Source organism: Rhineura floridana, chromosome 4 (genome assembly GCF_030035675.1).
Source record: "Rhineura floridana isolate rRhiFlo1 chromosome 4, rRhiFlo1.hap2, whole genome shotgun sequence".
Classification (NCBI taxonomy): Eukaryota; Metazoa; Chordata; class Lepidosauria; order Squamata; family Rhineuridae; genus Rhineura; species Rhineura floridana.
Genome location: NC_084483.1, coordinates 107,545,853 through 107,834,210, shown reverse-complemented (window position 1 = coordinate 107,834,210; position 288,358 = coordinate 107,545,853). Strand labels below are relative to the sequence as shown.

Genomic DNA, 288,358 nt, shown 5'->3' with positions numbered 1-288,358 from the left:
TTAGTTCAGAGGAAGCTTCTTTTGGTAATGTTAAAATTTGGGAAGTGCCTCTTCAATGGATCCCTTGACAAATAAAAGTTTGAGCATTGTAAAGCATATTGTTTTGGAAAATATGCAAATAGATTTATAAAGTGCTTTCAATATATGTATTTTTTTCTCTTCATTATAAAGGTATGTTAAGAGCCTCAGTGTTCCCCAAGAATGCCACTCAGTAATTTTTGGACACATTAGGTGCTAGCTAGAGAAATCTACATCTATCTAAGCCCCATTGAAATGACCAGGCAAGGTTAAGATGTGCCTAGTCATGGAAACCTTTGGGTAAGACTTAAATTGTGCCTGGTATGGAGATAGTCTTTTATTAGCAACAGTTTCACACACGAGTCTAATTTCAGCATCTCTCTTCTCCATGTTTGAACTATGCAGAATGTATACTTTGGAAATGCGTCTTGATCTAGCTTTGCCAATGCACACTCAAGTATAGGTAACAACAAGACTTGATTACCGTGGGACTGACTTTGAAAAGTACTTGGAAGCTTCAGTTGGTTCAGTATATTGCAGTCAGGCTGTTAACAGAGACTTGCCATGGTGAGCATATTTCTCAGTACTTAAATATCTTTGTCGACTTACAAATTTCCCCCCAACATAATTTAACATAGTGTACAGAGTATAAATCCCTAAATGGTCTGGGATGTCCCTGATGAGGCTGCCTGTACAAGAGAGATCTGTAACTAAAGCTCTTCACTGGGAGCCTCCTTCAGAGGTTGGTTACTGGAGAGGCTGTGCTTTCTGTGGTGGCACCCAGGTTATGGAATGTGCTCTCCAGGCAAGTTCACCTTGCACAACTTACCCTTTATTTCTTAGACACCAGAACATACCTGTCCTATTTGCCTGAGACTTCAACACTAATATTTGTTTGTTGTAACTGTTTTTATTGGTATGGGACATCACCATTTGCACTACTGAACTTGTTTTTAAACCACTATTGTTTATGCTGTTTTACTGTTTTCGGCCAGAGTTGTAAACTACCTTGAAGACTTGTGGTAGAAAGATTGGATAAAAATCTTTCAAATAATCAAATTTGACTTTAAAAATGGCTCCCTGGCTTTGTCTGAAGAATCTGCTTCCCTTCAGGCTTCCCTTTCCATAATTTAATAAATGTCAATCTACCACTAAGAAATCTTCACTATACCCCCTTCTTGATCTTACCTATTGGAAAGATAGTAATTCTTGTCCAGTGTCACTGGCCACTGTTTTTATCCTTTCAGCCTCATACATTGTGTGTACTGAATTAACACCATACAGAAGTGATAGATCTCAGATTTCAAAAGCGCTCTTGGCTGAAGTTCTGTTCACACTTTCTTCAAAGTCCCATTAAATACGAATAAACTTACTTCTGAGTATGTTTGCTGTTGTTGGTTAACACTTTCCAGTATGTTGTATTTTTTCAATGCGTATTACTTGATAAAATATGTGTGTATCAATGCTTTGACTCTTATACTACAGACTCAGCTTTAACCCACTCTTCTTAATTTTACCACCCCTACACACGCACACTTAAACATCACCTACCTTTCTCAAACTGTTAATAAAGTAGCTTTATTTTTACATATATAGGTTCTTCAGAATTCCAAGGCAAGAAGAAAGCTCCTGTTGCATGATCTGCTTGTTTTGAAAGGAAAAAGCTCCCATGGAAATAACATACAAATAATAATACTTGGTGTTTGTATAATTTTGAGTAATCAGGGGACATGCAAACCAAGCCAAACAAACCATACTTCCTTTGTATTATCAGAGACCCCTGCTATCCAAATTTAGAGGTACAGTGTGACATGGTTTTCCCACTGTAAGCTCCAGCCTTATTCAAGAAACTGTTAGTTCCTGTGTGCAGTGTTTGGCATTTCCTGCTGGCTCTGTACAATGAAATGTTCAGTCTGCGTGTGTCCTTTCTACCCCTCCCCCTTTCAGTTTTGTTATTCGTCCCACTCTATGAAAGGAAGGCTACAGTGTGTGAAGGATAGTAAACTCAGGAGAGTAGAGGAGCTTGTGTGTTAGCATTTCTGATGGGTATCAGGTTTTGGCTTTATTTTGGCACATTAGCTTTTGGAGGGTATTGGGCCATTTTGCTTACACTAAATCTTACGTTTTTATGTATTTATTTTATTTCTTTTTAAATTTTATTCTCTTTTTATTTCCACTTGTAGTCAATTACAGAATGATTAAAATATTACTAGAATAAAGAAAATTAAAGTATTACAATATAATATATTATATCTGAAATAAATTTCTCACAGACAGTTTGAGAAGCCAAGAATAACCCTTGGTTTTAGATCATGGTTGTTTGGAGTAAAAGAACCCAGAAGCACTGGTTCAGAAGTAACACTATGCCAGCTGCTCCTTGCTTTGTTCCCTCTAGAGGAAGTGGGATGTGAAGTGGATTATGGAGGGGAATTAGGTCAAATAGTAGAGCACTCACTTAATATGGGAGAGGTAGCAGGATAGATGCCCTCATTCTCCAGTTGAATTTTGTTTTTGAGAGCCAGTGTGGTGTTGTGGTTAGAGTGTCAGATTGGGGCCTGGGAAACCAGGATTCAAATCCCCGCTTGGCCATGAAGCTCACTGGGTGACCTTGGGACAGTCACCTACCTCATAGGGTTGTTGTGAGGATAAAATCTGGAAAAAAATTAAGTGGTAGAGCTCAACCTATGTACACACCTCATGCAGCAACTAATTTGCGTACTCATGGGTTATGGCTTAGCATAAATAAATAAATAAATAAACAAACAAATAATTAAATAAATAAATTCAGATGCAGCCAATGTGTGTTAATATGGCTGTGCATTAATATACTCTCTAAATTCAAGCCATTAATGTATGTTTTCCTAACAGTTGTCTGTCTTAATGTATTTTAAATGAGATTGAGGAGAGAGCTTGAAAAATCTTGTACCTGTACACTGAACTGCACTGTCATAATTTGGATGGTGAAAAAGGTATAGTTTATTCTGTTTTAAATATACCTTCCATTTTATACTGATTATATAGTATAAAATAGTATAGATTATATAGTGGTTTAAACTAGCATACAGCTGCAGTAGAGGCAAGTTTTGTAATTCTGCTTGTACATCTGCCTTTTGCCATTCAACCAATGTTATGCACCTATTTAACTTTTGAAGTTTTTAATAATTCTCTGTTGGATTTAATGTTTGGTGTCAGTCCTTCTAAGTTTATACATCCTTGAGAGTTAGGAACCTCATTGCTTGTATAAGATGCTGAGAGGGGGAAAATGTATTTAAGGTTGTTGAAATCCAGTTGACATTTTATGAGATACTGCAGTTGGGATTAAAAGTATTTTAGTTTCAGTTATGGACATTTTGGGGGGCAGGGACTACCGTTTGTGTTTTTGAATGGACATGTTTTTCTGTGCAAGTTGTTACTTGGAAGGCCTGTTGTCTATTACTAAGAAAGGATTTGTGTGTTTCCCTGAGACTAATAAAGCTGGATTGAATTCACTTTTAGAATCTTGAAAGGAATTATGTAATGGAGTCTACTAAACTTCATGGTATTTTTCTGGCTGAGACTTAGAAATCTGTTGGCTCCACCTATTTCACTCCTTTTGCTTAAATAACACCAAAAAATATATTGAACAATATGTGGTTTAAAATTAAATATCCCCTGTAGCATATGAAGCCTAGAAACTAGTAATTCTACAGGATGCTAGGAAGGATGCCTGTTTTACTTGTGAACAAAATATATTATAACCATGGCTATGGTTAATAAGTAACTTGACATCTTTTTCTGTATAGAAAACCAAGTAAGTTTAATGGTTCTGTCTGTCCTTCTTATTAGATTTTTTCAAATATAAATGTTGGACTAATATAAAAAAGCTTATTTTTTTCAAATGAACATTTCCTTTTCTATTTATGCCAGTGATTCATGCTGTTGGATGACTGCATCTCATATCTCTTCCATAGCCACCCAGTGCTAGGAAGGAAATGCTATGCAATGCAACCTGTGACTATTTTTGTTTTATTTGGAATCAGCTGTTTCTGCGGGGAAGATCCCATTTGGCTCACTACATCTCTTGCTGCAACAAAGAAAAAAACGGAGAGGTCTTTCCCGTGTGTTAAATGCAAAACAAAAAGAATCACAGGAAAGGAAGACAAATCTTTTCTTCTATGCCCAACCTCCACAGTGCTTTCCTTCTTGTAGAAATGTACTTGTAAAAACTCTTGCCCAGTGCTGAAGAGGATTATATGGAATCTGCCACACAATATAATTCAATAGAAACATAACATTATTTATCTTCTGTATCCATGCTCTTCTGTTGATCTGTCTTGGCCATTTTCATTCGGAAAGTTTACTTCTTCTTGCATAGTGATTGAGCATGAGTGAAACATGGTTAAAGCCAAATTAATTAGACATTAGGGATGCCACATAGGATGGAGATAACATCCTAATTTTAATTGTGGGAATAATATTCAGCAGTCCTGATCTTAAATTCTTACTGTAATGCTAAGATCCCTGTGGAGTTGTTAGAATTGGTGCTCTGAATGTAATCTGTATCTCTCTTTAATTTAACCACAAAGTTACCTGGAAAATATTGTGCATGGTCCAAATTATATAGAATGATTTATTGTAAAACCTGTGTAGAAATGAAGTTCATCAGATTTAACAAGCCTCTGTATACTCTCATTCTGTAATTATATAGAAGACTGCTTAGGAGCAAGACTATTTATTTGTTGAAATCCAGGCTTTGCCATTCAAAAAAGTTTACTAAAAGCAAGTACAGGATGAAAAATTCAAACAAAAACCCTTTCCCATAGGGAAACTGGTGCAAAGCTTTGCTGCACTGAGGCAAGCCTCCATTTGAAATTTAATAAATGAAGAATTTGACTTTTTAGCTAAAATGTGAAAATGTATTGTGTATCCTGAACAAAGTTTAATAAAGTGTAAAATGCATCCTCTAACTACAAGAGCTCCTGGTAATCTTTTACAAAATAGTATTTTCACTCAGAGGTGATTATGAATGGCTAGATGAACAACTTCTTGTTGCTGTTGTTTTTAAAAGCACCTGCCCAACCCTTCTAATCACATACCCTTTATTTTTAGGCCACCTGTGTGTGACATATTAAATCCAACTTTTATTAAAAAATAATGTAGATAGCAGCTGCAGATACTGATAATTATTGTAATTGCAGCAGGCAAGGAGGGAGAAATTTAATATTTTCCTTCCCTGCTGTGGAAAATTGTTTTCTGAAACTGGTATTTGCTTTGGGAAAAATTCCCCTTAATTGGTTAAACTCTTCTCCCCGCCTCCTGTGATCCTGGGGTAAAATCAGTGGTATCCATGAGCAAGAGGAATGGACATCTGCTCAGACAGCATAATGGGATGACACCTTGCTCTGTTTCTCTAGAACTTGCCTTGGAACGTCAAGAAACCATCTGGAGCAGATTTAGGAGAGTTGTGGAGAGGAGGAGAGCAAGGGAAAACATTTGCACAAATGGAAGTCTGCTCATGTGACATTGGATTCCAGTCCCCTCCCCCAGAATTATCACCTTCCTCAGCTGATACTGTTTGCATTTTTTAAAAACGACCCTGCCCATTAAATGCAAATACATGTTTAATGTCATTTGTAGTTTGACCACAGCAATAGATACCTTGCATTTTATTTAATTAGTGTCCCTTCCCACCATTAGATATTACTGGATGAACGAGGACAGATAACTTGGGCACAGTTTTAATTTTCTGTGTTTAAATGCAGAACTTCACTGAGCTGAATGGATTGCTTCCATTTTCAAAGTCTTGAAAAATATGTGTTGGAAGCTTCTATTTTCTATTAAAAGTAATTCTTTTTCAGGTTTTTTGTTCACTGAGGATTTATTGGGAAGATGTGATCAAAGCTGTGTTTTTGGTTCCTATTGACAGATTATGTGTGCCTGCTAATTACAGCAATAATTAATGGGTGTAGGTAGGGAATAGATATTGCCTTTTGGTTGTTAGGCACTTGTTATATGAAATAATGGAGAATATTATCTGTGTACCTGCAAGTCAGGTATAACAGGTATGGCTTTACTTTTGGAGTTTCTTCTGTTTCTTACATGGAATTATTTATGTTTGAAAGTGCTGTGCTTTCCAAGTGGGAAAGTATGAGATGATGTGAAGTACTTGGAGTTAGTCTGGCTGAATAAAGGAGTTCGCTACATAGATGCATAATATTGCTCCACCACCTGTTAGTTCAGTCAGTTTTCATCTTTGGCCATGGAAGATGCCTCTGTAGCAGGTGTAAGGAACCTTAGCCCTCCAGATGTTGCTGAACTAGTTGATGGAGATAGACTATCGTCATCACACAACTCTTGTGCTTAAAAGTTTGTACTGGCTGCCGATATGCTACCGGGTCAGACCCTTAACAAATTCCATCAGCCCCAGCCATCATGCCCGTCGTCAGGGGTGATAGGAGTTGTAGTCCAACAATATCTGGAGAACACCATCCTGGCTACCCCTGGGCTTCCCTATCATGTTTTACATATAAGCAGTACTTTTTTGCAGTGATACTCACCGGTACGGAGTACTGGCACCATTTTCTTAGCTCCCTATGGCAACCATTTTGTGCTGACACCCACACCTTTTGTCAATGTATGAGTACTGGCACTTCATTTTTTTACCCCAAATGCACTACATGTAAGGGTTGATGAAAGGCTTGTCCACAATGTAGAATCTTCTCTCCCCCTCCCCATTACTGTTCTTGTATACAAGATGCTCAATTTTTTCTATTTGGGTGAAGTCACATTTTTTTTGACCCAAATATATATTTAATTGATGGTGTTATATTTTTTGTTGAAAACTATTTCTGAGTTTTAAAAACCATTAAGTTGTTGTTATGTGCCTCCAATTCGATTACGACTTATGGCGACCCTATGAATCAGTGACCTCCAAGAGCATCTGTCAAAAAATCATTATATACATACAAAACTTTTACACAGTTGATTAATTTGACCCTGCATAGAAAATATAGTTCTGTAACTAAGGCCACAAACATCGTTGGTTTGATCCAGTTAAGTGTAGGCACAGTACCCATGGATAAAGGAATCCAGCAGAGCCTTGCTTTTATTTTCTCATCTGCCAACGTAATGACACAGGTATATGTGTATAGGGGTGAAGTAAGGCATGGGAGATCAGTACAAATGTCCCATTCAGTTCTCTGTTCCTGCCATGCAAGTTTCTTGTGTTTCAGAGCATGAATAACGTGCATGGTGCACAGAGGAAGAAGGGAATACGAGAGATACGTGTAGGCCTCTCCCGTTCCTTACACAATAAAACAACACCTGTTGGGAAACAGATAGGAAAACAGGGCTCTGTTTGCCTTGTGGGGTTTGTTTGCACAGGGACATCATGTCTATCATCAATAGAAAAAATCCTTTATTGTTATAACACAGTGGAGCTAAATTGTTTTGAGCTGTGCAGCTCAAACCTAAGTATAGCCCATGACTTGAAGATATTTCAAATCCACAAGGGAAAATACAAAAAAAATGGACTGAAGTGATTACATAGGGTAGTTGGTACTATCTAAATTTTAACAGTATACTATTATATAATGCATTTTAGGCTTCATTTGTGTTGTTGCATTTAGCATAAACAGTAAAGGATAGGGTGGGGACATATATTAATGAGGATCAGAAGGCTTCTATACAAATCTGTACATGAGAAACAGATGAAAGGTATGACAGGAAAAACTGGCTAGAGCAGGAGCTCTTCAAATAACAGGACCATCACCCCACCCATTTTCCCTAGGTATTAGCATTGTACTAATTAGGACTCGCACAGCAAAACCTGTCAGAGTAATGCTCATAGGAGATAGTTAGGTTAAGCCCTCTGCCCCTTAAAATGTCAGGTGTCTTCTGCGCCTTTGCTAATAATTGCCCGTTGAGAAAAATGCACCAAACATTTAGCTTTCCTGCTTCTTAAAAAAGTGTGAACAGGACTTTAAATGTGTAATGTTAAGTCTTACATGCTAAATTGATTTAACATTTGATCATCTCTTTTAATCATGCAAAAAGCCTCCACTGTCTTTTAGTTTTATAACACATTAACCTGGAAATCTTCTCAGGCATGCTAATTTGAAATGCAGTAAGTCAAAGGGTAGCGAGTTTATTGTGAGGATTTATTTATTTCTTATTTAAAGCATTTATAGAACACCTTTCATTAATGATTTTAAGGTGGCTTACAAAATTAAAGCAAGTAAAATAATAACTTAATATAACACAAACATCTTATAAGTTTCCCTTCATATAACTGGGCAAAATTATAATTTTCTGCAATGGATTTAATATTTGTACAAAATGGTAAAAAAAAACTAAAATAAAACCGTAGTACCTCTAGCAAAGCTGGGCTGGAAAAAAATTCATGGAGGAAAACTGATAAACTTTGAATTCAAAACTGGTACCTGAGCCAGGTTGGTAGCTGGAAATGTATAGCGGTGGTACTATATAAATAAAAATAATATTTGAGACTGTCCCATTAGAATTTGAAATATTTTACTAGCCTTTCTGGTAATTTATATTTATCAGATATTAATATGGTAAATCTCTGATCCTGATTGGCTGAGCTGAGCAGGTTCATGAATATTCCAGAAACTCAAGAAACTAAACTCCTTGCAATCCAGTTTTGTAACAAAACAAATTTGTTAGTCAGATTGGGATTAAAATGTCACCGGCCTAGGAGAGGAGTTCATATGTATATGTCTGTGTGTATCCATTGTAGAGACAAACAAAGAACACTGTTGGAGACAGAGCCTATGTTGCATATATCTGGAAGTGTCTTCTGTGAGAACTATATTTTTGTTCTCTTACAATTTTCAAATATTGTCATTGAAGAACATCCATCCAGAGACTGTCATGTGTGTCTGATGGTTTGTATTTGTTGAGTTTATTCATTAGCATAAGCAATGAAACAGTACCTCTGTAAAGCAAAATTGTCTGGTTCTACTTTCTCATGCAACTCTCAGTTGCTTTGTTAATTTATCTGGTAAACTTGTAGTCCATACATAATTACGGTTTAGGATGGGAGTAGTTTAGTGGGTAGCATGAGATTGGGAAGAGATTTTGGGGATGATAAAAAGCCTAGAGGCAAGGTGGCTGAAAGAAGGATGTACAGTAAGCAATGTACTGAGAAATGTGAACAAAAAACAGTGGAGGAGGAGGAGGCTTAAGAAAATGGGTAAAGGAGACGGGAGACTCAAGAACTAGATGAGTGATTATGGAAGAAGGTACTTTTTTGAACTACGACTCCCATCAGCCTAATCCAGTGGCCATGCTGGCTGGGGCTGATGGGAGTTGTAGTTCAAAAAAGTAACTTTTCCAAGCTCTGGGAAGCATATATGTGACCGTGCATGCCTAAGGCTTGCAACAATGGCCAAAATGTTTAGGGCAGGGTTTTGAATTCACTAGCCAAGTCTCTTTGTCTGCAGACTTCTGGTTATTCTAATTTCTGATTATTACATCTAAACCATTTTGTTAAATTATAGTCTGTGCTCTAGAAGATTTTAGTGCATGTCTTATATATTTTTTTCTAAAACTGTACAGCAGCAGTGGGAGACTCCGGCCCACCATGTTCCTCAATCCAGCCTGCCAGACCTGTCCCAGTGAGCCCCACCTACCTGCCAATCATCCCACATCATTTATGAAGATTGACATCATCCCATGTTATCTATGGAGATGGAGATTAAATATTGAAGAACAGGCAGAAGATGTCTTATCTTTCATCTTTGTGCTAAGGACTACAGTGCTAAGATTGGAGACAAACTCCCTGCTCACTCTTTTAAAAGATACCAACCAGAAACTCTGTTTTTGTTTTGGAAGTTGGGGGGGAAAAACAGAAGTCAAAGAAAATGCTTTTATATGAAGTCACAGAATGAATTCGCTACCAGCTGATCTGAACTAGAGTTACATATGTTTGGTTAAATTAGCAAGCATATTTTGACATCACACCTTTTAAAGTCTAGCCTAGACAGGAATACGTCATTGTTCATCACATCTCTCAACATCAACTAAAAGGGCAGCAGAGCTGGCTTGACCTGTTTTGGCCTGCCTGGCAAATACAGGGGTACTGTTCAGTGCTAGTCCAATTTAGAGTAGACACAATGAAGTTAATGGACTAATTTATTAATTATTTTATTTATTATTAGATTTATATCCCGCCCCTCCTCCCAGTGGAAGCCCATGGTGACAAAAAAAGCACTAAAAACACTCTAAAACATCATAAAAACAGACTTTAAAATACATTAAAACAAAACATCTTTAAAAACATTTTTTTAAAAAGCTTTGAAAACATCTAAAAAAAGTTAAAAACATATTGTACTTTAAAAAAGGTTTAACACACATATTAAAAAGCAATTCCAACACAGACACAGACTGGGATAAGGTCTTAACTTAAAAGGCTTGTTGAAAGAGGAAGGTTTTCAATAGGTGCCGAAAAGATAACAAAGATGCCTGTCCAATATTTAAGGGGAGGGGATTCCACAGGGTAGGTGCCGCCACACTAAAGGTCCGTTTCCTATGTTGTGCAGAACATACCTCCTGATAAGATGGTATCTGCAGAGCGCAGTGATCAACTGGGTATATAAGGAATAAGACGGTTTTTCAGGTATCCTGGTCCCAAGCTGTATAGGGCTTTGTACATCAAAACTAGAACCTTGAACTTGGCCCGGTAGCAAATGGGCAGCCCATGCAGTTCTTTCAGCAGCAGGGTGACGTGGTGATACCCTGCACCAGTGAGCAGTCTTGCCACCGCATTTTGTACCAGCTGCAGCTTCCGGACCAATCTCAAGGGCAGCCCCACATAGAGCACATTACAGTAATCCAGCCTGAAGGTTACCAGTGCATGGACAACAGTGGTCAGGCTATCCTGGTCCAGAAATGGCCACAGCTGTCTTACCAGCCAAAGCTGGTAAAAGGCACTCCTAGCCACTGAGTTCACCTGGGCCTTTAGCGACAAAGATGGATCTAGGAGCACCCCCAGACTACGGACCTGCTATTTCAGAGGGAGTACAACCCCATCCAGAGCAGGCAACATACCAATTATCTGAACTCGGGAACCACCAACCCACAGCGCCTCCATCTTGCTAGGATTCAGACTCAGTTTATTGGCCCTCATCCAACACAACACCGAGTCTAGGCAGCGGTCCAGGGCTTGCACAGCTTCTCCAGATTCAGATGCTACAGAGGAATAGAGCTGGGTATCATCAGCTTACTGCTGACACCTTGCCTCAAATCTCCTGATGACTGCTCCCAAGGACTTCATATAGATGTTAAACAGCATGCACCCCACAGCACAACTGCTAGGGGGCCGAAAGACAGTCACCCAATGCTATTCTGTGAAAACGACCTTGGAGATAGGATCGGAACTGCCTCCAATACCCTTCTCACCAAGTCGGCCTAGAAGTATACCATGTCAGTGGTATCAGAAGCCACTGAGAGATCAAGTAAGAGTAGCAGGGTCACATTCCTCCTGTCCTCCTCCCGACAAACATCATCCATCAGAGCGACCAAGGCCGACTCAGTCCCATAACCAGGCCTGAACCCAGACTGGAATGGGTCGAGATAATCTGTTTCATCCAAGAGTACTTGCAATTGATGCGCCACAACCCTCTCAACCACCTTCCCTAAGAAGGGGGTATTTGCGACTGGTCGGTAATTGTCGCAGACCAATGGGTCCAGGGTGGGCTTTTTCAGGAGTGGTCGGATCACCGCCTCTTTCAGGGCAGCTGGAACTACTCCCTCCCGCAATGCTGCACTGACCACACCCTGGATCCACTTGGTCAAACTCCCTCAGCAAGCTTTAATAAGCCAAGAAGGGCAAGGATCGAGAGGAGACGTTGCTGGCCGCATCATCGTAAGCACCTTGTCCACGTCATCAGGCTGCATCAACTGAAACCGTTCCCAACAAGTTGCAGCAGAGTTTGCACTAGACACCTCATTGGGGACTACAGTAGATATGGATGGGGCATCAAGATTGCTATGGAGGTGAGCAACTTTACCTTCAAAGTGCCTTGCAAACGATTCACAGTGGGCATCTGAAGGGTCTAGAATTCCATTTCCTGGAGTTGATGTCAACAGATCCCTGACAATACAGAAAAGCTCCACTGGATGGCTACTTGAGGATGCAATGGAGGCAGAGAAGTGAATTAATCAATTAGGTTGATTAATTTCAGTGGGTGTACTCTGAATAGGATTTTGTTGAATATCACTCAGATTTTAATTTTTTTTTAGAAGATTATAAAACAGCAACACAGGATGCCCCATGATATTCTGATTAGCAAACTAGCTAAATGTGGGCTGGATGGAACAACTATCAGGTGGATCCACAGTTGGCTCCAGAATCGTACTCAAAGAGTGCTTATCAACGGTTCCCTCTCTAACTGGGGGAAGTAACGAGTGGGGTACCCCAGGGCTTGGTCCTGGGCCCAGTGCTCTTCAACATTTTTATTAATGACTTGGATGAGGAGGTACAGAGCATGCTTATCAAATTTGCAGATGATACAAAATTGGGGGGCATAGCTAATACCGTGGAAGACAGAAAGAAAATTCAAAGGGACCTTGATAGGCTGGAGCATTGGGCTGAAAACAACAGAATGAAATTCAACAGGGATAAATGCAAAGTTCTACACTTAGGAAAAAGAAACCAAATGCACAGTTATAAGATGGGGGATACTTGGCTCAGCAATATGACATGTGAGAAGGATCTTGGAATTGTCATTGATCACAAGCTGAATATGAGCCAACAGTGTGACATGGCTGCTATATTAGGCTGCATTAACAGAAGTATCGTTTCCAAATCTCGTGAAGTACTAGTTCCCCTGTATTCAGCACTGGTTAGGCCTCATCTTGAATATTGCATCCAGTTCTGGTCTCCGCACTTCAAGAAGGATGCAGAGAAACTGGAACGGGTTCAGAGGAGGGCAACAAAGATGATCAGGGGACTGGAAACAAAGCCCTATGTGGAGAGACTGAAAGAACTGGGCATGTTTAGCCTGGAGAAGAGAAGACTGAGGGGAGATATGATAGCACTCTTCAAATACATGAAAGGTTGTCACATAGAGGAGGGCTGGGATCTCTTCTCAATCGTCCCAGAGTGCAGGACACGGAATAATGGGCTCAAGTTGCAGGAAGCCAGATTTCGACTGGACATCAGGAAAAACTTCCTAACTGTTAGAGCCATATGACAGTAGAACCAATTACCTAGAGAGGTAGTGGGCTCTCCGACACTGGAGGCCTTCAAGAGGCAGCTGGACAGCCATCTGTCAGGAATGCTTTGATTTGGATTCCTGCATTGCGTAGGGGGTTGGACTTGATGGCTTTATAGGCCCCTTCCAACTCTACTATTCTATGATTCTATGACCTATTAGGAGTGATAAGCAGGTGATACTGAGTGCATGTGCTTAAAAATAGTCAGCTACAAGCTCAAATCTGAGACCTAGATTAGGCCAGCATCACTCTTTCAGGTAAAGCGTGACCCTTCACTGTTGGAAATGGAAGTACCTCTATGCTGCTGTTCTTAATGTTCAATGATAGGCTAAAGACCTCATATTGCAAAGTGCTTTATATGGGACTGCCCTTGCAGACAATTCAGAAACTTCAACTGGTCTGAAATGCAGCAGCCAGATTATTGACTAGGGTTCCATTTAGATCTCGTGTAACCCTTGTTTTAAAACCGCTGCCTTGGTTGCTAGTTCATTTCCAGGCCCAATTCAAGGTCCTCATGTTGGTGTTTATAGCCCTAAATGGCTTAGGCCCCAAATATCTGAAACACTGCCTCCTTCCCTACAGACCCTCTCAAGGGTTAAGATCAGCAGATGGGGCCCTCTTGGTAGTTTCACCTCCCTCAGAGGTTCAGGGGGTGGAAGAGGGAATTCTCTGTGGCAGACTCTTAAGTTGTAGAAATCCCTCTCCATAGGGGAGTGCCTGGCACCTTCATTACACAGCTTTTGTAATATGCTGAAGATGAACCTCTTTACTCTGGCCTATCCTCTCCAATTGTGAATGTAATTTGTTTTAAACTGTTTTTAATATTGTATTTTATATTGTTGTGACCTATAACAATATAAAATAATAATAATAGATAATAATCCCACTACCCTGAGTGTCAGTCTAATATATTTAAGCCTAGTATTGAAAAGTCATTCAAAGTCATTTGTCACTTGAGTCTACATGTCATTAGGATTCTTAGCATGCATGATTGTAATGAAATCTTATGAAATGATACAAGAGGAAAGCCTTGTGTGGAGATACATAAAATGTTATACAGTAGGGCCCCGCTTTTTGGCGTTCCACTAATATGGTGGCACCAGCAGGGCGATTAGCTGGAGCACGGCAGCTGGAGCTCCCCGTGCTACAGCTAATCAGCTGGAGTGCGCGATCAGCTGGAGTGTGGCGGCTGGAATATAGTAGGGCCCCACTTTCTGGTGGTTTTCGGTGGGGCCTGGAATGTAACCTGCCGTATGAGTGGGGCTCTACTGTACTGGTGCCTCTTGGAAAGGAGGAATTGAATTTAATACAGTCTCATCTGGCAACTAGCAAACAAATGGTCTTTGTCTAAGAACATCAGATTCAGATGAACAATATTGTGGCTTTCAGCCTTTCAATATGAGCTTAATATGTTTAGCACAACTGAAATTAAAATGCTGACATGGTGAAATGGTGGCTGAAAAAATGGAAATGAACTGCCTTCAAGTCGATCCCGACTTATGGTGACCCTATGAATAGGGAGTTCATGGTAAACTGTATTCAGAGGGGGTTTACCATTGCCTTCCTCTGAGGCTAGACCTCCCCAGGTGGCTATGGCCTGCTCAGCTTGCCACAGCGGCACAAGCCAGCCCCCCTGCCTTGTCTGCAACTGCCAGCTGGGGGGCAAGTGGGCTCCTTGGGACTATGCAGCTTGCCCATGGCTGCACAGGTGGCAGGGCACGTAACCCCAGAGCCACTCACTGTAGGGGTGATCTTTAGCTGGCCCTTGACACCCAGGAGACGAGCGGGGATTTGAACTCACAGACTGTAGATTCCCAGACAGGCTCTCCTGCGCACTGTGCTATACCAGCTGTATACTTAATCGGAATCAATGAACTTAAGGCATTTGACTGTTGTCATCCTGGAACCACATTAATATAAAGAAAACAAATATTGTAAACAAATGTTGTGCCATCATGATGTTAAAATAGTTGGCAACTAGCAGCAAAACTGGTTTGTCTGGGTACAATTTGAAACAAATTTTTATTTCTTGATTGAAATACACCCAGCCCCACTGCTGATGTCAGTGGACCGCCCACAGCAAAACATTTCCATTGGATACACCTCAGAGTTGCAATGAGTTGATTGCTGAAACAGTTTTGAAGTTGGTGTGAAGCTGGCTTGAAATGAAAACACATCCAATCTTTTGCGTAAAAAGGGGTGGGGTTTGACTGACATTGTGTGTCCCCAGTTTCACAACCAGAGGTGATGACACACTGAAACCAATGTAACTGCGAGTGTGTCCATAATCATACATTCTGAGCTTATCAGATTATTCAGAAGTTAAGGCCATAATTAGCTTACATATTTTTATGTAGTTTCAAACTATAATTCATTCCTTATATCTTTATTTGCAGGACAACAAACCTTGCATAGGTATTTGACATGTGTTTGGTAAATGTATTTCTTTGATTTGTAGTGGAATTTGTATGCAGTAAATAAAGAATATTGGCTCGTCTATGGAAATGTATATGGAGCTGGTGTTGCTGAAATGCAGAATTAATAGAAGAGACATTGTTTGTTTTATTTCTGATATTTTAGGCTTTGGTGTCAGTGCTTATGCAGCAGAAACAGCACTACCCATGAACAAAAGGGAGGTATGTTGGGGGAACTCAGACATTTACAGAAGATCAGAACATTATTTTATTTATTTATTAAATTTATATACCACCCTTCCTCCCAGTAGGAGCCCAGGGCTGAAGTAGGGTAGCAAAACAAAACAAAAATTAAAAACTGCACATGCCAAGAGAGGAATAAGAGGGGCGGTGCGGGCTTAAATAAGCCTCTGACGCTCCGCCCCTCCCACGCCGCACGTCGTACACGCATATTACGTGCGATGTGCGACGCTTCCCACCTTAAAGATAGCGACTGCAGTGTTGCCCCCAGTTGCAATTATGCTCCGCCCGTCCAGACTGCGTGTGGACGAGCGGAGCGGCATGTGTGTTGATGAAGATGAAAGAGCAGGGAGGGAACACAAGCACAACCATCCCTCCTCGGGTGGGAAGACTTTTATGCTCTGGGCAGCCATCTGAAAAGAGAGTAGGTACTTTGAGGGCATAGATCAGGCTGCCTTCCTGATCTGCCGATTCAAGGACTTTGTGGTATCGCTCCTCAGGTGGCTTCTTTTCTTACACTGCTGCTGCTTACCAGCCACTTACTTTTTTTAAAGGAAGGAACAGCAGGGGTATTTCCACATATTCAGGCTACTGGTGTTGCCTGCCAGCAAGCACTGAGTGCCTCCTTCTGTCCTTTGCTGGGGCTAGCTAGAGGGAAAAATTGGGTGGGGAGGAGCAGCAGGGATGTCCCCATGTGCTCAGGCCTCTGCCACCTGTCAGCCAGTGGCAGGTGTCCCTTCCACCCTGTGCTGGGGCTTGCTTTAAAAAAAATGTTGGGGAACAAAGAAAAGAGTGGCTGCATGTTTAGGCTGCTGTTGCCACTATCTAGGTGGAGCTGGTGGCAGGTGTTCCCTTTGCCCCATGGAGGAGTTTTTTCTGAAGGGAGGCTGATCAAGGTGTGTGTATGTCTACATGAGAGACAGAGAGAGAGATGTGTATGTGATTTGGGAGAGAGATATTTGTGTGTGTGTAATGGTAAATTACTTTATGTTCTATCCATGCACATACAGCGCTTTATGAAGTAGTATAAGAAAAAATATAGGTTCTTGCCTTGAGTATGAAATGAAGGTAAATCAGAAATTGACTGAATGTATATAGAACCATAGAATAATAGAGCTGGAGGGGCCCTGCCTATAAGGCCATTGAGTCCAACCCCCTGCTCCACACAGTGAACCTGGGACCTTCTGCATGCAAAGCATGTGTTTTACCACTGAGCTATGGCTTGTTTAATTGTAATCAAATGAGATAAATGATTTTTTTTAAAAAAACCCTTTCACGTTTATGTTACACCCTCTCTGGCTCTTTGCAACCATTCTGTAGAGGTAGTTCTCTGTCTATTATTCTGAATCAAGTACCATTCTTGTTGGTTCAATTAATATGCTTCTTGTAACTCTTTACACGTCATTATCCACAAACCACCAAGACAACTGGAGAATATATTTGCAGCCATTTCCAGGATGAGATGAATAGTCCAAGCCATAAATCTTGGAGACTGAATTGGTGAGATACTTTTAAAAATTGTCAACCAGAATTACATTTGTAAAGAAGCTAATTATTTTAAATGTAGTCTTAAGAGGTAATAAATTTTTTTGGGAGAGATTTTGCCACATTTTAGAGAATATAACTTCTTCAGATCTTTGTCCTAAAATTGACTGTAGGAATATTGTGGCAGTTTTTAGATTAGTCCACATGAGATTCTATACAAAATTGTATCCAAAAGCTAAAGAATATGCCTATTTAGGAATATTTTTATTCTCTTTTGAAACTCTGTAGAGTGACTATGTAAATTAGGCTGCTGTACCTGTTCCTGTAGCAGCAAAACACAAGAAGAAAGATGAGGATCTGTTGCTTCAGTGTTAAACAATCTGGGTTTCCTTTCATAACCAATTGTGTTTCCATTCCAGCATGATAATTCTCATAAATTCCAGTAATTCAGATTGTCAGACATTATGCCTTTCTATATATATAAAAAAGGTAAGCCATCATGATGTCACAGCATGATGATGGGGTGAGCTGGCAAGCTACGAGGTGACCTGGGCTTGGCTGGGGGGCTAGTGGTGACAGTGGCTGCAGCCTGGGCAGACACCTGGGCAAGGTGCAGGGTCGAGCCTGGCGGCAGCAGCAGCAGCTTAGATGCCAAGCGGCAGGTTTGGCACTCTGTGGAGGGGGAGGGGGAGCTTTGATGACCCATGGGTGAGCTTCAGTGACCCATGGGGAAGCAGGTGGGGGACTTCGGAGACTCATGGGGGAGAAGATGGGGGAAAGGCAGCGGGGCTTTAGCAACCTGTAGGGGGGAAGGCAGGGTAGCTTTGGTGTTGGTAGGTGGGGTTGGTGAGTGAAGCAAGCAGGGGTGGAGCCCCTAGTAGTTTCAAAATGATGTAAAGATTTGTGTTGAACTGCAATTAGCACACACATCTCAATAGCAATTTTAAAAAATCTATTCACTTAAATAGTTAAGGTGGATAAGAGTGCAATCCAGCTCTAACTTACGCTGGGCTGAGGGAAGTTGGATATGGGAGGGTCCTGGGTCTGCTAAGCTTCACTGGTCTCCCCTGACAGAAGCTCCTTCTCCTGGCTCTTCCGCAGTGGGGCCAGGACCCTGCTGGCTCAACTGGGGGTCTGTTGGGGAAGCCCAGCCTGGTGGAAGGGGTGCTGGAGGAAGCTGGTGAAAGGCCAAAAAAGGGGTTTTTGGGGGGCATATCAGAGGAGGGGATGGGGAGGACTTAAGCAACATCCATCTTCCATTCGGAGTGATCCTGCGGCTCCTGATCCGGGCCAAAGTTACGTTGAGAAAAGGTCAGTCTAAGAAAATATAATAGAAGTCAGTTGGGAGTGCTTACTTTCCGAGAGCGGTATTCGGTTTTTTCTTTTCCATTCATGCGTGCAGCTTCCAGCTGAGCTAACATTTTGTTCTGGAACAGCAGGTGGATGCTGTGGACCTTCCTGCCAGCACCCCTTCCACCGGCCTCCCCTCAGTTGGATCGCTCTGCCTGAGTCCTACTCTGGTATCTTGAGGGAATTCATAAATATAGGAGAATAAATGTGAATTCTAACATTACTTTTTCCGTAATTATTTTTCTCCTATTGTTTTTGTGAAGTGTTTGAAATTAAAGAAGCATGACTGTGTGACGGGCTACCTCTCTCCAGTAAAAATTGTTTTGTTTAAGCCTTCCCAACTTTGGTATTTTTGAAAGCACTAATAGATTTTTCTTCTATGGAATTCTTCTATCTGTCATTCAATTGCCATTTCAGATTACTGCCTGAAAATCACTGCAGGTTGACTGATTCCGAATGTTTTCAGACAAGAACATTAGCCTTTAAATCAGTATTTAAGCTGCCTTTTAAAAATAAGTGAATGAGCTTGTGAAATAGCATATTGGAAGTTCAAAATAGGCTCTGTCTTTTAGAGGCACATCTAATTCAGAAGTAGCATCAACATAATTGTCACGATTTTCATTTTCAAAAGAGAGCAAGAAATCTTGGCAAAAGAATAAAAACTCTCTGTTGGTTGCTTGGCTTGTGGCCTAATGTTAAGTATTTTCTTCATGTATTCCCCACCAAAGACAGGAAACTGAATAAAAAGTAAAATGCATTCAGGTTGTCTGTTATGTGCAAGAGACACACCTTCAGTTACACATGACTTAGATAAGGAATAGAATAAAATATAAAATTTGGATAGCAAATTCCAGGAGAGCAGGACATAAAATGGGGTGACATCCAGATGTAACATATATTTGTGGCCAAGTGGCTCTTTTATTTTATTTGAGAACCAGTATTCTCTTTCGTACTTTCTTAACTTGTGACTACTATGTCAGAAGTTGCTCGATGTTAAGACTCACTGGTTCATCTTATCTTTAGTTGTTATTCAATAAAATTATATGGAATTGTGTTGTGTGTTTTGGGATAGAATCTTTGAAATTTGCACTGCTGAACAAACAATATTCTCTACAGTTTTAAAGTTTTAAAATGTTAAACTGCCTTTAAAAAAAATCACCAACGACACACATCATCCCTTCTTGTTTATGGGAACTGTGTAAGAAACTAGCAAAGTTCATTTTATGCATAGAGTACACATTTCAGTCGTGAGCTGTTCCTTTTGAGTTCTTGGAAACATCTAATCAAATGTGTATTTGGAAACAGGTACTTTGCTGCAATGGGAGGTATTCAACTAAATCCTTGCACTAGTGGAATGGCTTCAACTAGTGCAAGCCTGTGCATGCAGTCCCTAAATCTGCTCTGGAGGCTTGGGGAATCGTCCTAACAGATTTAGGGGGTGCATGGGGGGAGGCGAGGGGGTGAACATACCATTGTGCAAAGAAAAATACTTGTGCCGATAAGTGCTGCATTGAATACATCCTATTCTGTTTAAAAGCTGGCATTTGGGAATTGCTGTTCTAGAGCTCATGGCATTGCATTTTTGAATTCAATACTGTTTAAAAACATTTTTTTTCTTATTTCAAGGATTAAATATTTTAAGATACTTGGAAGATCATGGCAGCTTTCCCCATGGATAGCTATTACTCTTGGCTTCAGAATATACATAAACATTAAAGGTCTAAAACCCAAACACAATTTTACACATCAGCATATCAATTAAAGGTTTGCAGCTCAGTAAATATATTCTGGAGAGAGAGAAAATAGAGAGTGTTTGTGCAGTTTCTCATTGATTTTTCATAAAATAATGGCATGTGTTGTCTTTAGGCACTCTCTAGATGAAATTGTAATAAAGTAAGAAAGAACATAAGGGAAGCTTGTTTTCCATGGCAAGGAAATACTTTAGGACTTAATATGTAGAAGTATTCAATCCAAAGCAGAGGAAAAAATGTATTGGGGCAGGAAAGTTTTCTTTTTTAAAAAAGAAGAGTTGGACATCAGTCTGCTATTTTTGAACCCTGTTAGGAGGCTTTGTTAAATTAGGATTTCGATGAAGAAGAAAAAAATGTAGTATATAGGTTATATATCAGTGATTCTTAAATTGTGATGTGAGAACCATCAGTGGTCTGTCATGCATTTATTTTGATGAATATAATAGGAAGCGCTGACAATCTGAGGGTACATAATAGTATGCACAACATACTGAATAGACAATTTCAGTGGTGTTAACATTTAAATGTAAAAGATGATTAATAGAACTAACATCCTATTCAGGCTTGAATATGGAATGTAAACCTGAGTAGAAGATATTATGGGTATACACGTTAGCCCTGTTTCCAATGTATTGTTGCCATGTTCACTGACCTCTGTGTGCTTTTCTCCTGATTCAGAAGGGGGCTTCTCGGTGTGTTGAACTGAATGTGCTTTGTGCCATTAGGAAGCCTGTTTTATTGTATTCAGTCAAACCTACTTAGAAGTACTCTTCTACACAATGCAAAAACGTTAGGGTGGAACATTTGGAGGCACATTGGAGCTGAGGCTGGCATGCATGTGAACCCTCAATGTGTCCTACTTGTGGTTACATATTCAGGCATAATGTCTGAATAAAGAACTTAACAGATTCCAAACTAGGAAGAATTTGGGCAAGGAATCAGGAGATCTGCAAGAGTTCTTACTTCCCTGCAGTATGTTGAAAAGGGGGAAAGCTATATGTATGATGGAAGGAACAAAGTAGACAGAATTGTTAGAAAGTTAATGGGCAAAGGATGTTATAAGCATCTTTTTGACACAACATCTGTAAAGTACGTAAATGTGGTGGTCAACAAAGAACAACAAAACTAGAATAGTGATCCTCACTATAGTTTAAGAATTATGGACCTGTAAGATTTATATTGGATTACTTAAAGGGTGGGGAGAGTACCTATGTATGTAGTTGATAGTGTGTTAGGCTTTCACTGGAGGGGACTTAGGTTTCTATCTTGACTCTTAACAGTATTGTCGTGAATTCCTTGGAGGATACAAATGTCTAAAAAAATCCCCTAACAGAGCAATCCTACTCGAGGTACCTGGCAGAGGGGCTGGTGGGAAGCTCTGCAGCATACACTTGCCGTTTGGGAGCTGCTGGCCTGTCTGAATGCAGGCTCCATCGGGAGCTGCACATGGGAGCCAGAAGAGAAGAGCCAGCTGCCATGAACAGGCCTGCTGGGGAGTCAGCGCTCTCCATAGACCAACATTAGAACAATTTTACTGTACTGGCCTTATTGCTGGTGGAACTTCAGGCTGGATTGGGGCCTGTGGAAGCACTCTGAGGGGGACTTGGATGCTGTGTAAGTCCCCCCCCCATGGTTCCTCCTCCGCCATGCCCTCAGAATGCCCTGTTTTGGGGGCTACCACCAGCTTTCACTGGCTCTCCATCACCGAGCTGGCTGTCTCTGGTGGACCCCTGGTGCTGCTGTGGCTGAGCTGGTATGGGAAGCTTCTGCTGGCGGAGCCTAGTAGTGCCGGGAGCCTGACAGCTCAGCTCAGAGTTCACCACAACCAACTTGCCCCAGCCCAGCATAAACTCAAATTGGATTGCTCCCTAAATTGCATTAACTAATCCATTTAACTAGTTTTCTCCTTGATAATTTTGTTTGCAATTTGTCCTAAGATTAACACTGTGTTTTATGCTAAGATTAAAAGTAAAGCTTTTTCAACAGTTCCCCCCCACACACAAATTGCACATTTGAGGAGGTACACAATACTTTTACTACCCCTGTGTTAGTTTAAAGCTAGACTAGACATTATGATAATGACATGGGAAATTCTGTGAAACTATATTGCAGAAAATTATGCTTTGATATTAGGTCATTGACAAGTTGTTGCAGAGGGACAAGAGGAAACTAGGTAAGTGATTGCAATTTTTTGGCAGCAGGTGTGTGATTATCATAACTTTAACTTTGGCCTTGAAGATGGGTATAATTCAATATTTTCTTGATCAATAGCTGATAGTTAGAAAAGGATTCTGAATTGGCATAGGTAATGGAGCTGAGTAATATATCTCAATACACTAGCTCTCTATATTGGGCAGCATGTTTTGCGCTAATGCAACAAGATTTTCTTGCTCCTTACCCCATGCATGCCCCATGCCCTCCCCAAATCCCCAGAAAAGACTTAGGTGGTGAATGTGGGGGAGGGGGAAATTGTTCCATCATACAAGGAGAAATCCTAGTGCTGATGGAACGTGGCCTTATTGCTACATCGAATACAACCCATTGTTTTCAGAGGTTTAAACAGGCAAAACACACTTCTGATGACACCTGATTGTTTTGTGTACACTGTTATTAAGTGGCTTTGATTTTGAGATGCCTGTCTCTAAAGGGCTCTTGTAGTGAACAAGCTGCCTAACCTTACTGTAGCTTATTTAATAGATACGTTTCTGGAGAACAATGCTTTTAATGTACAGTATTTAACACAGGAAGGCTTGGGAGGATGTAGGTTCCTGCATAGGATCTTTATTGTGTGCATGTGACAGAGAATGAGGAAGGGAAGGAAGGAAATTTCAGGCCAAGAGACTTTGGTACCCTTTGCACCAAAACGTTGACTTCAAAGAGAGCCTGCAGAACCAAAATCAGAATAGATTAGAAGCAGGAATTATTCAGAAATGGCTTTCTTCCCCAGGTCACAAGCAGTGCTGTCAGGCCCAGAACACACACTTTGTAGCTTAGTAAATGTACTTATTTGGGCCTTTGTGACAAATAAACAAGAAACAGCTGTTGTGGTGATTTTTTTTATTTATTCAAGATTATACTGCTTAATATGATCATCTTTAAGCAGTTTATGTAAAGCACAGCGAAAAAGAAACGTTAATATCAGTTCATTTAAAAGTACAAACAATAAAATTCAAATTTCCCAACACTAAGTAAAAGCAGAACAAAATTATGGGTTGAATGTAATGAAATAATTGCATGAGTGGAACAACTTCCACTTGCATAGTGGAACTTCCCCTCCCTCTGTTCCACCTGCATTCCCCTAAATCTGCTCCAGGAGTTCTTCCAACTCTCCAGAGCATATTGGGGGAGGGGGGAGGGGAGAGGGATGCAAAGTTCCATTGCGGAAGCGGACATCATTCTGCTCATGCAGTTAATTTGTTGGATACAGCCCTATATATCACAGATGAAACTGAGAACTGTACAAAGGACAATTAAAAATTAAGAGTCCCAAGTCCAGGAAAGTGTAGCATTGTAGAAAAACAGGATTCAGGCAGTGTTAATAGGAGCAGTCTATTGCCTAGTAAGGATGGGGGAGAAATTAGACTCAGTTGCATTTAAAGGTGAATATATTGAATTTTCATTTTCCCAAACAATATGTGAACTGAAACACAGCCATCCTTCAAAATTCGCACTTACCCAAATTTTGCAACGCAGTTCTCCAACCAAGCAATGTTTATAAAAATGCATATATGAGGCAAAAGTGTGCCCAGAATAAATATATTGGTGAAAATAACATACACAAATGCATTATATTTAGATAAATTGCTTGCAAAAATGTGTACATTAGTCAAAACTGCATACAAAATGTACTAGGGAAAATGCACACTAAAATGCTGAATTTTCATGAGAATTTTTTCCAAAAAAATTCACAGATGCAGAAATGTGGAGAACCAAATTTAAGATTAGAAAAATGAGAAACTGAGAGTACCAAAATTGACATATCATTCCATCCCTATTGCCTAGTTACATAATGGAGCTTTCTTGAGGTTGTTTGCTGACTAACTAAGCAGGCTACTACAGAAACACAAGAAGGACAGACTAAGGGTGGCAATTATCGAACCCCCTTAGTGGTTATTTTCATACATTCCATCATGGCACATATACAACAGAAAGCTTGTGTAAACATGTATGTTTTAAAGAGGTGCTTAAAGGTCATGACTGTCTCTACCTTATGTACTGACTGAGGGAGGGCAATCCAAAGGGCGGATGCTGTCACTGATAAGGCTTGGTTCCACACTGGCACCAAGTAACAGTCCACTGATCATAGAACAACCAAAGCTTGACCATGGCTTAGTAGTTAGGGCTCTATGGGGTAGCCTTTTGTATTAGATTACTTCAGAGACAGATTTGACTGGAATGTATGTTAATATTCTCTTCACATGTCTTTAGGTTCTCCATTCTTGATCCACTGAAAACTGTTCTAAAGTCCCAGCAAGTAATTATTCAGAATTTAAATATTTTTTGCTTCTTGACTCATGAGTCTTTGTAAATCATTCTCTGTATGTATCATATTAGACAGTTAATTAACCATATCTAACAGATAAGTCTGCCATCTAGTGGAATTAAACTAAGAAGTGTTTGCAGACACGCAGGAATAAAGTACCTCGGAAAAGCTGGTGTAAAGTTACTTGCATATGTTGAGTTTAAGTTTCTTTGTTTTGTAAAAACACAAATGCAATTATATAATGCAAATTATTATGTTGCATTGTGCCTTGTTTTCAAGGCTTAGCGTGTTGAGTATGTATGTTTCCACACTAAAAAAATGGCTAGCTCAGAGTTCTGAGGTCATATACATAGAGCACCCTTCATCAATCTCTGATGTCCTCCAAATGTGGAGGGCACCTGATTGGCGAAGGCTGGCATAGAGAAATGGGAGAAAAAGCTGGGTAGTTCTTTTTTGATGATGCTAAGTGTGATCTAGGGACTTCAGAATTAAGAAAAGCTGTAATAGGCAAGAGTGCAGTTTTGCTGCAACAGAAAATTAGGAGACTGCTATAGTTTGCTTAGAGAGCTGAGATCTACTTTGCTCTCTGGGAGAAGCTGATTTGCTTACTTGGGGAGCTGTGACTGCTATCCTAAAGGAGCTACATTCCATTGCATAGACCAGGATGTGATTTTCTCTGTGGTGCAAGAGTCCAAAGGCTGGTGGTCCTGGAGTCAAAGCTGAAAGTTCAGTCACTGTTTCCATAAAGCTAGCTGGATCTGGTTTGTGTTGTCTGTCCATGACTAAATTGGTCACAATTGAGGAACTCTGTCAAGCTATTTAGGTGCCTGAACTTAGCTATCCCATGAAGGACTCATTGAGGTGGGGTCTTCAAAAAAGTCTACTGAGTTGGGTTAATATTGCCTATCCATAAGACATGTGGAATTGCCTCCCCTTAAATATTAGGCAGGCGCCATCTCTGTTATCTTTTCGGTGCCTATTGAAGACTTTCCTCTTTTAACAAGCCTTTTAAGTTGAGACCTATCCCAGTCTGTGTCTGTGTTGGAATTTTTTTAAAACCTTTTACCCCCTAAACAATATGTTTTTTAACCATTTTTTAAAGATGTCTTTAAAGCTTTTAAAAATGTTTTTAAAGTTGTTTTGATTTAATGTATTTTAAGGTCTGTTTTTATGATGTTTTAAAGTGGTTTTTAGTGCTTTTGTTTGCCGCCCTGGGCTCCTGCTGGGAGGAAGGGTGGGATATAAATCAAATAATAAATAAAAAACAAATGTTTTGGTAATTGACTTACTCTTGCCCATGTTGTATAAGTAGGGAAACGTGGAGGCCTACCTTATTTGTGAGGCCTGGGTTATGCATACCTTTATATTTTTCTGTGTAACACAAAACACTTCACAGTGATTTAACCCCTCTGAGCGTGAAATAACTGTTTTGCTGATTAGGTTTGGGGGAGTCAAATAGACTCCACTTAAATTACAGTTCAAAGAAACATTAATGTATTTGACAGTGACTCCAGTTTATGTAAAAAATAGCAATCAAGTGTGTTTGCTTTCAGAGGTATATGTATAAAGGGGAGTTATCTGGAGCCTGTAATAGTCACAGTGTTAATAAGCCCCCTGCACATGAAAAATCTGAATCAAAGGGACCCCATAGTCTAGAAACAGAGGTACATAGAAGGTATACAACAGGAATATATTTCAACAAAAATATACAGTTGTAAAATATAATGGTATACGATTGTAATAGGGCATTAGAATTGTGTATAGTATTTATTTAAACAACTTATTGATCACTTATCTATAGTCATCACTTATCAGCGTATACTTATCAGAGAATACAATACAAGATAAAGAAGAAAAGATTGATACTCCAGGAACAAAATCCTGAAAGTAAATTATGTCATTTTAATTTTCATTACATTTTCAGGAGTGTCTTTCAATGCCACTTTCCTGAAATACTGCCTTTTTGACCCATACCTTCCCCATTACCTTGGTCACATTTTCCAAGAGATAACTTTCCTGATTTTCCTTTTCATACTGTTTCCCTAATAGTGTTGCCTTCCTGTTAGTGACCATCCTGAACTTTCTTTTGGTAATGTACTCTTGCAGGTGTAACCTTCCTAGGATAAAAAAAAAATCAGTACCGATCAGTTAACACTATAGCCAGGGCTGTGGAGTCGGTATGCCAGACCTTCGACTCCAACTTGGACGGCTTTAAAAGAAGATTAGACAAATTCATGGACGACAGGGCTATCAATGGCTACTAGCCGTGATGGCTGTGCTCTGCCACCCTAGTCAGAGGCAGCATGCTTCTGAAAACCAGTTGCCGGAAGCCTCAGGAGGGGAGAGTGTTCTTACACTCGGGTCCTGCTTGCGGGCTTCCCCCAGGCCCCTGGTTGGCCACTGTGAGAACAGGATGCTGGACTAGATGGGCCACTGGCCTGATCCAGCAGGCTCTTCTTATGTTCTTATGTTCTTATCACCACCACATGAATCCAGAGCTTTGAAAAGTTATTTTTTTGAACTAAACTCCCATCAGCCCCAGGGATTCCACCCAAAATTGCTCCTGACTCTGACTCCACAACTCCAACTCCGACTCCACAGCCCTGACTATAGCTGGTAACAATATTTTCTTAGAACCCCAGTGCTGTAGCCAGGCATTTTAAAAACTCTGTCTCCTGCAAGTGGAAACAAAGGGTGATATCCAGTTGTGGTGCCCCCTAGAGGAGCAAAGGATTTCTGCTTGTGCAGTTGGAACTTATTCCCTGCCTTCATGTGCCGTCAGAAATTGCTCTGGAGGATTGGGGATCCATTTGAGCAGTTGGGGGGGGGACTTGAGCGGTTTACAGGAGGAGGAGAGAAAGGGGAAGGCCTGTTGTGTCCTGGCATGATGTTGGATCTTGTCCAATAGGGGACAAATACTATAAAATAAATGTTAAATATGAAATGGCACAGGGTGTATGTGTGTAAGCAAATCTTGCATATTTTTGTACTTCAGCAAGAACATAAAATTAAAAAATATATGAACTGAGATTATGACTTGAACCTCAGATTATGACTTGAAACCTCAGAGATGAAAAAAGATGAGGAAATAATTTCTTCCATATCCCCCTTCCTGTCTGTCTGTCTATCAATGAAGCCATTGCCACAACTAGTAGGTTTGATCTCGCTTACTTTGTAAACATGGCCCTGCTTCTTGTCACTCTAAACTGACCAGAATCTGTATTTCAGAGGGGGAGGGGACACCGGAAACACATCTCCCTTTTCTTTGAACTATAGCATTGTGTACCATGCTTCACTTTTCCATATAGACATACATGACAACCATTCACACGTACACAAAGAAAGTAAAGAGAGATATTACTGTGCTTCGGCTAAACTATATCTAGCCCCTGGTGATCCAACCCATTAGCAATCAAGACTACTTTCTGTGATGCTCCATCTTGGATTTTGTTTTCAGCATGCCTGAAGGCAATAGAATGTCATAACTGGGGACAGATGAACAGATGTACAGATACCCACACACATATACTTGTGGCAAAAATCAAGAAAGAAATAGTTGCAAAGACATTCTTAAAGCTTTTACATTGTGAGTTCTCACACATTCCAAAGAAGGGACAAGAATGTGATTTAATCTTTGAAACTGAACCAGCATTAATATATCTAATTTTTATAACTGGATTATAAAATTCTTTCCACACTGACCTGGTGTGTATCACCGAGACCTGGGCGAGGGAGCTGGGTGGCCCAGATCTGACTCAGATCTGCCCACCTGGGTACTTGGTATGACATTAGCCCAGACTGGAGGGGCAGGGGGAGGTGTTGCTGGAGTTCACTCCGTATCACCAGGAAACCACTCTCTTGGTGCGGGACTGGAGGTCCTGCATCTGGTGTTGGGCCAAAGATACAAATTAGGGATGCTGTTGGTGTACTGCCACCCTGCTGTTCAACAGCCTCCCTGACTGAGCTGGCTGAGGTTGTCTTGGGTGTGGTGTTCGAGGAACCCAGAACAGTGGTTTTGGGTGACCAGAATCCATGCTGAGGCTGCTTCAGGTCCAGCTCTGGGAGTTCATGGCTTCCATGGCAACTATGGGCCTGTCTCAAAGGGTCTGTCATGCCCCCCTCAGAAAACTCATTCAAGGAGGAATGGGAGATCGCAGACTCAGGAGAGGGGACTGTGACGCCCTTCCCTGGCTCTCCCTGTCAGGTTCCTACCTGCTCATGGCTACTGCCTTTCACTAGGCACCACCAGGGACTCCTCCAGTCCGGACTGTCCTTTTTATGGTTTCTCTCTCCGCTCTAGCACAGATCTCAATAGATCCCCCTGCTAGGCAGCACCACCAGTCACGTTCTACAACCAATGTTCCCAGAGACCTTGCCTGAGTCTCCCTATCCGGTTATATTTGTGACTGCGTGCCCATGCTGTTCCCAACCCCCTTGTATCACTACAGATAACTCATAACTCAGGGTTGCTCTAGATACTTATGAATGTTATAATCTCCTCTTCACCGCTGCCCCCATTTGTTACTGTTTCCCTTCAGCCTTGGTCATTACCTTACCCTCCCTTCTGGTCTGTGAAACCCCAGCCAAGGATCAGGCCTTCGGTAAACCAAAATAGTATTTATTAAATAACATTAATAACAAGATAACTTTGATAATGATCTACAAGCTTATGGTTTCATCTATTACTGTGATATTTGACTTATTACTAATCCGAACTCCACCTCCCTCTTTCTCCACACTCTCCTGACATACACCAACTCACACCCACCTCCCCACTCCACCAAAACAACCCACTCACATCCACCAAACACCTCTCAAACACCTCTAAAACCTACCAACGTCCACCCAGATTCAACTGTCATCCTTCCATTTATACTCTCAGCCATCCAAACACTCAGCCAATCATCCAGCATTCTACTGCCCATTCACTCCCCCCTCCTCTTTCATTCCACTTACCAAGTATCTTCTATACAAACAGCACTTACCATATATACATTAATACAGCAACATCACAGGGACAAGCAGGGAGACAGCCCAAGACCCTTCACCAGACCAGAGACAAGCCCCTGAGGGAGCCTGCCTGCCAGAATCAGGAAGCAACCAGGAGGCTGCCCCTTCCCCAGCAGAGAGAAGACACCAACAGGTGTTGCAGCAATGAAGGCAATCAGCGCGATTAAGGAGCAGGAGAGCTCGCAAGAACACAGGCTGATAGGAAGCACCTGGGCCAGCATGCAGAGTACAAAAGGCTGGAAGGAAAGGGAGACTCCTTGCTAGAGTCAACGTCAAGCCTTGCTGCAGACATTACTCCAGCTCTCCTGTTAAACCCGTGCCTTGAACCCTGCCCTGCTTGATTGGACCTCTTGGTTTCTGGACATTTGGACTCCTTTAAGGACTTCTCTGCCTCCTCCTTCTGTGCTTCCCAAATGGTAAAATGCTGGCTGACCCTCTGGTTCCTCCTGCCTGGCAGATTTATGGTCTGGCCATATCTGTTCATTAGCTGCATGTCTCTGTGAACCCCTGCATTTGACAGGGTCATCGATCCAACACACAGAGCAGGGCATACCCTCGATCTAGTCTTTGCTCCATGTGTGGGAGGGTGGTGGTCAGGAAATGGGTGGGATGGATATCACTCCATTGTCATGGTCAGACCACTTCCTGGTGAGGTTTGATTTTACAGTGACAATTCTCCTCTGCAGGGGTGGAGGACTAGTTAGGATGGTCCACCCCCAGAGACTGATGGAATCTAATAAATTCCTGACCGCTCTAAGGGATTTGCGAGTGGATAGAGCAGGTCATCCTATTGAGACCCTAGTTTCACTATGGAATGGTGAGATTCAGCGCCATTGACACAATCGCTCTCGAGGGCCTCTCTGATGTCATGGAGCCTGCTTTGCTCCTTGGTGTACTGAAGAGCTGAGGTTGGTGAAACAGACCAGGTGAGGCCTGGAGTGTACCAGGTGAGGCCTGGAGTGTAAGTGGCGTAGATCTCCCTCTGGATCCAACCAAGCACATATTCAGGCTCATAATTGGTCCTACCACATGGGGGTGAGGGCAGCAAAGAGATCCTACTTTGCTGCCTCCATTGCATCCTTGAGGAGCCAGTCAGCTGAGTGTTTCATGTGGTCCAGAGGTTGGTCACTCCCGACCAGGGTAGCATACCTCTGGAACACATGGTATCCAGCTGTAATTGGCTGGATAAACAGTTTGAAATGGAATGCTGAACGCAAGTGTTGTGGGATCAATTCCAGTTAATGCGGCCTGATGATGTGGACAAGATGCTGGCAGTGATGCGCCTGACCACCTGCTCACTAGATCCTTGTCCATCCTGACTTATTAAATAAAGTTTGCCGAAGTGGGATAAGTAAATGGGTCACAGATGTGGCAATGTTTGTGTGATGGTATGATGTCTACTGCCCTGAAAGAGGCAGTGGTATGTCCACTTCTTAAAAAGCCCATATTGGACCTAATAGAGTGTAACAACTATAGACCAGTCACCAACATCCCTTTCTTGGCAAAAGTGGTAGAGAATGTGGTTGTAAAGCAATTGCAGGTATTCCTGGGTGAGACTGATCATCCAGATCCATCACCTTCTGGATTCAGACCTGGCATCAGAACAGAATCAGCCTTGGTTGCCTTATGGATGACCTTTATTGTGAGAGAGATGGGGAGTGTGTCCCTGTTACTTCTGCTTGATCTCTCAGTGGTGTTTGATACCATTGACCATGGTATCCTCCTGGACTGACTCAGTGGGATGGGTATTGGAGGCACTGTATTATGGTGGTTTCGCTCTTACCTTCAGGGTTGCATCCAGAGAATAATACTGGGTGAATATTCCTCTGGCCCCTGGCACTTGTGCTATGGGATTCCTCAGGATATTATTCTCTCCCTGGTGCTATTTAACATTTATATGAAGCTGTTGGGAGCGGTCATTAGGAATTTTAAAGCAAGGAGTCAGCAATATGCTGATGACATGCACCTCTATTTCTCCATAACATCTGAATCAGAAGAGGCTGTGAATGCTCTAGATCAGTGTCTGAATACTGTAGTGGACTGGATGAGGGCCAATAAACTGTGCTTGAACCCTGGGAAGATAGAGGCTCATTGGGTTGGGCGGTTCCCATGTATGGGAGATAGACACGTTACTTGTTCTGGATAGGGTCGTGCACCTTCTGAAGGACCAGGTCCTTAGCCTAGGGGTGCTCGTGGATTTATCTTTGTCACTAGAGAACAAAGTATCATCTGTGGCTAGGAGTGCCTTTTGCCAGCTTTGTCTGGTTCGTGTTCTGCAGCTGTTCCTGGACAGGGATAGCCTGACCTCTGTAGTCCATGTGTTGGTAACCTCGAGGTTGGGTTATTGCAGTGCACTCTATACGGGGCTGCCCTTGGCTCTCATTTGGAAGCTCCAGGAAAAAATGGTGTAAAATGCGGTGGCCCAGCCTATTGATGGGAGTACATGGCCAATAACATGTGACATCACTCTTAAAACATCTGCACTGGTTACCCATCTACTACTGAGCCAGGTTCAAGGTTCTTGTATTAATTCCAATCCCTAAACAACTTGGGTCCACGGTATCTTAGGACCGCCTAAACCCTTATATCCCAGCTCGATCACTGAGATCATTTGCAGGAGTGGCTTTGGTCGTCCCCTGAGTTGGCGAGGCTCATTTAATATAAACATGAAACTGAGTCTTAAGTGTCATTGGCCTAGTTCTCTGGAATGCTCTGGCAAAAGAGACTCGGCAGGCACCTTCTATTTTAAAATTTAAATGCCTGCTGAAACCTTTTTGTTCAGGCTTATGCAGGCAATTAAGAAGATGCTTTTTTGCAACAGTTGACTTCTGTTTTTATTGTATTTTTAATGTCTGTTTTAACTTTTTGTAAACTGCTTTGATGTTTTTAATGAAATAGCAGTATACAAATATTTATAACTTAATAAATGTGTTCACCTATCTGATTTTGGACTGATTGCTGCAGAATCCCACTGGTTGTCCATTCATGAAACCAGCAATTCTTGGCCATGTAAGAATTTCCGAATAAATTAGACAAAATACCAGGCCTTTTTACTCTTGGCCCAATTTCAGTTTTGCTTTGCTCCATCAGTTAGGTGGCAAGTTTTAGGGTGAGAATATTTGATGTATTTCCAAATGTGTGTGATGTGTGGAAAAATCTTTTCTGTTAATTTTGGAAAGATGACAAATTGTAATAGCCTCTAGATGATTTAGATGTTAGACACTCACTGTTGCCCCCATTTATCCTTTTCATATCTTTGTGCTGCCTTACAAATATACTGACCTTTTGAGTTGTAAATTTTGAAGACTTCATATTTTGAAAAGAAAAACAATGGAGGTTCAAATATAATTGTAGCATATTATTACTATTAATTATGATTGATAAATATAAGATCTGAGTTGTTTTGGTAATGTAAAGTAGTTCTTGATGCAGTACTGCCCATTGAAGAGGATGGTGGAAAAAACTCCTAAGGATTTTTAATGTAACTGAATTTTACACTTACACTGGAAATGCATATTATGGTGCAAACATAGACTCCCAGTGTTAATGCATGTGAAGGAAGCGACATTTGCAGGAGAGATTCAGCATTAGCCATTCCCATTCAGTGATTTCCTCTATCTTCTGACCTTGTTTTTTTTGTGGATCAACAGCTAGTCAGACATACTAATATTAGACCAGCCTCCTGCTTTATAGGATCAGCCAATATATTGCCAAGGAAAGAATGTAGAATCAGCCAGGTTTTGACATTAAGCTGTCAGACAGAAATGGAACAGATCATCCGCCTCATCCGCCTCATCCGCCTCATCCGCCTCATCCGCCTCATCCGCCTCATCCGCCTCATCCGCCTCATCCGCCTCATCATTATCTCCTCCTCCTCCTCCTCATCATCATCTCCTCCTCCTCCTCCTCCTCATCATCATCTCCTCCTCCTCCTCCTCCTCCTCATCATCATCTCCTCCTCCTCCTCCTCCTCCTCATCATCATCTCCTCCTCCTCCTCCTCCTCCTCATCATCATCATCTCCTCCTCCTCCTCCTCCTCCTCCTCATCATCATCTCCTCCTCCTCCTCCTCCTCCTCCTCATCATCATCTCCTCCTCCTCCTCCTCCTCCTCCTCCTCATCATCTCCTCCTCCTCCTCCTCCTCATCATCATCTCCTCCTCCTCCTCCTCCTCCTCCTCATCATCATCATCTCCTCCTCCTCCTCCTCCTCCTCCTCATCATCATCTCCTCCTCCTCCTCCTCCTCCTCATCTCCTCCTCCTCCTCCTCCTCCTCCTCCTCATCATCTCCTCCTCCTCCTCCTCCTCCTCCTCATCATCATCTCCTCCTCCTCCTCCTCCTCATCATCATCTCCTCCTCCTCCTCCTCCTCCTCCTCATCATCATCATCTCCTCCTCCTCCTCCTCCTCCTCATCATCATCATCATCTCCTCCTCCTCCTCCTCCTCCTCATCATCATCTCCTCCTCCTCCTCCTCCTCCTCCTCATCATCATCTCCTCCTCCTCCTCCTCCTCCTCATCATCATCATCTCCTCCTCCTCCTCCTCCTCCTCCTCCTCATCATCTCCTCCTCCTCCTCCTCCTCATCATCATCTCCTCCTCCTCCTCCTCCTCCTCCTCCTCATCATCTCCTCCTCCTCCTCCTCCTCCTCCTCCTCATCATCTCCTCCTCCTCCTCCTCCTCATCATCTCCTCCTCCTCCTCCTCCTCCTCCTCCTCCTCATCATCTCCTCCTCCTCCTCATCATCATCTCCTCCTCCTCCTCCTCATCATCTCCTCCTCCTCCTCCTCATCATCTCCTCCTCCTCCTCATCATCATCTCCTCCTCCTCCTCATCATCATCTCCTCCTCCTCCTCCTCATCATCTCCTCCTCCTCCTCCTCATCATCTCCTCCTCCTCCTCCTCATCATCTCCTCCTCCTCATCATCTCCTCCTCCTCCATCTCCTCCTCCTCCATCTCCTCCTCCTCCATCTCCTCCTCCTCCATCTCCTCCTCCTCCATCTCCTCCTCCTCCATCTCCTCCTCCTCCATCTCCTCCTCCTCCATCTCCTCCTCCTCCTCATCCCCTCCTCCTCCTCATCCCCTCCTCCTCCTCATCCCCTCCTCCTCCTCATCCCCTCCTCCTCCCCTCCTCCTCCTCTCCTCATCCCCTCCTCCTCCCCTCCTCCTCCTCCCCTCCTCCCCTCCTCCTCCTCCCCTCCTCCTCCTCCTCCCCTCCTCCTCCTCCCCTCCTCCTCCTCCCCTCCTCCTCCTCCTCCTCCCCTCCTCCTCCCCTCCTCCTCCCCTCCTCCTCCCCTCCTCCTCCCCTCCTCCTCCCCTCCTCCTCCCCTCCTCCTCCCCTCCTCCTCCCCTCCTCCTCCCCTCCTCCTCCCCTCCTCCTCCCCTCCTCCTCCCCTCCTCATCTCCTCCTCCTCCTCCTCATCTCCTCCTCCTCCTCATCATCTCCTCCTCCTCCTCATCATCTCCTCCTCCTCCTCATCATCTCCTCCTCCTCCTCATCTCCTCCTCCTCCATCTCCTCCTCCTCCTCATCTCCTCCTCCTCCTCATCTCCTCCTCCTCCTCATCTCCTCCTCCTCCTCATCCCCTCCTCCTCATCCCCTCCTCCTCATCCCCTCCTCCTCATCCCCTCCTCCTCATCCCCTCCTCCTCATCCCCTCCTCCTCCCCTCCTCCTCCCCTCCTCCTCCCCTCCTCCTCCCCTCCTCCTCCCCTCCTCCTCCCCTCCTCCCCTCCTCCCCTCCTCCTCCCCTCCTCCCCTCCTCCCCTCCTCCCCTCCTCCTCCCCTCCTCCTCCCCTCCTCCCCCTCCCCTCCTCCTCCCCTCCTCCTCCCCTCCTCCCCCTCCCCTCCTCCCCCTCCCCTCCTCATCATCTCCACCTCCTCATCATCTCCACCTCCTCATCATCTCCACCTCCTCATCATCTCCACCTCCTCCTCATCTCCACCTCCTCCTCATCTCCACCTCCTCATCATCTCCACCTCCTCATCATCTCCACCTCCTCCTCATCTCCACCTCCTCCTCATCTCCACCTCCTCCTCATCTCCACCTCCTCCTCCTCCTCCTCCATCTCCTCCTCCTCCTCCTCCATCTCCTCCTCCTCCATCTCCTCCTCCTCCTCCTCCATCTCCTCCTCCTCCTCCTCCATCTCCTCCTCCTCCTCCTCCATCTCCTCCTCTTCCTCCTCATGTCATCATCATCAGCATCATCAAACTGAGGTCTAATGAAGCATTAAGTGTACATAATCAGCTGGGATAGTTTCTTTTTTAATAAGCACTTTGTTCTTGTCTTCATTTTCTATGTTAGTTTTACTTCATGTAGAAGTTCTCAAATGTTCTACCTTCATGGAACATTTTCCACACTGACTTGTCAGATGCAGAATATATGTGTTCTGGGTGCATGTTCAGTTCACACAGTGTGTTGGCCAGTCTTTTGTAGCTCATCATTCTCTTGCATGAATTCAAGAATGTATACACACACAATGCGCTTACCTATTCCATGCTTTACTGTAGAAGATAGTAGTAGACCCCTGGCTGGATCGTCACCTTGTAGTGGTGAGTGGGCTTGTGTGTTCCAATGAACCCTATGAGCAATGCCGTCGGGAGCCATGTACTCCCAGCAGGGTCACCCATGGCGGTAAGGACAAGGGAGAGGAACCAGACAAAGAACAAACCAAGAAAGTCCTCAATGGCAGAACAGTCGGAGGATAACAATGTATGTGTTACAATAGCTGTGAAGGTGGATGAAGGCTGCAGCAGATAAAAGACTTCCAATTGTGTTATCCATGCCATTGGATCAAAGCCTTTTTCTGTCAATATTGTGTGTTGATCGTCGTGCGCTGATCTCACATAAAGCAAACTCACGCATAGGCGTCTTCCAAGCAAACCAAACCAAACCAAAAGTCCCATGGCGATTGGTGAATGCTGACGGGGGCAGGACTGTGAAATCTGGAAGCCCCTAGTCATGGACCAGCACATGGGCAGTGGATACAGACTCAGTTGTCCTGGCTCAAGGACCAAGGCAGTTGAGTAGTTCGGCAGCTATATCCACAACTGAGAAGTCCTATTCAGGATCCACTCTGCTCACCCATATGGGGAGGGGGCTAGAAAAGGTGCCCTAAACATAGTCTGCCTCATCTCTCTCCTTGACTGGATTACCGTGTCCAGTGGGGTCACCACTTAGCGGTCGCAAAAGAAAAATGAATTTTGGAACATGGAATATATGGACATTGCTGGACAATACAGATAGTGAACGTCCTGAATGCAGGACTGCCATCATCACGAGGGAGTTGAGACATTTTAATATTGGCATAGCAGCACTCCAAGAAACTTGAAGAGCAAGAGAAGGACAACTGAAGGAAGAAAAAGGTTATACCTTCTTCTGGAAAGGACTGCCTGAACGAGAATGACGAATAGATGGAGTAAGCTTTGCTATTAAACATGATCTTGTGAAGCTCTTGTCAGAAGTTCCTGTTGGCATTAATGAACAACTCTCAACTCTCCCGTTAAAACTTGCCAAAAACCAGCAGGCAACTATTGTAAGTGCTTATGCACCAACATTACATGCTGATGAAGACATCAAGGAATTTTTTTATAACCAGCTGGACACCACCTTATCAGAGATACGGTGATTTCAATGCAAGAGTTGGGCATGATTTTGATTTATGGCCAGAAACCATTGGGAAAAAAGGAGTTGGCAATAGCGACCTGAATGGAATTCTACTTCTGACTAAATGTGCAGAGCACAATCTTGTTATTACAAACATGCTCTTTCGCCAGAAAAATAAATTTAAAACATCATGGAAGCACCCTCGGTCGAAGCACTGGCATCTCCTGGATTATGTAATTGTCCGTGCCGGAGATCATCGTGATGTACTTCTCACTAGGGCCATGACGAGTGCTGATGACTGCTGAACAGATCAGCGATTAATTCGATCCACTATGGCCATTAATATTGTTCCTCAATGTAGGCTCCAAGGAAGAAAACCAAGGCGTAAAATGAACATCCATGCCCTTCAAGATCCTATTAAGCGAGCCTGCTTTCAAACAACCTTCAAGAAACATCAACTGACAGAACTCCCTGAAAATGTTGAGGAAGACTGGATTAAACTGAAGACATCCATTATTGCAGCATGTGAACAAACTATTGGATACCAAACTAAGAAACATCAGGATTGGTTTGATGAGAATGATAGTGAGATTGAACATATCATTGACAAGAAAAGGAAAGCCTTCCAGATGGCAGAAAGACATTCACTGTGCTGCTAAGAAAAAAAATCTATGGCAGTGCAAAGGCTGAGGTCCAAAGGAGAACTAGAGTACTTAAGAACACCTGGTGGATAAAGAAAGCTCAAGAAATCCAGCACTTTGCAGATACTTATGATGCATGGGGCTTTTTTAACAAATTACGGTACAAATCGCTTATGTTCAATGGATGGTATCAAACTTCTTAAGGATAAAGAGTCTATTGCACCGCGCTGGAAAGAGCATTACCACGACCTCCTTAATCATAACTCTCTTGTGGCTGGTGAGGTCTTCTCGCAAATTCCACAACAAACTAGAGACGAGCTTGCAGTATCCCCTAATTTAGATGACGTCAGTAAAGCCATCAATCAAATGAAGAACAAATGAAGTGGACCTGATGGGATTCCTGCTGAAGTCTTTAAAGAGGGTGGGCCTGAACTTACACAACTTCATAAACTCATCAAAAAAATCTGGATGAGGGAGGAGATCCCGGAAGACTTTAGGGATGCCATAATTATCACTCGTTCTAAGAATTGTGATAGAACAGATTGTGGGAACTATCGAGGAATTTCTGTTCTTGCTACCGCAGGTAAAATCCTTGCAAGGATCCTCGCAAATCGCCTCCTGCCGATCTCAGAGGATATCCTTCCCGAATCTCAAAATAGTTTCCTCCCTTCCAGGGGGACAGTGGACATGATCTTCACTGCACGACAGCTTCAAGAAAAATGCCGGGAGCAGAATCAACCTTTATATATGGCGTTTATTGATCTGACTAAGGCCTTTGATACTGTGAATCGAACCGCTCTCTGGACCATCCTTCTGAAAACTGGATGCCCTGATAAATTTGTGAATATTTTGCGACTCCTTCATGACAACACGAGAGTGACAATTTTGGACAACAATGGCTTTCAGAGTGATCCATTCCGAGTTGGATCAGACGTAAAACAGGGATGTGTCATTGCTCCTACCTTATTTGCTATCTTCATTGCTATGATTCTACACCTTATTGAAGGGAAACTTCCTTCTGGTGTGGAAACCATATACCGAACAGATGGAAAGCTTTTTAATCTCAGTAGGCTGAAAGCAAAAAGCAAGGTAATGTCAACCTCTGTCATAGAACTTTCAATATGCCGATGATAATGTAGTCTCTGCACATTCAGAGAAAGATCTTCAAACTATCCTAAATGTCTTTGCAGAAGCATATGGAAAGTTTTGGCTCTCACTTAATATTAAAAAAACCAAAGTTTCATCAACAGGTGCGAACTAGTCCCTCTGGAGGACCATCAATCCAGCTTAATGGTGTGATGCTGGAGAACATTGATCACTTCCCTTATCTTGGCAGCCATCTCTCTGTAAAAGCTAACATCAGTGCTGAAATTCAACATCCTCTGAGCTCTGCGAGTGCTGCATTCTCCTGAATGAAGCATGGAGTGTTTGAGGATTGGGATATTCGCAGGGAGACCAAAATGGTTATTTACAAAGCCACTGAATGAACTACCGACCTTACTGTACACCTGTGAAACATGGACCATTTATAAACGCCACTCCCAATTTCTTGAACGATTCTACCAACACTGCCTCTGGAAAATTCTACAAATTACTTCGGAAGACAGACGGACTACTGTTAGCATTTTGGAAGAAGCAAAGATTTGCAGGGTTTTTTTTAAAAAAAATTTTAAAAAAATTTTCTCCTCAAATGGCTTAAACACAACTGTGCATACATAAAGAATACTCACCCAGGTTTGTTGCCATATATTTTCATTGGAATCAGGAAAAGTGGAAATGGCTGGGCAATGGGTAGAACGAGAGAAGACAGAAGTGCAAAATAGAAAACACAGCAGTGAATGAGAGAAACAGAAAAGGAATGATAGGTGGAAGAAGAGAACCTAGAGATGGAAGTGAAGAGTTGTGTGGGGCACTACACAACTTCATCCTGATTTCTGTGGTCCCTTTGGACCCCCACGTGATCTTTTCATTGTGTAATTTACACATAAGTAGACCTACATGGGTTTTCTTCTAAGACATTGTCACAAATTTTAACCTTTACAATGTCTCCAAATTTCAGCCAATTACCACTTACTGTTTTCCTTCTGGAAGCAAAAAAACAAGTTGGGTCCAAAAATAGCCCAGCAAAAAGCCCTTTTTTGCTTTTATTGTTTAATTTAGAGGTATGAGGTTGTCTTTCCAGGTCATTGTCACAAACTGTCACCCATACAATGTCCCCAAATTTCAGCCAGTTACCACTTAATATTTTCCTTCTGGGGAAAAAAAGACCAGGCTTCAGAAAACACTCCAGCAAAAAACCCTGCGGGCAACCTGCAGCCCAATGATCACAAGAAGCCATTGGCCTAATTTCATGTGTGTGGCAAGGATGGGGGGCTCTTCTAGTGAATCATATCTTATTATGTGTCCAAAGTATGATAACCTCAGTTTCATCATTTTAACTTCTAGTGATAGTTCTGGTTCAGTTTGTTCTAACACCCAATTATTTTAAAATTTTAAAAGGTGTAGGCCTAGAAGTAGGCATTGTGAGAGCAGGGGCACGGGATATAAATTCAGAAGAGCAAAATTACCACAGGCCTAACCACAAGTGCCAAAGACACTTGAAGAGAGACACTGCTTACAAGTGCCTGTACGCTATATGCTAGGAGCCTGCGAACCAAGATGGGAGATCTGGAGTGCTTGGTCTTAGAGGAGAGCATTGATATAGTGAGCATAACGGAGACCTGGTGGAATGGAGAAAACCAGTGGGATACGGTTATCCCTGGATCTAAACTATATCGGAAGGACAGGGAAGGACGTATTGGTGGCGGAGTCGCTCTATACGTGAAAGAAGGCATTGAATCCAGCAAGCTCGAAACCCCAAAAGAGGCAGACTCCTCCACAGAATCGTTGTGGGTGGTGATACCGTGCCCCAGGAGGGACTTAATACTGGGAACGATCTATCGTCCCCCTGATCAAAATGCTCAGGGAGACCTTGAGATGAGATATGAAATTGAGGAAGCATCCAAACTAGGAAATGTGGTAGTAATGGGTGACTTCAACTACCCGGACATAGACTGGCTGCATATGTGTTCCAGTCATGACAAAGAAGCAAAGTTTCTAGATATTCTAAATGACTATTCCCTAGACCAGTTGGTCATGGAACCGACCAGAGGGACGGCAACCCTGGACTTAATCCTCAGTGGGGACCGGGACCTGGTGCGAGATGTAAGTGTTGTTGAACCGATTGGGAGCAGTGACCACAGTGCTATTAAATTAAACATACATGTAACTGGCCAATTGCCAAGAAAATCCAACACGGTCACATTTGACTTCAAAAGAGGAAACTTCACAAAAATGAGGGGATTGGTAAAAAGAAAGCTGAAAAACAAAGTCCAGAGGGTCACATCACTCGAAAATGCTTGGAAGTTGTTTAAAAACACTATATTAGAAGCTCAACTGGAGTGCATACCGCAGATCAGAAAAGGTACCGCCAGGGCCAAGAAGATGCCAGCATGGTTAACGAGCAAAGTCAAGGAAGCTCTTAGAGGCAAAAAGTCTTCCTTCAAAAAATGAAAGTCTTGTCCAAATGAAGAAAATAAAAAAGAACACAAACTCTGGCAAAAGAAATGCAAGAAGACAATAAGGGATGCTAAAAAAGAATTTGAGGAGCACATTGCTAAGAACATAAAAACCAACAACAAAAAATTCTATAAATACATTCAAAGCAGGAGACCATCTAGGGAGACGATTGGACCCTTGGATGATAAGGGAGTCAAAGGTGTACTAAAGAACGATAAGGAGATTGCAGAGAAGCTAAATGAATTCTTTGCATCTGTCTTCACAGTGGAAGATATAGGGCAGATCCCTGAACCTGAACTAACATTTGCAGGAAGGGATTCTGAGGAACTGAGACAAATAGTGGTAACGAGAGAGGAAGTTCTAAGCTTAATGGACAATATAAAAACTGACAAATCACCAGGCCCAGATGGCATCCACCCGAGAGTTCTCAAAGAACTCAAAGGTGAAATTGCTGATCTGCTAACTAAAATATGTAACTTGTCCCTCGGGTCCTCCTCCGTGCCTGAGGACTGGAAAGTGGCAAATGTAACGCCAATCTTCAAAAAGGGATCCAGAGGGGATCCCGGAAATTACAGGCCAGTTAGCGTAACTTCTGTCCCTGGAAAACTGGTAGAAAGTATTATTAAAGCTAGATTAACTAAGCACATAGAAGAACAAGCCTTGCTGAAGCAGAGCCAGCATGGCTTCTGCAAGGGAAAGTCCTGTCTCAGTAACCTATTAGAATTCTTTGAGAGTGTCAACAAGCATATAGATAGAGGTGATCCAGTGGACATAGTGTACTGACTTTCAAAAAGCGTTTGACAAGGTACCTCACCAAAGGGTTCTGAGGAAGCTTAGCAGTCATGGAATAAGAGGAGAGGTCCTCTTGTGGATAAGAAATTGGTTAAGAAGCAGAAAGCAGAGAGTAGGAATAAATGGACAGTTCTCCCAATGGAGGGCTGTAGAAAGTGGAGTCCCTCAAGGATCGGTATTGGGACCTGTACTTTTCAAATTGTTCATTAATGACCTAGAATTAGGAGTGAGCAGTGAAGTGGCCAAGTTTGCTGACGACACTAAATTGTTCAGGATTGTTAAAACAAAAAGGGATTGCGAAGAGCTCCAAAAAGACCTCTCCAAACTGAGTGAATGGGCAGAAAAATGGCAAATGCAATTCAATATAAACAAGTGTAAAATTATGCATATTGGAGCAAAAAATCTGAATTTCACATATACTCTCATGGGGTCTGAACTGGCGGTGACCGACCAGGAGAGAGACCTCGGGGTTGTAGCGGACAGCACGATGAAAATGTCGACCCAGTGTGCGGCAGCTGTGAAAAAGGCAAATTCCATGCTAGCGATAATTAGAAAAGGTATTGAAAATAAAACAGCCGATATCATAATGCCATTGTATAAATCTATGGTGCGGCCGCATTTGGAATACTGTGTAAAGTTCTGGTCGCCTCATCTCAAAAAGGATATTCTAGAGTTGGAAAAGGTTCAGAAGAGGGCAACCAGAATGATCAAGAGGATGGAGCGACTCCCTTATCAGGAAAGGTTGCAGCATTTGGGGCTTTTTAGTTTAGAGAAAAGGCGGGTCAGAGGAGACATGATAGAAGTGTATAAAATTATGCATGGCATTGAGAAAGTGGATAGAGAAAAGTTCTTCTCCCTCTCTCATAATACTAGAACTCGTGGACATTCAAAGAAGCTGAATGTTGGAAGATTCAGGACAGACAAAAGGAAGTACTTCTTTACTCAGCGCATAGTTAAACTATGGAATTTGCTCCCACAAGATGCAGTAATGGCCACCAGCTTGGACAGCTTTAAAAGAAGATTAGACAAATTCATGGAGGACAGGGCTATCAATGGCTATTAGCCATGATGGCTGTGCTCTGCCACCCTAGTCAGAGGCAGCATGCTTCTGAAAACCAGTTGCCGGAAGCCTCAGGAGGGGAGAGTGTTCTTGCACTCGGGTCCTGCTTGTGGGCTTCCCCCAGGCACCTGGTTGGCCACTGTGAGAACAGGATGCTGGACTAGATGGGCCACTGGCCTGATCCAGCAGGCTCTTCTTATGTTCTTATGTTCCTATTTGTCTTTTTCACAGTCCATGGTATGTGCAAAGCTCTCCTCCAACACCATATTTCAAATGAGTTGATTTTTCTGTTATCCGCTTTTTTCACTGTCCAACTTTCACATCCATACATAGAGACAAGGAAAGGTAGCTCTGAGATGGCTCTATCTCAGTGGGGCAGTGGAATTCAGCACTTTGGACAGTTCCTTGAAAATTGATACAAAAACCTGGACAAGATTCCACTGCCCCACTGACATGGAGCCACCAGCTGCTACGGTTGTTATAGCAGCATTAACAACTGTATTGGTCTTTTCTCATTGTTTGTGACATTAATCTCTTAAAGCTAAATCAAGAATAAAAAAGATAAGGAGGTGTACAAAAATACTAAAATAACCTGCGCATATTGATCTTCCTTCTCTGCCTTCAGGTAAGACATCTCAAAATCACTGGTAAAACTGCAGTTTTTAAAGCTGCTAACCATAGACATAAGTGTGTGTAGCTGTCGCCTGCATTTGATAAAACTTTGTTGATAAACATAACACTGTGTCCCCCAAGGAAACATTGATGAGCTCAGATCAAGGGAACATGGAAACTTAGGTTTGCAACAATATGGAGATACATTTTTATGGCTGTATTGAGAGCTGTCAGGGCTACAAGAAGTAATATTTGAATCTGTGCTCTGCTACCCCTTGTCATGAGCTACTCAGTCAACAGAGTGAATCTCGTCCAGTACTGTTATGTCATCCTCAGACTGATAGCTAGATAGCTAGATAGATAGCTACCTGGGAAACAGTCGGTATTGTCCTTGTCTGCCTGTTCTTCCTGGCTCTTTTCTTCCTGCTCGATTTCTGTCAGGCTTCTTCCTGGTGGATACCTAGGGATTGGTCCTTCCTGCTGCCCACCATAGTAGGTCTGTGTTTTGCGCCTAGTCTTGCATCACAATACTGACTTTTACAAGATGAGGAAATCCAATGTTAAAAGGTACTTAATATAAAACTTTGAACTGTGGTGTATTACTAAAATGTATTGTCCATAATCCAGTACAGTACCTGTTTTCATGCACTTGCCAATTGGTCTTGCCAATTTGTTTTCCTTGCAGGAACTGTTGTAAGGCGGTGCGCCCCCCCATTATTATTTACAAATAACTCTCTTACATGTGTATCATTGTGTATTTGATTTTTTTCCCTTTCTCAGCAAAGTTTATCTAAATGGCCATTGACTGAAGGTTTTTGTTATGTTCAGGAAGTCTTAACAAAAGTAATAAATCATCATTCATAAAAATAATATACAAAACAATGCTCAGCTAACTTAATTGACAGAAAATGTGTATACTGACAAAGCATCAATGCAACTTGAATAATGGGAAGAAAAAACTGTGTTGAGACAGCACTATTTCTGTACAGTCAGCTTGGTATGAAAGCAGTATTCAGTAGCTTTCCTCATTCCTTGTTTTATAGAAAGCAGCTCTGCTTTCCAGTTTTTTTCCAGACTTTGAAAGCATTAACTAACTCTGATAGTGGTGACTTGCTGTAGTTTGTTGTCAGTGAAGAATGTGTGTATTTGCTATGTGATAATTAATGGTGCATGAAATTAAATATGCTAGCAATTTTTATTTCTCCTTTGGTACTGAAATATAGCATTTAATTTTCTTACATGTTTCTAACCATAGAGAACAATCTTGTAAATAGTCATTCAACTGCAGAGTGAATAAGACTGCCTCCAAACAAATGAGCTTGGAAGAGCTGCTACCTTTTTTCTCCCTCCAGTTAATTGATGTGCTCCATGTGATTGATGCAGGTATGTGAGCTGGAAGGCTAGTAATATTTTTGTGGACTCATTGCTTTTGTGGATTTATTTGAAGGCTGATAGAAGTAGGAGATTAGATCTAATATCTTGACATTGTAAGATTCATTTGCTATTTGCTCTATTCAAGTTGTAATCTTCAGCGTTCCAGTCCAACAAAAATAGGCCATTTATTACAGAAGGCAGTCAGCCTGCTTTCTTCCTGTTCTGCATATGCATCATCCAGACTGCAATTGTATTCCCACTTATATGGGAGTAAGCTGCACTTGAAATTATGAATAGACATGGATAGGACTGCACTGTGAAACAGTGCATCATTTGTTCAAATCATCCTTACTTTTAACTAAATATAAATATTCAAATATAAAAATATACCAATTCACACCGATAAATATTTATACATTTATTGGAATATCTAGGAAATTTTAGGCCAGTCCCAGTCATGTTTAGTTACAAGAAAATTGTATTGATTTCAGTGGAACTTCAGGAAAATTTCTAGTAAATATGTGTTAAGGTTGTAGTCTCAGTAACAAAACAGAGGAGTGGGTGAAATTTTTTGTCTTTGCTTTCATTTTAATAAGAGAGCTGGCTGGAAGATTATAGAAAAGTAAGATCTCCTAAGAAGCCATCTTTTCTTGAGTAACCAAGAGCCCTGGAACTGCTGAGCTTTGAATAGAAAACACCTAAACATACAACATTTTAAAAAGGAAAAGTTATATTATTCAGAATAAAACAACTGTCATAGGTTGCAGAAGATATTTGTTCTCAGATGAATCTTTTTTCTTCTTAAATAATTTGGTTTAGCTGCTTTTGATTTAGTGTATGGCAAGTGAAAATGTAGAAGATAAATATTAGAAATTTATTCTTATTTATTATTTTATTTATATCCCGCCCTTCCTCCCAGCAGGAGCCCAGGGCGGCAAACAGAAACGCTAAAAACACTTTAAAACATCATAAAAAGACCTTAAAATACATTAAAAGAAAACAACGTTAAAAACATTTTTAAAAAGCTTTAAAAACATCTTTAAAAACAAAAAAGGGTTAAAAACATATTATTAAAGAAAACATATTAAAAACAATTCTAACACAGGCGTAGACTGGGATAGGTCTCAACTTAAAAGGCTTGTTGAAAGAGGAAAGTTTTCAAAAGGTGCAGAAAAGATAGTAGAGATGGCGCCTGCCTAATATTTAAGGGGAGGGAATTCCACAGGGTAGGTGCCGCCACACTAAAGGTCCATTTCCTATATTGTGCAGAATGAACCTCCTGATAAGATGGTCAGAGCGCAGTGATCGACTGGGTATATAAGGGGTAGGGCGGTCTTTCAGGTATCCTGGTCCCAAGCTGTATAGGGCTTTACACCAAAACTAGAACCTTGAACTTAACTCGGTAGCAGATGGGCAGCCAGTGCAGTTCTTTCAGCAGCGGGGTGACATGTTGGCGATACCCTGCCCCAGTGAGCAGTCTCACCGCTGCATTTTGCACTAGCTGCAGCTTCCGGACCAATCTCAAGGGCAGCCCCACATAGAGCACATTACAGTAATCCAGCCTGAAGTTTACCAGTGTGTGGTCTCTGGAATTCTCTTTTGTAGGGAAAGTGTAAGGACCTTCTCTGCCCTCTAAAGATAGTGTGTGTGTGTGCGCACACACACAGGGCACAGTAGTCAGAAATAATTACTTTCATTTGCTTTCCGGAACAGTATCTGCATTTCTCTGTTGTCTGTACAGTTATTTGAGAGTAACTCCACCAAAACAGTCTGTGTAAAACTGCACTAGATTGGGAAATCTGATCTGTGGTAGTTGTGAGGAAGACTGAGGCAGAACATTATTTATTTCGGATTAGGGGATCTATAACACTTCTTTTTCTGGCTCAGCCCCATCATCATCTCTGGTTCTGTACACCTCTGGGATGCAGCCCCATGATTACCCTCAAAAGAATGTAGGTTGCATATCTGTGCTGTACATATGTATTCTATGAGGATAACTTCTGAGTAGGCATGTATAGAATTCCACTGTTATTTAAGGCCTTTATTTTTCAAGTAAAGAGAGAATGCTAATTTGACAGTGAATGTCTTCAACTTTGGTTTGCTGAGAAATATTGACCCATCCTAAGTTCCATTTCTTGGTCACATAAAGTGTGACAGAATCTTGGGACTGGCTTTGGAGGGCGGAAATTGCCCACCTTGTGTTGTAGCTGAGATGCTAGTGTGAGTTACGAGGGAGCTTGACAGACCAGGAGAGCTGGATCTGTCACATCTGCATCATACATTTAAAGCAAATGGATTCCCAAATAATCCTGGGGTTTGTTTTTCTCTTAGTGATGGCTGTTTTACTAGAAAGTAATGGTTGCAATTTTTTTAGCTTTCTCATTGTTTGAATATACAGTAAACTAGATAAATAGAAACAGTTGATTTGCTATTTACAAGTGATTAATGTAATGAGGACCAACTAGAATAAAATACACTTATCATTTGGTAGCAATATTAAGAGGCTTTAATGGCCTCCATAAGCCCCACATACCTTAGTAAGATTTGTGTCAATAGAGGGTTTAAGAATTGGGCTGAGAGTCTCAGGATAATGAGCTCAGATTTACAGCAGAGCCAAATTAGTTTCAGGATTCCTGTATTAATTCATTCCATATGGAGAGAATTATAACAAGTATGAGTAGAAGCTGTAAAGAAATGGAGACCATGGCATGTTTTCTTAGGAGAATGTGTTGCATTTGATTTCTTGGTTGTTTCAGAGCTAAATGGAATAGTATTTTAAGAGCTGTAAAACTTTATTTTACCCATTTTAATTAGAGTTGGAGCTCGAAATAGGAAAGTATCTTACAAATGACTTTGAATGGACATGACTTATTTCAGTGTAGATTTCAAATAGCAAATTCTTCTACATACTTGTAAACATTCTTGCATTATATTAGCATACTCAAGTATGGAAGGGAAAACATTATAGAAGATGGAAGAAGATTTATCTTCATGTTCACATAGTGGAGCTGTTTATTTAAATAACATAATTTCAGTGAACCTGTGTGTGATATTTTCAGTTTTCTTGCCTGTGTTGATAACAAGTAATGCAGGAAAATACACCTTTTTCTCATTTAACAAGAGCATACTTATGTACCAACCATGATGGTAAGCCAATCCAATTCATTAAAGTTTTATCATCCTGCTGCTGCTCCTGGATCCATCTTTGTCGCTAGACACCCAGGTGACCTCAGTGGCTAGGAGTGCCTTTTACCAGCTTCGGCTGGTAAGATAGCTGCGGCTGTTTCTGGATCCGGGATAGCTTGACCACTGTCATCCGTGCACTGGTAATGTCCAGGCTGGATTACTGTAATGCGCCATATGTTGGGCTGCCCTTGAGGTTGGTCCAGAAGCTACAGCTGGCTCAAAATACAGCAGCAAGACTCCTCATTGGGGCAGGGTATCATCACCATGTCACCCCGTTGCTGAAAGAATTGCACTGTCTACCTGTTAGCTACTGGGCTAAGTTCAAGGTTCTTGTTTTGGTGTACAGAGCCCTCTACAGTTTGGGACCAGGATACGTTTTTAAGGATGCTTTGTTTTAATATATTTTAAAGTCTGTTTTTATGATGTTTTAGAACGTTTTCAGCGCTTTTGTTTGCCTCCCTGGGCTCCTATTGGGAGGAAGGGCAGGATATAAATCAAATAAATAATAATGGGAATTTTGTGTCATGACACAGCTATTATCCTGTATGCTATAACTAGATGTTGCATAATTAGCTTTATGTTCGATAGTAGGTATTTTATATTAATATTTCCCACATGTAAGGAACTGAGGAATTCTGTGTTGGGATATGTATGGCAGATGCATATTATCTGGTTTGTGTTAGTTTTTTTTCATAGCTTGCTGTTCCATCACTACATGATAATTGAAGCTGCCTGTCAAAAGTTGTCTAATGCTACAGAAATATTCGGATATTTTTTAATGGATTTTCTGAGCAAACTTTTCATATTTGGGGGCATAAATTTCTGGCATGTAAAGGTAGAATTCATACATCTTGTGTGATCCCCATGATTAGGAACAGGACAGCTTTGCTAAATTAACACAGTGCACACATTCCAGAGTTTCTGTTTTTATTGTATCAATTACAAATAATTTCCTGACCATAGCACACCCTAGCAAATTTAATACTGTTCTAAGCTTTTAAAAATGAATTTTCAGCATGACTGTGCAATCCTAACAAGCAGGTCTGTTTTCATTAAAGCCCTAGCTCTCCCAAGATACACTATACTTTATATGCCTATAATGTTCCTAAGTTTCCTGAGATCTTTCTGCTCAAATGTTCATATGTTAGGCTACAAATCTTGGCCAATGTGTTGATAAACCCTAAATGTCATAAATCAAATAGGGAACGGGGGATTAAACACTCATAGGTATAAGATAATGGGGAAATGGTCTGTGTAAGTTTTAATGTGTGCCTGTGAAGATATCTTTCTGATGACTTCTAGTTTGAGATAGTAGGGAGGAGTTGGTTAGTGTTGTCTGTGGTAAGTACATGATGAAACTATTGGCAGAGCCACATTTTGAAAAAGTAAGAGTTTTCTTCTATTGGTAGTGAGGTATCCAGGTTTGTAGATGTCGAAAAGTTATTCATGATAAGGCCTGGCTCCAGCAGTGGCCCAGGAGCACAGAGGGCCCCCTCACTGGTCCCAGTGGGATGGGATCCACTGCTTGTTGCTGACTTGATCCTATTCTAATAGCCTGGAAGGCCATTTCATCCTGTGGTATTTTTGCACTTGCTCCTCTTTTTATTTGATTTGTGAGGGTGGAGGGAAAATTGAGGGGTTAATACCATAGAGATGAAAAGTTGAGCCCTGAGAGTCTCCTCAACTTAGCCACTGTCTAACTCAGTGTTGAGGACATTATCTAGGCTAGTTGCCTCTTAATCTCTATGGTATTAACCCCTTAAATGCACACACACACACACACACACACACACACAGATTTATATATATATACTTATGCTGATGTGGCCTGAATTGACAGTGAATAACTATAGCAAAAGAGCTCTTGAGGTTGTGGTGGATAGTTCATTGAGATGTATGGAAGATGTGGAAAGACAAATACTAGGTATTATAACATTATCGCTGCTGATTGCTTACTGTTTTATTGTTAGGATTGCATTTTAGTCCAACAGTCAGCAAGCATAACATTTTATACTTACTGACCATACTCAGTCCTCATTGGACTGGGGGGGATGCATCTCCTTTCCCCCTCTAGTCCTGTGCATTTTACTCTGAAGTAGCTTGCTCTCATTTGATTGTACATAAGATTGTAGAATTTCAGTGCTCCCTTGTTTCCCTTGGCTTACTGTTAGTTGCCTTGCCCTCTGCCCCATCCCATGATCTTTAGCCGCCACTGTCCATGTCTTTTCTAGAGATGTTTGACTAGCTACTAGATGGGCTGCTCTTAAGTTATTAGCTTAATATCATGAATACATAATTAAGAAATCAGCTATTGAAAACCAAATAAAGGGAAAAAACACTGAACAGATTTATATGAAAGCTCCAGGGACTCTAAATCCACGGGAAGTTGAAGTGTAATATTGTAGCATCTGTAAATTCATATTGTGAAACACAGTGGCTCTGAGATAACTCAAAATTTCCACAATAGCCAACAATCAACATTGCCAATAAGAATTGGAATTAAAAGATTTGTAAAGGAAATGGTTTGTGGAAGGTGGAAAGGAAATCGATTTCTACTAAATTTCAAGAGACTCTCCCAGCAAATTGCAGTATCTAACTGGCTGCCAATATACAAGCAATACTTGTGCAGTATTTGTCTTGGCTTTATCACAGTCTAAACTGGGAAGCAGCCTAGCTGTGTTTCCTTTTTTGTATTCATTTCTTCCCTACATTTGAATACAAAATCCAATCTGTATAGGGAGAGAAAGGATTTCTGCACCATTATAACAGTTAAACTTTTTCAGAATTTGTCAAAAAGTAAGATTGCTATGATGATGAAGCTGGAACAAATGTAGGTCTGGATTTGATTAGACAGTTTATCATTCTATTTGCTGTTGATTAAGATTTTGGAAACATTAATGCAGTTTCCTGTATATATATTTTCCTGTCCTTAATGTGCTCTAAATGGCACATTAAACAGTATGAAATCTATAGGGAAAAAATGTATATGTGAAGAACAAAAGTCTGTAGTTCATTACTGTAAAATGGGAAACTACTCCTGAAACATTCTTAACAAGGTAGCTTTTGCATTTATTCAGTCGTCAACTATCACTGTCTCAAATAATTGTGGAACAGAATAAATCTATGTACTATAAGTAGATTGTAGGCTAGTGTTGTTCAGACACTTTCTCTACATGTGACACTGTTTTGTCATATAAATATACAATTTTAAAATTATCCAGTGGTTTGCTTTTGAAATACTGTGGGAATGATTTCATGACATTCTTATATGCAAACAAGATATCATAAAAGTAATGTTTCCCTAGCTGGGTTCTCTTTTCTTCTCGCTCTCTCAACTATCTGTCTCTCATGAAGAGAATGGCCACTTTTTCAAAAGGCTAATGTTGTTGTTGTTACATGCCTTCACGTTGATTATGACTTATGGCGACCCTATGAATCAGCCACCTCCAAGAGCATCTGTCATGAACCACCCTGCTCAGATCTTGCAAGTTCAGGTCTGTGGCTTCCTTTATGGAATCAATCCATCTCTTGTTTGGTCTTCCTCTTTTTCTACTCCCTGCTGTTTTTCCCAGCATTATGGTCTTTTCTAGTGAATCATGTCTTCTCATGATGTGTCCAAAGTATGATAACTTCAGTTTCATCATTTTAGCTTCTAGTGACAGTTCTGGTTTAATTTGTTCTAACACCCAATTATTTGTCTTTTTTGCAGTCCATGGTATGCACAAAGGTCTCCTCCAGCACCACATTTCAAATGAGTTGATTTTTCTCTTATCCGCCTTTTTCACTGTCCAACTTTCACATCCATACATAGAGATTGGGAATACCATGGTCTGGATGATCCTGACTTTGGTGTTCAGTGATACATCTTTGCGTTTGAGGACCTTTTCTAGTTCTCTCACAGCTGCCCTCCCCAGTCCTAGCCTTCTTCTGATTTCTTGACTATTGTCTCCATTTTGGTTAATGACTGTGCCGAGGTATTGATAATCCTTGACAAGTTCAGTGTCCTCATTGTTAACTGTAAAGTTACATAAAGAGGCCCTAAATTGCAGGTTAACGAAAAACTCAAAAGCTACTGGGAGTTAAATTGCTTTTAAAAAAATAATAAAGAATGAACTCTTTAAGTTGTTGCAGAGGCTGATCATCCTCTCAGGCACAGGCCGAAGGCAGTTAGTTGCCTTTCAAGGACAGCTATGTACGTTGACATGCATGTTCATTCCACAACTACAGCATCAACTGGTGATGTGCATTTGTCACTGTGTAATCACACATGACTTCAAGACAGCACTTCTTTCAGTGGAGTCTGTTCAGCCATCAACTGTGAGTTACAGTGCTGAACAATCAAATGAAAAATCAAATGATGAACGAACACATATGAACCATCCATTCTCTTCTTGATCAGACTTCCAGAAAGCACAGCCATTAATTAATGGTTTGTGAAAACCCATCTGTGCCTTTTTATTTGCATGGCACTGTACGTTTCTTAATTAAATCATGGTTTTTCTTCTACTGTTTTGTTTAGTGGTGTAAGGAGGTTTTCTTAAACGCGTTGACAGTACTTGTCGTTTTGTATTTGCGCCTGGATGCCAATTGTCTGGTCTGCAATCTATGTGTTGGTGTTGGTCTCATACTAATTGGGATCAGGCACTTGTAGCAATCTTTACTTAACCATGAAAAAATCTGGGTTAGAATTCCTATGGTTTTAATGTAACATTGGAGGAGCCTTTACCCAGGGGCCATTTGTTTTCATTGCTGTTCTCCAAAGAAAGGCTTCACTGGTAGGAGTCCTGTATTTTGTTTGCATTGAACAAGATACTTGGATTGATTTACTCCCTATTATACGTAGCCAGAAATAGTGGAATGCGTTTTTGTATGTGAAGATTAGCACTGGTTTTTTAATTCGAGGAAGCAGTACATAAATAATATGTGTCTTGTTTGAAAGATGCACTTTCAGCAAGAATACTGACATAAAAACCAGTAGGGGCATTTCCTTGCCTATTGGTCTTCCTCCTACACTTGTCAGATAAAAATATGCCAGTATCTGCTACTCTCTCTCTCTCTCTCTCTCTCTCTCTCTCTCTCTCTCTCTCCCCCCCCCCCCCCGTCTGGGGGTAAATTTTTATCTTGTTGACTTCCCTGCTTTGGTCATACTGCATATGGAAAGGAAATGCTTACAATGCAGAAAGATCCCAAAACAACTCTTATGAAACGGTATATATCAATTTGATTACCATTTTGTGGGAAAACAAGTGTCATTCAGTAAAATTTGACCCTGCATCCAATTTATTTTAACACCTAATGTGTTATGCAGGTTACCTGCATTCTAATTTAAATGAGGAAAATAAATTTTGACTTAACCATCTGTATTTTGACTTTAAAGGAGAACAAAGAGGTATTTGTGAATCAAAAGATTTAAGCAACTCCAATCAATATGTTATTACTATTATACAAAGTACATAGGAGAGAGAAGAGAGATTGTCATCTAAAGCCAGTGGAGATGCCAAGCATTGTGACATGGAAAACATGTACAAACACATATGTGAGTGTATACACATTGCTTTGTTAAATATATTTGTATATTTTAGTATGTGTATCTGGAGTTGAAAAAGCCCAAGTTATTGACCAGTATTTTGTATATAATAATTGTAATTACCTTGTAGGTTAATCTTTTTCTGATTCATTTAGATCAAGGGACTATAGAATATTTCTGATGTTTACACATACTTTAAAAACAATTAAAATAACTATCATTGTAGTACAACTATGGATGTTCTCTGCTTGTATTCTGAAATTCCCCAGCTGCTTTTTAGGAGTGACTGGACATCTGAGAAGGTATGTTCATGTGAAACTCTATGGCATCCTTCCCCAACCTGGTGCCCTCCATCCAGATGTTTTTGGGTTTCAGCTACCATCATTGGCAAATCTTGCTGGGGATGATGAGATTTGGAGTCCAACAACATCTGGAGGACACCATTTTGAAGAAGATCCCTCTACAGCAGGGGTGGGGAAGCTCCATCCTGTGAGCCAATCTTAGGTAGCCAGGAGGTTCAATTCAGTCCATGAAGGTACTGCTCCAAAACCACATCCACCTGTCAATCAGCTGACATCATGGAGTGGAGGGAGATAAAGATCTGGCCCACTGGGCCAAAAAGGTTCCCTTGCTTTTTACAAAATCTGAAAAGTGGCAGGGACTTGCCACTTGTCCTTCCGTTCTGTACTTCTCCTAAATCTAGAAGCTTTTCAGGAGGTCTTGCTTTTGTCTTATTGCTGTATGCAGCACAATCCTGTGGAAGTCCTTACACTGGTGCAGGCCCATTATTGTTGTATGCTGATAAGTGATAGCACTCACAAAGTATTGATCCCTCTACTACTACTCGGTTCTGTTTCCCCTCTTGAACAGAGATCTCAAGAACAGAAAAATATTATTTCAAATCACTAAGCAGATCTTGAAGTTGTACTTTTATGAAACCAAAATAGATTGGTGCGAAAGAGGAGGCATGGTTTCAAAAACTTGGATCCTAACTTTTTTTTCTGTTAGTGGAACAGAGGTCTTGTTCACAGAATGGGACTTTCTTGCTTCCCTTTACATCTGTGGCCTTATGAACCCCCTGAAATTTCCCCCCTATGGGTTGAACTGTTGGGAATGGTGTGAGATATGGTCCTGGACAATGCAGATGGAGGACATCTGGCAGATATTGATGACTCTCATGTGAACGGGGGAGCAACTTAATATCCAAACAAAAGTTCTCGAAATAAATTAACCTGGTACTAGAGAGTTACTCCATACAAAAACTGCATGGAATGGGCTAGAGAGTCAGGGAGAAGTTTGGTCATCTTAGCAGTGCTTTGTGCTTCTCTGCTGAAGCCTAGCTCATATTTTGAGAGTAGTTGAAATAGAAAAAAAAATTTTTTCTAGGGTATTTGTTATTGAAAGTGGGGAACTGAAGAGAAAAAGAGTGAACTTTTGCGGCATGATAATTGTTAGCAAAATTAAAAATATAAGGCTGACTCCAATGCAATTTTATTATTTATTTATTGTATTACATTTCTATCCCACCTTTCATCCAAAGAGCTCAAGATGGATTTTTATGATTATTTTATTGTACTATTGCTTGTGTTATGTATTGTTTGTTTTTATATACATCGCTTAGAAATGCAAATGATTAAGTGATATATAAATGTTTTAAATAAAACAAATACAAACATGGTTCTCCTGATTTTTATCCTCATAACAGCCCTGTGAGGTAGGTTAGACTGAGAGACAGTGACTGGACCAAGGCCACCAAGTTAGCTTCATAGGTGAATGGGGATTTGAACCTAGTCTCCCTGTGTTTTCATCTGTGGAAGAATGCTCATGATGAAATGTAAAACGTACAATTGTCATGGTTTTAAGTAGCTAAAAATTGTTTCACGTTATGTATTTTAATGCAGCATTTCCAAAATATAACCATTGTTTTGTTGGGTTTAAATGAGATAGAAACAGTATAGGAGTTCTATCACTTAGCAGAGTATATTTTGCAAAGGAGAATGAGAATTAACCAGCCCACCTTCCCCTCATACAGACTACTTCAATAAAAGCAACAGACAGTCATTTTTGGTAAAAAGTATTAAAATGTTTACTTACTACCTTTCATGTATTCAGGAAACATAGGCTTTAGCTTGGAGAGAAAAGATAGAAGTAGGTAGCAGATTTTAATCCATGCTTGGGATCATCTGGCCAGAGAAGCCTGTGGAGGTTACTCTCTTAATGGAGGATATGTATAAGAGAACTATAATTCTTAACAAAGAAAAGGAAGAGAAAGGTAACACCTGTCAACAGGAAGTTCCATCACAGTAAACAAGCATAGAGGTGTCCCCAAATTCTGGCTAGATGGGACATCTCCCTACTAAAGCAGGCAAGTTTGCTTATCTCAACATGTTTAACCAAAATATAAACATATGGGCAGGTTTTTCAGATTACCTGAATGGATATTCTCTTTGCTATCTTGGTTCTAAGCACTTTCTGTTTAATAGTTCTGTATTGGTTTGCTTGTGTGTGTGTGTGTGTGTGTGCGCTTACCATTTGCTTATTATATTTTACACTGCATTTTATATGCAGCTTTTAAATATTTTTACATGTTGCTGGTTTGTCTTTTATTTTGTTGCTGCCTTAGCTACATTTGTTTTTTTTTTAAAAGTGGCTAAGGATGTACTGTCTTTATTTTGCCCTGTGGAATGGAAACACCAACAGAGGCAGTAGGAATTAGCTGCTTGGATCTGTTGGATGAGCAATGCTGCCCTGGGCTCTTACTGGGAGAAAGGGTGGGATATAAATCAAATAAATAAGATAAAGTAAATAAAAGCTGATTTGTGTGTGTGTGTGGAGTTACTAAGAAAAGAGAGGTGGGGGCAATACAGGGTATCTAAAGAGGAGAAGTTGGAAGTTGTGGGTGGAAAGTTTGGACGCATCAGACTTAGTAACAAATTGGAACAGGAGCTTTGTTAGGATTGCAGGAGGGAGGTACTTGAATTGGATTTGTATGCAAAAGCAAGCCAATAAATAAGAGACATAAGCTTTAGAGGACCTTAAAGCTTCTTAATATAATCAGAATTCTTAAAATAAGAATTAACAAGAGGTGAAAACTTCTTGAATGGCCCAGTAACACTTGTACAGCTGAAATTTGTATTTAAGTTGTTAATCTGCTTCTTTCAAGACATTTATTTATTTATTCAGTTTGTATCCCGCCCTTCCAAAGGATTCCAAGGTGGTAAACATAAATAAAACGATTTAACAAGAAAAAGAAAAGCATACTAAAACTGTTTAAAATATTCTAAAACACAATTACATTTTAAAAATATTCTAAAACACAGTTAAAAACATTCTTTCATCAGTGATTTTCAGGTTGTCAGGAACAGTCCCCTTCAGCCATCATATGCCTTGGTAAACAGGAATGTTTTCAAATTCCTCCGGAAAGTCAATAGTGATGGAGACAGATGGACCTCACTGGGGAGGGCATTCCACAAATGAAGAGCCACCCTGCCATAGGTCAGCACCAACTGGGCAGCACTCTGTGGCAGTGGCACCACCAGCAAGGCCTCTGCTGATCGTAGGGTCTGAGATAGATACTGGGGAAGGCACTCTTTTAGATATTTGGGTTCCAAGCCATTTTGGACTTTATATGCTAGTACTAACACCTTGAATTGGGCTGCTGGCTCACTGGCAGCCAGTACATTGCTTTCAGGACCAGGGACACAGGCTCCCATCAGACTTCCTGACTTACCAGCCTAGCAGGCACATTCTGTACTAGGTGCATCCTCCAGGCCGTCTTCAAGTGCAGCCCCACATACAGCACATTACAATAGTCCAGACAGGAAGTCACCAGAACATTCCTGGTCCAGAATGGCCGTACCTGGTGAATCGACCTCAGCTGGCCATAAGCACTCCTAGTCACAGAAGCCACTTGGAACTCTAGTGACAAGTTGAAATCCAGGAGTTCTCAGTTTTTAACTGTGTTTCAGAATGTTTTAAAAATGTAATTGTGTTTGGGAATATTTTAAATAGTTTTAGTATGCTTTTTTTTCTTTCAGGAGGAGTACAACCCCTCCCAGAACTGGTTGTACACCTAATTCCCAGACACAGGAACCACTCTCCCACAGCACGTCTGTTATCAGAATTCAGCCTCAGTTTGTTGACCCCCATCCAGCCCATCACAGCCTCCAGACACCTGTCCAACACCTTGACAGCCTCTCCTGATTCAGATGGAATGGAGAGATGGAGCTGCATGTCTTCAGCATACTGATGACACAGTGCTGCAAATCCCCTGATAACAGCTTCCAACAGCTTCATATAGATGTTAAATAGGAGACAGACTGGATCCTTGTGGGATCCCACTGTCAGGGCTGCCCCTAGAATAAATAACTCCCTGGCGAGGAGTGCCTTCTGTGCCTCCTCCCCATGGTCAGCATGGCAGGGGCACCCAGAGGATTTATGGGTCCTGTTGCAGGTTTGATGTTGGGAGCCCTGCTGCTGTCGCCTATAAGGACCCGTGCATGTGTGTACAAAGCTGCAGGCCACATGTGAGAATTCTTGCCTGCAGCTCATCCTTGCCCTGGGATCATTCAGAATGATAGAGATGTGCTTCATTTTTTCTTACATGAAGATAAGGGAATAGTGATCAGGTTATGCTCTCCTGGGTACCTCCTCCAGATTCCAAACACCTTCTTCCAGAGCTGCTTTCTGGGGCTTAGTCTCGTAGATCTTCTGGTGGCCTGCCGCTAGCCTTCTCCACTATTCACTCAGGAAGAATTCCTCCCTTAAGGCCTGGCCTCACACCAATCCATGAGAACCTACCAAAAGAAATGTTTACCACCTACTATATGGATCTACACAGAGCACTCCCCATTCGCAACCACTCCAATATTGATTGTGGAAACTGTTGTGTTGAGCTGGACCATCTGTTTCACATTCTACCTGCTGGAAAAGTCTTACCATGAGATGTCCTGCCGTTCATCTATGATACCAAAATGACTGATGTCTTTCCAAACGTCTTGGTAGCACTATGCATTCTTCTGAGATTTCCAGTTGCAATTGCCTGTGGCAAGCATAGCTTCTCAAACCTGAAGCTCATCAAAATGTACCATGGTGGATGAGAGACTCACATCACTTGCTACTTTGCTCAAAACCATGATTTCTCAGTCACTGTGCTACAGTTTGCACAAGTCAGAGCTCAAAAAGCCACATTCTGAACAGTGCCATTACACTATGCAACATAGCAGAACTATCACAGGTTTTACTTTTAATATTTATTTTGTAGCAGTTCCTATCTTTTGGTAAGCATCCTTTATTTTTAGAATATCCATTAGTTTTATCTTTAAAAATAATAACAGTTATAAATAAAAAGGTATCCAGCTGGCCTTTACAGCTTATAGCTTTATTTTTTATTTTTTATATAGTGCTTATAGTATTTATACTTTATAATTTGAAGTGCTAAGTGCTCATTAACATTGCCTCAAAGTAAAGGTGTGTTTCACTGATTTTTACCTAATGCAAATTACATCAAAGTGAAAATTGGGGGAGAACTTTATAGCCAATTGAAGGAAGATCATTTTTGTAATTAATACCCAAACAATATGTACAATCTTGAAAAAAGGGTTAGACTCTTGGTTTTTTTGTCACTGTAGCTCACTGCACAGCCACTGAACGGTTACTGCCCCTCAGCTCAGTGCCCCAGGCAACTGCCCAGCTTGCCCACCCCTAAGGCCATCCCTACTCACAGCCCAAAAAACCATGGAGCCAAGCAACAATTTCCGATCACTATGTTCTGATAGTAGCCCTGCAGGTAGGAGTGGAACCACTGCAGTTCAGTACCTCCAACTCCCATCTCCTTCAGTTGTTCCAGAAAGACACCATGGTTAATTGTGTCAAAAGCTGCTGAGAGATCAAGGACAACTAGTAGATTTGCCTTGCCAATGACTCTCTCCTGATAAAGGTCATCAGTCAGGGCTAGCAGGGCTGTTTCTGTGCTGAAACAGGGCTGGAAATCAGACTGGAATGGATCTAGATAATCTGCTTTCTCCAGGCGTGCCTACAGTTGGGCAGCCACCACCCTTCAATCACTTTGCCCAGGAAGTGAATGTGACGCCCTTCCCTGGCTCTCCCTGTCAGGTTCCTACCTGCTCGTGGCTACTGCCTTTCACTAGGCACCACCAGGGACTCCTCCAGTCCGGACTGTCTTTTTTTATGGTTTCTCTCCCTGCTCTAGCACAGATCTCAATAGATCCCCCTGCTAGGCAGCACCACCAGTCACGTTCTACAACCAATGTTCCTAGAGACCTTGCCTGAGTCTCCCTATCCGGTTATATTTGTGACTGCGTGCCTATGCTGTTCCCAACCCCCTTGTATCACTGCAGATAACTCATAACTCAGGGTTGCTCTAGATACTTATGAATGTTATCTTCTCTTCACCGCTGCCACTGTTTGTTACTGGTTCCCTTCAGCCTTGGTTATTACCTTACCCTCCCTTCTGGTCTCTGAAACCCCAGCCAAGGATCAGGCCTTCGGTAAACCAAAATAGTATTTATTAAATAACATTAATAACAAGATAACTTTGATAATGATCTACAAGCTTATGGTTTCATCTATTACTGTGATATTTGACTTATTACTAATCCGAACTCCACCTCCCTCTTTCTCCACGCTCTCCTGACATACACTAACTCACACCCACCTCCCAACTCCACCAAAACAACCCACTAACGTCCACCCAGATTCAACTGTCCTCCTTCCATTTATACTCTCAGCCATCCTAACACTCAGCCAATCATCCAGCATTCTACTGCTCATTTACTCCCCCTCCTCTTTCATTCCACTTACCATGTATCTTCTGTACAAACAGCACTTACCATATATACATTAATACAGGAACATCACATTCCCCCCCCCTTAAAAATAACGGCAGAGTATTATTCCTGCTCTAGGATTCATACGCCGCGTTAACAATAAAACCAAGTCTTTATGGGGAAAATGTCTTTTTTGTTCCTACGTCTGCGTCACGTCACTGCAGTCCCAGCCACCTGCCTTGACAGTCCATCGGCCAATACATTGTCCTTGCCTTTTATGAACTGGAAGTCCGCTTGATAGTCTTGTAGGGCCCAGGACCACCTCTGCAGCATAGTGTTATGGTTTTTCATAGTCTGTAACCATAACAAGGCCCGATGATCTGTCGTCACCGTAAATCTTCGTCCCCACACGTATGGGCGCAACTTGCTCAGTCCCCACATGACCGCTAGACACTCCTTTTGGACCGACGAATAGTTTTTCTCCCTCGACGTCAGCTTGCGACTCAGATACGCCACTGGATGTCTGGTGCCTTCTCTCTCCTGCAGCAAGACGACTCCCAGCGCGAGGTCTGACGCATCTGTAGCCACGATGAATGGTTTCTCATAGTCTGGTGCTATTAATATAGGTCCTTGGCACAAGGCTTGCTTCAGCAGATCAAAAGCCTTCTGACATTCATCCGTCCATACCACATGCTCAGAACACTTTTTCTTTGTCAACTCATACAAGGGGGTTGCTATTTCCCCAAAATCTTTCACAAACTTTCTATAAAAACCAGCCACACCTAGAAATGCCCTAACTTGTTTTTTAGTTAAGGGGATAGGCCATGCTTGTATTGCCTCCACCTTGCTCCATAAGGGGGTGATTTTCCCACTCCCCACCTTATGTCCTAAATAGATTACTTCCTTCAGCCCAAACTGGCATTTCTTAGCTTTTATTGTGAGGCCTGCTTTTCTTAATGCCTCTAATACTGTTGTCAAGTGTTGGACATGCTCAGGCACCGACTTGCTAAAAATGGCCACGTCATCGATATAGGCCACTGCAAAATCTGACATGCCTCGCAACACAGTATGAATTAGCCTCTGAAACGAACTTGGTGAGTTCCTTAGTCCCATGGGTAAGGTCACAAACTCATATAACCCATCTGGTGTACTGAAGGCAGTTTTGGCTCTGGATTGCTCGTCTAGTTCCATTTGCCAAAATCCTTTACAGAGATCTAGTGTAGAGATAATGGTTGCTGCCCCCAATAACTCTAACAATGCGTCTACCCTAGGCATAGGATACACATCTGGGACAGTAATTTTATTGATTAGCCGATAATCAATGCAAAACCTTGTCGTTCCATCTTTTTTCGGAACCAGGACAATACTTGAGGCCCAGAGACTGATGGATTCCCTGATCACTCCTAGTTCCAGCATATCTTCGACCTCCTTTTTAATTTCACTCAAAACTTTCCCATTCACACGGTACGGAACAGATCTGATTGGGGCATGATCTCCAGTATCAATGGAATGTCTGCCTATACTGGTTCGGCCGGGTTTATTACTAAAGAGATCTCCATAGTTTTTCAAAACTCTCAGAATCTCTTCCTTTACTTCCTCCTTCACCTCCTCTGACCATTCCACTTGATCTACCCCTCCTTTGTCTTTGCTGTCCTGTACCAAATCTGGAAGTTCAGGCCCACTTCCCTCGGGGAATAAGGTAACTTGCAACACCTTTGCATCCCTGGTATGGTAAGGCTTTAACATATTTACATGAACCACTTTATTTTTGTTTAATTGGTCTGTGGTAATTACATACGTCACTGTGTCAAGCTTTTCTCTTATGGTATATGGTTCCTCCCAGTTAGCCTGTAATTTGTCATGTTTCCTGGGTATGAATGCCATAACCATATCTCCCACCTCATACACACGTTCCCTGGCTGTTCTGTCATACCAGTAACTTTGCTTCTCCTGAGCTTGACTCAAATTCTTTTGTACAGCTTCCATCATCGATGTTAATTTGCTGCGGAAGTCTAATACAAAATCAACTACAGATGTTTTGTACTCTCCCAGGGTTCCTTCCCATGAATTTTTTAACAGTTCCAAAGGTCCCCTCACTTTTCTAGTGAACATGAGTTCAAAGGGTGAGAAGCCTGTTGACTCCTGAGGGACTTCCCTGTACGCGAATAAGAAGCACCCCAAACGTTCATCCCAGTCTTGTGGGTGATCTTGAACATAACTTCTTATCATGCCCTTCAGAACCCCATTAAATCTCTCAGTCAATCCGTTCGTGGCTGGATGGTAAGTGGTGGTCTTTAGATGTTTTAGACCATAACACTTCCACATACATTGCATCACTTCTCCCATGAATACACTGCCTTGATCCGTCAGCACTTCATGAGGGAAACCCAGCCTCATAAAGATTTTTAACAAAGCCTCTGCCACTACAGGGGCTTCTACAGATCTTAATGCTTCTGCGTCTGGGTACCTGGTGGCAAAATCCACCACCACCACTAGATATTTCTTGCCATGCCTTGTGGGTTTGGAAAAAGGGCCCACCAAATCTACTCCCACTCTATAAAAGGGTTGTCCAATTATAGGAAGGGGCTTTAAGGGTGCCTTAGTCTTTACTCCACTTTTTCCCACCTTTTGGCATATACCACAAGATTGACAATGTTGTTTTACATCTTTGGAGATCTTTGGCCAATAATAGTGTGCAGCCAATCTCCTCTTGGTCTTTTTTATTCCCAGATGTCCTGCGCATGGGACATCGTGGGCTACCTCTAGCAATCTGGTTCTGTATTTGCTAGGTACTATCAATTGCTTCACTGGTTCACATTCATCCTTTCTCTCAGCAGGCATCCACAGTCTATATAAAATCCCATTCTCACACACAATTTGATTCCTCAGTTTGTCAGTAAAGGGAATCTTTTGTGTCAGGGCTTGGTCCTTTATTTGCTTCAAACTTGTATCCCTATTCAGTTCTTTCCTGAACTGCTCTGCTTCTTCACTAGAGACCATTTGATACAAGTTGTTTCTTTCAGCAGGCCTTCCAGGGGTTGTTATGGTGACCGTAGGCTCGAAAACAGGTTCCACCCTGTTTCCTTCAGCCCCTTTTAACATGGCTTCTGTTTCTCTGCCAAGTTGTTGTCTGGTTACCACATATATTTTTCCTTGTGCCCCCATTACATCTCTTCCCAGTATCACTGGTTCTTGTTGTTGGGCATTAATATCTACTTTATATTTTCCCTCTCGGCCTCTCCACTGCATTTTCACTAGGGCCATGGGTAAGCTTTCTGGTTGACCCCTCACTCCTTGGATAGTCACCGTTTCCTGAGGTAATATTTCCTCAGATTTTATTAAATCTGGCCTCAGTAACGTCTGAGCGGCACCAGTATCAAGCAATGCCGAATAATTTGCCCCTTGAACACACACTTCTTCTCTTAGACTCGAATCCAAGTCTTTTACTTCTGTCCAGTTTATCTGGCAGAACTGAACCTTTTTCGTTGTTAGATCTTTTGGTTCTGTTTTTACTGCCCTTGCCTGAGCAGGATTACTAATGGGGTTGGCAACCTCACATTGAAAACGTAGGTGCCCCGGTCTACCACATTTATAGCATAATTTCTCCTCCATTTTAGGGTACACAGATCCACTCTGGGGTGTCCTGTGCCCTTCAGATTTTACTGGAGGACTCCCTCGCTGTGGTACCACATCCTTTTTGCCGCCATTATATGGTCTGGGTTTAAACTCTCTTGATGTTTTCCCCACCCAGCCAGTTCTATTGGAGGCAAAGTGATCCGCCATCTCTGCGGCCTCCTGCACCGATGTAGGGGAACGGTCTTTGACCAGGAGCCTTATTTCTGGTGGTAACTGATGGAATAATTGATCCAGTATCATGAGGCTTTTCACCTCTTCCACTGACTGAGCTTTGGCACTACTCATCCACTTTCCTAATATATCCATCAACTTTGCTCCTAGTTCAACAAAAGACCTCCCTGCTTGGATCTGACAGTTTCGGAATAACTTTCTAAAATAGTCAGGTCCCAGTCTGAATCTTTTGTAGACTGCCTCTTTAAACTCGGCATATGTGACGGGCTTGTCTGAGGGGAAATATTGGTATACCTCTGCCAACTCCCCTTTGATCAGGTTTGATAAATATTGCATATATTTATCCTCCGGTAGCCCCCACAATTGAGCTGCCTTTTCAAAAGTGCTGAGGTAAATCTGTGGATCTTGTCCAGGCTCAAACACTGCAAAATATTTCGGTGTAACCTTTATCTTTGTTTCATTTCTGTCCTTTCTTGTTTCATCAGAATGAAACTTACCTCTTTCAAATTTTAACTTTTCCACCTGTATCTCCGCATCCAATGCTCGTTGCTTCTCCCTCTCCTCAAACCCCATTCTCATTCTCTCAATTTCCAACTCCCTCTGCTTTTCTTTCTCATCCGCTTCAAAGACCCTCTGCTTGTCTTTCTCCTCAGCCTCCCTCTTCAATCTCTCAGTTTCCAACTCCCGCTGTTTTTCCTTCTCTGCACCTTCCATCCTCAACTTCTCTCTCAAATACTCTATATAAGCGGGATTGCTTAAGTATCCTTCTGGGGTCTCTTCCCTGACAGGTTGTTTTTGCTGGGCAGTTGTAAATCCTATAAGTGCCACCCTCAATTTGTCTACTCCTTTACCCTCATGAGGTAAATTGAATGTTATGCACTTCTCCACCAGCTCCTCTCTTTTCATCTTTATATATTCAGCCATGGTGTTTGAGTTCACTCACTCTTTGACAGTAACTCTTTGCCAGTCACTCTCACAAGTAATCTTTATTTGTTATTTCTGTTTGCCACACCACTGTTAGGGATTCTCTAGTATTCGAATCTGGATTCTCTGTTGTTCGTATCCCACCGCTACAGCCACCACCTGTGACGCCCTTCCCTGGCTCTCCCTGTCAGGTTCCTACCTGCTCATGGCTACTGCCTTTCACTAGGCACCACCAGGGACTCCTCCAGTCCGGACTGTCCTTTTTATGGTTTCTCTCCCCGCTCTAGCACAAATCTCAATAGATCCCCCTGCTAGGCAGCACCACCAGTCACGTTCTACAACCAATGTTCCCAGAGACCTTGCCTGAGTCTCCCTATCCGGTTGTATTTGTGACTGCATGCCTATGCTGTTCCCAACCCCCTTGTATCACTGCAGATAACTCATAACTCAGGGTTGCTCTAGATACTTATGAATGTTATAATCTCCTCTTCACCGCTGCCACCATTTGTTACTGTTTCCCTTCAGCCTTGGTCATTACCTTACCCTCCCTTCTGGTCTGTGAAACCCCAGCCAAGGATCAGGCCTTCGGTAAACCAAAATAGTATTTATTAAATAACATTAATAACAAGATAACTTTGATAATGATCTACAAGCTTATGGTTTCATCTATTACTGTGATATTTGACTTATTACTAATCCGAACTCCACCTCCCTCTTTCTCCACGCTCTCCTGACATACACTAACTCACACCCACCTCCCAACTCCACCAAAACAACCCACTAACGTCCACCCAGATTCAACTGTCCTCCTTCCATTTATACTCTCAGCCATCCTAACACTCAGCCAATCATCTAGCATTCTACTGCTCATTTACTCCCCCCTCCTCTTTCATTCCACTTACCATGTATCTTCTATACAAACAGCACTTACCATATATACATTAATACAGGAACATCATAGTGAACAATAGAGACTGGATGGTAGTTTTTAAAAACCTCTGGATCTAGGGAGGACCTCTTCAAGAAGGGTCACACCGCCATCTCTTTCAGGGCAGTGGGCATAACTCCCTCCTGTATTGAGGCATTGACCACTCCCTGGACTCAGCCAATCAATCCCCTCCTAGATTTTACCAACCATGATGGTCAGGGACAGAGCTTGGAAAAGTTACTTTTTTTGAACTACAACTCCCATCAGCCCCAGCCAGCATGGCCACTGGATTGGGCTGATGGGAGTTGTAGTTCAAAAAAGTAACTTTTCCAAGCTCTGGTCAGGGATCAAGAGGGTACATAGCTGACCTCACTGCCACAAGTGTCCTGTCCTTGGGCTGTAACATCTGAAAGCCTATAAAGCAGACAAAGGGTAAATATGCCATTCTTTCCTTCAGATATAAATAGAAGAAAAGATAGTGGTTTAAAGAAGAGTCAAGAATTCCTAAAATTACAGATTTTCTAAATAAACCATTCTCCATTTAAAACTGTGTAGTCTCTCACATTGTTTTCTGTAGGAAAAATTGGGCTGCTTTTAAGGACAGTCGTAGCATGTTTGCATTGTTACCAGCTGGGGGCATTTGTCAATGACATTTTTCTTGTTATAAAGTTTCCATCATATTGGTCAACAACATTTCAGTTGCATGTTCCTTGAAGTTCATAGGAAGTGAAAAGGTTAATATTGTACCTCCACAATATGTACTGAGTTTTATTTTAAATATGCTGAGTTTTCAGTATTAAAAATGCTGCGTTTGTCCTGGTTACTCTGAAGTATAAGGCAGTTACCAAATAAAATAAAGCAATGTTAAGAAAAAATATAATTAAAAATTGTGCTGGATGTATCTACTTGACCTTTTATACAGAGGATTAAAATTACCCAATCATCCAATGTCTGTTCTTTGATAATGGACATGACATTTATTTTTCTTTCTAAAGAAAACCCAAAACTCTTTCCCTTTGGCTAAGTCCTCCTTATAAAGAAATGGAGAAGTTAGTTGTGGTTAAAAGTTACTAGGATAGTTTGCCACAGAAGATTTCTACATTATGAAACCGCAACCACATCCACACCCAGTCTAGAAGAACATATGTGGAATATGATATACTAACTCAGCAGAGTCTTAGATGTGATACTTTCACTTGGGATTGTTGTCTGGAGACAAGCCATGTTTTACTACAAAACCCCTTAACAGAAATCAGATTAAATTTAATCACTAGCCTGGCCGAAGGAGTTTGGGTTCAACAGTCACTGAAGGCAGAGTCATCTTAAAAATTAGGCTGGAACTCCACCTTGGAGATAACAGGAATGGGAGAAGGACATTCCTTTGCCAGTTGTTTCTTTCCCACAAATGCTGCCTCTGCATGGCTGTTATCCACCACTTTCAACCAGGGTTATTTCTAGTTTAAGCGCGTGTCAAAAGTGGTGAGTGATGTAAAATGGGAGTGTGGGGGAGATCAGTAGGAAGGACTGGATTTAGGGGGAGGTAATTCTGGCTGTAAGGTTTTTTACAGCAGTTTTTTTAGTGACACTATTGAAGTGGAATAGATTAGGAATAGGTACAACTTCTATTCATATATATATTACCACTTAATATAATAAAAATCTTGGGCAGAGTAGTACAACTTAGGGGAGGCTGGTGGAAGCAGAGCCAGCAGAAGTGGCTGCCATATCCAAGTGCTGTCTGGGAGCCGCTGGGAAGGGAGTAGGGTTGCCAGGTCAGAAGCATGCCAAACCCTGAGATTTTGGGGGCGGGCCTGAGTGACATCATGCGACGGGGTCCAAGTGTTGTCATTAAGCACATTACATTAAGCATCAACCACAGTTGCTTGGTGCATACAATTTATACAAAAACATTTATCTGATTGGAAATAAAGATAGAAATCTTAGCTAAAAGATGGAGCCTGGGTAGGCAACATTTAATTTAGCCAATTTGCTTCTGGCAAAAAGGGTTCAAGTGCCCTAAGACCAGGCCAGGCCATTCACCAGAAGGCCATTGTAGGAAGAAAGGAGCCTAGTGTTGTGGAGATAATAGATGGGAGCACTCAGGAGTAAGGATGGATGCCCCCGAAGAGCTGCAATTCTAAACACACTTACTAAGGGACTAAGCCCCATAGAACTCAATAGGATTTACTTCTCAGTAGATATGGTTTGGATTGTGTTGTTGGTATAGCTTGACTAGGGATCCTCTGCAAAGATACCCATATCCAAGTAGGGTTGGCAACCCCCTGCCTGGAATGCCCTGCCACTACCTTTTAACATCCAAATTTCTTTACAGATTTGACCCTTCACTTCAGAAAGAGGTCTGAGAAATGAGTAAAAAGATTCTCTACCCTTTTCTGTGTCCCCTGTGGACTGCTATAAACTCACTTCATCAGCCAACCCAATTCCAGTGAATATAATTGACAGAGAGAAAGCACACATGATTTGGTCTACCTTCATAGGCAGCAGCTTGGGAACAACAACAATTGCAGCCGCGCTGCCCACTATGTGAATATTCTTTTACCACTATTGGACAAGAAACAAACAACAAAGTGCATCATCAGTGGGTTTAAGAAGGTTGAGAGGAGCGCATGGAACTACTGCTGTTGCTTCTATGGATGAGAGGGAGTGAGGATAAAGGTAAATGAAATGCATATAGAACAAGAAGAAGAAAAGACTGATGATTTCTTAAATGCAATACCATACCAACCACAACAAGATTCCTATGAGTAAGGCAGAAAACTAAGCATCTCACAACCAGTCAGGATTCCTAACCAAAAATATAAAAAATGAAGAAATACTTGTATAAGCATGACTATCAAATATATTTATTATTTACACAACCTGGAAAGATATTTACAGTGCAATCCTATGTTTATTTATTCAGAAGCAAGTCCCAATGTATTCAGTGGGGGTTACTCAAACAGGGACAGAACTGCAACCTCAAGTGATAAGCAACTTCATTCACGTAACCCAAAATTCAGAATCATGCCACTTTAAGCTATTTTGCAACTGTTTATACTTGTTTTTATGGTTATTGGATTTTAAAGGGATTTATTTCTTATTGTGAGCTGCCTTGTTTCCAGACTGCAACCCTACCTCACAGGGTTGTTAGAAAGATTCCCATATACACACACGCACTGGAGATGTAAAAATACCCCATATAATAGTTTATTGTCAAAACCAGTTGGTCATTGCAGAACATTAAAAAAACCCAGTATTAGTTTCCTACATAATAAAAACAGTGATACCTAAGTAAGCCCTGCCTAATTGCTTTAAAAATAGGATTGGAGGGGGAGAGAAAGATTATTTATTTATTTATTTTATTTATATCCTGCCCTTCCTCCCAGCAGGAGCCCACAACACAAACACAACACAATATACAACACAAACACAATTCTTTCCTATGTTCACTCCAATGTCTCATCAATTTACAGCACAATCCTAATAATGTCTACTCAAAAGAAAGTCCTATTGAATTCAGTGGGGTTTACTCTGGGTACGTTTACTTTGGAAAAGCAAATATTGGATTAAAGCTTCAATTTGGGAAGTTTGCAAAACACTGCCCTTTTCAGAATTTAAACCTGTCTGACTCCTACACACAAGAGAGAAAAAGACTGAAAGCTTATTCAATGTGCGAGATGTTCAGAAAAGCAGGAAAAAGCACGTTTCTGAGCCTTGGGCCAGTCACTGCCTCTCAGCCTCAGAGGGAGGCAATGGTAAACCCCCTCTGAATACCACTTACCATGCAAATGCTGTTCATAGGGTTGCCATAAGTTGGAATCGACGTGAAGGCAGACAATTCCATTTGACTGACGTTTTTTGGCTCTATAATTCCTTGTCAATCACAATAATAATTTTCTTATTGGCTAAAATCCTGAAAGGGCAGGGATTAGAGCAGAATTTAGAGTAACTAAGAAGTTGTAGGGGGGTGGCTGACGTTTTGGTGTATATCTCTAGGACCAGACTACCTAGAAACTTAATGTTTTTTTAAAACAAAAGCTGAAAGTCCGGACACTAAGGTGAGTCACCCAGAGACCCAGAGTTGACCCCAAAACTGGAGTCTCCAGCTGAAAAATGGAGATCTGGTAACCCTTGAAGGGAGGATGCTAGCTGCGCCGGCAGGGCACAGCCAGAAGAAACAAAATGCATGTTTCCTTTCACCACCCCTTTTCATGATGTATCTGCAGCCATGATGGAGGGCTGCAGGACCGAGCCAAACAGGTTCGGGATGTAGTGTAAGTTCCCCTTCCCTCCCTTCTGCCCGTGACATGCTCACGGAACACCCCTTTTTCAGGCCTTCTGCTGGCTTCACTTGTGCTGGTGTCGGCTGAGCTGCCTGGGCCCAGATGGTGACAGAATTCCCCGGGGATTCAGTGACACTGCCGGGTGTGTGTGTGTGCTGTTCTGCCAGCATTCCTCCTCTGCAGCGGGTCCGCCACATCCAGCTTTCCCTCAGCCCAGTGTAAGCAGCAGTTGGATTGAACCCTAAGTGGTTAATATAAAAAAATAATAATGAAGCAATGGCATTCAATAAATTGGCCTAAAAAACTAGATAAAAACAACAAAACCATATATCACAGATAAAACTGAACAGTGTAGAAAACAGAATTAAAAATGAAGAGTCATAATCCAGGAAAGCTTGGGTAAACATATGTTTTTAAGGGGAGTTTAAACGTCATAACAGTCTGCCTCACTATTACTTGAGAGGTCTGTCTTCCTTTTTTGTACGTGAAATATCTGCAGATTGAAGCCAGTTAGTCTTAAGGTAGGCCATAGTCCTAAACATACTGTACTTTCTATGGAGTAAGCCCTACTGAACACAGTGGGACTTATTTCTGAGTAAACATGTTTGATTGGACTGTTATTTCCTTTATTTCAGGATATAGCATATTCCTTCTGTTTGTCAATCCAAACCTTAGATGACATATTTCCTTGTTGACTTTCCCCATCTGTAATGTACATTCTCTCTTAACAATCTCCGCCAGTTTAGTCTGAAAGAGACCAGAGTAAGAGATTTGATTATGCCAGGCTTTGTTTCCATATGGCACCATTTGTGACTGGTGGGCGTCAGTAATTTCCAGCCATTTCTAGTGGGTCCTGGGGGTAAAAGGTTTGAGAAGCCCATGAGAATTGTGATGTCCACATGTGCTGTGCTTTTGGCTTTGTTGACTGTATGATTTAAAAAAAAGAAAAAAAATGCAGTTTGAATAGCTCCTGTTTGCGTTTCTCCCTCTCATTTACGTTATGTTATCAGAAGCAGCATGAGTCAGTGTGTTACAATTTTTAATTTTGCTCTATTTTTGGTGTCTTCTGTACCACTGTTCTTCAGCCTTGGGTTGTAGTCCAGATGTTGTGGGACTACAAGTCCCATCATTCCTGGTCATTGGTCAGGCTGGCTGGAGGATGATGGGAGTTGTAGTCTAACAACATCTGGGGACCCAAGGTTGAAGAACACCAAATGCACGGCACAGTGTCAGACCCTTGCAATTGTATAGTCAGTTGTTTCACACTGCCATCTTGTGGCGTTACCTATCATTTGTAATACCAGATATGCTCTGTATCAGGGCTTCCCAAACTGTGGTCCACAAGTTTAAATAAGGTGGTCCACGGCATGTTTATGAATTTGTGATTGAAGATGGGAGACAGCACTTACTGAATATTCATATTGATTTTAATTATGTTTTCATTGCTTTTTAATTTTTTTATTGTATTACAATTTGGATTCTGTGGAATTACAATTGCTACAGATCAAATTACAATTGCTACATATAAACTATCTGTTTTCTGTCATTTCCACATTTATTTCCCTTGTAGGCTGACACAGTAGAATTCCCAGGAAAGTGTACATAGGATTGCTGCCTTACTGAGTTCCAAATGACAGCTTGCTCTAATGATTCAGAAGTAGAATTGCTTGTTGTTGTTGTGCCTTCAAGTCAATTATGACTTATGGCAACCCTATGAATCAGCCACCTCCAAGAGCATCTGTCATGAACCACCCTGTTCAAATCTTGTAAGTTCAGGTCTGTGGCTTCCTTTATGGAATCAATCCATCTCTTGTTTGGTCTTCCTCTTTTTCTGCTCCCTTCTGTTTTCCCCAGCATTATTGTCTTTTCTAGTGAATCATGTCTTCTCATGATGGGTCCAAAGTATGATAACCTCAGTTTCATCATTTTAGCTTCTAGTGACAGTTCTGGTTTAATTTGTTCTAACACCCAAATATTTGTCTTTTTCACTATCCATTGTATGCGCAAAGGTCTCCTCCAGCACCACATTTCAAATGAGTTGATCTTTCTCTTACCTGCTTTTTTTACTGTCCAACTTTCACATCCATACATAGAAATTGGGAATACCATGGTCTGAATGATCCTGACTTTAGTGTTCAGTGATACATCTTTGCATTTGAGGACCTTTTCTAGTTCTCTCACAACTGCCCTACCCAGTCCTAGCCTTCTTCTGATTTCATGACTATTGTCTCCATTTTGGTTAATGACTATGCCGAGTATTGATAATCCTTGATAAGTTCAGTGTCCTCATTGTCAACTGTAAAGTTACATAAATCTTCTGTTGTCATTACTTTAGTCATTTTGACGTTCAGCTGTAGTCTTGCATTTGTGCTTTCCTCTTTAACTTTCATCAGTATTCGTTTCAAATCATTACTGGTTTCTGCTAGTAGTATGATATCGTCTGCATATCTTAAATTACTGATATTTCTCCCTCCAATTTTCACACCTCCATCTTGGTCCAATCCCGCTTTCCATATGATATGTTGTGCATATAGATTAAACAAATAGGGTGATAAAACACACCAGTCTCACACCCTTTCCGACGGGGAACCAATCAGTTTCTCCATATTCTGTCCTTACAGTAGCTTCTTGTCCAGAGTATAGGTTGTGCATCAGGACAATCAGATGCTGTGGCACCCCCATTTCTTTTAAAGCATTCCATGTCAGTCTTTCTATTTACAATGCAATCCTTCCTATGTTCATAAAGGTGTACAAAGTGGCACCATTCATGCACAAGAAGGAGATATCCACAGACTGAAGACCCTTAGGTTTTCAGATGCTCAAAAGAGCTTTGGGGGGGGAACCTAAAGAATGGAGAACCCCCAAAACCCATAAGGATTCAGTGTTACAGAATATGGACTGATTAACAGAAAAAAACCTGATGAGGTGGGAGGGGGGAATGGAAGGGGTGGAAAGGGAGGAGAGAGGAAGAGAGATGCAGATATACAAACAGTTGAATGAACCAACTCATTCTCTAAATTGAGGATCGCCAACCCAGAACCCACTGGTGCCACGGCATCCGCAAAGACCTTCACTGATGCCATGAGGCACCATGATCCCCGCAAGCGCTAGACTGATGACTCTTGATATGTGTTTAGAATTTGGGGAGGATATTTTTGGAGAGGGAATGACAACAGTTTCTGGAGCTGAGGAAAGGTTTGTATTTAGACAGTAACAGAATCAATGAATGTGTGTATGTGTAAATCAATATTGTGTGATCTCCATAATCAGGACTAGCAGGACATAGCTGATTTCCCACAGTAAGCATGAGGTGCCTGAGGAAACAGCAGTGACAGTACTCTCTCTGTCTTTCTGTTATCTCACCCCCCATGACAGCCACGTTATGTTGTGCCACTCCCCACATGGCAGCCATTTTGTGACTGATGCCCACAGCACTTTCTCAAACCTCAAAATGTGCCCACTGCCCAAAAAGAATGGCACCCCCTGCTAAGAACATAAGAACATAAGAAGAGCCTGCTGGATCAGGCCAGTGGCCCATCTAGTCCAGCATCCTGTTCTCACAGTGGCCAACCAGGTGCCTGGGGGAAGCCCGCAAGCAGGACCCAAGTGCAAGAACACTCTCCCCTCCTGAGGCTTCCGGCAACTGGTTTTCAGAAGCATGCTGCCTCTGACTACGGTGGCAGAGCACAGCCATCACGGCTAGTAGCCATTGATAGCCCTGTCCTCCATGAATTTGTCTAATCTTCTTTTAAAGCCATCCAAGCTGGTGGCCATTACTGCATCTTGTGGGAGCAAATTCCATAGTTTAACTATGCGCTGAGTAAAGAAGTACTTCCTTTTGTCTGTCCTGAATCTTCCAACATTCAGCTTCTTTGAATGTCCACGAGTTCTAGTATTATGAGAGAGGGAGAAGAACTTTTCTCTATCCACTTTCTCAATGCCATGCATAATTTTATACACTTCTATCCTGTCTCCTCTGACCCGCCTTTTCTCTAAACTAAAAAGCCCCAAATGCTGCAACCTTTCCTCGTAAGGGAGTCGCTCCATCCCCTTGATCATTCTGGTTGCCCTCTTCTGAACCTTTTCCAACTCTAGAATATCCTTTTTGAGATGAGGCGACAAGAACTGTACACAGTATTCCAAATGCGGCCGCACCATAGATTTATACAACGGCATTATGATATCGGTTGTTTTATTTTCAATACCTTTCCTAATTATCCCTAGCATGGAATTTGCCTTTTTCACAGCTGCCGCACACTGGGTCGACATTTTCATCGTGCTGTCCACTACAACCCCGAGGTCTCTCTCCTGGTCGGTCACCACCAGTTCAGACCCCATGAGCGTATATGTGAAATTAAGATTTTTTGCTCCAATATGCATAATTTTACAGTTGTTTATATTGAATTGCATTTGCTATTTTTCCGCCCATTCACTCAGTTTGGAGAGGTCTTTTTGGAGCTCTTCGCAATCCCTTTTTGTTTTAACAATCCTGAACAATTTAGTGTCGTCAGCAAACTTGGCCACTTCACTGCTCACTCCTAATTCTAGGTCATTAATGAACAAGTTGAAAAGTACAGGTCCCAATACCAATCCTTGAGGGACTCCACTTTCTACAGCCCTCCATTGGGAGAACTGTCCGTTTATCCCTACTCTCTGCTTTCTGCTTCTTAACCAATTCCTTATCCACAAGAGGACCTCTCCTCTTATTCCATGACTGCTAAGCTTCCTCAGAACCCTTTGGTGAGGTACCTTGTCAAACGCTTTTTGAAAGTCAGTACACTATGTCCACTGGATCACCTCTATCTATATGCTTGTTGACACTCTCAAAGAATTCTAATAGGTTACTGAGACAGGACTTTCCCTTGCAGAAGCCATGCTGGCTCTGCTTCAGCAAGGCTTGTTCTTCTATGTGCTTAGTTAATCTAGCTTTAATAATACTTTCTACCAGTTTTCCAGGGACAGAAGTTAAGCTAACTGGCCTGCAATTTCCAGGATCCCCTCTGGATCCCTTTTTGAAGATTGGCATTACATTTTTCCAGTCCTCAAGGCACGGAGGAGGACCCAAGGGACAAGTTACATATTTTAGTTAGCAGATCAGCAATTTCACCTTTGAGTTCTTTGAGAACTCTCGGGTGGATGCCATCTGGGCCTGGTGATTTGTCAGTTTTTATATTGTCCATTAAGCTTAGAACTTCCTCTCTCGTTACCACTATTTGTCTCAGTTCCTCAGAATCCCTTCCTGCAAATGTTAGTTCAGGTTCAGGGATCTGCCCTATATCTTCCACTGTGAAGACAGATGCAAAGAATTCATTTAGCTTCTCTGCCATCTCCTTATCGTTCTTTAGTACACCTTTGACTCCCTTATCATCCAAGGGTCCAATCGTCTCCCTAGATGGTCTCCTGCTTTGAATGTATTTATAGAATTTTTTGTTGTTGGTTTTTATGTTCTTAGCAATGTGCTCCTCAAATGCTTTTTTAGCATCCCTTATTGTCTTCTTGCATTTCTTTTGCCAGAGTTTATGTTCTTTTTTATTTTCTTCATTCGGACAAGACTTCCATTTTCTGAAGGAAGACTTTTTGCCTCTAAGAGCTTCCTTGACTTTGCTCGTTAACCATGCTGGCATCTTCTTGGCCCTGGCGGTACCTTTTCTGATCTGCGGTATGCACTCCAGTTGAGCTTCTAATATAGTGTTTTTAAACAACTTCCAAGCATTTTCGAGTGATGTGACCCTCTGGACTTTGTTTTTCAGCTTTCTTTTTACCAATCCCCTCATTTTTGTGAAGTTTCCTCTTTTGAAGTCAAATGTGACCGTGTTGGATTTTCTTGGCAATTGGCTAGTTACATGTATGTTTAATTTAATAGCACTGTGGTCACTGCTCCCAATCGGTTCAACAACACTTACATCTCGCACCAGGTCCCGGTCCCCACTGAGGATTAAGTCCAGGGTTGCCGTCCCTCTGGTCGGTTCCATGACCAACTGATCTAGGGAATAGTCATTTAGAATATCTAGAAACTTTGCTTCTTTGTCATGACTGGAACACATATGCAGCCAGTCTATGTCCGGGTAGTTGAAGTCACCCATTACTACCACCTTTCCTAGTTTGGATGCTTCCTCAATTTCATATCTCATCTCAAGGTCTCCCTGAGCATTTTGATCAGGGGGACGATAGATCGTTCCCAGTATTAAGTCCCTCCTGGGGCACGGTATCACCACCCACAACGATTCTGTGGAGGAGTCTGCCTCTTTTGGGGTTTCGAGCTTGCTGGATTCAATGCCTTCTTTCACGTATAGAGCGACTCCGTCACCAATACGTCCTTCCCTGTCCTTCCGATATAGTTTATATCCAGGGATAACCGTATCCCACTGGTTTTCTCCATTCCACCAGGTCTCCGTTATGCTCACTATATCAATGCTCTGGATTTATTTATTTAATTTAATTTATTTATTTAATTTAATTTATATACCGCCCTAAGCCAAAAAGGCTTGTTTCTTCCCTAGTTCATATTGAGAAGCTATTTTCTTTTTTAAAGTTTTTATTATATATATGTATAAAAACAAACATAAAGGAAAAAAGATATATGCCAAGAAGCTATTGTCAAATGTCCCTAGTGACAGAAGTGAAAGTGTCCTTGAAGAAGTCAAATATTGTATATTTATTTATTTATATCCCACCCTTCCTCCCAGTAGGTGCCCAGAGTGGCAAAGATCTTAATGTAGCTACAATTGGGCACAAATGTGTCCACTGCAAAATGTAGAAAGAAACCCAACATGGAGATCCCTTCCTCCAAAAAAACCTCAAGTCAGCGGTGACTGAACATGCTCACTGTGGGTGGAATGTTGAGATGGAATGGCCGAACAGAATCAACCCACATTACAGTATGTTGTTGTAAGGCCCCATTTGTGGTTTTGCAATAATACTGCAAATCTGATTGTTGTATTTCACATCATGATACATTTATACAATTGGTTGAAAAAATACAGTATTGAAAGAGAAAAGTATGTGTCTGGTTTACTCAACCAGTTTCCTAATTGCTCTCAGATGAGGGGTTTTTTTGTGGGGGGGCACGCTGTTTCATCAGTTGCATTGTTTGGATAGTTGCACTTCTAAGTAGTTTGAAGTCTGAATGTTTTTCTCATGAAGCATGTCTGATCAATCATGAGTGATACTAGTTTTGGGCAACCATTCTCTCTTTACCAATGCTGTGTAAAAGGTTATGTCTGGAAACAGGACAATTTCTTTCAGTATTATTTCACCTGGCTGGAATAAGTCCCTTGGCTGACTAATAATGGATTCTGATATCTGAAGAGAAATGGTTGGGGAGGTGGATTGTTTTTGAGAAAATGTTATCACTATTTTTTAGACAAACTGCCTGGGGGAGCAACTGTTTTGAGTGTTTGAATGGTTCAGCAGTTGTGCTGAGTCATCAAAGACAAAATTATAAGGATTGCAGGGATTAAATTAGCATGGGATCAGTTCCAAAAACACAGATCAGTCAGACACAGTCAGTTTTCTCACTAAACAGAAACTTTAAAAAGCATTATGCTAAAAATATGTGGAAAATATTCATTGCCTATAAGGAAATTTTAAAGGCACCAGTATTATATTGAGCTACATTATTTGTGTTTGTAAAAATACATCAGAAGGGACAGTGTGTATGACAGGTGTGGTGAATAACATCTGGCTCTCCAGATGTTGCTGGTCCGATATTATGTGTGTGTCCCCATTCTTCAGTAGCAAAAACTGAGAATACTCAGTGGCCCCTGTCCTCTTGTGGCATGGATTTGATGTCTTGAATGTGCAGTTGATGCTGTGTTCCTAGAGGCCTATAGGGATTGCTGAAGAGGGACAGTATAGAGCACCTCTCCCTTGAGGATTCCATGAAACTCCAGGGAATCATTGGCTAGTGCCTCCTCTTGTGGGAAGGAGAGTGTGACCTCGGCAAGCTAGCTATTCCTGGAGGAGATGCAGTGGGAGCAGCTACTTTTTAATATGTTTTAATCGTTTCTACATATTTTTATATACATTTCTCTTTTATTTTTAATTGTATTGTTTTACCAATTTGCTGTTTGCCGCGTTGGGTACCTTTTGGAAGGAAGGGTGGAATAGAAAATAAATAAATAAATACTTTCCTGGCTGTAGGAGGGACTCTTGGGTCTCTGGCTCTGCTTGAAATGTGGCCTAATGGATGATCTAGTGTGACCTTTTATTCAACCTTGCAAAGGCTGGGTGGATGCCCTTCCCTACTTCCATGGGTGGGGTCAGGGACTGACTGGAGAGGCCTTAGGGATCTGTGTTGAGATGGGAATAATTGGACCTCTCCCTCTACCCTGGAAGTCATACCTGCAATTGTTGCACAGCTATCTCGGAAGCCACTGGAGCCAGTCATGGGGAGAATCCTGAAGGAGCTGGTTGGAGTGTCTGTCATCTTAATTCTTTTGGTTCTCGCTGATTCAACAGTTTTAACATGTGCTTAGCTCTCTCACTAAAATAAAAGTGCATTCGACTTTTGCAGCTTTAACTGGCTGGATTGCACTCTAAAGACTGTAGTCATTCCCTCCTCTTGGGACTATTAGTGAATACAAATAATCCAATGTAAGATAAATCCAGTAGTTTAGTTGTGTCAATTAAGTTAGAGAGAAAATAGATAGAATTGTGATAGTGACAGAATTGACATCTTTCCAGCAAATTAAAAATTTGAATCTGGAACAGTACTTTTCTTTCTCTTACCCCCACCTTACATTTTTATTGCAGAGAAAAGTGTTGTTATGAAGTAAAATATGGAATGTCAGGTTTACATACTCTAAACTATAGCTGTTGCTTCATCTGTATAAACAGGGACCTTGTAACCATGTTGACCTTGTCACAATAAATTGGGTTCTTCCTCCTCCAATAAGTATTATGACAAAATGACACTGTGCTTTAAAATAAGCATCACATCATTGCTTTTTGTGTTGCAGAAATGAGAGAATTCTCAGTAGTTAATTGCAATTTCAGTGTTTCTATGACATTTTATCAAGTCGTGGTGTGAAGCCAATATTAATATTTGGAAATATTTTGAGGGTTTGTTTTTTGTGAGAATTGTGCCTCTCAAATTTAATTGCAGTGTTTAAGATCCTGTTTTCCCACTTCCTCTAGATTCTTGTCACATAAATTAAAGTCTAATAGAGATGATTATACTACAATTGATGCTTGTCTGATATTTATCTATTAATTGAAACAATATTTAGTGTAGTTTTATCAATTGTATTGTTGGTTATACTTCTAATATCTACAGATACATAAATGCATTTCTTTGCCACGTATTTTACTTCTAGGGGGTTGTAGAATGTTTGTTGTGTGGGTATATGTGTAAGCTCCAAGTGGAATATGAATACAGCCTATTAAATTATTTACTGAAGACAGTTGGCCAATCCATTGTTCAAGGAGCCAAAGGTCATTTTGGTGTGCCTAGCTGATTCATAGGTAATCCGATACAGTACTTAGCTGTTTCCCAGGCAGACGGTTGAACTTTATCCTTCCATTATGAGTCACAGTAGTATAACTTTTCAGGGTAGAAAGAATTATTTCTGAAGGGTACTGATTAGCCAGTTTTGTAAAGAATACTTATGCATGCTGAAGTATTGATGCATCGTATGAGACTTTGATGATACCATAAGCGGTGGCACTTCATTGCCAGAAATGCAATTTATTTTAGTTGTCTTGCTGAGTTTGTAAAGTTGGACAGATTGGTTTGGAATCTAAAAAGGCAATGCCTGCAGTTCTGGAACTAGTCTTGTGCAAGTGGATTATTCTTGGATTATGTGAATGGAGGGGACTAAACTATTAGTATTGGTTTCTGAAACTTACAGTGTGTGATAACCTATAAATGTGTGAAGTATTGTGTTTTTGGAGGTGTCTCCAAGGTATCCCATTTTGAGCTTCGGTTTTGTCAAGTCCTTAATATATGTATATTAGCACCATGGGATCAGATTCTCAAAAAGTGGTAAAAATGTATTGCACTCTTTGTGTGTGTGTATCTTGTAATTTTTGTTTTGTTGTTTTTCTATTCTTTTCAAGCTGGGCTCTTACAACAATTTCAGGAAAACTGAGTACAACATAGCAGATGGATTTCAGTTTGTTTGTTTGTTTGTTTGTTTTATTATGAAAACTTTAATGTAAGAATGTGTATTAATCCTGTCTGCATGCTTCTGTAATGAAAAGTGATGATGTTTGAAACATAGTATAGTCTAAGTGAAATTTGTGTTTCCTATTGACAATAGGGGGGAAAAGAGGAGGAAAGTAATGTCTGTAGCTGTATATACTGAAAACTTCTTGTTTGTTTATAGCTGTTGTTCTCACCACCAGTAAAATTAGCACTGCTTTACAGGCTTGCTAACATCTGTCTCCTATGTGTAATATATGCCCAGTATTAAACAAAGTGTTATGTGCCACTTACATATAGAGTTTTTTTTGCTCCTTGTGCTAGTTGACTGAGGTGCCCTTGAGTTATTGTAGTCCTCTGTTCCCTGCTCAGAAGTTTGCATTGCTATTAGCTCTCTGTTAGGGAAAGGAGGAGTTTGCTGCTTCTATAGCTGTGCTTTCAGAAGAGAGAGCCTATCATATTTCACTCTAATCCTAAGCGATAGTTATAGTCAGGCATTCTCTTTTATTGTTAAAAGAGAATCCTTGTGAAGATCCTTCTTTAGGCTTTACATTTAAGGGCAAACAGGATTTTAAGAATGAGGATGGCAGTGCCATTTCCACACAGAAAACACTGTTCCAGTTTATATCCTGTTCCAGCAACTTGTTAAGAGCATGCCTATCTTCCTGTTCTAAGAAGCAGTTTTTAAAAAATAATAAAAGAGAAGAATGGATTACAAGCATATTGTTGGAGAATGATACTGAGCAGAGGAGATGGACTTTGGATGAAAGCTGTGTCCCTGGGTATTGTACTTTTACACAATCCTAATATGCTTTTCTGAAGGTTGCATTGAGGGTGCCGTTGTGGGGTTTTTTTGTGTGTGCTTCCGCTGTGTTTAGTTTGGCAGCTCACAAAGTACTGTAGGCAGAAGCAGTCTCCGGGAATTGTACAGGCGCAGCCACTTGGTTCTATGCTCCATGCAGGTTTAAACAGAGCATGTGCTTCCATGAAATTTGAAGAAACGTTGATAATACTGATAGTAGATAAAAAGGAAAAGGAGAAGACAAGGGTGTTTTTAAAAGTTGCATGCTTTAGCTGGTTTTTAGAGAAAATGAAAAAAGAGAGTGTCTCCAAGTCATTCCGATTTAAACCTAATCCAGGATCCCTGTCACGTGCTGTGAGCTGGATAAACTTCTCTACCCTGTCTAAGCAGACAAAAAGGTTATTTCGCAGTGATGGTGAACTTACATCTATCTGTGGACAGCAGATGGAAGAGGATGAGAGCTGGACCTACAGACCGCAGCACAGAAATGGTGATTTTTGTTTTATTTTACTTTTTAAATTGACAGTTACTCATTTAATTTTATTATTGCTTATAATATTTTCCTTCATTAATCCCTTCCCCCTTCTTTCCATTTTCTCCACAAGCTGCCTTTCATTGACCTTTTGCTCTCTGTAGCAAGTGTTTCCTCGGAGTGAATCCTGCTGTTTTGTAGTATGGAACTCGAATCCCACCAATAGGAAGCGGTATTCTCATCTAAATGCTTTTTAACATGGCAGCTGTATTGTGATAATTGTCCAGCCTATAACAAGAAATTGCATATGGATTTACAAATGTATAGAAGAGTGAAAAAAGCAGGACTATGCTTTTATAAAAGAAATTTATTCTCCAGAGATCTTTAGAGAGGACTGAGGTTTATGTGTAGAGAAATGTGTGTATAACAGAAAAAAACGCAAAGCTTGTGTGTGTAAGAGTGAGTAGCATAAGGGAAAGGATAAAAATGTATTTTTTCCTTCTCCACTTGTTGAAGGGGCATGAAATGTGATGGGGAGAGGGGTGTGTTTGTGTGTTGAAAATGGTGGCAACATGACAGTTATAGTTGATCTACCTGTTTTGTGCTATACAACTGCATTTCACTATGTTTTTTATATTATGTCCACTTCTGCAGACAGTATCATAGAACTTTCACGTAGCACATCCCTGCCCACTTTCAGCAGAACCACCCACTCAAGTTGTGTGATGCTATTGTGGAGTACTCACGTGGTGTACATGGGTAGAACTGCTGTCTTTGGCAGCTATGTTTGTTTGGACGTTCCTTATCATCGATTCCTTCTTCCAGTCCCTTTTCTCTTAACTCTGGCTATTACTTTCTTCATAGTAATAGATGTTTTTTGTGGGATACTCAACTGCTTTTTCTGCCCGACAAAAAGCATGCCAAACATTTAATCAGAACCTAGCAGTACAGATGCACAAGGTTTACTGTATGTTGAAGTGATCATTATCCATTTTGGCAGATCCTGAAAGAGTATCTCATCATAATCCAGTTTATTACCAATTATGGGATCAGATCTTTTTTTATGATGATGATGATTATGGATTGTCTTCCCTATGTGCTTAACTGGTGACAATCCTCTTGGAAACAGTATTGTTTGTTGGCACTTCCATTGGAAATTATAGAACCTATAAAAAAATCCATGAGCAAATATCCCACTGATGCTCACAAATTCATTATGAAAGAGTGCCTTCTGAGTAGCAAAGTACTTTCATAAATAACATCAAGAAGAACCCCGCTGGATCATACCAGAGGTCCATCTTATCCAGTATCATGTTCTCACAGTGGTCAAATAGAGAACTCCTGTGCGTAGGAAACTGAGGATGGGTGTGTGTGGTGTTGGCTTTTATGCTGCGTGTGTGTGCTGGGCAGGGGTGGGAAGGCAGGTCTGCCAGGTCCTTATCTGAACTGGAATTGGTTTTGATGGAGTGTTTTGCCTTGGAGCTTGCTGTTTCACTTTTATGGATGATGCAAAACTGTACCATTCCGTTTGTAAGAGGATTCTCACCTGTTGTGTCTACTAGGTACTCTCATGGGGTTTTCTCCCTGACCCAACTTGTTTACTAGGTCTCAGAGTGGGAGAGGGGGGAAGACAAATATTTCATTGTTAGCTGATAGTCAGGACCTGAAGTTTCATCCCTGACACTACTCCAAAGTCTTGAATGTCGCTCTTATAAGTAGTGGATACTGTGAAAGGAGTTTAGTAGGGAAGCACCCTTTAATGCCCTCTTTTAAATCCATACAGTGTTTGTCCTGCCAAACCTTAATCATCATACCCAGTCTTATGAAACTGAATTAAAACCAACAAGCTAATGATGCCCACATTTTTTTCTCCCCTCTGTGTGAACAAACTACTCAATTAGGTGTGATTACCATCTCCTGAGCTGCCCTGTGCTGTATTTACATTCAGAAGTTGAAAAGCCTTTTAAAGTTTTGGCAGTCTGGAGAGGTATTTGGTTAAAGCTTTCAAAACTCAGGGGCTCCTAAGAGGCAGATTTGCAAGGAGTGAAGTAATCTGGTAATTCATAAAAAGAAAAGTTTGATGGACAAGACAGTTATATTCTCTGCAAGTAAGTCCACTGCTGCTTGTTTGGAACTGTTGATTCTTTAGTCAAATCAGGTTAAAAATGTTAATCGCTGGCTTTCTTGCTTAAGCAGAGGTTTCTTGCTGAAGCATCTTGAGGCTATTTTCATGGTCCATATTTTGGAGGCCATGTTTGGAGCAGCCTCTGTATGGGAACATTACATGGAGAAGAGGAGACAATGTTTCCTGGATACATTTGCAACAGGATCCCAGTCCTGTGCACCGATTTATCTCCCAAAAAACTGCTGTAGGTGACTAATCTTACCATATATAATTTATCATAAAGATTGCTTTAAAACCTCTGTTTGTGAGATCAGAGCATTACGTTAGAAGGACCCTGAGGCTGGTCTAGCACAGTATGGGAAACTCCCAGTGTAACTCACTATCTCAGCTGTAGGAATTTCCCAGTCAGACAGAGAAACCTTAGGGCTAGGGGTGGGTACAGAACAGCAAATGAAAGTTGCTGGTCTGAGTAAAGTGAACAAAAGAGATATGAGATTAGTTCCCCCTTGAAAAATAGCCAAGAAGCCCCCCAGAATTGTTCTTACTAAATCTGTTCAGAGCCCGCGTGGTGTAGCGGGCAGAGTGTTGGAAACCTAAGTTCAAATAAGGCTCATCATCTGACCACTTAACAGGTCTATTTCACCTTGAAATGGTGTTGTGAGATTAAAATGGAAAAAACAAGGAAATAACACACTTTAGTGATGCCCTTGAAAGAAAGGCACGTATATGAATGTAATTAATATTTTCCAGTGTTTTCCTTTTATAAGAGTTTGTGTGTTCTGAGCAAGATCCTAATTTGTGGAACTGCTAAGCTGCAAGTTAGACTTAAAAAAAATATACAGTACTCGGGAGTGAATGAAGGAGCAGCCAAAGCTATCCCCTTTGTTAAGCACTTCTAACACTGTTTGAGCACTGATGCTTGATATGGCAAAAAACATGCCACCACATCCATAATTTGTAATCCATTTGCTTTTCAAAAAGTACCTGAAAAATTTAGTGAATCATTTAATTTTTTAAAAAAGTTAGAGTAGTTTCAGTGCTAATTGATAGTGAGCAAATTCATGCAGCTGTCCTCTTGATTGAACTCATAGAACATTGTTTTTTCTGGCAGTTGCACCAAGTTTTGATGGAAATAAACTGGTTTGAATGTAAGGCCAAGAGTAAGTAAATTGGGGGGTGGGGAGGAGAGAGAGTTTATACAAGACGTGCTGCAGTGCTATGATGGTGTACCCAGATTATATCTTATTTTGAGGGTTACCAAACTCTGGTCCGCAAGCTTCATTCAGGTGGTTCGTGATACTTTGGCATTAAATATTCATATTACTTCTTTATTATATTGTTTTTGCTTTTATTCCTTAAATTGTATGACAACTGAATTCTATACAATATATTTCTATATATGAAATAAAAGAAGCGATAAAGATACAATTAACAATCATACAGCACCTAGCGTAGTACATTACAATTGCTACACCAGGCAGAAAAATTATTAAGTGGTCCGCCAAGACCTTCAACAATTTTCAAGTGGTCCATGGGAAAAAAGTTTGGGAACCACTGACTTATTTACTTGAAATTTGCTGCTTTGGTATTTAAATTGTTTAAGGATCTTTTGTTGGCAGCCAACTTTTTTTGTTTTAATTTTAAATGGATGACAAAATGGCAAAATGAATGTGCTCATGTGTGCTATATTATGCCGCAGTATGTTATTATTGTTCTAGTAAGATTTATGTTCTCTCTTATTCATTACATGTCCACTAGACTTTCTGGCAAGGGCTAGTTTTTCTTTCAATGAGTGTTCACACAGTCAGACAGTGATGCGGGGAGGAGTAGATGGGGTGAACGTCGTGCATTGATTCTGATTGCAGCATTATTGTACACTTGACTTATATAAAATAAAGACGTCCATTGTACACAGCACAGTAAGGGGTGGGTGGAGAGAACCCTTTTCCCCCTGTAATTGGACAGCACCTTTAAAAGCCTGAATCGTTTTTTAATAATAGAGACTGCAGTGCATGGTGTATTAAAAAAAAAGTGAGAAATAGGGGAAGGATATGGTAGAGTGTTCTAAAAAGCTAGATATGAACAGGACCAAATGAGCTTCTGCAGTTGATTTTACTTGTCATATACTTGAATTATAAGATCTACAACTGAAAAATGCTTTAGATGTGTAAAAGTCTATGGTTTATAGATGCTGTTTATGACAGTCATTTCCGTTCATTTTGTTTCATGTACAGCTGATCTACTTGCATCAAAGTCATGGACAATTGTGGTTTCCATAAATGCAGTGAAATACTTCTGTAACAATCTATAACAGGTGGTACATGCTTGTTTCTGCAGAGAAATGCTCCTTTGGAGTTTGGTAAAAATTGAAATTGTTTCATGTGCTGCAGAACTGTGAAGGGGAGAAATAGGTTGCTTCAAATGACTGTTGAGATGAATTTTTGGGCAGGAGGGGCATGAGGAAGAATCTGTATGCAACTTGAATGATTTTTTTTTATAATACGGTATGAATCCAACATAAAGCCACTGGGCAATATTCATTGTTCCCATTGTGCTAGTGGAGCTGAACTTTCCCCTGCAACCTCCTGGGCACCCTGAAAATCAGTTCAGGAGGATTGGGGGACCTTCAGGAGAATATTTTGGGGGTGCATGGAGGAGGAGAGGAAATGGAAGTGCTTCTGTACCAGCAGAACTCTCCGGACACTACTTTTTGATACAAGCCATTCTTAAAAGCAGGAAGGACCTTTTGTGCCGTTGTGATGTATTAGTTACTGTGTTGCTGTGCATGCTTTTGACTACATACTATATGCATTGTTAAGCTAGAAGGTTGCATCTCCTGGAGCTATAAAACTTGGAATTATGGCCAGTCTCAAAGAATACAGAATCTATAACGAATGGGATAATTTCACAATAAATTTACTGGTGTATTGTAGGCTATTGAATTAAATTTATTATAGAAATGCATTTACTACCCTTTGATTAAAAATTCCTAGGGTGTTTTTTATAAAAGGAAAACACATACAAAATAAAATAAAATATGGATATCTATGAGATGATTGCTGTATAATTTGTAAATCACACAAAGTAGATTATTAGAACAATATAATTCAGGTTGTTTAAAGTATATTGTTATTAAAGGGGATGGTTTCACTCAGGGCTGTGGAGTCGTGGAGTCTGAGTCGGAAGCAATTTTGGGTGGAGTTGGAGTTGGTAGAAATGTACCGACTCCGGCTTCAAAATAAATTTTGATTGACAAATTTTTAAAAATATAAATTCAAAATGTCAAAGAAGCTTTCCAGGAAGTCAGCTGTAGTTGAGCATTTCACCATAACTCAAGATGGAAAACATGTGTGTGTCAGTGTATGACACAGGACCCAGATGAAGACAAATGCTGTGATGCCAAGATCAGCGCATATTCAGGCAGTGATAAAAATGCTCCTATGAGAGCTTCCAATTTAAAAAGACATTTACAGCCCTTTCCAGGGCTGTGGAGTTGGAAGCAATTTTGGGTGGAGTCAGAGTCGGACAGTAGAAAAATAGAGGAGTCGGAGTCGAAGGTTTGGTGTACTGACTCCACAGCCCTGGTTTCACTTGAACCAGGAAAGCTTTTTCTCCTTCCTTAGACAAAAACCTTCATGCAACAATTTTTATTCTTCCCTTTCCCCATGTTTGAAGAATGTGAACATTGAGAACAATTAAAAGAACTTAGAATTCATATAGTCCCTGCCCATTAGATCCTGTATTCATTTTCGGACTTGTATTCTTGAGCTTGACACATGCATGTAGCCCAGATTCATTTAACACCTAGGAACACTTGGGCGTGTCATAAGGTATGTATTTAATAAACACTGAAAATGGGAAATGGTCAAAATTTTCTAGAGCAAAAGTAAATACGCCATAATGACTTTACTGCCCTTATTCTAAGAAATGCATGTGTCATAAAATCAAGTCAACTTGTGTATTATGTAAAGGTCTGGTTTGATTTTACCATCTTCCCAGCATCTGTTGGCTGCCACCTTCTTTATTTAATGTAGTTTCTGGAGATCATTTTGGATTCTAGATCAGTTTAGGATTTGTAGGAGCTCAAGTGTTGCTCACAGTGGCTCAACAATGGAAGCATATGATTTAAGAGGACCATATTCAATGACATTTGGTGTCTTAAATGTACATTGTCTATTTTATTTTGGGGAGTTTTCTATGGGATTGAGCAGTCTTTCAGAATCTTTAAGGTTGAGCAATGAATTGACTTCAAAGAGGATGCTTTTTGTTCATGCACAGTTTTTTGGTGGGCTCGTTGATGGGCTCTTTGAGTTCCTTTGATTTACCTGCTTGTTAAGATGTTTCTGTGTGATACATTAAGTGTCTCCTTTCAGTAAATCTCACTTTTTTTAAAGAAATTAAAAATTTCTAGTGATTATTTCATATGCAGCTTCCCTTATTAGAAATCTGTTTGATTTTTACAAGATGATTCAGGGAACACACCTCATTGTCTTCAACAAGATGACATCAGTATAAGTTGCTATGGAATTTTAAGTTTCTTTCAAACAGTGGCTGGTAATGATGTATGATATAGCTGGGAGCTGTCAGGCAGCGGGGGGTGGCAGAAGACAAAAAGAGATGGGGAAGCCCTAACGTCATGTGTATTTATACCTTTCTTTTGCTCTGTCTCTGTCTCTTGCTGTCATTCAAATGCTAAATTTAATCTTTATTTTTCCTAAATGGTAGCAATGACTTGGTAGTTACTTTTATTTTTAACTTAATAGAGCTTTTCTACCAGCGGCAGAGGCATGATGCCGCTCAACAGGCTATTAGGTAAAAGTAGGAAGAGACCGTTATAACGGTAGGTGTATTAAACTTTTTTATCACAACCCATGTAACTTAATTCTTTCCTTCCCCTTTTCATTATGAAATAGTTAAGAAAGAACACTCCATAAAGAACACATAACAATAATACAACATGATTGCTAAAGGGGGAAAGGAAATTTGTTTATTACAGCTCTTAGTATGTCATAGTAGGTATGTTTGTGGAACAGTTAGAGTAGCCAGCCTAAAGAGAAGCTCACTAACTATTAATGTTGGGAAGTATAAGTTACGTAGTTGAATCACAATCTGGCTGTGGGGTGGGGCGGAGGGATGCATCTGTATTTGACTGTAATGTGATCAGAAGCTTGAAGGTGTTTATACCATCTTTCTAAAAATTGGGATTCCTTTCTTGATGCACTTGGTGAATAAATTTGTATATAAAGATCTCCCAAATTTTATCACTCCACTGATACTTAGAAGATTGCTTTTGAGACTTCCAGTTATGTGCTGGACAGGAGTTCAGCTGCACTATATAATTGCTTAAGAAGGTTTTTATGCAGGAATCTGAGGTCATTAGGTTCAAACTGACATCAGGAAAAACTTCCTAACTGTTAGAGCCATACGACAATGGAACCAATTACCTAGAGAGGTAGTGGGCTCTCCCACACTGGAGGCATTCAAGAGGTAGCTGGACAGCCATCTGTCGGGAATGCTTTGATTTGGATTCCTGCATTGAGCAGGGGGTTGGACTCGATGGCCTTGTAGGCCCCTTCCAACTCTACTATTCTATGATTCTATGAAGAATAGCTTTAAGAGTTATTTGCAGCCTAAGGGGGGTAAATTCCTTGCAGTAATCAGCAACAATGTTCCAGAATTCTATCACTGTTAGACATTTCCACCAAATGTGAAGTTATATAAATGAATTTGTCTGTGACTCTTCTTGGATGTAGAATTTGTTAGCATTTGGAGTTGAATGCTTGGCAGAAGCTGAACTGTAACATGATCCCTGTTGAAGTAGCACTCTTTACCCTGGATGTAACGACACCTAGACTCTGAGTTTAGGAAAACAATAAAGCTTATATTTATTGCAGGAAATACATACTGGATAGGAAAGAGCTAACTAAAGTTGGGGATGCAAAGAGCCATGTGTGCTCTTTCATGCCTGCAGGAGAGACAAAGGAGGATACGTCTCTCAAAGTGGGTTGAAGAAAAGGGGAAGAGCAGGAAATGAGGTCAGCAACCCTAAGAGTATCAGTTTACACATCTGAAGGAAGGTCAGCACAGGTTTGCTCGAAAGACAATCTAGGAAGCTTGGAGATTCCCCTCTCTCTAGTTTTTCCCATGCAAACCCCCAGGACCCTGAGTTGCATCCTATCACTTCCTACAGAATTTGTATTTGTGTTGATTGATAAGATTGGCATAGTATCTGGACCTCATTTGCAATTACCTTCTTCCAAACACTGATTGAAGTCATTTCCCCATGCCTAAACATGTCATCCAATAATAATATTTGGAGATATTATAAACAGAACTAGATCTTTAGCTTTAAAAAAAGCATAATCTCTAAAGAATTCAAAAGGCAGTGGGAATTTGTGATATGAGATTGGCTTAAAAAGTGACACAATTGCAGGTAGTGATACAAAGGAACATTGGTTTTCCTTTTTTCAAGATACCTGCATAGGAGAGAGTTTTACATTTGTTTCTAATTTCATCACCTCTGTGGCTTCCAGTAGAGGACAATAAAGAATATGGACAAAGGATGACTCTTGTTTTTTTTAAATTGTATTTTATATTCCTTTAAAGGTCTGCAATGGACTAAAGGCAGAGAGAGTGGTTTCTTCCTTCGATACCCAACTAATCATTAGTGGAACCTTCTAGAATGTCAAGTGAATGCACTGGTAGAACCTTGTGCTGTAGCAGTGTAGGAACTATAGAGATGTGGACTTCATCAGTGGTTGAACAGGAAAGCACTGGGAAAGCCTCACCAGCCACTTTAGCTTTCTGGCCTTGTTCAGTTGTGATAATCTCAGTGGTCTGTTGGACTCAGAATGAGTGCCAAGTCCCTTGTGCCTGGTCTTCTGTTTGTTCTCTCATGCACCATCATGCAGTATTTCTGGAGTCTTTTTAGCAAGTTTCCTGCTACATCTAAACTGGGAAAACGTGATTCAAGTGCTGGCTACAATCCTGGCATGAAAACAGAATCAAATGTTGATTTGCAATCCTGATTTGAAGTGAGAGCTTAAACTGCAATTTTCATCTTCATATGTAATAGAAACTGATTTACAAGAGCCCAGAGGTACTGGATGAGGTATATAAGAGAAGAGAGGACAAAAAGAATAGAGGCATTTATTTGCGGTATAGTAAAGTATGGTTTATTGAACCAAGATTATTACAGCTGAACCACTACTCTCAAGTAAGACCAGTATATAAATATTCAGGACTCAGCTATTCCAAGTGTGGCACCACTGTCTGGTGAGGATGTTGAGCAGTCAGCTTTCCAACATTGAAGCTGCAAAAGTGGGTAGGGTTCACTCCAAAGTTGGGAGGAGAGCTGGGGGTGGTTTGGTATCTGCATGGCAGAGTTGGGATAGTTTAGCACAGAGCCTTCCCTCTGGAGAAGGAAAGGCCAGCAAAAGAGGTGGGGAAGGTTGGAGTTTTGTCTTCAAGCCAACACACTTCCTTCCCTGCCAAGCTTTCCTTTGGGGAAAATTTTACATGGGGGTGGGTTTGTTTGGAAAGGAAGGTGACTGGGCCTTTGACAGTTATTTGTTCATCAAGGCCACCAAAACTTGTGGATCCCTGTAAATGTCGTTAATAAGTATATAAGTGAATTATAACAACTGATCAAACTGAATTCTTATGTTGTTGCTGTTCTGCTATAAATTTAGGGAAATATATAATGTTAAACAATAGGGATGTGGAACCTGTGGCCCTCCAGCTGTTGTTGACTTCAACTCCTGTCACCCCTGACCAGCATGGCCAGTGGTCATGGATGATGGACGCTGGAGTCCAGCAACATCTGGAGGTCCCTGTTTTACAGCTCTGTAGGGAATACTTTTGTCTGGTTCTCCCTCACCTCCCCCAATCCATCCACACCCATTTGATGCAAATTTCAAAACTCAACTCATTTTTAATGCTAGCAATTGCTTAAAATTCCAGAGTAATAACCACTTGTGGTTTGGTATGCAATGCCATAATCACATGGATACTTTAGATAATTATGTTGTATTGACAATAAATGTTAACTTGGACATAGTGAAACTATAGGTTAGGCTTATGGTGGTTTCCAAGAGTGTATTTCAGTCTTGATTTGGACTGCTATCAATGTGTTAAATCTGGAATATGCATGGGGGGGGGAAAGACTCTGAAGTAAATTAGCAGTATTAGTGCTGTTAATCTTATATTTTTAGAAACTGCCATGTTAAAACTTTTCTGTCTGTGATTTATTTAAGTAATTGCTGGAAATGGGCACTAGCATCCAAGAGCTTTCAGCATTCTAGGAGAGAGAAAGAAAGAGTATGTGTATATATCTTAGCTGGAGATAGTGGTTTGTTTTTGTTTCCTTTTAACACAAGACTTCTCTCATATTTTACCTGGCAGAATTGTTGGATAAAAAAATTCCATATAAAATATAATTTGCTATATGTAGGTCTAATTTAACTTTTTCTTAACTTTTTATGAAATGAAATGTTATTAAATGTGATTATCCATTAGATGTTTCTGACAGAAGATGGGTGAGTCCCCTCACCCTCATTAAAACTAGCAGTTTTTAGGACAATAATTGACAGATCCTCCTAATTCTGGTAAGGTGAATAAGGATTTAAGGAAACTTTCAAGTTTTACTACTATTTGTGACAGATTGGCATAGACTAGAGGAAGTCGGAGAATGAGAAAAGTCAAACAGAGGCTACATAAATCATTGCTGGGGTTCCTACTCCATGCTAGCAGTGGAATGGCAACATCCTTTGCACCTGAAGCTAAAGGTTGCATTTCATCTGGCTGAAGATCTTTGGTTAAAGCTCATTTCCCCCCTACAAGTTGAACTTCTACAATCAGAAGTAGGCACTGCTGAGTTCAAAAGAGCATACTCCTAGGTCACTATGCATAGGATTGCAGTCATGCTGATTTTTATAAATTGGGTGTTAAGTAATGTTGCTGTAGGTGTGAACATGTATGTGTATACATACAAGCGCACGCATAGCCTACATTTTCAAAAGTTTCAAAAATTTACCACTACACCGAGTATGGTATCTAATGACTAGATGGCCCAGTGAAATCAATCTGAATATTAAATGCTTGATATTGAAAAATGAGCATAATAGATAAAATGTAGTTTATTAAAAAAATAAGTGCCTCCATATTGCATGGTTAACTTGGTAATAACAGTGTTTTTGTTGGCTTTTCTAATACGTGGTTTTAGTTCACCATCAGACATGTGATAGACAGAACATGTCCATTTGACATAAGTTAAGGAATCATGCTTTTAAATTGGCAGCCTGATTGAATGGTTACCAATTTAAATCATGTTCCCCTGCTGGAAGACGATACAGTTAGGCACAGTAATATACTTTGCCTGATTAGCTGCACCTGCTGACTGATCCCCAGGGCAAAACAAAGGCCTTATTTCCACTGGTATAAATCTCAAATGATGACTGCTGTCTCCTGATCTTCCTTCTCTTGCATTTTGTCTGCTTGTCTTGGTGTAGTGAATATTGTTGTTTTGGTTTGCCCCATCTCTAAATATAAATAGGGTATATGAATTAATATATGTCAGTTTTAGTTATGCATTTAGTAGGCTTGGTAGACTGGTAAATGTCATAATTTTTTCTTACACTCTAGTCTATAGGATTTTCCCCCTAGTGGAGTTATGGAAGAATTGTGTGTTCCATTTGAGAAGCTTATTATTTATTTATTTTATTTCTCTACTGGATCAAAGTATTACCTAATGTGAGTTGCAATAGCAGCCCTACCACCATACACGTATATGATAAAAAAGTAAGAATGGTTCTCCAAATGTATGTTTGTGTTAAAGGTAGGTCTAAAAATGGACATAACATTCATTTAATTACTATAGTGTATTATTTTTATCAATAACAAAAATACAAAAGCCAAAACAGAAACCCTCCCTACAAAACAGAAAGGAAAAAATAGAATTATTCTCTTGTGCCCTCAAACATGGTTCATACGTTCATCATCTCTATACAAGTAGGGAATGCCTTGGGCTGGGAACTTATAAACCCATTTGGAACATCGAGCTTGTAGATTCCTTCCTTGGCCTGTCATAGCTTTTGTTTGAGGGCTTTTGTTTGACTTTATTCATGGTTGGGGATTGGCTTAATGCAGAGTCTTACTGTGGCTTAGCACTTCTTTTTATTTTAAAAAATGGTGTGTAGTGAGAGATCTAGAGGCAACTTGTGGGGAAAAATGGATGTTAAAAGTTGGATAAGAATAGATTAGTCCTAATTTGCACTACCACATCCCAAAAGATATACATATACAGTCTTTTGGATTGATAGCTGCCATATCTTTATCCTGGATTTGTAAAAATTCAGGGCATGTGACATATTTAAAATTATACAAAAAGTAAAATATATGAAATAATTAAAAGCATATAAACCAAATGCTGTCCCAACATTTGCCTTCAGAAAATGTTCAAGTTTCTCTTTGGGAAAAGCTGTAGTCAAAGATTGTTCTATTCTTGTTGTGTAGCTATAGTTGTCATATGGCTATCTAGAATACCACACTATATTTCCTTGTAATTTGCACCCAGTGGAAGGTCCCAGGTGCAATACATACCGTTCACAAAAAACCACCCAAGCAAGCAGGAAAGGCTGGACTAATTTGGTTTATTTATTTAACAAAATGTGTATACTGTTTAATTGTAAATAAAACCTCTGTGTGCTTTACAAAGAATATAAAATATACATTAAAATTATCAATAAAATAATTTAAAAGTTTATAAAAAAAGAAATAAAATCAACAATTACAAGTATACATTACAAGCTAAATTACAGATTAAAATACACATCAATTTTACATGTCTGGGTAGGCTTACCTAAACAGAAAAGTTATTAGTAGGTGCTGAAAAGAATACAGCAAAGGCACCTGCCTAATGCCAATGGGCAGAGAGTTCCAGAATGCTGGAGCTGTCACACTAAAAGACTGGTTTCTTACATGTGCATAATGAACATTATGTGGTACTTTAAAAGCACCAGTTCTGCATATGGAAGTGGTCAAGTGGACTTTTTTGGGGTAAGGTGATCCTTCAAGTAAACTGGTCCCAAGCTGTTAAGAGCTTTATATGCTAATAGTAACATTTTGAATTTGGTCCAGTAACAGATTGGCAGCCAGTGCAACTCTATCAGCAGAGTTGTTATATCCTGACAGGGTCTCACTCCATGCTGTAGCATTCTGCACTATCTACAGTTTCCAGACCAAGTTAAAGGGAAGCCCGACATAAAGGGCACTGCAATAATCCATTCTTGAAGTCACCAATGCCTGCGCTACAGTAGTCAAACTCTCCCAGTCCAGGAACAGGCACAGCTGTTGTAGCAGCTAGACCTGGAAGAAGGTTACCTGGACCTACAGTGACAACACTGGATCTAGAAGTACCCCCAGCTGCCAACATATTCTACATTGCTTTGTGCTGTTGCAGCTCAACAGCCTTGGTCAACCTAAGAGGAAAAGAGAGAACCTCTTAAGTAACTGGAGATGGGGATGCGGAGGAAGTATTTGATGTGCATATTGCTTCAAAATGAAAGGACATGCGATTCATAGGTTGGAGCTTTAAATAACTGATCCATGAATCAATATAATGAAAAAAATATTTTCAGAGTGAAGTGCAATTTTTAAATGGAATTTCTTTATTGAAAGTCTATGGATATTTGAGGTTGATTTTTTTTCTGAGCTCATGATGTGAACAGCATGTTTCACACCGGTTTCTTTGCCTTCTTAAATATCTTGACACATACTCAACATGTGCTTTGTTACTTGATAAAACATGAAGCACGATAGGAGGAGTGCAGCCCCCCCAAGCACTGATGCTACACCTCCTAACGTTTCAGTAGATCTTGGCTATAAACAAATGTCTGTAGACTCAAAGGGGATTCTCCACTGGTGTGGCTTTGTTTTTTCATCACTACAGCAGTAGCCTGGGTCAAAAGAGATTCATTGCCACTCTTACTACCTATCTGTTTCAGAAATTCCTTGCATGCTGGTGTGATGGGCTGCCATGGTTCACCAGTCCTGTGCTGGCCCCTGACCCCTTAAGGAAGCTTCAATCTGCACCAGCAGGCAACACCCAGGCAATGACTCCTAAGGAGACCTCATTTGGACACTGCCCAGAGACTCCACTTGTGTGAGAAGAAAGGTGGGGCACTTTCCCTCAGCTGCCTGATGGTGGAAAATGAGCCCAGCTGTTGTGTCTTAGGCAGAAAGAAGTGAGAGGAGGCAGGGAAGAAGGCCTTGGAGAGAGGGAATGAGAAGAGGAGCCCTGTGGAGACATAAAGAAGAGGATGGTAAGCTCTGTCTCTGCTGAGATTGGGGGAAAGTGGTATTTCCTTCCCTGGTAGAGGCCCTCATCAGGATGTCCCCCTAAGCTCTGTTGCGTATAGCCAGAGCAGGGATATCAGTAGCCCAAGCTTATCTCCCCCTGCCCCCACACCCTGGGGTGGCATAGGAGGAAGCTTGCCAAGAGGGTTGAGGCCAAAACCCCCTGTGTGCATTGGGAAAGAACCTCCACTGGAACACTGAAGCCGCCCTGAGAAAGAGAGTTCTGCTAAAGGATGTGGGACTGGGAGGAACTTAGGCGTTCACCAGATAATATAAAGTAATATTTCTATAATAATGCCAGGTCTACAACTGAATAGATACGAGTTGGCACATTTATTTTCACCTCTTTACAGAGCAGGTTCTGATGTGCCCCTTCCACAGGGGTATGGGACAATTGGATTGCTCTAACTTCCCATGTTCCTAAAGCCCTAGCCTTTTTTTACTAAATATTATAAGAACTCCCATCTTCTGTATTGTATGGTTTTTGCAGTTTTTATTATGCTAATTTATCCTCAAAATTCCCTTTTTCTCATTTCATTTATGAATGGCTACTTAAAGTATTTGAACCGAGCTTCACAGCTGCTCCCAATTCATTTTCTCCTGGGAACTTCATTAATGTGTTGTTTATTTCTCCCTTCCATGTAATTAATGAATGCATTTAAAAAAAACTGGACTTAGCCAGGCCCAGTGGCTCTCATCCAAATGCATATAGCAATTGTGTGTTTGTGTGTGTGTGGTGTTGGTGTATGCACAAAATGTAATCTTTCTGTACAACTTCCCAGAGAAGTAAAATAACAAATAATGTGCACTTCCCCCCCCTTAACACATCATCAAAGCCACAAGGAATAGGTAGCTCTTCACATCATATCTTTTTAATTCCCTCCCCCATTATAGCACTAACCACTAATCACAGCTCTAATGCAACCCAGATATTTTTCTCTGCCCTTTCTGCTGAGAACCCACATGACTATAACACTTTCAACACACCCTCTTCCAGCACCACTAGTCCCCCTCTGAGTAGCAGAAAGGGATAGAGGAATTGCATTCATGACCCACAGAATCTGCCCCAGAGTCTTCTGTGAGAAACTGATGTTTGTGCACATGGCTGTAGAAAGAAGGCCTGTCATTACAGGATTTTCCTCTTATGTCCTCTGATGTATATCTTTGATTGTGGTGTTTAAATCCCCCTTTTTTGTTAACTAGGGTTATGGAGTGACCTAGTGAGATGATGTACTTGTTTGCTATAATCTTTAACTGCTTTTCTCAGTAAATAAATGGATTTGGAAAAATGGCTTTTTGGGAAATTTTTCAGAATAAAACCATTTGTACTTTTACATGCACGTGTACTTTCTAATTGCAAAGAGAGCTGTTTTGTAGGAGTTTTCACAGGGCTGCCAACTGCTGAAGTTCCAAAGTAAGTGTATTGGGGGGCGGGAGTGTGATTCTCACAAGATATAGTGATGACCACCAATTCAGATAGCTTTAAAATCAGATTAGACTAATTCATGGAGGATAAGACTATGTTCTACCTCCACTGCTGGAAGCAGTATGCTTCTGTATATCTGTTGCTGGGGCTCACAAATGGGGAAGAATTCTGTTGCACTCAGGTTCTGCTTGCTAGGTGGTTGGTGACTGTGAGAACAGGATGCTGGGTTTTTGGCCTGATCGATCAGGGCTGCTCTTATAATTTATTTTATTTTACTTTTTATTACTGTCTTGCCTTTTTGTTTCTACAGCTGTGTGATACACTGCGGTCATATCAACCTTTTGCTTTGGAAAATATGTGCTGAAAATGAAAGCTGAAATTCTTGTTTATGGGTCCTGTGCTTTTTAAGCTTTAGTTATGTACAGTAGGGCCCCACTCATATGGCTGGTTCCAAAAAGCGAAAACCGCCCGAAAGTGGGACCCTACTCACACTCAAGCTCTAGCACGAAGAGCTTGTGCACTTCAGCTGATCCCTGTCAGCTGGTATGCGATCAGCTGGAGCTCGGGGAGCTCGCGTGCTCCAGCTGATCGCCCTGCTGGTGCCGCCGTATTAGCGGAACGCCGACAAGTGGGGCCCTACTGTAGACTCCAGCATTCTGAGTTGTACAGTGAAATCCTAGAAATTGGTCACATACACTATCACCAAATAGTATTATATCCTAGGGTACTTTTTGGGGGGAAGAAATGGGAAGCAGTAAATGACTTAAGAAACTGGGAATGATCTTAAGTAGGTTAAAAATGGCAACAGTTTGAGGGAGAGAGGGCAGACAGTAGGTGTAGGAAAACTTAAGTACTGTCTCCCACCAGCTGTTTTTCCACCTGAAACCATATCCAGCCCACCCTGCTCCACAACTGTTTGGCAACCCACATCGGAAAACATGGATTGTGTGTAGTTACAGCTTTACTCAGGGTGAAAAATTGCTCCTTTCTCTGTTTTTGTAAATCATGTAACATTGTCAGTAGCAGAAGAACAAGAACAAAAGACGAACTTCCCAAATCCAGACCAAGATGTAGTCCAGTTTCCTAATAGGTTCCTCTCTGATGTCAAAGATTCAGTCCTGCCTTTTGTGTCATCCCAGAGTGTGTCTCCCTAAGGACCAATGGATAGAAGGGAGTCAATGGTTGTGTTCCATTACTGCAATCTATGTAATTAAGCTTGATCTCTGGTGGTATTATGTAAAAACAGGAGGTTAACCCTGGACCAACAGTAATGTTTAAAATTAGCTTAAGTTCCCTGTTTGGGCTGTGCTTAGTTCTAATAGTTTCATCGGACCTTTCATATGACAACTTAGGCTTGCGGGAGCCCATTGCTGGCATTCAAGTATTAAAACAATTAGTTGTTGGGTTTTTTAAAATTTGTACCATGCATTTTTCCTTGTGTGTGTGTGTGATGTCCTTATATGTTAAAAACTGTAATATGGTAAGTGCAGGTTTATATAGGGATATATGGTAAGTGAATTGAGTAAGAGGGGGGGAGTACATGGGCTAGAATGCGGGAGAATGTTGGATGATGATTGGCTGAGTGTTTTGAATGGCTGAAGGTTTAAATGAGAGGATGACAGTTGAGTTGGAGAGGTTGGTTGGGGAGAGTTGAGAGGAGAGTGATTGGAAAGGAGTTGAAGTGGGAGGCAGTTGGGATTGAGTTGACAGAGTTCTGAGGGAGGTTTGGATTCTATTAGGCTGATATTTGGACAGAATATATATAACTGGAAACATAAGAGTGACACTATATGAAACCATACACTTGTTAAACATTCCTAAAGTAATCTTGTTATTTCCTAGTGTTATTAAATAAATACTTTTATTGGTTTACCAAAAGTCTGATCCTTGGCTGGGGATATACAGACCAGAAGGGAGGGCAGGGTAATTACCAAGGCCGAAGGGAAACTGTATCTAATGGTGGCAGCGGTGAAAGAAGATATTGTAACATCGTCAAGTATCCAGAGCAACCCAGGATTGTATGCTTTATAGACAAAGATACAGGGGGGTTGTGGACAGCAAGGGCACCCAGACACAAAGCAACAAGCCATAGGGAGACTAAGGCAAAGTCTCTAGCAGTATTGCTTACAGGGAGTGGCTGGTGGTGCTGCCTAGCAGTGGGAACTTGAGAGATCTGTGCTAGAGCGGAGTGAGAAAAAATAAAAACGACGATCCTGACTGGTGGTGTCCTGAGGTGGTGCCTAGTGAAAGGCTGTAGCCACAAGCAGGTGGGAACCTGACAGGTGGAGCCAAAGGTGGGATCGTCACAGTGTGCATGGCACGCGCATGCATACAACATGAAGACTGTTTAAACCAAGCACTTCAAAAGTAACACAGTCCAGAGCAATTACAAAAAAAGTTACAAAGAGCCAGAACCTGCAGTTCATAGGAAGCCACTGAGGTGGATTAAGGGTGATTTATTTTTCCTGATGCTGACCAATTGAAGAGTATGAGCTGTTTTCAGTGGAAAAATGCTGACAGAGGAGATAGAACAAACGTATTTAGGTTTGTACTGTGATAGGAGTGGCTGAAGAGGCACAGTTGCCTTTTTCTCTCTTTTTTTATAGTGCTTTTTTTTTTAACGGGAGGAGGCGGGAGATAGGAAGGTTCCACAGTGCTGTTTAGAGATCAGTGGGTTGGGCAGCAGCTTCCTATAGCAGCAGGAGTTGGCTCGCTGCAATGCTTCTCCGGCTGTGTGCTTGCATGGAGCGGGCTGGGGAACAGCTGTACCTAGCACTGGTGCATTGCACTCTCTGCAGACAGGACCCTTTCACTTCCCTCTATGGAACAGCATCAGGATGTTTTGTCTGAAAGGTAAGGGGACTTTTTGGCAGTGATGTGACTTTCCTCTATAGGTAGCAGGACCATGTTGCTGTTCTTTGGGGAATAGTTCTAATCACAGCCTAGCAGCCCACTTTTACAACTCTCAGAAGTTTCTTGGAATTTAATCTCTGGTCCTGGTCTTGAGTCAGAGAGCAGCACAAATCTACATAACCCTTTGTCCTCTGTAAGTAGGGGGAAGACTCATTCCTGCTTGGAATACTTCAAATGTGCTACATGTAATCTTTTCCCATACAAAAGAGCAAGCTTGCTCTATAGGTTGCAAATTGCTGAGCATTCCAAGTATTTGAAAAAGCATTGTCTGTGTTGTAGGAACTCTAGGAACAATTCACTGGATGAAGTATGTGCATTGACCATGTTACTTAATTAGGACTTGTCAGACAATACCGTCATTTGATTATTTTCAAAACAGTATGAGGTCTAAAGAATGCCTGGGGAGAATGATGAAATTGTCATTACATAAATGTAAAACCAAGTTATGTCAATTATTTCTTTTCAGAATGAATCATGTTGATGTATGTGAGTGATGCAGAAGCAAAATTACTACAATTTTAAATTATGGTATTATCACTGAGTCCTTTATTTTAAATTAAGTAATACGTAAATATACTGTGTGTGCTTTTTAAAAAAATTCCTGTCCAAAATATGTCTGTATTTCCTTAGACGTGGTGTTTTTCCTATTGGAATAAGTCATAGATATCAGTGGCTCTTGGCTTTGAGTGGTTTTTAATTTGTTGTTGAAGGAAAAATCACTTTTGTTTATAATACACATAAAAGGATTCCTAGTTCCCATATTAAATTTAAATTTATTACAAAATATAACCAAATTACTACATAAGTTAAAAAAGGAGAGTCCCATTTGTGTTTCATCATGTGATAGGAGCTGTAGGTTATATATATTGATGGGAAAAACAGAGCATATATTTTAAGTGGGAAAAAATCTTAATGCAACTGATTAATAGTTTCAGAACTGTGTTCATTGTAAACTAGGAGGCTTCCGCATTATCATTCTGGTGATAAAGTATATTGGTGCCCATCTACCTTTCTCCCTAACTTATACCAAATTGTACAAAACATTTTTAACTAATTATTTTGAACAGTACATCATGACAGTGGATTTAAAAAACATATATTACATTTTTGTTATTACTGGATTATTTTTGTTTGCATTATAAATAAAGTTTAAAACACACACACCTCTTAACTGGCCTGACTTGAATCCCCAGGTACATACCCAGAACTGTTTTCTCAAGACTCTATTTGCATCTGCCTTTTTAAAAACTACACTTTCGTTTGCTGAACTGGGCACTTTAAAATAGTCATAGGCAGCAGTGCCCAGTCATGCTAATACTTTCTTCTTCATCCGTTATAACATGACTGAGGATAAAGAGGAGCTGCAAAGGCAAGCAGAAAATATAATTGTTTTGTGCTTCCTGTTCTGTCACCATTCCCACCCTCACCAGTGTTTGCAAGTAATCTCTTGCATATCCCCTATTAGGTAATCTTCCACAGATATTCCTGTGGGGAAATTGGTGGGTAGACTGTTTGCCACTGGAGTGAGAGAGTTGTTTTTTTCTTGTGTTGCTCTTCCCAAGTAGCTGAGCAACTTCCATAGTTGTATGTGCTATATTTAATGTTACTAAGCATGCCTGGATTAAATCTGTGACAAAATCTGGATTAAAAAACAGAAAATTTTGGTAGAAGGTTTCTCTGTTTAAAAATCTCCCTGTATAATTATCTTAATTCTTTTTCCAGGTAATATTTTTATAAATATTTTTGTACATTTTAGTGTAATATGTATGCTAAGTGCTCAGAAGAGATACGACTATACACATAGACTTCACCCTTGTCCCATGCTCAGGAAAAGGATAAGGAAGCTCATATTTGTGATCTCACCAGGCTATGGACGGTCCCTGAAGCAGCAAGAATTCTCTGAAGCCCACCATAGCAATAGGTATTTATTATTAACATTTTTATTATTCCGTTTATAGCTCCTACCCCTCCCCAGATTGGAGACAGGACAGTAGTTGGTGAGTACAAATTTTGACTGAGGACCAAGGCCTGCCAGAAATAGTTGGTTCCTGCTCCTAATGATGGTTAAAAGATCAGAAATCCCCTATAGGCTCATGCATTTTTCTGTGCAAATTCCTTACTGCATAAATTGTAATCCCCCTCCCACCTTGTTTGTTGCACTGAAGTTACCAGAAACCAGTGCTTGCAATCAGTCTTCAAACTCCGGCTTATGGTAACATTAACGTTGGTGCAGGTGTGAAACTACACCATGCCTGATGGTGAAAAAAAGAAGAGGAAGGATTTAATACAGGAAGGAGGAGAGGCTCAGAAGCCCTCTTAATGAGTCTAATCATAACTATAGGTAAGCGATTGCGAAATATGATGTCTTTCCTTGAGCCCTTGGGAGAGGTTGTAAACAATACTGAAAGCACAAGGAATTTGCTGTGATAAACTGTTCACTGCAATTAATTTAATACTGCCTGTTGAGCATTACAGCTGTACTGCCAAATTGCTGGCAAATCTGAACACGTGTTTTAATCAGGCTCATAAGCAGATTTAGTAAGAACATAACAAGAGCCTGCTGGATCAGGCCAGTGGCCCATCTAGTCCAGCATCCTGTTCTCACAGTGGCCAACCAGGTGCCTGGGGGAAGCCCGCAAGCAGGACCCGAGTGCAAGAACACTCTCCCCTCCTGAGGCTTCCGGCAACTGGTTTTCAGAAGCATGCTGCCTCTGACTAGGGTGGCAGAGCACAGCCATCATAGCTAGTAGCCATTGATAGCCCTGTCCTCCATGAATTTGTCTAATCTTCTTTTAAAGCCATCCAAGCTGGTGGCCATTACTGCATCTTGTGGGAGCAAATTCCATAGTTTGACTATGCGCTGAGTAAAGAAGTACTTCCTTTTGTCTGTCCTGAATCTTCCAACATTCAGCTTCTTTGAATGTCTACGAGTTCTAGTATTATGAGAGAGGGAGAAGAACTTTTCTCTATCCACTTTCTCAATGCCATGCATAATTTTATACACTTCTATCCTGTCTCCTCTGACCCGCCTTTTCTCTAAACTAAAAAGCCCCAAATGCTGCAACCTTTCCTCGTAAGGGAGTCGCTCCATCCCCTTGATCATTCTGGTTGCCCTCTTCTGAACCTTTTCTAACTCTATAATCTCCTTTTTGAGATGAGGTGACCAGAACTGTACACAGTAGTAATTTCAGAAATTTCAGCTTCAGTTAGGGGATATTGTACATTGGATATTGTAATGTGTTATCATTTGGGCAGGAATGCCAGGGCTGTCAAGATATTAGAATTTAAAATATGTGTGTACAAGAACCACAACTTTACTCCATTTGTATGTTTACTGTTGGTTTGTTTTTATTGTTGGTGATGTATGACAGAAAATGATAAATATTACATATTTTAAAAAATAAGGAGCTGCACTATTGATGTCCTCTGAGTAGCTTGGATTAGTGAGAGTGAGAGAGGAAACACCTTTAAGGTGAAATATTAGTTCCACAATGACTTTCAAATAAGGTCAAATTGGACACAGCTAGGGTTGGAAAGAGAGCTCCTATTTAGCTAGATCACTTAATGACTTCATTGTAAAGAAAATATAAAGGGTGCTGTAAAGTAGGTATGTGAGCTCTGTGGCTACACTTAGGCTGTAGCATGTGCTTTCTTTCTTACAGCTGTGGATTTGGGGAAGGAGGGCAGGAGGAATATTTTTCTTCTAATAATAGTAAGAAGTTATGTTGGAGACTATCCCTGAAAAATTCTGGGCATGTGGTTATTGCTCCCTAGAGGAAAGGTCCATGCTAGAAATGCCAATTTATCTTCTTCCTTTTTTTAAAAAGACATCAATGGCTTGTTCACCAGTTGTCTCGTGTGTAGTGTACATGTAAGAACATTCTTTGGATTCTTTTCTTGGCAATGTTCTTAGCAAATATGTAAAATTTGGAATCAGAAACAGATTTTTTTTTCTGGTGTCTCAAACCGTATGCATTTTCTTAGTTGAACTAGACATCTTGTACTCAAAGGTGCATTATTCTGTTCCTCCTAAGAGGAAAGAGAAGCAATATGCACTTATTATGTCAACAGATTTTAAATTTAAGGTCATATTTTAATCAAACTAGGATTAATGAATATAGTTGTGCTCCTTCTGAACTCAGTAGTAAAACTATAATTGATGTTAATAGACCCATACTGCAACCAGACGTTGCAGCAAATAGTAGCAAATACTGTAATTTATTTTGTACAACCTACATGGAAATGTACATATTGGCAATAAACTTGTCGGACTGATGGGGCAAGCTGTTCAGTTTCTTTTATCTGTCACTCGTGACTATAGTTTTATCTCAAACACATTGTTCATAGATTCATAACAGTTGGACAGACCCTTGTAAGCTATTTAGTCTAATCCCTTGCTTGATGGAGGAAATCTAGAACTAGAGCATATCAAATGGATGATTCCAGCTTCTGCTTGAAAACTTGCAGTGAAAGAGAACCCATCACCTTGCTTGGTGATTTATTCCATTGTTGAGCTATCTCTACTGTCAAAAATCTTATCCTAATGCTCAGCTGAAGGTTGTGAGGGCTTGTACAGTACCTGGTGTTAAGCCAAGGAAACAGTAAACTAGGGTTGCTTCTGGTGTACCGTCCACCCTGCTGCCCAGCAGCTTCTCTGACCAAACCGGAAGAGGCCATCTTGCTGTGGTATTGGAGGAACCCGGAATGATAGCCCTAGGTGATTCCAATGTCTTCAGTGTTCTGGCTCGGGACTTCATGGCTTCCATGACGACCATGGGACTGTCTCAAGTTGTCACCAGTGCAACACATAGGGCTGGGCACACCTGTAACTTGGTTTTTGCTCGAGATGGAAGAAGGGGCGGTCTGGAGATAGTCGGGTGGATGTAACCAAATTGTCATGGTCAGACCACTACCTGGTGAAGTTTAGACTTACAGCTTCGATCCTCCCCTGCAGGAGTGATAAACAGATTAAGTATATTATGTATATTTGTTTTTAATGTTTTTAATTGTTGTAAACCGTTTAGAGAGCTTCGGCTATGGGTGGTACAGTAGGGCCCTGCTTACTGGAGCTTCGCATTCCGGCGTTCCGCTAATGCAGCAGCAGGAAATTCCCCTTTTTAAAGCCGATTTTACGGCATTTCGTGACATTTTCGCGCGACGGCCCCATTATAGTCTATGGGTTCCGCTTTACAGCGATTTCCACGTTACGGCGGGGGCCTGGTCCCTAACCCGCCGTATAAGCGGGGCCCTACTGTATACAAATGTAATTAATAATAATAATTTTTAAAAAAGATGGTCCACCCCCGAAGACTAATGGAATCCACTGGATTCCTGAATGCCCTGGGAGAGTTCCCAGTAGAGAGAGCAGGTGACCCTGTTGAAGCCCTTGTCACATTGTGGAACAGCGAGGCTCATCAGGCTCTTGACACGGTTGACCCCAAGCACCTTCTCCAGCATTGTGGAGCTTGGTTTGCACCCTGGTATACCAGTGAGCTAAGAGCAATGAAACAGGCTGGACGATGGCTAGAGCGCAAGTGGCAAAAGACGTGCTGTGAGGCCGATTAGGCACGAGTGAAACATCATAACCGTGCCTACTGTGTGGCGGTGAGGGCGCCCACTTCTCTGTCACCATCACATCCTCAAGTAGCCATCCAGTGCAGCTTTTCCGTATTGTCCGGGGTCTGTTGACATCAACTCCATGAAGTGAAGTTTTAGACCCTTTGGAGACCCACTGTGAATTGTTTGCAAGGCACTTTGAGGGTCAAGTTGTTCGCCTCCATAACAGTGTTGGTGCCTCATCCACATCTACTGTAGTCCCCAGTGAGGTGTCCAGTGCAATGTCTGCTACAACCTTTTGGGAACAGTTTCAGTTGATGCAACCTGATGACATGGACAGAGTGCTTGCGATGATGTGGCCAGCAACGTTCCCTCTTGACCCTTGCCCTTCTTGGCTTATTAAGGCTTGCCGAGGGGGTTTGACTGAGTGGATCCAGGATGTGGTCAACGCATCGTTGCAGGAGGGAGTGGTTCCAGCTGCCCTGAAAGAGGCAGTGATTCGATCATTCCTGAAGAAGCCTACCCTGAACCCATTGGTCTGTGACAATCACTGACCGGTCACAGATACCCCCTTCTTAGGGAAGGTGATTGAGAGGGTTGTGGTGCAATAATTGCAAGTACTCTTGGATGAAACAGATTATCTTGACCCATCCCAGTCTGGGTTCAGGTCTGGTTATGGGACTGAATCAGCCTTGGTTGCCCTGATGGATGACCTTTATTGGGGGAAGGACAGGGGGAATGCCGACCTTGTTACTCTTCTTTGATCTCTCAGCGGCTTTTGATACCATTGACCATAGTATCCTTCTGGGCCAACCTGGTGAGAGGGGTATTGGAGGCACTGTTTTACAGTAGTTCTGATCCTATCCCCAAGGTCATTTTCAGAGAATAGCATTGGGTGATTGTCTTTCGGCCCCCGGGCAGTTGTGCTGTGGGGTGCTGCAGGGTACCATCTTGTCCCCATTCTGTTGAACATCTATATGAAGCCCTTGAGAGCGGTCATCAAGAGATTTGGGGCAAGGTATCAGCACTACACTGACACTACCCAGCTCTATTTCTCTGTAACATTTGAATCAGGAGAGGCTGTGCAAGCCCTGGACTGCTGCCTGAATTCTGTGGTGGGCTGGATGAGAGCCAGTAAACTGACTCTCAGTCTTAGCAAGATGGAGATGCTGTGGGTTGGTAGTTTCCGAGTTCAGATAATTGGTCAGTTCCCTGCTTTGGATGGGGTTGTACTCCCTCTGAAAGAGCAGGTCCATAGTCTGAGGGTGCTCCTGGATCCATCTTTGTTGCTAGAGGCCCAGGTGACCTCTGTGGCTGGGAGTGCCTTTCACCGGCTTCAGATGGTAAAGACAGCTGTGGCCATTTCTGGACCGGGATAGCCTGACCACTGTTGTCCATGCACTGGTAACTTCCAGAATGGCTTACTGTAATACATTCTATGTGGAGCTACCCTTGAGATTGATCCGGAAGCTGCAGCTGGTGCAAAATGCAGCGCTGAGACTGCTCACTGGAGCAGGTTATTGCCCACGTCACTCCGCTAATGAAAGAATTGCACTGGCTACCTATTGGCTAGCGGTCTAAGTTCAAGGTTCTAGTTTTGGTATATAAAGCCGTATGCAGCTTGGGACCAGGATACCTGAAAGAGTATCTTATCCCTTATATACCCAGTTGATCACTGCGCTCTGTAGGTGATACCATCTTATCAGGAGGTCTGTTCCATACAACTTAGGAAACGGACCTTTAATGTAGTGGCACCTACCCTTTGGAATTCCCTCAATTTAAATATAAGACAGGCACCATCTCTGTTATCTTTTCGGCGCCTACTGAAGACCTTCCTCTTTCAACAAGCCTTTTAAGTAGAGACTTTATCCCAGTCTGCATCTGTGTTGGAATTGTTTTTTAATATATTTTTAAACCTTTTAAAAATGTTTTTAAAGCTTTAAAAAGTGTTTTTAAAGGTGTTTTGTTTTAATATGTTTTTAATGGTTGTTGTGTTTTAATATATTTTGAAATCTGTTTTTATGATGTTTTAAGTGCTTTTGTTTGCTGCCTTGGGCTCTTACTGGGAGAAAGGATGGGATATAAAACAAACAAATAAATAAAATCTACTCTCCTTTACAGATCCATTAGATCTGCCCTTTAAGAGAGCAGATGAAAAAGTCGTTGCCTTCCTCTATTTGACAGTTCTTTATTTTTTAAAACTGTATTATTGATTTTCAAAAACTAATTAGACCCCCCCCCCAATTTGTAAAAATAAAATGTTACATCAGATTTATATGGCACACTATAGACATGCATCCCTGTAAGGTGTTAGAAATTAGAAGAGTGCTGTTGTTCCCTGCTAGGTCCCTTCTTGAGGCCAAATGTTCTGAGTTACTTTAACCTTTCAGCAATATAATAGCAAATTAACAGCACACCAAAAGCATTTCAATATTATAAATGTAGCAACATTACACTTCCTGGCAGTAGTAAAAATAACATGGACGTTTGAACAGTTTCATCTTGGTTCTAGGTGTTCTAGCCATTGCTTCGACAAGTTAGCCAAGAATCAGGTTAGTCTGATAAAATATCAAGGCCTCAGCTAACCCGTAGGTTCACTGCCCCTTTGGCACCACCAATTCAGGCAGCATTAAGGCTTCTTAAGGCGGGGGGTGTGGTAGTTGGAAACATTCCTCTGTTGATGTTACTCATGGGACTTGTTTGTAAAACACACTATTTCAAGATCTAGCAGCAGAAAGGAAATGGGAGCCTTTGGACCTTTGGATGCTGTTGGACTCTCAACTCCCATCAGCTTCAACCAGTTTGGCTGTTGGTCAAGGATGATGGGAATTGTAGTCTAGCAACATCTGGGGGCCACATATTTACACCTGTCTGTCTTTAACTAGTAGCAGTAGCTTCTGTTTTCAGTGACTGTGGCACATTCTCTTTATTCCTTGCAGTCTCTTGCTGTTTATATTTGATGGCATTTTTCAGAGGATGGGACAGTCGTTTAAAATCTATGACCTAATTGATACAAATTCCCTAAATATCCAAACCAGCACAGTCCAGACATTGAGCAATGTGATTTCCAGGTGTTGGTTGCCCTTGGGCAAGATGTTCTCAGTAGGTCTCTCTCCCTGAATGCATCCATTTCTTTTTCTATGCACTCTTGCTTCTCTTACTACTTCCTCAGTTGGCAAGGGCAAGCGAATGCTAGTCTGAGTAGACCCACTGAAATGAATGGACTTGACTAACTTAAGGTCCATTCATTTCAGTGGGTCTCCTCTGAGTAGAACTTTGTTGGGTACAACCTATGGCTTTTTCTTGGCTTGATGAGCATGATTTTTTTTTTAGAGAAACAAACCATAATTATTGGCTCAAACATGACACTAAGCCAGTTGCTCCATGGCTTGTTTGCCTGCCAGTGGAAGGGAGGATTGAAGTGGAGGATCTCAAGCTGCATGCATTAGCACAAAGTTCATCTACAGATTTAAATTAATGTTGATTTGCTTAACATTAATGGTTTGGCAGACAAGGGAGTGCTGTCACGATGCTGATGTTCAGTTTTGGCAATGGACAGGAAATTACTGGCATGTCCTATGATTCTTAGTTACCATGTCTTATTTTAAAAGTATTCTCACCAGAGCAAAAGCCAGAATGGGAAGAATATTTAGTGCAAAAATACCATGTGAAATTGCATACCCATAGTTTAAATAGTATACCCCCATAAAGGCTTTTCAAGGCTTTAAATCAAGTATTTATTTAAATAAATTAACTGTCAAGAACTGCTCTTCGTCAGAAGATTTAATTGGCATTGTTTAAGTGTTGTATTACCAGCTGTCTAAACAAAAACATCCTTTTCACAGTATTTCTTGCCAAAAGCTGGTACTTGTGGTCTCTTCTGGTCTCTTAGAAAGGTTGTTTCAACATAAAAGATATAAACTCAGCTATCAAAGTTAACTGGTTTCTTTCTCTATTGCCACTTTTTCCAGCAATGTGCACTAGCATACTGCACGTTCACATGAAACCATAGCTTGTTTCTTAACTAAATTAAGAACAAACCTCACATTTCTGAAAGTTCTCACTACGCTACTGCCTCATTCATGCGGAAGGTGTTTTTTTGGCCTACTGTTCATGATTTGTTTGTGGCAAACAAACATGAACCCAGATTCAGATATCACAGCATGCCAGACTCTAACTCGTTGCCCTCTCGCATGGCAGCAGGAGTAATGGGAGAGTAGTGCAGTGAGAATTTCTCAGCAGAGGGTGCTGGCATACTGCACATTCACATTAAACCATAATTTTTAACTGTAGTTTAATGTGACATGTCAGTCAGGCCATTGAAAATAGGAAAAGATTAATCGGTCTATTTCCAGTCAATGTCACTTTTACATGTGTTCACCAATAAGTCTGTTCTTACCTATTTGCATTTATCCGTGATTTTTAAAAAATTTGCATGAAAACTTGTACAGTATTTAAATACATACCTTAAAATAGTTTTCCCCAATACATGTTTCTAAATATATTTTGTCTTGAAATATATATTTTAAAATACATATTTCAATACTTTTCTGACTTGCTTCTTGGCTCAAAACATTGAGGAAATGGAAAAGCAAGTAGATAACTAAGTTCTGATCCACATATTAATCTATGGTATACGGATCAGGTTCTTTTGTATCAGAAATATCTAATTCCTCAGTCCTGAATATCTAATTCCTAATACTGAAAAGTTACAAGGGACTTGGGTGGTCATTTATGATTTGTGGTAAGATTTACAGGAACGTCTCATAGGAATTCTGTGGCCCAAGTCCTATGTTTAAATCATTGGGGTTATATTCAGTGCAGCACTAAGCAGATCATTCCATAAATGCAAGGGTCCCTCCTTGCGCAGTGGAATGATCTGCCCCTCTCTTTCCCCGCCACACCTCCTAAATCTATTATAGGGTTTTCCCCAATCCTGCAGGGTAGATTTGGGGAAGGTGTGGGGTATGAGGTGGAGGAAAGGGAGAATCCTTTTGTGCTAGTCCTGATCCTTGCTCTAGCACAACTTTTCAGTTGAATACCGTTTGTTACAATTGTACAGTAGGGCCCCACTCATATGGCGGGTTACATTCCAGACCCCCGCCGAAAAGTGAAACCCGCCGAAAAGAGGAACTCATTCAATAGGGTGGTGCCCGATGCCCAAAAAATGCCGTAAAAGCGGAACAAGCGCAGTATGAGTGGGGCCTTACTCTAATTGAAAGCTGCCATATTAGCAGGCCACCGAAAAGCAGGGCCCTGCTGTGTTTGACCCTTCCTCCAGAAACTCACAATGGTGTTTTAACCTACCTAGACGTTTAAGGTAGCAAATGCTGAGGGACAGTGATGTTCCCAGTTACCTGATGAAGCTTTGTGGCTGTCAGAGGGGGATTGAACCTGGGGCTCCTATACCCAGTCAAACACTGCAACGTAGACAATACACCAAATATCTAGGTTACAATACAAGATGCTGGTTTAGAAATATTTTTTTCTTTTTTGCTACTAAGTACTTAAGAAAATTGCTTTTGTCTTATAAATGCTATTATTTTGCCCAAACAGCAATACCACAGCCAGGATACCTTAACTATCAATTGCTGATATTCTTTGGTCACAATTACATGGCTACTGCTCTAAAATGATTGCTTCTAAATGCTAGGAACTGCTGCTCAGAGCAGCAGTTGTCATAAAGCCATAAAGCCTCAGTGTGCATCAGCTTGCAGAAATAACAGACAAATGCTATAATTCTTAGCAAATCATGATATACTACACTGCTGTGCTACGTTTAACCTTTAAGTGCCTTGATCTTTTTGCAGGAGGCTCTTGTTGGCTATCATAGTAGTTTTAAATGATTTTTTCTTCTTGATCGAATGTTCTTTTGTATTCTGTACATTACCCAACATGCCATTTCCTCTAAACTGAATTAGTTAAATCTTTTTATATTAATTACATTCTTATACACTTCTTTTGTCCAGCAGCAGAGGTAGGTAGAATAAACAGTAAACTTTGTGATTATTATCTGCAGGAAATCACTATTTTTAACTAACTGTTCTTTAAGTGGTGACCACTGTCCCCTGGATAGGAAAACTAGAATATAGAATAGGGTGGTAAATATTGCACAGTTGCAATCACTGTTGTTGTCTAAAGGCTAGACTATAATACTGCCATCTTAGCAACCGTAAGAAGATAAATAGTTCACTTTGCTCAAATTCAGAACAGAGCTGCAAATAGAAAGTAACTGGAAATTGGAGCAAAAAGCAATGGGGTATACAACAGAGAAATGTTTATTTGTTCAGCATGTTTTGGACCCTATTGGTTCTTCAGTGAAAAACAGATTCAACATTGAAATGTGCTGCCTTTGTACTTTTACTTATGTTTCTTTATTTGTTTCTTTATTATTTGATTTATATCCCGCCCTTCCTCCCAGCAAGAGCCCAGGGCGGCAAACAGAAACGCTAAAACCACTTTAAAACGTCATAAAAAGACCTTAAAATACATCAAAACAAAACAATGTTAAAAACATTTCTTTAAAAAGTTTTAAAAACATCTTTTTTTAAAAAAAGGGTTAAAAACATATTATTAAAGAAAACATATTAAAAGCAATTCTAACATAGACGCAGACTGGGATAGGTCTCAACTTAAAACGCTTGTTGAAAGAGGAAAGTCTTCAAAAGGTGCCGAAAAGATAGCAGAGATGTTGAATCTGTATTTCTCTGAATTTCCATGAAGGAGAAACAGCAGGGCAGAAGTGCGGAACCTTTGGCCTTCTAGATGCTGCTGAACTACAATTTCCATCATCCCAATTGGCCATGCTTGTTGCGGCTGATGGGAGTTGTAGTTCAGCAACATCTCGAGGACCAAAGGTTGCCTCCTGTGTTGTAGGGTCTGCTTTTTCCTCCTACTTCCAGTTTCTTTTGGTCGTTCCCATTTGTGTTGCAAAGAGAAAAGAGCCAAAAGCAACCTGCAAAATTCATTGCTGACTCCTGTTCCCTTGGCAATAAACATCATGGCTGTGGGCATGTGTCAGTGCATTGGTTGCTTCCCTCCCCCATTTGAAAAAAAGATCAGAGGCTTTTTGTGTAGTGAAGTTTCTTTTACCTGTCCGTATATAGAGCGTCCTGGGGTGGAATAATACTTTCCATGCTTCCAGCACTGTAGATATAAAGGTTGTTAATCTGTTTTGAATGATAGTGATCTGTCATTATTTGGAAGTAACACACTTTGTAGAGTAATATTCATCTTAATAATTAGAATGCCAGCCTTTGTTTAAAAGCCTCATGCCTGTGTAATATGTTGAACGTTGCGCACAGTGATCCCATATGGGTATTGTTTGTTATACACTTTCACATACACACATACCACAGTACTTTTATTTCACCTCTCCTAAAGTAAAAAATTGCAAAGGAACAAAGCTGCAACCTGTTCCTCTATCCCTTCTGCTTCTGTTCAGTAAGTAGACCTTAATATGTTAAGAACACTGCCATTCATAAACAGAGTTAAGCCTTAGGGAAGAAATGACATTATTGCTATAGTTAATGTCAAACAGGACACCTCCTTTTGGATCTTTAAATTGTTACAGGGATTGTGGAAGGCTAGTGAAAATGTGGTGATGTTTGTTTTTGTACCATAATAATCCAGGATTGTAATGCATTTGAATTATCTGGGCAAAATTGCTAAATTTGTATAAATTGTATGTCATTTGCTAGTTAAAGCAAACTGTAAATTTAGCTGCTTTTCACTGATGTAAAGAATGCTTTGCTGTCATAGTGCTAGGATGTACCAGTCTTAGCAGCTTTGTCATTCCATTGTTGCTGTAGATTCGAGACATTTCTTTTTTATTTTTGGCAGTACATCTTCGGTCCCATGTTTTTCAGATGCCTCGGCAGCTGCATGGGATAGGCTGAAATTCTCTAAGATCACACACATAATGGCTTTTGTTTTAACATCAGCAAGAACTTATTTTGAACAATTTATTTATTTTCTTTTAGTTTATAGCCCGCTGTATCCCAAAGGCTCGGGATATATAATCAGTTTTAAAAAGTGGGAAAAGCCATAGCCCTAAAAGATATGACATCACAATCTAAATTTGATGAAAAATAAACGGAGGAGGGGAAAAACTTAACACGTCATGTACCATTTTTAATACCATTAGGCAACTGCCTGTGAAATTCCCAGGGACGGGTAGAGGTCATTTTGATTGAACTTCTCTTCAATTTTTGGGAGAGTGGTTCCAAACTTTTGATTAATGGGCACAGGTTTTTTTCTGGATTAAACCTTGAGCTACACTTACATCTTAAGGTCAAAAAGATACAGTAGGGCCCCGCTTTCCGGCATTCCGCTGATGCAGCGGCTTTCAGTCAGGGGAAATTCCCCGTTTTAAAGCCAATTTTGCAGCATTTTTGCGCGACACGACCCATTAAAGTCAATGGGTTCTGCTTTACGGCGATTTTCGCTTTACGGCGGGGGCCTGGTCCCTAACCCGCTGTATAAGCGGGGCCCTACTGTAAATATGTTTTCTCAATCATATTCCAGAACTGGTCTTACAACTGCATGATAACTCTGTTTGTATTTTATTCCAATGTTCTGTCCTTCCCTTTGCCCACTCACTCATGGCTCACAGTTGAGGCTATTTTGGGGGGCAGGCTTATAAGCTATATCATGGAATGCATCAGAAATTCTGTCTTTCCTCTCTATTGGAGTGTTGTTGCTGACAATAATTAAAATAATAAATAGGAGGGGATTGAGGTGTGAGAGCAACTATAATGTACTATAATGCACGGTGTAGGAGTAGATCATATGTTGATAACCTTAATGTTATGTTTTATTATTTAATGAATACTTATTGGACTGCTTATTTTATGAGAAAATATTCCCTGGAATCACTGCTTGATAAAGGAGTATAATAATAAAATCTCTCTCTCTCTATTTCTTTTTGTGTATATATATAGGTACTGTGTTTTTCTGTAAACCTCTTAGAGGTTTTTAGCAATCAAGCAGTATATAAATAAAATAAATACGGATGGAAACAAAGTTCCACAGGTTTTTCCCCACTCTGGGAACGTAGAACAGTAAAAGCTTCCAACTTGGTGGCTTCATTTTTCGAGGCTAACATCGGTGCCAGTCAACAGTCACATGAAAATGGAAATGGACTGCTTTCAAGTCGATTCTGACTTATGGCGACCCTATGAATAGGGTTTTCGTGGTAAGCAGTATTCAGAGGGGGTTTACCATTGCCTCCCTCTGAGGCTGAGAGCAGTGACTGGCCCAAGGTCACCCAGTTGCTTCATGGCTGTGTGTGGATTTGAACCCTGGTCTCCCAGGTTGTAGTCCCACACTGGCTTTCTCAACACTCACATACCCTGTGCATTTGGGAATAGTTGCTCCTTGGAAGAAAGACCTGCTCCTGTTTGCAACCCAAGAATTGACTTTTGGACTAAATTCCCTGGTCCCATAACAGCATGGTGTGAACACCATTGTATATTCTGATGTTGCCAGGTAACTATCAGACCTTCCTTCTGCCTGTCAGTTACAGGTATTCATTTTTGTTTGCCACTTTTGTTTTTATAAGGATAGGGTTGGGCTAAGGCAAAGTGAAGCAGAAGGGAGTAGCACTAGAATGAAAGAAGCCACAGTTGTCTACTACATGGGCTCCTATATTCCTGTACTTAACCTCACAAACTGTCACAGATGCCAATTGCAAGGAAGAGGTTTTGTATGTGAGTATTTTAAAGACATTCGCCCTTTTTCCTCTTAAAAAATGAAAGCTTACAAAATGTGACAAGAAGGTGCAAGGTCTGACTGTAAGAATATAAATGGTATAAATAATACTCTAGTGAATTAACATGGCATAGTTAGATTTACATAATTGTTAGCAGTGTATGAATGTACATAATATTGCCGAGAGACTTGATATAAATCAATAATTTAAATCAGTCCTTTGCTTTCCTGATTAAATCATTGATTTAAATCAGTGCACCCTATGGTGTGGCAAAGCATACTATACTTGGCTTTGTTTTGCTGAAACACTGTAGTGCAGATGAGAGGCAGAATTGAGCTACTGGTTCTCATACCAAATGGTCTGGGACGATTACCATAGTCTAGAATTACCATAGTCTAGAATTTTTGTCCTGCTTCTTCACACTTTGGCAGATGCACTCTAAACATGGAAACTGTGGTTTTATTGTCAGTTCACTAACAAATATTTGAAATCCTTAGAGATCCTTAGAGCTGGGAGAAAAAGCAGCCAGGCACTTGGATAGACAGCTGCTTCTTCCACAGCTTAAGTCCAGTAGAGGCTTTGCAGGGACTGAGGCTTCAGTGTTGGAGAGACAAAGCTGTCATTACAGGTGCCTGTCACTTCCAGCACCGGCATATATAGTATAGAAATGGACAAGTTAGTTTGAAAGACAGGGGGGGGAACCATTCCTGCTTTCAAAAGAAAGTGTATGAAAGGAACAGGTCTGCACAGTGGGATACCAAGTGGAAAGGTCTGAAGGGGGCTTCTAAGAGTGTTTGGCTGAATGTTGTTAAAAGTTTCCTCACAGTGGGAACTTTAATTATGTAGGGTTCCTGGTGACAGGCAGACTCCTTAAAAAGTTTAGACTACTGTAATGTGCTGTACATAGGGATGCCTTTTAAGAGGGTCCAGAAACTTCAGCTGCTTCAAAATCTTCAAAATGCAGATCTCTGAGTCCTAATGGGTGTATGGTGGCAGGTTTAATAACACCTGTATTAAATAACACACTGACTTCTAGTGTGTTTCAAGGCTCAATTTAAAGTGCTGGTTTTATGCTTTAGTGCCCTAAATGGTTTGGGCCCAATCTATCTGATAGATTTCCTGCACCCGTACCATCTAGGATTGCCAGGACAGAAGCACCCCAGATCCTGAGATCCCATGGGGTGGGCCCTAGTGATGTCATGAGGCGGGCCCTAGTGATGTTATTAAGCATTATACATTAAGCATCAATCACAGTTGCTTGGAGCATACAATTCCAACAAAAACATTTCTCTGATTGGAAATTAAGATAGAAATCTTAGCTAAAAGATGGCGTTCCCAAATCCAGATGAAGAGATCCAAGATAGGGTGCCTGGGCAGGGAACATTTAATCTAGCCTACTTTCTTCTGGCAAGAAAGGTTTAAGTGCCCTCAAGCTAGACCAGTCACCAGAACGCCATTGTAGGAAGAAAGGACCCTAGTGTTGTGGGAGCACTCAGGAGTGAAGATGGATGCCCTGAAGGCTGCAATTCTAAAAACTTTTACGAAGGGGCTAAGCCCCATGGAACTCAGTAGGACTTACTTCTGAGTAGATACGGTTTGGATTGTGCTATTGGTAAAGCTTCACCAGGGATCCTTTGCAAATATATCCATATCCAAGCAGGGTTGGCAACCCCCTGCCTGGGAATGCCCTGCCCCTGCCTTTTGACATGGCTGCTGCCCTGCCTGAACATCCTGAAGTGAGTCATGAACGAGGAGCTGTGCTTTTCTTTAATAGATTTATTAAAAGATTTTGGTTTGGAGCACTTCATGAATCAGCTTACAGGTTACTCAGGATCCAGCCTCATTACTAGACACGACCTCGCTGCACTTAGTCATTGTGCAACTAGACATGCCACCTCACCTGGCTCAAGCATGCACCCTGCTTGGTGGAACAGAGTATCACTGTTGGGAGAGTGTGCACACCTCAGTGGAGCTGTTGGGGTGCATTATGCTGGTGCCTCCGTAAGTGAGGCAAAGGCAGCTGCTCTGCCTCAGCAGGACCCTCCTCATCAGAGGGAAGGAAGATGCGCTGGGGAGGCAGCAGAGCGGGTGTTGGTAGAGGAGGCACGTCAGGCAGGGTGCCAGTTGCCTGACTGGACTGAGCCTCCTCAAGGGTAACTGGAGCTTCAGGGGTGGAACTGTCACTGTCCAGAGCAAGAGAGTTCTCAGAGTCCTGCGCACCTGACGGCTCATCATTGGAAACATCATTCAAAGTCCTTCTCCTCTGCCATCTTGCCACTCCATTCTACAGGCCCGTTCTGCAGGCCCATGACAGCTGCTCCAAACTTCTTTACAGACTTGATAGTTCACTTCAGAAAGAGGATTGAGAAATGAGTAAGAGTAAGAAGATTCTGTACCCTTTTCTGTGTATCTGGTGGTCTGCTATAAACTCATTTTGACAGCCAACCCAATTCCAATGAGTAATAATTGACAGGGAGAAAACACACATGGTTTTGTCTACCTTCACAGACAGCAGCTTGGGAACAACTGCAGTTGCAGCCACACTTCCCAGTATGTGAATTCTCTTTTACCACTGTTGGGCTAGAAACAAACCATCATGCAACCTACAAGGTGCATCATCAGTGTGTTTGAGGGCATTGAACTGAGTACATGGAACAACTGTTGTTGCTTCTAAGGGAATGAGGTTAAAGATAAATGAAATGTAAACAGAAAAAGAAAAGACAGTGATGATTTCCTAAATGCAATGCCATACCAACCACAACAAGATTCCTATGAGTAAGGCAGCAAAACTCAGCATCCCACAACCAGTCAGGATTCCTAACAAAAAACCAAAACTAAAAAAAATCCTGTTAGCCAGTCAGCCAAGGTCATAGAAATCCCCATGCAGCACAACCTAACCTTGGGGGCTGCAGTTAGTGCAGAAAGCTATGACACGATTGCTGACATGAGTGAGATCCTATCAGCACACAATACTTCTACTCTGAAATCTGCACCTGTTGCCGATTTGCTCCCAGGCCAAGTTCCAAGGTACGCTTTCCATGTTATGGGTTCCACATTGTACTTTTTCTGCTCTTGTAAAAAATCAGTCCTTTAATGTGGCAGCACCTATACTTTGGAATTCCCTGCCTATTGACATTAGGCAGATGTCTTCATTGCACTCTTTTCAACACCTGCTAAAAATATTTTTGTTTAGGCAAGCCTACCCAAGTATGTAGAAGATGTTGTTTTTTATCCGTTTTAATTTATTGTTGGATTTATTATTTTGAATGTTTTTAAACTTGTCTTTAACTGTTTCTACCAATAATTTTATTGTTTTAATTCCTTCCATAAACTGTTTTGAGGGTTTTTTTACAATAAAGCAGTATATGAATGTTGTAAATAAAATATATAAATAAAGTTTGGAGTCACTGTGGCCCTTGGGCCTCTTTCCACTTTTAGGAAGAAAGGAATCTGCCTTATACCTACTCAGGCCATTTGGTACCATCTAGCTCAGTACTGATGACATGGACTAGCATTCCAGGATTCCAGGCAATAGTCTTTTCCAGAGATAGGTTTTTGGACCTTTGCATGCAAAGCATGTGCCCTATCACTGAGCTACAGCCCTTCCCCTGTTTAAACAAGTATCTTTTAAAATGCTTCTTTTCAATTCACTAATGAATGCACACCATACTTAGGGCATATCCACACCATTCATTTAAAGCACATTCAACATACATATGAAGCATGTGAATCCCTCCACAGAATCATAGGAACTGTAGTTTGTTAAGGGTGGTGGGAACTATAACTGTAAGGGGAAAACTACACTTCCCTGGATTCTTTGGGGCAAGTCATGCACTTAAAATGTGAGTAGGATGTGCTTTAAATGTATTGTGTAGATCTACTTAATAAACTTTGACTGCATGTAAATCGTTTTAAATAATTTTTTAAAATGGAAATAGCTACAGAGTTTACTTGGTGACCATGGGCTACTCACCATCCGTCAGCCTGCCCTTCAGGATGAAAACAACAGAGGGGAACCATGACCACCCCAAGGAAGACGGGCACACTGAAAATGTAGAGGAAATAATAATATACAACCATAATATGAGATCAGATACTTATTGGGACATATTATTTATTTATTGCACTTGTATACTGCCCCATAGCCGAAGCTATCTGGGCGGTTTACAGCAATCAAAAACATTAAAACAAATATACAATTTAAAACACATATTTTAAAAACAATTTAAAACACAATTTTAAAATTTAAAACAATATAAAAATAATTTGAAACACATGTTAAAATTCCTGGGAGAAGAGGAAAGTCTTGACCTGGCGCCGAAAAGATAACATATTGAGGTATATTTTTACAAGCATGAATGTCAAAGATGTTTATTATTAACACAACCTGTCAAGATAGCCTCAAGTTAAGGAACTTCATTCACCCAAAATTCAGAATCATACCTCTTTAAGCTGTTTTGCAACTGTTTCATACTTATTCTTATGCTTATTGAATTTTAAAAGAATTTATTGCTTGTTGTGAGCTGCCTTGCTTTCCACTTGGCAAACCTACCTCACAGAGTTGTTGGAAAGACTTCATATACATACACACACTGAAGTAATAGATTCCATATAATAGTTTATTGTCCAAACCAGTTGGTCATTGCAGAACATTTTTTGCAAAATAAAATAAAATCACTATTAGTTTCCTACATAATAAAAGCAGTGACACCTAAGTAAGCCCTGCCTAACTGCTTTGAAAAATAGGACTGGACAGGGAGAGAAAGATTTACAACACAAACACAATCCTGTGCTATGTTCACTCAAAGGTCCCATTAATTTACAGCACAATCCTAACCATGTCTACTCAAAAATAAGTTCAGTTGAATTCAATGGGGTTTACTCCCAAATATGTGGGATTAGCATTGCAGTTTTACTCCCCAAAAAGCAAGTATAGGATTAAAGCTTCATATTAGGAAGATTTTCAAAACACTGCCCTCTTCAGTAGCCCACACAAGAGAGAGACTTTTGCTACGGCCGAAAGCTATAAACTTACTCAGTTTGAGATTTTAATAATAATCTGGCCGAAGCCACTCTAGGCGACGTACAAACAGATACAATACAGATAAAATACAATAAAATCAGAACGATCATTAATCACAGCAGCATGAAATCAGTTAGGGCGATCAATAGATAATAAAATATCCCAAAAAAGTTAGCCCTCCCCGGAATTCCTGAAGGTCTGTCCAAAAAGCCAAGTTTTTAATGCCCGGCGAAATATATCCAGGGAAGGGGCATGGCGAAGATCGAATGGGAGGGAGTTCCAGAGAGTGGGGGCCGCCACTGAAAATGCCCTCTCTCTAGTCCCTACCAACCTAGCTGTTTTCGTTGGTGGGACTGAGAGAAGGCCCTGTGTGGCTGATCTGGTTGGGCGGCTTAATTTGTGGTACTGGAGGCGCTCCTTCAGATAAACTGGGCCGAGACCGTATAGGGATTTAAAGGTTAATACCAACACCTTGAATTGGGCCCGGAAAACAACTGGCAGCCAATGTAGGTGAAATAATACTGGCGTGATGTGATCACGGCGGCGGCTGTTTGTAAGCAACCGAGCCGCCGCATTCTGCACCAGTTGTAGTTTCCGGACCGTTTTCAAGGGTAACCCCACGTAGAGCGCATTGCAGTAGTCTAATCGAGAGGTGACCAGGGCGTGTACCACCAGTGGGAGCTGATGAATAGGGAGGTAGGGTTGCAGCCTCCGTATGAGATGTAATTGGTACCAAGCTGCCCGGCTCACTGCCGAAATCTGAGCCTCCATGGACAGCTTGGAATCAAGAACCACCCCGAGGCTGCGGACCTGATCTTTCAGGGGTAAACTCACCCCATTAAACTGTAGGTCAACAGCACCCAACCTCCCCCTGTCACCCACAAGTAGCACCTCGGTCTTATCAGGATTGAGCTTCAGTCTGTTCCTTCCCATCCATCCACTCACGGATTCCAGGCACTTGGACAAGGTCTCCACAGCCATCTCTGGTGAAGATTTAAAGGAGAGATAGAGCTGTGTGTCATCTGCATATTGATGACATCGCAGCCCAAAACTCCTGATGATAGCTCCCAGCGGCTTTACATAGACGTTAAATAGCATGGGAGAGAGGATAGAACCCTGTGGCACTCCGCATGTGAGGGGCCAAGGGTCTGAAACCTCATCTCCCAATGCTACCTGTTGATGCCTGTCAGAGAGAAAGGAACGGAACCACTGCAAAACAGTGCCTCCTATTCCCAATCCTTCCAGGCGATCCAACAAGATACCGTGGTCGACAGTATCAAAAGCCGCCGAGAGATCCAGGAGGACAAGAAAGGTGGATTCTCCCCCATCTAATGCCCTCCTCATATCATCCACCAGAGCGACCAAGGCTGTTTCAGTACTATGTCCAGTCCTGAAACCCGATTGGTATGGATCCAAATAATCCGTTTCATCCAAGTGTGCTTATTTTCAGATAAGCAGGAAAAAACAACAGTTTTCTGGACTTGCAATGGGTTCTAGCTATTGCCTGGAGGTCAACAAATCTCTTGTCAATCATAACCCTGGCTTCATTTATTGGCTACAAACCTGAAAGGATTTTGTTAGAGCAGCCATCTATGAGCTCATTTAACAGAGGTTTTGGAGGGTGACTGACATTTTGGTGTATATATCTTGAACCAGAACACATAGAAACTTAGTTTTTTTAATAAAAAAAAATGAAACCTGGGAGTCCAGAGATTGGGGTGACTCACCCGGAGAGGACCCCAAAAATCCAGAGTCTCCGGGCAAAAAGTGAAGACCTGGCAATCCTTGTATCATCCTGTCAGCACACTGAGATGTCATTTGGAGTTCCTCCATTTGCTGTGCCTGTGAGGTTGGCTGACTACAAGAGAGGAGGCCTTTTCGGTGGTGTCTACACACACCCTTAGAACATCCTTCCAGTAAGGCTGCAGTGGACACCTACTCTTCAGACTTTTCAGGAGCTCTTGAAGACTCAGTTCTTTCAGTTGGCCTTCCCTGAGTTGTTTTTGTCCCACTCACTGGATGGAGGCTGGAATTTTATTCTGCTGTTGCCATTCTGGATTTGTTTTAAATGTTTAAATATTTTATTCTTGGATTTAGTACAGCAGGGTCCCACTCATATGGCAGGTTCCGTTCCGGACCGCCACCGCAAGGCGAAATCCGCCGTAAAGCGGAACACATTGACTAACATTGTCCAAAATGGCGCCCGATGCCTGAAAAATGCCATAAAATTGGAACAAGCGCCGTAGGAGCGGGGCCTTTCTGCAATTGACAACCGCCGTATCGGTGGAATGCTGCAAAGCAGAGCACCGCAAAACGGGGCCCTACTGTAATATTGATATTTTTTATAGCTGTAGTTTTGATTGGTTGCAAGTTGGTTTGGATGGGCTTTGCTTAAAAAATTAGCATATAAGTACTATAAAATAAATATATACACTATGGCTGCATCATCATTTTGAATGCATCAGTAGGGCTATAGTGAAGCACTAAAAAGGAATGAAACCTCAAAATAAAATGAGTGCCACAGAATGCCTTCAAAAAGGAAACTTGTTTTCTAGATTACTAAACAAGGAAACGTCTGTAGGGAGGTTGGGACCATAAAAAACATAACACCTAAAAATAGATAGAAAATGTTTACTGAAAACTGTGACTCAAAAGAAACAAGAGCTGTTAATTTGGTCATAACAACTGCCAGTTGAATAATTAAAGGTGAAAACAGAACCTTAATACAAAATAATGTCAAACTTTACTTCACACAGCAAAATCAACTCCCCCTATGTCAATTGCCTTAACTGACCTTGAAGCAGCAAATGGTCTAGAATCTAGACAGTATTGTAACTGAAATGCAGAATAAGCGGGAAAAGTTCATAATAGAAAATGATCAAAAGGTAGGCATAAAGATCAGTGGTTCATTAATGATGATTAATATTAATAAAATGATTGCATGGGATGTGCATGCAAAGAAGAATGGCAATCTGCTGTCACAAATAGTTTTTTCTTTGACATTCTAGAATTAGATGAGAATATTTGTGGAAACCTTTTTAAAGGTATGTTATGCCTAATGTTAGACACATTCATTAATGGTTTTGATTTCATTTATACTATCTCTAGTTTTTCATAGCAATAATTGGTAAGTGACTGCTGTTATATCAGAGTATATCTGTATTAATTCAAGCTTGTTAGCAAATAGTTTTGTTTGTGGTGAATGACCCAAAAGCTATGTGAAGTCTGGCCAAATTTGACATGAAACTATTGCATTTCCTCCCCACCCCACCCCAAGCACTGGCTGCAGCCTGTATTATGGGCAAAAGAAAAATCCAATCTAATTTACCCAATCAATCTACTTCCTCAAAAACGTAAGATTAAAAATATGACATTTTAGTTATGCTTCTACTTGGTGAGCTGTATAACTATAGTTTGTTTATTTATTTATTTATATCCCACCTTTTCTCCCGGAAGGAGCCCCGGGCGACAAAAGTTCAAAATTTCACATATACAGGTCATGTTGTAAATGTTAAATGTTGACTCCATACGTGAAGAATTTGTGCAGGCACTAATTCTTACCATATGGTCAATATGTTCTGTAAACTGGACTCTAGGGCTGATCCCATTACTTTGTATCTAATTTAAATGTGGCTAATTTTGTTAGAAATACCTGTTAAAATGTTGTTTGGTTTCCAGACCTGTGTGATCTTCTTACATGTTTAAAAGCTTTTAAGCCTGTTTTAATGCTTTAGTGTGCTGCCCTGGACTCTTACTTGGGAGGAAGGGTTGGATATAAATCTTATAAATAAATAATAAATGGAGTTAAAACATACAAGGGTAAATTAGTCTGGTTTTTCTCTGTACCAGAATTGTAGAATCATGCACATGGATAAAATTTACAAAGTTCAAATGTATGAAGTTCCTAGATAAAATTTACGAAGTTGCTATGTAATCCTAGGACATAGTATGTCCATTTCTAATCAGAATTACTTGCTTAAAAAAAAAAACTTTCTGCCAAACATTTTCCACCTGTTTCATTATCGTCTTACTTTTCAGTGCATTGCAGGAAATTGGTTACTGTTATATTGCTGGTACTGTTTTAAAAACAGCCTGGAAATTAACAAATTAATAAAGTTCTTACCCTTTTTAGTTAATTTGATATGAAAAGTTCCTTCTGTTTGTATTCAGTTACTTAATAGATTAGGTATGTCATACAAGTATAAGATTACATTTCTAGTACCTATCTACTGATCTTATTTTTACTGCTGGTGTTATTTAGCAGATATCAATATCTTCTGCCTAGTTTTAAGAGATACTCTCTTGGGTATCATTTTAAATCTGCTAATTATCTGTTGATATTTCACCCTCATTAATGCTAACTAAATCCTTGTAGGTTGCACAGCAGAGAGAGGCCCATGCTATCATTACATTGCTAACTCACTTCCAAAGCTTTCATCTGCTTTCAAAATGCATTCACTGGCTCTGCTCCCCAAAACTTTTGCTCATTCGTCAGAAGATGTGAATGGATTCCTACAGCAGTGGTGGGAAACTTCCATAAGACAGGCACAATTACTCCTGCCAAGCGATTGATCTATCTGGCCATTATGGGCAGACCATGCCCACTTTTCCCTGGGCTGACATCATATCTGTCATACATTATATGAGGTCATGCGTAGGAAAGTTCAAGTTATTAGCCTGAAGAAAAAAGTATCAGGAGCCCACTCAAAAGCATACTCCCAATTTTTCCTTTACGTGGCAACAGAAAAATGTACCCAATTAAATGAGCATAGACTTTAGGCTGGAAGGGAAGAATTGGGAGTACCCTTGAGAGTGTGCTCCCAGCTCTTTCCTTTGAAGGTCTATTACTGATGTCATAATAGACAGCCCCCCCACTTGTCAAACTGGTTCACATGCATGGGAGTGTTCAGAGTCCAGCCCGCTGGCTGCATCCTGTTCCTCCCTGCCCTACAGTTACATGTGCAGTCAGGAACTCTTCTTGATCATATTGAAGACCCTACAGTTGTACATACATAGAGCTGTCTTCACATATTCTATTGACTGTTACCTGGGTTGAATATAACAATAAATCATGGCTTATTTAAACTATAGTTTATTAAACTATGGTTTAGTGGTATGTGTGAACGTTGCCCAGCAGCTTAACTATGATTTGTTTACTTACCATGGTTTGTAGTTGGCTTTTGAACCTTGGTTTCTTTTAACTATGACTTGGCATTAGGTGTGAACCCAACAGCATTCCTTAACCATGGTTTGTTTGATCACCCACCCCAAACACTCACAAAATTACAAAGTCACAAGGCCAGAACAGCTGGAAAACAAGCCAAATTTTAGAGAAACGACCCATAGTTTGTTTGACGATCTGTCTCTGGGACAATTTGTGGTTTGTTAAATGAACCATGGCTTAGAGTGTTATGTGTGAACCAGGCGGCTGGGGATGAACTAGTGGGCACAATCCCACACACTCCTCCATTCATTTAATAGATGTGATCTGAAGGTGTGAATAGCGCTTACTATTTTACCCACTATGGAATTATGATTGAGGATATGATTTATACATCTCCCTATAGGAAATCCCCATCCTTAAGGGGTGGGATGCTGAATATTGCTATTGCCCTGCTCAGGAAACTTACAACTTTGCTGTGGATTTTGTTTTGGGATCCCTGGAAATATCTTCTAATCCTGGCTTTTACACTTAAATCATAGATAACATACTAAACCTCTTTTGAGTCTCTCTGTCTCATCTTTTAATAAGGATAATTAGGGTTGCCAAGTGTCCAGTTTTCACTCGTAGACTCCGGATTTTGGAGGTCCTCTCAAGTTGAGTTACCTTAATCTCCGGACTCTCAGCTTTCATTTTTTTAAAAATTAAGCTTCTAGGTGGTCTGGTTCGCGAGATATACAGCAAAACATCAGGCACCCCCACCCCCCGGCAACTTCTGTGAAATGATCTCTTAGCCGGCCACTCTAGCTAGGCTAGGACTGGGGAGGGCAGCTATGAGAGAACTAGAAAAGGTGCTCAAATGCAAAGATGTATCACTGAACACTAAAATCAGGATCATTCAGACCATGGTATTCCTGATCTCTACGTATGGATGTGAAAGTTGGACAGTGAAAAAAGCTGATAAGAGAAAAATCAACTCATTTGAAATGTGGTGTTGGAGGAGAGCTTTGTGCATACCATGGACTGCAAAAAAGACCAATAATTGGGTGTTAGAACAAATTAAACCAGAACTGACACTAGCAGCTAAAATGATGAAGCTGAGGTTATCATACTTTGGACACATAATGAGAAGACATGATTCACTAGAAAAGACAATTCTGGTAAAAACAGAAGTAGAAAAGGAGGAAGGCCAAACAAGAGATGGATTGATTCCCTAAAGGAAGCCACAGACCTGAACTTACAAGATCTGAACAGGGTAGTTCATGAAAGATGTTCTTGGAGGTCACTGATTCATAGGGTCACCATAAGTCATAATCGACTTGAGGGCACATAACAACAACAAAACAAAACACAATACATTTAAAGCACATCCACCTCTCATTTAAAGCACATGACTTCCCCTAATGAATCCTGGGAAATATACATGTTACCAAATTCTTCCAAGCTACACAGCAAGTGGATTGGACTGTGAAAGACCAACCTAAATTGTGTTTGCATTTTGACAACTTTGTAGGGCAGTCCAATATCTCAGAGAGGAGTTCAGGTCTCCTGCTCCCCTGGTGCATTCACTATAGCTGCCTATTTCCCCTGCTTTTTAAAGTTTGATAGAAATATCTGTGGGCTATAGGTACGTTCTTAAACCGCAAGGTTTTTTGCCTATTAGTGAATTTACTAGGCACTAGCAAAAGTAAATTGTAATCTTGATACTGCCTACTGGATTTTGTGTGTACAGTAATAGCTGCTGTGCTCTTTTAAAAAACATATTTATCAAGGCAGTATTGAAGACACCTCTTCCAACACATTTCTCATGACTGAAAGGAAAATGGAGCAAAACAATGTTGTGCGATATTTCAGAAAATAGCCTCAGAACTTAAACATTTCTTGAAAGAAGTAAATCAACTTATTTTTCCACACCCAGACTCAAAGATTGTTCTGTAATAGTTCACATGTTGCTTGCTAGAACAAGATAGAATAGCAGGTTCCTTCTGTAAGTTAAATGGTTTCATTGATTCACTTGTACAGTATTTGTTTCTGCAAAATAAGTCTTCTGCTATCTCATATTGGCTTTATTTATTAACATCCTTTCAGAAATCCTAAAAGGATTGGCTTCAGGAGGCTATCAGTCCATCACGGCACAAAAGTGGTTCATCTTAATTTGTCTAATTAGCATCTGATATGTGGACCAGCTGCCTCCTTGAACAAAAGCAAGTGATCAAACCATCTTATTAATTGCATATTAATTCTTGCATGCGTCTTACCCATATGGGAGACCTCTGTGAATGTACTGAGGCAAATTCATCATGAGTGCAGGGAAAAGGAAAGAGCAATTGTATCTTCAGATAAGAGCGTACAAACCATGGAAGATTTGTGCGTCATCTTAATATGACACGTCTGTGTTCCCACTGCTTTTTGTTACTAACATTGGGGGAAAAAATAGAATAAAGCTGGACAACTTTGTTTGTGCTAGATAGCTGGAGTTGTGTGACCCGGAACCCTCTCTTTAAAAACAAAATTAAACTCTTCCTTACATTACTCATTTCTTCTCTCCGCACTTCAAATAAACCTTCCATGTTGATATAATTTATTTGGCTAAATTTGTCAGCCAAATATGACTGCTGTCATTTTTCTTATTTGTTATGTCTATATACAAGACTTTGTGCATTTTTAATTCTGGAGCTGCAGCATAGACTGTGCATTTGGACATCACAAAGAACGATGGGGTAGCGTGGAGTAGCCAGTGTGGTACCCTCCAGATATTGTTGAACTCCAAGACCCATCAACCTCCCCCAGCATGGGAATTGTAGCCCAGCAACATTTGGAGGGCACTGTGTTACCTACCCCCAGTTTAGGATGACATAAATAACCCTAGCCTCTTCCCAGACTTATGTCCTCCTCCTCCCATTTTCTTGTCATGTATGACTGGGAAGAGGAGGTTCAAAAGCTCTTGCTTCTGCTTTTAGTTAATCATAGCTTGAACTGTGTTGAACATTAACTATAGATAGTTTAAAACAAATCACCTTCAGAAACCATGGTTTGAAGTTGGTTTGTTTTAAACTAACCATAGTTAATGTTAAAAACAGTTTATCAGTCCAGATGCTAATACAAACTACGGTTAAATAGAGTTGGAAATGAACGTTTCCAAATTCCTCCTCCATGCCACCAGGAAAGAGGTAGCATGCAAGTCTGGGAGGATGCTAGGTTTGTTCATGGCTTGCTAAATCATAGTTTAGCTGGTCTAGCATAGCTTAAGCATAGTGGCCTGGTTCACACGACAAGACAAACTATGGCTTACTAGGAGCACATGAATATGCTGGTTCCTGGAGAGGAGTTCACACCCACTTTGCTTCTCCCCAGTTCTTTTTAGCTTGGTATGGCATCTAAGCCAAGGTTTGGCTTAGCATGCAATCCGAACCTGGACTTGTGGTTAAGCTTTCTGTTCCTTAACCACAAGTTTGTAGCCAAGGCTTGTTCTTGGGGAGGAGCAAAGTAGCTCCAATCTCCTCCCCAGCAGCACACACATTTGCATGTTTGCACTAAGCCATGGTTTGGCTTAATGTTGAGTGCAAATGCAGCCAAAGTTTGAATGCAGCAATAGTGATATGTATGACAAAAGAAAATAGTGTGATGGCAACCATTGTCAAACAAAAATAGCTGTGTGTGTTCATTGTAGCCAACAGTCTTGTGGCACATTAAAGGCAAACCATTTTTAGTTTGACATAAGCTTTCATGGACAAGAATGTGCATCTGTGGCCTCTAGTCCATAAAATCTTATGCTATAATAAAATTAGTGTTTTAAATGCCATCTGATTGTTGTTTCTCCAAAACAAAATAGCATGGTTGAAATAGGAAGTATGAACGATGACTCCTTTTTTCTGAAATAACTTGGTTGATAAACTAAAGTTGATCATTTTGGTTAGTTTAGTTCAGAATGTAAAAATACAATGGAATTTTATCTTTCTAAAAGGCGCCACCTAACATAGGCAACAGACAATCCAGACAAAGTTGAGCAGTAAGTCTCTGCTTTCAATGGGATAGTTAGTCACATGCTTAATGGTCTTCCATTAAACATTAATGAGACTTGAAGTACTTAATTTTGAATGGCTTGTCTTCTGCATTTGTGTCTTTTAAATGAAATGACTTCTGGAATATTAAGCTATGTCTTCATTTAATGAATTCTGAGTAAGAATATAATTAGGAAATATTTGGCCTCAGCTCAGACATCATAAACCTACAATAATTTGAATCATACTATCCTAATTTTAGTCACAGATTCTTCCGGTGGAGGAAACATACCACTATTTACCTTTACCAGTAGAGACAGAAAGATAAACTGAAGAGTACTATTGCTGTTTCCTGCAGATGTCAGCATTTTGCCTTCTTCTATTCCAGGGCTCTTTGCTACTTTGGTAGACAGCTAATTGTGTTTTTTTCTACCCCCAACCATCTGTTTTGATTTTTTGATAGAAGAAAATTGTCTGAAACAGGTAACTCATATGTCTGTTTCTTTTGAAAGTCCTTAAAATCATTTTGCTTCTGCACAGTATCGTTACATCAGTGATAGCAGCTAAAAAAAACACAGTGGTTGCATCATTAATATTTTGTAGCACCACCTTTGGCTGCAGTAACAGCTGTAATCTTTTGAGGTAGGTATGTACCAGCTTTGCACACAGTGTTGGAGGGATTTTGGCCCATTCTTCTTGACAGATTTGCTCCAGGTTGTTCAGGTTGGTTGGAGGTCACTTGTGGACTGCAATTTTCAAATAGCACTACAGATTCTCAATGGGATTGAGATCAGGAGTTTGACCAGGCCACTGTAGGACAGTCATCTTTTTGTTCTTGAGCCACTGCAATGTCTTTTTGACCTTGTGCTTGGGATCATTGTCCTGCTGAAAAGTGAATTTCCTCCCAAGTTTCAGTTTTTTAGTGGACTGAAACAGGTTCTCTTGCAGTATTTCCATCCGTTCTTCCTTCACTTTTAACATGATGCCCAGTCCCTGCTGATGAGAAGCATCTCCACAGCATGATGCTGCCACCACTTTACCTACACTGTAGGGGTGGTGTGTCCTGAGGCATGGGCAATGTTAGGTTCGCACCACACATAGCACTTTGAGTTTTGGCCAAAAAGCTCTGTCTTGGTCTCATCTGACCACAAAACCTTTTCCCACATTGCACCTGGGGCACACTCATGCTTTCTGGCAAACTCCAGATGTACTTTCTGAGTAACGGCTTCTTTTTTGCCACCCTCCCATACACATCACTGTTATGTAAAGCTCTTGATATGGCTGACTGATGCACCATTACTCCACTCCCAGCCACTGAACTCCGTAGCTCCTTCAAAGTGATTGTTGGCCTCTCTATGGCTTCTCTCACAAGTTTCTTTCTTGTTCAAGCACTGAGGTTTGAGGGACAGCCTTTTCTTTGCAGTGCTTGAGTGGTGTGATGCAGCTTTCACTTCCTGGTTATTAATCCAACTTTGCTCATTGGAAATCCAGACCAGAGCTTGGAAGATTACTTTTAAAAAGTAATAAATTACAGTTACAATTGCATGCCCCCCAAAAAAGTAGTAATTACCGTTACAATCACAATCGCTCTGAAAGTAACTGATTGCTTTAGTTTTTCTCAAAAGTAATCACTACAGTTATGCTTCACTTACTTTTTTTAAACATGCCTACAAGGTGCGGGTGGCTGCTACACATGTAAGTAGCCTAAAACAACATTAAAAATAAACACACACATACAGAGGTAGTAGAATAATTTTATCTCTCCACTTGTAAGGGAGGTGGGGAGGGAGGCAGAGGCCACTACTAAGATCGTTGCACATCAAATGCAGCACCCCCTCAGCCAGCAAGCATATTCTTACTCTCTTAACCACCTCCCAGACCCTGCCCTGCCACCAACTAAGGGATGCTCACCCAGGCAAACATTTTCCCAAGTTCCAAAAAGTTAAAATACTACAAATGCAGCACAATAGCCAGAGAGGGTGGTGGTGGAGGCTACTTTGGGTGCCAAGTGCAAACACAGTATTCACTCACTCACACACAGACACACGTTGTCATCTTTCACCTCCCCAGTTCTTTATCTCCATTCTGCTGCTACCTTCTTCTCCTCCTTTATCCGTGTTCTTGCCCTCCGGCTCCTTTTTCCCTCCACCCCATTCTTCACCACCACCATCCATTTTTTTAAACAATTGTTTTCTCCACTCCACCCCATCTCACTCTCCACCTCCTCCCTTGTCGCCTGCTACCCACCCACAGAGCATGAGGGAAGAGCGATGCTGCACAGAAGCCCAGTTTGAGGCACACAATTTTCATCCACAAATCAGAGGAGCAGAAGACTTCCCCTGCTCCCCCCCAAGTGATGCCCAAAAGTAATGCTGGAAACATTACAATTACTCCACAAAAGTAATGAAATTACTTGTGACTAATTACTTCCAAGCTCTGATCCAGACACTTGGATATTATTTTGTACCCTTTTCCCAATCTATGCATTTGTATCACAGTATCTGTCACTTGTGTAGAATGCTGCTTGGTCTTCATTTTCCTTCAGATCCACAGCCTGACCAATGATTCTTCAACAGTGGGGTTTTTATCCTGACAATGTGACAGCAACTTTAATGGGTGGAGGCCAATGGTAAAGTCATTATGTCCTCAATAGGGCAATTTCTTTCATCTATATAAACTGGGAGCTTCCATAGCACAGGGGTTGAATACTTATGCAAGCAACATGTTTCAGTTTTTTATGCTTCTTACAAACATTTCCCAGCATAAAACCAATGTCACCTTACAATAATTGATTTTGAGTTTCAGTGTTTCAAAATGAAATATCATACAGAACGAAATTACAATGTACAGTAGGGCCCCGCTTCTCGGCGTTCTGCTAATACGGTGCCAGCAGGGCGATCAGCTAGAGGGGGGGCTGGAGCTCCCCACACTCCAGCTGATTGCGCTGGAGGAGGGGAAGGTCAGCTGTAGAATGCTACAGCTGATCTTCTCCTCGGGGGCGGTCAGACTCCCACACTCCAGCTGATCACGCCAGAGCAGGGGAAGATCTGATCTTCTCCTCTGGTGCGATCAGTGGGTTAGGTTTTAGACCCCCGTGCTACAGCTGATCCGCTTTTTGGCCGGGGTCTAGAACTAACCTGCCGTATGAGTGGGGTCCTACTGTACCATTTATAATTCAGTAATATGAGAGCATTGGTCAGGGGTCTGATTACTTTTGTAAGGCACTGTACCTTGGCAGTGCTTGGGATACAACTCAGACAGTAGAGTTGACTGGGACCTAGGAAAGGGTTTATCTGTATTTGCTTTTGTGTTTCTTTTGATTCCATCTGAACCCAATTGTAACATGTTTTTTGTCTAGACATTGTTCAGTATTTGTGTGGAGATCACAACTGTTAATTTTGTCTCCTTTTTCTTGTCCTCCCTTGATGTTCTGTCAGGTTGAAGACTGGGAAGGTAAAATACAATTCTTGGGATAGACTTCTCAGTGTGAGGTAGAAAATATCTTTGTGTGCTTTTTATTTTTAAAGCTTTTTTATATTCCACCCTTACATTGTTAAAAAAAGTGCTCCCAATGTCACACAACAAATTCAAAATAACCAAAAAGGCATATGAATATTATTATATATCCAGTGTCCTTTGGTTTCACATAATGCATAGAAGTGATGTTTAGCATTCTGAACTATCAGATGGCCGTTTATAGAGGTAGTAATAAATACACAAAAATGAATTTCAATAATAAATGTGAGTAAATAGTAGTAAAGCAGTAGATGAGAGTTAAAGTTTTTTTTAACTCTAAAGCAGAATTCACTTACAGTTTTTGTACCCAGAGGCTTTCCAATTACTTTTTCCTTCTCTTGCATACAGTTAACTTCTGTTACAACTCCTCATTCATTTCTAATGCTTCCTTTACAGTTTGTTGGTGTTACTGTTTTAGAATCTCATTGACAACAAGCTTCACCTACTGTACTGTGGGATCCGGGCATGCTTTACTTTTTCATGGTGGTTATGATATAAGGAGAGGGTTTGACAGTGAGTGTTTGAGACATCTTACGACTTCTTATATATCTTCACACTCCTATCAGGAAGAGAGATGGCAATGTAAACTGTGATCTCTTGAGGATTATGCCTGGTTCTTACTTTTAAAAAAAGCAGTACTAAATATTTCTGTTTAGACCATTTTATAGACCACTTTAAATAGGAAATATTTATTTAAATATTTATAAGCCACTATCATAAGAAATATAATGTGGTGTAAGACATAAAAACAATCCTACAATAATAACATTTAAAGCATCAATAGCTTTTTCAGTAAACTGGTTGGTAAAAAAAAATCAAGTTCCAAAGGCCTGTCTGAACAGTACAGTTTTTAAAACACTTCAAAGGGGGAAAAAGCTAGGATGACTACTGATGGACTTCTGTTGGCAAGGAGTTCTCATGTCCCTAGTGGCCCTGGATACTGTCATCCATGCCTGCAGGAGCAATTACAGTCTGAGGCCTACTGTGAAAATAAACCCTGCCAACCCATATGTATGGGAAAAGATGAAGGGATCTTAGCTAGGATTGTCGCAGCAAGCAAAGGCTCTCAGCAGGAGGCACAACAGAGAGCTCTATGTTGACTTGGACTTGGTACAATTTAAAATTGGATTAATTTTGAGCATCCAACAGATGTTCTCCAAATCGGTCTGAGTTAATTGGACTGATTCCAAACAAGATAGGGAGAGTTGATACATTGGTCCTGTGAACTGGTCCTGAAAGTTATCAAAATACCATGAAGGTCTGGAATTTAAATAAAATACATTGCATGTTTGATAGGCTAACACTTACTTGAATGTAAGGCAGATTAAAAGTTTGACAGCTAAATTATTTTCATGTTTGAACCAAAACATTTCTGTTTTTTTCCACATGGATACCTATGGCTGAGTAGAGGATAGGATGAAGGTTGGTTGGTTGGTTCTCTTTCTTGTCCCAAAGTCTTGTGTTGGGTGTAAACAAAACTGATATCCTTATAGATATTAAAATCTAATCCTCACACAATCCTGTGCCTAGTTCTGGTGGTGCTCATGCTGGTAGTTCTTAATGGCAGAGAGAGAATGAATGAGAAAATAAAAAACCCAATCAATATTTATTGTGTTATGGTCTAAACAAGATAATATTAATAAGCTGTTTTTCATTTTTCATTTTTATGCTTCATTGTTTCTCCATCCTATCCATTCTGCTCCTCAACTTCCAACCTCTTCCAGGAATCTTTTAATCTCCTGTGTGCATATATAATGACAGAGCTGCCATGATTTTCTTTAAAGCCATTACCTACTCAAAGCTCCACTTCATGCATGATTCTTCTTTTGGATTAAGTGGTGTGCATGCCTTTTTCTTTCTTTTACACCTGTTAAGAGTAAATACAACTTTTTCTGATTCCTTTCTAGATCCCTAGTTTAATTAATTACCATTTCTTAGTAACCAGAGAAGTATCAAGATTCATGAAGGCTGAGATTGCCTTGTTGAAAGAGACCATTGTGAGTGACTTGAGTTCAAGATGGGAGGGCAGCTGAATTCATTGCCTCTTGGGACTGTCTTTGTGGTGGAAAGTCACTTTTGTTCTCTAAGAAAATGACTGGGGATGGCTGGCTGATTTGAAAAGAGAAAAGAGAGCTTCATAATTTATAATTTATCATGACTTCTTTTAGAAAACATTTGATGGCAATATCAGAATAAAAAAGAGTGATTGGGTTAATAGAATCTGAGTACACGTGTGCAGGGCTTGTTTTTCATACCTTTTGTTTTGTTAGGTTCCAACTATAGAAGTAATTGAAGGAGTGAGCATGGTTTCCAAAGATGTCTGTTTGAGAGAACTCTTGAAAGTAGTAAAAGTTGGCAACATCCTGTGTGTGAGAAAGGGTTCACTGTTTCCTAGGATCAGGGCCTAAAAGAGTTTTATTTTGCTGTATGCATTCTGTATTGGGAATTTATGAACTGCTGCCAAGTGAAAGATTCTTGTTTGTTGTAGCTTATATGATGTAGGGCAGGTTCTTGCTGTACATGGCAAACACACTTGCTATAGAAAATGCTGATTTACAAACAGCAAACACATTTACTTCATAAAGAGCCTTTCAAAGACCTAATCATTTTTATCTACATGGTTTGTAAAAGCTTTTTAATGTGTAGCACAATCCGAAGCACCAGTAAGTTCAATGGGTATGACTCCCATGTAAGTATAAATAGGATTTATTTATTAAATATGAAGATCAAGGTGGTGCAGATAGTTGATTCTGTAGCACCATCAATCCAGCTTAATAATGTCGCCTCATTATTACTTCTGCATTCCGGTTGAATCAGGTTGGGCATGATAGAATTTCGCTTTTCTAACCTCTGGGATATAATCTCTTGAGGTATATGTTGCGCCAATATGGCGTTGTCTTCCTTCCGGGGGGGCTCGATCTCTTGAGAGTTTTTGACTTCCTTTTTCTTAGCTCTGTTGGAGAACGTTGATCACTACAGCCATCTCTCTGTAAAAGCTGACATCGATGCTGAAATTCAAGATCATCTGAGCTCCGCAAGTGCCGCGTTCTTCCAAATGAAGCGTAGAGTGTTCGAGGATCGGGATATTCGCAGGGAGACCAAAATGCTTAGTTACAAAGCCATTGTACTACCGACCTTACTGTAGGCCTGTGAAACATGGACCATTTATAAACGCCACTCCCAACTTCTTGAACGATTCCACCAACGCTGCCTCTGGAAAATTCTGCAAATTACTTGGGAAGACAGACGGACTAATGTTAGCGTTTTGGAAGAAGCAAAGACTACCAGTGTTGAAACAAAGATCCTTCAACATCAACTTTGCTGGACCGGCCATGTTGTTTGAATGCCTAATCACCGTCTTCCAAAGCAGCTACTTTACTCCCAACTTAAGGATGGAAAACGGAACATCGGTGGACAGCAAAAGAGGCTTAAAGATGTTCTTAAAGCGAATCTAAAAAAGTGTAACATGAACATCGACAACTGGGAAGTCTTGGCCCATGAAGGTCCCAAATGGAGGTTGGCTATTATCAAAGGTGCTGTGGACTTTGAAGAAGCACAAATACAGGGCGAACGGGACAAATGAACTAAGCAGAAGGCACATGAAACAAATCCTCATTGCAACCATCTTCCATCTGGAAACCTACGTCCTCACTGTGGGAGGCTGTGTGGATCCAGAATTGGCCTCCACAGTCACTTACAGACCCACTGTTAAACACCTTATCTTGGAAGACAATCTTACTCGGCCACGAGTGATCGCCAGTGATAAGGCCATCAAGTCCAACCCCCTGCTCAATGCAGGAATCCAAATCAAAGCATTCCCAACAGATGGCAAATGATCTTGATAGTGAGGATTTCACTAATCTAACCATCCTATCCACTACACCTCACGGCCTTAATTTTTGTTAACTTGTATATCTCATTTTGCATTGACCAGAGATACTGAAAAGCACAAGTACCTGCCTGTTATCAGTGCTGCCTTCTAATGTCTTTTTTCTTTTGGACTTCTAATATTGCTAATTTGAACACAGTATGTTCTTGGCTTGGTTGTTTTTTGTGTGGTATTCTGGACTTCTTTCTGTGTATTTATTTTGATTAATTGGCTAAACCTTGGAATAAATTTACAAAATTTAGAATAGGATAAGGCTGAATCCAGCAATTCTGCTAAAAGGTTTTCATTTAAGAATCACTGGGACTGGCCTATTTATTTGTTTATTTGTTTATTAATTGATTGATTGATTGATTAATGTATACCCTGCCCTTCCTCCCAGAAGGAGCCCACTATTTGATTAGTGATGGATAGATTACTCAGGAAATCCAGTTAATGTCTTCACCCATGAATATCACTTATGTTACTTATTTTTTTAATATTTCAGAATCATGCTTTTTTAAAAAAAATCTGATGGTTGAACAGTATCATTATATAATATAAAGGTTTTAGAATTCATTACCTAATGCAAGAATGATTCCTAAGGAGTCCTCCTAACATAATTTGAGTGGGGGGTTGGGAATCTTTCCAGTTGTTTCACAATAAAAACCTTTCACATGATTCTGATTATCATGGACCAGGTCAGCTGGAAATATATGTGTAAAGAGGGCAAAATGATGAGCAGGGGGAGATGGGTGGAACGCTTATTTCAGGCACACCACATGACATTGACCCCTTAGGCCTTTCCTGATATTGCAAGCAGCTATAACATGTGCAAGTCCTTAAAACTCATAGCACTGCATTTGTAATTAACAGCCAAAATAAGATTTGGTAGTGACAACATTTGTACAGCTGACTAGAAACATGCTGTACTCATGCTTCATCCCATTAGTTCATTTGATTGATATGGGATTATAATGGTGGTCGTATCTTTAAAAACTGGGTGTATTTCTTCTGTGTTCCCCAAACACTTTGGTCCTTCTCAAAATTTACCCCCATCCCACAGCACCATCTTGAAATTCTTTGTCCAGGCAACTGCTTCCAAACTGTTGTTTTCCTGATAGTCAGATGAGGAGCAGAGGACAACAGGACCTTCGTTCTCTTGACCATTTGCACAGCTTGTGTTCATAACCCACTCTAGCTCTGGTTCACACTGGAATATGAGTAAGATGCTTCTACCTCTGGCAAATATTGTGCAAAATGCTTTGCTATTGTCATTGCATTCATCTTCCAAAGTAGTATGTAAGAAAGGTCACTGTTAATACCTTTTGATCATGAAAATTGCACACAGAGAAATGAATTGCCTAAGGTCATCAAGTGTGTTCTTCAAGCTAAGCAGTCAAGGATTTAAACTCTGGTCTGGGGGCTTATCCACATGGGAACCTAACTTCGTACTAAAGACACTGCTTTTTACCATCATAATAGATTTTCAAGCTCCGTGCTCAGTCCACTGTTTTCCATTCACACAAGTAGGTGTTCCTCTGGGAAGGATTATTGTCGCTGTTTCCTTTATTTATTTGTTTGTTAGTTTATTTGTTTAATATCCTGCCCTTCCTCCCAGCAGGAGCCCAGGGTGGCAAACAAAAGCACTAAAAACACTTTAAAACATCATAAAAACAGAATGTAAAATACATTAAAACAAAACATCATTAAAAACATTTTTTAAAAGCTTTGAAGACATCTTAAAAAAGAAAAAAGGTTAAAAACACATTGTTCTTTTAAATTGTTTCCTTGTGGCCCCGCCCCCAATTTTACATGTTTACTCCCTCCAGAGTATCGATAGATGGCAACAGTTCCTTCCATTGCAATCCCCATGACTGTTTGGGCTTGAAGGCTGCGGCGTGCAATTGACGAGAAACAATGAAACTGACTAGACACCCCCCCTCCCCTTCTCCATTGACTAAGCCTGAGTGAAAGGCGGATGGCAGGGAGTGAATGAAAGACAAAGTAGGCAGTGGCTGCAGCAGCTTTTGTGGGTGGCAGGTGCAATTAAAGCATCCCAGGGAAAAGGCTGGGGAGAAAGGGGGATTCTACACCTGGGAAAGTGGGGGCACGCACCCCCTAGCAGGTGAAATACCATGGATATTCTGATTAGATACTGTGTAAATGGAGCCCATCACTGGTTTCAAGGAGTGAAGGAAGGAAGTTTACTGGGAGAGAAAGGGGGGAAGGAGGGCTGCAGCAAACCCCTATGGGGGAGGACAGAGCAGTCAGTCAGAAGTCGCTAGTTAAGCCGCCGGAAACAAAATGGAATTCATGGGAGAGTTACAATGGGCAGAGAAAGGGGAACAGTTGAAAGTGGTGATTCACCCACCCACTAAAAAACATCAAAGCAAAGCACCTACAAGGAAGAGTGCAGCACAGCTGAGACGGGTTTTCCTTCCCTTTTCGCATTATCAGCGGAATGTATTAATAAGGATTTAAAGGGGGAAATTGTGTGATAGCTTCTGTTTGCCTGCAATGTCATGTGAACCATGCAATATAAATCTCATTTAATGCAAATATTAATCTAGTTGCTTCATGATACTGATTTTTAAACCAGTGGAGAGAAAGCCATTCACAAAAGATTCCTTCAGCATAGAGGGTTGCATGCCAAAAATCAGATGTTGCTCTTATACAAATGAGCATTTGTGCATGCTCTTATACAAATGAGGAAAGGCAAATACAGCTGCTTGTATTTATGTGTGTTATAGTTCTTTTCAGTGAAAAGATGGTGGATTGTCAGAGTTTGAGACTAAAACCCATTATTAACAGTTTAACAATATTATAATCCTGTTTATTTTGTATGTTTTGATGTATATCTTTGAGGTAATTATGTATGACTTCAAGTTTAGGTAATAACATATTCAGGCCTGCAGAGAGTTTACTTTTTTTTGTATACTAGTGACAGAGCCAATGAAATTGTGTGGTTTTAAATTATTTGTCTTCTGCAATGCTGGCAAACCAGCAGGCATCCTTTCTAGGCAATTAACTGAATGGCAATAAACTAAATTACTTTGGTTTGAAATTTTACATCACAATCCTGTACATGTCTACTCAGAAGCCAGTCCTATTGAGTCTCCCCAGTAAGTAGGTATATGATTGCAGACTTAGGGCAATCCAACTCGTATTTACGCTGGGCTGAAGGGAGTTGGATACGGTGGACCTCTGGCTGAGCTTTCAGTGTGAAGCCAAGATTGCTTAGCCTTCCTTTGAAAGGGCAGACTGACTTCGTGAGCCTCAGCATTGTGCTACAGGCAAGCCCTGCTGAGCACATTGATGCTGTAGTTAGCATTTTTCTCTCCAAAATGGTAAATGATTTCTAATGGAAGAAAAGAGATGTTCTGATTTCAAAGGTTATTAATTTATATGAGGAAAGAGACTGTATTACTTCTGTGTCTTAGATAACGCATTAAGCCATATAGGCATATTAATGTTAAAGTATTATTATTTTTGCAGTTTCATTTTATTATTAAAATTTATTATTATTATTATTATTATTTTTAAGTTGGCTTCAACGAATGGTGAGAGTGAATGAATGAAAGATGGAGTGTGTAACACTTTTTCTCTGCCACCAAATTTGTAGTTGCTGGAGATGAGTGGGGAGGTGTATGATTTGAAAGCAAAGTTGTGTGTAACAATTAAAATGCATTCATTTAGAGATTAAGGCGAGCATAAAAGGTGAGAGAAGAGATCTTTGTCATTTGCACAAAGCTTCCTCACAGCTCCTTGGAGATTCTGTTGGGAAGCTTGCTGTGCATAAATTTTGGGGTGGAAGAGGGGACTGGTTTGGAAAACAAAGCTGAATATCTCATTGTCCCAGACTGTTCACATTCCATATATTCCTGCAGGAAGAAATTAAGGATGTCCATGAAAGCATCCACCTACCTTATGTCCTGTGAAGGATTTTAAAGATCCTATTAGAGCACTGCCAAGAGAAATCACTAACAATTATTCATCTTTGTTGTGGAGTACAACCTGGAGCGGTAGGAGGAGGAAACTGTTGATTATTTGCTAGGGGGAGTGGGAGAGAGGGAGACATGTATGTATGAATGAATGAATGAATGAATGCTGAAGCAGAAATCTCCATCTTGCTTCCATGCAACATGAACAAAGATATTTTCTCTCTCTCTCTCTCTCTCTCTCTCTCACTCACTCACTCACACACACACACACAGTTGTAACTGGTTGTTGCAGACACTCGCATTATGTTTCAGAAGGAAGCTTTCAGGTTCAAGGACTGTTAATGGTTTCTAATCGGTAGGACGCTCCCTGCAACTTTCAGCTTGCTTTTAAGGAAGAAACAAAAGGAGGAAAGGTAGCAGCAGGAGGCAAAAAAGTTAATAAGGATTGCAAATACTGTTGGGGAAGCTTTGGAAATAAGTTTCCTGCATTATACTCTTGCTTTGTATGGGATCCAAACTGCAGGAACAGCACAGGCTTCTCAGCGATGGTGGGGCTCATCAATACAAAGCTCAAATCATTAATCAATTTTTTCAAGAAAAAGAGTAAGTAAATGTGGCTTTTAAATCTATTTAAATCTTTTGCAGAAAAACTAGATGATGTTACAGAAATGTTAAATAATGTGTTTTAATTTCTTGAATTGCATCGCATTTTTAGTTTGCCATACTTCTGAAGTGTATAGAGGCAGCTTATTAAAGGAAACTACTGAGCACCTGCCCTGTTGTTGTTGTTTTGTTGTTGTAAACTTTTGAATATAAAGTCTGCTAATGCTCTTTGGTCTTCCGGAGAAAAATCTGGACCCTTTTCATGCAATAAAGAGCTTAAAGCTTTTGTTTAAGTAACTTGCTGAAGGTAGTAGATTTGTTTGCTGTAATGTTTGCCCAGCTAAAATCTTGTTGAACCTTCAGCTCCATCAACTATTGCACACGTGTAGAGCCAGCAACAAGCAGAAAGCTCTATCTGGATCCTTTGCTTTTATTGTACTAGCACAAACTTGTAACAGACATTTTAATAGCATCAATTCAGCATTATTCTGGAACAGCCTTTGCTCAGAATAGCAAACTGATATATGTTTAAGTTGCTACCAATATGCATGCATATTTTTTAAACAATGGTACTTTGTGTTTTGCCCAAAACAGGATCTGGTGTGACAAGAGTGCTAGGTGCCAGTATGTCCATGGCCAATATAAGTCTGCATGTAGCATTTGTCACCTTCCTTGTAAGATGTTTTCTCCCTGGCAGTTTCATACAGCTTTGATTTTCTAGAAGACTGAGAATCATTGGTATGATCAAGTAATGGGTACAGTCTTAGTTCATTATCTTTAGACTTCGACCTCTGATTGGAAAAGACACTAAAGACAGTCCTGTATCATATCAGCATTATCTACCTTTCCGCATGAGATGTTTCTGATCACAGTATAATGAATGTAGGTGCCCGTAGAGTTCCTCAAGCACACATCTTGCTGAGGATGTGCTTGAGGAACTCCAAGGGCAACCATGTCATACTCATATGCTTATGAAAGTGCTGGAACCACAGCTCTAAAGGAGGGAATTGTACTGAAGGAGGTTTAGCAAGTATATAGCAGGTTTAAACAGTTGATAAGAACTAGCACAAACAGCTTGCTTTGGCAAAAACAAAAAATGCACTATAAAAATTTTTTTTCACCTGTATATCTCTTCAGCATACAGAACTAATGTGTAATAGTTATACAATAGTTTGTGTTATTGCTATTATGCGCAGTTAGCAGGAGAGGTTTGCTCCATCTCACAAGTACATCTTGTATTGAGTCATTCTACATTTAGTTAAGGCTGTTCATCTGATTTTCAAATGTTGTGGGAGCTGATGTTTTTGAGTAGTCTGGAGTTTGCAAAAGTGGTGCAGCTTTAAGAAAGCAAAGAATAATGTTGAAAATCTCTCTTAATGCGGGACACTAAAGAGATACAGTCTCAGTATTAAGCAGCAAAGATGTAATGAAAAATCTGGCAGGACAGTGAGAAGTAATGAGTGCTGTCTTGGGTGAGTTCACATAAGCATAACAGGTGCTTGTGGGGCGGAGGGAGCACAGATGTAAAGTTTTTGCTTGAGAGAGCTAAAAGGAAATAGAACATGAAGGCTGAAGACCCAAATACTGCCTGGGGAATAATACAAATCCCTAACTTGTTCCCTCCTTGTTACACTAACCATTTTTCTTTTTATGGCTATCACGAATAGTAGCAGAATGCTACAGAAAAATGGAGTGTAGTGATATAAGCATATTTGTGCTTTGGTTTGGATCATTAGAAGGGGTTTGAAAATGAAAATGTTTATGCACGCAAAACAAAAGAACCAATTGCTGGGATTTAGAAAAAAAAATACAGTGTGGTCTGCTATTACAGTGGCACATTGGACTGGTTCACACAAGCCCCTGGTGTGTAGGCTGCTTAGGCAGTTAATATTGGGATTGAGTTGGATGCTCACTCAACTCATATAGATCATCAATGGTGATTTAAAATTCATGTACATAAATCCAAATTGTGATTTGTGGAGGCGCAAGTATTTCCAGGTTCCTCTAGTATGGGGCTAAAAAGAGGCAACTTAAACAAGAAACCAAAATGTCATCTCAAGGAAGCAGAAATATCACTGCTCTGTTCTTACAGCTTGCTATACAAAGATGATTATGAAACAATCCAGTTTTACTTGTTGCATTTGGATTTAGAAACTGCAGTTTTTCTAAGTCACAATATAAACAGCATCATTTTAGCCTCCCTTCTAAGTCTGTCTTCATACCTTTATTATGCAGTTGCCCACTATACATGGATAGCTGTTTGTGTCCATGTGTGAAGTCAGTGGGCTAGATGAGGGAGAATGGATAGAAGTTATGATTGTTGGACCATGTGATCTGGGTATTGTGGGGTTCCTGTACTGTACAGGGTCATACTGCCTCGAAGGTTAGGTTCATAGTCTGGGTGTGTGGTGTGAACAGCCTTAAGGTGGCAACCATAAATAAGAGTGTATTTTATCAGCTGCGTCTGATATAATGACTGTGTTCCTTTCTTGTAATGGAGTTCTTGCTACCATCATCCATGGTTTAGTAACCTCGATGTGAGGCTTGCCCTTGAACATTTAGAACAGCCTTTCCCAACTGTTGGGTCCCCAGATGTTGCTGGACTACCTTTCCCATAATTCCTGACCATTGGCCTTGCTGGCTGGGGCTGATGGGAGTTGTAGTCCAGCAACATCTGGGGACCCAAAGGTTGGGAAAGGCTGATTTAGAAGCTGCAGTTGGTGGAGAATTCTGCACTGCTTTTTAATTAGTATTGGATGTTCCTCATCTTGCTTACCTGAGTTGGCTGCCAGTCAGCTTCCAAGCCCAATTCAAGATCCTGGTTTTAACTTTAAAAGTCTAGTGGCTTAGACTGCCCAAATGGTATCCTTCCACTCTGTTTTTGTCCTCATCCACTGAGGCTGCTCTGCTTTGGATCCTGTCTTTCAGGAGCTTTGGTCAGTGAGTGAGTGAGGGAGGGCCTTCTTAGGGGTTGTGCCGATATTGTGGAATTATTTGTGCAGGAAGAACTCTGGGACTGTTTCCTTTTATTCTTTTTGTAGTATGTGAAGGCTTGGCTCTTTCAGCAGGCTTGTGTATCTGCCCAGGACTAAGAGAGACATTTCACGTAAACTGCAGTTGTGAAATTATTTGTTCTGTGCATTTTTACATCTGGTGTCGTAAAATCATATGAGTTTTTATTATTGCTTTTTAGACCATTAGTCCAACACTTTTGAGTAGTATGTTGTAAAAATGCTGTACAAAATTTTAATAGTATTTTGTGGCAAAATTTTATTATAGGAGGAACAAAGAAAATGAGCTGTTAGAATGGTTGACATTTTCCCCACCCCTCCATTTCCACAAGTGTGTCAGTTATTTTGCAGATTAGCATAACTAACTTCAGTTTAATAGCAGCATTACTTTGTCTTCACAGCTGTCTCCAATCTAGATGAGGAGAGTAGATGGACAGTCCATTACACTGCACCTTGGCATCAGCAAGAGAATGTGTTCCTACCTGCCACGAGGCCACCCTGTGTGGAAGATCTGCACCGTCAAGCCAAGCTGAATCTGAAGTCGGTACTGAGAGGTAGGAAGTTGACAGTGACATTGTGAATAACACACAGGCTGCTGTTTCAGTTATCGGTATCTTTTCATCATTTTGTTGAGTGTTTCCCAGTAGGTTAGGAGTATGTTGTGCACCAGCTCTTGAAAAGACACTGTGTTATCTTTCCCTTCTTCACCAGATAATATATCATCACCAAAGTGATCATAAAGTTTCTGCTTCATGTTGTGTTGGAGGTGAGCTATGCACTCAATTCCTTCCAGGTAGTGTTCCATGGTGGATTCCAGGTATTCTATTGTTAGCTGCTCTTCATCACTGTTTTCAAAAAAGTGGAAGTCTTGAGGAATGCCTGCCTCTGCTCTAAGTGCTCAGGTCTCCCACGCTTGGGCTTTTTAAAGTGACGTTCCAGAGCTTCTGTACTATTGTGGAATGGATTTTCCTGTGTGAATATTTATGCTACAGGAATTGTGGTAAACACAATCATCTGCAACAAGATCTTCTAAAAATATTCTATTCAACACTTCCCCTTAAAGGACCAGTCATCAACACACTTTTCACAAGATTCCCTTATGCTCTAAGTAAAAGCATCAGTTCTTACTTTGACACACACTCTGATTTTTGTGTATGTTTATCATCAAAATCAACATACTCCCCAAAGGGTCCTTTACATAATCTGCAACTTCTTTTCACAACAGGTTTTATCCCAGAACACTCTCTTCTACTAGCTTGTTCAAGTGAGATTCTTATCTGTAAATCTGTTGTGACATAGCTGATGAACTTTCATTCCTGCTGCTACGACATCACCTTGCCGTAAAAAAACCCTTCTCCTGAAATTTTATTTATGAAATGTGCAGCTCTAATCAGTTTCAGTCATACACAATATCCTCACAAGGCCCCAATATAGATAAATAACACTGAAGAAGAAAATCAAAAACCATACTAGAAATGAGTGTGAACCTTTCCTGCTGATCACAAGTTTCAGAATGATCTTTGATATCTGGAACATGAGGGAACCAAATAAAGTGGTTTAAATATTTGACATTGGAAAACTCTGATTTTAGAGTTCTGGTCTGAAGTGCTGAACCAATATGTTAAGCCAGTAAAATCTGTCAGAGGGCGCATACTGGACTGCTACTGGGAGGAAGGGTGGGATATAAATCAAATTAATAATAATAATAATGTGATCTTTCTTCTCAAAAGTGTCTTGTCAGATATTAGTCAAAATAGTTTAAACTAGGTATTGTGTACTGGAAAGGAAATAATGATGAAAAGAATTGTGAACTCATAGGTCATTCAACAAAGAAACATGGTCCCGTTATATTAGCTACAGCTATCTATTCTTTTAACTACATAGGGTTAGCTACACCAAAGCAAGTCATGAGTTTTGGATTGCATAGTGCCAGGACCTGGCCTGGAGGGAACTAATTCAGCTTGTGTGTTGCTGCTCAGGAACAAATGATATGTTAAATGTATGTTTTCATTTAACATGATTATTTTTTCTTTTAAATCACCCATTTTGGGTGATATGGAAGAGGGTTTAATCAGGATAGGGTAGGTGGAGAGGGGAAGTTGCCAGCGGCGGCTTCAATTCAGGGCATATAGTTCAAGATAACTGAACAGTAAAACAATTTAAAACACAAGATAATAGCTAGGTATTATGCTAGCAGCAGCTTACATATGATGTTAATTTTAGCCTTGGTGCAATTTCACATTTAATAAAAATGTACCCAAGAGGCCAGTTTCAGTCCTATGTATATAAAATTTGCAGGCTCTTTGTTTTCAGTAAATACTGATTCTACATCAGTGCATACATCTACCATTGAGTTTATTGTTGCAGGGCCCCAGTATCTGTGATGATTCATTAGTTAACCCAGCTTATTAGGACATTGGTTTAACAGGCTGAGGTTGGATATATTTTTCTATACCGGACTAGTTCCAGGCAAAGCACAAGAAGTAATGTTTAAAATGCTTAAATCCCGAAAGACAACTGGTTAACATGTAAAATAAACAAATTAAAAGGTGAATCAGCAGACCTTCCTGCATGTTTTCCTAATATTACACAAAGAATAACATGCTGTTGTTCATGGTTTGTTTTTCTAGATTTCATTAGATCAATATTGAGATGAGAAATATGGGTCATCTCCCACTGGTGATGAATTTCTGCTGAGATGATTTATTTATTTATTTATTATTTTATTACATTTTTAGACCGCCCTATAGCAATAAGGTCCCAGGGCGGTGTACAGCATAATAAAACAGGTTAAAATACAAGTGGATGTAAATACAATACACAATAAAACATAATTAAAAATTTCCAATTTTAAATTCAAATTTTAAAATTTTTAAAATGCCTGGGCGAAGAGGTAGGTCTTTACCTGGCGCCGAAAAGATAACAAAGAAGGCGCCAGGCGTATCTCATCAGGGAGGGCGTTCCATAGTTCGGGGGCCACCACTGAGAAGGCCCTAGCTCTAGTTATCGTTCTCCGTGCCTCCCTATGCGTTGGGACACGGAGAAGGGCCTTCGACGTCGAGCGCAGCGACTGGGTAGGTACATAGAGGGAGAGGCGTTCCGCCAGGTATTGTGGTCCGATGCCGTTAAGGGCTTTATAGGTAAGAACCAACACTTTGAATCTGGCCCGGAAACATATTGGTAGCCAGTGCAGCTGGGCCAGGACAGGTGTTATATGATCAAATTTTTTTGTCCCAGTAAGAACTCTGGCCGCAGCATTCTGCACCAGCTGAAGTTTCCGAACCGTCTTCAGAGGTAACCCTACGTAGAGTGCATTACAGTAGTCCAATCTAGAGGTTACCAGAGCATGGATAACTGTGGCAAGGTTCTCCCTCTCCAGATAGGGTCGTAGTTGGGCTACCAGCCGAAGCTGGTAGAACGCATTCCGTGTCACCGAGGCTACTTGAGCCTCCAGTGACAGGAGCGGATCTAATAAGACCCCCAAACTACGGACCTGCTCCTTTAGGGGGAGTGTAACCCCATCTAGGGCAGGTCGGACATCAACCATCTGGGCAGAGAGCCCCCCCACCAACAGCATCTCAGTCTTGTCAGGATTGAGTCTCAGTTTATTAGCTCTCATCCAGTCCATTATCGCGGCCAGGCAGTGGTTTAGTACATTAACAGCCTCACCTGAAGAAGATGAAAAAGAGAAGTAGAGCTGCGTATCATCAGCATATTGCTGGAAACGCACTCCAGATCTCCTAATGACCTCGCCCAGCAGCTTCATATAGATATTAAAGAGCATGGGGGACAGAACTGAACCCTGTGGGACCCCATATTGGAGTATCCAGGGACTCGAGTAATGCTCCCCAAGCACCAACTTCTGGAGACGATTCTTGAGGTAGGAGCACAGCCACCGCCAAGCAGTGCCTCCAACTCCTAAGTCCGCAAGACGTCCCAGAAGGATACCATGGTCGATGGTATCAAAAGCCGCTGAGAGATCAAGGAGAACCAACAGAGTTACACTCCCTCTGTCTTTCTCCCGACAGAGGTCATCATACAGGGCGACCAAGGCTGTTTCTGTACCAAACCCCGGCCGAAAGCCCGATTGACATGGATCCAGATAATCAGTTTCATCCAAGAGAGCCTGGAGCTGGTGAGCGACCACACGCTCTAAAACCTTGCCCAGGAACGGAACATTTGCTACTGGTCTATAGTTGTCAAGATTTTCAGGGTCCAAGGAGGGTTTCTTTAGGAGCGGTCTCACCACCGCCTGTTTCAGGCAGGGTGGTACCACTCCCTCTCGTAAAGAGGCATTGATCACCTCCTTGGCCCATCCGGCTGTTCCGTTCCTGCTAGCTTTTATTAGCCATGAGGGGCAAGGATCCAGAGCAGAAGTGGTTGCCCGCACCTGTCCAAGCACCTTGTCCACGTCCTCGAGCTGAACCAACTGAAATTCATCCAATAAAACAGGACAGGACTGTGCTCCGGACACCTCATTAGGCTCAACTGCTACAATATTGGAGTCAAGGTCCCGGCGGATGTTTGTGATCTTATCTTGGAAGTGTCTCACAAACTCATTACAGCGGGCTATTGATGGTATTATTGCGTTCTGAGGACCAGAGTGTAAAAGTCCCCGAACAACCTTATAAAGTTCCGCTGGGCGGTTAGAAGATGACTGAATGGAGGCAGCAAAGTACTGCTTCTTCGCTGCCCTTACCGCCTTCACATAGAGCTTGGTAGAGATCTTCACAAGTGCAAGACCACAGCCGTCGGGAGTTCATCTCCATTTGCACTCAAGCCGTCTCCTTTCTTGCTTCATCACTCTTAGCTCCGGGGTAAACCACGGAGCCAATTGAGCTCTGCAGAGGAGAGGGCGCACCGGGGCGATTACGGTATTAATCATATGTTCAGTTAAAGGACTGTTAAGCAAAAACTGTTGTATTTAGTATATACAACAGTTGTAGCCCTGGGTTTACGTTGATGCTGACATGTGAGCTTTCTGGCAACCTAAAATACTGGAATAAAGATAAGCAAGAGGCAGCTCAGTGCTGCATGGTTCAGCTAAGCTATCTTGTTTCCAAGGCAGAATATAAAATTGAGACTGATTTGTTTGTTTGCTTGTTTCAGCAGATAAGCTAGTGCTGGTAGTTATGTCCATTTATTCTTTATGGTTTTTAACTATATGCAGTTATTCACAGTGTATATGTAATTAGCTTTGGGAAACTGTCTGTATTTCAAATGTTCTTCTGAAGAATTATGAGGAGACCTATGTAACGAAAACCTGGGAGAATATATTCCAGACATAATGATTGCTGGTTACATGCTGAGAAATGAAAAGCACAGTTGTGCATTTAGGCTAACATCATGCTATTGGATGTGAAATTATATAGGAATTGTTGTTTGCATTCATTAGTTGTGATCTGCATCTAAGTCACAGTAGATAAGCACACTTCTAACCCAGTTGCTAAGATATGAGCATTGACAGCCAGTGAGGTACTCTGAAGAGTAAGAGGGTGCCATCACTGATAGTAACCCAAGAAAAACGGGTACTTGGTGGGAAAAACTAGCAGTGAAGTCAGGAAGGGTTTTTTTGCAAATACATGGCTGCGGTTTGCCTGCTCTTGTGTTTCAGTGTGTCACCTCATTGGTCAGTGCTGGTTACGGGCTGTGTGTTTATTTATTTTAAAATATTTATAGCCCAAGTTCAATAAACAGTTCAATAAAATATCTACAGCATGCACAAACACAGTACAATTCTCCAACATCTACAAAGTAATAATTAAAAAAACTATATGCAGCCTGAGATGTGACATAATTTCACAGCACAGCAATTAAAAGCATTCTCAACCTTCTTAGGTATCAGTCATATACAGGCCACTTGAAACAGGTAAGTCATCAAGGCCTTTGAAAGAATTGGAGTGTAGTAGCCTTCTGTTAATGAATTCCAGGGCTACCACAGAAAAGCCTTGCTCTGTTGTTCCCACCAGTCTCACTGACCTAAGTGGTGGACAAATGAGGAGGGCCTCCAATGCTGACTTGTGGAAAGGATGATACGGGTACAGGTAGCTCAGGCCCATTTTTTTTAAGGCTTTAAAATAAGCACTTTGAATTGAGTTCAGAAATGCACAGATAATCAGAGCAACTGGTATAGTAATGGTGTTGCATGGTCTAACTGACATGCCCCCATCAGGACTCTGACAGCTATATTTTGAACCAGCTAGAGTTTCTTTGTCATCTTTAAATGCAGCCCCACATAGAGCTCATTACAGTAGTCAAGCCTGGATATGACTAGAGGGTGAATTATTGTGGCTTGGCAGGACTGATCCAGAAATGGCTGCAGGTGATGCATTAAGAGTTGAGTTGATTATCATCTGCATATCAATGACATTGCTGCCCAAATCTCTGGATGCAACAACAAAAAGTGGCTAGCATCCAAACCAGGAAAAAGAAGGAGGGGCCAAAGCCAAGATGCTAGAAAAATAGAAATTTATTGTATTGTAACCCCAATGTGTTTCAGCCTGTTAATTTTCAGGCCTTCATCAGGGGCTATAAATAAAACAACAAGGATAAATTTACTCACACGATCAGCCACACAGGGCCTTCTCTCAATCCCGCCAACAAAAACAGCTAGATTGGCAGGAACTAGAGAGAGGGCATTCTCAGTGGTGGCCCCCACCTTATGGAACTCCCTCCCACAAGATCTACGGCACGCCTCTTCCCTAAATGTATTCCGTAAAGCCATAAAGACTTGGCTCTTTCAACAGGCCTTTGGGATTTCCGGGGAGGGTTAACTGTTATGACTGAAATGCCTTTAACCCTATATTAATATTGTTCTCGCTGCTGTATTGTTTTTACATTGCATTATTGTATTTTATTGTATTCTGTTTTAATTGTTACATGTACGTCGCCTAGAGTGGCCAATGGCCAGATAGGCGACACATAAATTAAATTTTATTATTATTATTATTATTATATAAAATCATACATATAAAATCTATAAATCAGTCTATAACTTACAATGCAGGCTAGCGAGAAGTTCGAATGAGCAGAACATTAGGCATTAGTATATATACAAGCAACCAGAAGTAGGATACCGGTGGAATCACTTACCGTATATTCCGGTGTATAAGACGACTGGGCGTATAAGACGACCCCCAACTTTTCCAGTTAAAATATAGAGTTTGGGATATACTCGCCGTATAAGACTACCCCTGCTTATGACATGCAAGCGATGTACCTTACCGGCAATTGGCTGGTTGTTGTATACAAAGCCTATCGTGCGAAGGCAAGAATGTCTTTGAAGTCAAGACTAGGGGCGTCAGGCCCCTCCCACTCTCCAGTTCATTCTTGCCTTCCTACGAACAAGATTGAGATCCTATAGCGTAGCATTTAGCCAAGTATTTGTTTGTGTGTTTGTTTGACAGGGTGCGGAGGTAGTGTTTCTTGTGTGTCTCCCTAGTCCTTCCCTTCCCCTGTCTTGCTTTTCACTGCTTATTTCAGCTTATTTCATTTACCCGGGCAGTTTATTTTCCCTGTTGATTGTCTGACGGCCCCTAGAGCGACCGCGGCTGTGGGTCTCTACGGCTTTGGCCGTTTCCGAGTTTTTCCCCCTGAGTTCTGTCACAGCCCTTGCGAGCTTGCGGCTGTGACTTTCCCGTAGCGGCTTTTCTGGGCTGGGCTGCCTCGAGCCGCGTTCTGTGGCGTCGTTGGAGAGACCGTGGCTGCGGTTCTCTCTCAGGCGGGAGCTTGAGGCTGCGGCTCCCTGCCTTTCCCCGCCACCTCTTTTTAGCTTGCCCGGGTATTGCCGCGCTCCACGGGAGCCTGCGGCTGCGGCTCTCTCATTAGAGAGATTCTTTTTCCTTAGCCGCACTCCGCTGCTTTAAATTCCGCCGTGGAGAGCTCTGCAGTCAGCGCCGTCGGCTGCTTGTCCCTGCTGCCTTGCACTTCACAGTATTCTCCTGGCCCTCCTTTCCTGGGGTTTTTCTTTTTCAGAGCCGCTAGTGCGGCTATCGGCCCCGCGGCTGCTCCTGCGAGCCTGTGCTGGGCAGTTTCTCCCCAGTTCAACAGCATACAGCCGCCATTGCTCCTTCTTCTCCGTCATTTTTTGACTTAATTTTCCCGCTCTTTTTCAGCACCCGGCGTATAAGACGACCCCCGACTTTTGAGAAGATTTTCCTGGGTTAAAAAGTCGTCTTATACGCCGGAATATACGGTAAGTATATTCCTTATTGTTGAATGACAACCACCTGGGGGTGGAAAACAAGTAAGGGACCATGGATATTTACTGAATTTCATAGTAGAGGAAGAAATTCAAGCTCCTCATTTTGACCATTAGGGGTCATGGTCTTCAAATTCAAATTCAATCTCTCTCTCCTCAGTAAAATGTCATTGTTCCCTCCACATACTTTTTCTAAGACGCAAAATTTTAGCTTGGCAATAGAATGTTGGCAGTTATTGAAATGCTCCACTAAGGGGGCTCCAGACCTCTTGTTCCTAATATTGCTCAGGTGTTCCCTAACAATTCTAGAGGTCTGTCCAATATATAGTTTCAAACATCCACACTGAATAACAAAAATAACTCTGGCAGTATTGCATGTTGAGAAATGGTTCAAAGGGTTAAACTCCGTGATTTTACATGTAAACCTGCAATAGGCACAGTGTCCACCCTGGGAGTTTATTAACCCTATTAATAAAAATAACCTATTAATCAAAAAAATTGAAGCCACCATAAAACTGTGCTTCTTAAACCAAACCTGGACAAGCAATCCAGAAGGATACCATGGTTAATAACATTCTTCACCATAAGTCATCTACCAGTATAGCCAAGTCTTATTTCCATCCCAAAACTGGGCCTGAAACAGGATTTGAATAGATCCAAATATTAAAGTAGGCTTTTTCAGTTGTGACCTCATCACCACCTCATTCAGGTATGTAGCGATCACCCCATCTCTCAGAGATGCTTTAGCCACCTCTGAGGTCCAGATCTACATCTAACAGTGAGGTGTAACATTGAATCACAGTTAAAGGACTGGAAACAAACCCTATGAGGAGAGACTGAAAGAACTGGTTGTGTTTAGCCTGGACAAGAGAAGACTGAGGGAGATATGATAGCACTCTACAAGTACATGAAAAGATGTCACATAGAGGAGGGCCGGGATCTTTTCTCGATCGTCCCAGAGTGCAGGACACGGAATAATGGGCTCAAGTTGCAGGAAGCCAAATTTCGACTGGACATCAGGAAAAACTGCCTGTTAGAGCCATATGACAATGGAATCAATTGCCTAGAGAGGTAGTGGGCTCTCCGACACTGGAGGCATTCAAGAGGCAGCTGGACAGCCATCTGTCGGGAATGCTTTGATTTGGATTCCTGCATTGCGTAGGGGGTTGGACTTGATGGCCTTATAGGCCCCTTCCAACTCTACTATTCTATGATTCTGTGAAATAAATAACATCCCTCAACAAACATCTGGGGAAGTGGCTTCAGTAGGGTTTGTTTTGAATTTATATTATAAGGTATAATTGGCAATTGCTATTTTTAAGTCTTATTGTAATCATGAATGTGTGCCTATTTTTAAAAATTAATCTGTTAGATTCAGAGGAAAACAACCTACCTTCAGAAGTCTTTGGGTTAGATAAGTGGATATGTTTTTCACTTTTTCACTTGTTCCAGCCCTCCCAAGTACATGCTTGCCTGAACAACCATAAAATGTAATGTGGGTGCTTATGGATCTTGGTTGGAACAACTTCTGTATAATCATAGTGGAATTTTTTTCTAAGTAGAAACGTCTGTGCTCCGTATTCTCTCACCTCACATGATAATAGTTGCTCACAAAAATACATGCTTGAGGAGAATGGCTAGGGGGCTTGAGTCAGCCGAACAGTATTGCACAAACCAGTTGCAAGGTTGGACATGAAAAGCAGGGCCGGCTCCAGGAATGCCAGGGCCCTTGGGCATCAGCTTGCCCTAGGCCCCGGCAAGTGTGCGCATGCGCATTCGTGTGCGTCGCATTCGTGTTCTCACATGCACGCACGCACGCGCGCACCCCACCCCCACCTACCTGTCTCCTGTCTTTTACTATTGCCCTTAACCAAGATGGCGGCCGCGGTTTCCCTAAGGGGATGAAGCCTCCATTGCCATCTTTGTTGATGACATGCATGCGTGCTATGCACACGCATCTCTGCCATCAACTAAGATGGCGGCAGGGGTTTCAGTATCTTAGGGAAACCACAGCTGCCAACTTTGTTAAGGGCAACGGTAAAAGACAGCAGACAGGTAAGTGGGGAGACATGGGGGGACTTTGGGGGCCCGCGGATCACAGAAGGGGAGCGGAGGGACGGCTGAGGGGCCCCCTGTAGCTCCAGGGGCCATCAGGCCAGTGCCCAACCTGGCTGCCCTTTAGAACCGGCCCTGATGAAAAGAGCATCTGTGGTCTGAAATGATCTTTGAGGAAAATGTCAGAACCTTATTGGACCATCTTGATAAGATAAAATAGCTGCTAATGTTATCAGCTGCTCACAAGTAACTATGGATTATTTACTTCTATCAGGAAAAATGCAAAAGTATTGTTTAGTTTTGTATGTAATACATTTCTAACTTCTGTGTGATTTTCATTTCCTTGTTTAGCATTGCAGACAAACTGCTTTAATGCTTACAAAAAAAGTCCAAAGATTATAGAAGAGAAGGAACACCTTGGTGTGGGAATCCAAGTAAAATATATAATGCATTACCATATCTATGCACTTTCTTTCCCTTATTCTTTCACCTTTCATACAACCAGAGAATTCTTGGGAAATGGTTGAAAAGACACTATCAGCCTAACTAAGGAAACCCAGCAGGCTTTCCAGTGGCATAAAGTTGAAACAGGCATTACAAATGATATTTGTTACCAGGCTGTCATTGGGGAGTGCTCAGCATGATTATCTCCATTTGTCTTGGGCTAATTTGGATTTCTGTGGGGATGTAGTCTTAGTACATTTATGGATAAAGCATGATTGCTTCAGTCATGCCTACTTATCTCTACATTTTGCAAGCTCAAAGACAGAAAAGAAAGGCCTTTCTGTCTGGCTCGTTTGCTGTTAATTGAAACAGATTTTAAAAGCCCCCACAAAACTATCTCTGCCTTTCTGTATAAGCTGTTTGCAGTTGCATGCACATACATAGTGTCAATGTGTAAATATTCACTAATAGGCAAAAAACCCTTGTGATTTAAGAATGGCACCTATAGCCAACAGATATGTCTATCAACCTTTAAAAAGCAAGGAAATTGGGCAGCTATAGTGAATGCACCAGGGGAGCAGGAGACCTGAACTCCTCTCTGAGATATTGTACTGCTCTGCAAACTTGTAAAAATGCAAACACAATTTGGGTTTGGATAAAATTCACAAACCTGGTTTATAATCCATGCGGGCTGTTTTTTCATCAACAGCCCAAGAGGTGCAGTGGTGTTGCTCTCTAGCATCTTTTTAAAACTAAGCTTGACATGAAACAGTCCTTGTGATAACTCGTTTTTGCTGATGATACAAGGTTTTTTATCTGCAGAAATGGGCCCTGTTCCAAGTTGAATGCCTTCTTGTGTGGCTCAGTGGCTGATGCTTCCCTTATTTAGACTGTGAGACAGAAATAGAGCTTACGTCAGGATCCATGTTAGAGTTGAATTTTGAAGCCCTGTTGTAATCCAGGTAGCTGTGGAAACTAAATGTGTTGCCAGCTGGTTTGTGCTTCTATAGTATGCATTGTTGATAGACTATAAATGTCACTTTCAAACATCATTATTAATTTCCAACTCCTGATGGATTAGAAGGATACAGTGTGGTTGAGAGGCATATAGCTAAGCAGATTCTATGCAACAGTGCCATTAGGATCAGCCCAAGCTGCCTGCAGGTCAACATCACTCTACACGAGTGTGACAATAATTATAAAACATAGAAGAGATTAAATACATTCTAGCAGGTATGTAGTATACTACATAGTCAATGTTATATACAAAGTCAATGTTGACTTTGAGGGATGGAGGATTATGAAGGTCCTAAAGACTACCTTCATGTGCATGTATGTTCTGCTACAAGTTACCTGTTCTTTCCTCACCACCACTGTACTCCCTCAGCTGCCAGCTCTAGCTATAAAGTCAAGAGAGACAGGCTAGATAATTCCATTTGAACTCTTGTGCTAGGGTAAATGGTCTCACATCGGTATTACAACTGCATGCATGCACTTTCCACATCTCCTTCAGGCTACACATGAGACCAGTGTCTTTTGTTGGGCATCTTGAAAAATGAAATCTGATGTGAGTCCACTTCTCTGAGCCATATCATTATCTCCTTATGAAATAGGCATGATAATTTTTGGCGCCTGGGGATTTTGGAAGCTGTGACAGCAAGAGCCAGAATTTGTTTCTCTATCACTAGAAGCTAAAATGATGAAACTGAGGTTATCATACTTTGGACATACAATGAGAAGATGTGATTCACTAGAAAAGACAATAATGCTGGGAAAAACAGTAGAAAAAGAGGAAGGCCAAACAAAAGATGGATTGATTCCATAAAGAAGCCACAGACCTGAACTTACAAGAGCTGAACGTAGTGGTTCACAACAGATGCTATTGGAGGTCACTGATTCATAGGGTCGCCATAAGTCGTAATTGACTTAAAGGTACATAACAACAACAACTGCTAGGCCCCGGTCCTGCCCTAACTTTCCACCAAATGAAAGATAGCCATTACTCCTCATTTCTTCCTCTTGAACTTAGTGAAGCTGGTAATTTCAGGCATGCAAATGCTGCCAATATGTTTTCATTCTTCACCTGCTACAGCACATCCTGCTAGAACAATGACAGCTCCTATATGCTCTTCTACCTTTGCTTTCCCCTTTTTTCAGTCTTTGGATCTTTTTCCCCCTGTGGAATCAGTTTTGTACAGATCCATCTGCCTTCCTTATCAATTGCCAGCAGAAATTAGTATAAGCCAGCTGGCTTTTTAGTTCTGGACTTATACCAGTTGGTCTGGAATTCTAATTAAACTATTTTTTTATTGACATGGGGGGATGTGATTTAAGACTTTCTGAGAAATGAAGTGGTTAACTGTTTGGCAACAACTCAACTAATATTGAACATGAATCGCCATTTCCTTCTAAACCCACTTAATAGAAGAGGTAGAGCACATATTTAACCATGTAGAAGATCCCATGTTTAATCCCTAGGAATTCTATTTAAGAGCTGAGTTAGGAAGTGCTGGGAAAGACTTTGGAGAGCTGCTGCCTGTCAGAGTAGACAATGCTGAGCTAGATAGAACTGACTTAAAACAAGACAGCTTCGTATGTTTAGCTGTAAAGCCAATTTTAAAAAGCCATAATTTCACTTATTAATATATTGAATAAATTTATATACAGCTTTTCAAGAAAAATTCTTCCCAAGGCAACAGTAAAGAAGTAGATCTTTAAACACAGTTTAAAACCCACAGAAAGAAAGACCTTGTCCTGTTGAATTGTCTAATTGTAGTCTTTCTGCATTGAAAAAGGAGGTTTTCATTCTGCTGAAGAATAAACAGTATTTGTAAACATGACTGCATGGGTTCAGATTGTTAAATCATACTGTGGCATGATTTGCCTGCCGAGTTAATGGTGAATGCCTAAAGCGATGAAGCTTTAAAAATATTTTCTAATAATCACATAAGGCAGGAGAAGCAAATTAGCAATTTTTCCTGGACTAAATGTCTATGGAGAAAATAATGAAACATCACTCTAGGCTTCATGTGGCTTGTAGATACAACCTGCTGTTAAAGGCTTGCCATGTTTGAGAACAAGTATAGTCTCTTCCTAAAAATAGCCACATTGCTTTAATTAAGATAAAATAAGGATTTCATTGACGTGTGGATCTGTTATCAAAATGGCAAGAGTGGCATTCCTAACAGGGAATTTTCAGAAATGTAGGCCATTGTTTACACATAATGCTAAGCCATAGATGGCTTGTGGACTTGCAGATGCTAGACTCCAGTTTTCATCCTCATTGACCATGCTAGTTGGGGCTTAGCCACCCCTACATTAAACCATTGTTTAGTACTACTTACACAAGTAGGAATGAATCACCATGAGCCTTAGTTTCACATGCTCCCTCCCCAACTCCTCTTATGTGGCTGGGAAAAGGACTCACTTTCTCTTAGTTATAGCTTGTTGTTGTGTATGAACCAGATATTGTGTGTTAAAGCAAACTCTAGTCAGTTTCTAACATGATCTAACAGCATCAAAACATGGATTGTAGGAAGTTGACTTGTTTAACTAGAGTTTGTTGTTAAACCATGATCTTTGACTCATATGAAATAAGCCACAATTAGGGGACAGTGAAACTAAACTCTTCTCAAAGCCCTTCGCCTGGTCATGCAGAAGGAAGATGTGGGAAAGAGGAAGGTGCTAGTTGAAGGCTTGCAACAGTTTTTATTTCTGAACCATGGCTTTAGCATTACATGTTAACTAAGCCAGGGGTTTGCCAATTGGTCCATGAGCTTCATTCAGGTGGTCTGAGGTGGGAACTCTGCCGGGAAAAGAGGATGGCAAGGCACTTGAAAGGAGTAAATACATTGGACCAAAGAAAGCTGTTGAGAAAGAGGGAAAAAACCTAAGGGAGAATCTGTGCAAGAGAAAGAGAGTGACTCAGAGTGGGAGCTTGTCAGTTTATAAAAAAGGGTGGTAGACAACATTTTAAAATGTTCATATTGGTTTTCAATTACTTGTATTGCTTCTTTTATTTGTTAGCATATTTTACGGTAGTCCAATATGAATTCCATACAATTTTTTTTAAAAAAAATACTTTACCATCTAGCACAACACATCATAATTGCTAACAGCAGGCAGAAAAATCATTAAGTGGTCCACTAAGATCCTCAGCGATTTTCAAATGGCCCAGGAATGGAAGAGTTCAGGAACCACTGAACTAGGCTATAGTGTAGGCTTGGATTTTAAACAGAAGAACTTTATGAGGAAGTAGTTCATAATAAGGTTTCTAATTCATATTACTACATCATAAATATATTAAGTGTATGGATGTTCAGCCAGAATTTCTATCTAGCCCTTCCCAGAGTGTCTAAGAATTTGGCAAGCAATATAAAAAGGAACCAAGTAGCTTCAAATATCAAACTGACAGAAAACTGGCAGTGATTCCTAGAACTGGGAAGAAAATTGTCATTCTTTCCCATTCTGTTTTCTCTCTTGCCCGCTTTTCAAAAGCCAGCCAATTCTTTACTAAGTAGCTTCCTCCCTTAGAGTGGTGAAGGCTGAGGAGATATTGGGCGTTCTTTAGCATGACAAAGTGTTTAACAATTTGATTTGCTTTTTCAAATCCAAATAATGTCCCTGTTATCTTTATGCTGCAGAAAACGTCCTGCCTCTCTCCTTTGTTTTTGTTTTGTTTTGGTTTTTAATGACGAATGATAGTGTGTAAAGACCCTTGAGCAAGTGCAGTTGCATATGCTCAAATGTTGCATAAATGTAGCACCACATGGCTGTTTTACATGCAGCCTGAAGTGCTATAACATGGTATAATTTGTGCAATCACATGCACAGGACTTGATCATGTGGCCTTATTTACTCAGACAAAATGAAAGCAAACATCTTTTCCATGTTTGCAGTGTTCAAAAATGTACTACAAACCACCACATGGCTACAGGTATGTGTAAAAGGGGCCTCAGAGAACACCTTTGATTATGTGCTAATGTACTTTACGGTATACAGATTATAAATGTAATGTGTAAGATGTGTCAATATTGACGGGTCCACTAGTATTTCAGCAGACAGTATATTCCATAATGCTGGTGCTACCAGTGGGAAAAGTTTGCTTCTATGTTGCCACAAAAGATAATTAGATTATGGGTTGCCAACCCTCTTGGCCCGATGGGAACATTCTGAATTTTGAGAGAGTTCTGAGGGTGCCAGTTACAAAATGGCTGCCATGGGCGGCATGGCATAATATAAAATGAGAGAGAGTACAGTCATTGCTGCTTCCTCCTCCCCCCCCACCTCATGTTTACCATGTCCTACTGGTCCTTACTGTGGCAATACAACTATTAAAGGCAGAAGAGCCCTGTTTTCCCTGGAGGTTCCTGGAGGCCAGTCATTGGCCTTGGGAATGGCGCCTCCCTCTGGGTCAGCAGGCAGGGTCCACTTCAGATGACTTCAGCCTGGGGGAGGGGCCATCCTGCTCTCCCCAGACTGACTGGACAAGCAAGAGTACCCCTTCGTTCCCCCGGATCAGCTGACTCAAATGTCGGAGTCCATCATTCCGACATCCCCTGACTTAAACAGAAATTCACAGTAAGAATTTCCGTTTTTCCTCAATCTCAATCCTAACCCAAAGCCTAGGCTGCCAACCTGGGAGTAAGCCCTATTAAACACAAAGAGACTTACTTCTGAAGTAGATATGTATACCGTTAACTATACAGCAAATGCTTAATGAGTTCCTAGAAATCAGCTCCTGCAGAGCAGGATGATGATATTATTATTATTATTATCCCACCCTGCATCCCAAAGGACCCCAAATTGGCAAGCACACATGTAATAAAAATACAATTAAATACTAAATAAAAGTACATTTAAAAACTGTTAAAACATTTGAAAACAATGAAACACAATAAAACACGTAACCAATTGTATCTAAATATGAGCTGAAGCCTGTGAAAAGCACTCCTAGCCACCAAGGCCTGCATGGCCTTTTCTGATTCAGATGTTATGGAAAAATTGAGTTGGGCATCATCAGCACATTGGTGGCACCTGGCCTCAAATCTTCTAATGATTGCTCCTAATGGCTTCATGTAGATGTTAAACAGCATTGGGATAGAACAGTATCCTGCAGCACCCCATAGCACTGGACTGCCAGGAGTCCAAAAAGCACACTATTCTCTGGTCTGTTCCTTGTAGATAGGATCAGAACCACTGCAAAACAGTGCCCTCAGTCCCTATCCCCCAGAGCCGATTCAGGAGGATATCATGCTCAATGCTATTAAAAGCTGTAGAAAGATTGAGAAGAAGGATCAAAGTTGCACTCCCCTTTTCCTGCTGTTGGTACATGTAATCCATCAGGATGACTAAGGCTGATTTGGTCCCATGACCAGGTCTGAACCCAGGTTGAAATGGGTCTACATAATCTGTAACATACAAGAATGCCTGCAGTTGCCCTGCCACAATTCTTTCCACCACCTTCTCTTAAAAAGTAGTATTTGGAGTTAAGTCGGGAGTTAGTCCAAACCAATGGATTCAAGGTCAGCTTCTTTAGAAGTGGATGCACTGCTGCCTCTTTTAAGTAGAACCACTGCCTCATGCCATGAAGTGTTAACCACATTCCAGACCCAACCAGTCATCCCCTCTCTGGTAGATTTAATCAGCCAAGAAGGTCAGAGTCACAAGTGCATGTAATTGGGAAATAGAGCTGTAAACACCTTGTCTACATCAGGCTGCATAAGCTGAAAGTGATCTCACAATACATCACAGGCTGAAGAAGCATCAGACACTTCGGTTGGGACTGCTACAGCTGTGGAATCAAATTCTCTCCGAAATCAAATGACTTTATCCTCAAAAAGCCACCCGGTCATAGCAGGCCTTGGATGGCTCCAGAGGTCCTTCCCCCTTATTGAGAATCAGCAACCCCTGAACCATCCAAAAGAGCTCCGCCAGTTAGTTGTTTGAGGATAGAATGCAGGATGTGAAGTGTGCCTTCTTCACTGCCACATCGTGGTGGTGGTGGTGGTGGTGGTAATAATATTTATTAGATTTGTTAGTCACAGGGCTCCAAGCAATTTACAAACACTATTAAGAAGAAAAACAAATACAACACTATAAAAACAAAACAGAAAAGCAACAAAACAATAACACCCCATCAGGCTCCATTGGTCCACAGCCCTCACAAAGGGGGATTTTCACCATCAATCCAAAATTTTGTATGTGTTGCTTCATAAATTTCTCCCTAGGAGGGCTAGTGACTTTTTTTTTTAATGATAGCTTAGAGTCTGGGACTCCTGCCTATAGGAGCTAATGAAGCCCTTCACGGGTGCCAGGTTGATGACCCCGTCTTAGGTCATAGCAAGACTAACCAGGTTCTGCTACTTGGTCTTAATGCCGTACCAGACAATGGACACGAAGTTGGTCTTTCTCCTAACCTGGTCCAGAGTTGTTTAGGACTTTATATGCAAGTAATAAGACCTTAAAACTGGTTTGGTTAGTAATAGGCAGCCAGAGCAGGTCCCTCAGCACTGTCATGATGTGTGTCAGTAAGAACACCACTCACCACCTCAACTGCAGCATTCTGCTGTAAGGGAATCCCACCAGAGTACATTAAAGTATAAATGTGCATAAGTCACAGTGGCCAAACTTTCCTTGTCCAGGAAAGAGTCCAATTAACATGCAAGCTGATACAAATGGTAGGCACTCTTTTCCCTGAGGGCCAACTGCTCCTCCATGGACAAAGGATGGTTCCAAGAGCACCCCTAAACTGAATACCTGTTTCTTCAGAGGGCATGCAACCCCCATTAGAACAGCAAAGTCTACAGTTCTTGGACCTGGGAATCATCCACCTAGTATGTCTCTGTTTTAGTAGGATTCAGCTTCAATATGCTGGCCTTCATCCAGCCCACCACAGCTTTCATGTTCAACTTGTGCATGGCCTCTTCTGACTCAGATTTAATGGAGAAATATTGCTGAATATTACCAGCATACAGATGATACTGTGCTCCAAATCTCCTCATGACTGCCTCCCAACAGCTTCGTATAGATGTTACATAACATTGGGGATAAAAGAGTGCTTTGCAGCATCCCATTAATTAGCTGCTAGGGTGTAGACACATAGTGCCCCAATGCTAGTTTTAATTGACCACCCATGCAAGTAGGAGTGGTACCACCATGGAACAGTGCCTCCAACTCCCAAGTCATAGTGACTGTCCAGGAGGATGCCATGGTCAGTCGTATTAAAAGCCTCTGAGTAAGAAATCTAGGAGATGGGGAATAGGGTTGAACTTCCCCAGTCTCTTCTTCAGGGAAGGTAATGCATCAGTGTAACCAGACCAATTCCATGCCAGAACCAGACCTGAACCCAGATTGGGCTGGATTATTGGACTTCATTTGTCACAGTGTAAAAGAGATAACTGCTTATCTCAAACAAAACTGTGGAACAGTTTCTTCTGCGTATGAAAGTCCTTTCATCTTTACAGCACATGATGTTTTATAGAAGCAAAAATTGTTTCTAATTATAAATGTTTGAGAATGTTGGTCTTTGATGAATCACAGTTCCTTGTTACATACGAAGTCTGGGAACTTTCATCTGTTCTAACTGTGGTTAGTTAAAACAATGTATGATGAAATCATCCTTTGATGTGCTGGCTTGTTGATTAAACACAGGATATGCTTATTCTCCAGGTTAAAACATAATGGGGAATTGTTGTTGTTATGTGCCTTCAAGTCGATTTCGATTTATGGCAACCCTATGAGTCAGTGACCTTGCTTCATTCAAAAGCAGAGGTTTTCATGTTTCTTCTTGTGTGCCAAACAGGAAATGTGAGTTGAGATGCATGTGAGCTCAGTGCATAGAGGCCACATTCAGATTATCATAATTCAGCTAGATATGCATAAAGCTTCCCCCACATATGCAGCCCCTTCACTCTTCACTCCATGTGAGGTGCAATTAAGCTAGAAGTCTCTTCTGTGGTTACCTGTTTTGTCCATACCAGGAAACCATGGTTACTAACTTTTGAACAAGCCAGGATACTCAACCAGCTTCAAACTGTAGTTTAACATCCTGGCTTGTTCTGGAACCACAGTTTCCTGGTTTGCATGAAGCAGGAAACTGACTATTTAGAGACTTCCTGGTTTAATTGTGAATTGTGCAAAGGGAAGAATGAAGGTCTCAGTGCATAGGCTAGAGGCTCATATTTAAAGTATTGTCTACTTAAAATCATAACAGTTGGTTGGGGTCTTACAGGCCATCTGGTTCATCTCCTGCTTGATGCAGGAATCCAGAACTAGAATATCCCCAACAGATGGTTGTCCAGCTACTTCTTGAAGAATTCCAGCAAAGGAACTTTGCTGAACTGCCCTAACCTGCAAGAAATTTATCCTACCATTCAACTGAAATCTACTGTCCTATAACTTAAACCCATTAACTTAAACTGTCCAGGGCAGCAGAGAGCAAGTCTTTGTCCTCTTCTATCTGAGATCCCTTCAGATATTTGAGGAGTGCTATCATGTTCAACTTTTAAAAGTGTGGTGCCCTGTACTGTGCTCATTCCTCCAGATGAGTAATTCAGATTAAATATTATCATTTAAAACAAAAATATTGTTTATTTTCACAAGATTTTTTAAAAATGCACCTTTTGTTGGAAGTGCTTAAAAAAGCTGCTTAAATTCAGAATATGTGTAAGGGTGACCTTCTTAAATTGCTTGCATTGTAGGTCTGCAGCAAGTCTGCATGAAACCTGTCAGCATCACATTAGAATTCTGTATTTTACATTCAAAAATTATTTTTTTAACTTGATGCCTAATATATTTTTCACTCTCTGTTCACAACATATTTTCTGGAAGGGTAAAAGTAGCAGTTGGACTAGGCAGATTAGCGTGTTCACCCACATCTTGAAGATTTCATTTTTCCCTTATGTTACAGCATCTGTTACTCTAGCTGTATTTAACTGAGTATCAATTAAGAAAGAAAGAAGACAAAGATCCTGGGGAACAGCTACAGTAATTATGGGAATTTATCCAATTTAAATTCAGGGGATGTTGATTGGAAGTTGCATGGAAAATTTTTCATTCATTTCCCAGCAATTCATATTTAGTCTGAAGAAGACCAAGTTAGAATTTCTATTTGAATCTCCATTACCATTGAGGGGAAATGTTACATTAGATTTCTTCACTCCATGGAGAGACGTTAGCTGAGTGGCCTGTGACAGAGCTGCTTAGCAGATGGTGCTTGAGTAGTGAGCAAGTTCCCTACTCAGGTTTAACGCATATTATTGAGGTCTACCAGACTGGTGAATAAGATCTCTCTCTCTCTCTCTCTCTCTCTCTCTCTCTTTTGTTTCTTCCACCTTAACTGTGCAGTAGACAGCCATATGTCAATCCATGCTATACTTTGTACATCTATTTTGACATCTTCTGTTTTGAAATATGTAAAATGCATGTGTATCACAGTAGAGCACATTTCCTATTACCCTACATACTTTCTATATTTAAAGAAAAATGTTGTTTTGGATTAGTACTATGTTGTCTTAAGTCTAATTTTTAGTAAATACTATGTAAGTGTCTGCTGACAGCATGCAGTAAACATATTTATATGAATTTCTAAATCTAGGACCTTAATCTAGAAACCATTATTTCTAAGGTCAGTGATGTGTATATTTCAAGCAATGTTGTCATAGCTGTATTGTAAGCAGGTACAGGTAAGTGAATGAAAACTAGAAAATCACATTTTGGAGAGGAGAGGAGAGGTGAGTGCATATAGTTTGCAACAGCCAAGGGGTCATATTTTAAGGCTTGTCCCCTGAGTTGTTTCAAAATGGCTCAAGACCCTGTGGTGTGTGGGCCACTAGTTCTGCTGAATAATTAGGATTAAATCAGAGCAGCAGATGCTGATTTTTAATATGTAATATGTCTAATTTATGTATTAAATATGCCTGTTAAAATGCATGTTGTTTTTCTTTAACTAGGAGGGGCAGACAGGCATAGAAAGGAGTAATTCCAGTCATCCTAAACAAATGTGGAATTTGGAGCAAAATTCGCTATTCAAAGAATGTCAGCATCTATTTTTATATAAAGCATGTTTGTTGTTCATGTGGCTGCAAAGATGGCTTGGAAAATGTGTGCTTGGTAGAAACTCTGAAGCCAGAGCTGAACTGAGCAGAAGTTGGGGGTTGGGTGGTGGAATATCTTTCTCCATGCTCAGGACTAGCAAAAAGACAGAATGTACTACAACATCAAAATATATTAAAATATTATTGATTTATTCTGGCTAGGAGACCTTTACTATTAGCAGAATTTATGTCACCTTTGTACCTTTTTAGGGGGCGAGGGGAGAAACAGAATATGAGGCTATGGTAACTAGATATGTGTTTTGGTCTCACACCATTACATTCCAGGTCCCTGGAGACTTAAGCCATTTTTTTTAATTGAATGTTTTCTTTGAGTGGGTGAAGTTGGTAAATAAATATTAATAAATTTGACATTGGCACTGTTTCATCTCTTGTGTTAGTGTTCATGTAACAGAAGTGGGGAACCTGCTGTTGTTGCTGCTGTTGAGGCCCCCATTCCCTTGGAGGCCACGTGCCAGAGTGGAGCCAGAGCTGAATAGAGGAACATAGGAAACTGCCTTATTCTGAGTCAAACCATTGTTCCATCTAGCTTGGTACTGTCTACACTGACTGGCAGTGGTGCTCAAGGGTTTCAGATAGGAATCTTTCCCAGTCCTACACAGAGTTGCTAGGAATTAAACCTGGGACATTCTGCATGGAGTGGGACCTTTACCACTGAGCTATGGCCCTTCCCAAGGTTGGGACGTGCCACAGACAAAAGCGTTCTGGGTTAAATTAATCCAGAGTATAGATCACCCTACTTCAATTTTCACTATGGCTGCCTCAGATTAGAATTCCAATTTCTATGCAGGTTTACTCACAAGTAAGCTCCACTGGGTTTGTTTGGGTTACTCTCAAATAAGCATATTAAGGGGGAACAGATTAATACAGCTATTGTTTTGAAAAGCAAGCGAAAGTAATTTCTTTTTTACTTTAGTGTGCTACATGCACACATATGGCAGAAGTCACCAGTTTGTTCTCAGATACCAGGGGGGCGGGGCGGGGGAGACTTCTTTCCCAAAGCAATACAACCAGGGGAAAGTTTAAAAATTCAGATAAAATACTTCCCCTTTGAACTGAAAGAGGAGGAAAATACTTTAAAAGGCCAGGAAAAATAAGGGGGAAAACAAACAGGGAAGAAAGAACTTTGATGAGGTACAATAAAGCAGATTCAGGAGACATTATGAGCCACATAAAATGAGGTTGGGTCCCACATGTTGGCTTTAGGCCACAGGTTGCCCACCTTGGTACATAGCAACAAAAATAATAACGATTTTTTTAAATGTTTCCCCACATTATACAGAATGTGACAAGCTGCGGAGGGATGGATATCGAAGTTCTCAATACTATTCTCAGGGTCCAACCTTCTCAGCTTCTTCCAGTGTAATCTGTGGAAATTACCAAGGAGATTATGAAGAAATTGAACAAAAGGTGAGATACCAGGTACCTGAAGAGATAATGGTGTAATGGCAGATAATCCAAAATTAAATCAACATTAAACCTATAGATGTGCAAAATATACTTTTTCAGAAATTATGGCCTGTGCTTTTTTAAAAATGCCACCTATAGTGTGACTAAACTCACAGAAGTAAATACATCGCTGGCGGTGTTCCAGAGCACTAATTTTGAAACAGGTTAGTTTAGTTTTTTGCTGCTTACATGAACAAGTAGAAAATAGAGCTGTTATCCCTTTGTCGACACTCAAGGTCTTTTACTTTAAAAAAAAAGATGTTGAGAGTTCACCTTGCATTTTATTTCAGGCATGCAATGTTTTCATAGAAGATCCCACAAATAAATGGCAAGCTTGATATGTTCAGAGTGATCTTAGGACACAATCCAACTCGTATTTACACTTGGCTGAGGGGAGCTGGATATGGCAGACCCCTGGCAGAAGCACCTCACCCCGGCTCAGTCGCAGCAGAGCCGAGATGCTTCTGGCTCAGCCAGGGGTCTGCCAGGAAAGCCCAGCCCTGCAGAAGGAGTGTTGGCAGAAGCTGGTGTAAGGCCCCAAAAATGGGCATTCCAGGGGCATGTTGGAGGATGGGTCGAGGGGTGAGACTTACGCAATATCCAACTCCCATTTGGAATGATCCTGCGGATCCTGATCCAGGCCAAAGTTAGACTGAGAAAAAGATTGGTCTAAGAAAATAATTGCAATAGACGTCTGTGGTGAGTGCTTACTCCCCGGCAGGGGTGTTCATGAGAGCTGGCTTTTACTTTCAAGTCCCTGTGCACAGCTCCCAGCTGAGCCCACGTTCAACCAGCTTGGAGGCTCCCGAACAGCATTTGGATACCATGGACCTTCCCGTCTGCTCCTCCTCCACTGACACCCCTTCTGCCCACTTCTCTTGAGCTGAATTGCTGTGTTAGTGCAATTAGGTTCTCTGTTCTCATTGTGCATTCATTTGCTTCATTATGATCTGTATAAACTCACCACTTGATAATACTTGTCCCTTGTGTGGATGGTGGAGTCTGTTTTGTGCTTTTACCACTGTGCTTCATAGCTATTGGTTCCTTATCCACTCGTTTCTTTCAAATCTCCAAGAATCAGCCATGAACTCATTAGTTTGTATATGTGAGCCAGAATATATATAACAGCCACTGACCCTGTCCTCACACATACATCTACAATATATAATAATACTGACATACCTTGAACAATATTGTGAGGATTACTGAATCCATGTATATGAAGTCCTTTGAACAATAAAAAAGCACTATGTGGATGCTAAGTTGTTGTTACATTCTTCTAACTCCCTTGTTCTTGAAGTTTAAGGCTTGGTAACAATATTTGAAAAAAATAAACATGATGCCTTTTCCAATGGCGTCTACCTTGTTGCCTGCTGGTCCTCCTGCAATTACAATCAATCTCACCCTGGGATGCCCAGAGTTGTGTGCACAGACACTTTATGCTTGGAGATGATGAAATTGTTTACTTTCAAGTGAATACATTTAGAACTGTGTTTTAAGTCCAAACATTTTGTCTTAGCTAGTTATTGGACTAGGATTTTTAATATATATATAACAGGAAATAAAGAGAGGAATGTCCTGAGCAACTCAGTATTTCTTGACTGCCATGCACTCTTGTTCCTGTTGTAAAATGAATAGGAAAAAATTCTTTATGTGTTACTTGCACAAATACTGAATTATTAAAATTGAGGGCATGGCTTAATAAATGACATTGTGTGGAGATTATAGACCTGCTGAGGGGCAAGCTAAGTTAAATACTGCCTAAAGTTATAATATAAAAAGCAAAGTAACATTTGTCTTAGAAACTAACCTTCTGTAAAATTTGTCCAGGAGTGCTTTACCACTCTTTATTCCTCAGAAACGTTATGTGCTGAAGGATACCAGTCCTCAGTTAATGGCACAGTGATGTGTGCTGTTGGGTGAGGCTAGTATCCTGCTCCCTCTGTAGGATTGGTATTGTAGAAAAGGTAGGGTGCCTGGAGCTGTGCAAGATTCTGTCTGGGGAGAAATAATCAGGATCTAAGAATGTGTGGCATAGCAAGGGATAACCTTGGCCTTCTTCCTTCTCTTTCTTCAGTGACTGCTTCCTGAGATGGTCCAGGAAGCAGCTCTATTGGTGTCCTTGGTGTCTCAGAACTTCTTTTCTGATGTAGAAGTGACCAGGTTATGGATTGCAATATTTTTTGAATTTTTTTTGGCAAATCAAGGGAGAAATAACAATGAGACCTGTACCCATAAAAATGCTTTGTTGGGAAGCTGCCAGTTTGTCTGTGGAGGTCACAGGAAGGGCCGTACTGCAGTGATGGCACATACATAATGTGTGCAATGGCCCTAATTTAAAGCAGCAATTATAGCATAATGGTCTTGTATTTAAGCATATTTCCCCATTGTGAGTTCACTGTGAATTGGCTGGGTTAAAAGCCCTTTCGATTAAAATACAACAAATCAATTGTGTTCTTTTTTTCTTTCTCTATTCATCACCTGAGTACACTATCTTTGCATGGAATATTTGTTTCTTCAGATAGCAAATCTTCTCTTTCTGAAATTGTGTATACTATGTTATTATGTTTATTGTGTCTGTTGTGTCTTTTTGTGTGTGTGTGTGTTTCATTCCCTTTTCTTTCCCACTCATTCACGTTATTTACTCTCTCTCACTCAACAGTCTAGTCTGTTAGATTGCCTCTCTCAGTCTTGCCTTACTGCCTGCTGTTTTTGATTCCATGGAAGATCAAGGTATCTAGCCCCAAAACGGGATCATCCAGCTGTAATATCTGCAGCTTGAAGTTATTCTCAAGTCTTATTTGTGCTCTTATTTTTAAATTGTCACCTGCTGCTGTTTGATTTCCCTTTTCAAAAGAAATCTTGTCCTAAAATTGCATCTCCTATTCTTTTTAAATATTATTTTATTTGTTGTCAACCTAGAATCTTCAGTTTGTATATTTAACAGACTAACTCATCTTTGCTGTTCATATTTTCTTAACATTTGCTATTCTCCAAATGAACATTGTGAACAATTAGTAACTTTTACAAACTTTCTTGTGATTTGGATTATTGTAGTCTTCACAATAAAGTATTTCAAATTAAATACACTAGATATATTGTATTTGACCATTGAATCTGAGAATGAATGTGAGTATATCTTAAGTTCCTCCTAACATGTCTTACAACACATCTTACAAAAGGGCTGACTACTCTCTAGTTCAGCCTTTCCCAACCGGTGTGCCTCCAGATGTTGTTGGACCACAACTCCCATCAGCCTCAGCGATGGCTGAGGCTGATGGGAGTTGTGGTCCAACAACATCTGGAGGCACACTGGTTGGGAAAGGCTGCTCTAGTTCATGGACCAGATCCAGCCCCAAGCATTTTTCTGGTGGCCCCAAGACCCCACAAACATTTCTGATGGTGGTGCCTAAAATAACCCTTTTTTAAAGTAGATACAGCGTTAAGGTGGATGGAGTCGAGGGCCCTGATGGGAATGCAAGTTGCCCTCGCTCCAACCATGAGATCAGTCATTTGATGAGTGGAGAGGGGATGATGGACCTCATCCTCTTCTGAACTGCATGGCTCAGCTGGGGGAGGAATGTACGTGCAACCCTTGGAGGGTTGGCCAGGGGTGAATGCAGCCTTTGTGCCAAAAAGGTTAGCCACTTCTGCCTTACAGAGACCAGCACACAAAACTTCCAATAATGGAGGCACCCCATGCAAAAGTACATAATTTTGTCCTGGACATTTCCTGTATTCTGGTTGTGTTCTTGAACAAGCAGCGGTTCTTAAATGTCCATTTCAAAGACAGTCAATGGCCTCAAAGATAAATAATAACTGCTCAGAGCAGCAACCTGAATTTATAGTTCCACCCAAGTAAATAAACCATGATGTATAATATTTTGATTCATCCAGACACACACCTTCTGATTTTGTGGTGGCGTTTGAGTTTTAAGCTACTCATTTTTTAAAAAGAGTCTAAAAATCAATGTTAGAACAAAGAACAGGAATTACAATAAATAGGGAGTGAAATTAATATTATTCTTAAGTATTTAAAAGGGTAGTGCAGAGTTCGGTTTGCATGGTTAGCTGTTTTACGGTAACTATTATTTTTCCATGTTTACTGAGGTGGTTGGATTGTGCAATAAATGTTATAGTAATTATTAGCAATCTGTAAGGTGAGTTGTTTAGATTGAAGTTGTCATCTGAGATGTCTGGATTTCTAGGTGACCTCTGAAAAGAACATACTGGAATCAAGCCTTTTTCAGTAGAGAAAAGTATAGGAAGGATGCACTGGAAAAGGAATATTAAGAAAATAAATTAGTAACATTTTGTTTTCTGAAGCAAGTAAACAACCAGGGCAATCCATCTATTTGGATGCTGACAGAGTGGACCCAGCAAAGCCTTTAGGAGTCTCTGTGGGGCAGGGCTGCACTGAAAGGCTGCAACAGAAGGAAATGAAATACATGTTTCGTTCTGCCACCCCTTTCCCCAGCATATTGGCTTTGGGATGGAGGACAGCAGAAGGGGAGCCATATGGGACCAGGATGTAGCGCAAGTTCCCTCCCCCGGCACACTCCTGAAATGCCCCTTTTTTGGGCCTTGCACTGAACTGGGCTGGGTTTCTCCAGAGGATCTCTGGCTGAGCCAGCTGGTCCCAACTTGGCTGCAGTTGAGCCTGGATGAGAGACTTATGCCGGCGTGGCCGGGCTGAGCCGAGACCCAGCCAGAGATCTGCCATATCCAGCTCCCCTTAGCCCGGCATAAATAATAGTCGGATTTATGCCCTAAGTAACTTAAATTGGGTATGTAATTCAACATAAAAATGGAATACTGTACCATGAAAAGCTATACTGTCACTTGTATGTATTTATTTTGCTATATTTATATGATGTCCAATAACATGTGTTCTCTGGGCAGCTCACAGAAAATTAAAATAATAAAATGCAACATCAGAATAATGTATATATTAAGAAATTAAGAAAGATAATTTCCTCAGTTGCATAATTCTGCCTTTCATTGTCTTTTGTTTCTGAGGTTTCTCTACCCACAATAACAGGGTATTGCTACCCCTGGTTTCTGGGTGATAGTAGAGACAGCTGCATATTTAATTGGCTCAGCTTGACTTCATACAGGCTACTTAGTCATCTGTTAACTGCTGTTTCTTCATATTATCATAACTGGAGACAGAAGCTAAATTTAGACCTTTCCCCCTAAATGATAGAGATGTTTATTTATTTATTTAATGTATATACTACCGTTTCTCCCAAAGGAGCCTGGGGGTAAAAACAAATTGACGAAGTGGCTTGATCTACAAAAGAGTCCTTGTAGGAAGAGCTCCTCCTAGAACCAGCCAATATACCCTCATTCTACTACCTTCCCCAGTCATCTCCAATGGAGAAGGATGGACTTAAAATAAGTATGGAATATGCACACCTCTAGGACACACATACGTCCTAAAAATTCCAGAGTGGATGTTTTCAGTGCGTAGATTGTTAGGTAATGCCAAACCTCTTTTTCAGCTTCAACTATCAACATAAGTTGTTTTGCCCTCAGCCAACATACTTTTGAATTTTTGTTCCTCATCAGTGCTGAGGATAGACCAAGGTGTAAAAAGGATTTCCCTACCAAGCAACACCAGGACCTTGGAGGATTTTTGATGCAGTCTTCATCAATCTGGTGCCCTCCAGGTGTTTTGGACTACAACTCTCCTCTGCCCCAGCCAGCGCAGCCATTTGGCTGGGGCTGATGTGAGCTGTAGTCCAAAACATTTGGAATATACAAGGTTGGCTAAGGCTGTGCCAAATTGGCTGCTTTGGTGGAATCAAAACATTTTAATGCACTGAAACCTGACCAAATTTAGGACAGTGTTTTGTCAGAATAGCTAATTTGACTATTTAACTGGTTGATTTATTGTCTGTTTATCAGAAGTGTGGATTTTGTATAGGTTTTGTATAACCAGGATTCAGCCACAGGTTTTTCTGTGTGCCTGTATGCATGTTTTTTTTTTCTATCTGTCTGATCAGTGTTGCACACCACCACTATTGCTTTATTTGCAGCTGTGCAATTTCCTTGAAAAAGAAGGAAAGTTCTGTAGTATACATTTATGTTTCTGTCTTTTGTCATGTACAAAGAGCCCCTGGTGAGTGGCTTATGGCAGCTGGGTTCTCAAATACAGGCTCAACATAACATGACAGTTAATCATTTTGGCAATGTCAACCATCCGGATAAAAAGTAGGTTACTGGGGCTTATCACACAGCACCATGCTTGAAGTATCACTCCCTTGGCACCTGACTCTAGAAGGTGGGGGGAGGTGCTTTTTGTGTGTGTAATAGTAAGACAAACAAAAACCACACTAATTTACAATTGCATATCATTTTAGCTTGTATTTCTATCTGTTACTCAAACCTTTTAAAAACTGATTTGTTTGAGCCACATCTGCAAATTTCCCTCATGTAACTGTTCTTTAGGAGTTTAATATACAAATGAAGCAGCTGGTGCAAAAGATTTCTTATCCTAGCACTAAAGCTGGGGTACCAAATTGGTCAACTTCCCAGATGTAAGTTTGGTCATGGTATTGCCTAAGCTTTCCTGACATTTCTGTTGTAAATGTTTTACAAGATTTGTAAATTAGTTTCATATTTGGGATTTTGGAATACTACAAAGTAGCCCTGGTTTCTGAAACTGCCTGCCCCCCGGTAGAAAACTGTATTTATTTCAAACTGGCCTGACATAGAACTGTTTTTCAAGGATACTAGTAAGAATAAAATATGCATGTTATAAATATTCCTAATACTATTTTATATAGTACATTCAATGCTAGCACAAAAAAATTCTTCTAAAAGGCAATATCCAACAACACATCAGTAGATGTGAAAAGGCTTCTCTTCCCTGTGCCCCACAATCCTCTCTGGAGGGTCCCTCCACAATTCAGAGCAGATTTTGGGGGATGCTCAGAGTACAATTTTTTGGATGCACAGGAAGCAGCGCGTATATTAAAGGTCTGACCTTAAGGAGATGCTGCATGTTGCTTGGACAACTATAATAGTTATATTTTATGGCTTTGCTATTTTCAGTGGGAATCTTAACAAGGTTCTTGGTGCACTGTAAACAGATGTTTAATGCATCCTCACCTCCTTTTGCACCCCAAAATTTGCTTTGGAGGGTGGGGAGACTCACCCTGTGGGGTACAGGAGGCTGTGAGGGGAGGGAAGGTCTGATCTTAAGGAGATACTACACTCTGCTTGGACAACTAAAATCTCTGTATTTTATGGCTTTGTTAAGATTGCCACTAAAAAATAGCAGAGTTATTGGTGTGCTGTAAACAGACCACTATTAATGCCTATGTTTTATACACTGAGGATGTGGCTCAGCTTTATGTGTCATTTTCAGTGAGAAAAAGAATGTAATAATGCAATTTTATGCATGTTTTCCCAAACATGTATTGCATTCAGTAGCACTTACTCCCAGGTAAGTGTGCATAGGACTGCAGCCTTCCTTATTGAAGTCAAGTCCTCAATTTTTTTAATCATAATTTTATTGCTTTAAAAAAACCTTGTCTTGTGAAATCAATTGGATAAAATCACTTCAGTATGTGTAATGTCATGTAACGGAGAAGTACAAACTTTTCTTCATGTATAGATTGGAACAAGGTCTGACTAATTCATATTTTGCTAGCAGGACACAAGGGAAAATAATCACAACTGTTTTATGGTGTTGGGTATTTTATATTTTGAAGATTAAGTAAGATAAATATATTTGCACTGAATTTATAGTGTACATTTTTTTATAGTGTTCAACCCCTTCTCCTGAAGAGGAAAAGCTTATTAGCATCAAGCAACCCAAAACACCAGTTTCAAATGAGTTCTCTGATATCAACACTCAGACAAATTGGACCAAATCACTTCCATTGCCGACACCAGAAGAGAAAATGCGACAGCAGGCTCAAACAGTCCAAACTGATGTTATACCTATTAACGTAACGGGTAGGCTTTTAATTTTGTTCCTGTGTGGTAACGAAGAGCAAGGGATCTCAAGTGGTTATTGATTTTTATTTTATCTGAAAATACCTTTTGGGATATTTGTAGTTTAAATGTTATATGAAAGCCTAATTCCATTGAAAGTACTGGTTAAATTGTTAAGAAACTTTGGGGAAAGAGGGCCCCTCCATTTTTTTTAAAGGAATCATAAAGAATATTGGTCATAGAACATCTTCAACATCATAACCTTGAATCCCAAGCATATTGGGTTCCCAACAAAAAGATGCATGTGGAATGCTCAAATATATGCTAGCAACCTATAGAATAGTTTCTTCTACAGTGGCTTTTTAAAATACCTTCTCCTAAGATTTTAGGATCTGTTTGCTTTTCAAACTGTAAAGAAAACTTAAAAAGTTGTCCAGGCCAACAGTTTTATACTCTTGTCTGTGGCAAAAATATTTTTGGTACATGAAGTGAAGGACATACTTCAGCACTTTTGAGATGAAACATATGTTGCCTTCTTCTTAGTTGCAACAAAATAAGTATCAATGGGAGGAGTTTCACACCTGTATTTATAAATACTTTATGTTACCTTCACAGATGAAATTTTAGCGATAGGAAGTTTATACTGTTAAATTAAAATTAAAAGGTCTTGAAAAAATCTTAGATAGTGCAAGTGGGTCCTATGTGAATATAGACCTCCTTTGTACAGTAAAAGAAAAGTAAAATGCAGAACTGTACTCCCATTCCATTAATGAGAAGGATTTGTCTTTCTCCAATGGCTTTGTTGCTGTTCCTCACTGGTGCACTGCTGCAAAAAGGACCCCAAGGGTCAGGGCACCAATACTGAATTCCAACCACATTGCCACAATCCAGCTGGTCTGACACACAACTTCAGTTAAGCCCTTTAGACTTGTATTATGTTTTAGGTTTTCAGTTAGATACTGTTAATTACATTGCTAAGTTAGTTGACTTATTTTCAATAATAATCAATTAACTTGGGTACTCTTTTCTCCTATGTGATTACTAATAGCCACCTAGCTTCAGCCTTACTTTAGCCATAAGTTCAGTATAAATCAATTGTCTGACACAATAAGCATTTGAAAGTAGTCAGGAATGTTAAAGAAAAAATTCTGAATGCCACAACTTAGAAAAGTAAAATGTTTTTTGCACACTAATGAGTTACACAAGTTAATAAATTGGGGCTTCCCTCATACTAGTTGCTGTCTTCTTTAAAACATAAAGAAGGTGTTAAAAACTGGGAAATAAGAAATACCTATTATTTCCCAGTTTTTAACACCTTCTTTATGTTTTAAAGAAGGTAGCAAGAGAGCAACATACGTAGAAAAGTCTGCTGTTTTATCTCATTTAACACTCAAGGGACATAGAGATGGGGGGAAAGGTGATGGTGTGGAGAGTAATTCAGTAGAAATGCTAAATGTTTTACACTTAGAAACTGAGGCTGCATTGCAACCCCTATTGAACGCAAGGGGACTTCCTTTTGAATAAATATGTAAGATTGAATTTGCAATGAAATACTCTCTTTGACATTTACTTAGGCTGCAATCCAATGCATGACTATTCAGAAGTAAGCTCCATTGGATTCAGTGGGACTTACTCCCAGGAATGTACATATTGGATTGCAGCCTTAGCTAGGAAAGGAGGAGAGGAAAAATACATTTCAGTTCTATATAAGTCTTTAAATTGATATGTAAAGATTAGAAAGCGTGTATGTCTCCCCTCCCATTTTTCTCTTTTTGAATAGAAAGAGTATATTTTTGGCTGTCTAAGACAGTAGTAGTAGATTGGGCTATTCACCACAATAAAATATTAATGTTTCTGTAATAAAATATTAACCCTAGATGTGTGTGTGCATGTTTTAGAAATTAAGTGCCTTTTTACAAGATTAATTAATAATGCACATAGTACTTGACCTTTCATTTGGTTGCACAACAGATGAGACCTCCTTTGGTTTCATCTGTCAGTGCTCTTTCAGTAGGACAGATTGTAGTATTGCAAATCTGGTGGGTAACCTTCAGGTGCTGGGGCATTGCGTTAATCAGACAAGCTGCAGACTTGCTATCCAGGTTTGGGAATAGAATTAGTTTCTTGGGTCAGTAGAGGCTGAGCTTGCTCCATAAAGGATATACTCAAAGTTTTAGTCTTTAAAAAGCATATGCTGCCAGTCTATTGAGCACCATGTCCTAATCGTTAATCCTGGGACAGGTGGTGGTGTCGGGTGTGGGTCTTACCAAGTTACCAAAAGGAAGATAATAGGAGCTGATCTGAGGCATAAAGAAAAGATAAAGAGTTTCATTCTGCAAATTACTGAAGCATGTACTTATTGACCATTGACTTCATTGGACTGCTGCTTGATGAACAAAAGAAACTTAAGCAGGCGTGTGTGTAAATGTTCTACTGGCCAAAGAAAGCTGCTGAAAAGATTGTTGTTGCTTTTTAAATAAAGCTAAAACTATCAACCAATTTTCCATAGGAGGAATGCCATCATGCTGGATTATAGCTCGTCCTATCGTCCAAAGGCAAGAATGTTTCTGAAGTCAAGACTAGGGCGTCAGGCCCCTCCCACTCTCCAGTTCATTCTTGCCTTTCGTCCCTGCAAGATCTTTAGCTAGTGACTAGATAAGTTTTTTGTCTTTGTGTGATAGAGGGTGGAGTTTTGTGTACGTTGTTTCGTCTCGTTCCTTCCCTTTGTCTCATCCCTTACCACGGTTTGTGTGTTGTGTGTCAATTTCCTTGTCAATTTCTCGTTTTCCCGGGGGTGTGTTTTTTACTCCCAAACTACAGAGACCGTGACTGCGGTCTCTTTCCTCAGCGGGGCCAGGAGCTGCGGCGGCAGCCTCCGCCCCCCCTTTTTTGTTCTACCGATCCTCCTTTTGTGCCCTGACGATTAGGAGCCCGCGGCTGCGGCTTCTTTCGTACTTTATTTTCTCCGGTCCTTTTGCCATTTCCCCTTGTGCCTTGACGATCGGGAGCCTGCGGCTGCGGCTCCCTTCGTCGTTCATTTTTACGGGCGGCGCTTCATTCGCCCGTCAGGAGCCGATGTCTGCGGCTCTTTGCCTTCCCCTTTTTAGCGACTTCTCTTGTTTGGGCTGCCTTGTCTCTCTCGATCATCTGCGGCGCTTGGTTCCTCGCGGAGTCAGTCCCTTCAGCCCACGGCTGCGGCTTGCCTGTTGGCCGATTCTCTTCGGCTTCGGGAAGTCCGCTAGCTGTCCTGCCTCCTTCATGAAGTCTTTTTCCAGGCTAATTTTTTCAGCCACGATTACCTTCTTAGTCCCGTGGCTGTATTTCTACCGTGGGTGGTTCCATTTTTACAGTTAAAAATTTTTCCCACCTTGCTCATTTCTTCATACAACGGTTGTTGCTGGGCAAAGTATCCGTCATTTTTGTTCGAATTTTCCTGCTCTTTTTACGGGCGCCATTTTAGTGGCCGTTTTTTCCCGTCCCTTTTGAGAACCCACTAGTATTACAAAAGGGGATTTTTTCCTTCACGGGTTGGGGTTTGCAGAGCCCAGGTTCTTGTCAGCTCCCTCTGTGTGATCTGCTCCCTGTTTATGTGCTGCAGATAGGATTTTTACCTCTACATAAGTTCCTTTACCAACCCCATCTCTGAGGCTGACCCTGGCAACCACTGGGTTACTGTGGCTTTCTACAATCACTGCAACTACTGTGCACATGTGACTTTTCATCAAATTTACTAATACTGCCATAACAGTGCACCAGGCCACCTGTTAGTGTGCAAGACTATTGAAAATATACAAAGCTATTTGGACTATACTGTGCAAGTTGTGCAATATCACCTTTCCTCCAAGTGTACATTCTGCCCCATCGTGACAGTGTACCTACCATCAGTCAGTGCATTCTGCCCCAGTCGTGTGCCGTGTACTGTGCATGTTCTAAGACTGTTCATAGCGTACATTCTGCCCCATCGTGGCAGTGTACTTTGCCATCTGCCAGTGCATTCTGTCCCAGTCGTGTGCCGTGTACTGTGCCTGCCCGGGTCTGTGCATTCTGCCCCAGTCGTGTGCCGTGTACAGCTACCCTTATTATCTATATGATGGCAGAACAGCCAGAGACAACCCAGGCAACCAAGCCGATACAACAGCCTGTGACAAACCAGATGACCAAGCCTAAACCTCCTAAGGCGGTCAAACATAAGCACTCTAAAGCGGTTGCCAAAACCAAACATCTTAGCCACAGCACAATCAAGCGGCCCCGCTATGTCTCTGTTCCAGTGCCAGAGGACTCAAATCATGCAGTTAACTACTCTCTTTCATTCTCCTGTGGCTTCCTCTGATGAGGAGGACTTTCCTGGATTTCCTGTACAGCCAATGTCCAGCCAACCCAGAGCTTGCTCTTCTTCACTACCTGTGGGGCCGTCTACAGTTCCGCCTATCCAAGAGCAACCATCTACATCTCTGGGACTACAGCTTTCCCACGAGTTCATTACACAACTTCAGGGCATGCTGTCCTTTTTTACTCAGAGTCAATCATCTTCACAACCTACCGCTATCCCTCAACACAGCGGGGTTCAAAGTGTACACAGTGAGACAAACCCATCAGGTTCTCCAGACCCATTTGACGTTACCAGGGGCAGGTTCGTTGATGACGCCTCTTTTGATGCAGAGTCCGCATTCGCGCTGCAAGACCAAGCGGACGAGTGGAGTGACCATTCGGAACCAGAGCCAGAAACCTCCTATCGCCTCTTCGACTCTTCAGATTACCAGCCCCTGGCGCGCAGAGTCTTGAACGCCCTTGGTCTTCAATCCACTCCAACTGCAGCTTCCACTCCCGCTTTAAAAGGGGCCAGGGTCTTGAAATCCCCTACGCCAGCTGAAAACTTCCTCCCTGTCCCAGACCCCATCGCTAAACTGGCCAAGGACGAATGGTCCCACCCCTTACAGGCACGCCGATTTAATAACATTGCGGACAGACTTTATCCTTTGGCCCCGGACTTTTCTACCAGACTGGCTGTCCCTAACATCGACGAGCCTATTTCCAGTTTAGTTTCCAGGTCCCTCTTGCCGAGGGAAGGGGACTCTCATCTAAAGGATGCCACTGAACGGAGACTGGACTTTGCTTTACGCAAGACCCATGAGGCCATCGCCTTTTCCATGCGTGCATCCACATCTGCCTCTATTTTCACCAGGGCAGCGATGATGTGGTTAGACGACCTCATCGAGGACCACAATCCAGATCCTGCCTCCCTGCGCAGATCGCTACTAAAACTGCGTAAAACAGCTGCTTTCGTGGCCAACGCCACCTTGGACGCGAATCAACTAGCAGCACGCGCCCTGGCGGCTCAGATCGTTGCCAGACGGACCCTCTGGCTTCGTCACTGGCAGGCTGACTCTACTGCCAGAGTTAATCTTTCACGAGCACCTTATGCAGGCTCATTACTTTTCGGGGAAGAGGCATTAAGGGCAGTGCTTGTCGACCCTAAGGACACTCGAAAGCCTGTCTTGGCCACCGTCAAAAACGTCGAGCGCAGACCCTTTAGGCGTTTCGCTTCATATCGCACGTCTCAGCCCTTTCGGGGAACCCGGCCCGGGGGACGAGGCCGTGACTTCCCAGCATTTGACTTCCGCTCCACCAGAGGAGGCTGGAATAGATGTTTCCCCAGTAGAGGTCAGTACCAGGGCCGCAGAGGCTACTCAACGTCCTCATACAGGGGAGGGTCTCGCCAACGCAGACAATACTAAGGCAATACCAGTTGGGGGCAGATTGATTCTATTTGCCGAACTTTGGCTACCTCTGACTCAGGTCCCATGGATCAGAGACCTCTTTTGTTATGGATATGCAATTGAGTTTTGGGCAATACTTCCAAACAATTTTCATCCTTCCCCTTGTCCCAGGGCACTAGACAGGCGCTGCATCATGCAGACTGCGATACAGCACCTTTTGGACATAGAGGCGATAGAGCCAGTCCCCAATGCAGAGAGGTCGGAAGGGGTGTACTCCCTCCTATTTGCTGTGCCCAAACGCGATCTCTCATGGAGGGCGGTTTTGAACCTCAAGTTCATTAACCGTTTCGTAAAGTATCGCAGGTTCAAAATGGAATCCCTCCACTCCATTACAGACAGCCTGCAAGAAGGTGACTTCCTTGTCTCTATCGACCTAAAGGAAGCGTATCTCCATGTCCCTATTTGCACAGCCCACAGGAAATTCCTTCGTTTTGCCTTTGGCTCCCAGCACTTCCAATATCGAGCAATGCCGTTCGGACTCTCGTCTGCCCCGAGAGTATTTACCAAGGTGCTACTTACCCTAGTGGCTTACCTCAGGCTTCAAGGGGTCCATATCTACCCCTATCTGGATGATCTCCTAATACACGCAAGGTCTAGGGAGCTTACTCATCGTCATCTAACACTCACGCTCCATATCTTACAGGCCCACGGCTGGCTAGTCAACTTCGACAAAAGCCATCTACAACCAACCCAACGCCTGCAGCATCTAGGGGCAATGTTAGACACACTGCAAGCGACTGTATTCCTGTCCCCAGATCGCATCACCGCTATCACAGACATCGCAAGGTCTCTGATGCACAAATCTTCTGCAGATGTCATGCTTCTAGCCAGGGCTCTCAGAACGTTGGTATCCACCATCCATATTGTGCCATGGGCTCGGGCACATACGCGCCAGCTACAGTGGGCCCTGTTGCCATTCTAACACGACATTGCCAACTCAAACCATCGAGCAATCCCCCTGAGTCCCACACTGCGCTTGTCTTTCCGCTGGTGGACAAGGGTACAACATCTCACCCAAGGCACTCCGTTCAGAGAACCCCACCGGACTGTCATTACCACCGATGCCAGTCTCCTGGGTTGGGGAGCCCACTGCAACTCCCAGTTCGTTCAGGGAGTTTGGAACACAGCAGAACAAACTCAAAACATCAACTGGCTGGAACTAAAGGCTGTCCACTTAGCTCTGCTTCATTTTCAGTCTTCCACTTGGACCATGTCCTCATTCGAACGGACAACACGTGTGCCAAATCTCATTTAAACAGACAGGGAGGCACCAGGTCCAGACCTCTACAGAGCCTAGCTTCCATCATATTCGACTGGGCAGAACAACATCTGCAATCCCTCAAAGCAGAACATCTCAGAGGAATTTGGAATTTCACAGCAGACTGGCTCAGCAGACAACAAGTCTTTCCGGGAGAATGGAAACTTCATCCGACTGTGTTCCATCTTCTCCAGCGTCGATTCGGCCCCTTCTCAGTCGACCTCTTTGCTTCCAGTCGCAATTGCCAGCTACCCAGGTACTTCGCTCGATACCTGGGCACGACAGCGGAAGCGGTGGATGCTCTGTCATTGCCGTGGCCGGAGGGACTATTATACGCCTTCCCTCCAATACCACTATTAGCCAAAACCTTGCAGAAGGTACGTCACGAGAGGGCACAGCTGGTTCTGATAGCACCATATTGGCCCCGTCGACCGTGGTTCTCGGATCTCCTGGCACTGTCGGTGACGGATCCCTGGCCACTCCCAGTCAGGCCAGATCTCTTATCACAAGGCCCAGTATGGCATCAGGACCCCAAGTGGCTCAACCTAACAGCGTGGCATTTGAACGGGGACATTTGAGATCGGCCGGCCTGTCAGACGCTGTTATTGACATTATTTTGGCCTCGAGAAGACCATCCACCACTCGTATATATCAGCATACTTGGGTAGCATTCTCCAGGTGGTGTCAGTCTCAACACATCGATCCTTCCAAGGCTACAGTACAACAAGTGCTGCTATATCTTCATAGGGGCCTCATGTTGGGACTTAGACCCAACACATTACGTCGACATGCGTCCACCCTGTCGTCCATTCTTTCAGTATCTTCCACTGACGCCCCTATTGCCTCACATCCGTTTATCAAACGCTTCCTTAGAGGCACTGCTCTACGCTCGCCGGCTGTAGCTCACCGTTTTCCATCATGGAGTTTGTCAAAGGTTCTACAGGCCTTACAACGTCCTCTGTTTGAGCCACTCAGGACTGTGCCTTTATGTCTGTTGTCTTTCAAGGTCCTGTTCCTGATTGCGATTACATCGGCGAGAAGAGTCTTGGAACTGGGCGCATTGTCTTCTGCTCGCCACCTCTGTGTCTTTCACAAGGATTCTGTTGTGCTGAAAACTGATCCTTCATTCCGTCCCAAGGTCAATTCAGTTTTCCATTGCAACCAGGACATTGTTCTACCTTCATTTTGTCCGAATCCTACTCATCCGCTCGAGAAGGCTTGGCATTCGTTGGATGTTCGGAGGGCTCTCAAGACCTACCTGTCCAGGACCCAGGATATACGACAGACTGAGTCTTTGTTTGTATCCTTTCATCCAAGGTCTATGGGGCATAAAGTAGCTAATTCCACCTTATCCCGCTGGTTGCGTGCATGTATTACCTTAGCCTATGAGTCCCTTAAGATTCCAGTTCCGCCTAGTATAACAGCTCATTCCACTAGATCAGCAGCCACTTCGGCTGCTTTTGCTACTAACGCTCCTGTTGCCGATATTTGTAGAGCTGCTGTTTGGTCTACTCCACACTCGTTCATAAGGCATTATAAAATAGATCGTTATGCCTCTGCCGATGCCTCATTTGGCAGACGAGTTTTGCAACAGGTTCTTAATGACGACTAGTATGTGGGTGGTCCCTCCCGGTTATGGGCTGCTTTGGTACATCCAGCATGATGGCATTCCTCCTATGGAAAATGGACCATTGGTCTCACCTGAAGGGTGATTTTCATAGGAGAATGCCATCATGACCCTCCCAGTTGGAGGATAACTACATAATTTTTGGGATGGTTTATATATTACAGTTCGTCATTATATTATATTACATTAAATTTTAATTCTCTAGTGAAGTCAAGACTTCTATTACTGTTTTCGCTAGGTTAGAGTCAGATATTATTAATGTTACTATTATTATGTTATGTTCTTGCTGCTAGGCCCGTTGGCCTTTTTTCCTGCATGTTTAGATATATCTCTTTGGACTCGCTGCGAATGAACTGGAGAGTGGGAGGGGCCTGACGCCCTAGTCTTGACTTCAGAAACATTCTTGCCTTTGGACGATAGGACGAGTTATAATCCAGCATGATGGCATTCTCCTATGAAAATCACCCTTCAGGTGAGACCAATGGTCCATTTTCACACACAAGTTTCCTAACAGGTTTAATTAATTTGATTTTGGGTGAATACAGGCAACTGTTCATGAAGTGGTAACTTATCAAACAATACTCACAGGAAGTTGGTAAACCAGTTATTTGTAACATCCTACTAAATGATGAGAATTTTTTTATCACACGTGCAAACTGAGTCAGAAATCTGGTGAAGCAGAGAAGTCAAATTCTCCTTGCTATTTGGAGCAACATTACTACTTGGTGAAGTACCTGCTTGGTGAAGGATCATATGTATATATGTTCTGACTCAAATTTTTTTTTGGTAAAAAATGGCTGTATGTCTTAATTGATAAATATTTGGTGCAAAACAGACAACTGTGCCACTACTTTTGTACACACAATGGGTTTTTTTTAATTCCTTTCCTCCAAGGATCAGTGCTTCCCATCTTTCTCAAGCATAAATCGCATCCTGGTCTACCCTTGAAAATCAGAGGAGATTCAGTAGCTTTTGCAATTGAGGTGGGGGTATGCTGCTGTTCAAAGTATAAATAAAATTAACCCCCTGGCATGCCCAACAGCAGGCCAATGGTCTGAAACATTTGCTAATGTCATCTGCCTTATTGAGTTAACAATAGTTTCACTTAACAAGAACAGTATATCTTTGAGCCCAAATATTATCTGGGAAAAACCAATCCTTTCATATTGTATCTGAGGACAGAACATTTGTCTTCTAATCTTTGCTCCTTTGTTATAGAGAAGCCCACATACATTGTGTAGCGTTTAAGTCAGTGGCGTTTCCCACATTTTCCTTCTGTCATACACTGATTCAAGTCTCCAAGGATGACATGTATGACTCGCATAGCAATTTCTAGCACATGCCAAATACACTTTTCAGTGAGAAATAACTTGGCTGTCTAGTTTAAAATAAAACTGGGAAGAATTCAAATACCTGTAATTTTTTCTTTACTTGAATCAAGATAGAGTACAATAGAACTTCTCCTAAGGAAACTTTTGTATTTAACTATCCCATGGATTTGTAAGTTTGAGAATAATGTTAGGAATGTCAGGGTTTTTTTAAAGGGGGGGATGTAAAATAGATTTTTAAACACTTGTGTATTTTAACTAATTTGTAAAGAACCTCAAATGACAGAAGCAACATGTTATAAATATTTTAAACAAATAAAATAGCCAAGTTATTACCTCACTGAAAAAGTGCATTTGTTTAAAGCTGTTCAACCTGTAGTAGTGCTGTTGGGTCTAGTTATGATACAACACATGGTCAACTCTAAGGCTTTCTCCTTTTACATGCATTACATTTTAATTTTGCTGAACCCTAATGGGCTCCGTTGATTCAGAAAATGCAACATCTAGCAATTATAGATTAAATAATTGAGGTTACAAGTGCAGTTTTGTGTCATTGAGATCTACATAGACAATTTATGTTCAGTAAATATATTAGTGCCATTTGGCATGGTTATTTGGCATGGCTATTGTGAGACGTTGTGAGACTTTTGTCAGGGTTTATATAGTAATGTAATAGTAGAGTTCAAAGGGGCCTATAAGGCCATAGATTCCAATCCCCTGTTCAGTGCAGGAATCTAACCCAACAGGTGGCTGTTCCAGCTGCCTCTTGAATGTCTCCAGTAATGGAGAGCCCACCACCTCCCTAGGCCATTGGTTCCATTGTTGTACTGCTCTAATAGTTAGGAAGTTTTTCCTGATGTTCATTTGAAATCTGGCTTCCTGTAGCTTGAACCTTTTTCTCTGTCCTGCACTCTGGGATGATCAAGAAGAGATTCTGGCCCTCTTCTGTGTGACAACCTTTCAAGTACTTGGAAGAGTGCTATCATATCTCCCCTCCCATCAATCTGTATTGTTGATGGAACTGCTTCTATACCCATCAATGACTATAACAGTTTTAAAAATTAAAATGCTGTTTTTAAATATAGTAAACTTTCAGAGATAACAGACATTTCATTTTGGCAAACCTGATATATATGTATATGTCTCTGAATGTTCTCCAGACTTACCCATGTTTATTATTTATTACTTTAATTTATATGCCACTATTCCACATAAATGTGCCCAATGTTGTTCATACTACAAAAACAGCAATAGAAGACCAGGAATACATGTCAAAGCATCATTACAATAAACAATCTAATACCAATTCATTTCAAAACATAATAATGCAAACAATTTGTTTCAATTATATTAACATTATAACTTCTTATGTTCATTCCAAAATACATTATCAATTACTGAAACACCATCTCAATTCATATTGTTTATTAATTTTAAAAATACACAAGACATAGTCAGATATGATAAAACCTTCCATTGCAGTCAGATAATAATCAGCAGTCAATTCCTCAGAAGTAGCAGTTGCAGGAAAAAGTAGCCAGATTTCTTTACAAATGCAGAGGTATCAAATTATCTTTCTTAAACATAGCAGAAAGACCATTAACAAAGAATCCAGGCCAGTGATGACATACTAGGTGTCCACCTAGCCAAACTGGCCTCCTCATCTTACACCCACTTCCATGAGCTTCATATTTGCCTCATGTTTGTTAATTTAAATTAAACTTCCAGTTAAGCATACTTAGGATCATAGTTGAAAGTCACTGGCCATGCCATGCTATGCCAAGAGAAGCAAGAAATTGTTTCGTATTCAGTACATATTATTTGAGTGTATATCTCTAAAACAAAAGCATAAATTATTTCTCCCATCTCTCAAACATCATAAGAGGGTAATGTTGGACATAATGTAACTACAAGTGTCTTGCATAGTCACTGATGGCTTGCTGATATGTTTAGATCATAAGAAGAGCCTGCTGGATCAGGCCAGTGGCCCATCTAGTCCAGCATCCTGTTCTCACAGTGGCCAACCAGGTGCCTGGGGGAAGCCCGCAAGCAGGACCCGAGTGCAAGAACACTCTCCCCTCCTGAGGCTTCCGGCAACTGGTTTTCAGAAGCATGCTGCCTCTGACTAGGGTGGCAGAGCACAGCCATCATAGCTAGTAGCCATTGATAGCCCTGTCCTCCATGAATTTGTCTAATCTTCTTTTAAAGCCATCCAAGCTGGTGGCCATTACTGCATCTTGTGGGAGCAAATGAAGATTGAGTCTGATGAGAGAAAACCTTTTGATAGGAGCATAAAATCTGTTTGATTTTTAAGCCTTAGAGTGACAGTATGCTGTATCTTTTCCTTCTGTGTATATCCACTCTGTATGACTGAGCTAACATCATATATTAATGCCTTTTCTTCATTTCTACAATAAGCAAGTGGAAGAAAGTGCATGATGTCAGCGTGCTTGAAAGTAATGGTGCTTTGCTTGTTCTACTGTACATCAGGGGAGAATTTTGACCGCCAAGCCAGCATACGGAGGTCTCTAATTTACACAGACACTGTGGTAAGGCGGCCGAAGAAAGTGAAAAGGAGAAAGACTATTACAGGAGTCCCTGACAACATCCAAAGAGAGCTAGGTATGGCTCATCAGAACTGTATTCCATTACAATTAATGATTACCTTGCTTACTGTGACTAAACTCATAACATTTACCCATGCTCATGAAGCCAATACAGTCTGATAGCCTATTAAAAGTTCCAAATGAATGTGTGCCTGATCACTAAGGAAGAATAGTGAATGCTTAAGTCAATAACTTTGTGCATCTAGTTCCTTTTTTTTACTGACTTTACTGAATGCCATGCAAAGCCATCATTTTCTGATGTTATGTACCAGAACAAGAGAATACTTTTCATTATTACATTTGAATATGTCAGTCTTGCATTACCTTCATTTCTGAAATGCAGGAGAAGGTCATGAGTGGATTTGGCAACAAGGGAATGCAATAAAAACTTTTTTTTAAGTTGCCATACAGCAACAGAATATGTTGACATATTCAATAGTAACAGCTGAAGCAGATACTATATTCTCCTAAATTTCAGGGGCAGTTTCAGGGGCACATTGTGATTTTCCTACAGAGATGTTCCCATGCACATGGTTAAAGAAATACTTGTATGTTTGTTACACATGGTGGAATTCATTGTAGAACCAACACTGTAAATCTAGGCTATCCAGGAATTATGGATGAAATCCAGTGATTGCACTATGGTGAGGAAACAGAATATTTGTTGGGAGAATTGGAAAAGAATGTCAAATGACATCAAGAAAATGAAGAAAATTGAGATGAAACTGGCTAAGGAGATGTGAAACAATGCAATGGCGTGGATGTAATTCTGCTCTTATTTGGCATTGAGTCATGCCCCTTATATGCAACTTGGTGGCATTCGGTTGTGGGACTTAAAGAAGTTTCCTGTATGTTTTTTCAGCCATGATATCATGTGTTTCTTCTGTAGCTTGGGTGTGCATGAGCTCCACTGCCCAACAAATTAGTGCAGGTGAACTTCTGGTTGCCCTTTCTCCTCTAAACGCTGTAACAACCTGTCTTTTGGTGTCATAGCTCTGTGACAACTGGCTGGTATGTGTTGTCTCCTTGGCACCTTAAAGGGTTATTGGTGGTGGGGACAGAGAGAAGATTAAGGATAACCACCACAGTGCTGTGCTGTTTCCATGTTGTAAGTATACGGAAACATGGCGGTGACTCCTCAGTAAGTAACGTGTCCCTGTTGTTGCTTGGCTGAAACCCTGGACATTGCCCTGACCTTTAAATCTAGGACAGGTAGCCACTACTGTGTTTCTTTGTCCTTCAACATGGAAACAGCAGAGCACTATGGTGGCCGCCTGTCTTAGTTTTAAATGACAGGATAAGGTCCAATGTTGCAGCCACGGAACAAGAAAAGACGGGCAGTTTGCCACTATGGTACTTACTGAGGAGCATTACTCTACAAGCAAACAGCAATGGATATCTTGTACTTCAACTTTACCAGTTAATATCTTACATAATTTGGCATCTAATTTTTCTGTTATAAAATTTCAGGTGAATCTGTTAATATGAAACACACAATTCCCTTGACAAGTTCTCGTGATTTCACATTCAGTTCAGCTAATAAAATAAAAAGGAGTCTAAAAGTATCCATTTACACCAGAAATGCGTAAAAAAAATGCTTCAATAGTTATTGTAAACTGCTTCAAGTCTCTTTGAGAAAAGCAATGAAAAAATGTCCAAAATAAACACATTTAAATAGTAGTTAAAGTGGTAACTTACAAATCTAGGAACTGAAAATTATGGCCTGACAATCTACATTTATGCAGTGTTCAGGACACTAATTACATTAAAACATCACTTAAGGAATGTGTTCATTTTCAGCTACAGCTACAATTACACGTGGGGATCAATATATGATACGCAAACTTCTCTTACAAGCCCTATCTGTTTTGATTGGCTTTTGTGCCTATAGTCTTTTTTATAAACCTCTTTGTTGAGAATTATCAGACTGCTTGCCAACAGTGAATAGGCATAATGTAATTTCTCACTTGAACGCATTATGGTAGAAAAAAGTCTAAAGGTCAAATTCTAGCTGCAATGGAATCAGGGCTTTGGTTTATGCTTTTTGGAAAACAAAAGACTAAGCAGGCAAAATACACTAAAATATGTGTAAAGGTTTGATTTTGTTTGAAAGCAAGTTAATGTTTCATAAATGGCTTTGTCCTTAATCTCTCCCCCATCCCCCCAGTCTTCCATTCTCTCTAAAACTAATGTGTTATATGCCAAAGAAAATCAGTGCATATAGCCTAAACGGCTATTAAATTTTATGGAGAAGAATGCTCTTACTTTTCACAGTCCAGTTGCATTGAACAATTAAGAGGACTGAAAGGCTCTGGGAAGGGAGTTCTTTATCTGACACACCATAAAAAACCCTCAAAATGGCTGCATTTTCCCTTTGCAGACCTGTAGCATTTCTGAAAACAAACTTTCCCCTACCTCTTGTTACTTTTCATTTTATACACCATTATAGTAGAATTAGAGAGAAGAAAATGCTGTTGTAGTACCATTCAGGGTATTGACGTATATAAAGATTTAAATATAGAATGCAGTGATCATAAGGCCTGTCAGTCAGCTGACTGGTTTTCAAGCTGTGTTATGGTGGAACACAGAGCCACAGGAGATGTTGGTTGTGTTCATGGTTTGGCTCTTGGTTCATAATAGTCAATGGTAAAGCCGGGACTCTATGTGAACTGATTGTACATACTAGAGCATGCTTCTCTAATACACATGTTTTCTGCAATAGAAATAAAGGCATTCCTCAGTAGACAGGCCAATGGCCTGGTTTGCACATCACTTTCAATCATAATTAACTATGGTTAAAGGTGAACGTACAGCATGATATTGCATGGTGCAGACATCTTGGTCGCTTCACTCCTCCCCCAGTCCTCCTACTGCTGTGCTTCTGGGAGCTGAGCCATGGTTTGGCTCTTGGTTTGTTTGGGGAAAACAAGCTGCAAACCTACTGTTGCCACAGCAGCAGCAGGAGTGGGGGAGGACTGAAGCAGACATGTCCTGTGCATCAGCATGCTTCCTGTTTGCCTTTAAACCACAGTTAAGCTCAGCTATGTTTTAAGTTGACATGTGAATACTGCCACTGGAAAAAACTGAAGACCAGGAAATTTGAAAATAATTTTGTTAATTTAATATTTGGTTCATAAATCCTCATTTTGTCACTTTGAATTTGCTGGTCAACTTGAAAGAATTTGCTGGAATTACTCTGTTGTACTGCTATCTGTACACTGCCTTACGCTTAGCCTTGTTCCATCTGCATTGCATACAGAAGCCATTGTCTAATTAGGGAGAAAAGTCTGCATCAGTAGGTGAGCAACGCTGTTCCCCCTGACATTTTGTTCATTCTCAAAGACAAATAATGTCTTGGGTTCCCATTTCATTCCAGGTGAGGAAAAAGGAAATGGGAAACTGCTAGTTCAGACTTGCCTTTAGTTTTTAAAAGTCTCAGCTTACTTCTCTGGAGCTAATTTGCAGTACTCCCAGATTAAATGGGTTATAGATTGCAGTTCAAGGTTCTTTTTTGTAAGAAAATGTATGTAGGACCATGGTATAGTTATGGTAGGTATTAATATGTAAATGAAATAGTTCTTAGAAACTTGGCCAAACCTTTAGAATCCATGTTCTTAAATGCTTGGTTTTCTTCATTTAATGTATTCAAATACATTAGATTTCTTCCTTTTGATTTAAAAGGTCAGTGGTTTTAAAAGCAATTGTTAGGACTTTATTTTTCCTCCATGGCATAGGCCCAAAAATAAATATTTTATCATTCAAGTAAATAATAATGTAGAAACAGTTTTTGTGGAATTGTGTGAATTTCATAGAACCCAGTGTTGCTTGCGAATGAAAGCAATTAACCCATAGTCAGTTTGCAAAGAAAAGAACTGAGACACACTTTTCCTTGTTCTGTTTATTTTTTATATTTCTACCTTGCTCATGCTAGCGATAGGATAATATATCTTGTATATGTAAAGTATACAAGACACTGAACAATGTGACAATCATTATGGTCTGCTTGGATGCAAAAATAGCTTTAGCTGAAATTATTTGACTGCACGTGCAGCCTAGTAGGATAGTATTGATTGTTCCTAGTTGGTTTTTACCCCATTGGCTTAGATAAAGGCAGCTATTCTCATACAACAATTTTTTAAAATCCCAACAATGTGACAGGAAAGTTGTCCTAGTGTAAATGTGAACATTAGGATTTTATTTATATTTGAAACAAAATAAATATATCTGTAACCTCCAAGAAAATAAATTAAATATGACTTTTTGGCATGTGTTTTGTTAATGAACACAGCCGCTTAAATGGGAAAACTCAGTATGTGTAACAGTTGTTTTATTTTAACTTCCAACAGTTGGCAATGGTAAAAACGACTTCCGTGGGCATTCATTATGTGTCCCTGATCACTATTCCACACTAGGAAGGCTTGATAGCTATCACTCTTCTGTGCAGCAGTCTGACACAAAGGACTCTGGCTGTCAGACAGAAGAAGTCAAAGTGGTACCACCTTCAGTGAGGCGAATACGTGCACAGAAAGGTCAAGGGATTGCAGCTCAGATGTCACAGTTGTCCAGTTCTTCTGGAAACATGTCTGTGATGAGTGATTCCGCTGGGGTTGTATTTGTCTCTCGCCTAAACAACGACCTGGGTTTTCACAGTCTGCCTCGGTCTGGGGCAAGAGTGTCATTACAGTTACTGGAACGTAGACACAGCCTGTCTAAGTCAACAGAAGATAGAGCATTGTCACACCAGATAAGCAAACTGCAAGTGGATGATAACATAGGCCACATGAGGAACAACGGTAGGACAGGTGTGCTTCAAAGGCCAAAGTCCCAAGAGGTAAAGAACTCTGAGAATGGGCAGGAAGAAAGTCTAGCGTGCATAGTCTCTCCAAATGCTACCTATTCAACCAACATCATACCAAATGCTACCTTATCGTCCTCTTCAGAGGTTATTGTTATTCACACTACCCAGGGTGCAGGAGCAATAGATAGTAAAATCACAAACTTCTCTTCATATACAAAACCTAGAGACAATCGTCTTGCCAACAACATGGTAGGCACAAAAGATCAATATAATTCTTCGAGTAGTATCTGGAATGAGACCAGTCCAACACATCACTCACAGTCGTTGGACGATACTGTTTCATCAAATGCTGTGATAGTTCTTGCTCTTGGAGATTCAGGAGTTTCTCTGAGTGGTGCAAGAACTGTGGAAAAAGGCCATCAAAATATGACCTACAGCAGTAGGAGCAATCTCAGTTTTCCAACCCGCTCTCAGGACAGTAACAGCAGGAGTGAATCAAATTACCATGTTGACAAAACACAGGTTCGAGTTCAGAAGAGCACAGAGCACTGTGGATTGAAGTGTTCTGGAAATGAAGAAATGCTGTTCAATGCACACAAGCCAGACTGTGTCACTCCAGGCTGCTCCACACCTGTGAGCAACTTGAGTACCAGCAGCCTTGAAAGAGTCTCAGCCAAAGAAGACTCAAGTTCTTTATATTCTGTAGATCATGATGGCTATTACACTTCTATGCACATGGACTCGGGTCTCAAGTCTTGCAATAATAATAATGGCTTTGGAAATGCTAGGCACAGTATCCTTAATGCGGTCGATGGGATTGAGAAGAAATCTCTGGGAGACCTGTCGAACTGCAGTGACAAATCCCTCTCACGAAGTATATCCTTAAAAAAGGCAAAGAAACCACCTCTGCCACCATCTAGAACAGACTCTCTTAGAAGGATCCCCAAAAAGAAAATGCAATCCAATGGCCAAGTACTGGATGACATGTTGATTGCTAGCCTCCAACACTCTCTGCAGTTGAACCTCAAGAGCAAAAATGGCAGTTTACCATCTCAGAGCCCCTGCAGTGATTATGATGACCCTTGGGTGCAACGCTCTCGTAGTCAGAGCTCTGTGAGTGCCAGTAGCAGCATGATGTCTGCAACAGCTATGAGCATGTACACCATCTGTACTGTCACACCCTCCCAGAGCGAGACCAGCAGTATCAAGTCAGAGTATGCTGATCAGTGGGGATATTACAGTGACTACTCTGGGACGCCAGATGTGCAGCTAAAATCCCCAGTAGTACATTCTGCTAATAGTGAGCCCAAACTGAATGATTATAACATTAGCTGCCTTAATGATGGGTCAAGGGCTTCTACACAGCACGTGCCCAGTGGATTGGCCAAACCAAAGATCACTTCTCCAGAAAAGCCACATAGAGTTACGTCGCCATCTAGCGGATATTCTAGCCAATCCAACACACCCACAGCACTTACGCCAGTGCCTGTCATTCTACAACCTGTGTCAACAGGAAATGGGAAACCCAAGATGAAGCCTAAAGTGCCTGAAAGAAAGTCATCTCTTCTGTCTTCAGTTTCAATGTCTTCCTCCTCCACATCTCTTTCTTCTAATACCTCTGCTGAAGGGAATAGTGTGAAGAAATCTGACCCTGTCCCAAGCTTCCCTTTGGATATTTCTTCTCCGCTAATGTGTCCAGACTCTGCTGAGTATGTTCTTCCACCACCACCACCTCCCTTAACAGATGTTACAGAACTGCCTCCTTCACCTAGTTTCCCACCACCTCCTCCAGAAGCTGTTATAAACGCATCATTTCCTCAGAGTGTTCCATTGTTTAATGATCTAGCACAAGATACATTGTTGAATCATTTCTGTCCCTCGTCACCTTCCATCCCATCTCCTCCCCTTCCACCTCCTTTCCCTTCTTCTTTTCCTCCACTAGCACCACCCTTGGACCCTAAACTCACAAAAGATGTATATAAAAATGCACCGTATTCTTTCAAGAAATATAATCAGGAAGATTCTTCTCACAGCACAATAAAAGGAGCATTCAAAAAGGAAGATCCCGCCAGGCCTACAATGCCTCTAGTAACCACCCAGGCACTGCAAATGGTACAGCTGAGGTCCGTGAGGAAAGCTGTGATGTCAGAGGTTGAACAGCCAGTTGAATCTCCTTCCCCAACTAATACTCAGGAAAAATTAACTGATGTTTTTTCAGCATGTTCGCATTTAAAACCATGTGTATCAGGACACAGTGACAGCGTTGTTGAAGGTGAAGTAAAACCCCATGGTGCTTTTGACAAAACCTATGTTTACACACCTAATCAGAGGTCTTATCCAGGTCTCTGTGGTAACTCTGACTTTACCAGTGGTACAGTGCCTGGAAATACAGCCAATCTAGCTAATTCCTTTGCGAGTGATTTACCACCAGCCAGTGTTGAAGAAGCACCAGTGCAGAACCAGGGTTCTGGCTCTGATTTTGCAAGTTCATCTCTTCAGGGACAGTCAGAATGTCTCAACAAGCTTCAGGGCGTATTGCCAAACAAAAAGCCACCACCTGTTTCAAAGAAACCCAAACTGTTCCTTATTGTGCCACCCCCACAGCCTGATGTTACAGCAGAAAAAATAGCTGAAGTGGGTGAAACAGTAAGAATCACTCCAAGTGTAACTACAAGGGATGCTGCCATTGCACAGTACAGCCAGACTAAAGATTATCCTACAGATGGACTCTGTTCCTATGAAATGGACTCTGGCTGCCTGGTTCCAGAAGGAGGAGCTGTGTGTTCCACCTCCTGTGAAACACTGGAAGTCAGTGTCTCTACACTGCAGCCCAAGCAGGAGGAACAGTCTTGCTTATGTGAAGGAAGCAGTTCCAACAGCATTGGAGATAGCATCTCTGCAGCAGACAGGCATCCATCTCAAGGGGATGAAAGCAGTAAGTCTGTTTTCCATTTTCACCTAGTGTATGTAGTGACTAGACCTACTTGGGAGTGGGGTTGGGGTAGGAAAGGTTACAATATCAACATAATTATAAAACCTTCAGTGCAAATACATACAGATCCTAAGGGAAATCTTGGAACTTGGGTTAATTATGGGTAAAGAATTGATGTCTTTGTTTAAGATCAGTTGCCAAGGAGGATTTATCAACTGTATCCCTGTTCTAAAAATTACTGTTAGGAGTTTTTCCCTTTTAAACTGATACAGTAATGGTGGCTATGAATGAGGTGGGGGGGGATCCAGAAATGTCAAAGGGATTTTAATGTTCCTTGTAAACAAATAAAAAGCTTTTCACAGAATGCAATTTACTCAAAATAACTTTGTTGACATCAGTAAAATGACAGAAGCATGATTGTAGTGTGCATTTTTAGGGAAATGTGCGGGCTTTATTTATTGCTGTGTTGGCTACAGAACTGAGTTACTTTCCTGATTTGGGGAACCAATACTCCCACATAATTTTCTTGCATTTTAGCTGAGGTGTTTGAATCAGATGTGCAAAACAGCTTTTTACTGCAAAACCCTAGTTATGAGGAAGGCAGCGAGGCGGTGGCAATGCCAGCTAGACCAAGGACTACTGAGGATCTTTTTGCAGCCATTCACAGGTATTGCTTAAACTGACTTATTTGCATTGCTCCATCCATTATCTCGTAGAGTTTTTAAATAGATTTCTTCACTAATATGCATTAATTATTATTACTATTATTTCAAGTTTTAAAGAAACCTGCTTTAGATTTCAGTACTATGTAGTTAAAATAGGTCATTCATACATACACTTTTCATTGCTCTATAGTTTTGCTGGGAGCAAAACCAAGTATGATAAGACTATCAGCCTCTGGCCTTTCTGAGTGCCAACTGACTCCTTGTTTATATTGTACTGTTTTTCTCAAATCTGCTTGATTTAAAATACACTATTGCTTTCTCTGTGTATCTTTTTGTTTTCATTTCCTCTACCCTCCATCCCTTCCCCACCCTCTCCTCTGCTGATTATATGGTGCAGTTTGGGACAGAGGCTCAACTCTAATGCTTCATGGCAAGCTTGGCTTAAACTGGCAAGTAAACATATATCAGTCATATGGCAAAACATATGATGGGTAACTGGATTATAGATTGGGATAATCCAGTTGAAGATAGGCTATTTTGGTGATATACTGATTTATTATTTGGAAAGTGCAATTCAGACTACCCCCAGCCGTTCTCTCTCGATGAAAGAAAGGGGAAAAGTTCAGTGGATAAGTATTTTTTACAAATTTCACAGGCTACACAAATGTAAATGTTTTTCTACAAATAATTACAGATCTTTTGATAATTTATTTGGCTACGGATCTTTAGAAAACAGCTAATTTTTTAAAATATAATACTTTAAGAAACCTTTAGCTAGAAGGGGGAAAATACCCTAAGGAGAAATTGATGTGTGTTGATTTGGAATATGTAATGTGCATCACTGGTTCCATCTTGTGGGCATTTCTTGCTATGTATTGAACAAGTTTTGCAATGGAAGCTGGCTATATGTGACACTCACAGCCCAGATTTTCACTTGAGTTTGAACACACACAAGCTATGCCCCAATGGTTCAGGGCATAAAGACGTTCTCATATTCTGGGAGTGGAGGAATTGACTTTCATACAAAAGAAAGCCATTGTGTTGGGAAATTTGCATCATGTACAGTTTACATATTGCAGTGTTAAATACTACAGGAAAGAAAAGATACTGTTGCTAGGATGATATTCTTTCATGGCAAACAACTGTGCATTTCAGGGTAACATATTTCACACTTATCCTATATATTTTCCATTATGAAACACATATAGGCCAAGATTCAAAGAAATGACTTGACTGGTTCCAAAAGGCTCCCTTAACAAAGGAAAGTGAATTGTAGTATGGCACAGAAGTCTGCTGTTCAAAGAAAAAAGTAATAATTCCCACTGCACAGGGCAGGTCAATGGATACAGCTAAAATAACTCTTCAGAGTAACATTCATCCTGGGGTGGCAAAAGAACAGTGTGTGTCTATGTTTGTGTGTGTGAGAGAGAAAGATTATATGTATGTGTAGGATAACAGCATTTACGCTCTCCCCACAACCTTTCTTGTGAAGGGGCAAAGTCTAGTGTGACTAAGCCCTGAAAACAAGTTGGTTACAAAACTGGCAGACACCCTCTGGAAACACCTGAGATTTGATTGCACAGCCTCCGTCAAATTATATACTGTGAATGCATCCTATGGCTACTGATGTGCCACATTTTGATGTTTACTTTTCATGCTGCTGTGTCAAAGTGCAATCTTTGATTGTGATTTCATACAAAACTCTCTTTTATGACTAGAAAGACTTGTAGAATAAAATACTGTGGGCATCATAAAAAATGCAGTTTTGTCATAATTGTTTTCACTTGTATTTAAGGACATATTTTTTCTGCGGATGATGTTCTTTGTTTTTCACGGAGGGGAATGGTCTACACTGCACAATTATACAAAGTAAAGTGTGTAATTTGTGTGAAATGTACTGAGAATGCCCTTTTTTGTTATATCCTTATTGCACGGTACTATATAATAATAATAATATTAAATTTTATTTGTTGGTCGCCTATCTGTCCAGGTTAGTGGACACTCTAGGCGACTTACAATAATAGAGAGCAGTACATAATACAAAATAAAATACAAGCAAACACAATCATAATCAATTTAAAACCAATTTCTATTTAAAACCTTATAAAATTAATCCTCCCCAATCCCATAGGCCCGCCTGAATAGCCAGGTTTTTAAGGCTTGGCAAAAACCCATCAGGGAGGGAGCATGTCGGAGATCATTCTACAGAAGATCGTTCATTCTACAGAAGTGCCATTATTCCACAATTATTTTTGGAGTTTGTTTAGTGTAAATTTTGCAAAGTGTTGCTGTACTTCACATATTCACAGAAATAGAAACAAAAGAAAATGATCTCCTATAGGAAACTTCACTAAAATTGCAAAGTAAATCAGACATATTCAAAGTGACCATCCAAACTATATCAACTGTCTTAATAATGTTGCTTCCTCCCTGCTAAAACAAGATCAGCACAGCATGTCTTCTTTCTATTATTTGGGCTGATTGCAGGTGTTGCCACCACTCAGCATATGCTCAGAGGCACGTTACCAAATTCTTCCAAGCTACACAGGAAGTGGATTGGACTGTGAAAGACCAACCCTAATTGTGTTTGCGTTTTGACAAATTTGTAGGGCAGTCCAATATCTCAGAGAGGTCAGGTCTCCTGGAGCATTCACTATAGCTGCCCAATTTTCCTGCTTTTTAAAGTTTGATAGAAATAGCTGTGGGATATAGGTACATTTTTAAACCCCAAGGTTTTTTGCCTATTAGTGAATTTGTCTGTTTTTTAATCCGGGAGGTAGGAAATGGGATCCTGTCCAAGTTTGCTAAGAATGGATTGATCATTTGCATGCTTATTGAGTTCAGTGGGATTTACTTCCCTGCAATCATGCTTAGGATAGGTGAAACTGACCACAGGGGATGGGGATGGGGAGGAGGAGGAGGAGGAGGGAGGGGAAGAAAGGCAGAGGGGAGGACTGGGTTGGAAGTAGGCAGGAGGGGGAGGGGTGAAGGACAGGTTTGATCATTTGCATGTTTGAGTTCAGTGGGGTTTACTCCCGTGCAATCATGCTTAGGATAGGTAAAACTGACCGGGGGGACAGAGGGAGGGATGGCTGGAGTGGGCAGGGAAGGAGGAAGAGGGGAGGGGAGGGGAGGAGGAAGGGTGAGGAGAGGGGAAGGAGTGGAAGGCCAGGTCTGATTATTTTCATGCTTATTGATTTCAATGGGATTTACTCCTATGTGATCATGGTTAAGGTAGGTAAAACTGACCATGGGGGAGGAGAAGGAGGAGGGGAGGGGAGAGGAGAGGGAAGGAGAAAGGGAGGGGAGAGGGCAGAGGAAGGAGGGAGAGAGGGAAGGAGGGGATTGGAGGGGGAGGGGCAAAGAAAGGGACAGGGGAGCGCTGTTGATCATTTGCATCATAAGAACATAAGAACATAAGAAGAGCCTGCTGGATCAGGCCAGTGGCCCATCTAGTCCAGCATCCTGTTCTCACAGTGGCCAACCAGGTGCCTGGGGGAAGCCCGCAAGCAGGACCCGAGTGCAAGAACACTCTCCCCTCCTGAGGCTTCCGGCAACTGGTTTTCAGAAGCATGCTGCCTCTGACTAAGGTGGCAGAGCACAGCCATCATGGCTAGTAGCCATTGATAGCCCTGTCCTCCATGAATTTGTCTAATCTTCTTTTAAAGCCATCCAAGCTGGTGGCCATCACTGCATCTTGTGGGAGCAAATTCCATAGTTTAACTATGCGCTGAGTAAAGAAGTACTTCCTTTTGTCTGTTCTGAATCTTCCAACATTCAGCTTCTTTGAATGTCCACGAGTTCTAGTATTATGAGAGAGGGAGAAGAACTTTTCTCTATCCACTTTCTCAATGCCATGCATAATTTTATACACTTCTATCATGTCTCCTCTGACCCGCCTTTTCTCTAAACTAAAAAGCCCCAAATGCTGCAACCTTTCCTCGTAAGGGAGTCGCTCCATCCCCTTGATCATTCTGGTTGCCCTCTTCTGAACCTTTTCCAACTCTATAATATCCTTTTTGAGATGAGGCGACCAGAACTGTACACAGTATTCCAAATGCGGCCGCACCATAGATTTATACAACGGCATTATGATATCGGCTGTTTTATTTTCAATACCTTTCCTAATTATTGCTAGCATGGAATTTGCCTTTTTCACAGCTGCCGCACACTGGGTCGACATTTTCATCGTGCTGTCCACTACAACCCCGAGGTCTCTCTCCTGGTCGGTCACCGCCAGTTCAGACCCCATGAGCGTATATGTGAAATTAAGATTGTTTGCTCCAATATGCATAATTTTACACTTGTTTATATTGAATTGCATTTGCCATTTTTCCGCCCATTCACTCAGTTTGGAGAGGTCTTTTTGGAGCTCTTCGCAATCCCTTTTTGTTTTAACAACCCTGAACAATTTAGTGTCGTCAGCAAACTTGGCCACTTCACTGCTCACTCCTAATTCTAGGTCATTAATGAACAAGTTGAAAAGTACAGGTCCCAATACCGATCCTTGAGGGACTCCACTTTCTACAGCCCTCCATTGGGAGAACTGTCCGTTTATTCCTACCCTCTGCTTTCTGCTTCTTAACCAATTCCTTATCCACAAGAGGACCTCTCCTCTTATTCCATGACTGCTAAGCTTCCTCAGAAGCCTTTGGTGAGGTACCTTGTCAAACGCTTTTTGAAAGTCTAAGTACACTATGTCCACTGGATCACCTCTATCTATATGCTTGTTGACACTCTCAAAGAATTCTAATAGGTTACTGAGACAGGACTTTCCCTTGCAGAAGCCATGCTGGCTCTGCTTCAGCAAGGCTTGTTCTTCTATGTGCTTAGTTAATCTAGCTTTAATAATACTTTCTACCAGTTTTCCAGGGACAGAAGTTAAGCTAACTGGCCTGTAATTTCCGGGATCCCCTCTGGATCCCTTTTTGAAGATTGGCGTTACATTTGCCACTTTCCAGTCCTCAGGCACGGAGGAGGACCCAAGGGACAAGTTACATATTTTAGTTAGCAGATCAGCAATTTCACCTTTGAGTTCTTTGAGAACTCTCGGGTGGATGCCATCCGGGCCCGGTGATTTGTCAGTTTTTATATTGTCCATTAAGCTTAGAACTTCCTCTCTCGTTACCACTGTTTGTCTTAGTTCCTCAGAATCCCTTCCTGCAAATGTTAGTTCAGGTTCAGGGATCTGCCCTATATCTTCCACTGTGAAGACAGATGCAAAGAATTTATTTAGCTTCTCTGCAATCTCCTTATCGTTCTTTAGTACACCTTTGACTCCCTTATCATCCAAGGGTCCTAGATGGTCTCCTGCTTTGAATGTATTTATAGAATTTTTTGTTGTTGGTTTTTATGTTCTTAGCAATGTGCTCCTCAAATTCTTTTTTAGCATCCCTTATTGTCTTCTTGCATTTCTTTTGCCAGAGTTTATGTTCTTTTTTATTTTCTTCATTCGGACAAGACTTCCATTTTCTGAAGGAAGACTTTTTGCCTCTAAGAGCTTCCTTGACTTTGCTCGTTAACCATGCTGGCATCTTCTTGGCCCTGGCAGTACCTTTTCTGATCTGCGGTATGCACTCCAGTTGAGCTTCTAATATAGTGTTTTTAAACAACTTCCAAGCATTTTCGAGTGATGTGACCCTCTGGACTTTGTTTTTCAGCTTTCTTTTTACCAATCCCCTCATTTTTGTGAAGTTTCCTCTTTTGAAGTCAAATGTGACCGTGTTGGATTTTCTTGGCAATTGGCCAGTTACATGTATGTTTAATTTAATAGCACTGTGGTCACTGCTCCCAATCGGTTCAACAACACTTACATCGCGCACCAGGTCCCGGTCCCCACTGAGGATTAAGTCCAGGGTTGCCGTCCCTCTGGTCGGTTCCATGACCAACTGGTCTAGGGAATAGTCATTTAGAATATCTAGAAACTTTGCTTCTTTGTCATGACTGGAACACATATGCAGCCAGTCTATGTCCGGGTAGTTGAAGTCACCCATTACTACCACATTTCCTAGTTTGGATGCTTCCTCAATTTCATATCTCAATTTCATCCTTATTGAGTTCAGTGGTATTTACTCCTGTGCAATCATGCTTAAGATAGGTAAAACTGACCATGAGGAGGGGGAGGGGAGGGGCAAGAGGGAGAGGATAGGAGGGAGGAGAAGGGAGGGTGGGTTTGATCAGTTGCATACTTTTTGAGTTCAGTGGGATTTATTTCCATGCAGTCATGTTTGAAAATGGAAATGGACTGCCTTCAAGTCAACTGGACTTATGGCGACCCTTTGAATAGGGTTTTCATGGTAAATGGTATTCAGAGGTGGTTTTACCATTGCCTTTCTCTGAGTCTGAGAAGCTGTGACTGGCCCAAGGCCACCCAGTGAGCTTCATGCCTGTGTGGGGATTCGAACCCTGGTCTCCCAGGTCATAGTCCAACACTGACCTGGGGGAGGGGAGGGGAAGGGGAGGAGATTGGATGGGTGGGCACTGGGCAGAAGGGAAGCCCCTTTCCAAAAGGAAAACATTGTGAACAGTATCATTGCTTTTCAGCGTTTCCCCCCCTTTTTTATTCTATAGCAGGCACATGTAGCCTCCCACACAACTTTAAACCAAAGCTGTGATATCCACAACAGGCCTTTATTTCACTTTGGACAGTCATGGCTTCTCTCAAAGAATCCTGGGAAGTGTAGTTATTGAAGGGTGCTGAGAGTTGCTAGGAGACGCCCTGTTCCCCTCACAGACCTTCAGTCAGAGCAGCTGACTGTTAAACCAGTCTGGCCGCTGGAACTCTGTCAGTGGAATCGGAGTCTCCTCTCAGCACCCTTCACAAACTACACTTCCTAGGATTCTTTGAGGGAAGCCATGACTGTCTCAAGTGAAATCAAAGTCTGGTGTGGGTGTGGCCCCCTGATTAGGCAAGCCCAGCAGCTGTGAGTCTGGCTTTTAGAACACTGACAATTGGTTTTTACAGAGCATGCCCGACGTTATAATTGGGTTCAAGCCAAAATTTCTTAAATTAATTAAAAATCAGCCAGGCATTTTTTAAACTTTTAAACTGCAGAAGATGAAGGTCAGAGTATGGGGCAATGTCATCAACAGGATTACAGGTACTCAGTGAACATGGCTGATTTTTTAATGAATTTCAACAGATTAGTGGGGAGGAGAGCCTGGCTGGGAGTCCAGAGTCTGTGAGTTCAAATCCCCGCTCGTGTTTCCTGGGTGTCAAGGGCCAGCTAAAGATCACCCCCACAGGGAGTGGCTCAGGGGTTACATGCCCTGCCACCTGTGCAGCCATGGGCAAGCTGCATAGTCCAAAGGAGCCCACTTGCCCCCCAGCTGGCATTATGGACAAGGAAGGGGCTGGCTTGTGCAGCTGTGGCAAGCTGAGCAGGCCCTAGCCAGTTGGGGAGGACTAGCTTCAGAGGGAGGCAATGGTAGTAAACCCCCTCTGAATACCACTTACCATGAAAACCCTATGCATAGGGTAGCCATAAGTCGGGATTGACTTGAAGGCAGTCCATTTCCATTTTTCATGAGAACTCTGACAGAAAAAAGTCCAAAAGGGCTTTGGGTTTTTTTCTCTCTTTTTAGACTTTGAACTCTCTATTCTCTATGACTGTTTTGTGTATTGCCATGAAAATTTGGAGTGTTGTTAAGCAAGCGTTTCTGAGTTCAGGACTATAAGATTTGTAATGTTTTGTTTTGAAATGAGCTTATGGGAAGCATCAGAATGGCATGGAGGGTATTTTGAATTTAACATTGCAGAATGTGAAAAATCCACACTGGCTATAGTATATAGCCACTCTCGTGGCTGTATAATACCACTTGCAGTTTACTATACTTCATTAATCACTTATCAGCTACTTGTTCTAACCTGTAAGCTCTCTGGTTTCTCCTGTATACAAATTAATTGGTTTTTAAGGAAGATCCTTTTCCCTCTCTGCAGGTTTATAGTTGCTATTACATGATACTTAATAGTATGTTCTATATGCCAGTTACTTTTGGTAGCATAAAATGCTTGTCATGTTCCTAGTTCCCCACAGAGTATGTGAATTTCATTTAGACTTTATTAATTTCACTCTCTTCAGCAATTTTACTTGGAACGCCTTGATTAGTAGAGCTAGAATATATTCTATATGTTGCATTAATTTGGAGGAGGATAATATATTGGAAAGCTGTTTCATTAAGAAAATACAATTTAGCAAGATTCAAAAGTTGGCTTCACAAAACATTGTTAAGAGAAAATAAATATTGTAACTTGCAAGTAAATAGGATTAATTGAGACATGTACTAGGGAATAAAAACAAGTGTTTTAGTTCTGAATTAGTATCCTGTTATCTGAATGACCCCATTCCTATTTCCAGTAATATCTACCTAAGTTCTGTAATAGCTTTTATTCATCTGCTTGCTTGTTACAAGCATTAGCAATATTAGTATGTGGATAAGGAAATGCCTTTAAGTAAGAGGCTAACACTGATTTTCTGTTTTTCTTCTACATTAAAATCATAGATCCAAGAGGAAAGTTCTTGGCCGCAAAGACTCTGAGGATGATCGTACCCGAAATCATTCTCCGTCACCCCCTGTTACACCTACTGGTGCTTCCCCAAATCTGGCCTCCCTTAAGCATGCAGGATCAATTCAGAGAAATATTCGTAAGAGTAGCACCAGCAACGACAACTTCAAAGCACTGTTGCTTAAAAAAGGCAGTCGCTCAGACACCAGTTCTCGCATGTCAGCAGCAGAGATGTTAAAAAATACAGATCCAAGGTTTCAAAGAGCCAAGGTAGATTCTCCTTGGGATCCCACTGATAGTACCACAAGTTGTTCTCCTACCAAGAGCAGACAGGCCCAGCAAGAATGGGCTAAAAGTGAAGGCCTGATGCCAAGAAGTCTGTCCTTTTCCAGCACCAGGTACAGCCGATCTCGAACCCCACCATGTGCTGCAAGTAGCAAATACAATGTTCGGAACCGGATCCAGAGTAGCCCTATGACTGTTATCAGCGAGGGAGATGTGGAAGCAGTTGAACCTGCAGAAAGCAGGACTCATAGGTCTTTAGAAGAGGATCAGCTTGATGTGTTTGACAATGAAGAAATGGATATTAATGAAGATGTGGGTTCCAATGAGAACTGTACAACTCAGCCAGACTTGATAACTGATTGATACATAATTCTTTTAACAATATGTGTATGCCATAAACTGAAAAAGGGTGAGGATTAAGAAATAAATCACTGTGTTGTTAGACTTTCAGAAGGTATTTGAAAGGAGCAAAGCTGAGCAGGAACCCCAAATCAGTACAATTTACTTCACCAAGTACTTAGAATGTGCTAATGCATATTGCAGTACTGATACCTCTACATGGTTTGGTTACATGTGGCATTTGGTTTAAATGAAACTAGTAGTCAGATTAGTCCATTAAAGCCTTAAAAATCCTCTAGATTAAAAAAACCAACACTCTGATATTCTCGGATTCTGGGTTGTATGCGATTATTATTGTTATTATAGAGACTGTAAAAAATAAAAATAAGCCTACAAATAAAATGGGAAGCTTCTGTGGTACAGGGTGGCAGTAGCTTTTAAGGTGTTATATTTATGAAACTTAGTAACCTGTTTTGAGCAAGGAATGATAGAATGAAAAATGTGGCCTATTAGATTGAGCAGTGTTGGTGTTGTCCTGTTGCATTTTCTAGCGTGAGGGTCCTCTAACCATGCCATAATAGCATATTGAACAGGCCAACCAGATTTTGAATTAATTTTTTTGAAACCCAAGAGGACAGAAACACTGTTATACAGAAGTGACTGCTGTGCAGGCATATAACAATTCGTCTATTTGATTTTGCAGAACCTTTTTTCTTAGGTGAATTTGTTTCTTTGAATGGAAATTATGTCCTATAGAAGACCTAAAATAAGTGGCTGCAGATTTGTAAAGAGGATGTAGGTAAATTTGGGTTGAGAGCTTATAGTACAAAACTGCAAAGAGTACCCTTTTCAATTAAACTGTGGGAATTACCTGTTTTTCTTCTATTTGTCAAAATGGGAATATTTTTGAACAACATATTGATTGAAATATCAAACACTTGATAATGTTTGGTTACCAAAGAATACATTACAATTAGTTTTACTTTTTTGTCTACACAGCATTTCCTTGATTTGGGGAAATAAACCTAACAATTTAGGAGACTGCTTAATTTTATTGAGTCTTTACCAATGAGTTTAAACATATGTAATATTCTTATTTGTAAAGAAAATAATTGATAACTAAAATATCAGCTGTTATTTTGATCACAGTTTTTTAAAGAAGCTTTTAGTTTTTTTAAAAGGAATTTTGCATAAATTGTTAGTCTGCAGTTTTTATAATGTTTGTACATAATGAACATTCCTAAGGTAACTTTTTCCTACCATTGTTGGAATTTTTACATTTGTAGATGTTAAAAAAACCCTTTATGTAGATAATTTATTTTGATGAAAAACACTTGACTCTCTTTCTCTGTATTTGTTATAACTATAAATTTTAGGGGGTCTGCGCTCAGCTCAAGAAGGGTATGGGGACAGTGCTGTGACACTGCTTCAATAAACAAGGCTGCCATTTGTCATTTTGTGACTTGAGTTAACACAACACTTGAAAATCAGTGGATGCCATTCTATTGAAAGCCAGCCTGCAGTACTGCAGCAACGGTTTGTGGCATGCTTGAACAGGAGCAGTAGGTAGGCCTGTACATATGCTTAAGTGTTATTAAAGAGGATAAGAATTAAGCACCCACAAGTGGGCATAAATAAGCCTGAGCCTCCTGGTCCCAATCCAAAGCCCCTAACACAGTTTTCTATTCAAGAGAAACTCTCTTAATGCAAATCTTGAAATGTCCCATTACGTATTCCAAGTTTCATCATTCTTTTCTGAGAAAGGCTGTCTCCCTGGGTATATACCAGAGTCACTGGGCCACAGCTATTAGATTTAGTAGAATATATGCTGTGGTTCCATGACTGAGCCTCTGCTTCTTAAGGTACATAGCAATTCATTTTCTGTCCTTTCCCTATTCAGTCCCTACTGTTTGTTTTCAGGCAACTACAGTCACTCCTTTCCTCCCCTCCCACTCATGACTTGTCAGATACGTGTTAAAACAAGTAATTTGTATGAAGTAAGGGGCAAATTGACAAATGTGCTTTTTGCTTCCCAAAGCCTATGTATGCTGGAAAAATACACTGTTATGACATCTTTTTAAAAAAACTAAACATTTTTAATTAAATGTATTTATTAATGACAAACATTGGTGACAGAGGGACATATTATTGATATTACCAGTGAAATAGGCAGCTTTGTAGAATTGCTCTTTACAGCTGAACAAAGCTGCTGGTTTCTGTTAGAGCAGATGCTGAGAAAACATCCATTGTGTTTTTCAGTTCATCTGTTAGTTGGCAATAAATGTCACATCTGCTAATATAAATAAATTGCAAAAACCGTTAGCATCTCACATTAGCAGATACATTGACCAGCATTATTTTTTTTATAGCTAAGTGTGTAGGAGAATATCAATAGTCAAGTCTTTCATGTTGTCAATTCACACTTTCCCATAAAGTATATTGTTATAAGCAGAGACAGCCTATCAGAGGTTGTATATCAACTTTCAAGCTCACAGAGGTGTTTAGTACAAAACCAAGGTTTTCTGCCTACACATAGTTTAATGTTTAAATCTGAAGATGTGTAAATGTGTAGGGACCCTTTGTATTAATTTTGATACTGAATTGTGTGTGTTACCTGTTTCTCCTCTTTCATAATTTGCTGTTCTCTGGGTTCTTCCAATACAAATACCAAATGTAAGAGGAGTGGACCAAAGAGAAATAATACAAATTAGCAATTTAGCTCAGAGTAGCAATACAATTTACCAACATCAGCACCAGTAGTTTGCAATGACAAACATAAACCATTCTTACATGAAAGTTTTGGTTAAAACAGGTCACACTTTCCAGTTGGGGCACATGGATTGAACTCCACTTTCCATTATCCAAATTAAGAATTATTATGTAGCACCTTACAAAATTCCAGACAAAAATAGGCATGTTGCTGTCCCCAAAAGCCTAATATCTGAATATTTGATTGTGTTGAAAATTACACAGGTTTGTCCATATGTTCAGGGCTGGCGCCAGAGGGCAGCCAGGTCACACCCAGGCAGAGGACCCCTCCTTAGGGTGTGTGGGTGGGTAGTGCTTCCTTCTGCAATCTGTGTTGCCTCCCGACCCTGCCATAGATTGCAAGAGGGAGCTCCCAGGCACCCCCCTACTGCCGCACAGGCCCACGACACCCGGCTGCATGCCCCACCTACCTCTCCCTTGACATAAATGTTGGTTGAGCTATGGGCACAAGCCTGCCATCAACCAAGATGGCAGCTGAGGTTTCCCTAAGGGGCTGATGCCCCTGCCACCATCTTGGTTGATGGCAAGGGCGCACAGGCATAGCTCACACGCGTGCCATCAACCAAGATTGTGGCGGAGGCATCAGCCCCTTAGGGGAGCCTCGGCTGCCATCTTGGTTGATGGGAGGCATGTGCACATAGCGCGGGGCAGCATTCACCAAGGGAAAGGTAGGTGCATGTATGTTCTGGGGCCCAGGGCAGGCTGGGGCCCAAGGGCCCCAGTATGCCTGGTGCCAGCCCTGCATATACTAATATGGAGTAAAGTATCTGAGGATGGACAACACGTTACACATAGTACCTTTCTCATTAAAGTAAGCCTACTCAACTGGTTCTTCCATCGCCACCCTATATATTTTCACCATGGCAACATATTGACCAGTAGGTCACAGGTTTCTATTAAAGATATCACACAGTTTATATAATGAGAAGAGCAACCTTAAGGCAAGAATATTAAGATCCAATGCATAGGAGGACCAGATTTCCTATCCTGCAATACCCAGTGGTCACACACTTTTTCACCCAAAGGCAAAAACTCAAAACTAATGTCAACTTGATCTAAATTAAACAATCTCAGTTTAGATAGCAAAACTGTAAAGAGTTCAAATTATTGCTGCAGTTTTCATAAGTTAGCTGCACATGAATATTTATAGCATAAATACAGATAAAAACACATATGCATACATGTGAGTAAAATCCCTTTTCCCATTAAGGCATCAGCTTCCTTCCTACTCCTGAAGCTTAGTCAGCAATCCTTCAATGATTATTGTAGGGCCACATTGGAGATCCTTAAGGTCTTGGTAAAAAGGCCACTGAAACTAGGAACTGAATTACAGAGCATCTAAGGGTACCTGGTTCTCTTATCTTTCGCAACAGCCCCTTTAGCTACTATTTTTAGAAGGCAGTGGGGGAGAAAGAGAACATGATTTAGTTAATTTGGGAGGATTCAGAGACTAGGGCTTGTGGATTTCATTAAAGGCTTTCTACCTCCCCTGCCCTAATCACTGGAGTACTGCTATGTTTGATTCTTCTGCCTTAGAAGTCTGGAATCTTCTGCTTAGTAGTTCAGAAGCTATAGTATTCATGTTTGGAGTTGAAGCAGTTATATGGACAGAATTAGGAAGACACAATTTGGTCACATTTTTAGTGTATATTTTCACTTGCGTTCTGATGTTCTCTTTAGCAGAATGGTACATCTGCTTTTAGATACATGGCTACACATGAGACCACACTACAATAATCTGTACATCCATCTTACATTGGCACTGATAGATACTAAGGCAGCGGGATGAGGAGGAAAATATATTATCAGAGAAACACCAAAAACTGGCTTTAATCTTTTGGGAAAAGTTACATTTTGTTAAGGACGCTTATGGATATTAAGACTATAATTGAATTGCTGACATTTTAGCTTTTCTTGATAAGCCAAACTTCATTGTGTCTGTTCAGCAATTTAAATGGGCTGTCATAGCCAGCACTGTAATAGACCTTTTCTTGAAAAGATCTACCATCCCGCTTCAAACTTTCAGCAAGTGCCAGGATTTCTTCTTGGTTCTTTTTAGCATTTGCAAACCCTCCAAACGATCTGTGGAAAACAGCAAAAAATAAAAGTGTTACGTGTTTCCCAAGATTACTGACTTGACATTCCAAGCCCATGTTTCTGAAAAGCAAAATGTAGGCAAGCCTTATAAAATCAACACTCAAAAACTAATAATAATAGAATATTTGCCCCAGAAAAGTATTAAAGTACCTTCTGTATATATTTATTTTTTAAAAAAACATTATTTCTAGTTACCTAATATGATCTGAAGGAGTAATTTCATTAATACACAACTAAATTTATCTTGCTGAAACAGGAATTCTTTCGGTACTGCATAAGAAATATTTCATTGCACAGGGATTCAAAGATATATGTGAAGGCTGCAGAGCTTGCTCTGCAACAACCTGGTGTATACATTCTGCCACCCTTCCCATACGAAAGCTGTGTGGCAACTGCTTAATCTTTTTTCACAGGTAGGAACATCAGTACTGACTTGTGTGCTCTGCATAATGGGAACTTGGTAAGCTTTCTACAAGCCTGCTTACATGAGGTGGTAGTTCCTGTGAGAATACAATGTGGGTACATACAGTGGGCCAACCCTGAGTTTGAACTTGAGCAGTAATTCCTTGGAAGCGCTGCTTGTGTGCATGAACATATCTACAAGGGAGCTGCATATACAGCAGGCATGATTTTCACAAGTAGCGGCTCAAAAATTGTGGCAGTTATTGTGCAGATTGGGCCAATATATAGCCCACACATGAAGGCACCAGTTAAAAAGAAAAAGACACTGTCTACAGGGTCTCCTCATGAACATGTCCCAACTACATTAATTTCCATGGCCTACCAGTAAATATAAACCAGCTCTTACAGGGCCAGCTCCATGTTTCTGGAGAAAAGGCTGTCAGCAGGTCCCTTGCCCTCTTGCTTTCTTCCTCAACTCCCCCCCCCACTTGGACTCATCACTTTAAAGTAAAATAAAACCTGAACAGAATGATGGGGGTAGCAGAGGAATCAGACAATAGAAAGGCACCGGCCTATGAGCATACTGGGGGCATTCCTACCATGGCTGCTGCCCCTGCTGCTCCGCAGCAGAACATGCCATGCAAGGAAGCCTCCTTTGTTTCCTCCTTGATCCAGCCTGACTTGGAGCTGCTCCATAGTTACACCGTTGTTTTCTTCTGCCCTTCTGCTGGAAGGTATTTAAGGGGTTAATATAGAGATTAAGAGGCAATTAGCCTAAGCAACCTCAACACCAGCACTGAGTCAGATAGTGGCCAAGTTGAAGAGACTCTGGGCTCAGCTTTTCATCTCTATGGTATTAACCCCTCAATTTCCCCCTCCACTCTCATGAATTGGATAAAAAGCTAGTGGGGGAAAAACAATGGAATGAAATAGCCACTCAGTCCATTATACAGGATCAGGACAGCAACAAGCAGTGGATTTCCTCCCACTGGGGCCAGTGAGGGGCCTCTCTGCACTCCTGAGCTCTCAGCCAGTGCCCCACCTGGGCCACTGCTGGAGCTGGTCCTGAGCTCTTAACATTATAGCTGCCACCTGAGGCTTTTTAATATGATTGCTTTGTGAGACCAAGAGCATATGGAGTCCAGTTTTAAGGGAAAGAAGGTTCTGTTACATATGTGTGCCTTAGGAAAAGGCATTTCACCAGAGGTAGGGCTTACTTGAAGAGCAGTTTGGATTTTTACAGCTCTTCAAAGCAGAAAAAAATATTAATGGGGGGGGCAATGTCTCGTCTTTATCACTAAAGCTTCCAATAATTTCAGCAGGTTTTTTTTCTGAAGACCCCAGATTTGTGCCTTAAATAAATAGATAAAACCTGGCCACAATACATTTTACAACATAGCTCCATTACCACAAGGTGGCAGTCAGATGTTTGCAGACATTTTTCAGGATAAATTACAGAAATTGTGCTGGTCCTGAGATAATCTTGGGGATAAGCTAGGTGTTACCCTGAAATCAATGTTACTTTCCTTCCCTAGAGTAGCATCCTCTACTCAGGTTCACGGCATATTAAGGTTGCTGTTGATAAAAAGAACAAGCCCCTCAAACTTGGGGCAAATTAAGGTACAATATCTAACCTGACACTCTGCATTGGAACTAAATTAAAATGTGCTAAACTGCTTCCTGATTAGCAATTTATAGAGCAACTGGTTTTAATGTTTGTTCAAATGTTTGTTCTGGTCACTGGATCAACAAAAATATCTGGCAAAATGTACATACAAATTTGTAATCAAGGTCAATAGGGACATGAACTTACCTGACAAACACAGTGATTGCTGGCCTGGTTTCAATGAAGACATCTGCCTCCGATGGCTTAGGTGGATTGGCCTGGTGTTGAGATGGCACATAAAAAGAAACAGTTGTAGTGGACTCAGAGAATGGACCAGCACCTGGCTGCACATAACATGTCACTGGAGCAGTCATATCTATCTTTATTCCTGCAAGAGGTAAGGTGTTACTAGCCACATCAGGACAAAACTCATAACAAAAACATTTTTTTAAAAGGGATGGTTTAAAGCAGGAGTAGGTAACTAACTTAAGTCCTAACATCAAACAAACATTCCACAGCAAACTGTCCAACAGCTAAATGAAGTGTGAACTCTGGATTTTTATATTTTACATCGAGTTTGGGAACAAACTCATGCCTGATTATTCAGATCAAAATATACTTTTCATATTGAATTCACTGTAGTTATAAAGTCATCATCCATAGAAATATATTATGTGCACACAAGCACTTACACACTTACCTTGTTTAAAAGCACAGCCCCATAGGCCACATCTCAAACTGCTACAAAACTCCTGTTTCAAAAGTGACTTTACTATGCACCCTCTAAGAAGGGGGGGAGAGTCTAAAGCCCTACTATATCAAAATGCTGCAGACAAATTAGTCTGCTGATTATTTATATTTATTTTATAAACATATTTGTATACTGCTATTTCTTTAAAAACATCAACAGGGTTTACAACAAGTTAAACCAACAATAAAAACATTAAAAATACAATAAATACAAAGGTCAACTATTGTAAAAAGACATCTTCTTAATTGCCTGATAAGGCTGGCGGAACAGAAAGGTTTTCAGCAGGCGTTTAAAAGTTAAAACAGAAGGTGCCTGCTGAATCTCTTGGCAGAGCATTCCAGAGAATTGAGCCACTGACATTGGCTTGATTTTGTGTCGATAAACTCGGGGGATGACCAAGCCGCTCCTACAGATTATCTCAGTGATTGAGCAGGGATATAAACGTTCAAGTAGTCTCTAAGATACTCTGGACCCAAGTTGTTCAGGGCTTTGTAAATTAATACAAGGACCTTGAACCTGGTTATGTCTTTAGAATTAAATCTTTAATTCTAAAATTATTTTATTCTAGGGAACTTATCTCCAATTTTAAAAATTGGATTATCTCCTCTGGCATTTCTCACCCTCACGCACCAAAAAAACACCCTCAGACATGCCCGAGAAGCTAACACGTTTCAGAAAAAGGTTTAGTGTTTGTGTCCGTCCCCCCCAAAGGAGCAGATTGCAAGGAAACATAAATAGAGCAAAATACATCCTACCTTTTTCATTCTTGCCCTTAATATAGTTAAAGAGCTTAGTGAAACCAGTATTGATAGCTGAATCCCAATCCATAGTTTTAACAGATGTGCAAACCCACTTGGCTGGTTCATACTGTCGAATTTCATAATCAAAAGCCTTAAGAAAAATATGGGAGACAAATCACGAATTGTTACTTGGTAATTTTCATATTGTAAATTCTTCATATTTAAAAGAAGAGTAAGAACAGCAACTAAAAAAACAGTAAATTAAGTTGTACTTTCTATTATCAGAGGAAACGTATCACAATGCATACTGTGATATTACAGGACTGTTTCTTGTTTTAAAAAAAGTGCACAGCCAATCTCTTCTCTCAGTTTTATCTCATTAAAGGCATTTACCATTGCTTTCCTGCAAACTGATCCCATTCCATACACACTTGTTCAGATCAAGAATTTAGGGCCAAACTAACTTCATACACTTTTATTTTCATAAAATGTAGTAATGGGAGGTTGCAATCCAGAGAAACTGAATGAAGGGGCGGGAGAGAAGAGGGGACTGATTAACGTTTTCACCTCTGAAGATTATCCCATTCAAAATTGCCTTCCAGCTGCTTTTCCAACTATATAGGGAAGAACAGTTCCCCATGATAGAATAGCAGCTTTGACAGGACAATTGCTTGAGTAGTGCATTTAATCCCCATGGCTGCAGTTCAATAGAAACTGAATATTGTGCATGCATGTCCACCATGACAGTATTTTTCTTTGCAGAAACCTTTGGATTTCTTTGTAGAACTTCAGGGTTCCATGGAACACAGTTTGAGAAACACTGAGTTAAGAGTGTCAGACTAGACCTGGGAGACCAAAGTTCAAATCCTCACTTTGCGACCTTGGGCCAGTCACTGTCTCCTAGCCTAACCTACCACAGAGGATATTGCTATATTAAATTACTTCTGTTTGGCAAAGCTCTTCTACATTCCCCTTTTAATGTTGCTTTTCCTGGGATACTTGTATCTATTCCTGGATCTCCCAGTCAAGTCTACCTGAACACAAAATTAGCACTGTTGGCTCAGACTTTATGGTGATAGCTATTTGCGGTGGTAGTAGGAAATTATCGATGTATGAACCCCCTTTCCAACGTCTGCTGTTCAAACGACTATATAATGGAGCTTAGTCATACAGCCTGAGCCTGGGCTCAGGAATATGTGTGGGTGCTGACAAATCTCTTTCTCTGCTACTTACAGAATCGGTCCCTATACATCAAGGATTAAGTGGATGATCTCCTTCCAGTCATTTCAAAAAAGTAAACACTGGTCACCTGGTTTGGCAGTGCTGTCCATTTGGGCATCTCCAGCCCAGTAGAGAAGAGTGCTTGTTTTATCGACTTCAGCATCCTGGATAACGAAAAGCAAGACGTTATAGTAGCCCTTTCACCTCCTAGGTTGCATCCGAGGACCTAGCAGCATGTCCCTTCCCCAGAGTTGGCACCTTTGTGTTCAACAGCGGCTCCGTGCATTTAAGAGCCTGAGAGCACACGGAAATGCAACTGGTGCATTGGAAGAAACTGCATCAATTGTGTTTTTGGTCGTTATGTCGCCTTTAAAGGTACAGGTTATCTATAAAAGCGGCAACTGCAGCACAACCTTTGCTACCCCTCTTGTCCTTTCAAGCCTACCTATACCCACACAAACATACATATTCACATTCACTGTCTTGCCTTTTTTTTCTTTCTGTCAGTACCGTACGAAGCAAGTCTCTCCTCCTTACTCCCCTTGTATAAGGCCACAGAGCCTTGTGTAATAACATTTCAGACGACGCTTTCTGCGGCGTAAGGAAACACCGGGGGGGGGGCTGTGTTGTTCATGCTGAAGAGGAGGGGAGTAGCCCCTATCGCAATGTTGTGGGCCGGAGCCGCTGACCGCATGAAGAGGGGGGATTTGGCCTCCTTTCCAGTCAGCCTACGGAAAACTTTGTGATTGGCTGCAATTAGGCAGCAGCTACGCACGTGGAGTGATTCAAGGGGCAGCCTGGGCGGAGGCGGCGGAGGCTGTTTTGCTCGCTGGGGAGATGGGCGGGAAACGCGCTCTTTCGCTCGCCCTGCTGTGGTGCTTGGTGTCAGATGCCGCTTGTTATGCTGGCCTGGCACCCAAGCTCTGGGGGATGCAAGAGTGAGCTAATGGCAGATTGTCCTGTGCCTAAAGGGGGAGGGGAGGCAGAGATGAAAAGGTCCCTTTGAAAGAGAAGGAATTAGCATGTCTTCCGCCTCTTCACTCCCACACGATTGCACTGCTTTGTGAGGAGATATAGCGTACTCATAAGCGAGGCAGCTCTAAGCAGTGCTATAGAATGCACGGGGGTGTGTTTTTGGCACAGACAACGGTGTTGCTCTGCATTCCTCTAAGGCATCTCTGTGATTGTGAGGCAAAAGAAAGTTGTCGGCAGTAGCACTCTTTTCTGGTGCCGCAAGGAAACAAATGCGGGGGAAACTTTTGACACTGAAGTGTGTGATCCACAAATCGTATGTTTCTGCTTCAGTTTGAGTGTCATAGAGCAGCAGCGCTTTCAGCGTGCTATGGATTGCAGACTAGTTTTTTCAATGTCCCTTCACATGGCAACCCAAACAGTGGTTGTCGACATAGTTCCCGTGTAAGATGCAAAGGGAACATTTGCACCTCCTCCGGACATGCAGTCTGCGTGCATGGGGGTGGCGAGAGCAGAACAGACATTCATAGTTCTCAGGCACATTAGGGATGTGCAGCATCTTCACTTTTTATGAATGTTCTCTGTAGCAAAATAAGGGGGGTGTTGTGCGTGGGTTGCAATATCGTGTGCAGAGGGGCATGTTGCTTTCTAGAAATGAAATTGTTGAAGTAAAGCTGGGAGCTCCAGATCAATAAGAGATGAGAAATACTGCTACAGATATACAGCTGCCTTCTTACTGCTGAGGTGCTACACTGGCAATGACCTGTTTCTGTGGAGCTACAAGGAAATTTAGCTCTATCGGTGACAGTAGATGGGACCTGTTTAATGTCACACCAGTATGTGATATTGCAGTTAAGTTGGCAATGATAAGTGTGTCAATAAGTATGTCACATTCACTTATTTTCCTCTCCCCCTCACTATGGTATCATTATCAGAGTTTATCATATTACAGTGCCAGTCTTCATTTATGTGACCTTCATACACATATTTATCAAACCCGATACATTGTTTAATACCTGAAATGTGTTCCATATAACTCTGGAGCAACTACAATTGAAAGAGTATCAACCCCTTAAAAAAATCCATATTCTAGATATTATCTCTACATCAATTAATTCCTCTTACATCTGATTTTTATTTTGGTCTGGGCCTTCATTTATAAACGCAGATGCAAAATAATTGCTTAATATACCAGGGACTTCATATGCACTGGTTTTAATTACCCGTCAGTCTTCCTTACCAAAGACTTCCTTACCAAGGATGCTCTTTTCCCTTTGTGTTTTGTTGTTGTTGTTGCTGTGCCTATGTTTGGAAAGCCTAAAGTGTCCTAAAGGCTTTGCCCATTGGCTTCACTGCACAAGTAGGTAATTACATATTTTTACTAGGACTAATTTTTGTTAGTATTCTCTGTGTCACCATTAGTTATGATTAGTGAATAGTAATGAAACTTTTAGGTTTCATTTATTTAGATCCTTATCCCATCATATCTCTGAAGGTCACAACAGCTACAATAAAAGGGACAAATATTTAGCACTTGGTGATTTCACAATACCACAAATACAAATATTCTGTTGCTCATATTTTGTTTTGCTTTCTCCCTCACTGTCAATGTGACTGCATAGGACTGTAGTACGAAATCCTTGCCCTTTATAGCCACAGCCACAATTTCCCAGCACTGATGTTCATATGCAATCAGGATATTTTTCAGCTTCAACCTGATCAAAATTGCAATCCCCTGCAACTGGTTTTCATTATAAAAAAATGATGATGGGGCAAATCTACCTGCAGCTGTGTGTATCCAGTGCCAATCTAAGACATTTTGTGGCCCGAAACAGAATCCAAATGGTATCCACACCCAAGAACCAAGACTTCAAAAAGTCCTGTTGCATCATTCAGACATCAGTTCCAGCCTTTCTTTATCTCTCCCTTATGTGCTGCCTGACGAAAGTCACTTCACCCTATTTCAGCCTTCGCCAGCCTGGTACCCTCCACATATTTTGGACTACATCTTCCCTGACCATTGGCTGCTATGCTGGCTGGGGCTGATGAGAGTTGTAGTATAAGACATGTGGAGGACAATTGGTTGGGGAAGACTTCACTATTGGTTGTCCTGGAGCTCTCCACAGCATTCAACACCAGCTATGTTTTTATTTTGCATCACCTGATTGGGTTGAATCTTAGGGTGAACCCAGTTGGTGGTGCTTCAGAAATTCTGCCCTGTGGAACTTCTGAACAAGTCTGTAGAGAGAGTTTTGGGATGGATGTAGCTTAACAAGCTGAAACATTCCCGATAAGATGGAGGTACTTTGGGCAGGAAAGCCTGTTAACCTAGAAGGATGTGTTCTACCAGTTGTGGATGAGATTATACTCCCTCTGAACAACCAAGTTTGCAGCCTGGAGAGTTCTACACTCAGCATTATCTGTGATAGCACCAGTGGCTAAGAGTGCCTTTTATGAGGTGCAGCTGATACACCAGCTGAGACCCTATCTACCTCAGCTCCTCATGCCCTGGTTACATCTTCTAGACTGGACTTTATACGGGGCTGCTTTGAAGATGGTTTGGAAGTCTCAGCTGTTAGTTGGGAAAGGGAGCATATTATTCCAATATTATATCAGCTTCATTGGGTGCCATTTAGTTTTCAGGCCCAATTGAATGTGATGGCTATGACCCTTAAAGCCCTTAATGGTTTGGGACTGAGTTACTTGAAGAACCATCTGCACCCATATGAATCTTCCTAAGTCTTGGCCTCTGTAACCCTGCTTATGGACCCACTATTGGTTTTGATTAGACTGATGGGCATGCCAGATAGGGCTTTTTTTGTTTGTGGTTTCCTACTTATGAAACTTTCCCCTGAGAATTGTTTTGCTCCCTCATTGATTTCTTTTAGACTTGCCTCAAAGCCTTTTCTATTTGGCTTTTGGTTCACATAAGCTGGGGCGGGTGGCATCCTGTGTTGGAAATGAGGGGCATGGCTGTGGTGTATTGACATGGTTTTATTTGTTTGCTTGTATCTGCTTTATATTTAATGAGCTAAATTTTGTCTTGCTGTTAATTGTGTAGATAATAATGTTTTATTTTTTGATAAATAAATACTGAATGGCAAGGTTGTATGTAATGTGTGGTTTGACCCGCAGTAAATTTATTTATTTTATTTTATTTATTATTTCAATTTATATACCGCCCTTAGCGAAATAGCTCTCAGGGCGGTGAACAAACAAAATGAGGTGGTAAGCCTCTGTCTCTGGACTAAACCACTTTAAATTGCAGATGGGGGCCTCACATGACTGAATCCTCCTTCAAACAAAGCAAAGCAAAACCTGCTCCATAGAAAAGTGGGTGTCAGAGAGAAATTTCTAGCTAAGCTTTATACCTGAACATGCCACCATGGGTTCCTTTGTGAGGAAGAGCAGGGTATTAATTCTGTTGTTATAGTTTTCTATGTAGATGGATTTATTTTTTTAATATGGAGGACCATTCTGTCATGTCAGCTCCCACCAGTTATCTCAATTTAACTTATGTAAATGACAGAGCAGTGGCAGCCAGTAGATCAAGCATCATTCTGGATGTATTTGTTGTTCTGAATATGGGACTACAAGTTCCTAGAAAGGAGTTCTGAATAGGTTAATTTATCACACAATGTGCCATTATTCTGACAATGGCATTACTCCAGTTTTCTGTTAAATGTGTTTATTGTTACTGCAAAAATTACAATAAAAGTATATCTTAAGTTGCACAGTCTTGATACAGGTTTACTGCTTCAGCTGCTATTTATGAAAACAAGGTCAGTCAGTTTAACACCTTTGTTCTCTTGTAAAGTACTTTGTAATGAATAAAGAATTTTTATTTGAGATTACAAGAAGTAAATGACATATAAATGCATATACGATTTGATCTGAAGGACTGAAAATGACACTATATAAAAATAAGGCTGCAGCTTTTGTATTCCTTTATGCATATCTGATGTAAACGTTAATTAAATAGACTGAGACATAGCTGGAGCTTGGGAAACAAGAGAGGGGAGAGGGGAAAGGGGAAAGTGGGTTCCTAAGAGGCTTATTTCTGACCTGGACTTGTTCTCAATTACTACTTTTCATATCTGATTTCACCCTTCTGTATAGTCTCCTCCCTGTTTAGAAGTTCCAGTATGCCGGATGATGAATAATAATAGCTTTATGGAATGGGTTCTCTCACATCCCATCTTCCACAAAAGCTCACTATTAGAATTGTCTGTAATAATTGCACCATGGCACAGCTGTGTCTTCCTCTGGGAATAAACCAATATAGAAATAAAAGTCCTCTCCTTTAGTAACCCTCTCACATTTCAAAAGAGATGTGGACAGACTCTGAGGAAGGATCAATAGTTCCCCTTTACAAGAATATTTGCCACTGCTGTGTCCACAGTTAGATGGAATAAAGTGTGAGAGGACAGAATGGGAAGCAGAATATTAATAGCCAGAAAAAAAAACTGTATTCTCATTAACATCCTGAGTTGTCCTGCATGACCTTGCATCAGTGACTTTGGTACAGTAGCTGTTGTGTCAGCTTTGAAAATGGGAGACCAAGACTGGAGAAAGATGATAAATGTAGTGTCATGGATCACCAATTTTCAGGATCACCTGTGTCCCAATCCATGTGTAGAACATCATATGTTGATTCACATGTACACCTATCAAGATGATCCTGGACAGATGGTGTGAACAAGTCATATGCATCAGTAAGAAATGACCTTCTACACAGGTTTGGGCTGGATATGGCTACTTAATTGTGCAGAGCTAAGGGATTAGTTTGAGATGGTCCACCCCAGAGACTTATGGAAATTGATGGATTCCTTGCTCTGGAAGATGTTCCAGTTGATGTGGCTGGCACTCCTGTTAAGGCTTTCATCACACAGTGGGATAGTGAGATGCATAGAACCATCAACACTGTCATTCCTGGGTGCTGAAACTGTTGCTGTGGAGCACGTAGGTCACCTTGGTACACTAGTGACCTGCATGCAATGAAATGGGACGATCAGTGGCTAGAGTACAGGTGGCATAAATATCTATCTGAACCTGACTGAACACAGGTGAGGTTGTATTACCCACCTACCATGTAGTGGTGGCAGAGAAGAAGGCATATTTTGCTGCCACCATTGTGTCTGTAGGTAGTTGTCTGGCAGAGCTTTTTCTGAGTGAAATATAGGCTTTGTCATCTGGCTAAGAAAGCATTGCTGTGATACCCTTGGCAGCTTGCTGTAACAAATTTGCAAGACATTGCCAGATGGGGGTGGGGACACCATACGTCACAGCCATTTCCAGAAAGTAATTGGGGGGCAGTGTTTGGCACCATGGGAGTAAGTTGGCAAGGTTTCAACTTGCACCCCATACTTATAAAATCTATCTGAAACTATTAGGAGCTATCATCAGGAGATATGGAGTGAGGTGTCACCAATATGCAGATGACACCCAGCTCTATCTCTCTTCCATCTGAATCAGGAGAGGCAGTTGATGAGCTAGACTGGTGCTTGGATGCAGTGATGGGCTGGATTTGACCAAATAACTTGAAACTGAACTCTGAAAAGACACATGTGCTATGTGTCTGGAGTTCTTGAGTCTCAGAGGTAGACAAGAGGCCTGTTCTGGGGTTGCACTCTCCTGTAAGGAACAGGTCCATAGCTTGGTGATACTCCTGGGTCTAACAATGACACTGGAGGCTCAGATGGCCTTGGTGGCTAGGAGTGCCTATTTCCAGCTCTGAGTGGCTTATCAGATACAGCACCTTTTGGATAAAGATGACTTGGCCATTTTACTCCATGCTCTGATAACTTAATGACTGGATTATTAGTACACCCCCTACTTTGGACTATCATTGCAGACGACTTGGAAACTTCAACGTCCAAAAATGAAGCAGCCAAATTACTGGCTGGGGTTCCATTTAGAACTCATATAGCCTCTGTTTTAAAACACCTGCATTGGCAGTTAGTTTGTTTCTGGGCCCAACTCAAGATGCTCACATGAATGGGCTCCTTCAGGAGAAAAGGTGGGATTAAATTCAATTGATGAAGATGATAATAGAGCCCTAAATGACTTAGGCCCCAAATACCTGAAAAACTTCCTCCTTCCCTACAGACCCTCTCACATGTTAAATGTGGCAGAGAGGATGCTCTTGGTGGTTCCACCACCCTCAAACGTTCAGGGGGTTGACATCCTAGGAAAGGGCAATCTCTATAGCAGCCCCTAAGCTGTGGAATTCGTTCCCCACACAGGTGTGTCTGACATCTTCATTATGTAGTTTTTGTTGTATGCTGAAAACACACTTCTTTACTCTGGCCTTTGTCACCTGAGATATATCTTTTAGGACACACCTTTTTGCTTGATTGTAATCTATTTCACTGTTGTAACATTGTATTTTTAAACTGTTGTAACCCACCCTGGGACCTTATGGTGAAGGGCTGTTAAAATCCAATCCTATTATTATTATTATTATTGGGTGCACATAAGTTCATGAACCTGAAAATTGTATTCATACCCATTGGGAGACCAGCACTGAGTACAAAGTTTCAAGAATGTGAAATTCATACATTTTTATTGCTTCAGTGACCATAGAGCTCTTCTATGCCAAGGCTGTCCCCATTAATGTCAACTGAATCATCCAATGTGTGTACGTATTCCTTGTCTCATGTAAATCTGTTTCCTCCGTTGTAGTGGCTGAAAGCCAAAAAGCTTCGTGTGTGTAGTGGATCTTCATTCTCAGCAGTTCATATCTATGTAAATGTCAATTTATTTCACAGTTATAGAATGCTAGGCTTCCATAAAATATCTTAGTTCAGTAGAAATTCAAGAAGAAAAGACAGAAAGTAAAACTTTGTCAGAATTACAGATTAGCAGCAGTCTGAAAATATTAGTTATCTTCAATATTTATTACTTCAGTGTACTACAAAATAATTCAGCTAGTTATGCCTGTATCAATTTGAATTTATTGGCCTATTCACTTCCTAGTTGCCCAGTAACAATTACTGCTATGAATAAGTAAGAAACAAAGCTAAAAACTGGGTCAGGTATGTCACTTTGCTACAATTCCAAAATAATCTTATGGTGCTGACATAATATCACTGATCATCTGAAGCAGAATAATTCATTATTTACTGGTCCAATATGAAATGTTTTGTCTATCTGGTATCAAAGTTTACCTGAAACAGGTGTGGATGCACATAGGTCATCTGAGGTAAAAATGAACTTAACAGGAAATTATTTGAGTATGGTTCAAATTCATAACAACGTGAGGTGGTAGTTATCAAGCAAAAAATTATGTCCATTGATGAATACTGCACTAAAACTCTGAGGTTATATCCAACTAAGCCATACCCATTGATTTCACTGGGTCTACTCTGAGTATGGCTAACATTAGATATCACTGTTAGTGTGCAAGTTGACCTACGAAAACCATGCAACTCAACTATCATCTTAGCTGTTCTTTATGAATATGGCTGTGTAATCTGTCTTCTTTCTTTCTTACACACACATCAAATTGTAACAGACACTTATCATGATAAAATTATCATGACATAAAGTGCAAAAATTAAAATGGTAAGAAATCAGTTGTTAACAAGTGACCAACAAATGTGGGGGGGGGGATTGGGAATTCAACAACAGGAGGGGGATGATTGCCAGAATTTACTGAACTTATATTTTAAATGCTTATAAAAGGAAGAATAGATACTATGGATGGCAGTGAAAATTGTGAGCAGTCCTCACATCCAGAGTTTTGTCTCCCTCTCACAATGGAATTCTGCACAATTAGGTGCATCCTTGATATACTTTTTATTTATTTATTGAAATAATTTTATCCCATTCTTCAGCTAAAAAAGGCTATAGACTTTAATAAAGAATTGATGGGAATTATCAGGTATGGTACCATTATCAGATGAGTTATCTGATTTATTTTAAAAATGCCTTAAGTTCCTATACTCACCATCTGTCCCTACATATGCAGAGCTAAGTTGTATAAGGCCATTGTTTGAAGAGGGGTGGGACCAGAAAAAACTAAACGGTGATTTTTTAAGATGTTTTATTCTCCTTAATTTAGAGCGATTTACTCTATCTTATGCTAAGAACTGAATGGTTACAAGCCTTGTGTTTTATTTAAAAGTAGGAAACAATGTGAAATAATTCTGTACACTCTGTAGACCCTACCACATTGCTGCATGAACATCTTGCCATGTCATTATTTGCTACAAGTCTGTCTTCTATAGAAGGGTTGGACACTTTGGGGTCTCTTGCACTTGTATTCAGACTTCACAGCTGTCAGAAGAACAATGGAAGGCCTGTACCACAATGGCAGGCTACTGCCAAACATCATGATGGCATTGACTGGTAAATAGGCATCTTTAGCCTTCACTTTTCAGATTCATGTTAATTGTCATTGCACAGTCTCTACTCTGATTTTGATTATTATTTTAATTCATGAAATTTTCAAGACATTAGAGCATTAAAAAATGTTAAAGCCCTTTCAATGATTGGTATGTGCATGTGTGTAAAAATCTCCAGCATAGTTGCTTTTCATCACAGCTGCCACAGTCCACACTGCTCAGATTTGGCCTTCTAAAACAACTTTGCTTATGTTACACAGTGCAGAAAAATCTGAGGTACAGCATGAATTTAATAGTTTTCTCCTACACAGCAGTCTGGTGGAGTTATTTTGCTTTGTGTGCCATTTTTAAAAATGGCATAATTAAACATAGTAATCAGGCAAAGCTTCTTTGTGCTTGTAGCTATTCCCTTGTTTGGAGTTTTACTTGATTCAAACCCTTTACACTATGAGAATTTCGACCACATGTATTTCCATGAGTTTTACTGCTGTTTGGTCTCTTCATAAGGAGGCACTGGATCTTGAAAGAGCTGAACATGGTCCTCTTCCTTGGAAGCTTTCATGGTGGCCTCCTCATACGATGGAGGCAAGCATACAGTGAGAAAGGCAGTCTCAGGGGGAAGAGTAGAGTAGTGAAAGTTTGGCTCACTATTCCAGGGGAGCACTGAGAGGAAGTCAGTCACCTCATGCTCAGGAAGGGACTCTGGGATGTCAATGCTGAAGATCTGAGCTTGAGGGTTGCGACGCTGGCAGCGTCTGTAGAGGAAGAGCAACAGGAATGCCAGGAAGAGCATTATGGTAGCTGGCAGGATGATGCATAAGAATGGTTCGATATCTTCTTTGGTTGAGCTTATTTTATGCTGACTCTGAAAGACCAACCAAGAGAAGAAAATGTATCAGACATCTAGGAATGCCAGCAGTCCACTTTATCCCAAGCTCAGGTTACAGCACTGAAACAAAATAGTTCATGTTACGGGACATGAAAAAAATAGCTACATGTTATTGTCCTAAAGAGTGAGTTTTAATCTTATATCACAACAATGAATCAAGCAGGTCAATAAAAATAGTAAGGGACAATCTATACAGAGTTAAGAATTTGTGCAGTGCAATTCTGTGCCTACGTACTCAGAAGTCCCATTGAATTCAATGGAGCTTAGTAACAAATGTGTATAGGATGCAGCCCCATCTCTTGCTTTTAAAGGGAAATGAGAATGGTGTTGAGCACATGCTAAATTTTCCCATTGAAATAATTAAAAATATTTTCTACTAGTTCTGGGCATTTGTTCCTACCCAGGAACCCAGAAAATATTTCATCCTGCTTTATGTACGTTCTGGAGATGTATTAGACACAACAGGCCAATGATGAAAAACTCTGGAGCAGATTACAAAGTGGTCAGTCTGTAAGCACCTTGAAAACAATGCAGTGATTACTAGCAGCCAGCACGGATTCATGAAGAACAGATCCTGCCAAACTAATCTTATCTCATTTGTTGACCAGGTAACCTCCCTTGTAGACTGTGGGAATGCTGTGGACATAATATATCTCGACTTCAGCAAAGCTTTTGACAAAGTGCCCCATGATATTCTGATTAGCAAGCTAGCTAAATGTGGGCTGAATGGAACAACTATCAGGTGGATCCACAGTTGGCTCCACAATCATAGTCAAAGAGTGCTTATCAATGGTTCCTTCTCAAACTGGGCGGAAGTAACAAGTGGAGTACCACAGGGCTAGGTCCTGAGCCCAGTGCTCTTCAACATTTTTATTAATGACTTGGATGAGGAGATACAGAGCATGCTTATCAAATTTGCAGATGATACAAAATTGGGGGGCATAGCTAATACGGTGGAAGACAGAAAGAAAATTCAAAAGGCTGGACCATTGGGCTGAAAACAACAGAATGAAATTCAACAGGGATAAATGCAAAGTTCTACACTTAGGAAAAAGAAACCAAATGCACAGTTATAAGATGTGGGATACTTGGCTCAGCCATACGACATGTGAGAAGGATCTTGGAATTGTCGTTGATCACAAGCTGAATACGAGTCAACAGTGTGGTGTGGCTGCAAAAAAGGCAAATGCTATATTAGGCTGCATTAACAGAAGTATAGTTTCCAAATCGTGTGAAGCATTAGTTCCCCTCTATTCAGCACTGGTTAGGCCTCATCTTGAATACTGTGTCCAGTTCTGGTCTCCGCACTTCAAGAAGGATGCAGACAAACTGGAACAGGTTCAGAGGAGGGCAACAAGGATGATCAGGGGACTAGAAACCAAGCCCTATGAAGAGAGACTGAAAGAACTGGGCATGTTTAGCCTGGAGTAGAGAAGACTGAGGGGAGATTTGATAGCACTCTTCAAGTACATGAAAGGTTGTCACATAGAGGAGGGTCGGGATCTCTTCTCAATCATCCCAGACTGCAGGACACGGAATAATGGGCTCAAGTTGGAGGAAGCCAGATTTTGACTGGACATCCTAACTGTTAGAGCCAAACGACAATGGAACCAATTACCTAGAGAGGTAGTGGGCTGTCCAACACTGGAGGCATTCAAGAGGCAGCTGGACAGCCATCTGTAGAGAATGCTTTGATTTGGATTCCTGGATTGAGCAGGGCGTTGGACTTGATGGCCTTATAGGCCCCTTCCAACTCTACCATTCTATGATTCTATGCCTGTGTACTCGCAGCAATCACTGAAACAAGGAAGGGCAGTGCCTTGTTACTTGCTGTGCACATCCTCTTAGTATCTCTCTCCTTGGGGCACCTCTCTCCCTTTCTCTGATTAGGATGATGGGAAAAGAATCAACATTTTACAGCTCTAGAAAGGAAGGTTAGGTGCTGCTGCCACCTGCTGTATCTGCCTATAACAAGGTACTGCTAGGAGAGACAACTGTCTGGCTTTGGGTGTATATGTTTGTGTGAAGGAGAGATGCCATGGTGAATGTGTGTGTGTGAGAGAGGGGATGTATGTGCTTTGGGAGTATGCCCATGTCTTCTTTCTATATGGGGTGTATGGGGTGGGTTTTTCTCCCTTTCTCATCCTTAAAACATGCTGAGGGGGGAAAGATTCTCCTGGTAATTATTGGAATTACAGGCAAGATGACACTTAATGCATTTCAGATCTATGGGTAGAGACACACTTGTGCCTGTTCCAGTGCGTCTCTACCTCTCCTTTCTCAAAACGGAAGCACACGACGCTAGTCCGCTCCTTTTTTCTCTAAAATCTGGTTGATCGGCTCAAGTGTGTTTTTTTTAAAATTCAGCTTCAGGCAGATTTTGCAACTGACTGGTAGATCGATCCATTTGCCTTCCAGGTGTGGCCAATGGAAACGATTTGTTACAGGCTCAGGCAGACAGAGTGGGCTCATCTACATGGTGGTTTACTGTGTGTTTGGTGCTACTCACATCTTTTAATTTGCATGGTTCACATGGCGATACTGGCAAACAGAAGCTATCATGCAGTTTCCCCCCTGTAAATCCGTACTAATCCAATCCACTGATAATACAAAAAGTTCAGAACAATAACGCTGCACTCCGCTCGACACGTCTTTGCAGACGGTTTGCTTCTATGGTTTTTAGAGGTCAAGTGAATTATCACTTTCAGCTATTCCCATTTCTCCACCCACTAACTGTCCCATGAATTCCATTTTGTTTCCAGCATTTATCCAGCAACTTCCAACTGCTCTGTCCTCCCCCCTTCACAGTTTGCTGCAGCTCTCTTTTCTTTTCTTCCTTTCTCCCTGAGTAAACTTCCTTAACTCCTTGTAACTAGTGGAGGGAATTGCCAGGGGATTTTATCATTCCTTTTCATATTCTCTATCTTTGTGGAGAGAATTTTGAAGTAACATCTCTCCATGCCTGGTTTCCAATTTTTTTTCAAAAAAACGCCCTAAAGTGGATTTTTGTAAAAAGTCACCTCAAAAATATTGATATTAATATTGATATTTGAGAAAATATCAATATCGATATTGATGTTGTTGTTATGTGCCTCCAAGTCGACTACGACTTATGGCGACCCTATGAATCAGTGACCTCCAAGAGCATCTGACATGAACCACCCTGTTCAGATCTTGTAAGTTCAGGTCTATGGCTTCCTTTATGGAATCAATCCATCTCTTGTTTGGCCTTCCTCTTTTTCTACTTCCTTCTGTTTTTCCAAGCATTATTATCTTTTCTAATGAATCATGTCTTCTCACTATGTGTCCAAAGTATGATAACCTCAGTTTCATCATTTTAGCTTCTAGTGATAGTTCTGGTTTGATTTGTTCTAACACCCAATTATTTGTCTTTTTCACGGTCCATGGTATGCGCAAAGCTCTTCTCCATCACCACATTTCAGATGCGTTGATTTTTCTCTTATCAGCTTTTTTCACTGTCCAACTTTCACATCCCTACATAGAGATCGGAAATACCATGGTCTGAATGATCCTGACTTTAGTGTTCAGTGATACATCTTTACATTTGAGGACCTTTTCTAGTTCTTTCACAGCTGCCCTCCCCAGTCCTAGCCTTCTTCTGATTTCTTGACTATTGTTTCCATTTTGGTTAATGATTGTGCCAAGATATTAATAATCCTTGACAAGTTCAATGTCCTCATTGTCAACTGTAAAGTTCCATAAATCTTCTGTTGTCATTACTTTAGTCTTTTTGATGTTCAGCTGTAGTCCTGCTTTTGTGCTTTCCCCTTTAACTTTCATCAGCATTCATTTCAAATCATTACTGGTTTCTGCTAGTAGTATGATATCGTCTGCATATCTTAAATTATTGCTATTTCTCCCTCCAATTTTCACACCTTCTTCTTGGTCCAATCCTGCTTTCCGTATGATATGTTCTGCGTATAGATTAAATAAATAGGGTGATAAAATACACCCCTGTCTCACACCCTTTCCAATGGGGAACCAATCGGTTTCTCCATATTCTGTCCTTACAGTAGCCTCTTGTGCAGAGTATAGATTGCGCATCAGGACAATCAGATGCTGTGGCACCCCCATTTCTTTTAAAGCGTTCCATAGTTTTTCATGTTCTACACAGTTTTTCATGATCTACACACTGTTCGGATGCACACCTTAACGTGGTGAGGAGATTTGAGTGGTGAGAAGCTGAGAGCAAAGCTGTCAGGAGTCTAGACCAAGAAGCTAGACTCCTAACAGGGACACCCAAGGCGGAATGGTGAAAGCTGAAACACCAGACTAAGATGCATCCAAACTCAGAGGAAGGCAATGGTAAACCACCTCTGAATATCTCTTACCACAAAAACCCTATGAACAGAGTATCCAAAATGCAACACGAGATAGTGCTGGAAGATGAGACCCCCAGGTCAGAAGGCACTCACCGAGCTACTGGGGAAGAACAAAGGACAAGTACGAGTAGCGCTGTGACTAATGACGCACCTGGGTCAAAGCCGAAAGGAAGCCCCAGAGGCTGATGCACACAAATGCGAAAGGAGAGTCCGGAGTTGTACGACGCACACAATAGGAACATGGAATGTGAGAAGCATGAACCAGGAAAAGTTAGAAATTGTCAAGCAAGAAATGGAGCGTATCAACATTACAATACTTGGTGTGAGCAAACTAAAATGGACGGGAATGGGACATTTCCAATCAGGCAACTACAAAATATTTTATGCTGGAAATGAGAAATTAAGAAGAAATGGGGTTGCTTTAATAGTGAGAAGTGATGTAGCAAGAGCAATTAGGAGCTACAACGCAAGGTCTGAGCAAGTGATATCAATGAGATTAAATGGGAAATGTATCAACATAACCATCATCCAAGTCTATGCTCCGACAGCAAATGCAGAAGAAGAGGAATTGGAGAGATTTTATGCAGAAGTACAGGAAGAAATTGATCACACACCAAAACAAGATGTGCTGATAATCATGGGGGACTGGAATGCAAAAGTAGGGAACAGAGAAGAATTGGGAATTTTGGGGAAATGGGGCCTAAGAGACAGAAACGAAGCAGGAGAAAGACGTATTGAATTCTGTGAAGCCAATAATTTGTTTCTTGCAAACACATTTTTTGAACAACCGAAAAGACGACTATATACGTGGACATCACCAAATGGTCAATATAGGAATCAAATTGATTATATAACTGGTAGCAGAAGGTGGAGAAGTTCCATACTTTCTGCAAAAACAAGACCAGGAGCAGATTGCGGTACAGATCATGAACTGGTCATAGCGAAAATCAGAGTAAAGACCAACAAAGCAATCATAATGCCAAAATGCAATTTAAATAACATCCCAGAAACATATAAAGATCAAATAAGGAACAGGTTTGAGGCTTTAAACTTAGTTGACAGAGAACCAGAAGAACTATGGACTGAAGTCAGAGACGTTATCAGAGAAGAATGCAAAAAGACAATACCTCTAGTTAAAAAGAGAGAAAGACCCCAATGGATGACTGAAGGAACTCTTCAAATGGTTAAAGAGAGAAGGAAAGCAAAAGCAAAAGGAGATAGAAACACAGTCAGAACCCTAAATGCAACAATACAGCGACTAGTACGTAGGGACAAAGAGAACTATTACAATAGTTACTGTATAGAAATAGAAGAGGACAACAAAAAGGGTAGAACAAGAGCCCTATTCCAAAAGATTAGAGAAATGAAAGGGAAATTTAAACCAAGAGTAGGGATGTTGAATAATCAACAGGGGAACACACTGACTGACCAAGATGAAATAAAAGGAAGATGAAAGCAATACACTGAAGAACTCTATAAAAGAGATGGAAGGATGACAGATTCATTCATGGAGGAACCATATGATGAAGAACCAGAAATTTTAAAATGTGAGGTGAAAGCTGCTCTTAAAATACTTGGAAGAAACAAATCACCAGGAATAGATGGCATACCAATAGAGTTGCTACAAGCTACTGAGACTGAATCAGTCCAAATTTTGACTAAAATCTGTCAAGAAATATGGAAAACTAAACAATGGCCCACAGACTGGAAGCGTTCCATATACATCCCAATTCCAAAGAAAGGGGATCCCAGGGAATGCAGTAATTATCGAACTATTGCCTTAATATCTCATGCAAGTAATGTAATGCTCAAGATTCTACAACAAAGGCTCTTACCATATATGGAGTGAGAAATGCCAGACGTCCAAGCTGGATTTAGAAAGGAAAGAGGTACCAGAGATCATATCGCAAACATACATTGGATAATGGAACGGATAATGGAACGGACCGTGCTTTATAGATTACAGCAAAACCTTTGACTGTGTAGATCATGAAAAACTATCAATATTGATATTTTATTTAAAATATCAATATTATATTGATTTGTTTTTCCAGCAGGGAAAAATTAACTCAGAAAAAGCAAGGGGAAGCAGAGAAAGAAGGTGCCTGTGAGTTATCTCCTGCATCTTTTTCCTTCAATCAATAAGCTGCAAAATCTAGCTTTACTCAGCAGTGTGGCCACCAGTAAGAAAAATGATTAGAAAAAGGGAAAAGCAATCAGATCATTAATGGCCACCAGGGGGCCACGCTCATTGATATAATGTGATCAATACTTTTATTGATGTTTCTTTTATCATTACAGGGCTGAGAATAAACATTGATACCAGTGGAGACTCATGAATAAATATCAATAGTTCTCTGCAAAGCAAATAACAATAATAATAAAATAATGGAAGAGATCAGAAAAATGATACCATGATAAGACTGCAAAGGGAAAAGGAATGATGGAGGTTGCCTGTGACCCCACTTCTCATCAACTCCCAAATTACATTCTCTCCTTCTAACAGACTAGTGCAGCCTTTCCCACCAGATGTTGGACCACAATTCCCATCTTTCCTGACCATTGGCAATGCTTGCTGAGGCTGATGGGAGTTGTGGTCCAACAACATCTGGTGGCCCACTAGTTGGGAAAGGCTGGACTAGTGTAAAGAGGAGAGAGCTGCTTGCACGACTGAAAGAACTGTGATGATGAGCTGGGAAAAGGAAGAAGAGAAGGGGGCAGATGATCGCTACTTCTTTTCAACGGCCAAACTTCAGGAATCAGTGGGGGCAGGAGGGAGTGGAAATACTGTGCAGGTAAAAAATGTTTGCACATGCCCAGTAAATGAGCAACCAGAGGGAATAAAAATGTAAAATTAGAGGGCGGGGCCACAAGGAAACAGCAACACTAATCCTTCCCAGAGGAATGCCTACTTGTGTGAATGGAAAACAATGGATTTGAAGCGACCGTTGAGCACGAAATGTGGACCTTTCAAATCTATTACAACTGTAAAAGCAGTGTATTTGCTACAAAGAAATGCTCCCATGTGGATAAGCCCAGTGACTAGCCCAACATCTTCCTGTGGGTAGTCTCAAAAGATTTGAAGTCAGCAGTGGAGAAGGGAGGTGTAGCCAGCAGAGAGCAGAGTTGCTTCCAAACAGAGCCAGAAAAAACATTCTGGCTGCTTTTGAAGCTACTAGTGTGCCCACAGCCTAAGACAGGATCTCCCAGAGTCTTTTAATTTGCTTAAAGGCAGCTGCATAGCACAAGGGCAATTTGGTTTAGCACCATAGTGCAGGGAGAAGGGAAGTTTAATTCTCCCTGTACTATTTCCCCAATTTCCCTGTAATTAGGCGTGGGGGGAAGGACAGCTACCATATATTGACCTTCCTTTCCCCTTCTGAGGGTAGCAGCAGATTTGATGGAATTATTTAAATTAGGGAAAATGGTATTGGGGTGTGGGACAGGTTAAACGACCCCCCCACATGCTAGAACCCCAGTTCAAATCTTCCTCCCGCCCATGGCTGCTTTTAAGCAAATAAAAAGATCTTGGGAGATCCATATTTAGTTTTAGTTTTACAGTCCAAACCAGAATCCAGATAGTGCATCCACCCCTGTAAGGCCAACACTTATATATACATTATTGTGTTTTGATTCTATTAGATGGGGCCTGGAAAAGGTAAATTCTTTCTGATTGGCTGGAGGTTCCAGGCAGTTGGAGTTATCTGTCTGTTAGGTAGTTAACTGTCAGCCAGGGGTTAGCAGTTAGGGAGAGCAATTGGAGTGAGGAGTTGGTTGGTGAGAATAGTTGAGGGAAGAACTGAGGCCTAGATATTAATACTCAGAGTGTCACTAGTGGTGTGGTGAAGATCAGAAGGCAGCCGGTGGCTGAGCTGGTCTGAGAGGCTGCCCTGAGAAAAGTTCTTACTAGAAGGAAGTGACGCAAGGGGGGAGTGTAGCACTGGCTAAACTATCCAAGCAGACAAGAGCACAACCAGAAGAGCTTTGGGATACCAAGGCAGATCATCCCTAATAGTTGGACTGGGTTGTGGGAGTAATTGGCTGGGGTGGAGGTTTAGGGGAAATGGCCTGAAGGGAGAGCCACTTAAAGGCTGGTGACAGCAACGGTGTCTCTGGAATTTTCAGAAACTGTTGGAAAGCATCTTTAAGACCCCAATATAAATAAGAGTATTCCCTTATATAAATAGTATCCCTTTAATAAATATACAAACATACTTTTAAGGTTTATACTGTCTCTCAGTGGTGGTGTAATTTCATGCCTAAAGCCTTCCATACATGCTACTGATGACACAGACAAGGTGCTTGCGATGATACAGCCAGCAGTGTGTCCTCTTGACCATTCCCCTTCTTGGCTTATTAAAGCTTGCCAAGGGGGTTTGACTGAATGGATCCAGGGTGTAGTGAACACATTGTTGCAGAAGGGAGTGGTTCCAGCCGCTGTGAAAGAGGCAGTGATCTGACCACTTCTGAAAAAGCCCACCCTGGACCCATTGGTTTGTGACAACTACCACCCGGTTGCAAATATCCCCTTTTTAGGGAAGGTGACTGAGAAGGTTGTGGCGCAGCAATTGCATGTACTCTTGAATGAAACAGATTATTTTGACCCATTCCAATCTGGGTTCAAGCCTGGATATAGGACTGAATCGGCATTGGTTGCCCTGATAGATGACCTTTATTTGGAGAAGGACAGGGTGAGTGCAACCCTATTATTCTTACTTAATCTCTCGGTGGCTTTTGACCATGATATCTTTCTGAGCAGACTTAGTAAGATGGGTATCACAGGCACTGTTTTCCAGTGGTTCTGATCCAACCTCCAGGGTTGTTTTCAGAGAATAGCATTGGGTGATTGTCTCTGGCCCTCTGGCAGTTGTGCTATGGAGTGCCACAGGGTACCATCTTCTCCCCCATGCTGTTTAACATCTATATGAAGCCCTTGCTAACGGTCATCAAGAGATTTGGGACAAGGTGTAAGCAAGACGCTGACACTACCCAGCTCTATTTCTCTGTAACATCTGAAGCGGAAGAGACTGTGCAAGCCCTGGACCGCTGCCTGGACTTGGTGGTGGGCTGGATGAGGGCCAATAAACTGAGTCTGAATCCTAGCAAGACACACTGTCGGTTGGTGGTTCCCGAGTTCAGATAATTGGTCAATTGCCTGCTTTGCATGGGGTCATACTCTCTCTGAAAAAGCAGGTCCGTAGTCTAGGGGTGCTCCTGGAGCCATCTTTGTTGCTAGAGGCCCAGGTGATCTCAGTGGCTAGTAGTGCCTTTCACCAGCTCGGCTGGTAAGACAGCTGCGGCCGTTTCTGGACCAAGATAGGCTGACCACTGTTGTCCATGCACTGGTAACCTCCAGGCTGGATTACTGTAATGCATTCTATGTGGGACTGCCCTTGAGGTTGTTCTGGAAATTGTAGCTGGTGAAAAATGCAGCAGCATAACTGCTCACTGGGGCAAGGTATCACCAACATGTCACCCTGCTGCTGAAAGCATTGCACTGGCTGCTCATTAGCTACTGGGCTAAGTTCAAGGTTCTAGTTTTGGTGTACAAGGCTCTATACAGCTTGGGACCAGGATACCTGAAAGATCATCTTGCCCCTTATCACAGCTTGGAAGTAATTAGTTACAAGTAATGAATTGTAATTCATTACTTTATTTATTTATTTATTTATTGTATTTGTATACCGCTCCATAGCCAAAGCTCTCTGGGAAGTTTACAGTAACTAAAAACTTTAAAAACAAATATACAAATTTAAAACATCTTTTAAAAACAATTTAAAACACAATTTAAAAAATTTAAAACAATTTAAAAAAACATGCTAAAATACCTGGGAGAAGAGGAAAGTCTTGACCTGGTGCCGAAAAGATAACAGTGTGGGCGCCAGGCACACCTCATCAGAGAGATCATTCCGTAATTTGGGGGCCACCACTTAGAAGGCCCTCTCCCTTGTTGCCACCCTCCGAGCTTCCCTCTGAGTAGGCACCCGGAGGAGGGCCTTAGATGTTGAGCGTAGTGTATGGGTGGGTTCGTATCGGGAGAGGAGTTCCATCAGGTATTGTGGTCCCAAGCCGTGTAAGGCTTTATAGGTTAAAACCAGCACCTTGAATTGAGCTTGGAAACATACAGGCAGCCAATGCAAGCGTGCCAGAATTGGTTTTATATGTTCCGACTGTCTGGTTCCTGTTACCAATCTGGCTGCTGCATTTTGCACAAGCTGCAGTTTCCAAACCATCTTCAAAGGCAGCCCCACGTAGTGCATTGCAGTAATCTAACTTGGAGGTTACCAGAGCATGGACAACTGAAGCCAGGTTATCCCTGTCCTGGCGCAGTTAGGCCAGAAGGCACTCCGTGCCACCGAGGCTACCTGAGCCTCAAGTGACAGAGTTGGTTCTAGGAGAACCCCCAAGCTACGAACCTGCTCCTTCAGGAGGAGTGCAACCCCATCTAGGACAGGTTGGACATCCACCATCTGGTAAGAAGAACCACCCACTAGCAACATCTCAGTCTTGTCTGGATTGAGCCTCAGTTTATTTGTCCTCATCCAGTCCATTGTCACAGCCAGGCACTGGTTCAGCACATTGACAGCCTCACCTAAAGAAGATGAAAAGGAGAAATAGAGCTGCGTGTCATCAGCATACTGATGGCAACGCACTCCAAAGCTCCAGATGACCGCACCCAACGGTTTCATGTAGATGTTGAACAGCATGGGGGACAGAACTGACCCCTGCGGAACCCCATACTGGAGAGTCCAGGGTGCCGAGCAATGTTCCCCAAGCACCACCTTCTGGAGGCGACCCGCCAAGTAGGAGCGGAACCATCGCCATGCAGTCCCTCCCACTCCCAACTCAGCCAGTTTTCCCAGAAGGATACCATGGTCGATGGTATTGAAAGCCGCTGAGAGATCAAGGAGAATCAACAGAGTCACACTCCCGCTGTCTCTCTCCTGACAAAGGTCATCATACAGGGCGACCAAGGCTGTTTCTGTGCCAAAACCAGGCCTGAAACCTGACTGAAATGGATCCAGATAATCGGTCTCATCCAAGAGTGTCTGGAGCAGGCCCGCAACCACTCGTTCAAGGACCTTGCCCAGGAATGGAACATTTGCTACTGGCCTATAGTTATTAAGATTTTCTGGGTACAAGGAGGGTCTCTTTAGGAGTGGTCTCACTACTGCTTCTTTCAGGCAGCCAGGGACCATCCTCTCTCGCAGAGAAGCATTAATCACTTCCCTGGCCCAGCCAGCTGTTCCATCCCTGCTAGCTTTTATTAGCCAAGAAGGGCAAGGATCCAGCACAGAAGTGGTTGCACGAACCTGTCCAAGCCCCTTGTCAACGTCCTCAAGCTGTACCAACTGAAACCCATCCAAGAAATCAAGACAAGGCTGTTCGCTGGATACCTTACTTGATTCACCTGCTATAACACTGGAGTCTAAGTCCTGGCGGATGCTAAAGATTTTATCCTGGAAGTGCCTAGCAAATTCATTACAGCAGGCCTCAGATGGTTCTACCATGTCCCTGGGGTCAGAGTGTAATAGCCCTCGGACAATTCTGAAGAGCTCCTCTGGGTGGCAGAGTGATGATTTGATAGTGGCAGCAAGATATTGTTTTTTGGCTGCCCTCACTGCTCCTAAATACAGCTTACCATAGGCACTTACCAGTGTATAATTGCATCCAGCAGGAGTTCGTCTCCATCTGCACTCAAGCCGTCTCCTATATTGTTTCATCGCTCTCAGCTCTGGGGTATACCATGGAGCCATATGAGCTCTACACAGCAGAGGGCGCTCAGGAGCAATCATGTCAACCACCCGGGTCATTTATGTATTCCACAGTTCAACCAGGGTTTCAACGGGAGCGCCAGCCCTATCAGCCGGAAAATTCCCCAGAGCCCTTTGGAAACCATCCGGATCCATTAGTCTCTGGGGGCGGACCAACTTAATAGGTCCCCCACCCTTGCAGAGGGGGAAAGCCGCTGTAAGTCTAAACTTCAGCAAGCAGTGATCTGTCCATGACGGACTGACGCAAGGTCCCCCACATTCAGATCACCAACTCCATGTCCAGTTGCAAAACCCAAATCTAGAGTATGCCCTGCTAAATGTGTTGGGCCAATGGCATATTGGGACTGTCCCATGGTTATCATGGAGACCATGAAATCCTGAGCTGCCCCGGATAAGGTGGCCTCGGCATGGATGTTGACATCCCCCAGAACCAGCAGTCTGGGGGATCTCAACAATATACCCGAGACCACCTCCGTCAGCTCAGCTAGGGAGTCTGTTGGGCAGCGGGGTGGGCAGTACACCAACAGAATCCCCAGTCTGTCCCGCTGACCCAACATATGGTGCAGACACTCCAGACCAGTAGTCACATGAACAGGGTGCTTGCTGCGGGAGATGGAGCTCCTACAGACCACAGCAAACCCCCCTCCCCAGCCCTCAGGTCTACCCTGATGCTAAACCAGGTACCCTGGCGGGCATAGCTGGGAGAGGCTGACTCTCCCCTGCTCACCCACCCAGGTCTCGTTTATACATGCCAGATCGGCTGCCTCATCCACTATTAAATCGTGAATGAGGGAGATCTTATTATACACCGATCTGGCATTTAGGAGCAGCATCCGGAGGCCTGAGAACTGGCTGATAGGGCAACCAACAAACCTGCGGCTGTGGGGAGGACCAGAACAAGGCACAGTCATTAAGTGCCTGGGCTGCGTTCCCCTTACCTGGCAAATCCTCCTCACAATGCCATATCTCCCTCGACCCATCACTACACTAATTGGGGGCCCCTCAGGTCTCCCCACTTGGCTCTGAGTCCTCTCTCCCAGGCACATGTTTCAAGACCCACAAAAAGGCAGACAAAGCAGGAGGCACCTCAGCCAGCCAGCTTATGTATCCCCTCCAGAGAAGGGACCAGTGGAAAAAATCAGCAACAACTGGCTGAGTACCTGGGGCCTGGTCCTGCAAGGCATGACACCTGCTGAGCAGAAGTCCAACAAGGAGAGGGTGGTGGTAGCCGAGCAGCAGGCAGGCAGGCTGACAGACAGCAGCAGCAAACGGCTCTCCTTCCCTGGACAGCAATGGTCCTCTTCCTCCTGCAGGCAGTGGCCACTTTTTGAGGAATGAGTGGGTAATTCCTTTACATTTTGATTGTAATAGAACTAGGAGTAATTTTATTACTTTTGTGGAGTAATTGTAATGTTTCCAGCATTACATTTGGGCATTACTTGGGGGGGGTGAAGCAGGGAAAGTCTTCTGCTCCTCTGATTTGTAGATGAAAATCATGTGCCTCAAACTGGGCTTCTGTGCAGTGTCACTCTTCCCTCCTTCTCTGTGGGTGGGTAGGAGGTGATAAGGGAGGAGGTAGAGAGTGAGACGGAGTGCGTGGAGAAAACAATTGTTTAAAAAAATGGATGGTGGTGGTGAAGAATGGAGGGGAGGGGAAAAGGAGCCAGAGAGCAAGAACATGGATAAAAGAGGAGAAGGAGGCAGCAGCAGAATGGAGATAAAGAACTGGGGAGGTGAAAGATGACAGTGTGTGTGTGTGTGTGTGTGTGTGTGTTTGCACTTGGCACACAAAGTGGCCTCCACTACCCTCTCTGACTACTGTGCTGCATTTGCAGTATTTTAACTTTTTTGCATCTTGGGAAAATGTTTGCTTGGGTGCGTGTCCCTTAGTTGGTGGCAGGGCAGGGTCCGGGAGGTGGTTAAGTGAGAGAGATTATGCTTGCTGGCTGAGGGGAGGGGTTGCACTTGGTTTGACATGCAAAGATCTGAGTTGTGGCCTCTGCCTCCCTCCCCACCTCACTTACCAGCAGAGAGACCACCATTGGTATCTTATGGATAAAAAGAATTATTCTACTACCTCTGTATGTGTGTGTTTATTTTTAATGTTTTAGGATACTTAGGTGTGCAGCAGCCAAGGCCAGCACCTTGTAGGTGTTTTTTAAAAAAGTAACTGAAATGTAATTGTAGTTATTACTTTTGAGAAAAAGCAAAGTAATCAGTTACTTTCAGAGAAATTGTAATTGTAACAGTAATTGCTTTTTGGGCCATGTAACTGTAACTATAATTTATTACTTTTTAAAAGTAATCTTCCAAAGCTCCGCCCCTTATATACCATCAATCACTAGCTCTGCAGGTGAGGGCCTCCTGCAGATACCATCTTATCAGCACAACATAGGAAGTGGACCTTTAGTGTAGTGGCACCTACCCTATGGAATTCCCTCCCTTTAAATATTAGACAGGCGCCATCTCTATTGTCTGTTTGGCACCTACTGAAGATCTTCCTCTTTCAACAAGCCTTTTAAGTAGAGACCTTATCACAGTCTGTGTCTGTGTTGGAATTGCTTTTTAAGATGCTTTTAAACCTTTTTTAAAAAGATGTTTTAAAGAAGATTTAATTTTAATATGTTTTTAAAGATGTTTTATTTTAATATGTTTTAATGCCTGTTTTTATGATGTTTTAGAGTGTTTTTAGTGCTTTTGTTTGCCGCCCTGGGCTCCTACTGGGAGGAAGGATGGAATATAAATCTAATAAATAAAATGTCGAATTTCATTTATTTATTTAAAATATTTCTATCCTGCTCTTCTACCCTATAATAGGGCACTCAGGGCAGCTTACACTAAAATCAAACACATACATAGTAAAATTGTACACAATAAAGATCACAAAAACATTAGAATAAATTAAAATATATAAAATACAATTAAAATACTTAAAATTATATATATATATACGCACACATGCAAACATGTCTCTAGTGATTGTGATAGGAAGCCAATCATACCTTCCCATTTGTGTTCGCATGGTAAAGCACATGAACAATCATTACTTTTGAAGGCATGTATTCAGGGCATATTTCCTTTGTAACGCAGCACACAGATTTCTTCATTGTGTGTAATTTCATTTGGTGTTATATTACAATATTGTGTGAAATATACAAGATGTACACTATGAAGAAAATATTCTGCTTGCTAATTGAATTCTTTATACAGACATATCAAATCAAGTCAGCACAAACATTCTCAGGTTGTACTAGCAACTCATGTAGCAAAAAACTATTGCTCATGGGTATTCGTTTATGAATAAAATAATATAGATTTATTAGCTTTTAAACACACAGAGATAATCAAGTGAAAACGCATTCATTCAAATTGTCTTTTTTGGAAAATTATAGATATAGAATAGTGAACTGATTATAACAGTATCAATTTATGGGGCACCCAAAAAATTTGTCATGCACTAAGAGAGGGGCAGTGATAGGAAAGCTGTGACAAATAAACCTTTGGCCATTGGTTCATGACCAGGAGTGAAAGGGGAGATTTAAAAGGCTTAAATTAAAAATAAGAAATGGGCATCCATTTATTAGCTGATAAATATTACACATTTAAAGGACATCACGGATTTGGTTACTGTAATATTAAGCATTGCAATAGTAAAAAAAATAATGAATTATGAGATCAAGCAGGAAACCACTATTTCCGTTGAAATAAATATAGAAGAAGAGAATAAAGGAAAGCTGTGACTTTTCTCTTTCATTCCATGTTAGTACAATTTGCAGCTTAATGGTTGAATCATAAATAGGATGCTTTCCAAATGACTCTTAAGTGTGCCTTCTAATCTGTTTTTTATAACTCATCAGGGAAAGGAGAATCAATATGTCCAAATGCAGGAGCAGTGAAAGCATTTGTTGCATAGATTTTCAATATGAGTTGTCAGATCTGTTTGAATATTGTATGCTTTATACATAAAGAAATCTGTATCATAGTCAGCTTGCTGATCGCTTAAAATGTTACTTTTGGTGGGCTGATATAACAAAGTCTGGAGATACATCATTTTTATTCAGACACTTGAAGACAGTTTGAAACTAAAACCACTGTGTGAAGTGTGATACATGCATTCATTTCACTGGAGCACTCTTGTGAACAGATTTTGCTAAACTGTGGTGAACATTTGCAGGCTTTTGTATTGTTTCACAAACCTACAAAGCCAGAGGATACAGTGGGGAAAAAGAAATATGCATGTACACTAAGAGAAGCAATGTCTTTCTCAAATAACATTAACTTCTCTTTTTAAAAGTATTGCCTGGTATACAACCTAGGTGTACCTCCATGAAACAAACATCATTTTGTGCTGTTCTTTATCATACAGCCACGAGTGGCTGTATACTATAGTCAGCATGGATTTTTCACATTCCATAGTGTTAAATTGAAAATACCCCTCATGCCATTCTGATCCTTCCCATAAGCTCATTTCAAAACAAAACCTTACAAAACTTATAGTCCTGGACTCAGAAAAGCTAGCTTAACAACCCTCTAAGTTTTCAGGGTGATATAAAAAAAGTCAGAGAGAATCGAGAGTTCAAAGTCTAAAAAGAGAGAGAGAAAAACCAGACACCTCTTGGACTTTTTTCTCTGAGAGTTCTCATAATCTGTTGAAATTCATTAAAAATCAGCCATGTTCACAGAGTACCTGTAATCCTATTACTGACCTTGCCCCATACTCTGACCATCTTCTGCAGTTTAAAAGTTTTAAAAATGCCTGGCTGATTTTTAATTAATTTAAGAAATTTAGCATTGAAGTCAATGATAAGGCTGGGCATGCTCAGTAAGAACCAACTCTCAGTGTTCTAAAAGCCAAACTCACAGCTGTTGGGCTTGCCTAATCAGGGGGCCATACCCACACCAGGCCTTTATTTCACTTTAGACAGTCATGGCATCCCCCAAAGAATCCTAGGAACTGTAATTTGTAAAGGGTGCTGAGAGGAGACTCCAATTCCCCCGACAGAGGGAATCCAGTGGCCAGAGGGGTTTAACAGTCAGCCACTCTGATTGCAGCTCTGTGAGGGGAACAGGGCATTTCCTAGCAACTCTCAGCACCCTTCACCAACTACACTTCCCAGGATTCTTTGGGAGAAGCCATGACTGTCCACAGTGAAATAAAGCCTGGTGTGGATGTGGCCAGGGACAGCTTTGGTTTATATTTGGGTGGGAGGCTACATGTGCCTGCTGTAGAATAAAAAGGTGGGGAAAACACTGAAAAGCAATGATACTGTTCACAAAGTTTTCCTTTTGGAAAGGAAAGGGGCTTCCCCTCTGCCTAATGCCCACCCATCCAATCTCCTCCCCTCCCCGCTCCTGCCCTCCTCTTCTCCTCCCTGCCCCTCGCCCAGGTCAGTTTCACCTATCCTAAGCATGATTGCACAGGAGTAAATCCCACAACTCAAAAAGCATGCAAATAATCAAACTTGCCCTCCCCTCCTCCCTCCTATCCACTCCCTCTTGCCCCTTCCCTCTCCCTTCCTTCACCCATCCCTCCCCCTCCCCCATCCCCTTCATATCCCTCCTTCCCCCTCCCCCCCTCCTCCATGATCAGTTTTACCTATCCTAAGTATGATTGCACAGGAGTAAATCCCATTGAACTCAATAAACATGCAAATGATCAAACCTGCCCTCCCCTCCTCCCATCACCTCTCTTTTGCCCCTTCCCTCCCCCTTCTTTAACCCCTCCCCTCACCTTCTCCTTCCAATTCTCTCCTTCCTGCTTCCCCTCATTCTGCACCCCTTCCTCCTTCCCTCTATTCTCCCCTCCCCCTCCTTCTCCCCCATGCTCAGCATTCACTATAGCTGCCCATTTTCCCTGCTTTTTAAAGTTTGATAGAAATATCTGTGGGCTATAGGTACATTCTTAAACCGCAAGGTTTTTTGCCTATTAGTGAATTTACAATATAATAATCTGGTTATGCATTTTGGTTTATAAAAGAATGGAGGAAAGACATCAGATAAGAAGCATGCAATTTTAGTTGAAGGAGCTGAATCACCAGATTTCTTTTTATTATTTATTTATATAGTACCATTCTATGTACACAGTACATTACAAATAACAGATAGGTCCCTACCTCTAGGGGTTTACAATCTAAAACAGACACAGGGAAACAACAGAGGAAGAGGAAAGAAATAGAGGGAAGGGTTGGCAAGGGAAGAATGTTATCATTTCAATTGCATGTACTTTGGCTTAGCTACAATTAGGGATGGTCTAATCTATCAATTTTGTTTTCTCTTGGATTCTCATTTTTCCAGTCTTCAGTTCACACTTCCCCATCACTTTGCCATTTTTTAAAATAGTCCTCACGAAAATTTGTCAACATTTTGAATATAGATTTCTCCTTATACTGTATGCATTTTTGTATGCTCATTTTGCCTAATATACACATTTTTGCAAGCATATAATGCATTTTATATGTTATTTTCACTAATATATGCATTTCATGTACACTTTCCCTTAATATACACAGTTTTGTAGACATTTTGTTTTTGGAGAACTGCACTGCAAAATTCAGAGAAGTGCAAATTGTGAAGGACAGCTATAGTTTACACATTGTTTAGGGAAATGCAAATTAGGAAGGTTTGCATTCAGATGTGAACAACTAGATTTCTCCCCCACCTCTAGTTACAATAAGATACAGGAACTATTGGTAGACACAGTATTCTACTTTAAAATTAAAAAATGATTAACTAAAAACCTGTTGAATCACATGCATTTCTAGCTGGAGCTCCTAAGTTAATGAATGGGTAAGGTGCACTTACAATGCTATTTTTTTTAAAAAAAAATTGCAGATATAGCATTGCATAGTGCGTTTATCCCCAAGTCTGCATGGGACTCTGGTCTGGTAAATTCTCCTATGCTTTCATGAAAATATTGGTGTTCTCGTGGAAGTAAGAAAAGCAGCTTCATTTCTTTGTTAAGCAGGATTTCCACAGAAGTTGTATGACCACTCTGAATAAGGGTTAGTTTACTTGGAATTAATAATTAAAAGCAGGAATTATATGTGAAACACAAGCTGTCTAAATCAAGAGCAGGCAGAATCTGTACATGTACAGTATGGGATTTGATGTCATGTTACATTGTAACAGAGATCTACATCACATATGCAAATCCATAATTTGTTGACTTTAGCATCCAGTAATGATGTCCATAGTTAATGAATTGTCATAGATTTATCCTTGGAGACAGAGGCTCCATATCATTTAGTGGCAACTCAAACATGATATATTTTTATAGCACTAGTTCATACATTCAAATAAGTGCAATCAAGGGATGAGAAACACATGCATGTGTGAGTGAACCTAGAAAATCCCACATAATGAACAGTTGCACTTAATTGAAGGGCATTTCGAAAGCAGTTTGTTGTTATATACAATCTATTGTTCTGGTCTTATCAAAAATGGGTCCACTCAATGGGACTTATTTCTGAGTAGATATGCATAGGATTTCACAGCCAACTGACTTCATTGCACGTATGCTGCTCTGAGACACATTTCATTTTTTATTCACTATGGTTAGTGCCTTCTTTAAGGGACTGTGGACTAAGTTATTTCTTCTGTATTAAATATTATCCATAGATATTAATTTACCCTAGGAGTGAATGTGACCCTTTAAGTCTCTTTCATTATCTATGAACTCTCCCTCTTTTTATTCAGGGCAATGTTTTCATTTCTGACATCCCCTGCCCTTACCAGTTCCCAACACTTTGTGAAGTAATTTGCAAAGCTTAGAGAACAAGAGTTCATCACTCTCTCTAACATCTGTGGAAGGGTTTGCACAGATCAGATAAAGAGAGGGAGAAAAGATAATGAGGAAGGTATTTTGAAAGAAAATGACAGATGAAATAAAAATTATCTATTTTTGAAATCAGTATCAGTTTTGGATTAAACATTTAGCATCACTGTCCACAAATATCTTGTGCTCTCAAACTGTAAAATAGAACAGAAAATAAAGGTCCTGGAACAAACAACAATCAAAGGAAGGGTGCATTTTTTTAAAAAAGTCAACCTATCTGCTATGTTATATCACACAATCACGATTCTATCAAAACTGTCTTTTGGTCATCGCTTCTAAAAGAAGAAATTTTAAGATAGTGGAATTTAATTAAAATGGAGCAGAAAGAGGAATTGCGGTACTGACCTGTAGCTGTGTTTCCAACAATGGGACACCTGGCTCACTAGTTAACCAGTCATAGGTTCCTCTATCAGCATGTCCAAATTTCTTCCAGCTGTTGCCTAAGAGCCACCTCATGCTTTCATGGATGTGCCTCAGTTCCTTGTTCTTCTGCTTCACTTTAGGTCCTTGCTTCTGGGTTTTTTTTTAAACAGGGTTCATTCTTCTTGTTCTTGACACAGTTAGGAATGCCTCAGCTAAAACCCATTTTGCAATTATTTCCTATTGAGTGGAAGTAAAGAGAGAAAGCGAGAGAGGTAGCACAGTAACCAAATGAATCTCAGATGCGACTTTGTCTTTCAACTCCGTCTGTCTGGATTTGCTTCAGTGGCCTACATTACCAGAAAGCTGGCATCAGGTATCAGAGATGGGATAGTGGTCTTCTGATTGGAGAGTTGCCTGCATTAGGATTATTAAAGGGGAATTAGCATGAGAATCTGCGACCACATGGTCCTAACTCTGGGTGGACAGATAATTTTCTAAATTTAGAGATCTAATAAATACTTCTTTGGGTGGGGTAGGGAGGGAGGAAGGGAGCATCCATGGTTAAAGGGAGAGAAGTGCTTGCACCTCTACAAAGTAGTAGCAGAATGAAAAAAACAGCCACATTTTGTATTTTCACTTGGATGTAATGTAAATAGTGAAAGTGGTTTCTGGAGAGGCAGGCAAAGGCATAAGGCTGAAAGCTGTGCTGAATTATTTAGGAGTATTAGAATGTAGATGTTAATGATAAATCTGTAGAGAGGTTGCTGCCAGAAAAAGCTTTGGCCGCTGAGAATATATGATTACTTAGAATAATGGTAACAACACATCAAATGTGCTTAATTCTGCCCTTGCTTTTTAGGATAAGTATAATTAGACCTAAATAAGTTAGTGTTATTATTTAAAAACAAACAAAACAAAACAGTTCTCATGTTCTGTTCACTGAAGTATGTATTCAGAGATAAACAGAGGTTTTTTAAAAGTGTTATCAGCTTATTGTTCATATTGCCATCCCTCTACTATAATGTTAGTAATAATTTTAAAGGTAGCAAAGACTTTCGTTACTAGAATGCTTTGAACAAAATTAGCCTAAGTAGTCATGGCGTAAGATAAAAATCTTAGTGAAAGGCATTGCTCTTTTTTATTCCTTGTTCAAAGGGTTTTGTGTTCCCAGTTATGTGAGCATGCCTGAAGGGGGCTGAGAAGATTTTGTTTGATGCTGTAAGCAGTTTCACAATTTTGAAACAAAGGTAGCCTGGGATTATAACTTTTTTTTTATTTTCAAAAAGGTACATAAGCAGCCCTGTGCTTGAATGATCCAGCAGGGGACTATGTCTTAGTTTTCAAAAAATTAAAAAACTATATATATAAAGAATGGGCAGAAAAATTACATGGTTGTGGAATTCATGTTACTTGCTACAGTAACGTCACAGGCATGATCAAATGGAGATCAGTATTCCCCCCTAGCCATAATACTAATGAGAGTGGTATATACCTGACAGGGCCAGCAAAGGACAGAGCAAATGATGCCCTCCCATTCTGGAAGCTGACTGAGATGGCAGCTGAATCTTACATCAACACTGGATATAGAACAGCATGCTCCACTGCACCTGAGAGCAGTTTAAGGGGTGCAGGGCAGGCTGTGTGGGCTGGGCACACATTATTCTGTCCCCAACTGAATGTTCAGGGGACTCAGAAGATCTGGCCAGACTGCTGACCACTAGCACCACCACCACTCACCACCACCTCCTGCTTCACTCTGCTCTGCTCTGATGCCAGTGGAGAGAAGGATTGAAAAGTCTGGTGGTGGTGAGGAAGATGTGTATGTTGTGGCTCTCAGCTATGTCAAAATGTTGGTATGCAGTCTGATATACACATGGAGGAGTTTGATGTGGCAGAATCTTGAGGTATTAAAGTAGACTGTACCACTTTCAGACTGCAGATGGAGGTGTGGGTGCCATTTTAAATGCTTCCTCACCTACCCCCACCACCCAAAAAAACTCTTCACAAATCTTCACATAGGGTGAAACAGGGAAGAAGCTTCATAGTAGTAGACTGCCTGCTGCAATAGTGGTAGCGTTTCTATTGCAGAGGTGTGCTTGTTTTTTTTTATGTAGAGGAGCATTCAAAAAATGTGATCCTCCTCTTCCAGTCTGAAGCAATACAGTCTATTCTATCATTTCAGAACTTTGCTATCATATTTGCCATCTCAATCTGCTCTGATGCATATATGCTCCTGACCAAATATTCATAAGATTAGGGCAACTAGCTATGACTATTTTAGAATATTAACTTTACAATCTATACATGCCTACTTAGAAATAAATTCTATTGAATTCCCAGGTAATTGGGCACAGCAATGCAGCCTAACAGTGCGAGTCTAACCATGCATACTCAGAAGTAAGTCTTACTGAATTTATTGGGGGTTACTCCCAAGTAAATGGGGTTAGGTAAATACCCACTTACCTAGTGTACATTCTTGTGGTGCTAAATTTGTTAAGCAGAGAGTAAGTGGTCTGAAATGCGAGTGTGCCAGTGTGTGCATGCGTTTATCTAAGAAAGCAGGCTTTTACCCTGCATTGAGATCACTGAGACTTAAGACTTAATAAAACAAGAAAATCTACTTTATTTATGGAAACACATAGCAGATAGAAAGGCATATCTAGTTCTAACTAACTAAGTTGGAGGTGCAATACCCAGGCATGGGAATTGCCCTCATGGCTAGGAGAGAGAGAGAACAGAGACAAAGGTGTCTCCTCTCTCCCGGACAGTCAGAGAAGAGAAATGAGGGCGGAAGGAGGAGAGGCAGATAAGCTTCCCTAAAGACGTATCAGTCTAACAATGGAAGGAAGGAAGTCAGAGCATCACAGGTAAAGGTAATCAAGCCTATCCATCTGGAGGACCCTAACTCTATCTCCCTTCTGGAACACAAACAAAAGAAGAAAACAGGAGTTGCTCTTGCCCCACTTCCAATATACATTTCCTGAAAATTTGCATTTATTTACAGTGGCTTGTTAATCCACACATCAAATGGCTTGGGTTACTTTTGTGTCTAAGGGTGCAATCCAACTGCTATTTTTGCAGGGCTGATTGGAGATGGATATGGCGGACCCTCGACTGAGCTGGCAGGGTCCCAGCTCAGCTGGGATCCACTGGCAGAAGCCCCTCATCCCGGCTCAGCTACAGCAGAGCTGGAATCCTGCCAGATCTCCTGGGGAAGCCCAATCCGCCATAAAGGGAGCTGACAGAAGGTGATATAAGACCCAAAAAAGGGATGTTCCAGGGGAGTGTCAGAGGAGGGGCTGGGGGGGCTTAGGTCATATCCAACTCGTGTTCGGAGTGCTTCTGCAGGTCCCAATCCAGGCCAAAGTTATGTCAGGAAATAGGTCAGTCTAAGAAAATAATTACAATGAAAGTCAATGGAGAGTGTTTATTCCCTGGTAGGGGTATTCATGAGAGCCGGCTTTTACTTTCTGGTCTCTGTGTGCAGCTCCCAGCTGAGCCCATGTTGAGCCAGCCTGGAGGCTCCTGGATGGTGATTGGATGTTTCCACCCACTTCCCATGAGTTGAACTGCTCTGTAAGTTGTGGCAAAACAACATGTTGTTTCACAATAGCAGAAAAGAAAAGTTCGAGGGAGGGAGAGAATCAATCCATTTTCAGCCATTCAGCTTGGCTTGTTGCACAATATTGTTAAGGAAAATTATCTTTTAACAAGATAATTTTTAAAAGCTAGGAAGCTTATCTTTATTTAAAAGACAAGTAATTAGTGTCCTGTATGAAGGAAACAGCTCTTCACTGTTTTACCCTGTGTGAAGATCTGAACCACAAACCACTTGGACAAACTAAACACTGGCAGCAGGAGCTATTTGTGGAGGTTCATAGTACAATTTTTGTACAGAAGGCAAATGCAGATGAGATGCTGAAAGCAAACACCACATACATGGACGAATCCATCAAAGCACATAGTCTGTCTTGCCAAAAGAAAATTATCTTATCATTTATGGTTTACTGTACCTTCCCCTCTTTTGAATTTATCTAGATTATTTCACTGCTTCTTTTTAAAAAATTGGAGTTTGAGAATTAAATGGTGTACTGGAAGGGTTCTGAAGCCCCACCTGGTTGTTTTCATGTCCAAATTAAATGCACTCATACCATTTTAGTACTGGATTAAAGAACATAGGGGTTTTGTCTACATTGCCCCATATTCTGGACCCTTGTATCTCCGAGGCACGCTGTCTGTAACACTATTTATTTTGCCTCCACACATGTAGGTTCCCAAATAGCAGGAAACCTTTCTCTTCCACTGAATAATTTCAAAGGTATTTCTATGCAAATTAGGAAGGATGGTAATTCTGCTCTTCATTCTGGGAAAGCTATCAGGGTTTTCCTTTTTCATCTGATTGTCGCACATGGTAAGCTCTCTATATGGCTAGGTGCACATTAGTGCCCTGAAAAAGCAGTGAGACAGTTTTATCTGGATGCTGTTTGCAACGAACCTGCACCCAGCTGTACACCTCTTTATTTTTTTATTCATTTTCATATTGAATCCATGTACACACCAGTGGGTGGAACAGAGTGGTGATGACCAAACACTTTTGAAATCAAGACAGCTGCTCTCTCTCCCTCCTTCCTTCATTGTAGTTTCTCACTTTCCCTGTGTCTTCTGTGGATGTTCCTGGCTCTCACTTTTAGGTGAAGGAAGAAGAGCAGTGCTCTGCTGCTTTATAGCTTGTGACTAGATGCTGTCTTCTTATTACTCTAAAGTTTTGCAGGAAAAAAGGCCACAGCTGAGGAGGTGAGATGGTTTGGGGGCCTCTGAGGGGAACAGAAGGCAAACAGGAGCCTCCAAGAGAAGACGCATGTAAAGGGAGCCATCATCCCCCCCGCACACTAAAGCCTCCACACACCCTGCTGCATCCTGGCAAGGTGCCCCCCTGGCTCCCCCTCCCCCTTTCCTGCTTGGCAGGAGCTGTGGGGAAAGCATGAGGCGCCTCCAGCCCCAGTCTTGTTTCTCCCGCCCGGAGTGAGCTGCTCACCTTCCATGTCCAGTCAAATAGTTTTGAGGTCTGTATGAAGCTGGCTTAAAGGGGAAACACACCTTATCTCTAAAATCCCAGATTCTGGGGTAAAAACTGATGTCGTTTGACCTCAGATTCACAATACAGAGGTGGAGATGCACTGAAACCACTGTAACTGCAAGTGTGTCTCTCCCCTATGGCCACTTTGTTTTCTCAGTCCCAAGAAATAGAAATATCTCTTTGGGCAGCTTTATGGTTTTTGGCCTGGGGCTCGTTTTTTTCTACCCATCAGCTACAGAGGTGTGCCCTCTGCTTTTTCCCAATGACCTTCAATACGTAATTTGTAATTTAATATAAATGCCCTAAGATATTTTAATGAATAATTAAATTGCTGCTAAGCTGTGCACTCTGCGCTCCCCAGCATTATTGTAAGAAGCCAAGGCATTGCCTTATTTTTCCCTTCATCACTGAGACTTCTCTATTTGCTGTGCTTGCTGCTAGCCAGTTAGGTGTCTGCCATGGCACTTGTCTTCCCTTTTCCATTATTGCTGCAGAAGGAGCATTCACATTGGGGATGGGAACAATGGGCAGCCCTTGGGTCCAACAAGGACCCCCACATTTCTAAGGACAGAGATGGAGAAGATACCAGTCATCATAATGTCTATATGCTAACCATCAGGTTCAGAGACACCATGCGTCTGAAGAGCAGTTGCAGGGGAATGACAGTGGAAGAGAGCTGTTGCTCCTATGCTTTGCATAGACATCTTTTTGGACTTTGAGCTGATCTTATGCTCTTAAGAATGCTACCTCCAGTTTAGAAGATAAAGAGTGGATTTTCAGAACCAAGTGCTAAAAAGTCTGGATTCCTTTAAATCTTTTACAGCAGGAACATTTTGTTGTAAAGCTAAAGAAGAACAAAGCAATCATAATGCCAAAATACAATTTAAATAACATGCCAGAAGAATATAAACATCCAATAAGGAACAGATTTGAGGCTTCACACTTAGTTGATAGAGAACCGAAGAACTATGGATTGAAGTCAGAGACATCAGAGAAGTCAGGGAAGAATGCAAAAAGACAATACCTCTACTTAAAAAGAGAGAAAGACCCCAATGGATGACTGACGAAACTCTTAAAATGGTTAAAGAAAGAAGGAAAGCAAACGCAAAAGGAGATAGAAACATGGTCAGAACTCTAAATGCAATAATACAGTGACTAATAGGTAGGAACAAACAACTATTACAATAGTTATTGTATAGAAATGGAAGAGGACCACAAAAAAAGGTAGAACAAAAGCCCTATTCCAAAAGATTAGAGAAATTAAAGGGAAATTTAAACCAAGAGTAGGGATGTTAAATAATCAACGGGGAACACTCTGACTGACTGAGATGAAATAAAAGGAAGATGGAATCAATACACTGAATAACTATATAAAAGAGATGCAAGGATGACAAATTTATTCACGGAGGAACTGTATGATGAAGAACCAGAAATTTTAAAATGTGAGGTGAAAGCTGCTCTTAAAATACTTGGAAGAAACAAATCACCAGGAACAGATGGCATACCAATAGAGCTGCTACAAGCTACTGAGACTGTATCTGACCAAATTTTGACAAACGTTTGGCAACAAATATGGAAAACTAAACAATGGCCCACAGACTGGAAGCATTCCATATACATCCCAATTCCAAAGAAAGGGAATCCCAGGGAATGCAGTAATTGTTGAACTATTGCCTTAATATCCCATGCAAGCAAACTAATGCTCAAGATTCTACAACAAAGGCTCTTACCATATATGGAATGAGAATGCCAGATGTCCAAGCTGGATTTAGAAAAGGAAGAGCTACCAGAGATCATATCGCAAACATACATTGGATAATGGAATGGAACAAGGAATTTCAGAAGAAAATCACCCTGTGTTTTATAGATTACAGCAAAGGAGGTGTGAAAATTGGAGAGAGAAATATCAGTAATTTAAGATATGCAGACGATACCATACTACTAGCAGAAACCAGTAATGACTTGAAAGAATGCTGATTAAGGTTAAAGAAGAAAGCACAAAAGCAGGACTACAGCTGAATGCCAAGAAGACTAAAATAATGACAACAGAAGATTTATGTAACTTTAAAGTTGACAATGAGGACATTGAATAAAGACTTGCCATGTAGATGGGTGAGCAAGTCTGTGTCTTATAGGGTAGGGATAAAGTTGGTGACAATATCTCATTCTGCATGCTCCCATGAGAATCAGTTTATCAGCAAATGGACATGTTGTATGGCAGTGGAGGTCAGGTTACCCACTATAATAATAAAATACTGCATTTCTTCTCTCATGTAGCTTCTAGGTTAAATACAAACATTATACTGTGCATAGCAATTATCTTTTAAAAGTCATTTCTTTTGCATTAGAGTAGAGGCAACTGCACTGGACAGAAGCATACTATCAGCAAATATAATTCCATAATTGAATTTTATGGAGTCTAGAGAGTAGAAATTAGAAGAATTTGAAAGGGATGGGATAATGAAAGCCTGCATGAGAATACCAGCTGCCTGTTCAGAAGACATAATATATGATTTTTGTAAATTGCTTTTGTTAGCATCTACAAATTATATATGTATTATTGCCTTTGGCAAACCTAAAGATAGTTAAAGAGAGAAAGGAAAATTCTTATCTTCTTTATTACCTTAGTTGGTCTCTCACAGTGCTGCACTACTGGCACAGTGCTGCATTGAATGGAGTTCAAATGCCCACAACCTCCAAACTGGGGCTAACACTTTAAAACTGGAAATGAAGCAAGCTAACACCCCTCTTCATTGTTACTCATGTGATGGGGGCTCCATGAGTACAAAAAGCTGTGGAGCTGTACCATTGCCCCTGCCCCTGACATTAATTGGCCTTTCCACCACTGATGTCTACACAATGAGTGTGGGTGTATGCAAACTAGAAGCATAAACATGAACAGTTTTAGACTTCATGGTCTTACAGAAGCCCCCTCCTTAGATGGCATTATGTATGGAAATGGACTGCCTTCAAGTCGATTCCGACTTATGGCGACCCTATGAATAGGGTTTTCATGGTAAATGGTATTCAGAGGGGGTTTACCATTGCCTTCCTCTGAGGGTGAGAGGCTGTGATTGGCCCAAGGTCACCCAATGAGCTTCATGGCTGTGGGGGGATTCGAACCCTGGTCTCCCAGGTCGTAGTCCAACACCTTAACCACTACATGTATTATTAAGTATGTGTAAGCCAACCCTACTGCATTTGTGGGCCTTCCTGCTTCTTTTACTTGGTGGGGCCCTGGATGACTGCCCCCAAGTTTTGTCCTGTTGGTGCATGTGTAGGCTTCCATGACATCAGAAGCCCCATGTGACTAAGTGTCCCAATTCTGTGAAAGTTTATTCTTTAGGCTTCACTTTTGTAGACATCCATGCTTAATGTGTCATAATCTAGCACACCCAGAGAAATCACCAATCCTTGAATGTTATGCACACCACCCCCAGTGTCACGTCCATAATCATACGTTGCAACCTTCTGCATTTTTTAAGAGGCCTCTGGTTGTTAGGTCAGGGATATAAATACCCTCAATAACTCCTCCTCACTTTTTAAGAGGCCTCTGGTTACCGGGTTAATTACCCATCTCCTCATACTCAGAGCTACCCCGCTCTTCCTGGCGGCTGGTATTTTTTCTCTTTTTTTTGAGCTCTCAGGTCCTCCCGCACGCAGGCGTGTCCGCATCAAACCCCTATTAGACTGAGCCTGGTGGAGATGTCTTCCCATATCATCTATTTCCGTAGCCCACGGTGCGGCTCACGGCGCGTCCCTGGAGAATAGGTATTATTAGATTAATGTTTGTTAGACATATTTTTGCGTAAAAAAAACTTCAAACGAATACATTTAATTTAAAAATATTTTAATTAAATCTAAACGACAAGCAAACCACTAAATTTATCAGATACTTCCCACTTAACAATTCTGCAACACAATTCTGCAGTCTCCTGTACTTGCGGTACCCCCTTCACGTGAATAAAAAATTAATGGGCTTGTGTGCATCTACCAGTCCTGTCTATAGCTGGCAGCAGTTTCAGATGCAATGTAAAATTCTCAGGTTTGGGCATGGGAAGAGCTGACTGGCAGGGGTGGGGAGAGAAAAAAATCCTTTATCCCATTCATGTTCCTGCAACTCACCTCCCTCCCCAAGGACTTGCATCACACTATAAGGTTCCTGTTCCAGGCTATATAGAGCTATGTGCACTAGCACCCCTCACAGGGGATGGGGGTGTGCTGCAGCATTTTGTTGCATGTTCCACTTGCATTTTCTAATAAACCTTTGATCGTTACGTCTGACGGAGGATCAATTGTCAGAACACACTTAGAATCCTCCATGTGACTGGGAAGCCTGTACTATCAGGGTTCCCAAGTGCATGTGTAATATCCTGTGGGTTTGGGAAGGGTGCTCAGTGTGTCTGCCCTAATACCAGAAAGCAGCAGGAGTCAGAAAAACGTCAATAGCTGCATTTATTGCTGAACAACAGATCAACAACTCAGCAGTTAGGACTTGCTACATAGGTAAGACTAAAGTTCCCGCTGAGCTATGGAGGGAACTCCACCCAAGTATTTCTATTTAGAGGCCCTAGCCCCCACCCCCACCCCAAATGTGAAGAACCCCTCTTCAGACATTGGGAAGGCCAGGGTAGTGTATATAAGGACAAGTATATTGAGGTTATAGCACACATGCTTGGCCTCTTACATGAGTTCTGACATTAATGCCTTAATTCAGGGCCAGATTACAATCTTTGTAGGCCTTTTGTAGGCTCTCATAATTGATTGTAGGCTCCCAAGATAGATCTGTAGAGAAATATTTACATTGTATAAGTCCAGGGTTGCCATATTCCACTTCCACAAATCCGGGCAGGCTAATTTGCATATTATGCAAATATTTGCATATTAATATTTGGATTGTCCAGTTGTTTTGTTTTTGTGCCTAGGAATTACCACCAAAAACTGGGGAAAGATGTGAGAAATCTTTTTTTTTTAATTACATTTTCAGCCTTAAATGCCTAGACTCTAGTTTCCAACACTATGGAATATTGATTGATTGATTAAGAGGATTTATATCCTGCCCTTCTGCTGTTAAAAACAGAGCTCAGGACAGTTTACAGATATAATAAAAACAATAAAAATACACAATCAATATAAAAACACAATGAAAACACAAAATAGCAACAAATATAGTCAGGGCACCAGTCCGGTTAACCATTACATATATGATATATTTCAGAGATGTGGCGGGTGGAGAAAAACAAGAAGCCAAAATGTTAGAAAAAGGAGTCTTTCACATCACATGCTCAGTTCAAAATACTGTAGCAGCAAGTTTTACAAGTTCCTCCAGTATTCCACTGGTGCAGGCACTCAGACATTCAAAGTATCTGTAAATTTCGTAGGTTTTATTTATTTATTTATTGAATTTATTAGTCGCCCATCTGGCTGGCTGTCCAGCCACTCTGGGCGACGTACAAAATAGGCATACAAAACCTAGACATTAAAAAACTAAAATCAAGCCAACCCCAAAAGCCTGCCTGAAGAGCCAGGTCTTCAAGGCCTGGCGGAAACTCATCATGGAAGCGGCATGGCGGAGATCATTTGGGAGGGATTTCCACAGGATGGGGGCCACAACTGAAAAAGCCCTCTCTCTAGTCCTCACCAGTTTGGCTGTTTTGACTGATGGGATGGAGAGAAGGTCTTTTGAGGCTGATCTTGTTGGGCAGCATAGCTGATGATGCTGGAGGCACTCCTTTAGATAGACTGGGCCTAAACCGTATAGGGATTTAAAGGTCAAAACCAATACCTTGAATTGGGCTTTGCTTAACTCAAAATTTCTTCTCCCTTTGATCAACCACATCTACACAGGTTCCACCTCCCTACTCATAATGAAACTGGGCCTGGAAGTGTGCAACAACCCCACACATACCTTGCTAATTAGATTACCAATGCCAGGATGTCTGTCTTATCGACTACTCTCCTGCTCCCCCCTCCCCACCAGGCATCATGAAAGACCCAGTCCTGGATGCGAAAGTTGGACAGTGAAAAAAGCTGATAAGAGAAAAATCCACTCGTTTGAAATGTGGTGTTGAAGGAGAGCTTTGTGCATACCATGGACTGCGAAAAAGACAAATAATTGGGTGTTAGAACAAATTAAACCAGAATTGTCACTAGAAGCTAAAATGATGAAACTGAGGTTATCATACTTTGGACACATAATGAGAAGACATGATTCACTAGAAAAGACAATAATGATGGGAAAAACAGAAGGGAGTAGAAAAAGAGGAAGACCAAAGAAGAGATGGATTGATTCCATAAAGGAAGCCACAGACCTGAACTTACAAGATCTGAACAGGGTGGTTCATGTCAGATGCTCTTGGAGGTCACTGATTCATAGGGTCGCCATTAGTCGTAATCGACTTGAAGGCACATAACAACAACAAAATTACAATTAGTAATTAGTGGAGGGGTCATGAATTTTTTTGAGCTTACAGAGGGGGTCCCATACTCATAAAGGTTGGAAACCACAGCTCTAAGCAGTTTACAAAAAAAAAGACCACTGCAGAAATAACAGATAAGTTGGGAACAATTTTTCCAAATATCAACATTGCTAGATCTTGCCATATTTGGAACATGTTGTAAAGGGAAATGCTGTTTTTCAAAGTTGAAATGTATAAAGAACTATCTTAGTTCAACCATGGGACAGAAATAGCTATCTTCACTTGCACTACTATCAAGAATGAGCTTTTTCAATAAATGAAATGTGAAGGTATAATCTGTGATTTTGCTAACAAAAAAAGTCACAAAGTTAATGTTTAATTTTGCATTTAATCTAAGACATATTATAACTACATGTTGTTTGTTGAGTAAAGTACTACATCTAACAATAATTTGCTTTAATCAAATTTATTTTTTTGTAGGCCCTATGCTTTTTTTTTATAGGCCCTAGGCACTGTGCCTATTGTGCTTAAAGGATAATCCAGCTCTGCCTGAATTGGGCATTAGCAGTTACTGGGGTGGTGAAGGCAGGATGACTTTACGTGTGTGGCTGGTGGACACCAAGTGTTGCTGCTGCCAACCAAGACGGGAAGAAGCAATGCATGGGGAGTGTGGGGCAGGCAAGGTGCCGCCAATCTGCCTCTCCTGCCGCTGCACCATCACTGTGTGCCCCACCTCTGTTCCCATGCCTCGCGCATCTCCCTCTGTAAGTGGCAGCATTGCTCAGTGTCAAGCGCCTCCCTACCAACCACTATTGCTGCTGGTGTATTGCTTTCTTCTTGTGATTCACACAATTGGGCCTTTTTTCAAAACAGAGGTTAGCTTGTTTGGGAAAGAAGTAATCTGAAGTGGACCAAGGCTTTATGGGATGTGGATAAAATTCAGACATACAGCCAGACTTACCCACTGAGCCTTGTAGGCAAATTCTAGAGCAAACTGGTGAATAAACATGTTTTTTTTTAAAGTCCATTATCAATTGGAACAAGCCTGTAGCTTAATAAGATTCTTTTATCAGAAAAAAATGCTGCCCTTTAAGCATTAGTGTTCAGTAGCCTAGATGTGTTCTGGACTATTTCCTCCTAAACATATTAGCTTGAGTTTTTCCAAGTTGAATCTCATTTGGTTAATTCCTGTTATTTGTCTGCTTCTATTTGTTTTCCTATACTTTCTGTGAATACAGCCCAGTCTCCCTCTGGGATTGTATTATACATGAATCTATTTAATGTGCTTTTAAATATCATTAGTGGCAACAGTTCATGAGACAGGATGCATCCTGACCATTGCATGACCTTAGCATGAATACCCTTTAGCCAAACTATGATGTCTGCTTTGCACACAGTCAAATTTCTCAGCCCTCATAAGAGTACCACTGCCTAAGACTATTTGCACAATCCTCCCCCACAATTCTGTGGGGTGGTTTCTCAAGCACTTCAGTGAAGGCTAAATATACCAGTTTGAAAAAAGTGATCTTTTATATATTTATTTTTGGATTGTTTTTTAATACCACCAACTTGGCTGAATACAATTATCAGGTTGGTTTTACAGCATATCATGTAACAACAACCAAAACCATAAGGAAAATACATCAATAAACAGGGGCAGCCCATCTATTTAGGCAAACTAGGGTGCCAAGTTAAGGAGGTGGCGACAAATTGGAGGGAAAAATACAAATAAAATAATACAAATAAAATAACGAAGATGTCATTATTTCAATTCTATGTAACAATAATGAGATTACTTTGTCAGTACAAACATTCCTGCTTGTCTGATAGAGCGATCTCTCCCCCCCAAGCACTGTGGGGATGATTTGGGGGGGCAAGGGGAGGAGAGGGGGGAAGCCATGATCCACTAGTGGGAATCCTTGCAATGGCTCCTGCTAGCAGGGCAGTTAGTTGAATCAGTCATTATTTCAATTCCCATACACATACAGAGGAAATATGAATTATAATAAATAAGGTGGTCCAAAAAAGAAAGGTAAGCGTTAACCAGGGCCTTTTTAAGTGGGGAGCACAGAGGGCAATTGCCCCCAGGCCTCACATACGAAGGCGGGCTCACACATGGAAAGGGGCCACATTAGGCTTGCCAGGTCAGAAGCATCCCAAAACCTGAGATTTCAGGGGCGGGCCCTAGTGATGTCATGGAGTAGGCCCCAGTGATGTCATGGGGCAGGCCCAAGTGATGTCACAGGGCGGGCCCAAGTGATGTCATTAAGCATGATACATTAAGCATCAATCACAGATGCTTGGAGCATACAATTAAAAAAAATATATGATTGGAAATTAAGATAGAAATCTTAGCTAAAAGATGGAGTCTGGATAGGGAACATTTAATCTAGCCTACTTGCTTTCGGCAAGAAGGGTTTAAGTGCCCTCAGGCCAGGCCAGTCACCAGAAGGCCACTGTAGGAAGAAAGGAGCCTAGTGTTATGGAGATGTTAGATGGGAGCATTTGGGAGTAAAGATGGATGCCCCTGAAGGCTGCAATTCTAAACACACTAAGAGACTAAGCCCCATTGAACTCAACTGGACTAACTTCTGAGTAGATATTGTTTGGATTGTGCTGTAGGTAAAGCTTGACTAGGGATCCTCTGCAAAGACACCCATATCCAAGCAGGGTTGGCAACCCCCTGCCCGGAATGCCCTGCCCTTATCTTTTAACGTGGCTGCTCCAAACCTCTTTACACATTTGACCCTTCACTTCAGAAAGAGGTCTGATAAATGAGTAAGAGTAAGCAGATTCTCTACCCTTTCTGGCTACCCTGTGGGCTGCTATAAACTCCCTTTGACAGCCGTCCCAATCCCAGTGAATAATAATTGACAGAGAGAAAACACACATGATTTGGTCTACCTTCACAGGCAGCAGCTTGGGAACCACAATTGCAGCCACACTTTCAAATATGTGAATTCTCTTTTACCACTATTGGTCAAGAAACAAACTGCCATGCAACCGACAAGGTGCATCATCAATGGGTTTTAGGGGGTTGAGCTGAGCACATGCAACCACTGCTGTTGCTTCGATGGATGTAAGGGAGTGAGGTTGAAGGTAAATGAAATGCAAACGAAAATGGAAAATAAAAGACAGTGATGCTTTCCTAAATGCAATACCATACCAAACACAACAAGATTCCTATGAGTAAGGCAGAAAACTTAGCATCCCACAACCAAAACTAAAAAAATCCTGGCAGCCAGTCAGTTAATGCAGAATGCTGCAGCACGATTGCTGACATGAGTGAGATCCTATCAGCACATAATACCTCTGCTCTGAAATCTGCATTGGTTGCTAATTTGCTACCAGGCCAAGTTCAAGCTGTGCTTTCCATGTTATGGGTGCCACATAGTACTTGTTCTGCTCTTGTAAGAAATCAGTCATGTAAAGTGGCAGCATTTCGGATACTCTGTTTATAGGGTTTTCGTGATAAGAGGTATTCAGAGGTAGTTTACCATTGCCTTCTTCTGACTTTGGACACATACTTTGGACACATAATGAGAAGACATGATTCACTAGAAAAGACAATAATGCTGGGAAAAAGAGAAGGGAGTAGAAAAAGAGGAAGACCAAACAAGAGATGGATTGATTCCATAAAGGAAGCCACAGACCTGAACTTACAAGATCTGAACAGGGTGGTTCATGACAGATGCTATTGGAAGTCACTGATTCATAGGGTTGCCATAAGTCTAAATCGACTTGAAGGCACATAACAACAACAAAGTGGCAGCACCTACGCTTTGGAACTCCTTGCCTATTGACATTAGGCAGACGCCTCTTTTCAGCACCTGCTAAAATCATTTTTGTTTAGGCAAGCCTATCCAGGCATCTAGAAACTATTGTGTTTTTAAATCTGTTTTTAACTCTTTGTTGGTTTTATTATTTTGAATGTTTTTAAATACATGTCTTCAACTGTTTTTGTCAATAATTTCATTGTTTTAATTCTTTCTGTAAACTGCTTTGAGATTTTTTACAATAAAACAATATATAACTGTTGTAAATAAAATACATGAATAAATTTTGGAGTCACTGTGGCCCTTGAGTCTCTTCCCACTTTAAGGAACAAAGGAATCTGCCTTATACTGACTCAGGCCATTTGGTACCACTTAGCTCAGTACTGATGACATGGACTAGCATTGGCTCTCCAGGATTCCAGGCAATAGTCTTTTCCAGAAGTTGAATTTTGGACCTTTCCATGCAAAGCATATGCCCTACCAATGAGCTACAATCCTTCCTGTTTAAAAAACGATCTTTTAAAATTGTTCTTTTCAATTCACTCTTGAATGCACATCATACATAGGGCAGATCCACACCATTCATTTAAAGCACATTCAACACCCATTTGAAGCACATGAATCCCACCACAGAATCATGGGAACTGCAGTTTGTTAAGAGTGGTGAGAACTATAACTGAGGGGGAAATGACACTTCCCAGGATTCTTTAGGGGAAGTCATGCACTTTAAATGCGAGTTGGATGTGCTTTAAATGTATTGTGTGGATCCACTTAATAAATTTTGCCTGCATGTTGTTGTTGTTGTTATGTGCCTCCAAGTCTATTACTTATGGCGACCCTATAAATCAGTGACCTCCAAGAGCATCTGTCATGAACCACCAGATCTTGTAAGTTCAGGTCTGTGGCTTCCTTTATGGAATCAATCCATCTCTTGTTTGGCCTTCCTCTTTTTCTACTCCTTTCTGTTTTTCCCAGCATTATTATCTTTTCTAATGAATCATGTCTTCTCATTATGTGTCCAAAGTATGTGCCTGCATGTAAATTGTTTTAATTAATTTTTCAAAATGGAAATGAGCTATAATATGTAGTGGGTGACCATCTGTCAGCCTATCTGCCCCTCAGGATGAAAACAGTGGAGAACCATGACCACCCCAAGGAAGAAGGGCATACTTAAAATGTACTGTATTGTACAACCATATTGTGAAATCGGATACTTATTGGGACACAGTATGAAGAAATATTTATATAAGCGTGACTATCAAATATGTTTATTATTTACACAACCTGTAAAGATATTTATAGTGCAATCCTATGTTTGTTTACTCAGAAGCAAGTCCCAATGTATTCAATGGGGCTTACTCAACCAAGGAAAACTGCAGCGTCAAGTGATAAGGAACTTGTTCTTTTAACAAGCCTTTTAAGTTGAGACCTTGTGCCAGTCTGTGTCTGTGTTGAAATTGTTTTTTAAGATGTTTTTAAACCTTTTCTTTTTAAAAAAAGTTTTTAAAGCTTTAAAAATGTTTTTAAAGATGTTTTGTTTTAATATATTTTAAAGTCTATTTTTATGATTTTTAAAGTGTTTTTAGTGCTTTTGTTTGCCGCCCTGGGCTCCTACTGGGAGGAATGGGGGGAAGATATAAATCAAATAATAAATAAATAAATAAAAATAAATAAACTTCATTCACCCAACCCAAAATTCAGAATCATGCCACTTTAAGCTGTTTTGCAACTGTTTATACTTGTTTTATGGTTATTGGTTTGTAAAGGGATTTATTTCTTATTGTGAGCTGCCTTGGTTTCCAATCACCAACCCTACCTCACAGGGTTGTTGGAAAGACTCCATACACACACACACACACACACACTTGCAGCTGTAAAAATACATCCCATATAACCAGAGCCGCCCCTAGGCACCAGGAAGCGGGGCAGTTGCCCCGGGCCCCGCGCTTTTGGGGGCCCCCGTCCTTGGCGATCTGCATATAAAAGCAGCAGCTGCGTCCTCCTCACAGCCGCAGTAGCAAGCTGAGGGGAGTGTAGAAACAAGCCGGGAGGAAGAGGGGCAGCGGCGGTCTCCTGACGGCCATGGTAGTGAGCCGGGAAGGAGAAAACCTTGCAGCGAGAAAAGCTAAGTGAGTCTACAACAAAGGCTGCAAAAAACGGAGCTGCAGCTGAAAAATACAAAGCTGCCGCCAACGAAGGCTGCAAAAAAGGGAGCCGTGGCCGCAAGCTCCTAGCAGCCAAAATACAAAGCCTCCGCCGCTGCCTGGAGGAAAGGATATATAGAGAGAGAAAGAATGTGGGGGGGGGAACTATGTTTTTGCCCCGGGCCCCGCACATGCTAAGGGAGGGCCTGCATATAACAGTTTATTGTCAAACCAGTTGGTCATTGCAGAACATTTTTTTAAAAATCAGTGTTAGTTTCCTACATAATAAAAATTGTGATACCTAGGTAAACCCTGCCTAATTGCTTTAAAAATAGGATTGGAGGGGGAGAGAAAGATTTACAACACAAACTCAATTATTTGCTATGTTTACTCAAAAGTCCCATTAATTTATAGCACAATCCTAACCGTGTCTACTCAAAAGTAAGTCCTAATGAATTCAATGGGGTTTATTGAAGGTACATGGGATTAGCTTTGCTTTACTCCCAGAAAAGCAAGTACTGGATTAAATACTTTCATATTGCAAAGGTTTTCAATGCACTGCCCTCTGCATCAGCCCAGGGTCTGACTCTTGCACACAAGAGAAAAAAAACTTTAAGCCATATTCTTACTTACTCAAACTGAAAATCTCAAAAGCACCATTTTCTGACATTGCAATGAAGTCTAGGCACTGCCTTGGTCAACAAATCACAACCCTGGCTTCACTTATTGGCTACAATCCTGAAAGGGCGGGGTTACAGCTAGGAGCTGCTATTACAGATCTGTTGAACAGATTTAAGAGTCGTGGGGACAGTGGCTAATGTTTTGGTGTATATCTCAGGAACCAGACCACCTAGAAACATAATTGTTTTTTTAAATTGAAGCTGAGAGTCCAGTGATTAGGGTGAGGCACCCAGAAACCTGAAGGGACCCCCAAAACATTGAGAATCTGGCTGAAAACCAGACACCTGGTAACCCTAGGCCACATGAATGTTGGCATTGCTGAATTGTTGCCAACTCTTTTCTTTCAGAATCCCACTAACTTGAGCACCATAAACCTAACGGAAAAAATAATAAAACAAACCTTGCTGTTGGTAGTATCCTTTTGTCATGACAGCATGAGCAAGATAGTTTCAGCCATAGACAGGGCTAATAGTAGCAACCCAGCCCAACCATAGTCATACTTTTAAAAATTATTATATTTATATATTTTTCCTTCAAGGAACCCAAGGCAGCTTAGATGGTCCTCCTCCTCTTTTCCATTTTATCCTCACAACAACCTGTGAGGTAGGTTAGGCTGAGAGTCAGTGACTGGCTCAAGTCACCCAGTGAACTTCATGGCTGAGTAAGTATTAGAACTTGGAGTTCCCCAGTCCAACATTCTAACCACTACACCACACTGACCCCACCTACACTAGAGGACCAGAGTCCTCAACGCAGAGCCTAAAGACACCACTATGCTCACAGAGACCTATCAGAGTGCCCTCCAAGGTCTCTGCTCCCTTCATTGCACAATTATAAATTATTCACTAATAGGCAAAAAACCTTGCAGTTTAAGAAAGTACCTATAGCCCACAGATATTTCTATCAAATGTTGAAAAGCAGGGAAATTGGGCAGCTATAGTGAATTCATCAGGGGAGCAAGAGGCCCGACCTCCTCTCTGAGATATTGGACTGCCCTACAAATTTGTCAAAATGCAAACACAATTTGGGTTGGTCTTTCACAGTCCAATCCACTTGTTGTGTAGCTTGGAAGAATTTGGTAACATGTGCCTCTGAGCATATGGTGAGTGGTGGCAACACCTGCAATCAGCCCAAATAATAGAAAGAAGACATGTGCTGTGGTGATCTTGTTTTAGCAGGGAGGAAGCAACATTGTTAAGACAATTGATATAGTTCAGATGGTCACTTTAAATATATCTGATTTACTTTGCAATTTTAGTGAAGTTTCCTACAGAAAATCATTTTCTTTTGTTTCTATTTCTGTGAATATGTGACGCACAGCAACACTCTGCAAAGGTTACACTAAAATAAATCCAAAAATAATTGTGGAATAATGGCACTGGATTGTGTCAGTTTGTCTCAGTTTGCACAAGATTTTAAACCCTTTTTTTAAAGATGTTTTTAAAGCTTTAAAAAATGTTTTTAATGTTGTTTTGTTTTAATGTATTTTAAGTGTTTTTAGCATTTTTGTTTTCTGCCCTGGGCTCCTGCTGGGAGGAAGGGAAGGATATAAATCAAATAAGAAATAAATAATAAATAAATAAAGATAAAACAGTGGGAGGTGAAATATATTCTAGCAAAATTCTAGGTGTGCTCTATGTTTTTAATGGACCGTGCCCACCTTGCCTTAAATGAAGTGGTTTAAACATAGCAGGCTGAAAACATGCATCCTCTTTTTTCCAACAGCTAGAGTCATTGCTAAAGTAGCAACATATTGTAATTAGTCTGATTTTACATCAAACTGCAGTTTCAGATTCAACTGTTAATGCACCCAAAATAGAAATAGAACAAAACCTCCAGTTTGAAACACAAAAGGCTGTCTTCACCATCATATGACATTGGCCAATAAAAAGGCTTTGAAATTAATAAAAATAAATTTGACACAGATTTCTAGGATGAACAATGAGGGAAATAAAATTTTCTAGATTAGATCCTCTGTAGAAACATTAGTAACACAGGAAAGAAGCAAAATATGCCATCAACCAAGATGGCGGCAGGGGCTTCCACACTGTAGGGAAACCTCGGCCACCATCTTCATTAAGGGCAATGCTAAAAGACAGGAGACAGGTAGGTGGGGCGAGGCGAGGAAATGGTGGGCAGGCGGAAGCTCCTGCCCTGCGATCCGCGACTGTTGCTGCAGACTGCGGAAGGGGAGCGGAGAGTTCCCTCAGGGGCCCCTGTAGCTCCAGGGGCCCTCAGGCCAGTGCCCCACCTGGCCGCCCTTTAGAACCGGCCCTACTGATTAGTCCGGTTGATTTTTTAGTAAGTTAAATAACATTTGCCATAGTGTGTTTGGAAAGATCCTAGGCTGCTAATTTCATATGACAGCTTTTTTAAAACTATTGAAGCTTGATTCTTTTGAGCTGGTGCGCTCCTGCTGAAGTGCATCAAACTTGGCTTAATTCAGGGGTCACCAACGTTTTTGGACCAGAGGGTACATTTCAAATTTTAAGAGAGTGCTGGGAGCACCAGTCATAAAATGGATGCCATGGGGTGTGGATAACACAAAATGGCTGCTATGGGAGCATAACAAAAATTAGAGTAGCCATGGTGAAGTTTTCCTCATAATTTGCACACTAGGGAAGGCTTGACCTGTTGAAGTTCTGCACAAAACCCTTGTTTTTCCACAATGTCAAACCTAAACCAAAGCCAAGGCTGCCATCCTGTACTCACTTACCTGGAAGCAAACCCCATTAAACCCAAAGAAACTTACTTCAAGTAGACATGTATACTGTTGTACTGTAACAGAGCAATCCAGCTTGTTGGAGGCTGGCGGGAGGGAAGCTGGCAGAAGGGGCCACCACATTCCGTTGCCGCTCAGAGCCCTCTTGGAGGGGAGGACACTGGCTACACTGGCAAGGCATGCGGAAGGAAATGAAATACATGTTTCCTTCTGCCACCCCTTTTCCTGGTGTACCAGCTGCAGTGATGGAGGGCTGCAGAAGTAAACCCAATGGGACCTGGATATTGCATAAGTCCCCCTCAGCCCCTCCTCCAACAAGCCCCTGGATTGCCCCCTTTGCAGGCCTTCCACTGGCTTCTGCTGGCTCCCCTTATTCTGGGCTAGGCTTCCCCGGCAGACCTCTGGCTGACCTGAGATGAGGACCTTATGCCAATGTAGTCCAGCTGAGCTGAGACCCAGCTGGTTCAGTCAGAGGTCTGGCATATTCAACTTGCCTCAGCCCAGCATAAATGTGAGTTGGATTGCATCCTAAATTAACTATACAGTGAATACTTAATGAGTGCCTAGTCTTTAGCTCCTGCACAGCAGGAGACATTCCTAAGCCTCTTTGCCAAGCTGGCTCATTTGACACAAATCACTTAGAAGGATACCTGCACATTTTGCCAGAGCTTGGAAAAGTTACTTTTTTGAACTACAACTCCCATCAGCCCCAGCCAGCACTGGGGCTGATGGGAGTTGTAGTTCAAAAAAGTAACTTTTCCAAGCTCTGCATTTTGCTCTGTTACTTTCTTTTTAGGAGGGCTAGACTAACTTTTTAAAAACTAACTTTTTAAAATGAAACCACTGGGCTACCTGCTGGGGCTATACTGAAAACGTCTTTGTGGGGTTATGGTGCCCGCAGGCACTAGGTTGGTGTCCGCAGGATAATTGTTCCAACAGAAGAACACAACTGACACTTGTCAGAATGGGTGTACGTAGCTGCTATTGCTTATCTGCAAGGCAATGTTTCTTGGGAGGACAATTATTCAGTTGCTGTGTTAGGAAATGTGTATGCAGTAATCAGCTGACAGAACTGACAGTTGCAAAGAACATGTTTACTTCACAGGCCTGGCTTGCACTTCGCGTTAAACTATAGTTTGAAACAAGTCATGGTTTAATGTAAATAAGTCCTTTTGACGCTTTTCCTGTTTCTACTGCTATCATGCTGAGGACAAATCAAGGCACAGTCTGGCTTGTCATATTATCTGAATCCGAGTTGGTGGTTTGTTTCCCCCAAACAAATTACAAGCGGTAAGCCAAGAACAATCCAAGGTCCTACCCTAGTTGTACCACTGTTGGAAAGAATGCCCACAGCAAAAGCCTGTTCATTTTTTGTTAGTTAAACAGTATTTCTCATCATTTATTTTTATTTTGTTAATTGTATATTCTGCCATTTTTTGTTTTGTTAATTTTTATGAGGTGTGCGTTTTTAGTATTATGTGGTTTCATTGTTGTTCATTGTCTGATTTTAAACTTTGTTACAACATGGATTTCTGATAAAAGGGAAATGGTCATGGGGAGATCCAAGTCTGAGGAAGAGTCAAGGTAGGGTGGGGGCAAAGAGTCTTATGAGGATGATGCCCAGGGCCACAGTACCAGATCCTGCCTTGAATGTCTAGCTCCTAGCCCAATGCTCAGACTACTGGAACATCATTTTCCTTTCTAAGAGCAGCAGAAAACAGAAAGCATATGGTCTCTGCATCCAAGTGAACGTTTTTGAATTGAAGTGTGCATTATTAAAGAGAGCATTTGCTGGAAGGCTCTTGGGGATTCTAGCTGCTGATTTAATTTAGCAAAATCAGAGGTGGAAAAAATAGCATAGTCCAAGAGCACAGGAATGTGTTACCGCTTCAGGGGACAGTTTACTTTTTCAGTAGAGCTGTCATGGCACTCTTCTCTATTTGAACTCTGTTGACCAAACTTCTGAGATTTTTATGTTCATGTAATATGACTTCTTAAGTCTTGCAACCTCTGAGTTCAATGGAGTTCATTCCTAAATAAGTATGTATAGGATTCCAATCTTATTATTCTCTTCCAAGGGAAGTCATTTTAATAATGCTGGAGAATTATTGAACTTGAGAATAGAATATAGACAACACATACACTGAGGGAAGTGGGATAAAGAGAAAAAATAAATGGCAATAAGCTGAGGCAAACATTATTGAATGTGCTTGAGCAATAGTAGCTTTTATATATTACTATTTGGTGCTGCATAGTTCCAAATCATTCTGCAGGAGGAATGCATCCTTTTGCATTAAAGTACTTTTCAACATGTGGTGTTTGTGAGAGGATTCATTCGGTGACAAAGCACATCCCAGTTTTGCTTTTCTAAGAATGGAATTAATTGTGATTATTATTAACGAAAGGAGGCATTTTTACTTTGTATGTTACCTTCATATGATTAAGCAAGCCTGTTATTCTACTGGATTCTCTCTTTGCCCTTTCTACTGTAGAAATCAGAGCTATTGGAACTCAGCTCATTCTAACACAATGGTCTATTCGGCTGCTTCCATCAGGGAACCCAGGGAACTTCATGGAACTTATAAGTTGCATTGTGTTAGCAGATTGTTTTTTTTACCATTGTGGATGGAAACAAGAAACATTTTGGACCAGAAGAGAATGATGTTCAGATGCCATGTTCAGCTACATGAAACATTCTTTCTTACTTGCTGTCTGTTTGTTTGTTCCTTTATTTATTGCATTTGTATACCGCTCCATAGCTGAAGCTCTCTGGGCGGTTTACAACAATTAAAAACATTAAAAACAAATATACAAATTTAAAAACACATTTCAAAACACTGCTCCACTTAGTGCTGGACTCCCAAACGCTAGATAGTAAGAATATCTTGCTTTCTGAAGCGGTTGTGCTCTTTTCACTTGCAGTGGAAATTTCAGAGAACTGAGCATACTTTCCAGGGAATTCAAAATGCACCCCTTTGAGTAGACAACTGGAAATGACAGCTAGAGACAGATGGTGTGAAAGCAATAACAATTAAATTCAATTCAGATACTCTGCTGCCATGTATAATGGAAAAGTCCTCCAGTTGTAATGCATTAGGGAAATGTTTGCTGCTCAGATCTTCTCATTTGTAAAAGGCTAAATTCTGACTTGAAACAGTCTAGAGATTGGTTGTTTATTCACGTCTGTGGATCCTCAGATATAGTTATGTATCCTTTCTTGCTGATTGGTGTGGACAGTTAGGAAAGCATTTTAAATTTATAGTTTTAGTTGTGATTCTTTTTAAAAGCACTTTTTACATGTATGGAAACGTGAATGTAATTGGGGGAAGGGATGAAGGGGCTTAAGTAGGTGGAACTTTGTGCCACCATTAGTGGTGGGACTGATACACACCACATCTAGATCAAACTAGCAATGGTTTTCAACTTGTGCTCTTCTGTCCCCATCCCTTTTCTCTTTTGTGTCGTGCCTTTTTAGATTGTTACACACCAAGTGCAACAGTGCCTATCTTTGTCAGGGGAGTGTTACGGGCAGTAGTCTGGCGAGAATCAAAGGACAATCAGGATCTGAGGGCAACCAGGAGAAAGGATCAGAGAACAAGCAAATTACAAAGCAGGACCAGAGAATAAGCCAGATGTCAAGACCTAAGAGCAATCAAAATCAGAGGACAAATCAGGAGGAAGGACTGGAGAATAAGGGAGGAATCCGGGCCAAAAAGCAGTCAGAACCCAGATCTGAGGCCAAATCTGAAGGCAGAAGCAGAAAACAAACCAGGAGTCAGGACTGAGAAACAATATCAGAAATGCAAGACACACTAAAGCTCAGGCAGACCTTGTTGCTTAAGCAAAGCTTAGCTGGAAAAGGAAATCCTTTATATCCCTTTCTGCCCAGGAGGAGCTAATAGCCAGTTTGGAAAGGTAGATCTGGAAGGTTATTTCCTGCAAGACTGCAGTTATGTGGCTCACCACATGGGGCAGCGTCAGTGTCAACTCTCTAGGATCCTGTGTTCTGCTGCTCCAGAGGGCAGGGCATGGAACCTATGAATCAAAGTAGGAAAGAAGCAGGTTTTGACTAAACATTAGGAGAAACTTCCTAATAGTAAGAATTGCTTGACAGTGAAATAAGCTTGTCCTGGGAGGTGGTGGTCTCTCCATTGCTTGATATATTTAAGCACAGGCTGGACAGCCATCTGTCATGGATTCTGTAGTTGCATCCTGAATTGCATTGCATATCCAACATTGAGCGGGTGATTGCTTTAGGTTACTTTCTCCCCTCCCAAAATCCATAATGTCCCCAGCCTTTTACATTTTTCTTCCCACCATTCTTTAATATGAGAGGCGTCATCCTCTTAGGAGGAGTGCCTAGATGTTTCTGTAATGGAAGAGGCTAACGATTATGAGCCTCTGTAAGATTCTATTTGTTTAGAAGAATACAGATCTATTCATCATCCATATTAAGTAGCCAAATAGGTGGGACTATCATTCAAACTTCCTACATGAGATGCTGGCCAAAGCTAACTTCATTATGAGAAACATTGCTTGAAGCAGGAAATAAATGTTATGTATAAATTTTCCCCAACTTTGGCTTTGTAAAATAATAATTGCTAACCTCTAGGATCTCAAAATAGTTTTAACGGCCTGCCTGCATTAATTATTAAGCATTCTTTAAAAAATAAAAGCTACTATATGCGAAGGAGATGTAAAGATGTTGGAATTAGGAAAAGTGGTATATAAAATGTTTTTGTTAGATGTAGGATGCAGTGCCAAAAGAAATGGCAACTGACTTGCTAAGGGGCAAAGTGCACATTATGTGGGAGACATTTAATGATTTTCTTTTTTGTTAATGTGGTTGTGGGAGTAGTAGTAATGGGGAAGAGGGTATTTAACCACTCCCCAATTAGGGTTGCCAGGTCTCTAGTTTTTGCCTGGAGACTCCAGTTTTTTAGGGCCCTCTTTGGGTCTCCAGGTGAGTCACCCCAATCTCTTAGCTTTCATTTTTTTAAAAATTAAGTTTCTAGGTGGTCTGGTTCAACAGATATACACCAAAATGTCAGCCTCCCCCCCCCACAACTTCTGTAAGAAGTCAGCTGCTCTAATCCCACACTTTCAGGTTTTTAGCCAATAAGTGGAGTCAGAGTTGTGATTGGTGAGAGATTTGTTGACCTCCAGGCAATAGCTAGAAGTTTGCAAAACCTGAAAAGAAGCTTCCCTTTCTTGCTTGTCTGCATATCAGTAGTTGAGTGATTGTATAACTTTCAGCAACAGTAAGATTGCATTTCTCACTACAATAATATAGCAGGAAATCTAGAACTGAAGATCACAGCTGGATCTTGGTAGGCATTACAAAGTAAACAATTTCAGTTATGAATAAAAGTGTACATGCAGTTTTTTTAATTACTTGCAAAAATAGCATATTACACATTTTATCTTTCAAATAATTTTTGAACATATTTGAAAAAGTTTACATGTTGCAGCATTATTCTTTCTAATTATAAGGAGTCAAACAAGTACAAGGTCAAACAAGTTAAAATTTACCTGGGCTGTTGAAAAGGGCAGTTTATTTGTCTAATTCATAGCCCGTTTTGAAAACCTTCCCAATAGGAACCTTTAATTCTATACACTTTTCTGGGAGTAAAGCTGCATTGCTAATCCCACATACCTGGGAGTAAACCCCATTGAATTCAGTAGGACTTACTTTTGAGTAGACATGGTTAGGATTGTGCTGTCAATCAGTGGGCCTTTTGAGTGAACATAGCAAAGGATTGTACTGTAAATCTTTCTTTCCCCCTCCAATTCTTTTTTAAAAAGAGCAATTAGGCAGGGCTTACTTAGGTGTTACTGCTTTTATTGGGTAGGAAACTAATACTGATTTTTTAAAAATGTTCTGCAATTACCAACTGATTTTGGCAATAAATTATTATATGGGGTGTATGTATTTTTACATCTCCAGTGTGTGTGTATATGGAATCTTTCCAACAATGCTGTGAGATAAGGTTGGAAACCAAGGCAGCTCACAACAAGAAATAAATCTATTGAAAATCCAGTAACCATAAAACAGTTCCAAAACCGCTTAAAGTGGCATGGTTCTGAATTCTGGGTTGGGTGAATGAAGTTCTTTATCATTTGAGGTTACAGTCCTGTGCATGCTTCTGTTTGAGTAAGCCCCACAGAATACATTGGGACTTGCTTCTGAGTACACATGAATAGGATTGCACTACAAATATCTTTATAGGTTGTGTAGCTAATAAACATCTTTGACATTCATGCTTATATAAATATTTCTTCATATTATGTCTCAATATGTATCTGATTTCACACTATGGTTGTACATTATTATTTCCTCAACATTTTAAATGTGCCCTTCTTCCTTGGAGTGGTCATGGTCCCCCTCCATTGTTTTCACCTGAGGAGCAGATTAGGCTGAGAGATGGCAAGTAGCCCATAGTCACCAAGTAAACTTTGTAGCAGATTTCCATTAAAAAAATTAATTAAAATGATTTATATGCAGGCAAAGTTTATGGAGTATTGCAGAGCCACATATTACATTTAAAGCACATCTAACTTGCATTTAAAGTGCGTTATTTCCCCCAAAGAATCCTGGGAAGTGTAGTTTCCCCCTCACAGTTATACTTCCCACCTCCCTTAACAAACTACAGTTCCCATAATTCTGTGGTGGGATTCATGTGCTTCAAATGTATGTTGAATGTGTTTTAAATGCATGCTATGGATCTGCCCTAGGTATGCTGTGCATTCATTAGTGAACTGAAAAGACCCATTTAAAAAGATACTTGTCTAAACAGGGGAAGGGTTGCTCATGGTTCCTCTCTGTTATTTTCACCCCGAGGGGCAGATTAGGTTGAGAGATGGTGAGTAGCTCATGGTCACCCCATAAACTTTAAAGCTCATTTCCATTTAAAAAAACTAATTAAAACAATTTATATACAGGCAAAGTTTACTATGTTGTGCATTCGTTACTGAATTGAAAGGAACAATTTTAAAAGATACTTTTTTTAAACAGGGGAAGGGCTGTAGCTCAGTGGTAGGACGCATGCTTTGCATGCAAAGGTTCAAAATTCAATCTCTGGAAAAGACTATTGCCTGGAGTCCTGGAGAGCCAACTCTAGTCCATGTCATCAGTACTGAGCTATATAGTACCAAATGGCCTGAGTCAGTATAAGGCAGATTCCTTTGTTCCTAAAAGAAGAAAGAGACCCAAGGGCCATAGTGACTCTGAAATTGATTTATATATTTTACTTACAACATATATATGCCACTTTATTGTAAAAAAAACCTCAAAGAGGTTTACAGAAGGAATTAAAACAATAAATTTATTGGCAAAAACAGTTAAGAACAGGTATTTAAAACATTCAAAATAATAAAACCAGCAATGAGTTAAAAACAGATAAAAAGCATAATAGCTTCTACATGCTTGGGTAGGTTTGCCTAAACACAAAAAGGGTTTTAGCAGGTGTCGAAAAGAGTACAATGAAGCCCCCTGCCTAATGTCAATAGGCTGGGAGTTCCAAAGTGTAGGTGCTGCCACACTAAAGGATCAATTTCTTATAACAGCAGAACAAGTAGTATGTGGCACCCATTAACATGGGTGAACTTCGCCTGGTAGCAAATCGGCAATCAGTTTAGAATTCAGAGCAGAGGTATTGTGTGCTGATTAGGGATGGGGGAGAATATCTGCTAAATTGGACTTAGTATCAGATTCCAAGCGGCACTGATTTTTTGCGGCAGGCTGCAGCTGTAATTGGCATGGATTTTTTGTGGCAGGCCATGTCTGTAATTGGCATGGATTTTCCCCCCGAATCCCCCCCCTGAGTTTTACATAATTATCTTCATAATTTCCTCTAAGTTGATGCATTTGTAACAGTGAGTGGGTGTGATAAATAGGAAAAAATAAACCACATGGAACACTGATAATTTACATAAGCATTTATGTTAAAAATTACGCATTTTTTTTCGCAACCAAAAACCCCCTTGCAAATCAAATTGGTAAGTGCCAAAGCAAGCAGGAACAAAAAAAGGGCAGATCGGGATCGAACAATGGACTATTGGAATACAAGTGGATCGGAATTAGGCAGTGAACCCCATTCCTAGTGCTGATAGGGTCACACTCATGTCAGCAATCGTGCTTCAGCATTCTGCACTAACTGCAGCCCCAGGGTCAGATTGTGCTGCATGGAGATTAGGGTTGCCAGGTCAGAAGCATCCCAAACCCTGAGATTTTGGGGGTGGGCCCGAGTGCTGTCATGGGGCAGGTCAAAGTGACATCATGGGGCAGGTCCAAGTGATGTCACAGGGTGGGTCCAAGTGATGTCATTAAGCACGATACATTAGGCATCAACCACAGTTGCTTGGCACATACAATTCATACAAAAACATTTATCTGATTGGAAATTAAGATAGAAATCTTAGCTAAAAGATGGAGCCTGGGTAGGGAACATTTAATCTAGCCAATTCGCTTTGGTTCAAGTGCCCTCAGGCCAGGCCAGGCCAGTCACCAGAAGGCCACTGTAGGAAGAAAGGAGCCTAGTGTTGTGGAGATGTTAGATGGGAGCATTTGGGAGTAAAGATGGATGCCCCTAAAGGCTGCAATTCTAAACACACTTACTAAGGGACTAAGCCCCATAGAACTGAACAGGACTTACTTCTGAATAGATATTGTTTGGATTGTGCCATTGGTAAACCTTGACTAGGGATCCTCTGCAAAGACATCCACATCCAAATAGGGTTGGCAACCCCCTGCCTGGAATGCCCTGCCCCTACCTTTTAACATCCAAATTTCTTTACAGATTTGACCCTTCACTTCAAAAAGAGGTCTGAGTAATGAGTAAGAAGATTCTCTAACCTTTTCTGTCTCTCTTGTGGGCTGCTATAAACTCACTTTATCAGCCAACCCAATTCAAGTGAATATAATTGACAGAGAAAGCACACATGATTTGGTCTACCTTCACAGGCAGCAGCTTGGGAACAACAACAATTGCAGCCACGCTGCCCAGTATGTGAAAACAGTATTTTGTATAAGCATGGCTATCATATATATTTATTATTTACACAACCTGTACAGATATTTATAGTGCAATCCTACATTTGTTTATTCAGAAGCAAGTCCCAATGTATTCAGTGGGGGTTACTCAAACAGGGACAGAACTGCAACCTCAAGTGATATGCAACTTCATTCACTCAACCCAAAATTCAGAATCATGCCACTTTAAGCTGTTTTGTAACCATTTATACTTATTGTTATGGTTATTGGATTTTAAAGGGATTTATTTCTTATTGTGAGCTGCCTTGGTTTCCAGACTGCAACCCTACCTCACACGATTGTTGGAAAGATTCCCATATACACACACACACACACTGGAGATGTAAAACTACATACACCCCATATAATAGTTTATTGTCAAAACCAGTTGATCATTGCAGAACATTAAAAAAATTAATTCAGTATTAGTTTCCTACATAATAAAAACAGTGATACCTAAGTGAGCCCTGCCGAATTGCTTTAAAAATAGGGTTGGAGAGGAAGAGAAAGATATACAACATAAACACAATTCTTTCCTATGTTCACTCCAAAGTCCCATCAATTTACAGCACAATCCTAACCATGTCTACTCAAAAGGAAGTCCTATTGAATTCAATGGGGTTTACTCTGGAAAAGCAAGTACTGGATTAAAGCTTCAATTTAGGAAGTTTGCAAAACATTGCCCTCTTCAAAATTTAAACCTGTCTGACTCCTACACACAAGAGAGAAAAAGACCGAAAGTTTACTTATTCAATCTGTGAGACACTCAGAAAAGCAGGAAAAAGCACATTCCTGAGCCTTGGGCCAGTCACTGCTTCTCAGCCTCAGAGGGAGGCAATGGTAAACCCCCTCTGAATACCACTTACCATGCAAACGCTGTTTGTAGGGTCGCCGTAAGTCAGAATCGACTTGAAGGCAGACAATTCAATTTGACTGTATTATTATTTGGCTCTATACTTCCTTGTCAATCACCACCCTGATTTCTTATTGGCTAAAAACCTGAAAGGGCAGGGATTAGAGCAGAATTTAGAGGAAGTAAGAAGTTGTGGGGGGGGGGAGCTGATGTTTTGGTGTATATCTCTGGAACCAGACCACCTAGAAACTTATTCTTTTTAAAATGAAAGCTGAAAGTCCGGAGATTAAGGTGAGTCAAGCGGAGACCCAGAGGGGACCCCCAAAAACCAGAGTCTCCAGCTGAAAAACGGAGGTCTGGTAACCCTAATGGGGATATCTGTGACCTTGGCTGACTGGCTGCCAGGTTCATTCAGTTTTGGTTTGGGGTAGGAACCCTGACTGGTTGCGGGACACTGAGTTTTCTGCCTTACTCAGGAATCTTTTTGTGGTTGCTATAGCATTTAGGAAATCATCACTGTCTTTTGTTTTTGTTTTTCTGTTTGCATTTCATTTACCTCTGACCTCATTCCCTTACATCCACAGAAGCAACAGCAGTGGTTCCGTGCCCTCAGCTCAACCCCCTTAAACCCACTGATGATGTACCTTGTTGGTTACATGATGGTTTGCTTTTTGCAGTAAAAGAGCGTTCACACACTGGGAAGTGTGGCTTCAATTACTGTTGTTCCCAAGCTACTGCCTGTGAAGGTACACCAAACCATATGTGTTTCCTCTCTGTCAATTATTACTCACTGGAATTGGGTTAGCTGCAAAAGTGAGTTTATAGGAGCCCACAGCATAGGTAGGAAAGGGTAGAGAATCTTCTTACCTCTTACTCATTTCTCAAACTTCTCTCTGCAGTGAAAAGTCAAGTCTGTAAAGAAGCCTGGAGCAGCCATGTTAGAAGCCAGGCAGAGTATTCCAGGCAGGGGGTTGCCAACCCTGTTTGATATGTATATATTTGCAGAGGCTCCCTAGTCAAGCCTGTCAAAGCCATGCAGGGAGGGGGCGGATAGATGAGGGCAGAACAGATGTTGAGGTCTTGGACTGGGAACCTGGGGCAGGGGCGGGCAGTGGGGTGGATTCACAGGGTGCCCCAGACTCTGTCTTTGACAGCTCAGCCCCCTCAGCTCCTGACCCCTTTGTGGAAGCACCACCTGGCCCATCGGACGCTCTCCAATTGGACACGCCCCTGCTGCCTGCACCAGAGACTCAGCTTTGCACATCAGACATTTCCCAACCGAGCGCTGCCCAGCTTCCCATGCCCGAACTGATAGCTAGCAGCTTCCCTCCATTGATCAAACCACCTTCGCCCCACAGTCAGAGGTGCTTCAGGCAGAAAGTTCAACAGTCAGAGCTGAAGTGGAGTCTTCGTTTGCATGCGTGATCCAAGCCTACTGAAGCTGACTCGGAGGAACCCAGACCTTTCATCTCTGTCACCAGGAAACCACTCTGTCTTGGAGCTCAACAAGTGGCTTTAGTAGTCAGAAAAAGCATCTCCTGGAAGGGCCTGTGCTCTAACTGCAGTGAGCTCAGCCCTTTGCCCTTTAATGACAATCTCCTTAAGCTACTACTTGGTGAAGATGTCAGCTGGCAAAATATGCTATGTCTGTACAAAGGAAAGAGATTCTTAAAAAGTGTTCTTGCTTTTTTCTTTCCTTTAAAAAAAGCCTAATTGCATGTGATCTTTCCAAGCTTAGTTACAGAGGGAGAGGGTTAATCCTTGCCTCCCCAGTTGCAAGCTGCAACCCTAAAATTGCCCTTCCCCCATTGCAATTAAGCTTTGAAAAAAGTAGAAGGCTTCTTTCAAGCCTGATTACAGCAGGGGGCAATGGGGAGGCGGATCATAGCTAGGAAGGGAAGGGGAGAATCCTTCTCTCGCTAGCTGCACCCTCCTGAAATTGTCCCTCTTCCATTGTATTTAGACTTCATAGAAACCCCACTGTAGTGCAACGAAATTCAAAAGGAAGTCTCTTGGCTACAATAGAAGGCTTCTTTTAAACCAGATTTTCATGTGGGAAAAGGCAGGGGGTATGGGACCCTGCATGCAGCAGGGAAGGCTTCTGTGGGTGCATGCAGACATGTTGGCAACCCAAGAACAAGACAATATTAGCCTAAATTAGTAAATAGTCTAACCTGGTGTGAGGCAGCTTTCTATGTTCCATCAGAGGCGCATAACAAAGTGACTTTCTGGTACTACACTGCATGACTAATTAGTGCCTCTCGCTCCTTACATTATTCATCCTTCCTGCTCAAGAGAGGTATAGCTTCTTCTTGCCAAAGCCTTGGTCCTTGTGTGGTTGGGACAATGTTTGTGGTAATTTCATCAAAATTTAAATCTTAAATAGTTAAAGATTTGAACACAGAAATTCCTTGCATTTATGAAAACTGTGGAGCTCATTAAGTAACTGAAAACCAGAGATTTATCCTGTGAAATTGTTTGTTCTGTTTGGATCCGATTGATAAAATGAAAAGATTTGGGGTACAAATTGTGTGTGTGTGTTTTTTGCAGATGCTGAATTAAGTGCTTAATGTTCTCCACTATTGGATTACAATGGTAGGTGGTAAATAGAGCAGTGACTTCATGACAATTACAAGAAAGACTAACAAGTAAAAGAAAATGTATAGATTGACTGAAGGGGTTTGGCAAAGTGGGTTCATTAATTTTAGATAATGGGAGGTTTTATTCCTTTGTTAATTAATGAAAGTTACAGCAGGGAATTACATTTTTCTATTCTGCTCCCCCTTCCTTCTTGTTTAATGAGCTCAGTGATCCTGCTGAAGGAGACTTAAACCTTGAGATTTTTTTAAAAAGGAATTTGAACTACTAAATATTTAATCAGTTCTAGCCAGCAGATGCAGGAAGCGCAAATGTTCTTTATGTAACTAGAAAGGAAACCTGAAGCAATATATCTTCCATTTTGTGGGAGTGATCCACTTCACAGATGATGGCTCCAACAGTCCGCTGCAGTTGCTGACACAGCCAAAGACCTGAATGCAACCACAATGAGGTGCGATAGACTTTTAGAGAGGACAACCGGGTAAAATTGTATTGATTTTGTAACATAAGGCAGCAGACTGGATTATCATAATTACTTTGGGCCGTTGAAAAATATATGAAGAGGCTGTAAAATAAAATGTCAGGAAGGTCAGTGATCAAACAGGGAATGAGCCAGAAGAAAATAAAATATTCGGTAGTCTTGTGGCCTACTGTAGCTGTTCAGCCACACAAATGATTTCTCAGAGATTAGAGAAACATTCTCCTGATGTATGAGGGTCCTTAATATCTATAATTGTTTTCACAGGCCCTGTATGGCGCATGTGTAGTTCCTGAGCAGGGTAAGAGCCTGTGCAATGAACTGAATGATAGGAGAAAGTCACCAGATGCCTTCAGAATGAGAGTCTGCAACTGGCAGAAGGCTGGCTTTCCCTGGGTGTGACACAGAAGGGGGAGTAGATGGGCCCTGTGTGAAAGATATTGAGTAGGTCTGACTGTTCTCTCAAAGGCCTACTGGGATAACTGGTTCAGGTAGGTTTTGTTGGTGGGCTCTTGTTGGGTCCATATCATAGGGTTGCCATATTGCCCAGTTAGCCGGGTTTTACCTGGATTCTTTGCATGCCACCCGGCGCCCGTTTAGCCCCTTAGGTGGCCCGGATTCTCAGCTTTAATTAAAAAAAAAAGTTTCTAGGTGGTCCGGTTCTCGAGATATACATAAAAACGTCAGCTGCCCCCGACTGTTAAATCTTTCTTTAAACAGTACTGTATAGCACTTCGTAGCTTTAACCCCGCCCATTCAGGATTGTAGCCAATCAGTGAAGCCAGGGTTGCATTTGGTTGACCTGAGGCAGTGTCTAGAAAACCTCATTGCAATGCCAGAAAATGGTGGTTTCCCCCCGTTTATCTGAAAATCTCATAAATTGGGTAAGTATATACATTTCAGTTTTTTCCCCTCTTGTGTGCAGGAGTCAGATCCTGGGCAGTGTTTTGAAAACCTTCCCAATACTTGCTTTTATAAAAGCAATGCTAATCCCATATGCCCAGAGTAAATCCCATTGAATTCAATAGGACTTACTTTTGAGTAGACATGGTTATTCATGTGCTGAAAATCAATGGGATTTTGGAATGAACGTAAAAAAGAATTGTGTTTGTGTTCTAATTTTTTCTTTTCCTCCCTCCAGTCCTATTTTAAAGCAAGTAGGCAGGGCTTACTTAGGTATTACAGTTTTTATTCTGTAGGAAACTAATACTGATTTTTTTAAACTAATACTGATTTTTCTGCAATGACCAACTGGTTTGACAATAAACTATTATATGGGCTGTATGTATTTATACATCTGCAGTGTGTGCGTGTGCGTGTATGGAGTCTTTCCAACAACCCTGTGAGGTACAGCTGGAAACCAAAGCAGCTCACAACAAGAAATAAAGACATTTAAAATCCAATAACCATAAAAACAAGTATAAACAGTTGCAAAACAGCATAAAGTGGCATGATTCGGAATTTTGGGTTGTGTGAATGAAGTTGCTTATCACTTGAGTTTGCAGTTCTGTCCCTGTTTGAGTAAGCCCCACTGAATACACTGGGACTTGCTTCTGAATAAATAAACCTAGGATTGCACTATAAATATCTTTACAGTTTGTGTAAATAATAAATATATTTGATAGTCCTGTTTATATAAATATTTCTTCATTTATCATATTTTTGGTTTTTGCTTAGGAATCCTGACAGGTTGGACTTCCCGGAAGTGAGTGCTCAGCTGGTGACTGTCTCTGAGAGATCTCTGCCTCAGAGGAAGCTTTTTTCAGGTTAAAAGCCAGCCAAGATGAAACTTTGACTGGCTTAAATGTTCTCCAAGGTATAGGAGAACCGATCAGATTTTCCACAAGACTTCGTTGAGCTGTCGGCGGCTGGAATTGATCAGGAAATCCCTGAGATAAGAAGGCATGCCGATCGGCTGAAGACGGAGTCAGGACTTCCATGCAAGCTGTACTGGAAAAAAGCGAAGCGTTTTTTTTTTTCTTCTTAAAAAAACGTCCTTAACCAGCGAGCCTACTTCTGTCTAAATCTTATCATTTGGCTTAAATTACTACAATAAAAGAGATTTGTTTACGAATCAGCAACTGAGAAACCTGGGTGAGTCATACTTTTTCTCTTTTAAATATAATTAAGGAAGAAAGAAAATGTAAACAACTTATATATTTTTTTTACGACAAAAAGCTGGCCTGAATTTGGAGTTTTAAAGTTTAAAAACGGATGAGAGGTAATTATTATTTGATGGAAATATATTTTGGACTATTTTTCTCCTTGGACTATTTCTTTTTGGACGAATCTGCTGTTCGTATATGTTACTAATCGTTTGGTGTTGGGAACCAGAATTGTTTTGCATTCTTGGACGTAGATAAGAACTATGCTGTGCTGGCTGGACTATAATAACAGGCCTGGAATATTAACTCTTTTGTTGGTGGAGGAAAAAAAAAAGAAACAGATTGCCTCTAGGTTTTGGAACAGTGGTTAATATCAGAAATTAAAGGCTTCTTTTGAAAATGACAACTAAAAAAGCAACTAAGGCCCAGGAGCGAAGAGGTTCTATTGACCCACAGGAAGGTGCTATACCCCCAGATATGTTTCAAAAAATAATGGAAGGGATTAATGATATAAAACAGGAAATGAAAACTGAATTGATGGATATAAAAGACTATATTAAAACACAAGTGGATGAGATTAAAGGGACAATTGGGCAAATAAAGGAGGATGCAAAAAATACTAAAGAAAAGGTACAAATCTTGGAGAATAGAACAGATATATTAAATCTGGAATTAGAAAAAAACTTGGACTATATGGCTGTGACTGAAATGAGAAATAAAGAACACTGTTTGAGATTCCGTGCAATCCCTGAGGAAACAGGTGAAGACATCAGAGATAAAATTGTTAATGCTTTAGTAAAATTTCTGGATTTGAATGAAGATCGGATGGAATTTGAAATAGACAAAGTTTATAGAATTAATTCCAGATATGCAACAATGAAAAAAATTCCAAGAGATGTGCTTGTTCACTTTATAAAGAAGACGACCAGAGATATGGTATTACAGCAACACTTTAAAAATACCTTTAAAATTGATGGTAAGGAAATACTGGTGATGAAAGAAATTCCTATTAGACTTTTACGTAAGAGAAAAGAATATGCTTTTCTTACAGAAAAACTTAAACAACGCAAAATTCAATTTAGATGGGATGTTCCAGAAGGAGTGATCTTTACATTCAGACAACAGAAATATAGATTGAATACTGTTCAAAAAGCAAGGGACTTCTTGAGAAAAGCTTCAAAAGATATGGATGAAGACAAACTCAAAGATATGGATATAATTCCTGGGAAACAAAGTCAACAAGGATATGCAGAGGAGGGGAAGGAAGATGATGGATTAAAAGGAGCATCAGGCACATTTTAAAATACACGCTTAAAGATGGATTACAAATATCTAACTTGGAATATAAATGGAGCCAACACGGCGCAGAAGAGAAAGAAAGTGTTTCATTATTTGAAAAAATTAAAATTGGATATAATTTGTTTACAAGAAACTCATATTAAGAAGAAAGATTCCAAATATTTGATTTGTAAAAATTTGGGTGAAGAATTTATTTCGGCTGGACCAAAAAAAAAAAATGGAGTTGTTCTCTACATTAACCCACAATTGCTTCCTAAATTAGTATTACTGGATGACAGTGGTAGATTTGTGGGAGTTGAAATTACTTTACAGGGTACAAACATTTTGGTAGTGGGTATTTATGCCCCCAATGAAGATAAAACAAGGTTTTACACAGGACTTATGGAAAAATTTTCAGAGTTTTCATATGATCATTGGTGTGTCATGGGTGATTGGAATGGGGTAATCTCACCAAAAATTGATAGGCTTTCTGAAAAAAATATCAAAGAGACACAGGGTAAATTACCGAAGATTTGCTTTGAACTGATGGAACATTTAGAATTGGTGGACACCTGGAGATATATAAATGATAACGCAAAGGAATTTACTTATTTTTCAGAAAGACACAAAACATTCTCGAGGATTGATATGATTTGGATGTCTAAAATCCTAGCGAAGGATATTTTTAAAATGGAAATATTACCAAAAACTTTTTCGGACCACAATCCTGTGATATTAACTTTAAAAAAAAAAAATCTCGGATTTAGATGGAGACTAAATGAATCTTTATTACAGAATGACAAAGTAGTACAAGAATGTAAGAAGAAATTAAAAGAGTTTTTTGAACATAATTTACATAAAGGAACAAGTGAAAATATCGTTTGGGATACAAGTAAGGCATTTATGAGGGGATATTTTATTAAATGTAACTCTGAATTAAAAAAAAAGAAACAACAGAAAATGCAATTAATTTTGGAAGAAATAAAACAAAAAGAGGAAGAATTGAAAAAGAATCCAACTAAAGTTTCTATTGTAAATCAAATTAAAATGTTACAGAAGCAAGTATCAATGCTGACAGTTAGAGAAATTGAAAGGAAACGAAATTTTGCTAAACAAAGGACTTTTGAATTTGCAAATAAACCTGGGAAATGGTTAGCATATAAATTAAGAAAAGAACGTCAAAAAAATATTATTTTAAAGATACAAGAAGGAGATGAGACACTGACAGATAATGTAAAAATCAAAAAGATTTTTCATCAATATTATTCAACATTGTACAAGTGTCAGGAAATTCCATCTGAAAAAATAGAAGAGTATATATCTAAACAGAATTTGCCTAAAATTACAGACTTTCAGAGACGAGCTATTAATGGCCCTATTACGTCAAGAGAGATATCTGAAGCTATAAACAAAATTAAATTAGGAAAGGCGCCAGGACCAGATGGGTTATCTGCAATGTATTATAAATGTTTGGAGGAAGAACTCTTGCTACCTTTACAGTCTACAATGAATCTTATTCTGCAAGAGGGAAAGATACCGGATAGTTGGAAAAATGCTAATATAACATTAATACCTAAAGAGGAGCAAGATTTAACTAAAACAAAAAATTATCGACCAATATCTCTATTGAATAATGACTATAAAATTTTTACAATGATCTTGGCAGAAAGATTGAAAATAATATTGCAACAATTTATTCAGGAAGATCAATCAGGGTTTTTACCTAAAAGACAATTACGTGACAACGTCAGGAATGTCTTGAATGTGTTGGAATATTTAGAACAACGAAATGATAAACAAGCAGCTTTGATTTTTTTAGATGCTGAAAAAGCATTTGATAATTTGAATTGGAAATTTATGTTTCAGGTTTTGGAGCAAATGGATTTTGGAGACAATTTTATAAAATGGATTAGATCGATTTATACATCTCAGAAGGCTCAGATAATTGTTAACGGAGATTTAACGGATTCATGTGAAATACAAAAGGGTACAAGACAGGGATGTCCTTTATCTCCCCTTTTATTTATTCTGGTCTTAGAAGTGCTGCTTAGAGATATAAGGCAAGATAAAAGAATTTCGGGATTAAAGATAAAAAAAGAAGAATATAAATTGAGAGCATTTGCTGATGATTTGATAATTGTACTAGAAAACCCTTTGGAAGGAATTAATGTATTGATGGACAAATTAAAAGAATTTGGACCGTTAGCAGGATTTAAGATCAACAATCAAAAAACAAAGATGTTGGTGAAAAATTTAACTTTAAGGGATCAGAAAGAGTTAATGGACAAGACAGATTTTACAATAGAGAAAAAGTTGAAATATTTAGGTATCATTATGACAAATAAAAACTCAAAGTTGTTTCATAATAATTATGAAAAATTATGGACAGAGATTAAGAAAGATTTGCTAAGATGGGATAAACTACAATTGTCATTAATGGGTAGAATATCTGTGATAAAAATGAATGTATTACCGAGAATGATGTTTTTGTTTCAAACAATACCTGTAATATCCTCTGATTTACCTTTTAAACAATGGCAAAAAGATATTTCTAAATTTGTATGGCAAGGAAAAAAACCAAGAGTTAAATTTAAACTACTACAAGATGCCAAAGAAAGAGGAGGACTGGGATTACCAAATCTGAGACTTTATTTTGCTGCCTGCTGCCTAGTCTGGATAAAGGAATGGATCTTATTAAGGAATAAAAGACTATTGGATTTGGAGGGCCATAATTTGAAGTGGGGATGGCATGGATATCTATGGTATGACAAAGTAAAAGTAAATGTAGACTTTAACAATCATTTTATAAGACGTCCTCTGTTGAAAATATGGAATAGATATAAACCAAGGTTTTATTCGAAAATACCATTATGTGTCTCAAGTCAAGAAGCGTTTTACAGAAGAGAAATGGCTGGAAAAGAGAAATGGTTAACTTATCAAGAACTATTAGAAAATGTACATGGAGAATATATAATGAAAGAGAGAGAACAACTGACAAAGGAAGGATATAGTTTTCAATGGTTTGCCTATTTACAATTGTTAGAAAGATATAAAATGGACAAGAAAATGTATGGGTTTGAAATAAGTAAATCTGATTTTGAAATAGGATTGTGTACAGATGATGAAAATATAATTGCGAAAATGTATAAACTCTTATTGAAAATGGATATGGAGGAAGAACAAGTAAAAGAGTGTATGGTAAAGTGGGCAAAAAATTTTGGTTATAACATACAAATGGATCAATGGGAAAATATGTGGAAAAAAGGCTTGAAATTTACACTATGCTATAATCTTAAAGAAAATTTTTATAAAATGATGTACCATTGGTACATGACTCCAGAAAAGTTGTCAAAAATGTATAGTAATGTTTCTAATGTTTGTTGGAAATGTAAACAACAAGAAGGATCATTTTATCATATGTGGTGGCTGTGTAAAAAGGCAAAATCATTTTGGGCACAGATAGGTAGGATGATGCAAAAAATTCTAAAGATAAATATTCAGTCAAAACCAGAATTTTTTTTATTGGGTTTTATGGATAAACAAATAGAAAAGAAATATGGAAGAATAATATTATATATGATTACGGCAGCAAGATTATTATATGCACAAAAGTGGGAAATGGAATCAACACCAACAATGGAAGAATGGCTATTGAAATTAATGGACTTAGTAGAAATGGATAAATTGACATGTCTACTTAGAGAAAAATCGACAGATACATTTCGTAAGGAATGGAAGCCTCTCTTAGACTTTTTGTTGAAAGATCAAAATAAAATGAAGATACTGGGATTTGACGATTAACTAAGACAGCCTATGGAGAAAAGGGATTCTGTATGTATACATTAAGGGACAGGTTTGATGTATATTATATACTTATAGCTGATCTGCGACAAATCGGAAGTCAACTATTTTATTTTTATTTTTTGTTGTATGTTTTTTTGACTTTGTTTTGTTTGTTTTTTTGAAAAATTTGAATAAAAATTATTAAAAAAAAAAAAAGGAATCCTGACAGGTTGTGAGATGCTTAGTTTTCTGCCTTACTCATAGGAATCTTGTTGTGGTTGGTATGGTGT

The 288,358-nt window shown here is 41.0% G+C and overlaps 3 protein-coding genes across 10 annotated transcripts; 1 reads left to right on the top strand and 2 right to left on the bottom strand.

Annotated features, from left to right (window-relative positions):
- Window positions 1-81,068: 81,068 nt before the first annotated feature.
- Window positions 81,069-209,142, top strand: NHSL1 (NHS like 1). 8 transcript variants are annotated; one of them, XM_061623975.1, is made up of 9 exons: window positions 81,069-81,981; window positions 82,339-82,491; window positions 146,085-146,237; window positions 168,779-168,906; window positions 176,721-176,913; window positions 189,373-189,504; window positions 193,835-197,221; window positions 197,756-197,885; window positions 206,386-209,142. In XM_061623975.1, the coding sequence occupies exons 1-9, from the start codon at window positions 81,933-81,935 to the stop codon at window positions 207,035-207,037; spliced, it is 4,977 nt and encodes a 1,658-aa protein (XP_061479959.1). In that variant the 5' UTR covers window positions 81,069-81,932; the 3' UTR covers window positions 207,038-209,142. The 8 variants fall into 8 exon arrangements, with proteins under 8 accessions (XP_061479959.1, XP_061479962.1, XP_061479957.1 ...); XM_061623977.1 differs by lacking the exons at window positions 81,069-81,981; window positions 82,339-82,491 and adding exons at window positions 101,201-101,231; window positions 103,250-103,288; XM_061623978.1 differs by lacking the exon at window positions 82,339-82,491 and having other exon boundaries at window positions 81,070-81,981.
- On the bottom strand, window positions 209,088-217,364 carry HEBP2 (heme binding protein 2). The gene is made up of 5 exons (XM_061623982.1): window positions 217,087-217,364; window positions 216,688-216,763; window positions 215,394-215,529; window positions 214,095-214,275; window positions 209,088-211,864 (listed from the first exon to the last, which is right to left on the bottom strand). Exons 1-5 carry the CDS (start codon window positions 217,173-217,175, stop codon window positions 211,687-211,689), a joined length of 660 nt encoding a protein of 219 aa, XP_061479966.1. The 5' UTR covers window positions 217,176-217,364; the 3' UTR covers window positions 209,088-211,686.
- An 8,219-nt stretch (window positions 217,365-225,583) lies between these two features.
- SMIM28 (small integral membrane protein 28) lies at window positions 225,584-247,442 on the bottom strand. The gene is made up of 2 exons (XM_061626338.1): window positions 247,106-247,442; window positions 225,584-226,784 (listed from the first exon to the last, which is right to left on the bottom strand). The coding sequence occupies exons 1-2, from the start codon at window positions 247,214-247,216 to the stop codon at window positions 226,401-226,403; spliced, it is 495 nt and encodes a 164-aa protein (XP_061482322.1). The 5' UTR covers window positions 247,217-247,442; the 3' UTR covers window positions 225,584-226,400.
- Between the last annotated feature and the right edge of the window lie 40,916 nt (window positions 247,443-288,358).

What these genes read in the sequence shown, in the direction of transcription:
- NHSL1 (XM_061623973.1), top strand. Translation starts at nt 82,149, where the DNA reads ATGCTCCATGCAGGTTTAAACAGAGCATGTGCTTCCATGAAATTTGAA. An exon ending in TCTGAAGTCGGTACTGAGAG is followed by an intron (nt 146,238 to 168,778) that starts GTAGGAAGTTGA and finishes CACATTATACAG; the next exon opens with AATGTGACAAGCTGCGGAGG. An exon ending in ATCTCAAGGGGATGAAAGCA is followed by an intron (nt 197,222 to 197,755) that starts GTAAGTCTGTTT and finishes CTTGCATTTTAG; the next exon opens with CTGAGGTGTTTGAATCAGAT.
- HEBP2 (XM_061623982.1), bottom strand. Translation starts at nt 217,175, where the DNA reads ATGTTATTACACAAGGCTCTGTGGCCTTATACAAGGGGAGTAAGGAGG. An exon ending in CTGACAGAAAGAAAAAAAAG is followed by an intron (nt 216,764 to 217,086) that starts GCAAGACAGTGA and finishes TTCGTTATCCAG; the next exon opens with GATGCTGAAGTCGATAAAAC. An exon ending in GGACAGCACTGCCAAACCAG is followed by an intron (nt 215,530 to 216,687) that starts GTGACCAGTGTT and finishes ATTTTTCTTAAG; the next exon opens with GCTTTTGATTATGAAATTCG.
- SMIM28 (XM_061626338.1), bottom strand. Translation starts at nt 247,216, where the DNA reads ATGAGGTGGCTCTTAGGCAACAGCTGGAAGAAATTTGGACATGCTGAT. An exon ending in TGTTGGAAACACAGCTACAG is followed by an intron (nt 226,785 to 247,105) that starts GTCAGTACCGCA and finishes TTGGTCTTTCAG; the next exon opens with AGTCAGCATAAAATAAGCTC.